At 35.3% G+C, this 288,358-nt stretch overlaps 1 protein-coding gene across 1 annotated transcript; it reads right to left on the minus strand.

The window, feature by feature from the left end:
* Nucleotides 1-29,698: 29,698 nt before the first annotated feature.
* Nucleotides 29,699-222,356, minus strand: SEMA3C (semaphorin 3C). The gene is made up of 18 exons (XM_082399365.1): nucleotides 221,855-222,356; nucleotides 219,684-219,824; nucleotides 121,117-121,277; nucleotides 119,813-119,875; nucleotides 112,302-112,421; nucleotides 105,508-105,598; nucleotides 101,540-101,659; nucleotides 99,995-100,137; nucleotides 98,573-98,687; nucleotides 96,491-96,560; nucleotides 94,588-94,732; nucleotides 86,474-86,696; nucleotides 58,380-58,468; nucleotides 55,337-55,378; nucleotides 51,877-52,034; nucleotides 38,330-38,397; nucleotides 36,075-36,205; nucleotides 29,699-32,544 (listed from the first exon to the last, which is right to left on the minus strand). Exons 2-18 carry the CDS (start codon nucleotides 219,784-219,786, stop codon nucleotides 32,131-32,133), a joined length of 2,256 nt encoding a protein of 751 aa, XP_082255491.1. The 5' UTR covers nucleotides 219,787-219,824; nucleotides 221,855-222,356; the 3' UTR covers nucleotides 29,699-32,130.
* Between the last annotated feature and the right edge of the window lie 66,002 nt (nucleotides 222,357-288,358).

Raw genomic sequence — 288,358 nt, forward strand, 5'->3', positions numbered from 1 at the left:
AGAGAGGCCATGATAGTGAGAGGCCCGCACACCACAATGAAGAGTGGCCCCTGCTTGCCGCAACTAGAGAAAGCCCTCGCACAGAAATGAAGACCCAACACAGCCAAAAATTAATTAATTAATTAATTAATTTTTTAAAAAAAGAAAAAATAGATAACTTAAATGGACTGATCACTAGAGGTAAAATAGAATCTGTAATTTTCAAAAAACTACCTACAAACAAAAGTCCAGAACCTGATGGGTTCACAGGCGAATTCTACCAAACATACAAAGAAGAACATATACCAATCCTTTGCACACTCTTCCAAAAGACTGAGGAGGAAGGAACACTCCTAAAGACATTCTATAAAGCCACCATCACCCTGATACCAAAACCAGACAGAGACACTACCAAAAAAGAAAATTACAGGCCAGTATCTTTGATGAATATAGATGCAAAAATTCTCAACAAAATATTAGCAAACTGAATTCAACAACACATAAACAGATCATACACCACAGACCAAGTGGGATTCATCCCAAGTATAAAAGGATGGTTCAACATACGCAGATCAATCAATGTGATACACAACATCAACAAAAGAAAAGACAAAAACCACACGATCATCTCAATAGAGGCAAAAAAATCGTTTGATAAAATTCAACATCTATTCATGATAACAACCCTTATGGAAGTGGGTACAGAGGGAACATACCTCAAAATAGTAAAAGCTATTTATGACAGACAGTCAATATAATACTCAATGGTGAAAAGCTGAAAGCCTTCCCACTAAAATCTGGAACAGTACAAGGATGCCCACTTTTACCACTTCTAGTCAACATAGTATTGGAAGTTCTAGCCACAGTAATAAGACAGGTAAAAGAAATAAAAAGTATCCAAACTGGAAGGGAAGACGTAAAATTGTCATTATATGCAGCTGACATGATTCTACATATAGAAAACCCTAAAGACTCCACACAAAAATTACTATAACTGATAAATGAGTTCAGCAAGGTAGCAGGATACAAGATTAACATACAGAAATCAGTTGTATTTCTTTACACAAACAATGAAATATCAGAAAGGGAATGTAAAAAAGCAATACCTTTTAAAATCACAACTCAAAAAATAAAATACTTAGGAATACAGCTCACGAAGGATGTGGAGGACATATGCTGAGAACTATAAAATATTAATAAAGGAAACTGAAGATGATTCAAAGAAATGGAAAGATATCCCATGCTCTTGGATTGGAAGAATTAATATTGTTAAAATATCCATACTACCCAAAGCAATCCTCAGAATTAATGTGATCCCTATCAAATTACCCATGACGTTTTTCACAGAACTAGAACAAAGAATCCTAAAATTTATATGGAAACATAAAAGATCCAGAATTGCCAAAGCAATCCTGAGGAAAAAGAACAAAACAGGAGGCATAACCCTCCCAAATTCAAATAATATTACAAAGCTACAGTAATCAAAACAGTGTGGTACTGGCATAAAAACAGACATATGGATCAATGGAACAGAACAGAGAGCCCAGAAATAAGCCCACACACCTACAGTCAATTAATCTTTGACAAAGGAAGGGAGAATATGCAATGGGAAAAGACAGTCTCTTCAGCAAGTGGTGTTGGGAAAGGTGGACAACCACATGCAAATCAATGAAGTTAGAACACTTCCTCACACCATACACAAAAATAAACTCAAAATGGCTTAAAGACTTAAAGATATGACACCATAAAACTCCTAGAAGAGAACATAGGCAAAACATTCTATGACATAAATCATACCAATGTTTTCTTAGGTCAGTCTCCCAAGGCAATAGAAATAAAAGGAAAAATAAACAAATGGGACCTAATCAAACTTACATGCTTTTACACAAAATGAAAAGACAACCTACAGACTGGGAGAAAATATCTGCAAATGATGTGACTGACAAGGGCTTAATTTCCAAAATATACAACCATCTCATACAATTCAATAAAAAAAAAAAAAATCCAATCAAAAAATGGGCAGAAGACCTAAATAGACATTTCTCCAAAGAAGACATATAGATGGCCAACAGGCACATGAAAAGATGCTCATCATTGCTAATTATTAGAGAAATGCAAATTGAAACTACAATGAGGTAGCACCTCACACCAGTCAGAATGGCCATCATTAAAAATTCTACAAATAATAAATGCTGGAAAGGGTGTGGAGAAAAGGGAACACTTTTACACTGTTGGTGGGAATGTAAATTGGTGCAGCCGCTATGGAAAACAGTATGGAGGTTCCTCAAAAAACTAAAAATAGAGTTGCCATATGATCTAGCAATCCCACTCCTGAGCATATACTCAGATAAAACTATAATTCAAAAAGATACATGCACCCCTATGTTCGTAGCAGCACTATTTACAATAGCCAAGACACGGAAACAACCTAAATGTCTGTTGACAGATGAAGGGATAAAGAAAATGTGTTTTATATATACAATGGCGTATTACTCAATCATAAAAAATAACAAAATAATGTCATTTACAGCAACATGTATGGACCTAGAGATTATACTGAAAGAAGTCAGTCAGAAAGAGAAAGACAAATACCATATGATATCCCTTATATGTGGAATCTAAAATACAACACAAATGAACATATCTATGTAACTGAAACAGACTCACAGACATAGAGAACAGACTTGTGGTTGCCCTTGGTGGGGGGAGGGGCAGAGGAGGGAAGTACTGGGAAATTGGGATTAGTAGATGCAAACTATTATATAGAGAACAGATAAACAACAAGGCCCTACAGTATAGCACAGGGAACTATAATCAATATCCTGTGATAAACCATAATGGAAAAGAATATGAAAAAGAATGTAAATATGTGTATAACTGAATCACTTTGCTGTACAGCAGAAATTAACACAGTATTGTAAATCAAGTATACTTCAATAAAATTTTTTTTAAAAGATAACACTGACTACAATGTGGAGAATAGATTGGAAAGGGATAAGTTGAAGAGCAAGAAAATCAGTAGTAAAGTCTGTTTAATAATCCAAGGGGTAGTGGGCTGATTTTTAAATTGAATGTAAAACTTTCCAGAATGGGAGCATGTCATATCTAAGCTATTCTGGCAGCTGGTCCACACCCTGTTTGGCTCTGTGTACTTCAGCCAATGGGATAATGAGGAAAAGCAGGGAAGCGGGATCAACAGAAAAGGACAACAGGAACAACCACAGTTTAGTCTGTGCTGAACACGCAGCAAGTGGTTGACCTACAACAGTGTCTCTCCATCCTGCTGCTCATCAGAACCACCAGAGAACTTTTAAAATGCTGATGCTAAGGCAGAGATTCTGATTTCATTGACCTGAGTTGGCGTCTTAAAAACATCCCCAAGAGGGATCAGTAGGCAGGACTGAGATCCAACGAGAACCAATGAATCTACCCAGAAATTCAGGCCTGTCTATTCCAGCTTTATTAATTTATGTTCCAGAATCTAAGGCGGTTGTTCTCAAACTTTAGTAGGCATCAGAATTCATATGGGGAGCTTGTCGAAACTCTGATGGGCCCCCCTGTCAGAGTTTCTGATTTCGTAGGTTTGTGTGGGACCTGAGAACTTACATTCATAACAAGTACTAAGGCTCTGCTTCTGCTGCTGGTGCAGAAACCAGGCTTCAAGAACCACTAGGCTAAGGCCATCATTTTGGAAATGAGAATTTTACCAAGTGGGGGTGGGAGGGTGGGATGAATTGGGAGATTGGGATTGACACATATACACTAATATGTATAAAATAGATAACTAATAAGAACCTGTTGTATAGCACAGGGAACTCTACTTCACTTCTCTGTACCGTAGAAACTAACACAACATTGTAAAACAACTATACCCTCCCCCCCCAAAATTTTTTTAATTAAAACAATAAATTATTAGAGAATTTAGTCTTACAAAATAAAGTCATATTAGTTTTCATTGTAAAAAATAAAAATAAAAAAATTATTTATTTTTTGCTGGAGGAACTAACTTTTCTTATTCTTTTATTCATTTAAATATGTAGAGTCTTTTTAGTTTCACACCTTGTGTGCTAGAAAAACACCAAAATGGAAACAAAGATGGAGAAACTATGGTAGGATTTTACTACAGACGTGACAAGTAAATAGAGCCTTAAAGTTTCCTCAAAATACAATCTGTGCTGATTCTTCTGCTTTTTAAAAATTTTAGAATGAGGCATATACAATGAGAAAATATATAATAATCTGATGGTTCACTATTCTTCATGATTTAGAAAAAGCTTGTCCACCATAATCATGACTGACTTTTGTTTCTATCTAAAATAAGTCTGCAACTTATGACAACCCAGTACCTGGGGCTGGTTGGCTATCTCGTAACTCTGATCATGCTGATTCATTATTATTGATGTGACATCATTGTTCTTTCAATTCTTTAGGAACCTTGGTTAGTTTACAAAAGACGCTTTTTCTTCCAGAAAAATATTACCAAAGAAATTTTGATTTTATAGTCAAGCCTGATGTGTTTCTCAAGTGTACACAAATCATTTCAAAGTTCTTATTAAAAGTAAAATCTACTTTTACTTTAACTGTATGGTTTAATAACAACAAATGTAACTTAGGTCAGGAATTTAATGGCTTTTTATATACAATACCTTCCCTTATTTAAAAAAATGACTTCCACAATGTCAAAATTCTTAATAATATTTTTCTGCTTAGCACATTAACATTTCTTATGCCAACTGGTGAGTAAAATCTTATGGATAGCAAGGAATTTTCTTAATGAATAATTTACAATAATTACATGTTTTAAAATGTTTCGCATGTTTTGTACAAACTATACACCAGTATTTTTTTTTATTTTATTTTACACAGCAGGTTCTTATTAGTTATCTATTTTATACATATTAGTGCATATATGTCAATCCCAATCTCCCAATTCATCCCACCACCACCACCCCTGCCACTTTCCCCCCTTGGTGTCCATACATTTGTTCTCTAAATCTGTGTCGCTATTTCTGCCTTGCAAACTGGTTCATCTGTACCATTTTTCTAGATTCCACATATATGCATTAATATACGATATTTGTTTTTCTCTTTCTTACTTCACTCTGTATGGCAGTCTCTAGGCCTATCCATATCTCTACAAATGACCCAATTTCATTCCTCTTTATGGCTGAGTAATATTCCATTGTATATATGTACCACATCTTCCTTATCCATTCATCTGTCAATGGGCATTTAGGTTGCTTCCGTGACCTGGCTATTGTAAATAGTGCTTCAGTGAACAGTGGGGTGAATGTGTTTTTTTAATTATGGTTTTCTCTGGGTATATACTCAGTAGTGGGATTGCTGGGTCATATGGTAATTCTATTTTTAGTTTTTTAAGGAACCTCCACACTGTTTTCCATAGTGGCTGTATCACTTTACATTCCCACCAACAGTGCAAGAGGGTTCCCTTTTCTCCACACCCTCTCTAGCATTTGTTGTTTGTAGATTTTCTAATGATGCCCATTCTGATTGGTGTGAGGTGATACCTCATTGTAGTTTTGATTTGCATTTCTCTAATAATTAGTGATACTGAGCAGCTTTCCATGTGCCTCTTGGCCATCTGTAAGTCTTCTTTGGAGAAATGTCTATTAAGGTCTTCTGCCCAATTTTGGATTGGGTTGTTTTTTTTTTTAATATTGAGCTGCATGAGCTGTTTATATATTTTGGAGATTAATCCTTTGTCCGTTGATTCATTTGCAAATATTTTCTCCCATTCTGAGGGTTGTCTTTTCGAAAGTCTTGTTTGTAGTTTCCTTTGCTTTGAAAAAGCTTTTAAGTTTCATTAGGTCCCATTCATTTATTTTTGTTTTTATTTCCATTACTCTAGGAGGTGGATCAAAAACTATCTTGCTGTGATTTATGTCAAAGAGTGTTCTTCCTATGTTTTCCTCTAAGAGTTTTATAGTGTCCGGTCTTACATTTAGGTCTTTAATCCATTTTGAGTTTATTTTTGTGTATGGTGTTAGGGAGTGTTCTAATTTCATTCTTTTACATGTAGCTATCCAGTTTTCCCAGCACCACTTATTGAAGAGACTGTCTTTTCTCCAGTGTATATCCTTGCCTCCTTTGTCATAGATTACTTGACCATAGCTGCATGGGTTTATCTCTGGTCTTTGTATCCTGTTCCATTGATCTGTATTTCTGTTTTTGTGCCAGTACCATATTGTCTTGATTATTGTAGCTTTATAGTATAGTCTGAAGTCAGGGAGTATGATTTCTCCAGCTGCGTTCTTTTCCCTCAAGACTGCTTTGGCTATTTGGGGTCTTTTGTGTCTCTGTACAAATTTTAAGATTCTTTGTTCTAGTTCTGTAAAAAAAATGCCACTGGTAATTTGATAGGGATTGCACTGAATCTGTAGATTGCTTTGGGTAGTATAGTCATTTTCACAAAGTTATTCTTCCAATCCAAGAACATGGTATATCTGTCCATCTGTTTGTGTCATCTTTGATTTCTTTCATCAGTGTCTTATAGTTTTCTGAGCACAGGTCTTTTACCTCCTGAGGTAGGTTTATACCTAGGTATTTTATTCTTTTTGTTGCAATGAGGAATGGGATTGTTTCCTTAATTTCTCTTTCTGATCTTTCGTTGTTAGCGTATAGGAATGCAAGAGATTTCTGCGCATTAATTTTATATCCTACAACTTTACCAAATTCACTGACTAGCTCTAGTAGTTTTCTGGTGGCATCTTTAGGATTCTCTATGTATAGTATCATGTCATCTGCAAACAGTGACGGTTTTTCTTCTTTTCCTATTTGTATTCCTTTTATTTCTTTTTCTTCTCTGATTGCCATGGCTAGGACTTCCAAAACTACGTTGAATAATAGTGGCAAGACTGGACATCCTTGTCTTGTTCCTGAACTTAGAGGAAATGCTTTCAATTTTTCACCATTGAGAATGATGTTTGCTGTGGGTTTGTCATATATGGCCTTTATTATGTTGAGGTAGGTTCCCTCTATGCCCACTTTTTGGAGAGTTTTTATCACAAATGTTGTTGAATTTTGCCAAAAGCTTTTTCTGCATTTATTGAGATGATCATATGGTTTTTATTTTTCAGTTTGTTAATATGTACACCAGTATTATTTTTAACAGTAACAAAATGAAACCTACTCAAAGGCCAAAAACATACTAATCACCGTAGACTTTTATTTCTAAAAATGTACCAGTATCAAATATCACCAAAACTATGGATATAAAAATAAACCCATCAAAATAAAATGAATTGATGCAATTTTGCAATTAAGGAACTGGCTGACTTTTTCTCAATTAGGAAAAAAAAATCTGGCTAAACGGATGGATTCTGAACTGAGCCCTGAAGGAGAATAGACTTGGCTTTACTCTACTTGGCTTTACTGAGCCGCAAGCCATGGGTCTGGACTGTCCTTGTCCTTAACTCAGAACACTTTACCAGAGTGGAATATTCCAGAAATAAGTGACTATTAAATTGGCTTTGGGGAGCATTTTAAAAACTGACAGGAAAAGCCAACAAACACTTTCTATTTACTTATCATTTTAGATTAAGTCACCAAACAACAGGAGAACTTTTAATCAATTTTGGATGGTTGCTGGATTTTATCCAAATATTTCCTGATACATCTGTATTCAATAAGATGGTCCCTGCACACACCAAAATTCCATTACAAAAGAAACAACGTGGTTTCTGCTGCAATCTCACTTTTGTCACTTCTATGCCCGTGGGAACTCTTAATTAATCCAGAGCAATTTCAGCATTTCAGGGCAATGGGAAATTATTTTAAGATACATTACAATTGTAGACAAAAAGACCTGAAGCATCTGTAAGCCCATAGATGGATTTACTCTTTATTGTTCAAATCATGCAAAGGCATTTTTAAAAATCATTGTTTGTGTCAGAAATAATTTGTGGAGTAATTCATCACCATTCAAGAAACATTTACTAAATGCCAATGCAAGACATGGTGCTAATGCTTCTCAACACAGGTTTAGTTTCTCTTCAAGCGTATAGATTGCTTATCATCACTTATTCATAGCCTAAAAAGACACATTTAGCTAAAAACAATCATAAAAAGCCTGAATGGTTAAACATGTAGTCCCATAAGCCATTAAAAGAATATTAATATAGACTGTATTTTTACAATAAAGAATACTTGACTAAAATTAGATACTGAGATAAAATGGAATGTTTTGGATATTATTGACTTTTTGGTGTTTTAAGTATTTAATATTTTCATTTGGAAGTAAAATCTAATTCAGTTATCTTGTAAGATTGTCCAAGAGTATGATCATTTTGAGTTTTTGGGTAAAAAAATTTGGAAGAAATGGATCAAGATGTGAAGAAAATATTTACAGCATTTGTCTCTTTCCCCTTTGTTATGCACCAACAGGCGTGATAAAGTTGAAATATTTGCCTCTAGCCAATGCAGTAATTAATGTGGTCAAGCAGGAAGCCCAAGGAAAACCATATAACATTATTTATGGTTCTTGGAAGTGGTTATGGGTACTGGTTGATAAATACACAATTTAGCACTTTAGATCAAGGAAGAGGAATTAGAGGTAATCTATTCTGACACTCTCATCTACCCATGAAGAAACTGAAGCCCAGAGCTAATAGCAGGACTCTTTGTAGGTATCCTTTTCTCATATTTGCTTGTAGTATACATAGCACATCTGGTGATACTTCCTCCTGTGGTCTAGTATAAACTAGGGAAAACTTGCTTAGTGGCTCTCAAATTTTCATGTGCTGGTGTGTTTGTTGGGCAGGCCCCATGCCCTGAGATCAAGTTCAATATGTCTAAATGGAGCCCAGGTATCTGCAATTTTGTGATTGTGATGAGATCACTATGACTGTGATGAAGTCATCCTGAATTAGTACTGAGAAAAACAAAACTGCAGAATGCAAAAGTTTTAAAAAGGGATATTATGCTGAGTGAGCACAGTTTTCCAAACAAGTCACAGCTTTTTCATTAAACTGTAATTGCTTTTCCTTACCTTTGCAACTATAAGGAAAAGGGACTGCTGTTTAAACAAGAAACTGGGGAGACCACAGAGCAATACTTGATCAAATTCTTACACTTGACAATCAGAATCACCTGGGATACTTGTGAGACTACAGATTCATGGGACCTTTTCCTGTAGAGTGTTATTTATAGGGAGATACTGATGGGACCCAGGAATCTGTAGTTTTCAGAATCATTCCTGGTAATTCTGAAAACCGACCCACTTTGAAAACTACACCATGATCTGTTGTATTAAAACAGGCTTCAGCGGTTCTCAACTCTGGTTTATAGAATCAACCAGGGGACTCAGGAAAACACTTACCTCCAGAGCTTCTGAGTGGGTAGGTCTGGAGTAAGTCCAAGAATTTGCACTGTTTCAAGCTCCCGGGTGACGTTGACACATTGCAAACCGCTGGGCTAGACTGTGCTGTGCGAACTGAGGCAGAAGAGTCACGGGAAAACGGCCAGAGGCTGCGGCAATTTCTCTGCTGAAACCCGTACCTCCGCCTCCCGCTGCCCGAAGAACAAGACAATGGCGTCCGCGGCTTTTTCAAACCTCAAGCAGGTGCTTCTGATTAGTGGAACCTAAACTGGAACCACCTGGGAGAGAATCTGGCCCAGGTAGCTCCCAGGCGTCTAGCTGTTGCACTGGGCGGGGACAGCCCGGGGCGGCCGTGGAGAGGGGTTAGGGGTGGGAAGTAGACCAGGGGAAATCGTGCTAACTCCCAACACGTAAGGTAGCGCAAATGTCACGTAAGTTTTAGTAGTAGTTTGTCCCAAACTACATAACTCAGTTAATCCTTGATCATATTCAAACCATATCGCAAAAATGTCCTCGTCCTTCATGGAAGTTGTGTAGTGAATTCTGTAACGTGCCACCCAGATGCCCCTTCAGGACAGGTACACTTACTTCCTCGCTGCTGGTGAGGGTGCCGGGAGCGCTGCCTGGGCGACAGCCCTCAGCGCTCAGCTCTCTTCGGGAACTGCATCATTTGATGTGAGTCACCTGGCCTAAGCCCCTGCCCCCTTCAGGAACAGCCAGCATCCAGTGACTGGACATCCGGGGTCCCTGCCAAAACTCTGAAGGATCTTGTAGGCTTTAGAGCTCCATGTGGGTTGCAAAGGAATTATTGTGATTGCATAACAGCCCACCTTCTCTATCTGCCCAATCTCGGTTCCTTCTCTTCCCTCACCCTTCAAGGGCACGACCCCCAAATCTTCCTGCAGTCAAATGTCCATCTCAGAGAACCATATAGCAGGTTCTAGCTAACAAGAAGAACAAAATAGAAATTAGATATAAATTGTTAAAAAGGTAAAAACCCTAAAGAAAATGAAAAATTTCAAAAACTCATAAAAATTCCATAAGGGGATCAATAAAAGAGCAATACACAAAAATCTATTAAAATCTCAAAGAGCAATACAATAAAATCTAAGGCCCTTCACATCTCAACTAACAAAAAATTGAAAATGTAATGGAAAAATTCTACAACAGTACGGGTGGAAAACACAAATTCCCTGCAAGTGGATCGCTGGGAGTGGATGTAATAAGAGCCACTCCTACTTCAACAATTTGGTTCCCAAGCCTCTGAATTCTCCCTACTATGCACACAGCTCCATGCAATACTAGTTGATTTAGGCTGTACGTGACACCCTGGAAGGTGGCACCATCCTCTCAGGGTGTCCTCCGCAAGCTGGCACCTCAGCTATGCTTTTAAGAGGCCAGTCCATCTCCATCAGCCTGCTTGGTTCTGAGGGGTGCAGTAACGTGCAAGGCCAGGTTAATGTGAGGCAATGAGGCACGAAGGCTCAGCATTCAGGAGGCACTAATCTCTGGCCAAATCTCGTTCCGTATAAGTTGACGGACAAGGCCCACCAACAAGAGTTCTGCCCATCAGGAGGATTCTTCCTCACTGATGTCTTTCGAGGCCAGCCCTGAAAACTCCTCAGAATACACAAGGGTTTATAGTGAAAAGTAATCAGCTCCCCTCAGTCTCCATTTTACTTCCCCTGAAAGGTAAACATAATTATAGGTAACATATATGTCTCTAGATAATCTATGCACATACAAGCATGTACACATATACTATACACTCATGTCCATTTTATCTACAGATTTTTAAATACTTTTTTCTTAACCTTATGTTTTAAAATTTATCATATCTTGCAAATGGTGTCATAGATTATATAGAGCCATCATTGTATAGCTATAATTTATTGATGGACATTTAGGTTGTTTTCAATTTTTTGTTATTAAAAATAGCATTGTAATGGATCAGATACAATTTAAATTTTGATAGATAAATTAAAATCTATATATTATGGTATTTCAATTTTTGAGTGAGGGTGAGCATCTTTTCATATTTAAATGACATTTATATTTCCTTCTTTGGTAAATGATTGGTTAATATCATTTGCTTATTTTATGATTAGTTCATAGATTTTTTTCCCTGTTAATTTTAGAGGCTCTTTTAATTATTTTTATAATCATTTGTGTTATAATTTTTTTTTTAATACTCCATTAGAGTTTATTACAAGGTAATGGCTATAATTCCCTGTGCTATACAGTATATTCTTTTTTTTTTTGAATTTTATTTTATTTTTTTAATACAGCAGGTTCGTATTAGTTATCTATTTTATACATATTAGTGTATATATGTCAATCCCAGTCTCCTAGTTCATCCCACACACCCCCTTTCCCCCTTGGTATCCATACATTTGTTCTCTATGTCTTTTCCTCTATTTCTGCTTTGCAAATAAGATCATCTTTACCATTTTTCTAGATTCCACATATATGTGTTAATATACAATATTTGTTTTTCTTTTTCTGACTTATTTCATTCTGTATGACAGTCTCTAGGTCCATCCATGTCTCTGCAAATGACACGATTTCATTTCTTTTTATGGCTGAGTAATATTCCACTGTATATATATATATACCACATCTTCTTTATCCATTCCTCCATTGATGGACATTTAGGTTGCTTCCATGTCCTGGCTATTGTAAATCCATTCACTATAACTTTATGTATGAATGATCGCATTGGATGACCACTCCATACTACATTTGTTTTTCAAATTTTTTTCTAGGATACACACAATGACTTAATATGCAAAAGTTACTGAAACAATTTACTGTCTCTGCTGTTGCAACTAGTTAAAAAGGTACAGGTGATATTTGTTTTCCTGTTCCTCTGTCATCAGTTTTACACTTTCCTCACCATTAGCTAAAATTTCACTCTAGATGGCTTACTGCTTAAGGGTTTGGAGCTTTCATTTGCTTCAATATTGCCGAAGGGTTTACTGCAGTTGACTGTTAGACTCCTCAGTTGGCATGAAAACACCAAGAGATGCTCCAGGGAACCGCAGGGATCTATAAGTACTCCCATCTTCCCACACTTTGTTGCAGCAGCCCCTGCTTATGGTATTCAGGACCACGTCTAGTGATAATGGTAACTCCTTTCTTTGCCTACTTGCCATCCAAAAAGAAAGAAAAAAGAAAAAAACAAACTCACAGAGAAAAAGATCACATCTGTCTGTGGTTATGAGAGGCAGATGTGTGGAGAGGGGGAATTGGATGCGGGTGGTGAAAGGTAACAATTTCTAGTTATAAGTAAGTACTGGAGATGTAATGTACAACATGACTACTATACATACACTGCTGTGTTTTACACATATATGTAAGTTTGGAGTAAATCTTGAGTTCTCATCACAAGGGAAAAAAAACACTATTTCTCCTTTTTCTGTCTTTCTTTTTTTTGTATCTATACGAGATGATGATGTTAACCAAATTTACTTTGGTAATCATTTCACATTATACGTAGGTCAAACCATTATGCTGTATATACACCTTAAATTTATACAGAGCTACAGATCAATTAAGTCTCAATAAAACTGGGAAATAGTAAATTAATAAAAATATAAACGTTAAACATACTTTTAAATGCAATTATTTAGGAAACAAAGTTAATTTACATAGTTAATTAACATAATATGAAGAGCGTGTAATGAATCGTAAAGAACCAATTTTCCTAAGGCAATTTTGATTTTCAATCAAGCTACACAAATCTCCGCGGGAGCGAGGGAGTACTGTGCCCGGTCACTTGCTTTGGAGTATAAGGGCAGATAAGACGAGAACAAACACCCTGAGAGCAAAATAAAGTGAGAGCAAAATAAAGTATCTCCATAATCTATCCTGCCATAGTTGAACACACACACAGACAGACACACACGCACTCCTTTAACAGTTCACTTCTGGCACCTGTGTAGTTATATAGCACAAACTACTATGGTTTGCCACTCATTGACCTTCTCATCCCTGTGACCCACATTAGTCATCAGTGATGACTGACACAGGCCCACTCGCTCCCTGGCGTGGTCTTTCAGGCGTTCCCCCTTCATGAGCCATCGCACCTCGTGCCAGTGCGCTCTGCGCCCCTTTCCCCAGGGGCTCGGCTTCATTCTCGCATCTTCGGTCTGCTCCGGGCCACCGTTCCTTCTGTGAGTCAACCTTGCACTTCTCGTGCCACACTTCCCCGCCTCTGTCTTATTGTAAAAGTTTTCTATTGTTCTTTCACAAGGACTTTTCTCTGTCCTGGGTTACTCTCATTTCCTTAATTCATAGACTCCGTTATGTTTAATGATCAGGATTATGACATATTTCTGTAATTCTAGCACAGTATTTCCAACACTCATTTTGTTGTGGTTATTGCACAAATTCTGGACATATAGCACTAAAGATTAGGTTAATGAAATTTTATGATTAAAATGAACTTATTTCTTTTGTACATTTGCACTCCAGCTGTAGTGGTATAGGGGTGCGTGTGTAGTAGAAACAAAGATTTAATGAAAGTTTTGAAACAACTTCTCATTAGTGTAGGGAAGTTAAATCTCTAAAACCTTATAATGCCTCAGTTAAATACCAGGATTATCTGAGGCCGCTATGAAATGGAGCATTCAAATTCCAGTCCCATTCAAGATACATAGGTAAATCTGCATTTTAGAAGTGTTTCCTCCCCGCTAAACTAGTTGTAAGCAACCATCTGATTGATTAGACACATTTTGTAAATCAAAGCCATTGATCTAAAAGATCCAGATAGAAAATCACCCTCTTTGAATAATCAGATAGTCTAGCTCTGTATTAGGTCCTGGGAAGAATTCAAAATACTTTGAGGTCTTTGCTTTTGCATATATACTTAAAAAATAAAATTAAATATATAACAAGCAAGCCCCAAATGTCATAAGCAGTACATTTTTCAGACAAATGCTATAGACAATAAACACTCTCAGGTGAAACTTGAGAGAAGTTGGAAATCATGTGAGCAATTATTCAGTAGGCATTTTTTGTTTTGTTTTGTTTGTTTTGCTTCAGAAGGCTATTCTTATTGATACTATAATTAAAACTTAGAGCTAGAATTGGGAGATGCTTTTAAAAAGAGAGATGGCAAAAAAAGGAGTGGGAGAGTAGGAGTAATGTGGGGGAAAGCAAGAAAAAGCAGCAGAAGTGAAAAGGAGAGAGGTGAATATAAAAGCAAGAGAGGGACTTCCATGGTGGCACAGTGGTTAAGAATCCACCTGCCAATGCAGGGGACACGGGTTCGAGCCCTGGTCCAGGAAGATCCCACATGCTGTGGAGCAACTAAGCCCATGCGCCACAACTACTGAGCCTGCACTCTAGAGCCTGCGAGCCACAACTACTGAAGCCTGAGAGCCACAACTTCTGAAGCCCACATGCCTAGAGCCTGTGCTCTGCAACAAGAGATGCCACCGCAGTGAGAAGCCCGCGCACCACAACGAAGAGTAGCCCCCACTCACTGCAACCAGAGAAAGCCCACGTGCAGCAACAAAGACCCAACGCAGCCAAAATAAATAAATAAAACATAAATTTATAAATTTATAAAAAATATAAATAAAAGCAAGAGAGAGAGAATGTCACCAATAAGTGCCATTCTGCTAAGGTGCACCCATGCCATAGAACCTATGTGCTCTGGGATGGGACAGAATGTGGAGGCTTGGATGGAAAACAAGTTCATGAGAGTGAATTACTTAATTTACCTTAGTCCCATTTTTCTTGTCTGTAAAGCAACAGTTTGACCCCGATGATCACCAAGATTCCTTTTTTGCTTTAAAATACAAAAATGATATGAAAGGTCATGCTCTAAGCCAGGTGGCAGCTGGGCAATTCAAGTACGTGTTTACATTCCAAACATATTCCAAAAGCACCCTGTAGAGTTTGAAAAGGCCCCTGAATTTGTCCATCAAAAATTCTTAAATATGAGCTGCTCTTTGGACTTTGTCAAAGTGTTCCTTTCTTCTTTTGTAAGAGACCTCTGTCTGAAAAAGCCACCTGGGAAATAATCTCCTCAAGTTTTCTCATAGGGTGGAAACACTGTCGCTTGCTGACCGCCTAGAATGAATACAAATCCACCCAGTGGTCACTAACTGTCATCAAAACCCTAAATCACTTTCAGCTTGGAGAAGATATGTGTGTTGGGATGGGTCCCATCCAATTAGTCTGTTTCAGCTGAACTCTAGAGTGAATCAGGGCTTAAGCCAATTCTTAACAAACACACCAGATTTTACCATCTGGAAGGAACCTGATCCAAAACAAATTATATGATCCATATAGTGTGTAGCTCTGGTGTGGTCATCTGATTCCTAAGCAGTGACCATATTCTGGATGAGTATGACGAACTTTTAACCAAACAAATGACAGTTTAGCAAACAATAGCTGCTCAACCCTTTCACTAGTAGACCTATAAAAATTTGCATAAAATAAATTTTGTTTACAGTAGTATTAGCACTTCAAAAATGGCTTTTTCTTTTTTTTTTTTTGTCTGCAGAAAATAAGAGAGCTTGCAGCAATCCCAGGGTTCAGCTCTTCTTTAGGAGATAAACCATGCCTTAGAAAAGCAGATAAGATTAATGTCTTTTCTTCTTCTACTCAACTGGCTATTTGATTTTATCTTGAGCTCTGTTTTGAGTCTTTGCTAAGGCAAAGCAGAATCTGTCTTGGATGATTTTGTTAACAATGTGGGTTATACTATGTTTTATGACTAATTAAAATGGACTGAAAACTGCATAATGGTGTCTCAAATTAATACACCCTCATTTGGACCCCCCAGGGCTTGTCTCAGCAGGTTTCGCCCTAATCCTGTAGCTCTAGGCACTTTCAGGTGGTTATTGATTGAATCCACAGATTCACTTACAGCAAATGACACTATGTGGTCTGTCTCTTAATTACTTAATGCAGTCTCTGTGGGTCATGACAATATGCACATTAAAACAGGTGGTGTAAATTTAGCTGGAATGAGCCTGGTTGAGGCAATTTTTATAAAAGCTGCTCTACCCAAATGGGAGGATCTCAAATTCAGTTAGGCAAAGTGTTTCAGTGAAAATGATGCATTATCCTAAAAGCCATTTGGATGATGTTATCTGTTATGTATAAAGTGACCAAGTGAAAAAATTAAATTGATAAGGAAAGCGTGAATGTCTGTATATTGGGGGTCTGGATGGGCAGGGTAGTATTTTGCCTCGCAGGGAGCTCCTTTTTAAACTAGGATAAATAGGGGAAATGATGATGTCTAATTATTAAGTAGAGTTCCGTGGGTTCTTACTAAGGACTCTCATCTTGTCCTAAACATCTCTGAGGCACATCTACATGCTAGATATGAACCTTGAGTAATCCACAAGGCAGGGAATCACTTTAACTGCATCATCGGTCAGTTTTCTTGTAGTTTTAATACTTTATTATTCTATGAAATTATTCACTTTTTAATTCATTTTTGGTTGGCTGTTTGGTCCAAAAACATTGCAAGGAAGAAGCCAATGATGAAGATTTAGTAAAAACTCCTGAGCTCAGGCAGTCAGTGTGTAGGAAAGATCTTTAAGAGATTTTCTTCAAGATTGTTAAACATCCCATGAGTAATTGAAGGTTAGGTGTATTTTCTTATTTATTCATCATGTTGGGTTACTTGGATGTTGATGTGTTTCCATTAGGTCCTTAGCCTATCAGTCTTGGGTCTTGTATTTTTTGAATGATAGAGATTCAGAGCCCAGAATCAAAATGCTGTGCTATACATCACTCAATATCCTATCCAGTCCTGGTTTTTCATATTAAAAAAAAAAAAAGTGCCACTGAAACTACAGAAACAGATCCAGATTGTTTTATCAAAGGTTAATTATTTCCAGAATATAATTGCTTTCATAGCCTTATTATTCTAGCACTTAGAAAGTGTAATACACTCTATTATCAAAGTTATATTTCATATTGATTCTGTGGTATGCAAGGGAGGGAAAAGAAACAGATGTGTCTACTAGAAGAGTAAGGTTATTACTCTCACTAACCAGGTTTGTGAATAAGAAAGAAGAAAAATATCACAGGAACTAGTTTTTGGTCCAGAAGTTATCCACAATAAAGATACAGCCAGCAAGACTTATCAGACCTTGGCTGTTAAGTCAAAGACAAGTTTTGAAATGTCTAGTCTATTGCTAAACTCCAACAGCTAGGCTTTCTTGTCCACTTATTTATCAACCTCATGCACTCTGAGATCATGAGACTATAGCATTTCTTTAAAAATAAAGGAACTTGGACAATTCTCTTGTGGCATATGCAAACCACAGCTCTTGTGTCAGTTGAACTACACTGTTGAGTGGCTTCATCTTCAATAGCAATGACAGACAAGTTCCTCTTCACTGACCCCACTGCCATCTGTCATCCTGGATTCCACCTACAGTGCATTATCTGAGCTACACTGAACAGGTTTCACCCTGGTCAAGGTCACTGCCCAGCCAATCAGAACTGACGGGGTCACTGCAAATATCCAAATTACTTCCAAATGGAGGTGCTGACAGACACTGTTAATGAGGACTGTTTTGTCAGACTTGTTGATGACCTTTGACAACATCGCTCTTGCAGACTTCCAAGAGTCGTCTAGTTTTTCTCCCTCTGACATTTATGTGGTATCCGATACTTAAATGCACATTTGAGGGTAATCCGAATACAGTGTCCAAAGATAAATTTGCACAAGTGATAAAATTGAGAGCATCGTTATCCATTCATTAGCTAAGAAAATATTTTAGCCACTTATCTCAAGAAAGATCTAAGCCTGCACCTCTGGGTAACTGTTATTGGAGAAGCAGATGTTAGATACGCAAATCTATATAATTGTAAGTATAGCGCAATGATGATAGCAGTGCAAATAATTCTGCTTCTAAAAAATGTCATGTACCTATTTTTCCACTTGTATCCTGTGCTGACCAGTGAGGTGCAGAATATGAGAGAGAATAGATCGTTCAAAACTACAGTTTACATTCTAAAATAATGACGTCTGCATATGCTTAGATGTTGTGATAAAACAAGCAGGGATATTATCCAATAGACTCTTTAATCATAACCTTGACCTCAACATTAGATAACATTAGATAACATTTCCAGTTATCCTCTGTGATAAATCAGCCAAATCTCAACATTCTCAAGAAGCCACTTAAAATGAAGAGGATTAGAGTGTGTGTGTGTGTATGTGTATGTGTCTGTGCAGGTAGGAAACTCATATATAGGTAGATCATTGACAAGTCTACAGTTCAATAAAACATCCAGCTTAGAAAAATTTAATATATAATTTTGTTGTTTAATTTAAAATTGTTCTACCCAGCAGCTTTCTATTTATACTCCATATTTTCAGGTATGCATGTCTCTGAGTTATACTTAAATGCCACTTTGTTTAATACTTCTTCACAGTCACTTGATTCTTTGTTTTAATTGTCTGTGAACTTAAATTATGTGAAGAGAAATCCTTGTATAACTCTATTCCTTAGCTCCAAATGCAGGCTCCATTGTCTCTCTGTTCTCTGCTTCCTCAACTAGATTTAATCTCTGTTCATAAGCAGACAATTACTACCTGTTGCCTCTCTCAGGATTCTATGGTTCACCTTTCTTCCAACTTAAATCTGGAAGGCTGCTTCACACCTGTGTCACAACTTTAGATGAAATTAGTCTCAGAAATATAGAAATTTCCTTAGAATAGCCATAATTTAGGAAATATTGTCTGTTCTTAAAAATCACAGATGATCACCATAGAGATTTACTCTATCAATCCTCTTATTTTTTCAGTAAAAATTGTACCTGTAAACTCAGTCTTTTTTTGCTTCAAAAATAATCTAATGGAGTCAACTTTATGTTCCCCTTCTTTTGCAATTCAACATATATTTTTAAAAACCATTTACTATAAATATAAAGGACCAAAGACATTTAGAACACTGACTTATGATCCAATGTCTGGGGAACGAATCCAAAATTAACTATGAGACAAAGATAAATGTAATAGAAGACAGTATAAATACAAAGTTCTACAGAAAATGATTGTCAACATTCTTTTTCCTTTGTAATTTTCCTTGAGTGATGCCATCCTTCCTTGTAGCTTCAACTCTGTTTGTGGAGAGCCCCTCAGTGATTCCTGCACCAGCTCTGAAGGCTCTTATACGAATCTCTTCCCGGTTTTGTATCCTGTGATCTCATATTGGTAACCATGGTGGTGGCATTTATGTCATGGAAATGGGTATAATTTCTTTGGTTTTTCTTCTGGAGACCTAGTTAAAATGTTGACCAGAGCATCACTGATCTTAATCCTATCCTAATTCAGGTTAAGACTTGGTGAAAATAATTGTACTTTTCCCCCTTCATTTTAAAAATAAACATAGAAAAATCACATTAATTTAATGAGCTATGGCTATGAAAAATAAGCAAAGTTAAGTTTTTTGGAGAAATGTTCTCCATATATTACTACAAAAGAGACAGGTAACTGCATGCAAAGATAAATTGTATATTTTCAAGTCTGTGTCAGCTGTCCCAAGGAAGATTGTTTCTAATTGTTTGCAGAGAAATGAAACAATTGTTTCACTGTGAAGGATGGGAGAAAAGGAGAAAGAAATTGTCTTTTCTCTTCCTCCAAAATCTACCTTCATCCTCTCGACCATCAATTACAGAAGTAGACATAGAACCTTACCACTCATAGTGTGATCTGCAGACCAGCAGCATGGACACCTCCTAGGAGCTTATTAGAAATGCCGACCCTCCAGAGCAATCTTATTGAATGAAAAATCTACCTCTTAGCAAGGTACAGGTAATTCATACACATATTAATGCTTGAGAAGCATTGGAATCGAAGAGACAGAAGCATGGGAGAAGTAGGGAAAGGAAGGGGCTTGGATGGAGGGTAAGGGGATGCGGGGTTAGGCCAGAGGGACATCTATTCGGTTGTCAGGCCATAGTACGCTGGCTTCTCTACAAAGGACAGGCACAACAGAGGACAAACATGGGCTTTTTTAACGACATTTTTTTCAGATGACTTTTCTATCCCCTACACCTGTGGTTGCTTGTCCCCCCTCCCGGCACCTGTTAAAAAAGACAGTGATGCTGACAAGATAATTCTCAACTACTGCTGAGAAAATTGGAGAAAGTTGTTGTTGTGACCCTGAGGGCGAAGCTCTTCATTTTTTCACCAGGCAGAAAATGTGGATTAAGGAAAAGCATATTCTTTCACTTTGGCCCTGTTTTATACAGAGGCCACGTGTAGCTGAGCAAAGCCAAATGAGACTGACCCAAAAAATCTGGTCTAGTGAGACAGCACAATTGAACAGCATCCAGGCAATAATATGGAATCCCAGAAACTCAAGCTTTTACTTATTTGATGCCGACAGCCAAAAAGAATCATGTTTTTGTTCTTGTGTGAAGTTTTCTGCACTAGATAGCCATATCTCTAGGTCACTTATATATATGGAAAAAGCACTACATTGAGAAATAAATGTAGTTCTTAGTAACAAAATATGTGACCTCTTTATGGCTCTCAGTTTCATCATCTGTAAAATGGTTGTGTATGACAACTCTTGGGACCACCCTTGTCTTCCCACCTGCCTTATACTCTTCACCCCCGAGTATTCTCATCTGGAAGAGCCATTTACTAAGAACATTTGTCCTCTGGCTCTAGCTGTTTCAGTGTGTCCTGACAGCGTGTTCCCCTTGCCTTAGATTTTTTGGATTCTTGAGCCTTACATTTGTTAAATTTGTCAGAAAGATCTTCTCAACTAAATTGTGCACAAGTATTGTGTATAATTCTACATGTGGGTGTTATTTTAACCTAATCTTAATCACTGATTTTTCTTGGGATAAAGTGATGTCCTGAGACACTACAATTGTTGTTGGTACAGTTGGTGGTTACTAGAAATTCTGATATGCTGAAACCATGTTATCTACGGAGACAAATATCTATAAATAGGAAGACAAAGCTGGAAGTCCTCATTTATAGATATTACTCTAATATTTCCTACCAAAATTTGTCACCAACGTTACAGATCACTTGAGTCTCATAGAGCACCTATGAATGACTCATTATAATATAACAGGGCACCAGAGATTAGAATACTCTACTTACTAACTCTCTTATTAATGTTAAATTTCTTAATAGTTGTGTGCCTTGGTTTCATCATCTGTAAGAAGGTAAATAATAGTAGTGCATATTTCCTGGGTTTGCAGATGAGAATTAAACAAGAAAATGCATATAAGCAACACTACCTGGCAATTAGTAAGCGTCCCATTGATGTTAACTATATTGTCATTATAAGTAGCAGTAGTAGTAGTATTTCTCTTATATAAAAACATAAATAAACCACAAGGTGGGTAATATTCTAATCCATTCAACAATTATTCAATATTTAACTCACATCTAAATATCAAGGGCCTTCTTAGTTTTGACACATACATGCATTACAAACCTAGCCTCAGTGTGCCCACTGAGTTGAGAAATGATAAGTGTTCATTACTCTTCTACCACGTTAACCTTATTGACCCCTAATAGTATCTTCTTACTTCAGATTCCTTTGAGAAGCAGCCAGGGCACCCATCAATCAATTAAAGTAAATGTTTGCCCCTCATTTCTCCCTTCTTAAATATATCCTCAAAAACAAAGAGCAAACCATGTTTATTTCATTATTTACTGCATTCACTTGCACTCACATCTAACTTTAACTTTGCTCTTCCATAACTTCAACTCTCAAAATCAATCAGCAGGTTCCTTTTTGCATACCCATTATGTCTCCCACCTCTGAAGCTCCAGAAATGTCCTTCTTCCTCCACACTAACCAATGTGAATTCTATTCTCCACAGTCCATTTCAAGATCTTTCTGCAGCAAGGAACCTTCCCCGATTACTATAGTAAAGTCTCTGTTCTCTCAACTCTTACTCCTTGGGCGGTATGGGCCGAAAAGTAAACGTGCTTTTCAGTCTCAGCCCAGTAACGTGCTAGCCATGGTGGGAACGTCTGGGCTTGTTTTTCCATCTGTAAAATTCATATAACAATGCCTACCAAATCATTTTTGCTGTGGGAATTAGATGAACTACTGAATACATCGGACTTACAGTTAATAGAACACTCATAGAACGAAGTAGATATTTTAATCATGTTCTCTTGTTGCCCTTGTAATATGAATTATCTGATTGTTGTTTATCATCTTTTACTAACAGATATTTTAAATTTGTCTTAGCTTTCTCTTGTACAATTGAGATGGGGTTATTCATTTCTCACACGGAGGTAGATGGTATATTAATATTTTAAATTGTTGGTTGATGATAAGTTTGAGTATTCTAGTTACCATAATGGATTTTCAAACCAATAACTGTTCACGTTCTGAAATCTGTATTACAGTATACAGTATCAATTCCCTATTCATTAGATATTAGAGTTTAAAAGGATTTACTATATACTATCTAAAAGGGAAGATGCCGTGTGTTTATTAAGCACCTACTATATAGTCAGCAATGTCCTAGATACTAAGAGTAAAAAATGATTAAAATGAAAAACACACTGTAGCTGGCAAGAGACAAAAATAAGAGATTAAATGTTAATAAACAGGGCTAATGCTATGACACATGTGGACAAGCCATATGGAACAGCAAGGAGGAATAAACCAACCTGGGAAAGTGGAAGAAAGCCTCACAGAGCTGCAATTTTTTTCCTGAAAAAAAGTGTTACAAGGAAGTGTGCAAAAAGGTTTTTATGATTTCTCTTGATGAATTAAAAAAAAAAAAAAAGAAAAAAAAATTGTGGTAATCTCAGAAAATGTTAAGCACTTCCCCTGCTGTTCTCTGGCTGTAAATATTTTTTTCTTGACCCAGCTAGTGGTTTTGGTGGTGGTAGTGGTAGGGGTGGTACAGGCTAATGCTCTTTATTCAGAAATGAATCGGTCTCTTATTCCTTCTTTCCCTTCCTCAAATTCATCTTCCATAGATATTTTTATCCACAAATGTCCATAATTACTCTGTTCCTGAGAAGACACTTGGATTTCCCTCTGTTTTCAAAGCCTCAATGACAGCTTCTGATGAAGCCTTCTCAAGGGAGTCAGTCCAGAAACCATCTTTCCTAGCAACGCTTAGTTTCCCTTTTTAACATGGCAGAGGAAACAGTCATCTGGGGTGGAGAAGGGTCCATTATGAAGAGCTATAAGAGCTCCAGAATCACTGCTTCAATGCTGACCCCAGTGCCTTAATTAAAGATTTGAGTTCCTATATAAACTGCATTGTAATTTCACCCTTCTGAAAAAGGATATTTTACCACACACTCCATTCTCTAAGTAGTTCTCACTCACTTGACAGCTTGTTTCTAAATGCAGGATGAAACTGCATCACTTGCCCAGTAAATAAAATCAGGATTAATTAACTGGATTATTAAGGCAGCTGGTCTTTACAAATTGTTGGTCTCTTAATCATGTCGCACTACACATTCAGTGAGGTTATTTACTGTGGACTCTCAACCATAAAGGCTGTTTGCATCGTCAGTTATTTACAGCCCCTGGCCATGTGACCCCAGCCTGTCTTAAAAGCATTCACACAACACTGTCATTAATGGCTCTTGGATTTTTATCCATGACTGATTTAGTTCTCAGTATTGAAACCTAAACCACTTCCTCCTCTGGCTATTACTGCATAATAAATCCCTCTTTCTGACAGTTTCTGCATATTCTAGCTCCAGGACCACCCCTAGGGCTCTCTACAAGCCACCTTTGACCTCTTTTGGTGTCCCTTTTTCCCTTCTGGAGCAGGCTACTCCAACAATTTTCCTCAACTTCAGGGGATGAGTACTCTCATATCACCCCTGCCTTTTATTTCAAAAGTACACTCCAGGAGGAACTAATACCAGTTGTTTATACCTCTTTGTGAGTGAAAGTCAATACTTAAATCTACCAGTTACGTGTTCTTTTAAAAATATGTCTTTGGCTCCTAGTTGGTCTTTCTGTTTTCTTTGTTTGCGTTCCTTGCTCTCAAAAGTCCTCTGAAATACAGCCAGAGATATTTTGTATGGAATGTAAATCACTAATATGATGTCGTTGCCTCCATGGCTTTTGTATTCCTTAGAATCAAATCTAAACATCTCCCCGTGGTCATCAGGACCCACGTGACTTTGTTTCTCTGCCTTTGGGATACAGTCTCGTCCTTGCCTTCTCTTCTTTCACTGAGATCAAGCCACTCAGGTTTTCTTTTCTTTTCCTCAAATCTGCCAGAATTATTTTTGCCCCAGAGCGTTTACTAGCTTGTCGCTCTGCCTGAAATGCTCTTTTCCCCTGATCTTTGCAAGATTTTTTCACCTTTCTTTAATTTCCTTCAGAGAACTTATCTCAGCCTAACTTTTTTTTTTTTTTCTTTTATCGGGGTATATAGTTGCTTTACAATGTTGTGTTAGTTTCTGTCGTTAGTTACAACGAAGCGAATCAGCTATATTTATACCTATATCCACTCCCTCTTGGACCTCCCCCCTCCCATCCCCCCTTCCCACCCATCTAGGTCACCACAGAGCACGGAGCTGAGCTCCCTGCATTATACAGCAGGTACCCACTAGCTATCTGTTTTACACATAGTAGTGTATATAAGCCAATCCCAATCTCCCAGTTCATCCCACCCCCGCTTCCCCACTCCCTGTGTCCACATGTCCATTCTCTATGTCTGCATCTCTATTCCTGCCCTGCAAATAGGTTCATCTGTACCATTCTTCTAGATTCCACATATATGCATTAATATACAATATTTGTTTTTCTCTTTCTGACTTACTTCACTCTGTATGACAGACTCTAGGTCCATCCAAGCCTCTACAAATGACCCAATATCGTTGCTTTTTATGGCTGAGTAATATTCCATTGTATATATGTACCACATCTTCTTTATCCATTCATCTATCAATGGACATTTAGGTTGCATCCATGTCCTGGCTATTGAAAATAGTACTGCAGTGAACATTGGGGTGCATGTGTATTTTTGAATTATGGTTTTCTCAGGGTATATAACCAGTAGTGGGATTGCTGGGTCATATGGTAGTTCTATTTTTAGTTTTTTAAGGAATCTGCATACTGTTCTCCATAGTGGCTGTATCAATTTACATTCCCACCAACAGTGCAAGAGGGTTCCCTTTTCTCCACCATCAGCCTGACCTTTACATAGCTATTTGTGTGTTTGTTTTAACTTTTCCATCCAGGAAGTAAATTTCACAACAGCAAGGATGTTGCTTTGTTACCTGCTATACCCTCAATGCCTAAAATACTGCCAGGCACATAGTAAGTGCTCAATAAATATTTGATGAAAGAATTAATAAATGGTATTTCCAGTAGCAAAGACATAGTGATAAAATAGTTAATACTACCTGATATTCATTTTACATCAGGTAAGTTTTGAGCACTTTACATGAATTATCATGATCTTCATTTTCTCATGAGATTGATATTATCATAGTGATGTGAGACCTGTAAAGTTAGGTAGTAGTAACCTAGAAAATTGAGTCTAGGCATTCTGACTCCATGGCCTGGGCTAGATGTTACCCAGAGTCCTATAAATTATATTATGAAGGCTGCTGTGTATGAAAGTTTTTGTAGTGAAAAGCCTTCTTGGTGAGACTCTAAGTAATGAAGTATAGAAGATGCTTATAAAGTTTGGAGCTAGACTCTTTGTATTTCATACTTTGGGGCCTTTAGAAAGTTATTTAACTCAGGGCAAGTATCTAAATGCATTAGACTCTCAGTTTTTCCATTTACAAAACAGACTAATACCTTCAGAAGATCTTACGAAGAAAGCAGATAACTATGTATAGTGTGCACCTTTACATAGGAATGCTCACAGAAAATGCTCAGTAAATGGTTATTTGTAAGAGGGTGATAATTGTGGTAGTTTTCTGGTGCTATAGCTGTTGACTGTTATGAGTTGCCTAGCACATAGTTTACCTTCTTTACCAATATGAATTCAGCCATGATTTACCATGCCTGGAGGGTTGCCAGAAGAGATCTGACGGGAGGCTATAGAATGGGAATACCGAGGACCCTTATGATAAAGGTCAAGTTTGTAACACTGTAGATGACAGCTAACATCCAGGGTGAGTAAATCTAAGCTCCAGGAGAGCCAGCTTCTCCCAGCAACTCAAGGTTACAAGGTGAATGGAGAAGAAATTCAACTTGGGGAAAGAATGAGTCAAGACCCTACTCTTGAATTGGGAAAATAAAAGTTCAGGGTCAAAAATGAAGACCCACAGGTGCATAACATGATAATGATCATCAGAATGTCTGCTGGCCAGTGGCAGGGGGCTAAGAAAATAGGAGCAACAATAAAGATAACGAATCCTCACTGGAGCTTCTGAATGAAGTGGAGGGGTCTTATAACAGCACGTAACAAGAGCATTAATTCAACTAATAATAATATATCATCATGTGGCAGGAATGTTATAAACACTTTATGTATAAATATGATTCTAACCTTCACAACAACCCTGTGAGTTGCTATCATTTTTATCCTCATTTTTCAGATGAGGCACCCAAGGTACAAAGAGGTTAAGTAACTTTCCCAAGGCCACTCAGTAAGCAACTGGCTGCTGGGAGTCTGCATTACAGATGATTATCCTGGAAAATCCATGGATATGGGTCCACTGAGCCACACAACCCATCAAGGCATGATTGGAACTATAGGTACAAGTATTGAGAAGAAGGATGGTTTCCAAACATTTTAAAAAATAAAATTGCAAGAGAACCTAATGTAATTGTCAGTTTTTAACTAAAATAAACTTTAATAATAATTATGTGACATATTCTTCAGAAGATACTTACATATTTGAATAGCAGCACTATAATGAAACTTCTTCTATCTCCAATTATGTAAGTACATTTCCTCACACTTTCATATCTAAAAACAAAAATTAGAAATAGCATTTTGGTTCAATCTTGTTTCATCCAAGGTAATTTAATTAATGAAAGAAAGAGATGCTACATCCATCTCATATACATCTTCATTTAAGATTTTTTTTTGTTTAGTGATTTTTATGTTATTGAGCTTTTACTATGCGTCAGGTACTATAAGAATTTCACATGTATTAACTCATTTAATTCTCACAACTACTACATGTGAAAGATATTATTGTAATTCCAATTTTAGAGAAAGCAACATCTCATCAAGAGGGACATAACATTCCCAGGCTGTATCATTTTTAAGTGGAGAAGTTGGAATGGGAACTTGAAGCAGAAACTGAGATTCATTTTGAAATAATAAAAAAATTGAATATAGCTGGTTTGTGGATCTTGATGTGCATGATCTGTGGATACAACACACATACATCTGCATCCATGAAAATATCACTGGGAATCCAGTGAATGTGCCAGGCAGATGTGGCTTGGGTAGTACCTCCTCAGTTTTTTTTGTTTCCCATGGTTGCTTTTCCTATTCACAGCTTACAACTGTGGGTCCTCATCAACTCAAAAGATACTTTGAAGGTCCAAGCTCTCTGTTTGATGAGCCATGATGCAGCAGAGAAGGGAAGTTGATTACTAATCATACCCTCTCCACCCCCGACCCACACAAATCAGTGAAAGGGAAAAAATTAAACAAGATATTGAAAAAAATCCAGAGAAACAATAGGAATGGCTTTGATTTTTATAATAATTCCATCATATATCCATTTGGCCATGCAGAAATCATTATGTTTTTTATCTCATAAAGTGTTTGGATGGCATGTTTATAATTCAGAGGAATAACTCAGAGGAAAAAACACTTAAGGAACATAATTCACCCCACTTTTGTACTTGGGGGTTGAGAGATAACCTTACAAAGGATAAATAGTTTTAATGTGTTTGTTATAATGGCATTCTTTAATAGCACTTTATGTAAGTAACACTCAAGCATGGCAACATAATAGCCCTGAGAAATATACAATTCAACCTGTATGGAAAGTATTATTTTATGAGGTACATAGACAAATACATTAGTCACTAGAGTGAAGATGGCATTTTCTTATCTTGGAGGTAGTTCTTCCAATTCTCAATACCTGTGAACTATGAAAGTAAAGTTGTTATGAAATCATAAAAATTGAAATATATACCAGAGGCCCCTTAGGAAAAACAATGCATTGACAGTGAAGTTCACTGAACAGCACATACACAGAATTCGTTGCAATTGGTTTTGATTTTGCAGAGGGGCTTGTATTCTTGTGCAAAAGGTGATTGGATAAAGTGATGGTGGGATAACTCTTACGAAAAAAAAAAAATTTTTCACAATAGTCTTCCACAACTTTGTCACCATGCATAAAATTCAAAGAAATTCTCAATGCCACTGGTTAAGTAACCATTTTACTTAGTCTGCTTATTTCTTTGTCTAGACTGAAGTTTTCAATGGACTTGACTGTGCTGCAAAACAAAGCTGCGGTGTCTCTCTTGACTTTACCCAGAGAGTAAATATAGGAAACTGTGATCCTTTCCTTAAAAAAATTTTTCACTTAGGTAGGAGGCACAAAGCATCAGAAATGCATTAAAATGGTAAGAAATGCATTTAAAAAATTTTAAACTAAGGTTAAGTTCAAATAGAAGCAAGGGAGATACTGAGAAATGAAACAATTAGGGAGTAGTGCAGAATCATCAGGTTGGAAGATTTGTTGAGATTACTTTTATTTTTTGTTGTTTCTTTTCCTGTGGCTTCCTTTCCCTCACTTTTATAAAGGCTCATTTATCTTGGTAAGGTGTTATCTGATCCACTGACCGCAGGCTCCCCAGCCTAGACCATTGGCATTTAACTTGTCAAAGGACACAACTTAAATATTCCTTCCTGTTCTAGCAATATGTCACTTTCTAAATAAACAAATATTAAGATATTTATTGATTACTTATTATATGATATGTTCTGCCCTAACACTTTACTGGGATGAACTTGGGCAGAGAACTGAGGCAGAGAGAGATTCGATAACTTTCCCATGATAAGACAGTAGGCTTAGATTCAAATCCTAGCAGTCTGGTTCCAAAGCCCAAGCATTTATAAACTATACTTTTTTTTTTTTCCCACTGTGGACAAAAGTCTGAATAACTGTCCACAGACGTGAGTGGATGTACCATGCCTCTTAAAGAGAAAACAAATATGAATTTGCTTGCTGTTTATAAAATATCATAGAAATACACACAGAAACTGAGAACATTGGATGTTTCTGGGGTAGGACTTGCCTAAAGGAGAGATAGTAGTGCAAGGAGAGATTTCCAAGTATATCTTTCTGGAAGTTTTGAATTTTGAAATCCAGATGCATTACTTTCACAAAAAAAAGGATAAATAAATAAAGCAGGGAAAAAAAGAACAATTACAAGAGTCAGTAGATTCTACCATGCCAACAAGAAATTGTAAGCCCAACATTAAAAAGGAAAATTAAAGACATCCTTGGGGAATTCAACATGTTTTATTTTTCCAGGCACATGATTTCTTCAATATCCAATTAAATAATACTGTGCTAACTACATTTTCTAACACAGAGTGAACATTCACTGTAATGACAGTTTCATCATGCTAGAATCTATTCACAAACCTACACTGTGAAAAAAAGTGCATTTCTAGGAAATTTTATGTACAAATGGAAAACATATCAAGTCATCGAACTGTCAAACTACACAAAATAAAACCAACCAATCAACCACCAACATTCAGTATATGTTAACAATAGTTTTAAGCAAGAAAATTTTCTTTACATTTGGCAGTTTTGTTCAAAAGGGGCTCTATAATTTTAAAAGTAAAGTAATAAAAGTATATACAATTTAATAATGTTCAAAGTAGAAGATATTAAATAGCACAAATAATGTTACAACACTAAACACCCTATTGTCTATCAGTTTGGGTTTACATGAAGCAAGGGGACCTGTATAGTTTACCCTATCCTCTGAGTCTAAAACAATTTTACTTTCAACTCTGTACATAGAATAGATTGGCCATAAATACAGAAGATGGTTTTGGCTTTATGCACATTTCTATTTGTGCATGTAGGGTAGAAATAATGACCTACTTGCAAAACAAACTGCTTTAGAGACTACTTTAGAATCATATACATTTGGAACAATAGCTTTTATTTAATAGCTTTTTTTTGAATAAACATTATTTATGTTGCGTTTGTTAACTGCTATTTTTGCCCCATTGAGGCTTCCTCTTATAATATCATAATTTACCACCATTTAAATAATAAATCTTATTCCTAGATTCTGATCAGTGATTACGTTCATTTTGACGATGATTTTAGTTCTTGACGCTTTATATTGTAGTGCTTAGGAAGGTAATATATCTACCTTGATTACCTTCTTCATGGCTTGTTAACTACAAATAAAACTTTTGTATTAGATTTTGATTAGGTATATGATATAAGTTCTGTTTGCACCTAGAAACATGAAAATGTCTTTAAAAGTAAGTAAAATGAAAGAGCAAAAGTTGTGTTTTTAAAAGAAATATGAGGATATGAAGAAAATTTTCATACTTCTCCCATCTAGTTGTTATTTGGAGTAAAAAAAAAAATCACTATTAAATTACTCTAATAAAAGGATCCAAACATACAATTAGAAGATAGTTATTTTATTCATCACAAACTTACCACATTTGTATTTATATACCAGTGAACATAATGTACCAACATTCTTTTAAAATAAAGTATGTCTATTTTTGTTCAAATTAGAATTTTTCTCACTTCTCCACAAAATGAGCGTCTCTCCAGCACACATGAAAGAGTATTAAAAAAAAAAAAAAGAATCGGTGACTTAAAAGTCAGTATGATATCTGAGGTTGGTAAACAAAAAAAAGTGAGTTAATCATTGAAATTAATTATTGAAGTTAAAAATTAGTAACATTTTTAATAAACTTCTGTCAATAAAATTGCATTTTCTACCTTGTTTTTTCTTTTTTTTCCATTTTGATTGTTTCGGCCCTCATATACAAGTTTGATATTTCAAAAGAAATTTCTTCTTATATTTTTTAAAATGCCATACAAACTAGAAAATTAGAATAAACACATTTATCAATTAAACTGTGTAAGATTATATTCTCTGAGTCTAGAATAACTTAAATAACTTCCAAAAAAGAAAGTGCTTTTGTTTGGAAGATGATTACATAACAATATAAACTTAAATGCTTCACTGATATAATTCCAATATTAAAGATATTAATGGTTAGTGGTCCTTTTATCTTCCTGAAACAAGGGAACAGAGATCAATGACAGATATCAACAACTGATAATTTTTGCAATCTTAAAAGTAACTAATACTATATTTCACTGGAAGCACATAAACTCCATGTTATCTTTTTATGAAAATCGCTTGTGTTTTATACAACTTTTAGATTCCCTCTTCCTTGTCTCTTTTCTATTCTACGTTTCTTTTGACAACTACTCTGTCACATGCATTTATATAACTTTTACTATGTAAAAATTGTGAACTTGGCATTTGGTTTTGTATACAAATGATTGACAGAACTCTAAACCCTTAAAGCAAGGATCGAAGATCACAGGTTACGGCCCTAGTTCAATTAAGGGATGTAAGAATTCTAGTTTTATAGTCGCCATATTGGTTTTGAAGAAAAGGTAAATAAAGATATAAATAAAATCTAGGTTAAGTTAAATATTTCTATGCACCATGAGGACCATGACATGTCTAGTGCTAGTCAATATCATACAAGAAAATGCATACTCATTTCAGTTCACGTAACGTTCACCTTTAGGAGTGAGTAACCACCTTTCTCAGGAATTTCCCATGGGTAAAGCACAAGATTCTTTGCTCAGAAGTTGATCACTGAAGACAGATCATTTACTGATGGAAGCATAAGCCTCATTTAAGAAAACATTATGACTCTGGCAGCTGATTCCTCCTATTTCTACTTTTCCGGCTATTGATGAGAGCCTTTAACTTGCCATAGTCCCCTCTCATCTTCTGGGATTCTTCTCCCTGTTGATGTTGCTGCCGAGTATCTTTGCAGTACTGATTAATCATCTGCATTTCTGAGTGGCTGAACGCCCCCATGATGTCCTTCGGGTGGAAGGGTAAAGCCCTCACAGAGCTGGCCCAGGTCCATGGAGACCATTTGTCTGTAACAATAGCCACCATTTCGGAATCTAAAACTTTAAAGTTGATCTTGGCTATGGTCTGCTTGAAGCTGTTTTCTGTTGCGATGCAGTGATACAGTCCTTGGTCAGAATCCTGAACAGAGCGGATCAGGAGTCCTTGTGAAGTGGCTATGATTCGCTCATTCAGCTTGACCTAAAAGAGAGATATCAAAGATCTGAATACCTAACTCTGTATCTTCTAAAAAGATATGACCAACAATACAGAGTGTTAACTTCCTTCTTAGTGGACACAGATTTTTGGTAAGTTCCATTGTCTTTTTTTTCTTTTTTTTTGCTCAGGAAATCTAGTCTCAGCAGTACTGAATCTATTAAAGAGAGGGTGAAGTTATCACTCATATTGCCCAAAATAGCTTAAAGTGCGTTCCCTTTGGATAGAAGTAGTTTCTCCACATATAAGCCAGAGTTTTGGATGTTTCTGGAATGTAAATCACAGTCAACATATAAAAATGAAATTCACAGATAGTTTAAAATGTCTATTTTATCCTGTAGTTCTTGCCTTTTATTGTAACAAAAATACTCACTTATTGAGTAATAACATGAAGCCACAATTAAAGGGTTGAATTTTACCTTTTTTTCAATGAATGAATGAATATTCCCTTAACTAAAAATTTTATAAGCAGAGGCAGCGTTTTGAACATTATCAAGGGCTTTTTCCTATTATCTAACACAAAGAATGACTGAAAATAAGCTGGAACTCATTATCTTATAAGTACTCCAAGTGGTTTTACTTTCCAAGGAAAAGTAATAAGAAGCTATGAGGTGAATATTTAATTACTTGACAGGCTTATACTGGAAAAAATATCATTTTCTAGATATAAACTAAATGCTGAAATCCATTTCCTTACAGTTCCCGCTATAGTATTGTCAATGAACACATAAAAACCTAAGTGGTAAGTAGTTCCTTCACATGTATACTCAGGAATGCTCTTTCATTGAGGGAAGAAAGAAATTTGACCCAAAGAAAAATAAGGGAAGGCACAATATAGTATTGAAATACAAAAAATAGAACAGAACTAGAAAAGAGAGATTAGGAAAAAGTAAGGACAGAAATACATAAAGCAAATTTTTTTATGTTCATTTAATTTTTAAAGTTTAAATGTGCCTTGAAAACAGTTTTAAATAATGTAGGAATGCATTCAGAAATAAAAGAAAAGAAAGCCTTTTCCATTTGTGTGAAATTGGGAAAAATTTTGGAGGCCAATTTGATAATATCTATTAGCATGTATATAATATTCAGTGCAGACATTTTATTTCTAGGAACTTATATAGAAGATATACTCTTACAAGTATGCAGATATTCATTTACATGATGTTTTTGATACGAGGAAAAACAAGAAATAATGTAACCAGTAGATAGCTTTAGAAAACTTCAGGTATGTTCCTACAGTGGAATACTATGCAGCCAAGAAAAATAAGGTAGCTCCACATGTACTGATATGATGTGTGTGTGTGTGTGTGTGTGTGTGTGTGTGTGTGTGTGTCTGTGTGTGTGTGTCTGTGTGTATGTATCAGAGAGAGAGAGACAGACAAAGAGAGAGCGGAAAATAGGAAGATTATGGAGACTATTTGGAGGAATATATAATTCTTAGCAGCCTTATACTCTGAGAAGTGGGAATAAGTATTGAAGTGGAGAAGAGGAGGGCTTTTAGTTTTCACTTATGCTATTCAATATGAACTATTTGCATTTTTCTCTGCAAGCTTTTTTTTACCATTTGTCTTACTTTTCAAAAATAAAAGTTCAAGATTTACACACTATTAATATGAGAAATATGTGTATGTTTGCCTAAGCTACTAAGGAAGAATTAAAATAAATTTAATTAAATATTAATAGTTTATTCAGCTAAAGTGAGACTGAGTGGAATTGTGATCTGCTTGAATTCTGGACAGAACAGATTTTCGTAATTACATTAGAGTTAATTTTTTCATAGTCTTAAACTATGGCATTCTTCTGTTTTTTGAGATTGGAAGAAAAATCAAGATAGTCATATCTGAGTCTCCACATTCTTGAACCTTCTGAAATAGAACATTAGAAATATCATAAAAGTGATAAAATTCATGATCCATTCCTTTTTAAATTTCATTTGGTAATTCCTGTGACATGTATTCAAGACTGTATATATTCATTTATTTCAATTTTACATAATAGAAATTACATTCACTCATTACATATTATTCCACTGAACTTTCTACTGAATAAAAGAAAAGCATTTTATCTACGTTAGGTAAGCCCCCGTTTGAGTTTTGGATTTCCAGTTCACATACACACACTCAGAATTTCTCTGGAAGGATGGTTCATGTCCACATGTCATGTTCTAGCCTAAGAATTCCATTTCTGTATGATAATCATCATAGTATATTATGAATTTTACCCCCGATTATTTTGCAAGGCAATTATTCTTATGCTCCATATCCATTCAAAATAATTTAAAATTAATTAGACTGCAGACAATTCAAGACTAATTTGATGATAGATTTGATAGCAAAGAAAATAGGTCTCAAACAATAATTTTTTTTTAATGAAAAAACTAAAAAAGAAAAATTTAATATCATGGAAATCTGGGGCAAGAAGGGGCCCTGAAGTCCATTGAGCTCATCTTTGACAGTTATATCTCATCTTATGCAAGTGGTCATCAGCCTATGGTTTAATATTCCAGTGACAGGGGACACAAAATTTCCTAAACAACTCATAACATCTTTGGATAGGCAGGTCTGAGAATTGGGAAGTATTTTCTCATAAAGAGCCAACATCTGTTTCAGTAATTTTGATGCAACGCCTGTGTTCTACAGCTTGGGATTGTATCCATTCTACATAGCCCTCATTAACCTAATATGTAGTACGGAAACTGCCTACAATAGAACACACACAAATGCAGAAGGCTCTATTTTCTCTTTGCTGCATCAGACTTTATGATGTACTGTTAGTACCATTGCAGTCTAGGCTACTTTGATGGTTTATATATCCATATATATTTTTCTTCTTATCCTCTCATTTGTCAGGACAACGTGACATCAATATCATAGAATTCATTATTGATAATATTTCACTCTATGCTGTTTTACAATGTTTTCCTTTTAAAGCAGCTCTTTACAATCAGTGAAAGGTTAATATAAGTGTCCTTTTATTTGAAAATCGAGGTTTTTTTTACATATCAGTAAATAAAGGCAATGGTCCCATACACAATGATTCCACATATTACCTAACAAACCCCCAGGAGTTATGAATAATAAAGCAATGGAAACAGATTACCACACAGCAGAAAAATGCTCTTTGCCATTTCTTGCTGAGGAAAATTGAACTTTTTTAAAAGCCCCTTTTATCTTGTGAATCACACAAAGGTGCTGTTGTGTGAGAACTTAGCTTCTGGATTTGCACACATCTTGTTTCTTCTACAAATGCTTCCTCACATCAATATCCCCATCTGAGTGCGCAAGCTCTTGTTTTAATCACTGTGTTATCAAGGTGAGCAGGAAGAGAGGATTTCTAATTAATCCGTCAACTCTATGGACAAAGGATTTTAAAGAAGGTGGCACTTGTCATCCCAGAGACATTAAAGGATGTTCATATGTCTTTCCTTTTTCATTTGATCTGAACCTCCCTGAGGGATGGTGATTTAATGCTCTTTCCAAAGCCCTGACTGATTGCTGCTCTGCTGAGTTACTCACCTCTTTCCTCCTGTCCTCGTCTTTCTGTAACAACCACTTGATAGATGCCTGTGGAGACTTGGGGGCACACTCAAGGAAAGTGGTGTTATTTTTTACTCCATACTGAACAATTTCAGCTGCATTTCTATATGCTGAAGAGCAAAAATAAAAGGAGAGAGGATGACAATGGAATTTGGAACATATTCTATTATATGAATGTTTGTTTCTCTATAAAATTGTGAGCAACTATGGCAAACCCCAAAGGCAGTCTTAATCATTTAACAAGCAGACTATTATATATTGTTTGCCTGGTTTGTTTAACCTAAAGGGAAGGAGAGAAAGATATAAGGGAACGAATGTTTATTCAAGAATTACTTTACACGAAGGAATGCACTTAATATCATCTTGAACATTTAATTATTATAACATCTTTGTGAATTAAATTTTCTCAGCTTTTCATAGCTGAACAAATTGAGGCTGTGAGTTATGAGGAAACATATCTTAGTTAAAGAATTAGTAAGTGCCAGGCAATACTGAAGCCAAGTTCATCCCACCCCTAAACTCCATACTCAGTGTGGTATAGATTAAATTCGGAAACATTGGGAAAAGGCAGAAAGCAAGGTGTGGCCACAGTGGGATGTAATGGTTGAGAAAATGATCTTTGAAATCAGATTTTGCCTGAGGTAAAATCTTGACTTCATCACTACTGGCTGTGTAACCTTAGAGAAGTTATTTAATATCTCTGTGCTTCAGTTTTACTTGGTTCTAAAACAGACATTTTCAGACATTCTTTACTGAAAGTCTTAAATTAGGAAGAGTATTTAGTATAATCATGTGGTAGCTTAGACATGGGCAGAATCCTCATTCATAAAGTGGGAATAGGAATAGACCTTACTTAAGAATAATTTCTTGAGCACTGAAATAATCCATAAAAAAGCACTTAGCTCAGGTTTTGACACAAAATCAACACTGGTGTTTGTTCATCATTACCTCTGCTGCAAATACTCTTACCACTATGACTGACACTCAGATTTATAAAATACTCAGCAAACAGAGAAATAGTAACCTGGCTTTATTCCCTCAATTAGATGTATGGAACAATTAAGCAAAATGTGTCTCAATTTTCTTCTTGTAGTTAGTGTAGTTAGTGACAAGAATTTCATTATTTAAATAAAACAAAAATGCCCAGACTCAAAAAGATTAGCAACAGGAATCTCAGTGTTAACAGTTAACAACAGTACCTCTGTAGCACCTTGGTGAGCCTGGAGGAAGGTCCCTCTGTTGGTGGGGTGGAGGTGGAGGGAGGGGGTCAGTGGGAAAAGTATAATAACATAATATCTCCATGTCAGGATGGGAAGAAAGGAATTAGATTAATTGTAAGATACAAGGCAGGACTGCCAGAAGTAAATGGAATGGTTGTAAACTGTAAAACCAAGGCACTAAAGTACACCCATGTTCAGAGCAGGATAATTCATAATAGCCAACATTTGGAAGCAGTGCAAGTGTTCATTGACGGATGAGTGGGTAAACAAAATGCGATATATATTATACATACAATGGATTATGTTTTCACCTTAAACAGGAAAAAAAATATTCTGACACATGTTACAACATGAATGAACCCTGAAGAAGACATTAGGCTAAGTGAAATAAGCCATTTACAAAAGGACAAATATTGTATGATTTCACCTATATGAGATATCTAGAGTATTCAGATTCATAGAGACAGAAATTAGAACAGTGGTTTCCAGAAGCTGGGGAAGGGGGAATAGGGAGTTAGTGTTTAATGGGCATGGAGTTTAACTTAGGGATGATGAAAAAATTGTGGTGCCGGTTGCACAACACTGTGAATGTACTTAATGCCACAGAACTGTACACTGTAAAATGGTTAAAATAGTAAATTTTGTATGTAATTTAACACAGTAAAAAACAAACAAACAAGATGTTATTTTTTCTTCAGTGGTAAACAAAAAAATAAGTAAATTTTTTTCTTCAGAAAGAAAATAATGTCTAGGAAAATCTATAATTACTATCTTTGTGAAAGACTTACCTACTAACATACCCAAGGTATCTGTGTTCCCAGACTTTTGTTTTACAAAATTCTTAGTATACATACAAATAACATTTAATTTTTAATTACCATATATGAATACCACTAATTTTTATAGTGAATCTTTCTTTAAAATGACATACTTTAATCTATTATGAGGTTTCCCTTACTGAAATATGATATTGAGCACTGCTACTCTTTACCAAGTTTGACCACTTTTAATTACCTTTTAGATTAAATCCTCTGCATTGAGTCAATGGATTTCCATGTCTCACATCTTGTCTTCGGCTCCTCCTATAAAGCACAGAAGTATATACAAGTGACTTAGAATTAACATTGCCAATTATACCACATTTAAAAGACTTCAGTTTAAATTTTGCAATCTTCTGATTGCCTAAGCTTTCATAAAGAAAAAGTGGTCTGATTATCTGCATTTTTTTGTTCAATGCTTCAAATATAGTGTGGGTACTTAACCATGTTTTCAATATGAATTAATTCAAACTCTCCCCATCTACCACTTGTGATAGATGAACCTCCTATTATGCGTACGTCCTGGCTAAATGCTAGATGCCAAGTTAATAGTGTAAATTTTTATTTTAGAGACATTCATAGAAAATTTTCTAAGATGATAACTCCAAAGTATAAACTCACTAGCATCTTCCTCCTTATAATTTTTTCTTAAATAAGTATAATTCTCTTACAAAAGTCAATGTTTTCAAACCATTCCCAGATATACTAAAAAGTTTTCAGAACAAGAGATACAGAGAGCATGGATTTTTAGTATAAAGTTAAGCAAAATTTTTCATTTACTAGAATAAGAATTTTCCTTCATGCTTTTATTTTGAAAAATGTCAAGACTACAGAAAAGTGGATATATGAATACAATGAATGATGGTATACCTAGACTCATAAATCGTGTTTTGCCATATTTATTTTTTCTCTCATATGCACGTATATGTCATGTATATACTGTGTATGCACATATATGAAAATCTTTAGAAAATAAGTTGCAGACATGGTAATTTTACACCCTTAAATGTATGTGTCTTCTAAGAATAAGTAATTTCCCTACATAAGAACAATATCATTATTATACTAAAGATATCAATATTTATTTAATAATACCATATAATACACATTTTATATTAAAATTTCACTACTTGTCCCCAAAATATCCCTTATGAATTTTTTAAAGTTTATTTAGGATCCAATCAAGGTTCACTCAGGGCATTTACTTGTTACATATCACCAACTTAAGCATTTCAAAAATTTAGTTACATCCTTTGTAAGTTGGTCATTATTTAAATAAAAGTTTAAAGTTACTTGCAAACTATTTAATTTCTTGTCTTAGATTCACTTACATATTAGCTTCAATTGTATTACATAGTGCAACAAATCAAAATAGACCAACTGAAATTCTCTTAGCAATGAATCGTGGGCATGAACATTGTTATAAGAGAGAAGAAAGGGAACGCTCTTCAAATATTGGGAGTACAGGGGTAGATCGGTTGTTTATTATCAATGCTGAAAAGTATATATGGATAAGCGTATAACTTAATTGGGTTAGTTAAGTCTCTCTTAATATTTTTAACCTTAATGATAAATTAAAATATTCAGTAAGAAGAAGGGAAATATTAAAATCACACTGGGATTATAAAATTTGCAAAGCAAAACGAACCTCAAAGTCAATGATAATGAAAACAATTATTTTAAGGTTACAGCAAATAGTTAGTAGTTTAAATAATCAAGGGATTATATACATCTATTTACGAAAATATGAGTACAATTTTTGTGTCATTTAAGTATTGTTTCTCCCAAAAAGCCACATGATGCTTATTCAATTGTATATTTCTTTACAACACACACACACAAACTAGTGGAAGTCACTCTTGTCTCAGAAATTATGATTAATACTGTACTTTAGAATAGCTCCTATGTCAGGTTTTTACTGCATTGTATTTGCTATATTTTGAAGTCACAGCATTATTTACTACCAGCTAACTTGTGAGCGTATATTATATGAGAACCATATGACAGTTCTTATGGCTGAACTGGTCATTTTCAGCCATCTAGACAAGCAATATTACTCACAATGGTTAAATTTATTGTCCTGTGGTCAGCACTATGTTACAGTTTACTCAAGTACATGGACCTCCAAGCTGGGTGATCTGAATTTGCAGTATCACATAGCTTCCAGACATTCAAATACCATTCAAATACCATTGTTATGGCTTGGCTTAAATGATGAAAACAACAAGGCAGCCATCTGAGCTTTCTGTATGTGTAGATTCCCTTTCAGGCATTTGTATAGCATTGTGAAAGCATGAGGGTAGACAGTCATATTATATTGCATGTAGGATTGGGGATTTGGCTCAAGTTGCCAATGTTTCTGCCATTATAGTCTATTCTTTTGGATAAACAATGAAATCATCTACTTCTTGTGTAAAAAGCAGATATTTACTTTAAGGGTGAACCGATTATCTTGTCTTAAAGTTTCCAACTTCATGTCTGAATCCAGAATAAATAACATTTGAGATTAAATTGTAATATTTGATACAGATGCACAAATAAAGGTAGTTGAGGGTGAAGAGGAAAAATGTTTATGTTGTTTACTATGATAAAACTTTTTTAAAAAAAGAGAAACTACTGAGCCAATGATACTTAACAACTCTATTATGTCAAAATATAACCTCCATTGATTTCCAAGTGTAACTGTACTTCTTTGTTTCCATACAAAGGACATGTTTTTGTTTTTCATTCCTATGAATTCCTCTACATGATCCTTGTGTTCCAGTTAGATAGTGCAATCGAAATAAAACCAGGTAAGTTAACACTATTAAAGAAAATGAAAATTACTCCAAATGATCATTTTCATTATTACTATTTAATCTCTAAAGAAAACAAATACTACATATGGGAATTTAGGAAATAATTCATGCAGCAAACATGTTTTGCATTCACTATAACTGTATGCTTAAAAAAGTTTGGGAATAATTTGTTGAATTTAAATAGTATAGATAGTTTTAATGAAACTCCCAGTATGCTAGCCAAAGACAGGTAAGCGTAGGCCAAGGAATACCTTATATATGTGTGTATATGTACACACACACACACACACAAATACACACAAGTCAAAACCACAATGAGATATCACCTCACACCTACTAGAATGGATATATATATATATATATATACAGTATTTTTTTTGGATCTCTGTGATAGAATTAAGACACTGCTAGAGGTATCAAGATAGCTCTTTAAATCGTTAGTTTATTTTTCAGCCCATGATACATGTTTTATTTCCTATCTGTACTTAAAAAACTGTGGTATAATTGACATATAACATTATATTAGTTTCAGGTGTACAGTTTCATATTTATATATATTGCAAAATGATCACCACAGTAAGTCTAGTTAACATCTGTCACCTTACGTAGTCAATTAAAAAAGTTTTTTTTTTTTCCTGTGATGAGGACTTTTAAGATCTACTCTCCTAGCAACTTTCAAATATGCGCTACAGTATTATTAAGCAGTCACCATGCTTTACCTTACATACCCACGACTTAATTATTTTGTAACTGGAAGTCTGTACCTCCTGACCCCCTTTTGTCCATTTTTCCCACCACCACCGCCCCTACCTCTGGCAACCACAAATCTGTTCTCTGTATCTATGAGCTTGCTTTTGTTGTTGTTGTTTTTAAAATTCCACATAAAAGTGAGATCATACAGTATTTGTCTTTCTCTGTCTGACTTATTTTCCTTAGCATAATGCCCTCAAGGTCCAACCATGTTGTCACAAATGGCAAGATTCCATCATTTTTTATGGCTGAAGAGTATTCCATTGTGTGTGTGTGTATGTATGTATGTATGTACCTATCTATCTATCTATCTATCTATCTATCTATCTATCTATCTATCTATCATCTATCTATCTATCTACCATATCTTCTTTATTCATTCATCCACTGATGGACACTTGGGTTGTTTTCATGTGTTTGCTATTGAAAATAATGTTGCAATAAGCATGTGGGAGCATATATCTTTTTGAATTAGTGTTTTTGTTTTCTTTGGGTAAGTACCCACAAGTGGAATTGCTGGATTGCATGGTAGTTCTATTTTTAATTTTTTCGGGAACCTATACACTTTGCCATAGTGGGTGCACCAATTTACATTCACATCAACAGTTCACAAGGGTTCCCTTTCTTCCACATCCACGGTAACACTCGTTATTTTTTGACTTTTTGATAATAGCCATTCTAACAGGTATGAGGTGATACCTCATTGTGGTTTTTGATTTGCATTTCTCTAATGATTAGTGATGCTTAGCATCTTTTCATGTGCCCCTTGTTTATCTGTATGTCTCCTTGGAAAATGTCTATTCAGATCTTCTGACCATTTTTTATCAAATTATTTGTATTTTTGCTATTGAGTGGTATGAATTCTTTATACTTTTTTTAAAATAGATCTTTATTGGAGTATAATTGCTTCACAATACTGTGTTAGTTTCTGTTGCACAACAAAGCGAATCACCCATATGCATATACATGTCCCCATATCCCCTTCCTCTTGAGCCTCCCTCCCCTCTTCCCTATCCCACCCCTCTAGGTCATTGCAAAGCACTGAGCCGATCTCCCTGTGCTATGCTGCTGCTTCCCATCAGCCAACTATTTTACATTTGGTAGTGTATGTAGGTCCATGCTACTCTCCCTTCGCCCCAGCTTCGCTCTCCGACCCCATGTCCTTAAGTCCATTTTCTATGTCTACCTCTTTATTCCTGCCCTGCAACTAGGTTGATCAGTACTATTTTTTTTTTTTTTTTTAGATTCCATATATATACGTTAACATACGGTATTTGTTTTTCTCTTTCTGACTTGCTTCACTCTACATGACAGACTCTAGGTCCATCCACCTCACTACAAATAATTCAATTCCCTTTCTTTTTATGGCTGAGTAATATTCCATTGTATATATGTGCCACATCTTCTTTATCCATTCATCTATCAATGGACATTTAGGTTGCATCCATGTCCTGGCTATTGTAAATAGTGCTGCAATGAACATTGTGGTACATGTCTCTTTTTGAATTATGGTTTTCTCGGGGTGTATGTCCAGTAGTGGGATTGCTGGGTCATATGGTGGTTCTATTTTTAGTATTTTAAGGAACCCCCATACTGTTCTCCATAGTGGCTGTATCAAGTTACATTCCTACCAGCAGTGCAGGAGGATTCCCTTTTCTCCACACCTTCTCCAGCATTTGTTGTTTGTAGATTTTCTGATGATGCCCATTCTAACTGGTGTGAGGTGATACCTCATTGTAGTTTTGATTTGCACTTCTCTAATAATTAGTGATGTTGAGCATCTTTCCATGTGCCTCTTGGCCATCTGTATGTCTTCCTTGGAGAAATGTCTATTTAGGTCTTCTGCCCATTTTTTAACTGGATTGTTTGTTTTTTGATATTGAGCTCCATGAGCTGTTTGTATATTTTGGAGATTAATCCTTTGTCTGTTGTTTCATTTGCAAATATTTTCTCCCATTCTGCGGGTTCTCTTTTTGTCTTGTTTATGGTTTCCTTTGCTGTGCAAAAGCTTTTAAGTTTAATTAAGTCCCATTTGTTTATTTTTGTTTTTATTTCCGTTACTCTAGGAGGTGGGTCAAAAAAGATCTTGCTGTGGTTTATGTCAAAGAGTGTTTTTCCTATGTTTTCCTCTAAGAGTTTCATAGTATCTGGTCTTACATTTAAGTCTTTAATCCATTTTGAGTTTATTTTTGTGTATGGTGTTTGGGAGTGTTCTAATTTCATTCTTTTACGTGTAGCTGTCCAGTTTTCTCAACACCACTTATTGAAGAGGCTGTCTTTTCTCCATTGTATGTTCTTGGGCATTCTATCCTGTACCATTGATCTATATTTCTGTTTTTGTGAGAGTACCATACTGTCTTGATTACTGTAGCTTCGTGGTATAGTCTGAAGTCAGGGAGCCTGATTCCTCCAACTCCTTTTTTCTTTCTCAAGATTGCTTTGGCTATTCAGGGTCTTTTCTGTTTCCATACAAATTGTGAAATTTTTTGCTCTAATTCTGTGAAGAATGCCATTGGTAATTTGACAGGGATTGCATTGAATCTGTAGATTGCTTTGGATACTATGGTCATTTTCATAATATTGATTCTTCCAATCCAAGAACATGGTATATTTCTCCATCTGTTTATGTCATCTTTGATTTCTTTCATCAGTGTTTTACAGTTTTCTGAGTACAAGTCTTTTGCCTCCTTAGGCAGGTTTATTCCTAGGTATTTTATTCTTTTTGTTGCAATGGTACATGGAAGTGTTTCCTTAATTTCTCTTTCTGATTTTTCATTGTTGGTGTATAACAATGCCAGAGATTTCTGTGCATTAATTTTGTATCCTGCAACCTTAGCAGATTCATTGATGAGTTCTAGTAGTTTTCTGGTGGCATCTTTAGGATTTTCTATGTATAGTATCATGTCATCAGCAAACAGTGATAGTTTTACTTCTTCTTTTCCAATTTGTATTCCTTTTATTTCTTTTTCTTCTCTTATTGCTGTGGCTGGGACTTCCAAAACTATGTTGAATAAGAGTGGTGAGAGTGGACATCCTTGTCTAGTTCCTGATCTTAGTGGAAATGCTTTCAGTTTTTCACCATTGAGTATGATGCTTGCTGTGGGTTTGTCATATATGGCCTTTATTATGTTGAGGTGGGTTCCCTCTATGCCCATTTTCTGGAGAGCTTTTATCATAAATGATGTTGAATTTTGTCAAAAGCTTTTTCTGCATCTAGTGAGATGATCATATGGTTTTTATTCCTTAATTTGTTAATGTGGTGTATCACATTGATTGATTTGCATATATTGAAGAATCCTTGCATCCCTGGGATAAATCCCAGTTGATCATGGTGTATGATCCATTTAATGTGCTGTTGGATTCTGTGTGCTAGTATTTTGTCCAGGATTTTTGCATCTATGTTCATCAGTGATATTGGTCTATAATTTTCTTTTTTTGTGATATCTTTTTTCTGGTTTCGTATCAGGGTGATGGTGGCTTTGTAGAATGAATTTGGGAGTGTTTCTCCCTCTGCAATTTTTGGAAGAGTTTGAGAAGGATAGGTGTTAGCTCTTCTCTAAATGTTTGATAGAATTCTCCTGTGAAGCCATCTGGTCCTGGACTTTTGTTTGTTGGAAGATTTTTTTTTTTTTTTAATTTTTTTTTTTTATTTATTTATGGCTGTGTTGGGTCTTCGTTTCTGTGCGAGGGCTTTCTCTAGTTGTGGCAAGCGGGGGCCACTCTTCATCGCGGTGCGCGGGCCTCTCACTATCGCGGCCTCTCTTGTTGCGGAGCACAGGCTCCAGATGCGCAGGCTCAGTAATTGTGGCTCACGGGCCCAGTTGCTCTGCGGCATGTGGGATCTTCTCAGACCAGGGCTCGAACCCGTGTCCCCTGCATTGGCAGGCAGATTCTCAACCACTGCGCCACCAGGGAAGCCCCTGTTGGAAGATTTTTAATTACAGTTTCAATTTCATTACTTGTAATAGTTCTGTTTATATTTTCTTATTCTTCCTGGTTCAGTCTTGGAAAATTGTACCTTTCCAAGAATTCGTCCATTTCTTTGTGGTTGTCCATTTTATTGGCATATAATTGTTTGTAGTAGTCTCTATAATCCTTTGTATTTCTGCAGTGTCAGTTGTGATTTCTCCCTTTTCATTTCTATTTTTATTGATTTGCATCCTCTCCATTTTTTTCTTGATGAGTCTGGCTAAGGGTTTATCAATTTTGCTTATCTTCTCAAAGAACCAGCTTTTAGTTGTATTGATCTTTGCTATTGTTTTCTTCATTTCTATTTCATTTATTTCTGATCTGATCTTTATGATTTCTTTCCTTTTACTGACTTTAGGTTTTCTTTGTTCTTCTTTCTCTAGTTGTTTTAAGTGTAAGGTTAGATGGTTTATTTGAGATTTTTCTTGTTTCTTGAGGTGAGATTGTATTGCTATAAACTTCCCTCTTAGAACTGCTTTTGCTGTGGCCCATAGGTTTTGGGTTGTCATGTTTTCATTATCATTTGTTTCTATGTATTTTTTTATTTCTTCTTTGATTTCTTCAGTGATCTCTTGGTTATTTAGTAGCACACTGTTTAGCCTCCATGTATTTGTGTTTTTTACATTTTTTTTCCTGTAATTGACTTCCAATCTCATAGCATTGTGGTCAGAAAAGATGCTTGATATGATTTCAATTTTCTTAAATTTTCCGAGTCTTGATTTGAGACCCAAGATGTGATCTATCCTGGACAATGTTCTATGTGCACTTGAGAAGAAAGTGTATTCTGTCACTTTTGGGAGCAATGTTCTATAAATATCAGCTAGATCTGTCTGGTCTATTGTGTCATTTAAAGCTTGTATTTCCTTATTTATTTTCTGTTTGGATGATCTGTCCATTGGTGTAAGTGGGGTGTTAAAGTCCCCTACTATTATTGTGTTACTATTGATTTCTCCTTTCATGGTTGTTAAGCATTTGTCTTATGTATTGAGGTGCTCCTATGTTGGGTGCATAAACATTTATAATTGTTATATCTTCTGCTTGGATTGATCCTTTGATCATTATGTAGTGTCCCTCCTTATCTCTTGTAACAGTCTTTATTTTAAAGTCTATTTTATTTGATACGAGTATTGCTACTCCAGCTTTCTTTTGATTTCCATTTTCATGGAATATCTTTTTCCATCTCTTCGCTTTCAGTGTGTATATGTCCCTAGGTCTGAAGTGGGTCTCTTGTAGACAGCATATATATAGGTCATGTTTTTGTATCCTTTCAGCCAGTCTGTGTCTTTTGGTTGGAGCATTTAATCCATTTACATTCAAGGTTATTATCAATACGTATGTTCCTATGACCATTTTCTTAATTTTGGGGGGTTTGTTTTTCTGCGTCTTTTTCTTCTCTTGTGTTTCCTGCTTAGAGAAGTTTCTTTAGCATTTGTTGTAAAGCTGGTTTGGTGGTGCTGAATTCTCTTAGCTTTTGCTTTTCTGAAAAGCTTTTCACTTCTCCATTGAATCTGAAGGAGATCCTTGCTGGGTAGAGTAATCTTGGTTGTAGGTTTTTCTCTTTCATCACTTTAAGTATACCCTGCCACTCCCTTCTGACCTGCAGTGTTTCCGCTGAAAAATCAGCTGATAACCTTATGGGGATTCCTTTGTATGTTGTTTTTTGTTTTTTCCTTGCTGCTTTTAATATTTTTTCTTTGAATTTAATTTTTGTTAGTTTGATTAATATGTGTCTTAGTGTGTTTTTCCTAGGGTTTATCCTGTATGGGAGTCTCTGTGCTTCCTGGACTTGGGTGACTACTACCTTTCCCATGTTAGGGAAGTTTTCAACTATAATCTCTTCAAATATTTTCTCAAACCCTTTCTTTTTATTTTCTTCTTCTGGGACCCCTATAATTCGAATGTTGGTGTGTTCAGTGTTGTCCCGGAGGTCTCTGAGATTGTCTTCAATTCTTTTCATTCTTTTTTCTTTATTCTGCTCCTTGGAAGTTATTTCCACCATTTTGTCTTTCAGCTCACTTATTCGTTCTTCTGCCTCAGTTATTCCATTATTGATTCCTTCTAGTGCATTTTTCAATTGAGTTATTGTGTTGTTCATCTCTGTTTGTTTGTTCTTTAGTTCTTCTAGATCTTTGTTAAACATCACTTGTATTTTCTCAATCCATGCCTCCATTCTATTTCCAAGATTCTGGATCATCTTTACTATAATTACTCTGAAATCTTTTTCAGGTAGATTGCCTATTTCCTCTTCATTTATTTGGTCTTGTAGGTTTTTACCTTGCTCCTTCATTTGTGACATATTTTTTGCCATGTCCTTTTTTTTTTTTTTTATGAGTGGGATTGTGTTCCTGTCTTACTGGTTGTTTGGCCTGAGGCTTTCAACACTGGAGTTTGTAGGCTATTGGGTAGAGCTGGGTCTTGGTGCTGAGACAAGGAACTCTGTGAGACCTCACTCTGATGAATATTCCCTGGGGTCTGAGGTTCTCTGTTAGTCCAGTTGTTCGGACTCAGAGCTCCCACTGCAGGAGCTTTGGCCCAACCCTGGGTTTGTGAACCAAGATCCCGCAAGCCACCTGGGGTGGCAAAAAAAAAAAAAGAATAATAGCAAAGTAAAAAAATAAAATTAGACTAGGAAACTAACAGATATGTGAGGAAGAATATAAAAGTAAAAACATAGATGAATCAACAACTGGAAGGTACATTAGTACCACAATAGTAAAAAAGAGGAGGAGGGAAAAGAAAAGAAAAGAAAAGGGGGGGGGGGAGAACGGCATTGGCTGTGGAAGGCAGGGCTTAAGCAAGGGCGAGGTTTGGGCTGGGGATGGGGCCAATGTTCAGAACCCACAGGGCTGGAAAAGGCCCTATGGGCTGTGGGGGGTGGGGCTTAGGCTCAATGGAACAGAAGGGGCCCAGGTGTGCCCCCCACACCTGGTCTCAGAGGGCGGGGGACCTCACCTGGGATCCCAACAGGCTTCCTGGGCATGAGTGGACGGGGAAATGCCCTCCTCTCCTCTCCTGCTCCTCTGGTCTGGGAGGGCCCCTCCCGCCTGCCTCTCCTGATCTCCCTGGCCTCCCTCTTATGCCCCCAGGGACCTACATGCCCTGGAGGGGGCTTTGGAGGGCAGGGGATTAGCCTGAGAACTCAGCAGGCTTCCTGGGCCCAAGTGGGCAGGGCACTCATCCTCCGCTCCTTTCCTGCTCCTCCCGGAGGGCCCTTTCTGCCTGCCTCTCCTGATCTCCCTGGCCTCAGGGGCGCAGATCCTGTCCGGCTTCCACTTCTCCTCTCCCCTCAGTCCACTTACGTCCTGCTCGTTCACTTTGGGGCTCCTCCCGTCTCCTTGGGCATCAGAGTCCCCCACCAGTGGCCAGCAGGTGCCCTAGTTGTGGGGAGACACTAACTCTGCATCTTCCCACACGGCCATCTTGACTCCGCCTCCTCTTTATACATTTTAGATAATAACCCCTTATAGGATATATGTTTTACAAATATTTTCTCCCATTCAGAAGGTTGCCTTTTCATTTTGTTGATGGATCTCTTCACTGTGCAGAAGCTTTTTAGTTTGATATAGTCCTACTTGTTTATTCTTGCTTTCGTTATTTTTGCTTTTGGAGCCAGATCCAAAAACTAATCACCAAGACATATCAAGGAGCTTACTACCTACATTTTCTTTCAGGAGTTTTGTGGTTTCACGTCTTATGTTCAAGTCTTCAGTTCATTTTGAGTAAATATTTGGGTGTGGTGTACGACGGTACTCTTGCTTCATTCTTTTGCATGTGGCTGTCCAGTTTTCTCAATACTATTTATTGAAGAGCCTGTCCATTCCACGTTGTATATTTTTGGATCCTTGGTTGTAAATTAATTGAGCATACATGCCTGGGTTTGTTTCTGGGCTCTCTCATCTCTTCCATTGATCTATGTGCCAGTTTTTATGCCAATGCCATACTGTTTGGATTACTATAGCTTTGTAGTATAGTCTGAAGTCAGGGAGCATGATTCAACCAGCTCTTTCTGCTTTCTCAAGATCCCTGTGGATATTCAGGGTCTTTTGTGGTTCCATACAAATTTTAGGATTGTGTGTTCTATTTCTGTGAAACATGTCACTGTAATTTTGATAGGGGTTACCTTGAATCTGTAGACTTTGAAATTATCCAGGCCACTTTTCCCTGCTCCAGATTCATATTTCTAACTGCCTACACAACATCTCCACTTGAATATCTCATAGGCAGCATTAACTTAACATTATCTTTCTCCCCACAAACCTGCTCCTTCCACAGTCTTCTCTTTCTCAGGAAATGACATGTACATACTTCCAATGCTCAGTTCTGAAAACTTGCTCATTTTTGAGTCCTCTATTTCTCTAACATCCCTACATGTAATATGTCAGCAGATTCTGTGAAGCGTATCCAGAATCAGACCACTTTTGGCCACCTCCACTTCTATCATCCCTTTGCAAGCCAACATTGTATCTCACTTGGATCATTAGTTAGTAGCCTAACTGTCTTGCAGCTTCTATTTCCTCTTTCCCACGTCCTCTTCCCATCCCAAGACCTCAATCACAGCCAAACCCAACCAGATGATCTTTTTAAACCAAAAGTCAAATAATATCACTCCTGAGCTCAAAAACTCTCAGCAGTTTTCCATTTAACTCTAAATAAAAGTCCTTCAATGATTTACTAAGTCCTATGTCATCTGGCATTCTGATCCCTTGTCTTCCTACCCTTTTTTTCTCATTCCAGTATTGCCCCATTAGTCTTGGTGTTGTTTTTTGGACAATCCTGGCACACTTAAGCTTTAAGGATTTCTGGTCCCTCTTTCTGAAATGCTATTCTCCCAAATAATGGTGGTATCACCTCATGGTATCATTCCTCATCACATTCAAGCCTTTGTTCAAATATACCTTCAGTAAGGCCTCCCCTGACCACCCATTTAACAATGCAGTCCCCTGCTTCCACATGCCCTATCTCCTTTCCCTGCTCTTTTAAAAGTCATAGGCCTTATCATTATTTGATATACTGGAGGGTTTCTTTCTTTATTTGTTAATTGTCTGTTTTCCCCCTCTAGAACTTATTACCCCTCAAGGCAGGGATTTTTGTCCTTTTGTTGCTATTTTTTTTCATGTTATATGCCTAGTTCTAGAATACTGCCTGGCAAATAATTGTCTCATGATATAAATTTATTGAAGTAATAGATAAAAGGATCAGAATAATCTTGATAGGCAGAAGTGCTAGGGTTGTTATAATCTGTCAAGTCCTTAAAGGCCTATATCTTTAACAGAGAATAAAGGAGCTATAAAAAAAACACCATCACCCCAGTGATTTTACTTGAAATATCACTGGTGCTCAAGTCTGGTCCTATTTGCTCTCTCCTGATGACCTGTGTTTTATAGGTTTTCCTCCTGTCACCCATCATGACCCATATCAAACTTTGACTGAAAATAGCTGTGACCTTGGTTAAACCTGAATTCTGCTTTTTCTTTGTTTTATAATTTCACTACTGGTGTTTCCTTCCAACTTGGTGCAAGTTGGTTCAGAGTTTCCTGACTAAGTCTTCTCTTGGATAAAAGGCACTATGCCTCAGACTGCCTTAACCTCTTAATCTAACCAGCAATCATGCACTCACCATTCTAAGGGGTAAAGAATGGTCATCAAGGTTTTGAAAGTGTTCATGGTACCCATTCTGGAGCGATGCTCCTGTTGCCTGAAGTAGGACAAGCATTTGATTACAGGGGAATTAAGCGGCCAGGGAAATCCTAGGAAAGTTAGATTTAAGGATATCTGAAGCATATAAAACAAAAAAGATAAAAATTAGGTAATGTGAAAGTTAAATGCTGCTTGAAATATTTGAGGTGGAGATTGTGTTGCAGAGGAACGTTAAAAGGAGAAAGGAATTTTTCCAAAGTACTGCATTCTAATATGTCCGTGAGAATCTCAAGTTATAAAGCAGGGCCATTTTCTGTTTTGTTGTTGCTGTTTTTTTTAATATGTTAATCCCAAACTCCTAATTTATCTCCTCCCAAACCCCACCCCTCTGTCTCCCTTAGTAACCATAAGTTTGTTTTCTATGAATGGCCATTTTCTTTATTCAAAGACTACATATGGTGCTAAACTTAGCTACTACTTTTAGTATCATTTTACAGAGTACTGCAATAGAACTGATTCTAATAATGTGAGCATTGCTTAATTGTCTGATGATGTCAATTTTGATTTTCAGCTGAATAGTAATACTCACCGTTTCCCGGTTGGGTAGAACCTAGAGCAAGCATGGCCATCCCAGGCGCAGTAAGGGTCTCTTGCCAGGCAGCAGTCAGCACAGGCTGTACCGTAGATGTGGCAGCGATGCAGAGACACTTGGGAAAGTCCTTCATTGGAGCTCACATACAACTGTTGCTATTAGAAGAACGATGGTGATTTATTTCAGATGTGGAAGTTAAAAGTGGACTTTCAGCAGGAACACAATATAATATATGCCCACAAACCCTTGGATTCATTTTGAAATAGACTAAAAACAAGAAGCAAAGTACAGAAGGGTATAAAGCCAAAATAAATAGAATTTTCCTACGTTAATATGCCTATAACATTACCACTTTCCTGTTTAAAAAAAAAAGTTCAGAGCACCATGTAGAATGGTAATGTATTTTAGACATTGGGAGTCATTGTTCTCTCAGATTTGAGCTAATGTATTACAGATTTAAATTATGATGTTTGTCTTTTTTCTTTGAATGCTGTCTCTTGGCAAAGCACAAGGCAGCTTTCTTATTCTTCAAGTCTGGCAAACCATCACCTTGTAAATTTGAAAAAGTCGAGTCTAAAATAAAGGACACTTTTATGTTTAGAAAAAATAGATGGTAAGTATTAGATAAAATTTTTTTTTAAATTTCACATGCCTTTGAAAGTGACTTATTACTCAGAGCAATTTTAAAATTATTTAGAAGACTGTAAGTATTTATATTTAGACATGTTTTAAACTTTCTGTATGATCCTGAGATCTTCAGCAGCCTAAGTCATAAATAAAGATTTCATCCTCCTTCATATGTGCAGTGTCAAGAGCTTATTATGACATTTCTCCAACTCTTTTAGCTGTGCATAAAGCAGTTCTCAGGAGTTGAAGGGATGTTTCTAATTCACAGTGCTTATTTTACAAAGGACTGATAATATGTAATTCAAGTTAACATAGAATTTCTAAGCTGGAACTCGAATACATTCACATGTGCACACATATGTGTGTGTATGTGTGTGTGTCTGTATGTATATATGTATATAAATTTAGAAATTATATATAAATTTAAAAATTATATGTAGATTTAAAATTAAATCAGTGAGGGCACCATTGGTCTATCAGGTTCTGGAGGCATATCTCTGAGATTCAGATCCCAGCTACAACAAATTTGCTGGTTAACTTTTCTGAATCTCAGCTTCCTCTTTGGTAAGACTGGGACAATATAGCACTTACTCCATAGATTTTATGTAAGAACTAAATATAAGGGCTAACTCCACATAAAATGCTTAGAATAGTTTCTGGCACCTAAGTGCTTAATGAATATTAAGCAATAGTATTAGTAAACTACCAATGAACAAGTTAGCAATTTATACATTTTCAATTCTAATTAATCATTTGAATCACATCTCAGCCTAGCACGTCTAATATAAATTAATTATTTTATTCAGATCAGTGAATTTTTCAGAAAATAGGCTGAAAATTACTGATCCCCATTTGAGACGTTCAAGCTATAAGAAAACAACTGCATGTTTTGACAATAATCATTTCTCTAGAAATATTTGAAATAAATGTTCATTGAGTACATTAATAAATAATATAGTGAATGCATCAGCTTCATTAAAATATTTCAAGGAAACTTGTTTATTTGAGGAAAGGATATAGGTAATTCCATTCTAGAAATTATCTTTTTTATTCATCTATTTTCTGCTATATGGAATGCAAGGATAAATTAGAGAATAAAGGAGCATAAAATGAAAAGTAAAATTTTTAGTTTGAGCATTAGAGAAGGTACTAAATTCGTGGAATTTAAAAATATATAAAATACCATTGGCAATTTGTAGTTCTTTCACACTGAAAAAATAATGCAATACGTAGTTGTGTAAATGAATTCTCCCCCAAATCAAACAATTACCTTGCCCTGAATCTAATTGCTTTAATTAAACATTTTAAATTATCTACAATATAAGATGTTGAAACAAATTTAATACTCAGTTTTTCCAGTGTATGTTTGTGCTGTACACTGCAATTTAATGGAATACATTGTGTATTACAAGTTCACCAGTTGAATTATGAGCTGAAACCTATAATTGTATACTGTACTACTATGCCACACCAATGGCTTTGTGTCCATTTTGAATCTTGCTCTGATACTTTCTCCTTCCATTAAACTACTGTAAACAAAGGGATTCCATGCTGACTTCAAAGACAATTCTGACTTGGGATCAGCTCCCTAGGACATTGGGGAAAATGACAAATGGCTTCTTGTTACTTGGGAAAATGTTTGTTATGCACCATACAAACATTTTTACAGATGAGATCTTTAGCTCCCTTGTACCCTATTTATTTTTCTTCATAAAATTTAGTCAAGTGAAAAGAGTACAGGACTGACTATGGAATACTTCTTTATCTGTAACAGACCAAATATGGTGAAGAACACTAAAGCTATATCATCAGTTATGCCAACACATAAAACCTTTATTCCATATTCCAAGAAAAATAAGTCTTAGGCTCTTACAAATAGCAGTTACCGAAGACCCACTTTATCTTAGGCAATTTATATAAGTTAACTCATTTGTGAGAAAGCATTATCTTGCAGAGGCAGAAACTTAGGTCAGTGAAGTAAAATAATTTGTTTATAATTTAAGGTCACGTTGGGTTCAAATGCATGTCAGTCCCATTCTGAAGCCTACCCCATTTTTGATTATACTGCTCTGCCCCTTAGAACTTTTGTTTTAGAGATAGCAACTTTGACGTCTGGAGAGGTGCATGTTTTGCACATGTAGAGATTAGAATTGGGCTTTTCCTCTCCATGATCATTGTGTATTTGCGCGTGAAGGCACAAATTAGAAGATCAAACATTTCTGATAATCATAGTAAAACATTTATTCCCCAGATCCTGAACCCTGATATGGCTTAGATTTGAGACATTCAGATTTTTTAAATGACATGTAAACCCTATAAAATAGCACTTCCTTAGAAATAAGCATAAAAGAATGCACTGCATATTTCAAACATGTGACAGCAACAGGAACTCAAAAGAGGATTGATTACTCATTCCAAGTCCCTGAGACGGTTCGTGATGCTACAGTAGCCCAAACATTATGCTAAATTCTTCCTTCAGAAAGATTATTTTTATTTTGGTTGGCTTCATACACTGTAATATTTGAGAATAGAGGATATACAAATGTTGGAATATCTTACTGCATATATATATATATATATATATATATATATATATATATATATATATATATATATATATTCTACTCTGATGAACTTCTGTACAAAACTAAGCCTATTTTGTCTTCCACTAAAGCTAAATTCCATATCAAAATTAAGTATGTGGTATACTATTAACAGTATTAATTATTTTGCTAATAGTGAAATTAAATTTTCGGAAATTATAAAATACATTCTTCCACAATAGCAAAATTTTTACATACGAAGAAAATAAAAATGGGGTTGTTTTTACCTTTTTGGATGAAATTTTCATTGTTGTTATAGGAGCGTGATTCTAAAAAAATTAGAAAAACATTGTTAGTTGCTCAAATAATCCTTAAAACAGATTTTACATTCAAAAACTTTTCTTGTTTCTGTTAAAATTCAAGAAATCATCATTTCTCTTTATATGCACATAGAGTTTCAAAGTTTAGCAATAATTGTCTATAAAGTACATTTCCTCTGTTTGGAATAAGGACAGATTTGTTACACAAATATATGCCTAAACTAAAAAAAGTGGCAATTATAACACATCTATCAATATAGTCATTAGAAAAAAATGAAAATTTGAGAAATTGCAGAGAATTGAAAAAACTGTATCTTGGAATATTGAACACAGCGCATAACTCAGGATTGGATCTGGGTACTTGGGCTGGGGGGCTGTGGAATGGTACCCCTCCTCAACACAGCACTTTGCATAAGACACTATTGTTCACCTGCCAAATGTTGCTATGCCAAGAAGTATTTGCCTGAGCCATACTTATTCTCTTTGTTGAATACAAAGAAATATTGTTAGGTAAGGTCCTCTTTTGATAAATGTGAATTAGTGAAAGAACCTAAGAATTATCTGAAATAGTCATCCTTTCTGAAAGTTCCTCTATTCTTAACTTTACTTCTTGAGCATTATTAGTTCCTTTTAAAGATTAAAAATTAGACTCGTGATAACCTGATAATGATGTGTGAAGTTTTATTTGAATAAGTCTAGTGGCAACATGCTCTCAAAGTCAACTGTGCCCTTAATTTTTTCACTTTCTGGAGTTGTGTGTTCCTACAAACATTTTAAAGAGAAAATGGTGACATCTTTAAATACTCAGTTGCAACAGATCATGACATTCATTCAAAATACACGCACATACAAAACAAGTTTTGCAATTTATATCCCCCTAGGCAACTACTAATAGTTGTACCTCCAATTCAAATTAAGTTTAGGGAAGTTGTACATATTTTCAGAAAATATTCTGAACAGAGGATTAAAAGATATGTTATGGTTCTGCGCTCTTTAAAAACAAAGTGCCTGGTTTTTACATTGAGTTTCCTGCAGTGTATCAGTGTAACACTTAGCTAAGGAATTTATTTCAATTTAAATGTATTATTTCCTCAAGTCCCCATCACAGTATATCATACACACCCAATTATTTTCACCTCACCTCAGAAAATGTGGCACAAACACCATGCTGAAGAGAGTAACTGTATTTGGTAACTGTGTCTCTCAATTTAGCCATATCAATCACTGGCACACGCATCCGAAAGGAAGCTCAAACTTCTTTAGTCTCTCTTGGGTTGATGTCCCCCAATATGCATTTTGACTGACTCTGTTTTTCCACTGAGAGTTTATTCTTTATGATTTAACACCAGCATAACTCATATAACAGACCATAAGTAGTTAGCACATGATCAGAATAACCACATTTCTAAGACCTTTCCACAGAACATATGTAAAACTCACTTAATTAATGTTTCCTTATTATCAAACTCACTTAATTAATGTTTGTGTCAAACTCAATTAATGTTTCCTTATTATCAAAAAAGATATTTCAGAATTTAAAATGAAGTCCTGCAATACGGCCTTTTTGCTATTTTCAAGAAAACTACTGAATAATGTACTTTATATTATTTTGGCCATCCAAGTTGTCCCTATTGAATTGAATGAGAAGAAATATATTATATATATATATTATATGTAAAATGCAGTTTTGGTTAATCCAATGAAACAATTTCTTTACAAAGCAAGGCATAGAAAAGGCACTTGAATGCACATAGTTAATATTTTATGAGCACAATTTTAATGCACTAACCACAAGGAACCTTATGCCAAAGTTAGTCTAGCATTAAAAATTGTAACTTTAATAACATATTGGGAAATTGCTAGAATTCCTCAGTTTCTCTATTTGATTTGATTTTTAAAATAGTTCTTCATATTTAAAATGTATTAGTAAAATCTAATATCATTGTATCTTGATCACTTATGTGCTTATAAATCCAATATTTTTAGTGACTGGGGGAATATATATTAAGTTAATACATTCTGAGTCCACTCAACAAAGCAAGGCAACTTACTGGACTAGCAATAGTCTGCTCCCAGGGGCTTTGAAGTGCTATTTTTACTCCAGTATAGGCTGACTCTGGTTTTTTGGTGTCCTTGGCCATTGTTTCTTAATTGGTTTAGTTGGAAATAGAAGTTTGCAGTAGGATTGATTCCATACCAAAGTTTCTTTGAAATTCTCTGGCTGTGCTTTACCCATCTTTCCAAATCAGGTAAGAGGGACCACTTAAACTGCAATAACCTATATTTTAAGGAGAGAAGGGTTTGCAGGACATAATGTACCTGCTCTCCAGGCTCACAGACACATAAAGAATTGGCACTCTGCCCTCAGTAGGCTACATCTTACAGGACTGAATTTTCCTCTATGTGCCTGTTTTTTGTTGTGTTTTCTTTTTCTTTTTTCTTTTTATCCCAAATTCAAGGACAAAGAGAGTAATACAATGCAATCTCAGTTTCAGACAGAACATGGAGTTTTAAGAGACAACATTTGTTTTATTTAACTAGAGTGACATTTGAGTTGAAATCAATAAAATAAGAGAAAACAGAGCAGTTTTTCTTGAAGTTCCTGGCTAAAAAAATATGAGAAAGTTTATCTAACAATCAATAATGTGGAAGAATTTGGGTCTCGGTGGCTTGTGAAGCAAACGATAAAAGCCCTTTCATGGCAAATCTTCTAGACCTTGACCACAAGAACTCATTTTTTAAAAATAATGATGACCAAAATTCTTCAAGTAGTGATGATAGCTAAAAAACTAATTATTTTATGCTAAGATAACTTAAAATATAAAAAATTACTTCAGAAAAATACTTTTTCTTTATTTCTCATTTTATCTGGTGTTTCCTACCCTCAAAAATTTATAACATTCATTTATTTGATCTTTTATCAAATTTTTTTCCCTCCCCAAGTGGTTGTAAGATTAAAGAATTGCATTTATCATGCGTGTGCTGAGGCTTATAGAATAGATGTTCAAACCTTAAAGACTTTCAACTCCTCCAGAATGAGCTCACCGCTGGCAGAGCTGTTAGAAGGAAGAACAACCACCTTCTGCACAGTACCTCGATCTAAATCAGAGAAAGAAACAATGAGATGTAGGAAACAAAGATATTTAGACATAAGGCTACTACTGGCTTAGAATTTAGAATATTGTTTATGTAATTACTTAGTCATCAAAAAAGAGATTATATACATTGAGCTATTATCATTTGCAGTATTCTGATTTCATTATAAATCTCATATGTTTAAATTGAGATTATGTAAAATTCAAAAGGAATTAATAGGAACATCTTATATTTTGCACATATTTGGTACAGTCATAATTATGAGAGAAGAAAGGAATGTCCAAATGTCTTATGAAGTCAAAAGTTCTGTTTCTGAACCAAGTGTGTATTCTTGAAATAGTAATACATAACTTTAAGTTTGGCCCTTAAGAATATTACTCCTCCTAACCAACATTATAAAGTGACACTCTCATATTTTTGTTAAAATTGACACATAATGATTTGATTATTGGAGAAAAAAATTACTATGAATGAGTTTTTATAATAATTTTATAATAAATCACTAGTACTAGAAATTGACATTTGATCTGTAGCGGTGAGAGATTTTAGACTTGGTAAAATGTTTTACTCACAATTCAAAATAATTTTCAAAGCAGAAACATAGCTATGGCTTTATTTCAGATGTGGACACCTATTCATAGAATAATTCTATGATTTTCACAATTATCTTTATCAGTTGGGAATGTTTCTTTGGGTATTTTTAAAATATAGGGAAAATTTCAAAATTAGATGGGTCGAATAAACTTAAGCAAATAAAAAACATACTTGTATTTCTCAATTACAGATTGCCAAAAACAGAGATGCCCAAATAAATGTACTATATACAGAAAACGTTACTTATGTCAAGATTTTTAATTAAGATTGTTTCATATGTAACATAAGCATTTTCTAAACATATAATTATGCCACTCGACCAATCACTTAAATTTGAGGTTTAAAAGAAACTAGTTGAAATTTAGCAATGTGGGGTTAAAGTAAATTTGTGAGTGATCTGAGAAAGTAAAAATATATTTCCTCACCAAAATATTTTTCTATTAAAATAATTAATGAGCTGCTTCATGAATATCAAGTCATCACTCTGTTAAAGTATAAGAATGTAACTGTGAATTTATAATTTGGACAGGTATATTATCATCAACAGATACTAAAACATCTTCTAATTCTGTTGAGAAATGTCACTAAGAAGAGGTAACTTGAACTGAGCTGTACAGGACTTCACAACTAGGAATCATTTAGTGATGAATACCAATACCACAAATCTCAAATCTCACATCTCAAGCTGGGCGACCACACAGGCAAGCATTACTCTAACATATAAGATCCTATTTATTGTTTATAGTTTCTATTTTATGAACCTAACTGGAAGATAAAATAATTCTTAATAAAAAATAAACTCTACTTTAAAATTGTACCAACTAACAAACTAAAAAATTAAGACGTACTAAATAATAATAAAAATCTTTATACAGAAAAATGACAGAGATTTTGCCAGAACAACCCTTGAATCTTGTGAGATTGCAAAGTTCAAGTACCTGATCTTTGAAGTTTCAAACTACGCTCTGTAATTTAAAATTCTCTCCTTAAGCCATACTCAAAAATAAACAAAAATCCTAAAGATTTCCAGGCTCTAGGTGTACTTAAGAAACTTGGAAGTTTCTCTGTTTCACCGTTCAGCTTCCTAAGAATTAGCTCTGTACCAATCTGTACTATTTTCTTGGAAGATAATTAATGCAGGTATAAATTGGAAGTGAAAAAAATTGGGGGATATGGTGCAGAGACACATCACAAGTGAAAATGGATAAATGTGATTGGAGGTGTTCCCCATTTTCTATGAACAATTCATCACAAAGAACAGTGTAAACTTCTACAGGAATAGAATATACCAAAAACCCTAAAATTAAAGCCTTGACATTATAACAGCTAGGGCAGGATTTGTGTGGTATTGTGTGTGTGTGTGTGTGTGTGTGGTGTGTCTGTGTGAGTGGGTGGGCGAAAGATGAGGATGTAAAACTATCTTTGTTTTAGGTCATGTTATCATAACGATCACACTCTTTTTTTAAGTCACAACAGCGTTTTACGGTTCCCTGCTGAAGCTTGCAAGGATCACTGCCATTCTACATGACAGCAATGACCACTGCTTGAGTAGAGACTGAGCAGAAGCAGTGTATAACCGTAGTCTCAAATAAAGCTGCACGAGAGGAAATCTTGATTTCAGGAGTTCCCAAAGATAAAACTATCAGCTTTGAAAATAATTTTAAGTATTCTCAAATGAGAGAACTGGCTACTTTTTTACCTAATGTTTTAACTAACTATGAGAACATTATTCTACATAAATCATCATTTCTTCTGAAAAAGCCCACAACAAACATATTTTATTCATGCCATTTATAAAATATTACACAAAGAGCAGCTATAAAAATGGGCTAATAAAGAGACAATGCAAAACTTGGTTTTGACTCATTTGCAATGAAAGATAAAACACCACTTTTATTTATTGTTTGCCTTCCTATTTTAGTCATTTTTTGTTTTGTTGGTAATGATGAGTAATTTCCCTTTAAAAAGTAAAAAAAAAAAATTAAAAGGTTAAAAAAATATATTTTTCTACCTAGTAAAACGTCAACTTATCTGAAATTCTTACAGAAATATAAGTAAATTTAAATATTGGTAATGTTTCTACCTCAAAATCAAGTTTAAAAAAAATCATAGGAATGCAAGATCCCCACAGTGAAACAAATATTTATTGGATGCCTACTATGTGCCTGGATCTATGATAAAAACATATTATTTCAAGAACGTAAATATGCATTTTAATTCCTTTACTTTTCCACATTTAGACTTGGTACTTTATAAGGTAGCATATCTGCAGAGTTCTTCATTACACTGGTTCAATTTTCATCAGTGTGTCACAAATGAACATATTTGTTCTCATTCTACATATTAAAGCTTTTTATACATAAATTAGAAGTCTTTCAAATTTGTGGATTCAGTATGAATGGAATAGCTTTAGATCCTTGTGAGAATCATCACTATTAAAAGTTGTTAATTCGGATTTTATGAGACCTTGAACTTTTATAATTTGGGGGGGGTCTTCTTTAAGTAAAATAATACATAAACACAAAAACAGAGTTGTTTGGACCTTTCCCAAACAATTACAAATGAGGAACTCTAAAGTTTCTGGTAAGTCCACCTCCGACAATTAGCCGAGTTTTCTAAAAAAAAGAAAGTTTCTATAAAACTGGACAATGATACTTTCTTTAAATTGAAGAATCTCTAATTATCCAATGAAATCTCATCTACAATATCTTATCACTACAATTTTATTATCCAAGATCAGTTATTCACAAGTTAGCAAAAGGCTGGAAAATTCTTCTTTAGTTGAATGCAAATAGCTCTACCTCCCTGTTTATTTTATTCATTGGCCTTTCTTCTACAGCTGCCAAGAATATATAGTACTCAATCTCTTTTTCACATCTCTCCAAGTATATCTTTATACCCTCCATACTCTGTTTCTCTGGTCTAAGCATGATCACTCTGTTCAAGTATATCTTATTCAAATTCAAAATCAGATACTTTTACCTGCCTTTCTCTGAACACCTTGCAGTTTGGGATTATCCTACTTAAAATGTGGTGCTCAGAATTATACATGACTATGCAGTTGTTTTACCACAATGTAGACCTCACTGAGATGGGACTATTTAAAAGCAGGAGTTCTAGTTGATCAACAACTTAGGTGATTGGTCAGGATCTCTAGCACTTGGAACCTCATAAACAGAGATCCCAACTGTAGTGTACACATTTACAAGGCTCCACTCTAGATGTCTTTATATTTCTGCTCCTCTTACAAACTGCCAGACTCCCACAATCTCCAGTTCAGATTCTCAAGAGGCAGATTTAATTTGGTGCAATTTAGTCTTGATGAAGGCACACTGTAAACTGTTGCTTGGTGGATAGATCAGTTGTCAAGTGCCAATGTGTCATTTCAATCAGTTATGGCACCAGGAAGGAGCCAATATATATGATATCACCCATGGCTGCTCCTTAAGTTGGCCCATGTTAATGGGAAAATTTCTCTCAAAATGCAGTCACGGTAGACACCTTCGGTTTCTTTTCAAAACATACTCACAAAACCTCAGTTCCATGTATAGAAAACACTTTTGAGGTATCCTTGGGCTGAATCATTCACTATTAAGTAAATAAAAGGACTTGGGTTGTCTTCCACCCATTTTTACTCATTGGTTCAACAAGAAATTACTGAGTATCTTCAGTATGTCAGGCACTATCACCAGTATGAATGCAAAGATAAATGGGCATGGCACTCAAGAGCTCACAGTCTAGAATTTACAGTTTTATGTTTTTTTTTATGGTTTTTTGAATAGTGTGTCCCCACTAAATGTTAGTCATTGAAAAATATGCATTCCGGAATGTCCATAAAATTCCCAATTACTTATGTCTACATAAAGCCATCTCTGAACCCTTTAGCTTGAAGATGATAATATAGTTATCGAATGTCTTCCTTCTGGCGGTAGTGAGAATGGCATTTCTTGAATATATGCAGCATAAATTCTTTTTGCTTTTGTTCTGCAGAATTGGGATATAGCTTATGTTTCCTTGGGAAAAGCACCTTGCCTACAATATAGTTACAGTTTGCTTGTGTGTAAATGTAAATAATCATCTTAACTTTTGTAATGGATATCTGTTACTAAGGTCTACCTAGAATCACTTCCCCTTTCTTGGTAATAACACCCTGAGACATCTTTTGGAAACAACACCTCTCTCATTCTCAGTCTACATGGTTAAGGAGTGGAGTATCTCTCTTTCAGCCCCAGGGAGATGCCATGACTTAGGCCTGTGCAATTAGAACATCTCTTTGCCCCTATGATTCATGCGGGAGTGGGCATAGAAACAAGTCAGGGCCTAGCCCTCCTTGGGAATTAGATAGGTGGGAGCCTCTTTCTTTCTGAGATCAGGACTGTTAAAGACTTGTAAATTTGGAGGTGCTGAGGCCATACCTGCTATCACATGCACGGACTCCATTTGAGAATAAACAAAGTGGAAGGCAGAGCTGAAAGTTGGTAAGATAAATTCTGAAAACATCCCATTAGCACAAATTCAGCTATATCTGAGGCTGCCTCCTGCATTTCCCAGTTGAACACACACAAAAAATTATTATTCTTTAACTAGTTTAAGTAAAGCTTATGGTCACTTTCAGTTGAAAGAGTTCTGACTAATAAATCTAAATGAATAATACTTGGAAATTGCTTAGTATGATGTCTAGTACATAGTATACCCTCAATAAGTGCAAATTATTTTTTATTTGTAGCTCGACCACTTACTAAACTTTTGACATTATTGGAGTCATTATTTTTTCTGAACCCTAATTTTCTTATCTATGAGATATACATAATAGGCATGCCTTGAATACACTAAAGCATTGTGACATGAATCAAGCAAGACACATCTTACAAGTGATTTGCATAATGTAAATTTATATACAATGATAGCATAGTAGACTCACCAACCCATATTAGTGCTCTTAATTTTCTTCTACTTCATTGAATCTTTAAAGAAAATTACCCAGACAAACTTCTTTCCTGTATTATATATTTTATAACATCTAGGTGTTCTTTTTCTTTCTAGTACAACAGATCATAGCAATACTATCCTTAAACCTTACCACTGTCTCCAGATGAGAGAACAGCTTGCATTTATAGCACAGTATAAACAAGTGATCAAACATAACTCATTACGTTCAGGTTATTTGAACAGTGTATGTGTATCTGTGTACTGAGTCTCCCCTAAACTAGTCCTTGGAGGTTTCCCTAGAGACTGCTCTGCCAAGCTGTCTGCTTGCCCCTGGGCTTCTGGCTGCCCGGGGATTTGGGAGAACATTGCCTCCTTAATCAGATTTAGTCAGTCCCTTACCCCTGGTTGTTATTCTGTAAAAATATTCCAGTCAGGGTTGGCTTCATGGATGTTAGACTTGTTCAGTCACACATATTTCTGTGGTCAGAAGGGTTCATATTTAGTTTAATGCTCTGTTGTCACCTCCTTGAAATTCTTAATAATTTTAAACAAGAAGCCATGAATTTTCATTTTGTAGAAGGCCCTGCAAATTACGTAGCCAATCTTATTCTAGGTGTTGGTAATTAAAGCTAGCAATTTGTACCAGCTAAGGAGGGACTTCATTCAATTTAGTAAAGACAAACATACAAATTCCAAAGTCATATACTTAACTGTTTCCTCCTTTTTCTCAATCTTCACTATAGTGTCTCTAAATGTCAACCTAAGCAGTCCTATGCATGACTTCAGAGGTTAATTATTGCAGGAAAATCAGTTCTAGTGTTTATTAATTAAAATTAGTATTATCTAAGATAAAATCACTATATTTGTTAAATAACAATACTTTTTTAATTATAGTTTTCTGCACCAATTTGTTTATTAAAATTAAGAAATATATTATAAAGCCAAAAAAGAACTGCAAAAGCTCTGTTTGGCAAATGAAAGCTTTATAGATAATATAGGGAAGAATGAAATGACTAGATACCTTACATTGTTAGTTTCTATAATTAGACCTTACCAATTGGCTGCTTTAGTTCATGTTAGTTAAAATATATATTCATAATAGATTTCTTTATCCTGTTAGTTTATCAAACTGCTGCTACATTCTTTTAATAATATTTTTTAAAATTTGAGAATAAAACTGAATCATAAGTTTATAAAATCTTTATTAGTAGTTTACTGAATACACCTTTAAGAGGTGGCAATTCTATTCATGTATGATCCCCTTTACTATATATATATATATATATATATATATATATATATATATGTGTGTGTGTGTGTGTATATATATATATATGTATATATATTTCTAAACTAGGTCATTTAGCACAATTTCTCACACTTAGCGGAGCTTTTCACACTCAGTAGGTTATCTAAATGCTGTGATGTTGACACCTGCAGCTTCAGCCCCTGGGCAGTTAGAGCCCTAGTTGGTCATCAAAGGCATCTCAAGTATCTCTATTTGAAGGGAGGTCCTTGGAAAGACAGTATCAACAAATGCTATCTATTCAGCCTCTCCCTGAGTGTGATAATGTTAAAAAGTTTGTAGGGTTATATCAATTTGGATAGTACTAGATTAACCTAAGTTAAATAGGTTTCTTTGCTCTTTACTGCAGAACCTTTCAGAACTGTTAAAATACTTTTCCACATTGTGAGGAAAATACAGTATTCAGTGACTTTCAAGTTTATTTGCTGATACCATTAATTTCATTTGACTCCCAAGCACCTACCACCCATGCTCTTTTAGATACCATGTTCTATTATACAAATAGTTTCTCAAAGTGTGGTGTTCAATCCACCTCACTCAAAAAATTAGGGGGTTTCCAAAAAATTTTGATGTTGATTCCCATGTCAGATCACAGATTTATAATTTTTAAAAGTGCTAATTTTAAATAAGCTTTACAAAATAACTATATATCTGCTCAAACATTTGAAAATCACAAAAGATGAACATGTACTTCTTTCTAAGCTATTTCATTTCTTGGTAGTTGTCTGTATTTGTCAAAGAAGAAGCTACTAAATTCATTTTAAAATATCTATTGATTTTTTATTTTTTTCTGCCTAAGTTCAGCTAAAATAACATATTTTCTATGAATATATAAAATTAATGACTTATTTGGAATGTACTAAAATACTCTGGGAGAGTCCCCAAGCAAAATGATAATAAAAAGTTTCAGGTATTTTGAAAATCATAGTGTATATGATTTGTATGTAAAAGTGTACATGTATGAAAAAAGTATATATATCTAAAAAGTGTATATATATGAAATTACAAAAATACCCACTTAATCTCCAAACATTAAAATACTGTTAAACCTAGAGCTGGTATGGATATAAAGAAATAGGTATTTTCATATACTTTTGGTAGAAATGCATTCTGAAAAATCTTTCTGGAGGGCAATATGGCAGTTGGTCATGATGCAGTAACTGATACTAGAATATCCTTTTTGCAAGAAACAACTGTAAAACTGGATGAGTTATATGAGACAATTCTTTCTAGGTAATGGATAACAGACAGTACAAGACTAAAAGAAGAAAAACTTCACAAGGTGGTCTTCATGATTACCCCACTTTCTGCCTGGGAACAATTTCTCAACAGAGGTGCAGAGAGCAGGTGTCCAAGTAGTGCAGAGTAGTCCCACTGAGATGAGAAGGCAGGTATGAGAATTTAGGGCAGCAGAAGCAAATTAATTCTGTGGCACATGGTATCAGAGAAAGGGAGGTGTCCAGAAAAGGGGTTCTAGAAGGCCATGTGAAAATCCCCTGTGGGTCTATGGCTGATTCCTGGGCTATACATTTGCAGGATGACACTCCCAAGGCTTAACAGATTGCAACTCCTATTGGGAGTAGGGAACAGACAAATTATGAGTGCAGCAGCTCTGGAGAAGAGCAATCCTGGTTTAAATTGGAGTTCTGGCTCTATTAGAGTAGACAGATTGCATTAATACCTTGTTAAAAATCCTGGCATCCAGCTGACACAAGAAGGCTGACCCTATAAGAGTAAGTGCCACATTCTAGAGTTAAGAACTACTTTAGGTCTGCCCTAACACAACTTGTAACCAAGATCTGACAAGAGATACAAGGGAGAGAGTTTGGAGTTTGAGTCCTGCTAAATTAGAGTGCTTGAGCACAAGAATTTTAACAGAGAATAAAGCAAGTCTAAACAAATTCAAGGTGATCAACTATTAATTGACTGCTTGAACCTAAAGGCAAGGTATTATCTACAATGTCCAGTATCAACAGCAACAAAAATTATTGTATGTGGAGAGAGAGAGAGAGAGAGGGAGAGAAGAGGAATGAATCCATGAGTGGTTAGTCTTCGGGAAGAAAAAGAAGTTAAAATTATCCAAGATGTTGAACTTAGCAAGCAGCAACTTTAAAGCAGCTATTATAGCTATTATAACTATGTTCAAAAAATTAAAAGGGAATCAGAAATGAAAAGAAGTTATGGTCTTAATGAATGAACAGACAAGAAAAATTCAGCAAAGAAATAAAAACTATAAAAAGTCAAATGGATATTTTAGAACTAAACTATAATAACTCAGATAAAATATCACTTTTACAGACAATAGCAGATTGGGGTTGAAAGAAGAAAGTCAGTGAACTTGAAGCCAGATCAATAGAAATTATCCAGTTGTGAGAACATAGAGAAAAAAATTGAAGAAGATAAACAGAGTCTTTTGGGCATGCCTGACATTACTGAATGGTCTAATATATGTGTAATTAGAGTTCTGAAAGGAGAATAAGGAGAGACTGGGGAAGAAAAAACTATATGAAGAAATAATGGCCGAAAATTTCCCAAATTTAGTGAAAAGTAATATGTTGTAGATCTAGGAATTCTGTGAGAGCCTAGCTAAATAGATATAAAAAGAGCCATGCCTAGGCACATTATATTTAAATCGCTGAAAACAAAACTTATAGAAAGAAAACTTTGAAAGCAGCCAGAGGAAAAAGACACATTATGTCATGAGAGCAAGGAATATAATTATTGCTGACTTTTTATTACAAACAATGGAGGCAGAAGATAACGGAGTGACCTTTTTTTAAATACTGAAAGAAAAAAAGAGTTAACCCAAAATTTAATACCCATTGAAAATATTCTTTAAATAGTAAGATGAAATCAATCATTTTTTAGATAAATAAAAGCTGGGAAATTTTGTTGCCTGCAGACCCCCTTCATTTGAAGAAATGCTAAAGGATGTCTTTTAGTCAATGGAAATAATACAAAATAGAAACAGGTTTATAGGAAGAATAAAGAGAATCAGATATGACCTCTTTCCATTAGGGCTGATTGGTCTGTAGGTATGTTTTGGAACTTCTGCAGCCATTTGCAAACATGAGAAAAGTTAACCTAAGAACAAAGCTGATCTCTGCTCCCTGCTAAGGAGGACAGAGCCAAAAACTCCAAAGAAAGAAGCAGGGGTCCTGGTCAAACAACATGTAAAACCATTCTACAATTGTGTTTCTCAGTTTTGTGAACCAATAAATCTGTAACAAAATGTAAGTAATAATATTTATGAGAATCTTACGTGACAGTAAAATAAAATATCCCTCTCTTCTCTCCCAAATATGCCAAGCAGAGCTATTTGTGATATCTTACAGAGTAAAAAAATAATTAGTATATATAGTATAATCCCTCTGTATAAGTAGCGGGTTACACTAAATTTTTAATATGGGTTTATAATCTTTTTTCTGCAACTCTAAATTTCAAAAGTTTTTGTTTTTTTTTTTCTTTAAGTGCTTTGGTGGTTAAAATCTGCCCTGACTTGAACTCTTTTGGTCACAAAATTTGACCTGCACTTACTTAAGGCTATTTATGGTCTTTATTTATTACACTTGGTTTGAAGATTTCTATGTTTCACTGTAGAAATAGTACTGTGCATTTCACTGTGATGCAAGGTTCTATAAGCCATTTTATCTAATATATATGTACACATTACCTTGTCCTATTCACATACTCCTTAATGCTGAAATACATTTGGTTTCAAATTAGGGAATACAAACTAGGATTGCTTTTTTTTTCTTTTTCTTTTTTTGTTCATCCATTTTCTTGATTAAAAAATATTTAGCTCAAGCAATAAAAAAATAATAATTTAAGAGATATAATTAAGTAAAGCTATAGATCGAAATAATGTTCTGGTTATTACTAAAAAGATAAAGTAGAATGTAAGTATTCAGAAGTAAACTAAAGCTATTGTATAATTCAGGACACTGCTATTGAGTCTGCCTAACATCAGTTACATTAGAAGGAATACAACCAATTAGTACTGTTTCACCATATGCTGAACGCTGAGTACACATGTAACTGCGCTCTATGATGGTTCTCTCTTTGCAGTTAGCTCTCAGGAGTAGATAAGCGTTGCTTATTAACAGCCCAGTGAATGGCAGTTCCCACACCACTACTGAAAAAAAATACACCTATTTCCCCAAACCTACAATAGTGTCCTCTATTCTTATCCATTCTGGTTTTATACTTGAAAATGGTGTAAACTTGAGCAAATCTGCCTCCTGTAAGCCTTTTTATTTCTCTATAAAATGTGGATATAGTATTTGCTTTACGTACCCGACAAGGCTGTTCAAGATCAAAGGCAAAAGTCTACGTGAACCTTCTTTGTAAACACTACAGAGAGTATAATTTTTCTCTTAGTGTTCTGAATTGTCATTCCTTATTGTCACTCTTTACCTGTTACATAAATTACTTACTGTTCTTATATACCAGCGCTTTACTTTTATCTATAATTTCCAAACAAAACAAATGCCTCTCATTTATTACAGGCAAATTCATCTATGGTCTGTCATTAAAGGTTTTGTTTCCTTTCTGCTTTTCCTGATACAGTGTACTCAAATTTAAGTAATGCTGTAAAATAATTATGCACATATTATTAATTGCCTGTTTCCTCCCACAAGAATATGAACTTTATAAAAAGAGAGACACTTGTGTATTTTTTTCACTGCTTATTTTTGGTGATTAGAATAGTATCAGGATTTGCAATAGAAATTCAAAAGTATTTATGTATGCACAAATATACTTATATATATGCATATTTATATTCATACATATGTATGATTGATGTCAATGAATATATATCTACTGTATAGATATATGTGTATATGTACCTGTTGAATGCTTACTAATTTCTAGGCAGTACATTCAAGGTTTTATACACATCATCTCATTTAATCTTTAAAATACATCCATAAAGTAGGTATAATTAAGAAAACCAGGCTTAGAGATGTTATATAATTTGCTCCAGGTCATATAACTGGTAGATGATACAGAGCAGAATTTAAACATATGTCTTTTGAAGTTAAAGCATGTTCCCTAACCCTTAGCCTAGAATTTATCCAAGAATAACTTATTATAACTATTCTAACAAGTTATTCTGTTTTTAACAAGGTTTTGGAGAAATCCCAAACAAAATTAGAATTGATCATTATGAGAATATCTCTGGAAATTTTAATTTCCCATTTCACACTGCCATATGTAGGACCTAGGATTTTACAGGTAAGCACACACACGCTTGTATCCATTACTGCTGTAGAAAGTTTTGGAGTTACATATCTAGATAAGCTAATCAAGAAGTAGACTTCTGGGGCAAACTTTTAAGGCCAACAATCTTAGTAAACTGGCAATTTTATAAGGAGTGACTAAATTATAAGCTTTGACTTAGTTGGGGCTTACCAAAAAATCAGAATACAGCAAAATGTGCCATTTTAAAAAGTTGACTTATTTATTCAACTAAGGTTTCTGTCCTCATGAAAAATATCTAATGTATCAAAATGTGTCTAATTAAGTTACAATATAATATGTTCTGGTTCTAGAAGCTAATTTTCCCTGTAATGATTTTGAAAAATATCTAACAGTATTAGACCAAGGGATAATCCATCAACATATGGATTACTGTAGCTATTTCCTGGTGATACAGCTAAAAATAATACTCAAATAGGGTCTCAGGAATCACTAAAATTAATGTTTTAGGATTTTGTAAATTACCAAAAGGTACATATCATGTTTCATTATCCTCCATTGCATTATATCATGAATGTTTTATTTACATCTCAATTTAAAACAAACAGACTTACATGCAGGTGCATGTCCTATATGAAGTTTTACTGATTCTACACAGGATGAAATAACTAAATTTCCAAAGATGCAAAATTGGAGCTAACTCTTTCTACTTAATCCTTTATCATTTGGGGAAAGAATTGCTCATCTGAGATTAATGAATTTTATGGTCATTAATTAATTTATTTTCTGCACCATTTTTACCATAAGATAGGCTGTTCTGCATTAATTTGCAAAAATTAAAGCACATACAGAAGCTGACTTGGAACATTTACCTATGTTTCTGGGTGCTTGGGTAAAGAGGAGCTTTCCCCTCTTCATTTAGTCATCTCTCAATCCACCATGGACTTGCTCATGCTAACGCCTTCTTACTGTTCACAACTCATTCTTTCCACTGGAATGGTTGTTCTCCTCTCAAACTTCACTGGTCTTCAAGAAGACAGGCTAATGAGGAAAGGAATGTATTGCAAGGGCAGTCAGACATAACTGCTACATCTGATGATCTCGACCACGGCTTCTTTCCTGCCTGCTGTTCTCTTCTCTCCAGGTCACCATGATATTATTTCCTCTTATTCTCCTGTTACTTTCATGGTCACTTTTTCTCCATTTTCTTAGTAAATACTCTGTATTTTCCTACCGTTTAAATGAGCTCCCCAGAGTTAAATCCTTATCTGTATAGTTCCTAGACTGACCTCAAGAATTGTCATGGATTCAGCTAACACCTACATTGCTAATGACTCCTGTATCTACATCTCTAGCACAGCCCTCTCTGCTGAAGTGTATCTACAACAACACCCTCTTTGACTTATCCATCTGAACGGTCCACAAAATCTTTAACTCAGTGTGAGACAGATCTGGGTTGGAACTTAATTACTGTTTCTAATAGCTTCACGAACATAAGCTCAGTTTACACAGTTGTAAAATGGGGATAATGATTCTACCTCATTGGGATGCTATGAAGTTTTAACGAGATAGTGTATTTTAGGTGGTAAATTCAGCTTCTAATCATAACAGGTCATAGGAAAAGACAGGTGTGCTCTTCAGAAGGAATTCATTACTTCCCAAATCTGCTTGCTGATTCTATATTCCCTTGATCAGTGAATGGTACTTCTTTTCACCCCTTTGCCAGACCATAAATCTACAAAACAATTTAGACACTTTTCTTCATCTGCCTACCCTTCCCTCATCAATTTGTTATCATCAGGTCCTTTCCTCTTCCTAAATACCTCTTGATAATCTCTCTCAATCTCTGACTTCTAATACCTGTTTTAATTTAGGCTCTCATCAGTTCTTGTCTATAAAAAACAAAAGTCTCCTAACTGGCCTTCTTTCCTCAGTCTGTAATGTATCCTCCCCACCAATGCCAAAGAGATCTATTTAACTGTATCTGGGCAGTGACTGACCTATTCTAAGGTGAACCCTACTAAGTCATGCCCTTGTATAACTTCTCCCCTTGAGTGCAAGTGGATGTGTGATTTGCTTCTAGGCCAAAGAATAAAGCTAAATTGATGGTATGTCAATCCCATGATTATGCTCCATTGTATGAGACCCCGTGTTAGCAGAATGAAGGAGCAAACAATCATGTTTTGAATGGCCAATGGCAGGGAACTGCAGGGCCTCATTCTTGCATCAGGAAGGAGCTTAACTTTTCCCAAAACCATGTGAGTTTGGAAGAGAATTTAAACTCCAGAAAGGAATGCAGTCTGGTTTACACTTTGACTGCAGCTTTGTGGGACCCTGAGCAGAGAGACCATGATCCAGGGATTAGGACTTTGGGGGGCTCTTATTCTGCTGACCACATTAGTGAAAGAGAAAAATAAGCATAAAACTAAGTAAAACATTTATGACTCTAAACTAAGTAAAACATTTATGACTTACCTCAGAAAATCCAGTTTCAAATCTTTTTGGTTCAATTCACACTACACTTCATATTCTACAATGAAACCTTTCTTTCCATTTTTGACAATTTGAACTTTTCTCAGTTCCATAAAACTGTTTTAAAAAACTGGCTTCCCACAAAGACCACCCTCACAACTGACACCTGGCTATGCACCTCCTTTGGGCAGTCACATAGAGAGGGCCTGGTCTGGCTGGGTAGTGGGCTGTGAGATTTTCTCCTGGGGACAAAGGCTGCCAAGTCCGCTTCAGGGAAGCTTGGCAGCACATCAAGAACAAGAACAGAGTGTGGTTATTTCTTCTTAAGATGCAGACAGAAGACTTCATAAATTAATGTCTTTAGGCTAGAAAATTTTCTTACATTCATATAAGAGTAAGGGGTTAAATGAAGGCAACATACGGATTAGGTTTGACTGTAGTTGTTTTATATTAGTGATTAAATAGTAAAAGAACTAGTGATAAAGAGCATATCGTTGCCATCTCTCCTGCTGAGAGGCACTATCTCCTTGTGTGATATTCTGAAATCCTCCATATCTATCTACTGAATATGCAAAATCTATTTTAAGTAAATAGAAACCTGCAAATTAGATATATGTGTTTTGGTGAGTGCATAAGACATTTTGGACACAGATATAAGCCCCAGTTCAAAACAAGTTTTATAACGCACAAAGATTTAGTGATATATCAAAAAATAAGATGAAGTACTATTCCATTTCTGTACTCTACTCTCCCCCCAAAGTATTACATCCTTCACTCCTAAATATATGGTAACTGACATAAAAAGATATCAGAATCACAGGTTAATTGGTTAATTCACATACAAATCCAGTCTGTTCCAAGTCTTTTGTGTCACCTTGTAAGATGTATCTCGTTCACATGTAAGACGTGGTGACAGCATGTGGATGGGCAAAAGTGAGTGATGTCATTCAAACAAAGCAATGCTGATGCTAATGTTGAATGTCAACGCATCAGCAATATCTTCTTGACATATGTGGATGAAACATTTAATGCATAGTAAAATGAGACAATATAAATTAAATTACCTTAACTTCATAAAAGGAAAATACGTAAAGTGGTGATGGTAGAGGAGGTAATTAACTTGAAGAGGGTAAATGCTCAGGATGTGAAATCAGACAGCAAGAGGTGATATTCTGGTTGTATCATACACTCAATATCTATGTGATCTTCACTTATCTGAGCTTCTGTCAAACACGATGGAGGATAAGTGCAACTCATTCACTCATTCATTCAAATAATATCTACTGAGTGACAACTTTGAGTGATGCACTATTCTAGGTACTGAGGATATACCAATGAATAAATCAGACAAATATCCTTGCTCTCTATGGAGTCTACAGTCTCACAATTCTTCATCGGGTAGCTATAAGGGCTGGAGGTGATTCAATAACATATCTGGCAAAAGATAAGCACTGTAAATAACTTTAATTAGCATCACTATAATAGTAATAAAATATTTCAGAAACTTGAAAAAGTATACTTATTTGTATAATAAGTAACATACTAAATAAGTAAATGGGTAATTCAGGCAAACTAGCAACACTAAAATTTGTATAATAATTATGTGAGATTTTATGCTAGCTTTAAAAGAATGTATCTCTGAAGAGTAGTTAAAGGAAAAGAATTATGCTTAAAAAACTTTTTTTCAGCAATTATCCATATATTTATTTTTAACAAATTGTCTTTTTAAAGTAAAATTTAAATGAGAACATTTGTCTCTGGATTAACAATCACTATATGGGCTCTCTTACATTTTTTTCTCTTCACATATCCCTTTTGCTACTCTTCTACATGATCAAGCAGTCATCACACCATGATTTATCATCTTTCTCCTGTCAATTCAGCCATCACTCCACTCTGTTCTATTAGTATTTCCTGCTGTGAAAAATCCCTGTAGAATCCTTGGTAAACTCTCAGAAGTTTCCAGATTCTGCTTTGGAAAGCAGTGAACCACAATGTTATTAAAAACCAGTGACTTATAAGGGGATTTGTTCCTTACTCCTAAGCAAAGGAGTGACACTCATGCACAGCTTCCAACTAACAGTATAGTCTTTTCTGAAGTCAAATGTACTGTTCCAGCTATCAAATTTTACATCTTGAGTAATTTAGGGAGTTCTTTAAAAATCAAAATGCCTGGCTCTGCAGTTTATTAAGTGTGCCATTCCAAGAGCTGTGACTGCCAGAACTTGTTAGTTACTATGAAGGCAGTTATCCTGTAATGCTGCAAGGCAAACATATTAAGGTTTGAGTCACATATGTGGGCACATACTTCAAAACTCCACACTTTCAAAGGACTTACTGGAGTCCACAGTTCAACTTAGTACTCGTCCAGTTAAACAGACGTTAAGAAGAGCATGAAACACTACACACTATATAAGAATTTTCGCAGAGTAGCACATGTATTGAGCTTACATTAAAAAATCATAATGGCATTAAATCATCCTAAACCTCTAACAAACATTCACAAGAATACTCTCACTCTTTCATCAGAAAGCACATGGCATTCTGATTCATATTTCGTGCTAAAAATGTAAATTTGACAAAACGTGTCTGAAATTGACCTAGACACAAATATTTTCATAACTCCAGAGGCAAAAGGAAAACAGGCAAAAATCTCTTCACTGTGCATTATAGTTGGCTTTGAACAAATAGCCTGGACATAAGCAGTAGGTGGCAAAGTTAAAATAGAAATGTTAATCCTATGAGAACACTTGCCTGCTGTTTTATAGCCCTTCCTAAAATTAAAAAAAAAAAAAAAAAGAAGAATAAGGAACATAAAAATACCCATCGCCCTAAATACTAAAAACTAAAAAACAAAAAAATGAAAAACCCAAAATGCTACAGAATATCAACAAATAATACCAAATTTTAGAAAGCACTGATTTTAAATTACATTTTTTTCAACCTGTGTTCCTTTTTAGGGGGTGTAGAAGCAGGAATGAATGGGAAAATAATTAAGTAAACTTGGTTTCTAGTTTAAGTTTTAATAGACTAGCAAGACATTTTTTACTCAAGATTAAAAAAGATGTATTTATATGAAGCAACATTACAAATTCTTGTATTATAGCTACATATTAGAAAACAGCTTCTTTCAGAAGTCTTAATTTTTCTAAAATTATATAATTATTAAATAAAAAGGAGTCAACAAATTTTTTCTGTAAAAGGCCAGATAATAAATAATTTAGGCTCTTTGGGCTAAGCAGTCTCGGTGGCAACTACTCAACTCTGCTGTAGTAGCACAAAAGCAGGCACAGACAAAATGTAAATGAATGAACGTGGCTGTGGTCTAATAAAACTTTATTTGTGGGCACTAAAATATAAAAATCTTATGATTTTCACTGCTCATGTAACATTCTTCTTGTTATTTTTTATTCAGTAGTTAAAAACTGCAAAACATTCTTAGCTTACAGACCATACTTGCAGTGGGCAGTGGGCTAGATCTGGCCCATGTTGTAGTTTTCTGATCCCTAGACTAGACATTGATAACACAAACTAAGAAAGAAGAGATGACAGGACAAAGCTTACTTTTCTTTCTCCCCTCCCTCCCTCCCTTCCTTCCTTCCATTTATTTACTTATAAATGTACATATGTACATAGTATGTATGTATGTATTTATTTGTTTGTTTATTTTGTCAGCTGACAGCACACAAAAACTAATGAGGCAGTCCTAGAAGGGTGGAAAGCCAGATTACCAGCCTCTCAAGCTCAGCCAGAGTAGTACACTGTAATGGACTAACTGTAACAGTTATTGGGCATTGAGCCCACACAACTACCATGGAGATTCTGTGAACTACAAATCATTCATAATAGTCAAAGTGGATACAGTTACAAGATACGTATTTGCATTCCAATGACCTGTCACATAAGTTTTTCCTATGGCAACTTTTTTGACAACCAATGTCTTCATCAAATTTCCTTGAATTCTCCATGAAGGTACAGAGAAAAGGGAAGCCATGAGAGAAGCTTGCTTCATTGTGGGAATAACTGAAGCATCGTTATTTATTTATAACAACTAAAGAGCTATTTGGTACTTGGGGATTTGACAACACCCAAGACATATTATATCCTTCCTAAGACATTTAGATACACAAAGCTAAGAAATCTTGGGAACAGTGACCTGTGTTTCTCCTAAGTTCTATTTCAGAAAAGGCTATTTTATTCACTTTTAGCAGCAAACAAGCACAGAGAACTCTCTTCTGAAGAAATTTCACCAGAAATCCAAGATCTACTTAGGCAGAAAATATTTCATCACGATATACTGTTTTCTAGAGTTTCACGAAAGTTGAAATCACTTTTAAAAATTACAATGTGGTCTGATATAACCATGAGGATAAGGTTCAATGGTTAAGTGAGTTACCATCTATTCAGAAAGGTGCTGTTGGCAGAGGCATTATCATAACATGCACTTTCCCATCAGGATACAGCCTTCAAGAGACTTATGTGGCTTTGTAAGCAATCATTAGTGAAGCTTCCCACTACAATTAAAAACAGATGCCTAAATACTGTTTTTGAAAATAATACAAGCTTTTTCTTTTCTTTTTTTTTTTTTTTTAACATCTTTATTGGAGTATAAATGCTTTACAATGGTGTGTTAGTTTCTGCTGTATAACAAAGTGAACCAGCTATACATATACATATGTTCCCATATCTCTTCCCTCTTGCGTCTCCCTCCCTCCCACCCTCCCTATCCCACCCCTCTAGGTGGTCACAAAGCACCGAGCTGATCTCCCTGTGCTATGCAGCTGCTTCCCACTAGCTATCTATTTTACACTTTGTAGTATATATAAGTGCATGCCACCCTCTCACTTCGTCCCAGCTTACCCTTCCCCCTCCTCATGTCCTCAATTCCATTCTCTACGTCTGTGTCTTTATTCCTGTACTGCCCCTAGGTTCTTCATAACCGTTTTTCATTTTTTTTTTTTTTTTTAGATTCCATATATATGTGTTAGCATATGGTATTTGTTTTTCTCTTTCTGACTTACTTCACACTCTATGACAGACTTTAGGTCCATCCACCTCACTACAAATAACTCAATCTCGTTTCTTGTTACGGCTGAGTAATATTCCATTGTATATATGTGTCACGTCTTCTTTATCCATTCATCTGTCAATGGACACTTACATTGCTTACATTACATTGTTTATTCTTGTTTTTATTTCCGTTACTCTAGGAGGTGGGTCAAAAAAGATCTTGCTGTGGTTTATGTCAAAGAGTGTTTTTCCTATGTTTTCCTCTAAGAGTTTTATAGTATCTGGTCTTACATTTAAGTCTTTAATCCATTTTGAGTTTATTTTTGTGTATGGTGTTAGGCAGTGTTCTAATTTCATTCTTTTACATGTAGCTGTCCAGTTTTCCCAGCACCACTTATTGAAGAAGCTGTCTTTTCTCCATGGTATTTTCTTGCCTCCTTTATCAAAAATAAGGTGACCATATGTGCGTGGGTTTATCTCTGGGCTTTCTATCCTGTTCCATTGATCTATATTTCTGTTTTTGTGCCAGTACCATACTGTCTTGATTACTGTAGCTTTGCAGTATAGTCTGAAGTCAGGGAGTCTGATTCCTCCAGCTCCGTTTTTCTTTCTCAAGATCGCTTTGGTATTCGGGGTCTTTTGTGTTTCCATACAAATTGTGAAATTTTTTGTTCTAGTGCTGTGAAAAATGCCATTGGTACTTTGATAGGGATTGCATTGAATCTGTAGATTGCTTTGGGTAGTAGAGTCATTTTCACAATGTTGATTCTTCCAATCCAAGAACATGGTATATCTCTCCATCTGTTTGCATCATCTTTAATTTCTTTCATCAGCGTCTTATAGTTTTCTGCATACAGGTCTTTTGTCTCCTTAGGTAGGTTTATTCCTAGGTATTTTATTCTTTTTGTTGCAATGGTAAATGGGAGTGTTTCCTTAATTTCTTTCAGATTGTTCATCATTAGTGTATAGGAATGCAAGAGATTTCTGTGCATTAATTTTGTATCCTGCTACTTTACCAAATTCATTGATTAGCTCTAGTAGTTTTCTGGTAGAGTCTTTAGGATTCTCTATGTATAGTATCATGTCATCTGCAAACAGCAACAGTTTTACTTCTTTTCTGATTTGGATTCTTTTTATTTCTTTTTCTTCTGATTGCTGTGGCTAAAACTTCCAAAACTATGTTGAATAATAGTGGTGAGAGTGGGCAACCTTGTCTTGTTCCTGATCTTAGTGGAAATGGTTTCAGTTTTTCACCATTGAGGACGATGTTGGCTGTGGGTTTGTCATATATGGCCTTTATTATGTTGAGGTAAGTTCCTTCTATGCCTACTTTCTGGAGGGTTTTTATCATAAATGGGTGTTCAATTTTGTTGAAAGCTTTCTCTGCATCTATTGAGATGACCATATGGTTTGTATCCTTCAATTTGTTAATATGGTATATCACATTGATTGATTTGCATATATTGAAGAATCCTTGCTTTCCTGGGATAAACCCCACTTGATCATGGTGTATGATCCTTTTAATGTACTGCTGAATTCTGTTTGCCATTATTTTGCTGAGGATTTTTGCATCTATGTTCATCAGTGATATTGGCCTGTAGTTTTCTTTCTTTGTGACATCTTTGTCTGGTTTTGGTATCAGGGTGATGGTGGTCTTGTAGAATGAGTTTGCGAGTGTTCCTCCCTCTGCTATATTTTGGTAGAGTTTGGGAAGGATAGGTGTTAGCTCTTCTCTAAATGTTTGATAGATTTCACCTGTGAAGCCATCTGGTCCTGGGTTTTTGTTTGTTGGAAAATTTTTAATCACAGTCTCAATTTCAGTGCTTGTGATTGGTCTGTTTATATTTTCTCTTTCTTCCTGGTTCAGTCTCGGAAGGTAGTACTTTTCTAAGAATTTGTCCATTTCTTCCAGGTTATCCATTTTACTGGCATATAGTTGCTTGTAGTAATCTCTCATGATTCCTTGTATTTCTGCAGTGTCAGTAGTTACTTCACCTTTTTCATTTCTAATTCTATTGATTTGAGTCTTCTCCCTCTTTTTCTTGATGAGTCTAGCTAATGGTTTATCAATTTTGTTTATCTTCTCAAACCAGCTTTTAGTTTTATTGATCTTTGCTATTGTTTCCTTCATTTCTTTTTCACTTATTTCTGATCTGATCTTTATGATTTCTTTCCTTCTGCTAACTTTGGGTTTCTTTTTTCTTCTTCTTTCTCTAATTGCTTTGGGTGTAATATGAGGTTGTTTATTTGAGATTTTTCTTGTTTCTTGAGGTAGGATTGTATTGCTATAAACTTCCCTCTTAGAACTGCTTTTGCTGCATCCCATGGGTTTTGGGTCATCGTGTTTTTATTGTCATTTTTTTCTAGGTAATTTTTGATTTCCTCTTTGATTTCTTCAGTGATCTCTTGGTTATTCAGTAGTGTATTGTTTAGCCTCCATGTGTTTGTATTTTTTACAGATTTATTCCTGTAATTGATATCTAGTCTCATAGCGTTGTGGTCGGAAAAGATACTTGATATGATTTCAATTTTCTTAAATTTACCAAGGCTTGATTTGTGATTCAGGATATGATCTATCCTGGAGAATGTTCCATGAGCACTTGAGAAGAAAGTGTATTCTGTTGTTTTTGGATGGAATGTCCGATAAATATCAATTAAGTCCACCTTGTTTAATGTATCATGTAACGCTTGTGTTTCCTCATTTATTTTTATTTTGGATGATCTGTCCGTTCGTGAAAGTGGGGTGTTAAAGTCCCCTACTATGATTGTGTTACTGTTGATTTCCCCTTTTATGGCTGTTAGCATTTCCCTTAAGTATTGAGGTGCTCTTATGTTGGGTGCATAAATATTTACAATTGTTATATCTTCTTCTTGGATTGATCCCTTCCAAAGAAGAGTCCTTCTTTGTCTCTTGTAATAGTGTTTATTTTAAAGTCTATTTTGTCTGATATGAGAATTGCTACTCAAGTTTTCTTTTGATTTCCATTTGCATGGAATATCTTTTTCCATCCCCTCACTTTCAGCCTGTACATATCCCTAGGTCTGAAGTGGGTCTCTTGTAGACAGCATATATATGGGTCTTGTTTTTGTATCCATTCAGCCAGTCTATGTCTTTTGGTTGGAGCATTTAATCCATTTACACTTAAGGTAATTATTGATATGTATGTTCCTATTACCATATTCTTAGTTGTTTTGGGTTTGTTATTGTAGGTCTTTTCCTTCTCTTGTGTTTCCTGCCTAGAGAAGTTCCTTTAGCATTTGTTGTAAAGCTGGTTTGGTGGTGCTGAATTCTCTTAGCTTTTGCTTGTCTGTAAAGGTTTTAATTCCTCCATCGAATCTGAATGAGATCTTTGTTGGGTAGAGGAATCTTGGTTGTAGGTTTTTCCCTTTCATTACTTTAAATATGTCCTGCCACTCACTTCTGGTTTGCAGAGTTTCTGCTGAATGATCAGCTGATAACCTTATGGGGATTCCCTTGTATGTTATTTGTTGTTTTTCCCTTGCTGCCTTTAATATTTTTTTCTGTATTTAATTTTTGATAGTTTGATTAATATTTGTCTTGGCGTGTTTCTCCTTGGATTTATCCTGTATGGGACTCTGTGCTTCCTGGACTTGATTAACTATTTCCTTTCCCATATTAGGCAAGTTTTCAACTATAATCTCTTCAAATATTTTCTCAGTCCCTTTCTTTTTCTCTTCCTCTTCTGGGACCCCTATAATTCGAATGTTGGTGCATTTAGTGTTGTCCCAGAGGTCTCTGTGACTGTCCTCAATTCTTTTCATTCTTTTTTCTTTATTCTGCTCTGCGGTAGTTATTTCCACTATTTTATCTTCCAGGTCACTTTCTGTTCTTCTGCCTGCATTATTCTACTATTGATTCCTTCTAGAGAATTTTTAATTTCATTTATTGTGTTGTTCATCATTGTTTGTTTGCCCTTTAGTTCTTCTAGGTCCTTGTTAAACGTTTCTTGTACTTTCTCCATTCTATTTCCAAGATCTTGGATCATCTTTACTATCATTACTCTGAATTCTTTTTCAGGTAGACTGCCCATTTCCTCTTCATTTGTTTGGCCTAGTGGGTTTTTATGTTGCTCCTTCATCTGTGTGTTTCTCTGTCTTCTCATTTTGCTTAACTTACTGTGTTTGGGGTCTCCTTTTCACAGGCTGCAGGTTCATAGTTCCCATTGTTTTTGGTGTCTTCCCCCAGTGGCTAAGGTTGGTTCAGTGGGTTGTGTAGTCTTCCTGGTGCCGGGGACTGGTGCCTGTGTTCTGGTGGATGAGGCTGGATCTTGTCTTTCTGGTGGGCAGGACCACGTCCAGTGGTGTGTTTTAGGGTGTCTGTGACCTTATTATGATTTTAGGCAGCCTCTCTGCTAATGTGTGGGGTTGTGTTCCTTTCTTGCTAGTTGTCTGGCATAGGGTGTCCAGCACAGTAGCTTGCTGGTCGTTGAGTGGAGCTGGGTCTTAGCGTTGAGATGGAGATCTCTGGAAGAGCTTCTGCCATTTGATATCACGTGGAGCCGGGAGGTCTCTGGTGGACCAATGTCCTGAACTTGGTTCTCCCATCTCAGAGGCACAGGCCTGACACCCAGCCAGACCACGAAGACACTGTCAGCCACACGGCTCAGAAGAAAAGGGAGAAAAAAAGAAAGAAAGAAAGAAAAAAATAATATAAAATAAAATAAAGTTATTAAAATAAAAAATTAAAAATTATTAAAAAGAAAAGAATTAAAAAGAAAAAAAAAGAAAGAAGAGAGCAATGAAACCAAAAAACAAATCCATCAATGATAACAAGCGCTAAAAACTATACTTAAAAAAAAAAAAGAAAAAAAATTGGACAGAGAGAACCCTAGGACAAATGGTAAAAGCAATGCTATACAGACAAAATCACACTAGGAAGCATACATACACACACTCACAAAAAGAGAAATAGCAAAAAAATACATATATTGTTGCTCCCAAAGTCCACCGCCTCAATTTTGGGGTGACTCGTTGTTTATTCAGGTATTCCACAGTTGCAAGGCTCATCAAGTTGATTATGGAGATTTAATCCTCTGCTCCTGAGGCTGCTGGGAGAGATTTCCCTTTCTCTTCTTTGTTCACGCAGCTCCTGGGGTTCAGCTTTGGATTTGGCCCTGCCTCTGCATGTAGGTCACCTGAGGGCATCTGTTCCCCGCTCAGACAGCACAGGGTTAAAGTAGCAGCTGCTTAGGGGGATCTGGTTCACTCAGGCCGGGGCGAGGGAGGGGTACGGATGCGGGGCGAGCCTGCAGCAGCAGAGGCCGGCGTGACGTTGCGGCAGCCTGAAGCGCGCCATGCGTTCTCCCGGGGAAGTTGTCCCTGGATCACGGGACCCTGGCAGTGGCATGCTGCACAGGCTCCCAGGAGGGGAGGTGTGGATAGTGACCTGTGCTTGCACACAGGCTTCTTGGTGGCTACAGCGGTAGCCTTAGCATTTCATGCCCGTCTCTGGGGTCCGCGCTGATAGCTGCGGCTCACATCCATCTCTGGAGCTCATTTAGGCGGTGCTCTGAACCCCCTCTCCTCACGCACCCCGAAACAATGGTCTCTTGCCTCTTAGGCAGTTCCAGACTTTTTCCCAGACTTCCTCCCGGCTAGCTGTGGTGCACTAGCCCCCTTCAGGCTGTGTTTGCGCAGCCAACCCCAGTCCTCTCCCTGGGTTCTGACCTCCAAAGCCCGAGCCTCAGCTCCCAGCCCCCGCCTGCCCCGGTGGGTGAGCAGACAAGCCTCTCGGGCTGGTGAGTGCTGGTCGGCACCGATCCTCCTTGCGGGCATCTCTCCGCTTTGCCCTCCACACCCCTGTTGCTGCCCTCTCCTCCGTGGCTCCGAAGCTCCCCCCACCCACACCCCTGTCTCCGCCAGTGAAGGGGCTTCCTAGTGTGTGGAAAATTTTCTTCCTTCACAGCTCCCTCCCAGAGGTGCAGGTCCCATCACTATTCTTTTGTCTCTGTTTTTCCTTTTTTCTTTTGCCCTGCCCAGGTACGTGGGGAGTTTCTTTCCTTTTGGGAAGTCTGAGGTCTTCTACCAGCGTTCAGTAGGTGTTCTGTAGGAGTTGTTCCACATGTAGATGTATTTCTGATGTATTTGTGGGGAGGAAGGTGATCTCCATGTCTTACTCTTCCGCCATCTTGAAGGTCTCCAAAATGATACAAGTTTTTAAATACCAACATAAAAAGTCTATGTAAAGGTGCCAGATACTTATGCGGTAAGAAAAGCCAAAGAATTTGTGCAAAAGTATGTTTCTTACTGCCTTCTATCTAAATAAACACTGCTGAACAGTTTATAAAGACTAGAAAATTCCATCCATGAAACCTACATATTTTATGTAGACGTTCATGAAAAACAACCTGCATGTGATATCAGAGTCCACCTCTGAGGAACAAAATCACTAACTGGAGAAGATATCTGCACCTCTATGTTCACTGCAGCGTTATTCACAATAGCCAAGATGTGGAAACAACCTAAGTGTCTGTTGACAGATGAATAGAAAAAGAAGTGTGGTTTAAAATATTACTCTGCCATAAAAAGAATGAAATCTTGCCATTTGTGACAACATGGATCGAAATTGATGGCATTATGCTAGGCGAAAAAAAGTCATACAGAGTAAGACAAGTATTGTATGCTCTCACTTATATGTGGAATATAAAGAAACAAAAACAAAAACAAACTGAAAAATCACATTCATTACCAGATGTGGAGAGAGGGAGAATTAAATGAAGGCAATCAAATGGTACAAACTTCCAGTTATAAGATACATAAGTACTAGGGATGTAACGTACACCCCCATAGTTATGGGATGTACTACAGTTACATTGCTGTATGATATCTATGAAAGCTGTTAAGAGAATAAATTCTAAGAGTTCTCATTAGAAGGAAAAAATATTTTTTTCTTTCTTTTTTTGTATCTATATGAGATGATAGATGTTAACTAAACTTATTGCAATAATCATTTCACAATATATATGTCAAACCATTAGGTTGTGTACCTTAAATTTATACAGTAATGTATGCCAATTATATCTCAATAAAACTGGGAAAGAAAAGAGTCTACATTTAACACAGCCTTCAAAAGGAAAATAAGAAAACAGTCATTTTTTTCTGAGTAATATGAGACATTAGAGAGAGGTGCGACTCTAAATGACCCCTTCACTTCAGGAAAAAAAATTTTTTTTCAAATGTAAACTCCACATTGGATGATCAGAATCAAGACTAAAAGAAACTCTTTGTAGTTATTTATATGGAGGCAACATCTTTGGAGAACACAGTTTTATGCAAGTGAAGATTAGCTTTTGCAATCATTTATGAATTCATTTCATTGTACGTGTAGCAATGGATATAGTTATGATTTTCAGTTCATCTTGACAAATATTTACTGAGGTTACCTGGTACTGTGATATGCCTAGAGAGAAATGACACATCAAGGAGAAATAGAATCTTGAAAGGAATGTGTGGTAATGAATACAAATGTGGGAGACTGGATTAAGCATTGGTTAAAGAGTCTTAGAAGTGAATAAACTGAGTTTGAAGCATGATGTTTGAAATGTTAACGTGTCATACAACTTGTGTTACCTAATAATAAGTTGCAAATGCAAATACTGAGCTCACAAAATGGCAAGGACTAGAGATACACATTTGGGATTGTTTGCACACACTAATTAAAACCAAATGAATGAATGAGATGGCCAAAGAATACATAAAAATAAGGGGACCATGGAAAGAACCTCAGGAAACACCTACACTCATGGGGAGGAGAAAGCCAGGCTACTGAAGGAAACTGAGAGAACTGCTAGAGACAGAGGAAAATTATGTGCCTTGTGGCTGAAGCAACAGGTAGGGTGATTCTAAAACGCCAAATGAGGCAAAGAGGATATGGAGGCATTTCAGTGATTAAAGGATTTTGGATTTTCTTATGGGAACACTGAAGACCTTGGCGAAATCAGCAGTATAGCAGAGGTGGCAGCAGGTGAAAGTACAGGCCTAGTTTCTGGCGTATGGTTTCTAAACCAAGGATTTGCTGGTGTAAGGTTTCTAAACCAAGGATTCAGTGGAGGATGAAATGGAAGAATAAAGTATATAATAATATAATTGATAAAGAAATGTCCTGGAGATGGCAGGAAAGCATAGATGGCTCCGTGTGTTTATGAAGAGGTCACAGAATTTGTTTTAGTTGAGAGAACACTCATGCTTAAAATTTCCCATCCCTTCATTCATCTCATTACCTTATTTCACCACAATATATGCCAGGAACAGTTCTAGGTGCTTTACATATATTAACCCATTTGTTCCTCACAACAATCCTGTAAAGTAATTTATCTTAACTCCATTTTACAGATGTAGAAACGGAAGCATGGAGACATTAAACACCTCAGAGTCAGACACACGTAAACACTGGAGTTTTTCTGATTTCAATATCATGCCCTTAGCAACTACGCTCTTTTACTACACATTAAGCTAGTTTGAGCTCAAATACTTACCTGTTCCGAGAAACAGAACATGGTATCTACCATCGGCAGCATTCACTCGATCCACAGCTATTTTTGTGTACTTGTAGTCAGTGCCTGTACGAACAATCAAAGGCCTTCTGTGGATTGGGTAGATGGAATTGTACATGAGAGGGTGGTTCCGAATAAAAGTGACAACATCATCCGGGAACTCCTTGGTGGTTCGCATATTGGGTGTAAATGCTCCTCCTGGGCACTAAAAAAAATTTTTTAAGGGACTAAGTTAATATAATAGTGGCTTTATTTTAATAATAATCAAAAAACCTCTATTTTTCAAATTACTTAGAAGCTCAAGCTGTTGTAAGTGTATTTGCTACCGATTAAGGAGGAAACTGCATGACTATGCATAGTACTATCTGTAGAAAATGAACATACAAGGTGTATAATTTGGTCATTTAAATAGGCTAAGTCCACTTATCCTGCACTGTTTGTTTTCAGAGGGGAGCTGACACCATTTGGTATATGATATAAATTTTCACCCTTCTCATCCATCACTTTTCTATTTCTTATTCTGTGCCAGGTCCAGTGTTGTTAGAAAAAAAAAATCTTGTGTATATAATCTAATGCTGCTACTGGCTAAAATAAATTAGATTATCATTATCAAATTCAATCAGAACTCTAACCTGAGAGAATTTTATTCTATCTGATCCCCTCTCCCAAAAGAGGGCTCTCCGAAGTTGGAGCTTGGATTGGATATGGTAAACTAGACCTTATAATTTCCCTTTGGAAAACACTCCAGTGATTTCCATTACTCTCAGAATAAAATCCCAACAGCTTAGCATGGCTATAAGCCCCTGAATGTCTGGCCTGCATCTGCATCTACCCCTCCCATAGTTCTTGCTCTTCCTGAGCCTCAAGCCAGCTCCCACTCCAGGACCTTGGCACTTGTTCCATGGTTTTCTCTGTTGGCTCATTCAGTTCTCAGTTCAACAGTTACTTCCTTAAAGGTGATGACACATACAAAAATAGCTGCCCATCGCCATCTCCACTCTCTATCTCCTTAGCTTGCTTTATTTTTCTTCACAGCTCTATTTACCTGTATGTAATATATTTGTTGCTTATATCTTTATTGTCTGTTTCTTCCTCTACAATGTAAGCTGTGAATTAGTCTTAACTGGGTATATTTTGTTCATGATTTCACCCTCAGACCTAAAATAAAGCTGAAGAATATTAAATATTCCACAAAGAGTAGCTGAATGAGTGAATTACTCTATTATATCTGGCATCCAATTTCGGTGCAGGGGCTGCATGAACCAGGCGCCTCAGTTCTGGGGAGGAGAGGAGAGATTCAGAGCATCAAGTTTAAAGGGGCAGAGAGAAAGCAGTAATGAGATCTAAAAATGACTGCTGGACAGTTTCAGCATTTCTGGAAAGGAAGCATGACAAGGGCTTCTGAGAAGAGGATTCCATTTACAGAGCATCTGAGGCCAAACTCATGGGTAGGCTGGGAGGTGCTGCAGCTTGGAACTTAAACACACTCACTAATAGGAGCTGAGTGTTAAGTTATATGAGCAACATGTAAGCTTTTAACACATACAAACATTATTTGTCTAACCCTGTTAAGCACTGTCAATACCTCTACTTTCAGAAACAAAAATACTTGGTCATTTTTTTTTAAAACAAAAGCACTACTGTTCTAGCTTTCATTTATCCTCTTTAGAGAGGTACAAAGTGAAAGGAAAGCAACAAAGCAAACTTCCTGTTCAATAGCAATGGGTACAGCATCTGTGGTGAATAGCAAGATGTGATGGGGACAGTAATAAAAGGAAGATTATAGCTCATTCGACAGTGGCAATGAACACTTATTTCTAGTTGACTGCTCCTATGCAGGAATATAAGCCTAGCGTGGCCATATTCCAACAGAAGATAGAAATGTGGAATTTTATGTGAAATCTGCCAAAATTTTAATGTTGACTCAATGAAAAAAAAAGAAAAACAGCTTTAGGGACCAAACAAAACATGGCAATTTCTGGGTTAAATCCATGCAACAGCTGACCTACAATGTCACTGCCTCTGGGCCAGTGTTGCCAGGCAGTCCTACGTTTGCAAATAAGTCTCAGCAGATTATGAATGTGCTCTCACTCATTTGAACTGTATCATCCTGAATGCAATTTTTAGACTAACTTTGACCAGTTAACATTACTAGAATTTTTTTCTAGGACAAGTAAATATAGTTCTCTTTTTGTAGAAAGGCATAAGGAGCAATTAAATGACTTCACTGAAGAGAGATAATGAGACAAGTAATAAAACTAAGCTTCTCATTCATTATCCCATTAAGTAGACTTTCATCTGGGGTTCATATGCTTTTCTTTTAGGAAGAAGTATTATATTTATGCATGTTTATAAATTGCCTACACTAAAAGACCAAATGAGGACAAAAAATTCCATGTGAGGGTATTCTAAACCGATGGGTGTGTCCCATACTTCTGAAAATGTAGTATTATGGGTTTTTTCTACCCTCATTCCTCACACAAAGTGGAAAACGGGAAATACATTGCTCATTGAATGAAAACATGGAAAGAACAAATGCATGGGCAATTTAAATAGTTCCAGTCCTTCATAAAACACCACTAATGATGGTCTGCTAAGCTGAGATATCTCCTTAAATATTTGCAAGTATTCTCATTTGTAAGTTCCAGAAAGATCCAAAGTTAGCATATATTACTAGGCAATTTATACAATTTCCAGTTAGCAATGATTTTCATGAGTGATAAGCTTATTAAATTGTAAGTGTCTAGTTTCTGGGTTTTACTTAATAGTAGTTGAAATTTAGATAAAAATTACGTTCAGTTGCTCAAAACCATAGTTATTAAATAGGTAACCCAAATAAATCAACTCAAATCAATTATTTTATATTCATTCAAATGTTCTCCATTTGGGACTTTTGTTTTATATTCACAGTAAACTTGTTACTTAGAAACAAGTGTCTCCTAGTAAAAGTTTATTTTCAAAACTACAGAAGAATTCTTTTTGACAATAATTAATTTTTCCATTGATTCATGGCATAAAGCTTGCAGATAAGACACAGAATGAGTGACAGTGATGGAGACAAGAACAAAAATTGATTACCCTTTGCAGACTTTCCATCTGGAACTGTGAGTTTGCTCAGTATAAAACTGCCAAGTATAAATAAGATGTGATTAACATATCCCTCACCTTGTGATATATGAAAGCCTGTGTACTGAAACCTCAAGATAATATAACACCCACGTGCTACCATAAAATAAAGCCTTTGTCCATTAATTGGGCTGTTGTCTCATTCTTAAGAAGGATAATTTTGCTCTACAAATAGTCATTAAGTAATTTTGGTTAAACTTCTCCTTTAAGTGTTTGCTTTTCTCCAGTTCTAGCTTCTGTTTATCAAGTGGTGATAAGCACTCCTTTTTTGAGTAAAGACATTTTAAGTGTTTTGATTACTAAAGTTCTAAGTGAAATGCAGGAACAATAAGAATGCCATGTTAAGGAAGTATGACAAATTTCCTTCCTATTCTCAGGTATTCTTGAGCATCTGCTCCTAATCCACTCACCCATTTATACTAGTTTTCAGCATTAATATATTCACATATTAATTCATATGTCAATTCTTTGGACAGCTTTTATTCAAAATGCTTTTTGATGTGCCCAGTTGGGGACTTAAGAATAGGGAGCTACCATTGTCTTCTAGACACAAGTGTTCTAGTAAGGAAGATGGACATATTCAAAGTAAAATAACAATTGAGACATATAATTTAAGATAAATATAAAATAAATAACAGAATTTGGTTCATGATCAATAAGAGCCAATACTTTTTAAATGAATTTAGAATAGTAGAGAACTTAAGGCTGCCAAAATTAGTGAAGAGGTTTAGAGATTAAAAAAAATAAAAAGAGTTTGGAATATTTAGGGAACTATAAATCCTGGGGCAATCCTGAATCACAGAGCACAAAGTGAAAGAAAGAGGTAGGAGTTGAGGCTAAAGACAGGTAACAGAAAATAAATGCAAAACTATTCACAGAAGGAGTGACTGGCATGTTCAAAAGGAGCTTGACCTAACACTTGAAGGACAAGTGGTATATGGATAAATAAATGGACATAAATAAATGATATTCTAGAATCCAGGCTAGTTTCTAGCATTGGTCTTTGAAACTTGTGTTCGGAGAGAAATTGATCTTATGTTTAAACCCTTGGTAATCTAGGCCTTTTATTTAAAGCCCAAAGAATTACAAAGTTGAAGACTTGTATTTATGCACCAGCTGGCCCTCATCTTCCCTGTACTTATCCTCCGCGACTTAAAACAGCTCTTTGTTCCAGTCCTACTAGCCCATGCAGAGCTTCTAGGATTCACTTATTAATTTCTGTCTTTGCTTTGTAATGTATGCAGTAACCTTTGCCTGAAACATCCCTCCTTACTTATCCAAATTATCCACATCAACTACCCTTCAGGCCCAGCTCAATCTCATATATTTTTATATGCCTTTTCAAACAGCGCTGTCCCATGACGACCTCTTTTTTCTCTAGACTTCAATAATATTTATTGTCTGCTTTATTCATATGTCTTGAATAATTATGTGAAACAATATGTAATTAACTTTTCATGCCTATATGCCTCATATGTTCAATTTTATTGTAAACTTTGCTAACTATGTTTTAAAATGTCTATGAGGAATAAAAATGCTTCTAATGTAAGAACAACCAAAAGATGCTTTGAACATGATCCATATAGTTAGTGGTCCCAAGAAAAAGGGAAACTATTTTGCTGGCAATTTTGTCAGGATCATGAATTTTCTGTGTTCTTTTGCTGCACCAGGTTGTAGACCTGTTCAAAGCACGGTGATTGAAGCAGATGGTTCTGGTCCAGGTATAAACAGATGTTAAAACTGAAGACTTTTGTGAGGTTCTGCTTTAACAGTATAGTATAAGCAAACACAATCTTCTACAGAAGCTTAAACATGTTGTATCAGAATAATGTAATATGTTAGCTCAGCCACAGAGAGAATCTGCAGTCCTTGGCTGCCCTTTGCAACATACCAAAGGTGTCTTGTTTCTTCCACAAACTTGTATTACTTATGGAAAAACATTATGACACAATTGGCAGGCTTCTTCCTACTGACTTGGGCTTGCTAGTTGGGAGTCTGTTAACACAGCTATCAATGCTGCTTTAAAAGAAGCACCTACCAGGAACATTAGAATGAGGGTATAGGATTTCTGCCAGTGTCATTTCTTTAAGAATCCAGTCATATATTTATGAGGTTGACCTGGCAACTGGACTACTGTATAGGGAAATAAAGTATGGCGATCATAGTTGATCCTACATTGGGAGGCTTCAGAGGCAACATTCTTAACCCTAGAGAAAAAGAATGCTTTGGGTCCATTGGCTGTAGGCCTTCTGGCTACATGAAGGTGATATTAAACCTTAGAAGCCCAAGAAAGAGACAGTTACTGGCCACTCTGAGTCAGAGAGCTGACTTCATGGTGTTTTGCTCAGTGAAGGGTGGAGGAACTGCATCTTCAGGGAGGTATGTTTTTCCAGGAGCAGTTCCAGAGGTCATTCCTCCACCCAGCCTCTTTTATTCCCTAAGGATTACTCATCTGACAATTTTTTTTTTTTTTTTAATTTAAAGGAGTTGCTCTGGTCTCAGCACCAGATGTAAGAAACCACATTATAGAAATATGTCTCAAGTACTGACTACTCACTCCCTTTTTTCATGGAGTCTCCTCCAGATGTGTGTCACTAAGCCCTGGCTTATGTCACACTGCTTTGGAACAGGAAAATATGTTTATTCTTAGGAGTTAAGAAATAGTGAAAAGTGGGACTGTTTGCAGAATTTTCTAATTTAGCGTTGGTTTATATTGTTTTCCTAAAAATGATTTATCTAGTCTCACATTTTATGTAGGATAATTGCCATTCAACATGAGTGTCCTTCTCAGAGTCCTTTTGAGCTGCCATTGGGTGAAGAGTCTTATGAGGCAGTGCGGGACCAGGGAGTGCTTTTCTTTAGGGGAAAAACCCTGATTTGTAACATCTGCCAATTTCCATGGTGTAGTACTCCCACCATGGCTGATTTCCAGTTGCTACTGTGATGTCCTTAATTGAGATGGGGTGAACACAATCTCTTCTTGCCAGCCAGGTACAAGCTAACTCCAGCACACACTCATTGAGGCTCTGAGGCCTTGAACCCTGATTCAATGAGTGTGGCTCTCTTTTATCTGTATCTGAGAGGTTTCTCTTAAGGTTTTATTTGGGGGAAATGGAATTTTATTCAGTTTACAAATCAATTGCTCCTGTACTAATCCCATATATATTTTGTTCAAAAGAATAACTGATGAAAGCATATATAATCACAACCGCCTCTTAATTTGCTGATTTAAGATGAAGCAATGACTTGGTCAAATTCAAATAGCAAGCAATTCTCAAAAATATGACAAATCTTTGGATATTTTATCAGTGAATCATTTGAAAATACATGAACTACATTCAATGAAATAATGAGAGCCTTCAGTTATGATGGAATTTGAAAGTTACTCAGCTTCCCCTTTGCTTTCCCTTCTCCTATGTAAACCCTGCTTCTTATCCAACACACTCCAACTTGAGGTACCCTAAGATGGATATATCTGTTGACTTCTTTTCCTTGTGTGGTACCAAATAATTAAATGTTTCTTCCATCTTCTGTTGAGCTATAAGCATCAAAGTGAAATCATTTAAAAGGAGAAGGTAATTCTATGGTTAAGACTTTGTTGCCAGCCGTGATTAACTGCAACTTTTTAAAACAATTCTTTCCTGGATAAGTAGCAATTCTGATAATCTTTCCAAAATTAATTAAAAGTTAATTGTTCTAATAAAATACATATCAATGACTAATCTTTGAGCTTCCTAGCCAGGGAACCAAACCTGAGCCCTTTTAATTTTGAATAAACATGTTCTTTACAGGCTTAGCACACTTTTTTCTATTTTTAAAAAATTTGACAGCAGTATACTTTAAAATGATGAGAAAACAAAGGAGCAAATAATGCATCGCAAAGAAACTCTAATAATAACACAAAACTAAAGTGAATCAACAGTCAGTAAAAATTACGAGGAATGAATGTCTGAAAGCATGTTGACAAAGGGGATTTCATATTCAAATAAAAAGAAAAACATTTTAAGTAAATATTATTTTAATAAATATCCTTCAATTTAAAAAAAAATCATTCTTTACTTCCCTCCAACCCAATTTATAAATATAACCTTACTTTATGAAATGCAAGGATATAAGAGAATTATATTCCTCTTGGTCAGTTGTGTAACATCTCCTCTCAATCAGTGTGTTGTATGATATTTTACAGAGACAGAAACTAATCAATATTTTAGAATGCAATGCAGCACTATTATGGTCCAAATTAAAAACAAATAGTAAGACTGTGATCATTGTCCTAGAAAAACTCAGTTCCAATCTGCCAGTGCACTGTCTGTAACTTCAGCTGGAAAAGGTAGTTTACAATGTATCCCTTAATACTACAATGTTGCAAGACATGGTTATATTTGTATGCCTCAAAACTTTATAAATATTTTATGTGAATTACATCACTTTCATTGTCATTACTTGCTCACACATACCATTTTATTTCTTTGAGAAATACACACAACGTATAATTTTTAACTAAATATATCCCTAAAATTGAAATATCTCCACATGATTTATCTCTAAACTAATTCTCACATGATTATTCTTTCATTAAAGTAGATGAGATTCCTTAATATAAGGAAGGATTGTGAAAAGCAACTAGCATTCAAATTCTTAGGCTGCCTCCAGAATGTTAACACTTTCCAAGCTATGGTTTTTATGCCAGTAAAATTAGGAAAATACCTCTTCCCTATCTAACATATCCAGCTGTCTTGAAATACAAATGAGATTTTATTATCAATAGCACTTAGAAAAAATTGTACAGAAAGCTGTAACATATATATTTTTAAAATCCCAAATCTAAGAACTTGTGAGCTGAAAAATTATAATGAGTATACCAGTAGGTCTATAGTTGTATTTAATAAACATCAGCATGATATTCATATCTTAGTAACTTATACTTTTTAAAAAAGTAAAATAACAAAGAAAGTTTCCTGGATACTTACAGTTCCAGGGCGAGGATAAGGAATTCTACCCTGGTAGGAAATCAGCTGATGATTGGGCCCTTCTTTGTGGGCAAAAGGCCCATTAAACACAGTCTGTATATCAGATAAATGATACACACACACTGCTGATCCTTTAAAAACTGAGCTAAAAAAGAAAATAGAAAAATATTAATTGTCTTATTTTTAAAATTTAAATACAATTTAAAAAATAAATGGTAAAATTTGTGATAAGTTGATGTAATTCATCATGGAAAAGTTGAATGTTATGGTACACATTGTAAAAAACTAAAAAACTTCTACTGTTTTGAAATAAGCCATTGATATGAAAAGCATCAAAACATTTAGTTCACCCATGCCGGTAGTAGACAATAAGTTATAGAAAAGTACTCAATGTACTTGTCCTAAATATAGGACAAGACAAAGAAATTTCCAACTGGTTTATCTTGCAGAAGATATTAAACAAAAAGTGAATTGATGATTTATTAAAAAATATGATTTGAATTCTAAATCAGTATCAACATAACCTATCATAGTTTACCTCACAGAAATAAATCTCATTAAAAAGAGAACACTGTATCTCTTTGTCTTAAGATTATTTCAATGTGAGAGTATTCTTACAATGCTGTCCTAAATAGTAGTTGGAGAACTTGTTGTAAACTTTCCCTGCTACTCTGCTGTAAACAACAGAGTCCAAAAAAGATTCCTTAAATTATGTTTAGTCAATAAATTCTCATCAAGTTTATTTGGATGCATACTGAAAACTATTTCCATTGTCACTAGGCAGACTGACTGAAACCAACATTTTTCTGAATCACATATTTCTCTTAAATTAGATGCCTAATGGGAAACTTAGATGCCCACTTGAGAAAACTTGAGAAAACCAAGATATATTATTAATCATTAGCATTAATAGTCAGAAATGACAAAATTTTTTCTATGTTAAAGTTATTGGTGTTGGGAAACACAGAACTAGGGAAACACAGAAACTAGGGAAATATTTTTTTGAGACAAACATTTTCTTCTTAAGAATATGGTTCTTTTTGCTTCTTTCAATTCTTTGTGAGTTAAATCAAGACTATTTCCTTTGTTAAAACAGGAGTTAAACTCATCCTGAAAGACATCTTTTTAGATATCTTATAGGGCAAAGTAAATATGATTTATAATCAATATCCCTGTGATATTCTTTTACTGTGAATGGCCCATTACAGTTTACAATTTTACCATGTTTCCCCCACTAGAGAAGAATGGTAAAATCTTTAGATTTTCATTTTGTAGTTGACTGTCTGATGAAAAGGACATTCTGAATTGGCCATATCACAACTGGAGTATTGTGCTGAATTCTGAATAACATTCCTGATGTAAAATGAGTACACAGGAATACACACAGGAAAGGATGAGAATATGCTGAAGTGTCTTGAAATACATGATAATTGGGATTGGGCATTCCAGATAAATTAGAAAACAAAGCTATTTTCAAATATCTAAAATACTGTCACATGGAACATGAAAACTGGTTTAGTGCATTGATAGTTATCACTTTAGATTGCTATTGAAATAAAAATTATAATAGAAATGCCAAGAGTTTTATTTGCATCATGAGTCTTCAAATTATTTCCTTAAAACAATATAGCTTATGTACATTATCCCTGCATTGTAGTTTATATTTTCCTTTCTTTGAGAAAAATAGCATATAATCATTATAAATACCTCATACAAAACTATTTTGAAACTCTGAGTTCAGCTTAAATATATTTTAGTAATCAGGCAAAAGTAATAAAATGAGAGAGTTACATCCTAAGTGTTAAGTAAAATTAAAGAGTTGAAAAGAACGTTTTTATAATAATTACTATTACTTAATAAAGTTTATTGTTTAACTCATACAATGTAATTGTTTAATAATTACCTTGATGTTGTAAAAATGCCATACACTAGTGTTGTCCTTGGGTTATCAGTTTCCAGCAGAAACACATCCTCTATAAAAGGGAAATATCAATTTTTTAAGATTCCCAAATATTTAAAAAATTTATCCTAAGAAATCATTTCAACTACGAAAAGTATTATTCAGAAAGATATTCCTGCAGCATCATGATAATTTGACAGCAACTAAATGATAAGCACATGGTAAAGTAAATTAAATAAAATGTTATACAAACACTTATGGAAACTATGCTAATGAAATAATATTAAATAGAAAAGACACAATGGTATTTAATATGGACCAGAACCATGTAAACCTTAAAACTATACATCAGAATACAATAAGAAGATTACCAGTGAGTGTTTCTGGTTAACAAAGCTACAGAAATTTTCCTGTTTCTTCTTTTTTCCTGAATTTTCTAAATATCCTTAATGACAATATATTACATTTTTAATTTAAAAAGTATTACAAATCTCAATTTCTTTTTAATCTAGGGTTAGAATTTGGAACATGGAAGAAAACTTTTTCACAATGACTTATAAGACTTTTTGTCCTTTAGTCAAAATTGCTAGTGATATTTTTATTTAATCAATAGTTCCCCTAACAACAAGAATTTTAAAGTATATTGAGGCAAAGGCAAAAGTATAGATCGTAAGGTGCAGTAATACATAACAGAACCTGGAAGTAAATTTCTGATAGGAAATTCCAATTAACAACCAATTGTTATGAATGCAAGAAAGATCTGGATTTAGTGGCCTTTTTGCAAGTAAGATTCTTGCTGACCAATACAAAGAAAGATGTATTTTGTTATTCACAATAAATTTAGAACCTCTTAAGCAATAAATTAATAACCACTAGTCTTTCCATAAAAGGCTGGCACTGTCTATTCTCCCTAAAAACGGGAAAGACTGAAACATTCTAAGTCACTGAAACATAAATATACTTGCAAAGAATTTGGGGGGAAATAATGAGTAACTAGGTTATAACATGAAATCATACTTAGAACTTTTTTCTAGAAAAGCTGAAATAAAAACTTGTGTTTCTATGATCAACATAATGGCTTTCTGAGGAGACCAACTGTCTATTTCAGTTATTGTAGTTGCTAGAACCAGTATTTTTTCCATATTATAATACATTTTTATTGCTTACCTCATCACCTGCCTCAGTATTTGAGACTAACCAGCATTTTATATTTTAATGGATTAAAGCAAAATAAAAGTCATTTCTAAATGGCACTTAGTAAACATGATACTATGATGTGTACCAAGTTATCCTACTGTTCGAAACATATGGACACCAAGGGGGAAAAGCGTGGATGGGGGGGTGGTGGTGCTGTGATGAACTGGGAGATTGGGATTGACATGTATACACTAATATGTATAAAATAGGTAACTAATAAGAACCTGCTGTATAAAAAATAAAATTAAATTAAATTAAAAAAAAAAAAAAAAGAGAACTGTTCCTTGGTAGAAAGGAATCAGATTGTCAGTCCTTATTTGACCTGGAAAGTATAACCCTCCTCATGTCACACATGCTGAGAATATTTAGTCCCAGGGTCACCAAGAAGAACTAAAACTGGAGCACAAGTCTACTTTCTACTCTGACACTTTTCCATCTAACCTCTATTCTGTCCATTAACTATAGTAAAAATATATAGCTGTATTCTCATACAAACTGATTTTAAACCAGAATATCAGAATTCAAATATATATGAAATACACATTTATTTTAGAAAAGCACAAACATATCATTACTTATATATAAATTATATAAATACCTCTCTCTTCTCTCTCTAAAACAGACACAAACACACACACAAAACACACGGATTCATATATCATGGTGGATTCAATGAACTAAATGTTTCAGCCGTGCACTTAGGGGCAAGACAGATTTAAAAAATACTTCAGGAAATTCATGAACAGTATCCAGATCATTAATTCAAATCAGCACTTATTTATGCTGAAAACATTCATGAAAAATACATCCTCTTGTGAGAGTTTATTAAAATACGTAAACTTTACAAACTCTCTTTCAAGAACATTTTTCAATCTCACATTTACGTACCTAGTTCATCAAAGTGTGTTTCCGGACCATCTTCATCAGTTACCGAGCACACCAGCCTCGCTTTTAAGAAGGTAGTCCACTTGTTGACAAGGCTACGCAGTCCACCAGTGTCATTCTGAAACCATTTCGTAAACACATTTCAGATTGCTTCAATAAATGTTGAAGTGTGTTTAAAATTTACCTTGGGGTAAATTTTACTATTTGGGGATTTGTTATAATCTGAAAGATGGAAATGTTAACCAAATCTGCATATCAATAGTTAAAGAGGAATATTTAAGATCTATAGTATTTTTAAAAAATAGCCTTAGTTATACTGTTATTCTCCTATTATATGATATCAACTGAAAATGTATCAAAATGAATTTAATAAATATATGCCATTAACGCTTTCTAAATTTCTGATGAAAATATGAGTAAACTGTTATGGAGACTACATAATTTAATTTGCCTTTTCTTGATAACTCATTTTCTTCAGTACAAACATAAATGATTGTATACAGGGAAGCGTGCAGATTCTACCGTGGTCAGGAGAGTGGGTTTATACTTACACCAAATAGTCCCCAATAATTCTATTTTCTCTCCTTCATTTCTCTGCATTATCATTTAATCCTTACTATTTCTAATCAGATGCTTTATATACATATTTCTCTGGTCAGGGCAGGGAAAATGGTATTTGGATCATTCACAAATAGTCTCTATTGAATGACATTTTTTCTGTACTCCCTGAAGCCTTTCACATCATCAGCTGGCTTTACTGCCTTGTTCCAAATGACTGAGAAGCACATAAGCTCCAAAATCAGTGGAATATTGTAATGTTTAAAAATAGACTATTTTAAACAGTAAATATTTTAAGAAATACTTTTGCACAGAAGATGCTAATCATAAATGAGTCAGGACAAGCCTGTAATACTCTTATGTGAGAAGACGAGTTTTTTTGAGTTTCTTCGTATACTTACTCTTGATACACAAGAACATTTTGATCAGTTTGTAATTAGAACTGTATTTTACTAAAGCATTTCTTAATTCTCACTATTATAGACAGTTCCTCAATAATTGTCTTTTACTGATGTTTTGCTGTATTTTATTCACAAGAATTGTTCTATTTCTTTCTATAATATACAATTTAGCAATTTCTTTTTAATACTAATGCATTAAATGGAAAAAAGCAAAAAGTAATCAAAACTGTTTGTGTAAAACCATAACCAAAATATTCCTTGGATTAAATTATTTTCCAAAATAGTGTGTTTATCTTGTATGACTGATGTGAATAAACATTAAATCTAAATGTCTCCTTTTAATATTTTATTAATTTGTAACCGTAGATTTAAAAAGTAGGAAGATAAACTATTGGAAAAAGAAGACATGTTTACATAATTTGAATTTCTTAGTCTTTCTTCAAATTAGAACAACTTTAATACTTACAGGACATATTCTAGCAATCATGGAATGAATCTGTTTTGTGCTTCTGCTATTGTCGGTCAGTTTCTCTTTGAAGAAGAAGTACACCTTAGCATCATTTGGATCAGTGCCATCTGGTATTACATGTGCATCCACAAACATAGGTTCTAGAAAAAAATACAAAGACGATATATATACTCATGATGAAAATCCATCTACTCTCCATCCAAGTAGACCACAGGCACATGCCTTCTCCATCTTTGGTATAAAGGAACAATTCAATATTCATAGCCAGAAAGTCTAAAAGCAAGCAATTGTATTCACTGAACATACCGCATTTGGAAAGTCAAGTGCCACAAAGTATAGCTATGATATAAAGCTTAAACTATTTTTCTCTGTCTGAAATACATTCTGGAAGTACACTAATTGCAAAACTTCTTTGTGCCTGATGAGTTTTAAAATATTGAAAAACTTTTCTACCAGTTATTTCCCATGGGATCTGATAGTCGTTTCATAGAAAAAGAAGTTTGTTTTTAAACGTGTGGTTTTCAATCTAGTGCATATAAACTCAAATTCACTGAAGCAGAATGAGGAGTTGGGAGTCCATGATCTGAAAAACACATTTTACTTAAAATACAGCATATGAAATGAAGGGGAAACTTTTCAAGGAAAAAATGCAGTCATTTGACGACATAGAGGGATTCCTTATTTCAAGAACAAAACAATTTTTGGAATACTCTATTTCCAGATGTACTGGAGGAAAAATTTGAAGAAGTAAATGGACAATCACTGCTTTCTTGTGCTGGTCTGTCAGTGAAATAAGATGCTTAACTGTAGTGATTCATGCTTAACTGTGCAATGTTAAGTGAATTGCCAAATCTAAGGTCAGCTTAAATTTTCCCCAGGGTGAAATGACAAAGATCTTAGTGGTTTCTTCTGCCTCTAAACAACAGTAACTGATTGGAATTGTACATTAAAGTCAAATGAGTACTTTTCATGATGTGAATTCCATGTGACCCCCAAAATTGAAAACATTTGAACACTGATAATCATAAAATTATCATACTTATGATTTCCATTAAGTATTAGTCAAACTGTGAAAAAATAATATATACCAGCTTTATAAGTTTAGAATCTAAGCATAAAACAAATAGGAGTTCCTAAATATGCCCTATTCGTTATATCTGTCATAAATTTAGGAAAATGTTTAGATTTGGCATTATTAAAATATACAAGTAGACCAAATAAATAAATGACGTTTAATTGTAATATGCAACAATTAAACAACTGGAGAAGATTCTTGTCTATAGGTACATATGATGAATATCACTGTCATTCTTATTTATTCATATATCCTATGATAATTCTATGATTGTTAATAAAGAGTTAGAATATGAAATACGGCTCATTTCATTTACTTATTTAGCCTAAATATTTAAAATCACAGAGTACAGAATTGTTGTTACTCATATTTTAACTTTTTAACCATTTTAATGTAATTTTCATTATGAAATTAAACAAATTAGTTTAAAGTATGATTCTCAGAAAATGGATAAACTGTTATTTTACCACTTAGCCATTTGGAATTGTGTTGATCAGTTCTGACTGCATTCCTCTTGGTTAAACTTCGAAAAATAGCTGCATCTGTCCCCATGAAATCTATATACATTCCAGAGAAAAGCTCCTCATCTATGAAAAAGCAAATGTGAACAAAATTAAAAGCAAATCGTAACTGTTTTTAAGGCTATTTTTAAAATCAAGGAGAATTTGCTTACTAGATCATGACACATATTACAGAATATTTGTAGTTGTTAATTGGTTTCCATTGCCCACTAAATTAAAAAATTGGATAAAGTTTAATTTGGTCTCATTATTGCCTGTATAATGACCAAAACAATCTTTTTGATATAGAGATAAAAATTCCTCTGCCTGTACTTAATTATACTAAATACTTAACTAAACTTAATTATATAGTGTAGTGTGTATCTGAAATGGCAGAAATAATATAGGTATAAAAATAAAGAAATGGCTTAATTATTACTTCTTTAATAAATAAAAAATACTGTAAGAGTCAGAAAACTTGATTTCTAATTTTGGCTGTAGTTAAACTGGGAATTAGGGATAAGTCATTTAGTACCCTGAATCTCAAACTTCTATTGGAATTGGATTATGATCAAAAGTTTACACTACATATTAAAAACTCTATGATTTTACTAAATGGATTGAAAATAATAGTTTTTATTATTATTATTTCATGAGATGGAAGCCACATCAAATTGTCAAAGTACTATTAATGATAAAACAATTTCATCATTAAATGTATATGTTTTGATCTTTATGCTAGAAGGTTTCTCTAAGGTAAACAAATTGCTACTTTTTCAATTGTAACGCATAACATGTTAACATTATGTTAACAATATAATATGATGTTAATAAGCCATATATGTCTTAACATATTAGTACATATAAAATAAAACTTAAAGATAAGAAAAAAGATATTTTAAAATTAAATTAAATTATCATCATTAATGACAAAATAAGATATGTTAATCTGTATGTTCACAACACTGGACATTTTGCTTATTTGTTAAGATCCACATTAATTTTTATTCTAGTAAGGAGAGTAAGCAGTAAATTGGTATATATGACCTTTGAGTACAAAGTTAAGTATCTATTTAAAAAATAATAAAATTGATCAGGTTTGGCCCACTGAACTACCATGCAGCTGTGTTCTTTGACTGATGTTCTAGAATTACTCCCCTGGCTACCTTCAGATTGTGGTCATTTTGGCAGGACTGAAACATTTTAAAGCACTCTAAGCTCACTGTTTAGTAATAAGCAATACCGGTTGGCCTAGGATAGAATGGAGAATGGAATGTTTTTAATATGTGCTCACCAGGTCACAAACTGGACCCCTACCAGTTAGCAAGTGGGTATGTCAGGCATTGTGTCGCCAAGTTCTGCTTCCTGGTAGAGATCTGAAGTCCATGGGAACAGATTATAGGGAGATAACAAAAAGTGCCTGAAAGAATTTTGAGCTATTTAGCTTCTTTACAATTTTGTGAACATTTGTGAAGCATCTACACAAGTATTCTGTAGATACAATGATTGTTAAATTGAGATAACTTTGTAGTTAATTATTTCACAGCTTTGTTATACCCAATTATACCCAAAAGAGGAGGTTATAAATTCCTGATATTCAATAGATTTATTAGCACAGCTCTGAATTATCGTATCTGTTTACAGGAAGGAAAATAAAAGGACACTCAGAGGATGGTTTATAGTAGACAGGACTGATTCTAACCCTACTGCATACCACCTTATTAGTTATGTCTTAAACATTACAAAAGAGTTAGATGGCTAATTGGCTTCATTTCCTGTCTTAAATTCTCAGCAATTTTAATAGCAAGTTAAGAATAATAAAGTTTCTGCTTTATTTTGTGTAAGAAATATTTAATTAATGTCATTTTGGAAAGAATTTTATTTGAGAGTAGAAATTCTTTTTTTTCAGAATTTCATTGTAGGGTTTATGCAAAGATAAACTTGCTCCTTTTAAACTTTAATCCAAAAATATTTTGCTTTCCAGTTGTACTTCCACTGACTAAAAAATATCTCATGAGGTTTTGAAGAGGTTCTTTAAGAGATGTCATCTGACTTTGTTCTGCTACAATAATTACGAAAAATAGCAAAAGAACACTAGCACGTTGGGCCAGATTCCACGCTATATTATGTAATTTGAAATTCTTCTAATGCTCAACGTTTCTTGGCACTTTAATAGATAGAAATATTTTAACCAAGTTGTGTTATTTAGTGCACTGCAATTGAACAGAAATGATAAAACATCAAATGGCAAAGTGAGATGACTACACAAATGAAATGCACAATATTAGAGATAATATTACAGGGATAATCAGTACAATAAATAAGATGATAAATATAAGGTTATAAAGCTTCCTGCTCTTTTTAGTTTCAGGTTTCAAGTTAAGCAAACTGTTTAATGATTTTCTTTGAGAGTAAAAATTATAATGTTAATCAAAATATTAAAAAGTAGCATAGGAATATAAGCCTAGAAATTGAAGTCTCAGGTCCTTGAAAAATGAAGAGCAATAACAACTTTAATTTCATAAATGAATCCAATTCTCTAAAGCGCAAAACTATTACATGACTTACTACAGTTTAACAGGAAAATTTATACTGCCTTGTTTTAACCCTTTTTTGTTCTAAATAATATTTGATGAGATAAAACTCCAATATATGTTAACAATAATTTAGAATTTAGAAGTTTATTTTCATAGCATTTAACTTGAAATAAGTGAAAACTTTATATTTTTTCTAGTACTATACAAATCTTACAGTTTCTAAAGGTGAATAAAATTTTCTTCCTCATGAAGAAAATACTTTCTGAGACACTGCTTCTATTAAATAATATTTAGAAACTTATTTGAAAATACTCTGCCTCAGACTTAATTGGATATCTTGAAGTTTCAAAGCTTTCTAATTTTTCTGTCCTAATGATATACTTTCATTTCCTCCCTGCCCAATTTGAATGACTATAGGGAAATAATTTACTGGATAATTTCCAAGCTCACATTTCAGCCAGTGCTGGATGTATTTGTCTTAATTTAGTTTCCAGATCTGAGAAAGAAAGATGAGTTGCCTTTTTAAATGAATCAAAGCAAAGGGTTTTGAACAAATTAATTATTTTTCCACCTGTTCTACTGTCAAATGATGCAATTTTACCACTGGCAATATATAGAGAAACAAAAAGGGAAAAGCATTTACTATATAATCGGCACACTGAAATCCAAGATTTGTCCCATAGTCAACTAACGTTAAGTCAGACATATTCTAGAAGTGTCTTAATTAGCCAGAAAAGAATGTCTTTTAAGTGAGGTATAGACAGGCACTGGATGATTGAGACTCAAGGACATTGATTTGTTAATGTGTGTAGCAGCAAGCAACTGGGCCTGCTTCTTAACTGATATATTTTATAAAAAATGAGAAAATAAAAAAATGATTTTACGAGCACATCTTTTTTAGTACAGCAACTTCTAGACAATCCACAGAGAATGTACTTGGCTAACACATGCACTTTGTTATTCTTTCTCATGAAAGAAATACCAGTTTTAATCATTTGTAAAAGATTACTAAAACATGAGGAAAAGTGAATATAATTAATACTAGAAAAACAACTACAGAAAACACTGAAATTTACTTTATAATATATATTAATATATGTATGCACATACACAATACCTATTAATATATGTATATACATACGTACGCTTTTTAAATGGTTGACTTGCTCTACAAATGACAGCAGTCATATTAGATGAAAAAATACATGGTTATCATTTAATCATGAATATTCTTGGAAATGAGAAATTAAAATTTCTCACAACATTCTTTCTATTATTTTACTCAGGTGTTATCATCCATGCAGCTATCCAAAATGGACATATGATATCATGAATTTATTTTCTTTAATTTCCTTTTTTAAAAAATATTTCCCCCTCCCTCTTTTATTTTCCACTTACTGATCATAACAGACACTGTGTTCACATTGGGGTTGAAAGAGCAGCGTCCTTTTCCAGATTCACACTTGGAGTCAATCATGAAAACTTGGTCCTTTATTACAGATAAAATTGGAAATGTAGTAACAATAAATTACTTTATCTTAGTTAACCAGTTGTTCTTTAGTAAAACAAAGCACCATCATAAATAATATGCTTTCTACTTGGTTGCTTATGCCTTCTCAATTTTACTATAGTAAGACTTTCTTGGCCTATAAGAGGAATCCATTTGTAAGTTATAAAGCTGACCTCAGCAGGTCAAGTTCACATCCTACTACACTCCCCATAAAGCTGATCCAACAAGTTCTCAAATCAACATCAATAAAGAACACTTGGAAATCAAGGATCATTGTAAACCTGAACTAGGTATGTTGAACATTGGCCAAAAGAAGAAAACTGATTACAGAGAAACAATGTGTATAAGAATTATGATACTTTCAAAATAATCAAGATTTTTTTTAAACATAAAATTTTATGTTACCACTTATTTTGTTATATAAAGCATTATACTAGATTCAACAAAATAATTCATAATTAAGATAAAAATGCTTCTTTTACTCATTCATTTATTTATTTAACAAAAATTTATTGAGCACCTACTACTTGCCAGACACTGACAAAACATTGGGGGTAGAGTAAACAAAATAGACAAAAATCCTTACCTGTAGGTAATTTATAATCTAATGACAGACAATATAAATAAAGAATATAAAGAGAATAAATACGTAAAATATAAAGTATGTTAGATGGTACTCAGTGCTTAGGAAAAAAATTAAGCAGGGAATGGGACTAGGGAAATCCACGGATGGGGGGCAGTGGGTTCAATTTGAAATATAATGGTCAGTGTAGCCTCACTGAGAGGGAGCATTTTGTTGGTATATTTATCTTTTTTCTTATATAAAGTTAGTAAAAGCTACTACTAAAATTCAAAGAAAAATGATCACATTTGTAGATTGCATTAAATGATGGAGGACCTTAATTATCAAGCTGCTTTTCAAAATTATCCTGAATGAAATGCGGGCTCAACATTTTTGAGCATGGAATAAAAGGATCAAAACATTGCTTTAAGAAGATTGGCCTTACTTGTGCTTTAAGAAGATTGAGAATGGTGGTTGTAAAGACAGACACTGGATTCAAGAAAACAAACTGGTTTTGAACTGCAGTAGTCCAGGAATTAGGTCTCAGTGGTCAGGGTAAGAGTGGTAAAGATGTAAGAGGATTTGTAAAGTGAAAATCAATAGAGCTTGGCAATCAATAACAAATTGGAGGTAACTCAAGAAGATGAAGAAAACAAAGTTAATTCTGAAGTTTTGACTCTTTAAAGAAAATAAAACTAGTTCATTTCTGTTATACTGAGTTTGACGTATTGGCAGGAAATCCCTGAGGTAATGGGAAATTAGACAGCTTAAAAAGAATCACAGTGCTCTAGCCTAGAAAGGTCCTATAACACGACGCTGTTCATGGATTAACTCTAAAGATGAGGAAAATATGACTTGTCCAAGATCACCCATAGCTAAATAGTGACAAAAGCAAAATTAAAATTCAGTCTCCTGACTCCTATGTCTGCTTTCCAAGAGGTCATCATTTATATAATAACTAAACTAAACAATGATAAACTTGCAGGACAACAATACAGTTTAGTAAACTTGGTTGTGTAGCCAGAGTCATACATAGATTTGACTAAAAAAGTGACAGTTGGCACTGCAGGAATTGAGGAGATTGCTTAGGCACCACCAGATTGCTCGCCACTGACTTCCTTCTCCATTGCATGGCTTCCTTGCACTCACACGGTGATAGTCTAGATCTTGTCATCACCAGGAAGGGATGTGATCCACGTGAATAATGACTAATTCAAGCACCCTGCAACAATTCTTCAAACTCATCGCCTAAGAACCCTTTCTATTTTTTACAATTTATCAGCCTTCTATCTTCTTGACTTTCTTTATTAACCAGTTTAGATTCCATGCTTTTTAATTTTAAGTTTTTTTGCAAAAATATCCATATTAATTTCCTTGAATCTGTGATTTTTTTCATTGCACCCATAGCCTGTAAAGACACATCTATCTACATTCTCCACACCTGCCTCCAAACTTCTAAGCATTTTGCCAAAGGTTATCCAACAAAGTGTATTCAACATAGTATAGATTTGTGATCACCAACTTAAAATGAACCCTCTACACTGCTCAGCAACCTTTCAAAGACACTCTGTCAACTGGTTCTTCCATTGATAACTTCAAACCATTGCCACTATTGTCAAATCTACCAACTTATTCTCAGCTCATATGATTGACAACCATGTTGCTGAGAAAGTGAAGCCCTTAAATGAGGCATCAGTTTCTCACTACCAAATACATAACTATACGCTAATACATCCACTAATACATGAGAGGAAATATTTCTCTTACTCTGAGACCAATCCTTCCACCAGTGTTTCAGATCCTATCTTATCCAGTCTTCTTAGGCAACTTATACTTTCCATTATCCCTACTTGTTCTTTTTTTTTTTTTTTAATTAATTATTTTATTTATTGATTTTTGCCTGCATTGGGTCTTCGTTGCTGCGCACGGGCTTTCTCTAGTTGTGGCGAGCGGGGGCTACTCTTCATTGCAGTGCACGGGTTTCTCATTGCGGTGGCTTCTCTTGTTGCAGAGCACGAGCTCTAGGCACGCAGGCTTCAGTAGTTGTGGCGCATGGGCTCAGTAGTTGTGGCACACAGGCTTAGTTGTTCCTCTGCATGTGGAATTTTCCCGGACCAGGGCTCAAACTTGTATCCCCTGCATTGGCAGGTGGATTCTTAACCACTGTGCCAACAGGGAAGTCCCCTACTTGTTCTTTAATCTCATTAACTGGATCCTTTACAACATTATTTCAACAACCCCTTCAGCTCTTATACATTACTCTCCTTGAGAATCACATTTCTTAAAGAATTACATATACTCATCACCATTTCCTGAGTTCTCACTTTCTTCTCAATCCACTTCAGTTGGGCATCCAACCTCAACTGCTCTATTGAAACCCTTTTTTGGCAAGACCCCTAATGACTATCATGTACACAATTGAGTGCTTATTTTTTTAGACCTCTTCTTTCTTGGATTCTCAATGGTATTTGAGATTGTTGTCCACTTCTATCTTTTTTAAATGACTTGTTTTTATTCCCAGAACCAACATACTCTTTTTTTTTTTTTTTTTTTTTCCTCTCCTCTTGTTGTTTCTTTTTAGTCTTTTTTTGGAGATCCCTTTTCCTCCATCTGGCCATTTAAAGTTAGGAGATCCTGAAGTCTCAGTCATAATCACTCTTTTCATACTATACTCTTTCTGCATGATTAAACCTACACTTTGTTTGGGCTTCAGTTACTCTTATGAAACAATTACTCAAACATTTATATAGACAAATTTATATTCAGCTGCCTACTTGATATTTCTACTTGTATCTTTCAGCAGCATCTCAGAATCAACAGAATCAAACCCAGGCTCATAATTTTAACCTCAGACATGGTTCTCTTCATTGTTTCTCATCTCAGTTCATGGCAACTTTATAATTAAAGAAGCTAACAAACAAACAAACAAAAAATGAACAACAAAAGCATCAATGTAATGTAAAATACAAGGGACAACACAATTCTGTTCATGGCACTTTCTGCTTACGGTTGTTTCAGTTGCTTCTTCTTGGACACAGGACAAAGACCAGTATCTTAAAGGTAGCTTACAAGTTCTGAAATGATTTTGTTTCTGCCATTACTCTTATTAAATAAATACATATTTGTAGATTGAATCAATAAGAGAAAAAATAGGACCAGAAAGAGAGTACGTGGTGAAAAATCAGGAAAGAAGGCATGGGAAAATGTCCCATGGTTATAGATGTCAGTAACAGCACTGAAAAATAGAGGGCATGACCAACATGTCATAGATTGGTCTAGGAGAAAGGATGCTGATTAGGGGGAGTCCATTTGATCACTGAGAATCTTGGTCATTAGGGAAGAGCTTCAGTTAATGGGTGAAAATGAAATTTAGATTAGAAAGGTTTAATGAAAGACATGGAAAATAGGACTATAAAAGCTGAAAATATAGCCTACTAATCCGAGAAGTTTTGTGATAAAGTAAAAGAAGGAGAAAGGAGAAGAGTTGAAAAAACGTCACAGGAAAGAAAACTTATTGTTGAACAAGAAAAAAAGAGTAAATACAGGGGAAAGGGAATGAAGACGTAAAACAGTGAAGGCTAAAGATCAGAGAACTTTCTTGATAAGGAAAATGCACAGCTATTCTTCTGACAAGAGAAAAGCTACAAAAAGATGCATAAACAGAAAAGTTTGGTGATTAATTTTGTTCAAAAAGCACATGGCATAATTTGAATGCCTGTGATATTCTTGGTCAGTCAAAGGCAAGGTTATCTGCTTGATGAGCGGCAGCATCCAGGGCTTAAACAGTATTCAACTATGGGAACTGGTGTTATGGAGGCATCTGATAAAATCAACCAGAGATGAGAGGTAACATTCCAAGAAGGTGCAGCACAATTAACCAATAATTGTTTCTTATTAATGCTTTATTCATTATTTAAAGTCATCATTTACTTGTGTTGCTTCATTTTTTTCCAGAAACAGAAGACAGTGGATAAAAGAGAAGAACTATGATTAGGAATCTATGTAGCAAAGATTGTAGGCTCTTTGGATGGACACCATTGAATTGCTCTAGGAAAGCTCTGAATCAGTCTCACAAAATAACGGAAGGGCCATAGAGTCTCATGAAAGTGCGTGGTGTTCCAAATGTGAAGTAGGGTTATAAAATGTTCTCTGAGAACCAATGAATTGCTATTAGACAGGCAGATAAAAGATGGTAGATAGTGTCTCAGAAATAAACAGGAATACTTAATGAGTGTGCCACCCTAACCTGGTTCACTTTCAAAGTGGTTTCAGATACATGAAAACTGCCATATCTTAGTACTAACATAGGGTGTTAGCAGTAAGTACTACCTCTGATCACTACAAAATACAATGTTAGTGATGAGTAAGGAGAATTCTCTCAAAATATAACTTTCTGCATCATGTGATCTTTCATTCTAAACTAAAGAAAATAAATACATAAGATGTCTGATAAAACTGTGCATTCTATATTTATATTATTATTTATATACTACAGATATATAAAAATGATGTTGTGGTGAAACACTTTGACTTGAGTTGACTATTAAGGAAAACAAAAAGCTTAAAATTTCATAATCTTTTTCACACTTAAATAGGCTCTTAAGATATTATTTAAAGAGATTAATTAATGGAAATGATTCCCCTTTGAAACACATCTTTTGAAGTGAGACTAAAGTAGTTCATATTTAGTAAAGTGATTAAAATTTATTCCATGCTGGTTTTCCAAAGGGAATTATTTTTTGGACTAACTTCCCAATTAAACCCTGAAGTGTATAGTGGGCAATTTGTACATGGGAAAATGATTTTATTTAAAATATGAAAACCGCTATGCAGTTGGCCTGTACAGTGACTGCACAGCGCTCAGTGGAGTGTCTGACAGACTGCAGACGTCTGGGCCACTAGTTTATTTAATCAGCTGATCACAGGCATGTGGTTCTAATGACAAGCTCAATGCAGCCAACTGTACTCTTCCAAGAAGCATAGCTTTAGTTTTCTTTAAGAATTTTAATATTTCATATCACCTTAAACTACTTGTAAATGGCTCAATTTGGGGTCAAATTATAATTACTCATTTATTTTTAAATGGCTTTTTATTCACTGAAAGATAGATGCATATAAATTACATGTCTTAAAAAAATTTAATAATAAAAGACTAGAGGAAATCATTGTTCAATTATGTTAGTACTAAAGTGGATGAATCCTTGTTAAAGAAAAATAAACTTAATTAAGTATATCAGTAGCAATATTTAATCCTTTTTTACAATTCTAATCTCTAAAATTGAATTAAGGTATTATTTAAGAACTGGACTTTCTAGATTTAAGTTGCATAATGAAACAAAAGCAAGTTAATTTGAAAGAATTCAGTTTTAAAATACTTGTATTAAGTAAAGCAACATGTTTCATTAAAAGAATAAGGAAAACTCTTTTGATCTAATGCGTAGTTTCCTTAGTCAATAATTGTGAACTGAGATAAACACAGTCTTAAATATCACAGGTGAAGTTCAACCAGCCTTATATTTGACTATACAATTAGCTATGTATTTAGTCTTTAGTAAATGCTTTTGTTCACAGAACCCCAAATCATTTTAACCAATGTAAAAATAAAGCTATAATAGCCTAGTGTAGACCAATGTTGGTCTAAAATGGAAGTATGATTTATTAATTATATAAAGTTCTTTTCAGCTAAGGGACTTGTCATCCTGCTTTATACATCTCTTACAGGTGTCTACCTCATAAAAATTTACCAAATTTAAAATATAATAAATAAGAAATTACTTAAAATAGATTTGAGAAAGTGAGTTTATACTACAATATTTCTATAATTTGGAGCAAATATTATCAATGCCTTATGCTCTGCGTAATTATGAAATTATACCGTTCTCCTTCCTTTATCTTCTGCAGCTTTTTCATTCAGAAACATATATATTTAATTGAAGGCAAAAGGCTACACTTTAAGTAACCTGGCAGACAGGAACCAAATGTAATATATTTTGTGTTTAAAGGGCTTGAAACTTTTTTTATGGCCATTAATGATATTTCCAAGTTTTTACTGTTAAATACAGTTGTAAGAAGTCTTTTGACACTAACATCAAACTAAGAATGACAAATTGTTACACTTACCTCTGATCTCCTCCCTCTGTTCACATAAGTACAGACCGGGCTGAAAGCACCACTCCCACAAACGTACAAATGCGTGCGGTTGAAAGCCTGAATTACACGGACGAAATTCCCGCAGCCATGCTAAAACAATAGGTAAATAAGCAGTTAGTAACCGAATGACTTTTATAGCTATTTCTAAGTATCACTGTGATACTTTGTTATACATTTTTCTTTCTGTCCTTTTTAATTATTGTTAGGAGATAACAAGAGAACATGGTGTATTTTAGGAGGAAGGTAGTTTACCAGATAATGAGTAAAATGATATGTTTCTCGTATTTCAGTATTTATATACTGAAATAAATACATTAAAAAAAATTTTATGTTCTGAAACTTTATGTTTTTTTTTTATGTTCTGAAACTTTATGAGCTTACTCTTTATCTGAGAAAGTTTAGAAATTGAAAGGTACACCAAATTGTTTGCTCAGATTTTCCTCAAAACATTACACATACACACACGCACCCTCACATATTATATAAACATGTTTTGAATGAACTTGTGTTTATAGAAGGTCCATATTATCATTAGTTACAGTGGCAAACACTATTGGCCTTCATAATTGGTGAATAAAGCAAACCTTAAACAAAATGCCAGCATTGTTGCTTTCTATGAAAAATAATGGAATCCTGGATCTCTCTGCTCTTGATACCCTAAAATACTTTCCTCTCCCCCAAAACTCCTTTCTCACCTGTTCCCAATCCAACCATTGGAAAGGCTGTCATTTATTCACTCAATGGAATGCAAAATAATTATGGTAATTATAAGTTGATTATGACTTTGCAGAAATACATAAACATGGTCAGCACCAAATGCAGATCTCTGAAACTGAATTAACCCTTGCATGTTATACACTTGCAGGGTCACTATCCTTTGCTGACTACACATTAATCAAGCCTGAGGTTGAATGTGGTTCCCTTCACAAAGTCATTGATCTAGCAAAGAACATTATTAAAAATAATGTTAGAAATCAGAGACAAAAATTTTTATAAAGAAATATGTCAAAATCTAACAGGGGTTTTCCCATGCGTGGTCATACAGTGTATTTTTTTTTTCTCTTCTAGGTACCATGTATTTTACTAAATTTTTATAATACACATTTATTGTTTATATTATTAGAAAAGTAAAAAAAAAAAAAAACTTTGCTAAAATAGAAACTTAAAGTCAATATTATTTTATATTTTCTCATCATTTTCTCCTTTTATACTCATTGTTACTTGCCACCAAATATATGTTTATTTTCATATGTAGTAACTGTATACACATGTTTCTATTATGGATTTATATTATCAAATCATCAATCACCAACTCTGCTGTTAAATAAATTTATCCTTACAGACCAGACTATACACTTTATTTTTATTTTAAGACATTAAGGATTTTTGTTAAATATATAGTGTCACTGTATCTTGACACCTGTTTATAGAGGTACCTGGAAATTGACTACATAACTGCAGATGAAATGTGTTTCTCTGGAGAAAAAGCATAGATGAAGTACGGTGTATATATAGTATGCCTATGTTAAGGGTATCTGTGAGCAATGACGCTTGTGTTTATTTTTTTCACATCCAAGTCCAGTCATTCTGGGATTCTGTATATAACATTTTCCCGTAAAACACGAATTCGATCTAATTCTATTAATAATAGGTTCTGTCTTTACATTTCGAATACAGGTTATACTTGTTTCATGTATATGTTTATATCAACATATTTGTTATATATATGCTTATTATGGCTAATATTTTTGAAAATTTATTATGTGCTAGACATTAGAATAATCATTTTATATACTTAACCCCTTTTACTTCCCAGGAAGTTTGATTTTTTACATTTATAGATCACATGTATTGAGCAAACTATATGTACTTAGGCACTTTATATTCATTCAGATTTTTCAACTCAACCCCTTTTAGAAAACAGAAGCTTAGATCTTGTTTAGTTAACTCGCCTGAGGTCATGTAGCTAGAAACAGGTAACACAGATTTTCAAACACAGACGTGTTTTACATTGAATCTTGTACTTTTAACCACTTTATAATTTGTCATTGGGTGAGAATTCCATAGTTGTTACAGGGAAGTTTTTATAACAATTATTAATATTTACAGAGCTCTTAATCCTTTGATGTTAGCTGTTTTTAATCCTCACAGCAATGTTCCAGTTAAAGTATTCAGTCCCATTTTAGTGATGAGGAAATTGAGTCCTCAAAAATGTTAAATGAAGTGCTCTAGGTTTAATAAATAACTCTGGGTCTTGAATCATGGCTACCCTCCACCATGAAGACTAATTCCCACACTATCTGGTGATGCTTTACTGTGCTCCTCCAAAGCCTCCCCGAAGAGAAAAACATGAAAGGAAAAATAAATCAATTGCTTTAATTATTGTAAATCATTTTCTAGGTCCCTTCCATCTCCATTGTGCTTAGTTTCTGTCCACATTATTTCTGCCCTAGACCACTGCAGTTGTGTCAAGTCCATCCAGAAAATATTTATTTACTGAACTCATTCTGTGAAAGCACTGTATATGGTGCTAGCAATACTGAAATGAATAGATTCAGTTCCTGTTTTCAGAGAAAGGGGAGCAGAATACATCAGGCTGTAGTAGATGCTATAATAGGGTTATATTTTTCAAAGTATGCTATAGAAAGAAAGAGGAAATGAGTGATACTGAAGTGGGTGTAATGGTTTGAGAGTGGATGTCACTTGAGCTGGAACTTGCAGAATAAGCTAGAGATTCTGACAGGCAAAAGTGTAAGAAAGGAACATTCCAACAGAAAACAGCATGAACAGAAAAACTGGAGGCATGATAGCGCAGGATTTAGTTGGGGAATAATGCCTAGAGAGGACAGAGGATTATTGTGTGATGAAACCAGAGAGGCAATTAGAACTGGACTATCATCATGCCATAGCATGATGGGCAGCAGAGAGTGAATTTAAGCATACAGATCTCAGAGCCAGATGACCTGGGTTCAAACTCTGGCTTTATCTTTTACTAGCTGTTTGAACTTGAGATATTTACTTAGCCTCTCTGTGCTTCCATCTTTTTATCTGTAAATGGTGATGATAATATTTGTTGTAAGCAGTATACTACTGAAGCACTTGGAACAGTGTCTGGCACATAATAAATATACCCAGTGTTAGGTATTAGATTCTTTCATATATATTTTCAGTTCCAATTGTCAGTACAAACCCTGTGTAATGGACAGGGAATTTGTCCTGCATAGAGATTAGTACAGGTCCTGACCACAGTAGACATCCACAAAAGGTTTGCGGAATGAAACATCAGTGAAATTCAATACCATGGATGCTTTCTTTTTATTGCTCAATTCTCTTTCAAAACTATTTCAAGGTACAATGCTAAATGAAAACTCAAGTTGCTAACATTACGCAGAATGTAATACCATTTTATGTATATACATATACATGTCATATACTAAAATGCTGGAAGAATATATCCCCAATTTTTAAGTTATTATGTTTGGGTAGTGTAATTTATTTTATTTACTTAACAGTGTGTGCTTACTATGTGCTATGTACTGTTCTAAGCTCTCTGCAAATATTAATTCACTAATCCTCTTAATAACCCAATAAGGTAGGTTTTATGAGTAGCCCATTACACAGTTAAGAAAAATGAGACACAGAGAGGTTAAGTCTCCAGGGTCAGAGAGCTAATAAGAGATTGTTGTCTGTTGCTCTCTGCATGCTTTTCTAGGCCTTCAAAAATTTCTGTGTTAACACGTATTAGTTATATAATTTTAAAATAGATGTTTTAAAATAATATATCCTGGAGCTCAGATTAATAGGGCTTTAAAAATATTGACTCTTCATGGTCCATACTATGCAATGGAAAAAAAAATACCTCTTAATTTTTTTCTTCTTGGTCTGGGGAATATATCAAGGTATTTTGATAAATGTATTCCTAAAGAAAATATATTTTCAAATAGTTTAGGATCCTCTGGTCACAGAAACAGGGAAACTGATATTCTACAATTAATAAATCAAGTTTGACGTTGTGTGTATGTAATGCATATAGGTCTAAATATATGTAACCATGCTTAATTTTTCAATGATCTCATACAGTATTTACTTAGCACATTCATTATCCTCTATCTCATTGGATATGTTTGACAGCATGTGTTATTGTTTAAGCTCAATTTATTTAGCATATGAATAAAATATTAATGTTCAGAAATAAATAGAGCATGTAGGAATGTGAATAAATAGGGGCAAAAAGGGAAATTGGGAGGTAAGTTATACTCTCTTAGCTGAGGCAGACAATAAGCTATATTCCCACCATGATAATTTATTTTCCTGATAAACATTAGTTTATTATATAGTATTATGATACACATTACCTGGGATCAAATTTTAAATTATATTGCATTATTTTCTAATAATTGAGTATTATTTTTATAGCTTTAATTAAAGTTTGATATAAGTAAAAAATCTAAAGGAATAAGAGATGTTTGATTCTATGGGCTTTTTTCAATTGTTATAGAAATATGAAATTTGTCACTAGTTTATGCTTTTCTTAGTAGAAGGTTAATATAATATTTAAAAGTAAAAAAGTTAATTTAACCAAAATATACCTTTAAAAATTGTGCATAATGAATTTATTATAAACTTATTAATCTAAAGGTATTAATAACTCAGTATCCACTGTGTCCTACCCCCAACCTGAGAAAAGTACTTGGAATAGATCCCCATGCTTACTGCTTCCATCTCCATTTTTCCAGATCTTGTTGAAATTTCATGAAGTGCCTAGATACAGATCTGGGCACTGGATCCAATCACTAAAAATGCAGTGAAATAAGTTCTAGAGTGTTTCAGGTGCACGCACAGGGAGGGGCAGCTAGCCCAGTCCTGGGTGGCAAGAAAGGACTCTCCAGAGAGGTGACATCTGCACTGTTATTTGAAAGGATGAGTAGATGATTTCCAGGCTAAAAAGATGGGAAGGTAATTCAACAAGAAGAGAATCACATGTAGCCTGCACCAAAGGCTGAAAGAGAGAAAGGGTACAACTTATTTGAATTTCAGTATTAATGAACTAGAATAAGGGGAAAAGTTAACATAAGACCTAGCATAATTGCCACCAAATCTATCAAACCTTTCCTAAATATCCCAGGTGCAATGAATTTTTTCTTTGTCTTTTGTGTGTATCCTCAGCATTTATCATATTCTCCCCGGAGAAGTGGCATGTTTTATCAACTAAGAGCAAAAAGATCTAGAGCCATATGTGCCTGAGTCGGACAGAGGCCTCCCACTTGCAGGCAGTGCAGCTTTGGGTAAGTTCCTTAGTCTCTCAGTGATTCAGTTTATCTATCTTAAAAATGTGGATGACGACAATAATGTCCATCTTGCAGCATTGTCATGAGGATTAAAATAAAACACTTAGAATAGCACCTGGCCCATTCCATTAAGTGTTGGCTAGTATTACTTGGTAATCATTGTATATATGTCTCATCATCTCCAGTATATTGTAAAGACTCTTAGAGTTAGGAACTCCACCTTATTTACCTCTGGTTCCTTCACTTCAATTAACTGATTTGTACAAATTAAAATATTCAGTTCCTGTATTTTAAAAAATGAAATATTAAGTAATTAGATGATATTTATTCCAAAAGAGCTAAGAGATTCTTAAATATTTGGTTTCATTGAGAAGTGTAATTAAAATGTTGTTCTATAGAACTTCTATTTAGCATCATTTTTCTGCCACTGGTATCCTGATTAAAGGACACTTGTTTGTAAGTACCTCACATGCCTTAAGCGAGATGAATTTGTCAACGTTCTCTTCTCTTGCATAGACAGAACATATATTTGAAAGTTAGTTTGGTTATTATTTCCCAGGACCCAACAGCGTTGGCTGTACTACAACAGAGTCCACTACCAGTTACCTCTGATTGGCCGTGTGGCAGAATATAAAGATATCCATGAATGATATTACAGCATGACAAAACTACGTGAAAACGTAAGCATGTATTGAAGATTTCATCTAATGACGTCTAATTATAAGAAAGCAAATAACAGAGCATTTCTACTTTGCCAAAGGGAGAAAGAAATCAAATGACTTGGCTAAGACTCTTCAGAAAATCAACAATAATTTTTGGAAAGAGAATGTGCAAAGGTATCTAAATCCTATATATTCTGCCTGTGGCAGTTTGTATGAATGGGACACAGAAATTTTTTTGAACAAAGAACAATTAAATCCAGTAATTACAACCACAGGATATTATTGTGGCAAAAGGTGAGACATGATCGCATAAACATCAATGGGAAAAATCTCTACATTAAAGGATGAAAGAAAATAGTTTAATTCATGCAAAATTATTGAAATCATAGCTTCAGGGGACCAAAAAAAAAAGTGCCTTTTCCACAACATTATACTTCATTCTGCTATTGGTTCCCTAGAAAACAATTGTAATGTACTCTTTTGAATGTTTCTTTCACATTTTTCTGGATTTTTTTCCTTTTCGATTGTGGTCCAACAGATCCTGTGGGTAGCAAATATGCTCCTGTGAGCTCCTTTTGCCCATTTAAAATTTTCTCTTATAAGGTGAATTATGAAACTAAAACAATGAAACCCTGAGCTGAGTCACTCCTGGTGAGCACTCTTGCCAAAACACCCGCTGGTGAGACCCAGAGATCTGCACTCCAGAGTCTGCTGTGGTCCTGCCTTAAGCCAGGCTTTTTCAGAACTTTGTTCTGAACTGCTAAGAATCAATAAAATATAAAAGTTTCATTTCCACACTTCTTCTCCCACAAGGAAGAAGTTTGAGACAAGAAGGTGAAATGACATCTAAGCTTCATTATAAACATTAAATGACTTGTGCACATTAAAGAGCTGTTCCATGTATTTTTTATAATATTCAAGAATAATTTAATGTGTCAGTTTCAGCAAGTCATTTGTAGAAATCAATATAGATTTATTCCTTGATTCTTTATATGGAATCTTTATATGGAATACATTTTGTAAAAGTATTGCACACTGAACATTTACTGATATTTGTATCTGCCTTGATTTTTGTTTCTGTGGTTATTTTTAATTAACAAAGATAACAGCCATTACTGGTGATTTATGCTTCTGGAATGTGCTGGCTAACCACTACCCTTTTGACGAGAATCTTTCTTTGGAAAAGCCCACATGGTATCTGGGAGCTACTCCAGACACTTGAATTATCATTATTTCAGCAGCCTGCTGAGAATTCTGCAGGTTGGATCCACTTTGAACAGGGGTTATTACTGAAATCCATCATGAAAAGTGTCAGGGTTCAATAATGAAAGCAACGCAGGAAATTTTTACCCAGTCAGGAATTCCTACGTTACAGTGTTTAAGATTTCCAATCACTTTGCATTTACATTTCTTACCATGTGTCCAGCAGAGGATTCAAAACACCAATACCCTTTGTCTCATTCTTGGATGCACTCAAAGTACATGAATTCAAAGACTAAATATTTAAGTTTTGGATTTTTTAAGCACTCACTGTGGGATCTTTGCCAGCCATTTTGCACTCTTCAACTTTGATTGTAGATGCTGGCCAGAAAACCTGCTCAAAAAGGAAAATAAAGGTTGCATAATCTCACTTGTATATATGACAGCTCAGTGCTCTTCATTTACTTTATGCTAACAGATTTCTTTAATTCTATATTTATATTTCAAATTTCTTCTTTCATTTTATGAACTCGTTAATAAAGATTTTATTACTTTATTCCAACAATTATGTTTTTGTTTGTTCCATGAATTTTTCCTTCAACAATTCTTTCTATAATATGTGCTCATTTACTAATGGTACAATTTTAAAATAAGGAAATTATTGATGTGCACAATATAATGTATATTTCCCTCCCTCTGATTTATAGTACACTTTTCACAACTGCTTATATCACAATGAATTTATGTTTATACTGCTATCTTGGGTTTTTTTTGGTAAACTACACAGCTAGGCTGGTGAATTTACTGCAAACTAGGTACTTCAACAGCTAAAATAACCTGGATAAAGATTCTCTCTCTGACATACTGTGCTAGCATGCTAAGTCATTGCAGCCTTGGGTCAAGTCTGATGGGGATGATTTTTTTTTTTCATTGTCAGCCTGTAGCTCATTGTTAAAATAATAAAGTCAGATGTGTTCTTGCTGTAATAAATTTATAATTAATTTACTTTTATTTCTTTACTTTAATGAAGCTCAATTTATTTCCTTGCTGTGAAATAGAATGATAAATATAGTTAACCCTTGAACAACTCAGAGGCTAGGGACACTGACCCTATATTTCAGTTCCACATCCAAAGATTCAACCAACCATGTATCATGCAGTACTGTAGTATTTACAACCAAAAAGAATCTGCATATAAGTGGACCCGTGCAGTTCAAATCCCTGTTGCATAGGCCACATTTCTTCAAAGAACACTGCATTTAATAATTGTGTTCTTTTCAAGGCCTTCTTGGTTTATGTACAGATGACAAGGTACTCTGTCCTTTAATCTGACCATTTTTCATGCTATACTCCATGCTTCTCCTTTTCCCTTTCGATGTATGTATACACAGGAAGTATTTTCTCACTTAGCTTCAAGTTGTAGATGGCTAAAAACTATGAAACTAGACATGGAGAATTGAATTGATTATATTTTCAGTCCTTGAAATAAGTAGTAATTTCCAAGTATTTATTGATACACGACCTGTATTTTCTATTGTTCTAATGATGCACATAATTTTTTCATTGTATTTGAAACTTTTAAAGAAAAAGACACTTAGGAATTTAGCATTGCCCTCATGAAAATGATAAACTTACACTCAAAGGTTCTTGACTTATGTTGTTAATATTCAAGGAAAGAATGTGATCTTTGCTGCCCACATATATCCGGTCCTGATCTTCATCCATTAATAATATCCTGTAGTCTAAAGGGTGGTGAGATAGGCTGAAGTATTCAGAGGTCTTGGTTTCTCGAAGCTCTGAAATAGTGAATAGCACAAGTGAAAATTGAGTATCTTGATTCCATTATTTTAATGAAAATTATCTTATGGAAATATTTACCAGAAAAGTCAAAATACATTTTCCTCCTACAATAAATTAATTTTAAAACAGTTATGTTAGTGGATATTTTTATTTATTGCCTCTACGCTGAATTAAAACATAAATAAATCCACAAATGCAATGTTAAAGTTTATAGTAGTACTACTTGATTACAGAATTATTCACATTTTGCTAGGACCTCAGCTCAGTTGTTTACTGTTTGTCATCAGCTCAAAGCTTGTTAAAATAAATCACCCAAAAAAATACAGCAAGTGAGTAGATTGAACAAAAAACAAAAGCAATGATGGTGTGAATGTCTTCCTAGACTCTCTTAATATTTTATGGTTGGACTCAATACGTTCATCATTTTAGGATTGTTGTTTCCTACCCTGAATATTTACCTTACTTCCTCAACGTAATTCTAACTAGTTTAATATATTTTTCTATAAATTACTTGGAAACAGACCTACTTTTTTTTCCATTACATGTCGTTCAGAAGGCAATGTCATTTAAATGACAATATGCCTATGTATATATAAAAAGAAAAATGTGAGATCCGGAGAGAAGATGGCAGAAGAGTAAGACGCGGAGATCACCTTCCTTCCCACAGATACAGTAGAAATACATCTACACGTGGAACAGCTCCTACAGAACACCCACTGAACGCTGGCAGAAAACGTCAGACCTCCCAAAAGGCAAGAAACTCCCCCCGTACTTGGGTAGGGCAAAAGAAAAAAGAAATAACAGAGACAAAAGAATAGGGACGGCACCTGCACCAGTGGGAGGGAGCTGTGAAGGAGGAAAGATTTCCACGCACTAGGAGCCCCTTCGCGGGCAGAGACTGCGGGTGGCAGAGGGGGGAAGCTTCAGAGCCACGGAGGAGAGCGCAGCCACAGGGGTGCGGAGGGCAAAGCGGAGAGATTCCCGCACGGAGGCTCGGCGCTGACCAGCACTCACCAGCCCGAGAGGCTTGTCTGCTCAGCCGCCGGGGCGGGCGGGGCTGGGAGCTGAGGCTCGGGCTTCGGTCGGATCGCAGGGAGAGGACTGGGGTTGGCGGCGTGAACACAGCCTGAAGGGGTTAGTGCACCACAGCTAGCCGGGAGGGAGTCCGGGAAAAAGTCTGCAGCTGCCGAAGAGGCAAGAGACTTTTTCTTCCCTGTTTCCTGGTGCGCGAGGAGAGGGGATTCAGAGCGCCGCCTAAACGAACTTCAGAGACGGGCGCGAGCCGCGGCTAACAGCGCGGATCCCACAGCAACAGGGGCGCAGAGGGAAAAACGGAGAGACTCCCGCACAGAGGCTCGGCGCCGAGCAGCGCTCACCAGCCCGAGAGGCTTGTTTGCTCCCCCGCCGGGGCAGGCGGGGCTGGGAGCTGAGGCTCGGGCTTCGGTCGGATCGCAGGGAGAGGACTGGGGTTGGCGGCGTGAACACAGCCTGAAGGGGTTAGCGCGCCACAGCTGGCTGGGAGGGAGACCGGGAAAAAGTCTGCAGCTGCCGAAGAGGCAAGAGACTTTTTCTTGCCTCTTTGTTTCGCGGCGCGCAAGGAGAGGGGATTCAGAGCGCCGCCTAAACGAACTCCAGAAACTGGCGCGAGACGCGGCTATCAGCGCGGACCCCAGAGACGGGCGTGAGACGCTGGGGCTGCTGCTGCCGCCTCCAAGAAGCCTGTGTGCGAGCACAGGTCACTCTCCACACGGCCCCTCCCGGGAGCCCGTGCAGCCCGCCACTGCCAGGGTCCCGTGATCCAGGGACAACATCCCCCGGGAGAACGCACTGCGCGCCTCAGGCTGCTGCAACGTCACGCCGGCCTCTGACGCCGCAGGCTCGCCCCGCCTCCTCTGTACCCCTCCCTCCCCGCGGCCTGGGTGAGCCAGAGTCCCCGAAGCAGCTGCTCCTTTAACCCCGTCCTGTCTGGGCGGGGAACAGACGCCCTCAGGCGACCTACACACAGAGGCGGGTCCAAATCCAAAGCTGATCCCCAGGAGCTGTGCGAACAGAGAAGAGGAGGGGAAATCTGTCCCAGCAGCCTCAGAAGAAGCGGATTAAAACTCCACAAACAACTTGATGTGCCTGCATCTGTTGAGTACCTGAATAGACAACGAATCATCCCAAATTCAGGAGGTGGACTTTGGGAGCAGGATATATTAATTTTTCCCCTTTCCCTTTTTTTTTTTGTGAGTGTATATGTATATGCTTCTGGGGGAGATTTTGTCTGTATAGCTTTGCTTTACAATAGCTTTATTTTACTTCACTATATTATAGCTTCTTTCTTTCTTTCTTTCTTTCTTTCCTTCCTTCCTTCCTTCCTTCCTTCCTCCTTCCTTCCTTCCTTCCTTCCTTTCTTTCTATTTTTTCCCCTTTTACTCTGAGCCGTGTGGACGAAAGGCTCTTGGTGCTTCAGCCAGGCATCAGGGCCGTACCTCGGAGGTGGGAGAGCCAACTTCAGGACACTGGTCCACAAGAGACCTCCCAGCTCCACGTAATACCAAACGGCAAAAATCTCTCAGAGATCTCCATCTCAACATCAAGACCCAGCATCACTCAATGACCAGCAAGCTACAGTGCTGAACACCCTATGCCAAACAACTAGCAAGACAGGAACACAGCCTCATCCATTAGCAGAGAGGCTCCCTAAAATCATAATAAGGCCACAGACACCCCAAAATACACCACCAGACGTGGACGTGCCCACCAGAAAGACAAGATCCAGCCTCATCCACCAGAGCTCAGGCACTAGTTCCCTCCACCAGGAAGCCTACACAACCCACTGAACCAACCTTAGCCACTGGGGACAGATACCAAAAACAACGGGAACTACAAACCTGCAACCTGTGATAAGGAAACCCCAAACACAGTAAGATAAGCAAAATGAGACGACAGAAAAACACACAGCAGATGAAGGAGCAGGGTCAAAACACACTAGACTTAACAAATGAAGAGGAAATAGGTAGTCTACCTGAAAAAGAATTCAGAATAATGATAGTAAGGAGACAAAATGCAAGAAGCATTTAACAAGGACGTAGAAGAACTAAAGAGGAATCAAGCAATGATGAAAAACACAATAAATGAAATTAAAAATACTCTAGATGGAATCAATAGCAGAATAACTGAGGCAGAAGAAAGGATAAGTGACCTGGAAGATAAAATGGTGGAAATAACTACTGCAGAGCAGGATAAAGAAAAAAGAATGAAAAGAACTGAGGACAGTCTCAGAGACCTCTGGGACAGCATTAAACGCACCAACATTCGAATTATAGGGGTCCCAGAAGAAGAAGACAAAAAGAAAGGGACTGAGAAAATATTTGAAGAGATTATAGTTGAAAACTTCCCTAATATGGGAAAGGAAATAGTTAATCAAGTCCTGGAAGCACAGAGAGTCCCATACAGGATAAACCCAAGGAGAAACATGCCAAGACACATATTAATCAAACTGTCAAAAATTAAATATAAGGAAAACATATTAAAGGCAGCAAGGGAAAAAAAACAAATAACACACAAGGGAATCCCCATAAGGTTAACATCTGATCTTTCAGCAGAAACTCTGCAAGCCAGAAGGGAGTGGCAGGATATACTTAAAGTGATGAAGGAGAAGAACCTACAACCAAGATTACTCTACCCAGCAAGGATCTCATTCAAATGTGATGAAGAAATTAAAACCTTTACAGACAAGCAAAAGCTGAGAGAGTTCAGCACTACCAAACCAGCTTTACAACAAATGCTAAAGGAACTTCTCTAGGCAAGAAACACAAGAGAAGGAAAACACCTACAATAACAAACCCAAAACATTTAAGAAAATGGGAATAGGAACATACATATCGATAATTACCTTGAATGTAAATGGATTAAATGCTCCCACCAAAAGACACAGGCTGGCTGAATGGATACAAAAACAAGACCCATATATATGCTGTCTACAAGAGACCCACTTCAGACCTAGAGACACATACAGACTGAAAGTGAGGGGATGGAAAAAGATATTCCATGCAAATGGAAATCAAAAGAAAGCTGGAGTAGCAATTCTCATATCAGACAAAATAGACTTTAAAATAAAGACTATTACAAGAGACAAAGAAGGACACTATATAATGCTCAAGGGATCGATCCAAGAGGAAGGTATAACAATTGTAAATATTTATGCACCCAACATAGGAGCACCTCAATACATAAGGCAAGTACTAACAGCCATAAAAGGGGAAATCGACAGCAACACAATCATAGTAGGGGACTTTAACACCCCACTTTCAACAATGGACAGATCATCCAAAATGAAAATAAATAAGGAAACACAAGCTTTAAATGATACATTAAACAAGACGGACTTAATTGATATTTATAGGACATTCCACCCAAAAACAACAGAATACACATTTTTCTCAAGTGCTCATGGAACATTCTCCAGGATAGATCATATCTTGGGTCACAAATCAAACCTTGGTAAATTTAAGAAAATTGAAATCGTATCAAGTATCTTTTCCGACCACAACGCTATGAGACTAGATATCAATTACAGGAAAAGATCTGTAAAAAATACAAACACATGGAGGCTACACAATACATTACTTAATAATGAAGTGATTACTGAAGAAATCAAAGGGGAAATCAAAAAATACCTAGAAATAAATGACAATGGAGATACGACGACCCAAAACCTATGGGACGCAGCAAAAGCAGTGCTAAGAGGGAAGTTTATAGCAATACAAGCCTACCTCAAGAAACAGGAAACATCTCGAATAAACAACCTAACCTTGAACCTAAAGCAATTAGAGAAAGAAGAACAAAAAAACCCCAAAGCCAGCAGAAGGAAAGAAATTATAAAGATCAGGTCAGAAATAAATGAAAAAGAAATGAAGGAAACAATAGCAAAAATCAATGAAATTAAAAGCTGGTTCTTTGAGAAGATAAACAAAATTGATAAACCATTAGCCAGACTCATCAAGAGAAAAAGAGAGAAGACTCAGATCAATAGAATTAGAAATGAAAAAGGAGAAATAACCACTGACACTGCAGAAATACAAAAGATCATGAGAGATTACTACAAGCAACTCTATGCCAATAAAATGGACAACCTGGAAGAAATGGACAGATTCTTAGAAATGCACAAACTGCCGAGACTGAACCAGGAAGACATAGAAAATATGAACAGACCAATCACAAGCACTGAAATTGAAACTGTGATTAAAAACCTTCCAACAAACAAAAGCCCAGGACCAGATGGCTTCACAGGTGAATTCTATCAAACATTTAGAGAAGAGCTAACACCTATCCTTCTCAAACTCTTCCAAAATATACCAGAGGGAGGAACACTCCCAAACTCATTCTACGAGACCACCATCACCCTGATACCAAAACCAGACAAAGATGTCACAAAGAAAGAAAACTACAGGCCAATATCACTGATGAACATAGATGCAAAAATCCTCAACAAAATACTCGCAAACAGAATCCAACAGCACATTAAAAGGATCATACACCATGATCAAGTGGGGTTTATCCCAGGAATGCAAGGATTCTTCAATATACGCAAATCAATCAATGTGATACACCATATTAACAAATTGAAGGAGAAAAACCATATGATCATCTCAATAGATGCAGAGAAAGCTTTCGACAAAATTCAACACCCATTTATGATAAAAGCCCTGCAGAAAGTAGGCATAGAGGGAACTTTCCTCAACATAATAAAGGCCATATATGACAAACCCACAGCCAACATTGTCCTCAATGGTGAAAAACTGAAACCATTTCCACTAAGATCAGGAACAAGACAAGGTTGCCCACTCTCACCACTATTATTCAACATAGTTTTGGAAGTGTTAGCCACAGCAATCAGAGAAGACAAAGAAATAAAAGGAATCCAAATCGGAAAAGAAGAAGTAAAGCTGTCACTATTTGCAGATGACATGATACTATACATAGAGAATCCTAAAGAGGCTACCAGAAAACTCCTAGAGCTAATCAATGAATTTGGTAAAGTAGCAGGATACAAAATTAATGCACAGAAATCGCTTGCATTTCTATACACTAATGACGAAAAATCTGAAAGTGAAATTAAGAAAACACTCCCGTTTACCATTGCAACAAAAAGAATAAGATATCTAGGAATAAACCTACCTAAGGAGACAAAAGACCTGTATGCAGAAAATTATAAGACACTGATGAAAGAAATTAAAGATGATACAAATAGATGGAGAGATATACCATGTTCCTGGATTGGAAGAATCAACATTGTGAAAATGACTCTACTACCCAAAGCAATCTACAGATACAATGCAATCCCTATCAAACTACCACTGGCATTTTTCACAGAACTAGAACAAAAAATTTCACAATTTGTATGGAAACACAAAAGACCCCGAATAGCCAAAGCAATCTTGAGAACGAAAAATGGAGCTGGGGGAATCAGGCTCCCTGACTTCAGACTATACTACAAAGCTTCAGTAATCAAGACAGTTTGGTACTGGCACAAAAACAGAAATATAGATCAATGGAACAGGATAGAAAGCCCAGAGATAAACCCACACACATATGGTCACCTTATCTTTGATAAAGGAGGCAAGCATATACAGTGGAGAAAAGACAGCCTCTTCAATAAGTGGTGCTGGGAAAATTGGACAGGTACATGTAAAAGTATGAAATTAGAACACTCCCTGACACCATGCACAAAAATAAACTCCAAATGGATTAAAGACCTAAGTGTAAGGCCAGACGCTATCAAACTCTTAGAGGAAAACATAGGCAGAACACTCTATGACATACATCACAGCAAGATTCTTTTTGACCCAGCTCCCAGAGAAATGGAAATAAGAACACAAATAAACAAATGGGACCTAATGAAACTTAAAAGCTTTTGCACAGCAAAGGAAACCATAAACAAGACCAAAAGACAACCCTTAGAATGGGAGAAAATATTTGCAAATGAAGCAACTGACAAAGGATTAATCTCCAAGATTTACAAGCAGCTCATGCAGCTCAATAACAAAAAAACGAACAACCCAATCCAAAAATGGGCAGAAGACCTAAATAGACATTTCTCCAAAGAAGATATACAGATGGCCTACAGACACATGAAAGAATGCTCAACATCATTAGTCATTAGAGAAATGCAAATCAAAACTACAATGAGATATCATCTCACACTGGTCAGAATGGCCATCATCAAAAAATCTAGAAACAATAAATGCTGGAGAGGGTGTGGAGGAAAGGGAACACTCTTGCACTGTTGGTGGGAATGTAAATTGATACAGCCACTATGGAGAACAGTATGGAGGTTCCTTAAAAAACTACAAATAGAACTACCATACGACCCAGCAATCCCACTACTGGGCATATACCCTGAGAAAACCATAGGTCAAAAAGTGTCATGTACCACAATGTTCATTGCAGCTCTATTTACAATAGCCAGGACCTGGAAGCAACCTAAATGTCCATCGACAGATGAATGGATAAAGAAGATGTGGCACATATATACAATGGAATATTACTCAGCCATAAAAAGAAATGAAATGGAGGTATTTGTAATGAGGTGGATGGAGTTAGAGTCTGTCATACAGAGTGAAGTAAGTCAGAAAGAGAAAAACAAATACAGTATGCTAACACATATATACGGAATCTAAGGAAAAAAAAAAAAAAAAAAAAAAGGCGATGAAGAACCTAGTGGCAAGACGGGAATAAAGACACAGACCTACTAGAGAATGGACTTGAGGATATGGGGAGGGGGTGGGGTGAGATGTGACAGGGTAAGAGAGTGTCATGGACATATATACACTACCAAATGTAAAATAGATAGCTAGTGGGAAGCAGCCGCATAGCACAGGGAGATCAGCTCGGTGCTTTGTGACCACCTAGAGGGGTGGGATGGGGAGGGTGGGAGGGAGGGAGATGCAAGAGGGAAGAGAAATGGGAACATATTGTATATGTATAACTGATTCACTTTGTTATAAAGCAGAAGCTAACACACTATTGTAAGGCAATTATACTTCAATAAAGATGTTTAAAAAAAAAAAAAAAAGAAAAATGTGAATTTTCAGATATTCTGAATTTTTAGATTTTTTTATCATCTCAATGGGCAGTGACGCATGTTCACTTAAAATCTTTTACATTAAATATGTGTCTGTATAGCTGAACTCTCAAGACAATGAATGCACCAGGACAATAAAAAAAAAAATCAGTAATCATTATAGCAGATTCAATTTTCTTTCCAGTCAAAATGCTCCTTTGCACAATTGAAGACTTTTCCATTCAAGTAGTTCAGGAGTTCTTTTGATCATGATCTTAAGAGAGTGACAAACTCTACAGAAGAGTCTGCTTTCAGGGATACTCTTTCAATGATGAACTATTTCTAAATTTTTAGTCATTGAATCACAAACACATTTCTAGAAATTCTGATAGGGCTGTGGATTGATTTAAACCAAAATTAAAAAGTATAAGAGCCCTTATAGGCAGCCACAAACTATATTCTGTGAGTACCTGGGCCATATCCCATGTGTGAAGATAGAGAAGCAACAAATTTAACCTGTTCTCTGGGCACCGCAGTTCAGAATGTCTGTCATAATATCCTTCAAATGGTTTTATATCTAGTCAATAATTTACAAATACTATGGGAGCGGCATAGTGATTATGAAACCACCTGTGGCACCGAACTCTCTGTGACATTGAACAAATTATTTAACCTCTCTGTGCCTTAATTTCTTCATTTGTAAAAAGCAACAATAATGGTATCTTCTACTGAGAGTCCATATGGAAATCAATAGAATACATGTAAATATTTGAAATGAGCGACAGAGGAAGTATTCAATCAATTATAATAATTATTACTGTTAGTATTATCAATTCTGAATCATTAATTACAGGAAAACATTAAATTAGAAAAAAATAGATGCCTATTTTCCTACTTTTTTCTTTTCTTTCTTTTCTTTTTCTTTTTTTTTTTTTAAACTTAAGGAGCTAGATTCCTAAAATTACTAACACAGGATCTTAAATCAAAGTCTCTGACATTCTTTCCACTCAGTAACAGCAAAGTGTAAGATTTTTTATGTGGAAGAAACCATTAACAAGTCACTGAAGTATTTAAGAAGAGTCTTAAGAAGTAACTCATGGCGGGGGTGGGGGGGGGGTTGGGGGGGAGGTTTCCCTGGTGGCACAGTGGTTGAGAATCTGCCTGCCAATGCAGGGGACACGGGTTCGAGCCCTGGTCTGGGAAGATCCCACATGCCGCGGAGCAACTAGGCCCGTGAGCCACAACTACTGAGCCTGCGCGTCTGGAGCCTGTGCTCCACAACAAGAGAGGCCGCGATAGTGAGAGGCCCGCACACCGCGATGAAGAGTGGCCCCCGCTTGCCGCAACTAGAGAAAGCCCTCGCACAGAAACGAACACCCAACACAGCCAAAAATAAATAAATTAATTAATTAAAAAAACTTTAAAAAAAAGAAGTAACTCACGAAAGAAGACAAGACATTTAAAGAGCATTTAAACAAGAAACTGGAAGACAGATCTTTGCAAATAAAAGATTTGAGATGCTGAGCACTGTGCAGCATGCTAACCTAGTTACTGAGCCTCACTAGATATCACAGACAGACAGGTGATGCAGTTGGCAGCCCTGGTGCGACTGGCCTAAAAACTGGAACACCTTCTTTCGCGAGGACAGCAAAAAAGAGTGGAGGGATGTTGTGCAGGAAAAAAGTTAGCCTCTGCTAGACCAGAGGTTATTGCTGAAGTAGGAAAAAAATCCAAGAGCTCAGAACATGAGAGAGAATATAAAATGCAACAAATGCCACTCAAAGGTTGGAGAAGACACATTCTCCTTTGATTTTGCCTAAAATCCAGGGTGTTTAATAAAGCTTGCTTTTCATCCTATGGAGGAGATTCACTTCACGGTTGCCTAATTTTCCTGTAAAACATCATTTGTAGGGTGCTGGTTGGGTGCAGAATAGATATTCAACAAATACCTCATGAATAAATAACTCTCCAGTGAAATACACGGATTAAAGAAGTAAAATATGACTGAGTTCGTGGCATCTAGGGCCCAGCCACTGGAGTCTGAATGCTGGCTCTGCCATTTCATTTATATATGTACTTGGCCAGTGCCTTTATCTCTCTAGACTCCAGTGTCTTTATCTTTAAAGTCAGGATAATAATAGTCCTTACATCACAGGGGTATTGTGAGGTTTAAATTGTTAATATACATCAAGAGCTTAAAAGAGTACCTGTCTCACAGTGACATGGGTTACATGGGTTACCTATTATTATGACTTGGGACAAGACTTCAAGCTTCAGCCAGACAAGTAAGAAGAACAATTCTTTACACAGGGAGAAAATATGGAAGACTAAATTGTCTGATTTATATGTATTAATATATTTAATATTTGTTTTTGTCACATGTAGAATCTACTCAAATTATTTGAGCAGGACAGTAAAATAATAAATCATTTTTAAGAATAATAATTTGGTGTGTAGGATAATTTTGGGGCATGTGAGACTGGAAAACTAAGAGATGCTCTTCCAGATATGATGATGATAAAGACCTGATTTGCCAGAAATAGAAAGGAAGAGAGGAGTTGATGTGAGGATCACTTAAAGGATTTGGAATGATTTTTATATGAAGTTGGTCTTTGGGTAAAAGGAAGAGGTAATTATCTTCCAAAGATGTAAACTAAGAACAGGATAAATGAACATGGGCTTTACTAATTTTGAGAGATTCAAAAGGGAAATTTCTTTGGTAAAGAGATTACTTGAGTGTTGATAGATTAAATTCAAGTAAAAGTGGAAATGTCCCACAAGCATATAAAATTAGATAACTAATTTGTCATTAGAAATATCAAATCTGCAGGGAGAGATTTCCAATTCTTCTCATGGATGATATGAAGCTCAGAGAGTAGACAGCTCTGAGGAAGCTCTGAGAAAGAGTAAGTCTAAAGTGAAAAGCAAAACACAGAGATGCACTGATCATTAGATCCAAAAAGAGTATCTTTGTAATTGAAACTCAAAGTGAGTCATGATGTACAGGCAGCAGTGTGATACTGTGGAGAGAGTACAGAATTGGAGTCAGACAGTTCTGAGTTGAAATCCCAGTTTCATCACTTACTAACCTGTTACTTTAAGAAAACTACCTGATTTCTCCCAGGTTTCGATTTTCTCATCTATAAATTGGTTATGTTAATACATAGCTCAAAGGATATTCCACCAGCACACAGTAGAAGATCAGTGTGCTCCTTTTGGCAGGAGAGATTACTGACCCTCTGTCTAACAGATATTTTCTTTTTCTTCCCTGTTGGCAGGGAACCATATGCCAACCATAGTGGATCCCCCAGCAAGTGAGTGACTAAAAATATGACCATGTGACTAGTTCTGGCCAATGAGATTTAGAGGGAAGCTTTCGGCAAGGTTACTAGAAGAGGTTTCTTGGGTCTTAAAAATGGCACAAAAAACAGGTGATTTCTTTTTCTGTTTCTGGACATTGGTAAGTGAGCATATAAAACTTTCATCAGTTGCTGCTACCAAAAAGATTGCTATCTGAGAATGTCAAGCAGAAATTTAGGAAAAATGCTGAGTTCTATAAGAAATCATTCAATGTCTGCACTAACCCTACAACTGCTCTACTACAGGATTACTTCTGTTATACATGATTTTTTTAAAAAAATCCTTGCTTTTTTTTAGGCACCTTGAATTGAGGTTTGTTGTTTAAACCCTTACTAACTGATAATATCTCTCCAGTGTTCACAGCCCCTAACACCTCCTCACTCTTTCCACCATGGTTTGTTTAGTATGACTATTTAAAAAAAAAAAAAAATTTTTTTTTTTTTTTTTTTGCCTTCTCTTCCCAATGTATGTTGAAATAAAACCAAGAGTGTGAGCTGAGCTGGGAAAACAGTATCAACTAAATTTTACTTGCAAGTAGCAAACAATGGCAGTTCTCCTCTTTACCTGTTTCGTTAGAAAATAATCAATTTCTTACATTAATTCAAATACCAGAGGGAGCAATAACTGCATTAACTTAAGCCTTTCTGGTCCAAGGATTTTATCTCTTTTTCTGGGCCATAAAGCTATCTTCAAATTTAATTACCTATAGCTCATTGATAGCTGACAGCTGTTAACCAAGGAAGATTTACTTTACAAGTGCCTCTGTTAGAAGCCTAGAAGCTAAGGCTATTTTTTTTAATGCTATTTAAATTGCTGGTAGTTAGCCATAGTTGAACTCTGGGGCTTGGGAAAAACAAAAAAATCAAAATGAACCTTTTTTTTTTCTTAGAGAATAAAGAGATGAGTTCAAAGCATACAGGATTTTTATCTATAAAGAGAATGACTGAATAATCCATCATTTTTGGTTTAATGCAGATCCAACTTAAGTCAATGAATGATTCAATAATTTGGCTACAGTTAGAGAAAATGATTTAATGATTTGGCTACAGCGAGAGAAGGAACTCACAATTATTGGTCTCTCATCTAAACAAGTCACAGAATGGCACTGTCCTACATTTCTTTACATCTTAATAATTATGTCATTCTTTTTACAGCACTGGAGGTACAGCTAGTTGAGCTGTTTCTCAGGACATGCTCAACTGACTGAGAAGGAACTTTGAGAGTATGCAGTATTAGAAAATGCAGCGGCCCCACAAAGGGCAGTGTAGGTCTCTAAATCCTTGGGAAAATCTCCTGGGAAACAGTATTAAAAAAAAATACGACATGCTTCTATCCTGAAATCCACATTATTGTAGCGTTCTAGGGTGGAAAATTACTGTAATGCCTTCCATGGCAGTGTTCCCTGAGGGAAAATTTGTAGCATGATATGCTTACCTGAAATTCATGTATTGACATGGGCTTATCTTTGTATGGAAACTATTGTAAGTCTTGGGAAGTTAACCAGGGCTGGGAGAAAAATAAGTTCCCCCCAAATATAAACCCTTGCAATATAAGCTTCTGGGACCACTTGAATATAGTCAACACACTGCTATAGCAATTACAACATAGTTTAATATACAGAACATATTGTCTGTAATTAACACTCTATCCCTAACCATATTAAGAATTAACCTTTGTTCTCTGTTAGTGATCTTAACATTTCTGAGGTGGCTAAGTCAGTCAGAACTTATTCATGTGCTCGAAAATGTGATCTTGGTGGAGGAAGGTGGAGAGTCTAGAGTTCTCTTTTATGAATAATATATATCTGTTAAACTACTGATTAGGGAACACATTCCCTCAGAATACCATATTATCTTTGGCCTTTTATAAGTTTCAAAAACAAACAAAAGATTACTTGATTGAAAATCAGTCCCCAGGGGTCTCTTTATGAGAAGCATATGCAATGGTGGCTTATTAATTATATTTAAAGTTCATGATGTGCTATTAATTAATTAATTAATTAATTTTTTTTTGGCATTACTTCAATATTTTATTTTTAGGGACCACAAGATGAGTTAAGAAGTTCTGGTAAATATCAGAGAGGCAGGATCCCTATCACAAAGGCTTTGAGTACCAACATAAGAGGCTTCTACTTTGTTCTAAGGACATTTGTGAGCCTTGGGAAGCTACAAAGCAGGAAAGCAACAAGGTCATCTTCTGCCATCAGACACTATTTATTAAATAGAAAAATTAATGAAGACCAAGTGTCTACCACACCTGAAGACTGTCCCATCCCCAGGGCCCCTGCTGTGAAGTTTATCACAGAGAGAGAAAGCATGGTTTGGAAATCAAGGGATGTTAATGTCATGGGCACTGTCACAGAGCAGCTACTCAGAATAGATGTGTGGAAGGAGTGCAGGAATAACCAAGTGAGTGAGTGTGCCCCAGAGGGTGTGGAGAAAAGGGAACCCTTTTGCACTGTTGGTGCCAATGTAAATTGATACAGCCACTATGGAGAACAGTATGGAGGTTCTTTAAAAACTAAAAATAGAACTACCATATGACCCAGGAATCCCACTACTGGGCCTATACCCTGAGAAAACCATAATTCAAAAGGACACATGTACCCCGATATGCTATTAATTTATATATTCAGTGCATATTTATTAAGCCCTTATCAAGGCAGGCTAGACATCTGCTCACAAAACAGGACACTAATATGAACATCCCAGGCCCCTATGACAATTCCAAATCTTGCCTTACATTCTGTTATTTTATTTGGCTAAGCCCATCATGACAGTTTCCTCACCATAAACCTCAGCTCTCCCTCTGGCAGAATGCACACCTACAGATTTTAAAGTAAATCCTTAGCATGTCTTTTACTTTGGAGACATTGCTACTGACAGGATAATTTCCTCTCCTGAATGTCTTATCTCAGAAGAATTTTAACTAGAGTGGGCTTAAATGACCCATCCTCTCCCTGAGGTTCACTATCTTGAAAGTGGGTTAGAAACTGAACTTCACCTATCCCTTTAGGACAAACAGGCAGATAAAAATAAGACCAGTGAAACTTCAGCAGGCTGACACTGCAGTTCCTAATTCCTAAGGCAAAGAGACACCAGAAGGAATGTTGTAAAAGTACACTTGCTCAAAAATAATAGACCCAAATAGCTACCACTTGTGGGTTTAACAGCAGGAGTAACTGTTCTAGGTGCTTAAAAAACCTGTTTAATTTGCATTTAAAACCTCTTTGTTAGGCTTTAATATTATTCCTGTTCCACATTTAAGGAAACTAAAATTCAGTTCATTTGAGCAATCTAACCAAGATCGCATAGGAAAGAATAGAAGAGGCTAGAGCCAGGATTCAAAGCAAGGTGGGTTCCTTAATCTGTGAACTCTATCAGACACCCGTTTGTTTTTCAAGTAAGACTGACAATTTAAACACTTATTTATTGGGTTTTTACTATGTTCTTGACCTGCCCATGAGTCTGTGCAGTGCCAAATATAGTATAAGAAATGCCTCAGTTTCTCAAATTTTTTCTTTGCCAATTTGAGGAGCAGGGGGTGAGATGGGGTGGGGAGAGGAGAACATACTCCAAACAACTTGAGAATAATCAAATTCTCAGTGATGCTGTTCTCATTAAATCATCAGACCAACTCCAAGAAAAGCTACATGAGAGTGAGATCAGAGTCAGATATAGCTTCATGTAAGAGGTAAACGGTTCCACTTTTCTGTTTTTGATGGATGGGTATGATTGGCTAAGTGGAAGCAAACTGCCAAATGGATATAAGAAAGAAAAAGGAAAACAGTTCTATTCAGTGAGTCTGGCCAGGGAAGGACAACAGTGAATACAGAATGTATCTCCCAGGCACTGCATCAGAAGGCAAATTAACCAATATATAAGAGCTTTTAAAGATGATTCTTATCCTGGTTTGCCACAAACAGCCCAGCTTTGGGCTGTTTTACCAGTGTAATTATCAATAGTGCCTGCTTTACACTCTCAAAAGATTCACGGTTTAAATGATTATTCTAATTTTAAGCTTTCTCTTCCTGTCTTGAATGGCTTTCCATTACTTTTAGAACAAAATCCAAAATTCTTAACATGGCCTTTTAGGCCTGCTATAATCTGGCTCAAGATTACCTCACTAGAAAATCTCAATCATCACTATTTGGATATTTTGTTTGTGTTCTCGCCCTTCTGACCTTTTCACATCTTCAAACTTGCCTTCCTCCTTTCTGCCTTAGGGTCTTTGTACATGTTATTCCTCTTGCTGAGAGGACTTTTCCTACCTTTTTCTAACTCCTACTCATAACTCAAGCAGTGATTTCGATGTAATTTAAATTGGACTGCTTCATAAAGGCTTTCTTGATCAGGTCTCTTGATGTCAGGTCTCAGATCTGCTGAGATTTGCTCAATTTCCCTTTGAATTTTCTCTTCTCTTAAAGGCTGCCTGGAAGATCATTTGAAATGGTTTAAAATGCCATGGACTGGGGGGTGGGGGACTATACTGTATGACTTGCTAAGGCCCGCACTGTCTTCTGTATAGTTTTGCATCTGAAACTGCCTTTAAATATGAGACAAAGTTCTCTGTTCATTCACACTCTATCCCATTTTTCTGTTATATTGAGTTTTATGATCTTTTAATTTTAGTGAATTAAAAATTATGAGCATGGATCCACCAGAGGGCAGACAGCAGAAGCAAGAACTACAATTCTGCAACGCGTGGAAGGAAAACCACATTCACAGAAAGACAGACAAAATGAAAAGGCAGAGGAATTTGTACTAGATGAAGGAACAGATAAAACCCCAGAAAAACGACTAAATGAAGTGGAGATAGGCAACCTTCCAGAAAAAGAATTCAGAATAATGATAGTGAAGATGATCCAGGACCTTGGAAAAAGATGGAGGCAAAGATCGAGAAGATGCAAGAAATGTTTAACAAAGACCGAGAAGAATTAAAGAACAAACAGAGATAAACAATACAATAACTGAAATGAAAAATACACTAGAAGGAATCAATAGCTGGGTAACTGAGGCAGAAGAACGGATAACTGACCAGGAAGACAGAATGCTGGAATTCACTGCCACAGGACAGAATAAAGAAAAAAGAATGAAAAGAAATGAAGACAGCCTAAGAGACCTCTGGGACAACATTAAACGGAACGACATTCACATTATAGGGTCCCAGAGGAGAAGAGAGAGAGAAATAACTTGAGAAAATATTTGAAGAGATTATAGTCGAAAACTTCCCTAACATGGGAAAGGAAATAGCCACCCAAGTCCAGGAAGTGCAGAGAGTCCCAGGCAGGATAAACCCAAGGAGAAACACATCGAGACACATAGTAATCAAATTGACAAAAATTAATGACAAAGAAAAATTATTGAACGCAGCAAGGGAAAAATGACAAATAACAAACAAGGGAACTCTAATAAGGTTAACAGCTGATTTCTCAGCAGACACTCTACAAGCCAGAAGGGAGTGGCACGATACATTTAAAGTGATGAAAGGGAAGAACCTACAACTAAGATTACTCTACCCAGCAAGGATCCCATTCAGATTCGATGGAGAAATCAAAAGTTTACAGACAAGCAAAAGCTAAGAGAATTCAGCACCACCAAACCAGCTCTACAACAAATGCTAAAGGAACTTCTCTAAGTGGGAAACACAAGAGGAGAAAAGGACCTACAAAAACAAACCCATATCAATTAAGAAAATGGTAATAGGAACATACATATCGATAATTACCTTAAACGTGAATGGATTAAATGCTCCAACCAAAAGACACAGGCTTGCTGAATGGATACAAAAACAAGACCCATATATATGCTGTCTACAAGAGACCCACTTCAGACCTAGGGACACATACAGACTGCAAGTGAGGGGATGGAAAAAGATATTCCATGCAAATGGAAATCAAAAGAAAGCTGGAGTAGCAATACTCATATCAGATAAAATAGACTTTAAAATAAAGAATCTTACAAGAGACAAGGAAGGACACTACATAATGATCAAGGGATCAATCCAAGAAGAAGATATAACAATTAAAAATATATATGTACCCAACGTAGGAGCACCTCAATACATAAGGCAACTGCTAACAGCTATAAAAGAGGAAATCGACAGTAACACAGTAATAGTGGGGGACTTTAACATCTCACTTACACCAATGGACAGATCATCCAGCCAGAAAATTAATAAGGAAACACAAGCTTTAAATGACACTTTAGACCAGATAGATTTAATTGATGTTTATAGGACATTCCATCCAAAAACAGCAGATTACACTTTCTTCTCAAGTGCACATGGAACATTCTCCAGGATAGATCACATCGTGGGTCACAAATCAAGCCTCAGTAAATTTAAGAAAACTGAAATTATATCAAGCAACTCTTCTGATCACAACGCTATGAGATTAGAAATCAATTACAGGGAAAAAAACATAAAAAACACAAACACATGGAGGTTAAACAATACGTTACTAAATAACAAAGAGATCACTGAAGAAATCAAAGAGGAAATCAAAAAATACCTAGAGGGCTTCCCTGGTGGCGCAGTGGTTGAGAGTCTGCCTGCCAATGCAGGGGACGCGGGTTCAGGCCCTGGTCTGGGAGGATCCCACATCCCGCGGAGCGACTGGGCCCGTGAGCCACAACTACTGAGCCTGCGCGTCTGGAGCCTGTGCTCTGCAGCAGGAGAGGCCGCGATAGTGAGAGGCCCGCGCGCACCGCGATGAAGAGTGGCCCCCACTTGCCGCAACTGGGGAAGGCCCTTGCACAGAAACGAAGACCCAACACAGCCAAAAAAAAAAAAAAAAAATACCTAGAGACAAATGACAACGAAAACATGACGATCCAAAACCTATGGGATGCAACAAAAGCAGTTTTAAGAGGGAAGTTTATAGCTATACAAGCCTATCTCAAGAAACAAGAGAAATCTCAAATAAACAATCTAACCTTACACCTAAAGGAACTAGAGAAAGAACAAACAAAACCCAAAGTTAAGAAGGAAAGAAATCATAAAGATCAGAGCAGAAATAAATGAAGTAGAACCAAAGAAAACAGTAGCAAAGATCAATAAAACTAAAAGCTGGTTCCCTGAGAAGATAAACAAAATTGATAAACCTTTAGCCAGACTCATCAAGAAAAACAGGGAGAGGACTCAAATCAATAAAATTAGAAATGAAAAAGGAGAAGTTACAACAGACACTGCAGAAATACAAAGCATCCTAAGAGACTACTACAAGCAACTCTATGCCAATAAAATGGACAACCTGGAAGAAATGGACAAATTCTTAGAAAGGTATAATCTTCCAAGACTGATCCAGGAAGAAATAGAAAATAGGAACAGACCAATCACAAGTAATGATTGAAACTGTGATTAAAAATCTTCCAACACACAAATGTCCAGGACCAGATGGCTTCACAGGTGAATTTTATCAAACATTTAGAAAAGAGCTAACACCCATCCTTCTCAAACTCTTCCAAAAAACTGCAGAGGAAGGAACACTCTCAAACTCATTCTATGAGGCCACCGTCACCCTGATACCAAAATCTGACAAAGATACTACAAAAAAAGAAAATTACAGACCAATATCACTGATGAATATAGATGCAAAAATCCTCAACAAAATACTAGCAAACAGAATCCAACAACACATTAAAAAGATCATACACCATGATCAAATGGGATTTATCCCAGGGATGCAAGGATTCTTCAATATACGCAAATCAACCAATGTGATAAACCATATAAACAAACTGAAGAATAAAAACCATATGATCATCTCCATAAATTCAGAAAAAGCTTTTGACAAAATTCAACACCCACTTATGATAAAAACTCTCCAGAGAGTGGGCATAGAGGGAACATACCTCAGCATAATAAAGGCCATATCACAGCAAACATCATTCTCAATGGTGAAAAACTGAAAGCATTTCCTCTAAGATCAGGAACAAGACAAAGATGTCCACTCCCACCACTATTATTAAACATAGTTTTGGAAGTCGTAGCCACGGCAATCAGAGAAGAAAAAGAGATAAAAGGAATACAAATTGGAAAAGAAGAAGTAAAACTGTCGCTGTTTGCAGATGACATGATACTATACATAGAGAATCCTAAAAATGCCACCAGAAAACTACTAGAGCTAATCAATGAATTTGGTAAAGTTTCAGGATACAAAATTAATGCACAGAAATCTCTTGCATTCCTATACACTAACAACAGAAGATCAGAAAGAGAAATTAAGGAAACAATCCTATTCACCATTGCAACAAAAAGAATAAAATACCTAGGAATAAACCTAAAAAGGAGGTAAAAGACCTGTACTAAGAAAAGTATAAGACACTGATGAGAGAAATCAAAGATGACACAAACAGATGGACAGATATACCATGTTCTTGGATTGGAAGAATCAATATTGTGAAAATGACTATTCTACCCAAAGCAATCTACAGATTCAGTGCAATCCCTATCAAATTACCAGTGGCATTTTTTACAGAACTATAACAAAAAGTCTTAAAATTTGTATGGAGACACAAAAGACTCCAAATAGCCAAAGAAGTCTTGAGGAAAAAAAAACTGAGCTGGAGGAATCAGACTCCCTGACTTCAGACTATACTACAAAGCTTCAGTAATCAAGGCAATATGGTACTGGTACAAAACAGAAATATAGATCAATGGAACAGGATAGTAAGCCCAGAGATAAACCCACGCACCTATGGTCAACTAATCTATGACAAAGGAGGCAAGGATATACACTGGAGAAAAGACAGTCTCTTCAATAAGTGGTGCTGGGAAAATTGGACAGCTACATGTAAAAGAATGAAATTAGAACACTCCCTAACACCATACACAAAAATAAACTCAAAATGGATTAGAGACCTAAATGTAAGACCGGACACTATAAAACTCTTAGAGGAAAACATAGGAAGAACACTCTTTGACATAAATCACAGCAAGATCTTTTTTGACCCACTTCCTAGAGTAATGGAAATAAAAACAAAAATAAACAAACGGGACCTAATGAAACTTAAAAGCTTTTGCAAAGCAAAGGAAGCTACAATCAAGACGAAAAGACAGCCCTCAGAATGGGAAAAAATATTTGCAAACGAGTCATCGGACAAAGGATTAATCTCCAAAATACATAAACAGCTCATGCAGCTCAATATTTAAAAAAAAAACAACTCAATCAAAAAATGGGCAGAAGACCTAGACATTTCTCCAAAGAAGACATACAGATGGCCAGGAAGCACATGAAAAGCTGCTGAACATCACTAATTATTAGAGAAATACAAATCAAAACTACAGTGAGGTATCACCTCACAGCAGTTAGAATGGGCACCATCAGAAAATCTACAAACAAGAAATGCTGGAGATGGTGCGGAGAAAAGGGAACTCTCTTGCACTGTTGGTGGGAATGTAAATCGATACAGCCACTATGGAGAACAGTATGGAGGTTCCTTAAAAAATAAAAAATAGAATTACCATATGACCCAGCAATCCCACTACTGGGAAACCATAATTCAAAAAGACACATGCACCCCAATGTTCATTGTAGCACTACTTACAATAGCCTAGTCATGGAAGCAACCTAAAAGCCTACTGACAGACGAATGGATAAAGAAGATGTGGTACATATATACAATGGAATATTACTCAGCCATAAAAAGCAACGAAATTGGGTCATTTGTAGAGACGTGGATGGATCTAGAGACTGTCATACAGAGTGAAGTAAGTCAGAAAGAGAAAAACAAATATCGTGTATTAACGCATATATGTGGAATCTAGAAGAATGGTACAGATGAACTGCTTTGCAGGGCAGAAATAGAGACACAGATGTAGAGAACAAACGTATGGACACCAATGGGGGAAGGTGGTGGCGTGGTTGGTGGTGGTGGGATGAATTGGGAGATTGGGATTGACATATATATGCTAATATGTATAAAATAGATAACTAGTGAGAACCTGCTGTATAACAAATAAATAAAATAAAATTCAAAAAATAAATTATGAGCATGAACCAATAAAGTGTGAAATAAATGCTATCCAATTTTTTAAATTAAGGTTTTCATGATAATAATTTATTACTATTAAAAGGTAAGGTGTATGGGGGGAAAGGCTCAGTTTTGGAATGAGCCAACTGGGGCTGAAGTTCTTGTTTCATCATTTGTTGATACAGGGCTTGGTTTGCCCCCATTCACCCAATCACCCCCCTCTTCTATTTCTTCCCACCTTAAGTCTTACATCTACAAAATAAAAGGAGGAATGAGATTATTTATTAACCAGAATGATCTCCAATGTTCCCTGCAGCAATAAAAATGTCCATGAAAATAATTCCTTTTTAACTGTTTACAAGTATTATCTACTATTGTAAAATATCTGTAAAGCTAATGTAATCCTTCATATTACTATAAAAATGATAAGAAGAAAGGGCCTCTCTAAAAATCTATCTTAGCAATATATAATACACAGTAATATAACTGTGTCTTTTCTGGAAAAGAAGCTAAACCAAAAACCAAGGCTTTTTTTCTCCCTACCTAAAGCATATTCCATTTGTGTTGTGTGATTCAATCAACCAGAGAATTATAAACTCTGACTTTCCTTCCTCTAAGCTTACTTGGGAGACATGAAAGCTGGCTTCAAAGATGTTAGATGCCAGGAATTCCCTGGTGGTCCAGTGGTAGGACTCCGTGCTTCCACTGCAGGGGGCATGGGTTCCATCCCTGGTGAGGGAACTAAGATCCTGCATGCCATGAGGCACAGCCAAAAACCAAACAAAACGAAATCAAAACCAAAAGTAAATCACTCTGCTGTACACCTGAAATTAACACAACATTGTAAACCAATTATACTTCAATAAAATTCAATTACAAAGAATAAAAATTTTTTAAAAATTCTAAAAAAAAAAAAAAGATGTTAGATGTCAATCTTTGGCTCCATGTATGTGGCAAATGGTGGCTGGAGTCTCTCAGAATATGGAGAATATACAACTAGGGGATAGCTAAGATGTCTTGAGAGTCTTTAAATTAGAAGGAAGTAACTTCTGGAAAGTAGAACCAAATCTGAACCTATTGTTAAGCTGTAGAGTATAGCATGGATGAGCTGAGCTGTCATTACCATTGACATTCCTACTGTCAGGAAGACCGCAGCTTCAGAGTGTCCACTTAAGATGTAAACAAGGGAGATAAACTTGTGGAGGAGGAAACACTTCATCTGACACCTCCTTTCTAGAGCTCTTGACACTTCTGGAAAAGCTGCTTTGGGGCAAGTTATTCAAAAACAGTGGGTCCAAGGTGAGGACAGTAGGTAGGGAGACAATACCTCAGACTCAGCTGTTTGCAGTGGGGAGAGGTGAAAAGCTCACATGTTGTATCATGCCAGCAAAATCCCAGGGCAGAGAGAATACAATAGACCCCGCTCCCCCAACTCTAATCCCCAGTGTGAACCATTCCCCACACAAACCATCATATGGAAAGATTCTTATAGTAGCATTTAACACTTGTCTATCACAACATTTATACTATTTATTGATTTTCTATGCTTTCAATAAAACTTTCTTTGGATATCCTGTGGCCCTCCAGTGGGAACTTCTAGTTAGCAAACTTGATTAGAGCAAGAGTAGTAGGAGATACCTTGTGCTGAGTGAGGTCTCTTGTCCCATCTCACCCCCATAAAGTTCTCTGACCCTTCATGCCAGTTCCCTATGATATAAAGCTTACATTTAAAAAAAATACAGCAGGCTCTTCACAAAATGAAAATATTCTTTGAGGTATATATTTATTCAATCATTCCATAGATAGTAAATGAGCCAGAGGCCAGTTAAAAGATGAAAATTCTTGGTGTTTCCCTTCAAAATGGATAGTCATCGATGGAGGTACACAAACAATTGCAGTACAAGAACATGACTCAGGAAATTAAGGGGACATTGAGGAAGGAAGATTAAGTCTTTCTGGAAATAACAAGAAAATCTTAAAAAGAAGGAAGCACTTGACCTTATTTCTTCATGCAGCAAATATTAGTTGAGCCACTCTATTAAATTAATACACAGTAATAAATGCACAAAGTATGGTAAAAGACAGGATAAGTGTTTAAAGCAAGGGCAGCTGCTTTACATCAGGGGTCAGAAAAAGCTTCTGTGAGTGTCATATAAGCTGTGACCTGAAGGATAAACATGACTTAATAAAGAGATAAGCATTTTCCAGGGAGAAGAAAGAGCTTGTGTTGAAACACTAAGATGAAAGATTCAAATATGTTTAGAAGTTTTTAGAGTTGATAAGAAAGAGGATTTGGGTGGGCAGAATCAAGGAATCAACCAACATGCAAAAATGCAAACTTCTCGGTTGTCACACAAGTAACCTGTAAAGATGCAAATTCCTTGTATATCAAACCAAAGTGCTTGAATTTTTTCAAAGTTGCTTGGGGCACCACTGAAAAAACCTGAGAAAGCACATTACATGATAACTTGCAAGTTTTACAAAGACCATTCTACTATTAAAGAGTTATCAAGAGTGAGATTATTTTATGACAGAATATTGAGTGAATAAAGTCGAATAAAACATTTTGTATAACTAAACTATAAGATGCCTGCATAGATGCATGGACAGAAGTCTTGGAAAAAATTCAGCTTATTAACATTCTTCTTCATGATGTGTTCAATTAGAAATAAGAAACAGATAATACTGATGGCTCACTTCAACATTCTGTCAGTTTAAAGAATTGTAATTACTCTTTAATCAAGAATCAGGCAGTGCAAACTTTCTCTATACACCTCTATGATTTAAATATATTCTCATACCAGAATCTGGTTGCACTACATATAACAAAGTGTTGAACTAGACAAGGAAAGAAATACCAATTATCACTAACTAGAAAACAGCTATATATTGCCAAAATTTTTCTATCTCTAGATTCTTTCAGAATGATGGAAGACCACCCACAACTTTCAGTAAAACGGAGTATTTGGAAATTAACAATCCAGCTCCTCCCACTAACCAAAATTCTTGAACTCTGCTTTCACTTGATGCATCTTTAAACCCATTTTCATTTGCACACAGGAAAAAAATACAATAAACTGTATACCACAAAATCTCAAATCTAAAGAACCAGACTTTATGAAAAAAGAAATACAGAGATGTTTTCCTAAAGAGACAGCTATTTTATCTAAACATTATTTAATTCAACATGACTCACTGTTTAGCCAAGTTACTGCTTTTGGCTTCAAAACAAAGAAACACATTTGGGAAAATGTAGAGGACAGTGGAGACATGTTCATTTCACTTTAAACACATTCATCAGTCATTCAATGCACAAGTTCCCTTTTCTCTATTTTTCTTGTTTCTCTCTCCCCTAACACTGTCTAAAATACAAGGTCAGTGACTGCAGCGCTCAGCTGCTGGAGAGGAGATTTAAACAGTCCTTGGGAGTGTGCCTCTACACAGTAATAGAGCTACCCTTTGATTCTTTTCAAGAGAAGCACAAAGGATCCAACCATGTTTCCTGCAGCTTTGAAAAGCCCAAGACTCATCGCATATACAATGGCTTTTCAATGTATATGTAAGAGGTTTCTCTTTACTTCATCCTAGATTGGGAAACCATTTGTTTCCAAATTTAACGTGATCCTATTTTGAAAAGGAGTAGATGCAGCCTCACTCAATTTTTCAAACTAGATCAGTGTTGCACTTTTCTGCTTTTGCTCTGGGACATAATGTTTATCATTCCTGCAGGCACTTCAAGGAGAATAGCAGAATATGGACTCAAAGCTTATTTATTTTACAAAATGCTGTTGCTTCCATGAGGTAAGCATTAGCCAAGGCTGTCTCTTCAATTTTCAGGGTACAAGTAAAATCTTTTGGTGGAAATAAGGCACACTTAAACAAGGAAGTGACAAGCTATTAAAAACCAAAAGTTTGACCTAAGTATTAACAGCTCACGGTCGCCTATGTAATGTGGAGGGAAGTTTCATTCTACTGATTTATAGCCATTTTTATCCCTGAATCTCAAAAAGCAAAACACATTTTATTAGGCAAAACGACAGGTGTAGATAGTTGGAATGGTGTTATTTGAGGGACTTCACATTACACAATTCAAGTGACTTAGCAAGACTAAGTCAAACAAACCACTTTACGCCCTAAAACTAGAAGAGTGGATAAACAGGTTTTAGTTAGGCATTTGCCTTTGGTTTATCTTCATCAAAGAAATACAAGTTGTACTTCCTTAATTTTAAAACTTTGCAAGCTTGATTACTCATAAATAATGAATGTAAAAACAACCAAGATTGTCTAACATCCAAGTGGAAAATTAATTCAAGTTAGTACAATTCAAGTCTCAAAATAGTTATAACCTAAGATATACAGATAATTAAAATAAAACTCTGTTTTTTTCTTTTTTTTTTTAACACTGCATTTTTCTGGAATAAAGACTGGTGTTTGGAGACAGAGACATCTATACTCAAATTTTGGCACTGCATCTAACTACGTGGCTTTAGGTAAGTAACATAAATTATTAGTGCCTGAGTGTCACCACCTGAATGATGGAATAAGAATACCTATCTCAGGGGACAATTGTGCTAACTGAAAGAGAAAATAGGTGTAAAGCACCTGGAGCGTAGTAGCTATCACTCATAGCTCTTAGTTTCTGTGCTAAGATGAGAGTTTCAATTTTAAACAGGGTATTTGTGCACTGTCATAGCTTTGGGGCATTACTCTGCAGTTATTTTCTGAGTTAATCCTACTAAATAAAGTTTGTTGACTTAACATCTAATTTGTATTGAAGTGCAATCTGTGCCCCAAGAAAATGTTATAATGTTTCAAAATTCTAGCAAAAATAATTCTCCAATTCCAACACAAAAGTAAATGATTTTTGTAGAATACAATTTTTCTTGATCTTTTTCCAGTCTGCCTTTCTTAAATTACCCCTCGTGCTACCTACTATCTATTGAGAACATACAAAGTACCCAATTTACTAAGAAAAATTTACACTGTTTCACTTAATCCTCACAACAATCCTATAAACTGGTCCTACTGTTTTCTGCATTAAACATATGGAAAAAATTTTGGATGAATCTTGGGTAACTTTCTCAAGTTTTGAATGTAAGTCTGTATGATCCAAAGCCCATGTTCTCTGGCAATTCAAGGAGGCTAGGAATACTCGGCAGGAGAACTTGGTCTCCTTCACTTTTCCCTGAATATAGTAGTGGTTTTCAAATTTTAATACACATAAGAGATATGTGAATTGCTTATTAAAAATAAAAATTCACAGGAATAAAAATAGTTCCTTCCAAAAATACTTATTCAGAGGGTCTTCTCGGATCTTTCTGCTGAACACACTCCAGGGCTGCTGCCAAGGAGATTAACCAGATCTTCCAAAGACTGCTTCCTTCTTCTGATTCTGAACTCAACTGACACCTCACTGGAGGGATATCCCTTCCCACTTTATCTAAACAAGCCCCTCCCATATTACTAGGGACTACCTCTATTTTTATTATCTTCAAGGTCTTAAAATTGTTTCTGGCCTAAAGCCTCAACTTTGTTTTAAATATTATGCTGGTGGTTGTGGAATGAATATCAGTGTGTGACTAGAAGAATGGTTTTGGGAGTCTATGCGTTTTATGTGCTAATTTTTGACAATGACTTTAATTTGAAGCCATCTGACAAAGAATTCAAGATCCTCCAAAAGGTGAACTTACTTTTCTTCACAAGACTTTGTGAAGATCAGAGATACTTACACTTTTGCCCACTTCTCCTCTTTTCACAAAGAATTTGGAAAGAGTCTCAAAAATGTGTGAGAAGGAAATAGGCAAGAGGGACTGACGCCCTATGTACAGCTATAATACCTGTGCAGAAAGGCCTTCTCCCCAGTTTTTGGTACAGAAAATCCCTATCTTATATACAAATATGATCCAAAAATTAATGAGCAAGCTAATTATTTGATGTTCAAGACTAATTTTTCCTTTAAAAAACCCAATGTTATAAGTTGTACTAAGATCCACAGTTCTCCCTGAAAATCTGTCATGTTAGTATTACTACTGAAAATATTGAATCAAATGTTTGTCCAATATTTTCTAAGATTTTTCCATAAATTATTTCTCTTCATTACAGTCCTATAAGGTCTATAGTGGTACACAGTTTAGGCCCTGGGTCCAGAGTGCCAGGGTAAATGCTCTCCTTGACGCTTACTCCTTGTATTATCGAGCAAAGTTACTTAATTCCTTGAAGCCTCCATTTACATATCTGTAAAGTGGGGATAATGATATCATCTATCTCATGGATTTGCTGTTAGGGTGAATTAAGTTAATAAATGAAAGCAGTAAGAACAGTTATAGTCACATTACATTGCTCATAATATAGTAACTATTATTGTTACTCCTATTTTCAGGGACTAATGGTTAATATTTCTCAGAAAAATCAGACATCTTTTTCAAGGTCACACAATGAAAATGTCAATGGAAGGAAATGGAAATTAGGTCTTTCTGTCACTAGAAGCACTGTCCTTTCCACTTCACCATACCATCTTTCTATACTATCAGGGCACCAACCTTTGAACTCTACACAACCAGCAGTGGACCATGTCTTTTTGAGGAAATGCATGCAATGTGCTAATTTAGTACATCATTGAAATCATTTTCAAGATATATATAACACAGCCACCATGAAAATATCCCTCTAAATTCTCCGTTTCTGTTCTGTGAAAACATATCTCTTTGTCAGAGGGTTTCATTGCCTACCTGCTTCAGAAGCAGAACTTTCCAAATGAAATCAGAAGTCAAACTATAAAACAGCTCAGTGAGAAACGGCTCTTTTTGAGTCTCTAGTAGGAACCCCCAAACCCTACCTATCCGACCTCTCCTACTTCACTATTTACAAAGCACAGTCAGTCATACTGCTCAGCTTTTCTCTCCCATTCTATGAGAGATTCCTGTTTCCTCACATAAATTGAAAACTGTTGTGAGGCCAAAACTGGCAGAAAGTTTGAAAATGGGATACAAAAGGTAAATCATTCCTACAGGCTCTAGAAATTGAACTATACCCTCTATGGCATCTTTAATTTTTTTAAAGATATTTCCTGAGTACTTCTTAGCTGGACATGGCTAAACCAACTGCTATTGAGAATACCATAAAAATTAAAAAATAAAACTTTCTAGAAACCTACAGTCTTCAAGAGAAGATATGGTATGTTCAAGGTAATATAATATAAGGCAGTATAAGATAACTGCCTTTAAAGCAAGGCACAGAATGGCACCAGCATCCATCATCCAACCTATAAACCAGGAAATCATTCTTAATTCCTCCCTCACAGCCAATCCAATCAGTTCCTGAGTCTTGCCGATTTACCTCTAAAATGTCTCTCAAATCTGTCATCTTTTCTCCATCCCAATTATCACTCTTTAATTCTAAACACTTATCATGTCTCTGACTAGATAATTGCATGAACCTTCTAACTGTTCCTCCTGCTTTTAGTCTTCTCCTTTGTTCAAATATTTATTGAATGTTGGAGAAACATGGGCACTATGGGGCAGTCTGTGTGCTGGGAGCTAGGGATAAAAGACTTAGACTCCACCCTACAAGTCAAGTGGAATTCTCACATCAGCTTCATGTTTCTACCCGAATTAACTACCATCCAAAAGCTAACCATGACCATGTCTTTTACACTTAGCATTTCTGTCCCACTTTAAATCTATTCAGTGATTTCCTATTTTCTAAACCAATAGTTACAAGCTTCTTAGAAGCCATGGGGTACTTTTTTTCTCAAAAATTTCATATATGATCATAGTCATAAAATGTGTGAAACTTCAGGGTATCACTGAAACTCTGGAATTCATTCAAGTATCCCTCCATGTTCCATGGGGGTGATGCATAGGAGGTAGGGGTCCACACACTCACGTTATAAATGTCCCACCTAAAGAGAAAATTCCTTGCCTATGAGTGTACTAAGCAAGACACTTCGTGACCTGACCCTTGCTTACCTCCTCAGCCCAGCAGTTGGTATTTCCTCCTTGATCTTTATGGTCCTGCCAGTAGAGCTGCCGGTAATGTCTTAAAAATCATCTTACCTCATGCCTCTCAGCTATGTTCATACTAGTCTCTTTTGTCTTATTTGCCTTGCTAACTTTTCCATGTTTTTTAAGGTTTAGCCAATACTACACTCTCTTTGGAGTCTTAACCAATTCCCACTTTTCCTGTGAGAAATGAAAATAATGACTTATCTTTATTAATAACATACTATTTTACTGGCACTGAGATAGGTGTTTTAATTACATACATTTAATCTTTGCACTGCGAGGTGTATATTTTGTACTTCGTGTCTTATACATAAAGAAATTATGCTTAGAGGAGTTAAGTGTGTTGATGGATTATGGCTAGGGAGTGGTAGAGTCAGGATTAGAATCCAGGAAAGCTTGACTCTGAAGTTCTTTCCATTGTAACACAGTGAGTACACATCTATTCTTATACATATTGGACTCAACCAGATGCATCTGTCCCACAAATGTGGGCACTTTTTACAAATTTTATTATTTATTTTAGAAACCTCAGGAATGCTTTAGAGACATTGGGAGATTGTGCCTGTTCAATAAAAAATTGCTTAAACTTGCCTTCAATTTTCAAATCAATTTGGGGGAGAGGGAGGGAGAAGAGAAGAGAAAGGATTATTTGTCCCAGCAGGTAGTGTTGCCTGACTTCAACTATTTGTCATTCACCATGGAGGGAATTTGAGGCCAGAGTGGTATAGACTAATCCTTTTCAAATGATCAGTGGTGAAGGACAAGTGTTTTGCTTGTTTAATTTTTGTAACATATAATAAAAGTGAATTTCTAGGTACGTGAAAATTAACAACTCAGCCATACAAAATTCAATCCCAAATTTCTTAACGTTAGATTCAGTTGACATTACAGTAAGTCCCCTACATACGAATGAGTTCCATTCTGAGAGCATGTTCATTAAGTCTAATTTGTTTGTAAGTCCGACAAAGTTAGCCTAGGTACCCAACTAACACAGTCGGCTATATAGTACTGTACTGTACTAGGTTTATAATACTTTTCACACAAATAATACATAAAAAACAAACACAAAAAATAAAGAAAACATTTTTAATCTTACAGTATAGTACCTTGAAAAGTACAGTAGTACAGTGCAACAGCTGGCATACAGAGGCTGGCATCGAGTGAACAGGCAAGAAGTGTTACTGACTGGAGGAGGGAGAGGAGGTGGGAGATGGTAGAGCTGAAGGGTCGTCAGCTATAGGAGACGGAGGGCAAGCTGCAATTTCACTCATGCCTGACGTTGATGGCACAAGTTCTGGTTCCTTGCTGGATTCAATTCTATCTACCCTCTTGAAAAAACGATCCAGTGATGTCTGGATAGTAGCTCTTTTTTTCTCATCATAGATGACACGGTAGCACTAGATTGCATTCTGAACGGCTGCTGCAAACTTCGTGTACCATTCTGCATTCGGGTCCTGTGCCTCAAAAACTAACAGTGCCTCCTCAAATAAAGAAAACTCCCTTGCCATTTCCTGTATTGTGAATCTCTTCGGTTCTTCAGTTACTTCTTCTTCCTCTTGTCTCTCTTCGTCCTTTCTCTGGGCCTCCAATTCCATCAGGTCTTCATTAGTAAGCTCCTTGTGTTGCACAGCAAGGAGTTCAATGAAGTCATCCTCTTGCAGATCTAGCTTGAAATAAAGATACTGTACTCTATACAGGACTGTACAGTAGTACACAAAAGCACAACCACTTGTAGAGGATGTAAGCACGTGACAATATATGCCAGACACGTGAACTTACGTGACTGGACATGCAAAGGCACATTCGCATCTTTGAAAGTTCAAAACTTGAAGGTTCATATGTAGGGGACTTACTGTACAGTACTCTGTCAAATGGTTGTACTCTCATTTTCTGTATTGACCACGTTGTGGACTGATAACAGTCTGATTTTCTGTATTTACCACGTTGTGGGCACTCTCTGCCATTTATGAAAGACCAAATCTGAATAGTACTGGTACAGAGTAGCTTTTTCCTTTTCCAAAATTAATAAAAGCAAATTGACTTGGCATTCTCATTTTGCTTATGATGCATTTCAGACAATGAGTCAATAATGTAATTAGTCAACAAGTCTTCCAATACTGAGTAGTCTCTGCAGTTTACTATGGCAGCAGGCATGAGAGCCAGCGTGTCTACAAACAGCAAGTATATGCTATGCATAAATCAGGCAATTTAAACATTTATTAGATGATAACTTTACCACCTTCATGTCTCCATACCCTGGAAATAGAATATGGCCAAGGTCAGGTCATGGAGCACTGTCAAATATTTCTTCCCTTAATACACTTGGGGAAAAAAAAAAAGATAGCCTTCTTCAGAGAAGTCTAAAACAACTTCTTAGTCCCATCTTTTTTATAGTTTTCAATGTTTTTATTTTTCAAAGGATTTCTACTCTTTCTATTCCTCTGTTAACTATATTTAGAAAACATAGGCAAAATATTCCAAGTCCAAATATTTCTTCAAACTGAACATTCTTTTTCATCCTCCTTTCTTTATCTTGTTTTAATGAAGTATTTCTTTCTTACATATATTTACTCAGCCTTTGTATTTTATAGAACGTAGTCATTTTCATCCATATTTTCTTTCCATTTTTCAATCTATGATGGATCTATGCATGACAATTTCATTGTAAAATCTAGATGAAGGAATTCTGCCTTTTTCTAACTCTAGAATCCCTCTCTTGAAATTGACCACAGTCTCTTACTTGGGGAGATAAGATCACTCATAAACTCACTTTGGCACCCTTCCCCTTATCATGTTTCACAGCAACACATGTTTCTTAAGGCAAGAGATTTTACTGCCTCTTTCATCCAGCTTTTGAATGTCATACAAAACATCATTTTGCAGCGAAGTTTCTAAATTTAGCTTTAAGTATGTCTACCTAATTCTACCATGAGTGGATAATTGCTTAATCTTCTACAGTTACTGTTCTGCATGAAAAATAATACAAGAATATTTATTTAGCCTTCATTTTGTATCATTTATAAACAGCTTTTCCACCTAGAATTTCAAACCAGAGGGGAAGTAGCATGACTAAGCTTTAGTAAGAGTAAGAATTAAAGAACTTTGATACTTTTGTTGAGTAGATACATAAAAGGAAAAATTACCATTGCTGACATAAGACTTTTCCCTGATTTTAAAGCCTTAATATATCTTTTAAACTGATAGACTATATGTTATTTTTATTAAGGTCTCTACTTCACACATAATAAAAAGATTCTTATGCATAAAAATACATTTTCTTAAAGGAGGTGTGCTACTGAATGTAGTAGATAATAATGTAACATTTCATGATAATTTTTCAAAGAAAAAAGGAAATAAACACTATAGGTGAGGGTACTTTCAATCTCAGTTGGTGAACAAATCCCCTAGAGAATAAAACAGAATACTATCTTTATGGCCTTGGGATAGGTAAAAATTTCTTAAATATAGCAAAAGCAATATAAGTCATAAAGAAAAGAATGATGAATTGGAATACACTAAATTTGGTATTTCCATTTATACAAGAGTATCATTAAGTGTGTGAAAAAGCAAGCCAAATAATAGGGGAAGATTTGTAAACTCATACATATAATATATAACGGGCTGATATCCAAAATGTATAAAGAACTCCTAGAAATCAATAAGAAAAATATAAACTAAAATAAAATAGGCAATGTCTTGTACTCTGCAAGATATCTACATTACCAATAAACATTTGAAACAGTGTTTAAACTCATTAGTGATCCAGAGAATTCAAATTAAAACTACAGTGAGATATCACTATATTGCTACCAGGTTCACTAAAATTTCTGTTTTAATAAAAATAAAAATAAATAATAAAGATGGCCATTTCCATCTTTTCCATCCAAAAGCAATGGCAACAAAAGCAAAAATAAATAAGTGGGACTACATCAATCTAAAAAGCTTCTGCACAGCAAAGGAAACAATCAACAAAGTGAAAAGGCAATAAACTGAATGGGAGAAACTATCTGCAAATTATATATCTGATAAGGAGTTAATATCCAAAATATATAAAGAACTCATACAACTCAATAGCAAAAAATGAAAGAAGAAATAAAAGAAGAAAAAAAGGCAAACAACGATTAAAAAGTGGGCAGAGGAACCGAATACACATTTTCCAAAGAAGACGTACAAGCTACAAGCTAACAGGTACCTGAAAATATGCTCAACGTCACTAATTATCAGGGAAATAAACACAAATCAGAACCACAATGAGAGATGACTTCAGACCTGTTAGAAAGGCTATTATCAAAAAGACAAGAAATAACAAGTGTTGGCGAAGATGTGGAGAAAAGAGAACTCTTGAGTATTGTTGGTAAGAATGTACATTGGTCCACTCACTATGGGAAACAGTATGGAGGTTCCTCAAAAAATTAAAAATAGAACTACCATATGATCCACCAATTCCATTTCTGGTTATTTATATGAAGAAAACAAAAACATTAACTCGCAAAGATACGTGCACCCCCAAGTTCACTGCAGCATTGTTTAAAATAGTCAAGATATTGAAACAACCTAAGTGTCCACTGGCAAATAAATGGATAAAGAAAATGCGCCATATATTTTGATATATACAGTAGAATATTATTTAGTCATAAAAAAGGATGAAATCTTGCCATTGGCAATAACAAGGATGAAACTTGAGGGCATTATGCTAAGTGAAATAAGTCAGACAAGGAAAGACAAATACTGTATGATCTCATTTATATGTGGAATATAAAAACAAAGAAAGAGACAAACAAACAAACCCAAGCTCATAGATACAGACAACAGACTGGTGGTTGCCAGAGGTGGATGGTTGGGGTGGGTGGATGAAATGGGTAAAAGGGGTCAAAAGGTACAAACTTCCAGGTATAAAATGAATAAATCATGGGGACGTAATATACAACATGACAACTACCATTAATAATACTGTATTGCATATTTGAAAGGTGTTAAGAGACAAGATCTTAAAAGTTCTCATCACAAGAAAAAATTCTGTAACTATGTGTGGTGACAAATGCTAGCTAGACTTATTGTGGTGACCATTTATCAACATGCAAATATTAAATCATTATGTCATACACCTGAAACTAATATAATGTACATCAAATATACCTCAACACAAAAATAATAAAATAAAGTATGGTCAGGACTTCCCTGGTGGTCCAGTGGTTAAGAATCGGTCTTGCAATGCAGGGGACACCGGTTCGATCCCTGGTCAGGGAAGTAGAATCCCACGTGCCACGGGGCAACTAAGCCTGCGTGTTGCAACTACTGAGCCCACGTGCCACAACTAGAGAGCCCATGTGCCACAACTAGAGAGCCCACATGCCACAACTACTGAGCCCGCATGCTCTGGAGCCCACGTACCACAAGTAGAGAGAAGCCCACGCACCACAACGAAGAGCTCACGTGCTTCAATGAAAGATCCCGTGTGCCGCAACAAAAGATCCTGCGTGCTGCAACTAAGACCCGATGCAGCCAAAAAATAAATAAATAAATATTTTTTTTGCAAGTATGGTCATTTTCAAGTTTATCAAGGATATAGAACAACTTTGTATACTGCTAAAAGAGTATAAATTTATATAACCATTTAGAAAATAATTTGGCTTTAACTGTTCAGTTTGAAAATATGCATACAATACGACCCAGCAATTCAATTCTTAGGTATGTTACAAAAGAAGGATATGAAAATGTTCACAGCAGCTTTATTCATGATAACCTCAAACTGGAAATGACACAAATGTCTATGAACAGGAGAATGCATAAACACATTATGGTATTTTCCTACAATGGGTATTGCTCAGGAATACACTACTTCTACTCATAGCAATGTCACTGAATCTCTCAAACAAAATATTAAGCAAAATAAGTCAGACAAACGAAGAAATATACTATACAACTCCATTTACGTAAAGTTCAAAATCAGGCTAAATTCATCTATGGTGTTAGAAATCAGGACAGTAGATACATTCAAGGAGAAGCTGAAAACAAGAAGGACCCTGTGGGGCTTCCAGGCACGAAAGACTTCCTGTCTCCCCATTTTCATATAGGTAAGACTCCAGCCTCCATGACCATCCCTGAGTTCCAAAGGGCAGATTCGAACAGTTGCTAATCAAGGGAGGAGCAGTCAAGAAACCACCTGAGGCCAGATTAAAGGGACCAGAGAAGCTCATCAGATTAGGAGACTGTCCACCTGAGATGACATTAAGAGTGCAGCCCCTGCACACACCCTAATCTTGTCAGCAACCCCGCCCTTGAACTACTGCTATAAAACTCCTCAAATCCTCCCAAGTTGGGACACATAGTTTTTGAGGGCAGGAGCCCTCTGTGTCCTCCTTTGCCTGGCAAAGCAATAAAGCTATTCTTTTCTACTTCACCCAAAACTCTTGTCTCTGAGATTTGATTCGGCACCGGCGAAGAGAGGCCGAGCTTTCGGGATCAAAGGGAGAGGATAGTTATTGAGATGGACAAAAAGAAACCACACATATTTTTCAACCTGGGTGGTAGTTACACAAGTATGTGCCAACTCATGTGGTAATTTATTTATAATGATGATTTTTGGAATTTTTCTGTATCTATGATTTGTTGAAAATCGTAGTTTTGAAAAGAAAAGGTATTTAAATCTGTACATAGTCTCTGAATCATGGTGTGTTAGTTTCCTCATTATCATAACAAATTACGACAAGCTTTGTGGCTTAAGAAAACAAATTTATTCTCTCACAGCTTTGGAAGCCAGAAGTCCAAAATCAGTATTACTGGGCTGAAATCGAGGTGTTGGCAGAACCACGTTCCCTCTGGATACTGTAGGCGAGGATCTCTTCTTTGCCTCTTCTACTTTCTGGGGCTACTGACATTCCTTGGCTAGAAACCACCTCATTCCAATCTCTCCCTCTGTGGTCACATTGCCTTCTCCTCTTCTGTGTCAAATCTCTCTTATAAGCAAATTTGTGATTGTATTTAGGGCTCACCTGGATAATCCAGGATAATCTCCAGCTCTCAAGACCTTAAATTTATTCATGTGTGTGAAGTCAAATTTGCCATATAAGGTAAGGTTCACAGGTTTCAGGGATTAGGATGTGGACATCTTTCAGGGAACCATTATTCAGCCTACCATACCTAGTGCCATTGACAGTAATCACTATGAGTTCAGAGGGGAGAAAAATAACCAAGTACTAGAATCAGCTGAAATCCCTCATGGAACAGAAGGGGGAAAACTGTATTTTTATGGATAATGGTATTGGAACATGTAGACAAAAACAGGCCATCACAGTCCAAAATGGCCACAAAAGATGCCAAGTGATAAAGAAAAACAAAGTTTAATATAGTCCACTGTTGGTAAAAGAAATCAACATGTGCCTAAAATGTGGTACATTTTCATGAAAAGAGAGAATATTAATTTTAGCTGTATTTGTACATCAGAAATTATACCAGTGAAAATGGTAATTTTCATATGATAAAAATTTGATTGAAAGGTGAATATCATCAACAATTTTTGTTTTGGTTTGTTTTCCACACTTCTGAAACCCTTTGCCTTTAAATGCCTGTGCTTGTTACTGTTATGCAGAGTTACTCAGGTTGCTAATGCAAACACACTGACAGAGTGTTGCTAGAGATCAAGCATTTCATCATCGCCCTGGCACTACAACAAGACTCAGACACATTTTGCTAGAAGCAAAAGAATGCTTTCACTATAGTCCCCAGTTGGGTCTCTGAAAGCAATCCCTGTGGAAAATCAAGATACTCTCAAGTGTCTGTTCCTCACATTATTGTTACGTGTGCAGTTTAATCCCTGACCTTATTGATGTCACTGGTTTGAAATGCATGCCTGTCCCTTTGGAACAGTAGCTGGGGTCACTTGCTATTCACAAATTTCTTCAAAAGAAGAGGAGATTCTTTTCTGACATCCTTACAAAGAAAATAAAATAATTTCATTGGCATAATCTCCATAATGAAAACTAAGGTTATTACACAATTAAAAATTATTTTGCTCTATTGCAGGGCAGAAATAGAGACACAGATGTAGAGAACAAATGTATGGACACCAAGGGGGGAAAGTAGAAGGGGGGGGATGGTGGTGGTGTGATGAACTGGGAGATTTGGATTGACATGTATACACCGATATGTATAAAACAGATAACTAATAAGAATCTGCTGTATAAAAAATAAAATAAAATTCAAAAAAAAATTATTTTGCTCCAACTAATACAGTTCGATTATAAATAGGCATTAAAATGATCCTGAAAAATAGGTTATGTACTTTAAAGTGAGGTTACTGATAAAAATATTCTTTTAATTCTGGAAAATTATATGCTCCTCCCAAAATTCTGTCAAAGACAATGACAGAAAGTCTTTCCAAAGTTTCCCATCTGTCCTTTGCTTGAGGTGACCTTCACAGCAGACTCCACATGCACTTGCACAAGCTTACGAACTTACATGGAGAGGGGAGACTTACTTTCCTTTACCCGATTATGTTTTGGAACAATTTTATTATGCCCTCCACTCTGGGGGAGGGGGGACTATTAAAGGAACAGCAGAGGTACCTCCCATTAGAAAGGTCATAGGCTTAAGTTAGAGCCAAGTTCTGGGGATCCACAGCCGGGGCAAAAATGAACCTCTTAGCTGCTGGATCCTGGGTGAGACCAAGGTTCTTGGGTAAGGCTGAGGCAACAAAGCTGGGAAAGGTTACTTGGGGTTTTTCAACATTTTAATAACAGCACAGGTATATTGATGTTTATCAGGCAAATATCAGGCCATTGTATTAATGGGTGGCCATCTGTGCTCTGTTATATCTTTAGGGAGAGGATGTTTATCCAACAACTAAACCCAGTTATATTATGGCTAATGTATAACCTATTGTTTGCCTAAAATGATGTCTGCTTGAAAGACTAACATCCATACCTGTTTTTCTACCAATAGCATTATTTTTCATTTTTGCATTTTATTACTCCCTTGGTTTGAAAATTTTGGAATGTAGACCTACTGATATAACAACTTTGTTTCTATATTTATATATAAGACAAGACACAACCAGATTCTTTGAAAATAGACTTTTGGGAGTATTTAGGATGCCCATGCTATTCCACTGTCCATTATGTTATTGCACAGGGCATGTGGAACTACTAGATTTCCCTTGTCAATTCCGTTTCTTTATATTGGAATTATATTGGAATTATAATAGACAAGAAATATAATAATCTTACAAGAAATACAACAATCTTACATTTATAGGTAACATTTCTCTAAGCCCTTTACATAACTGTGAATCTTCACAATAGCCATTTAAGAAAAGAAACTATAATTTATCAACTAAAATGGGACATTTTTGAGTGTGAAAGGCGGAGCTAGTTATAATTACTTCAGGACAACTGTCATAAATGGGAACTGTCCCTGGCAAACTATGATGGATGGTTACCATACATATTATTTTTAGCCTTACACAGAGGAGGATATTGGGCACAGATATTTCAATGATGTGCCCACATTCACAGCATTTACTAAGTGGCAGAATCAGGCCTGGCTCCCTGGGCAGCCTGGTTCCAGAGACCTTGATCTTAATCACACCCTGGAGGACTGTAGTAGAATCAACATGATGCAAACTCTAAGGAACTGACAGGGATAAAAGGAGATTATAATGTTAACAGTTTACCTCCTTAGAAATATTCAGTTGTAACACCAGTTTGAGCTGAGGAGATAAACTTTTTTGTTTGTGTTTAGATTTCACTTCACCTTGAAGCTTTTTTTAAAAAGAGCTTTCTTTTTCTCAGTTTCTCATATTATGTTTTAACCAGACTTGGCATGTTATTTAGCAGTCTGATTATCATGTATTTCTATAAAAGATAAGCCTTTATGAATTTATTTCTTGCTTCTTTAAAAAGGGTTTGCGTGGGGGGATATTTGGATTAAATGTATTCAGATAACCAGTTTTAAAATAGTCTTTAATAAATCAGAAAAAGAATTTTTAATTAACTATTGTTACTAATTTTTTTAGAGTTTTAAAATTATAATTATTATTTCTTAAAAGGCTCTCCATGAAGGCAGGTAAAAATTTACCATTCTTCCGATTTCATAAAGGTGTCAGGATAACAATGGATTTAATAGATGATCGAAACTTAAAAAATGATCGCTTCGAGGCTGCATTTTAGAATAGTTGTTGTTTTTTGTCCATTCTCTCCTCTGTTTAGCAGATAAGGCATGTCAAACAAACAAACAAAAAACAAGAGTATAAATTCACCCTGAACTAACAAAATGATAACCTGGAAGGAACAAGGGTGAGCAAAAGCGGGGAGAGGCTGGCACTGCTGTGCTGCACCGCATTCCAAATAATGGTGCCACCCCGATCAGAGATTTTCGAAGGACACACAATCCTGCAATGGTTGGGAAAAGTAGGTCAGAAGAGGAATTTATGCTGATAAAAACTGTGTACTTTAATCTTAGAGTTTAAGGATTAACAAACAAAGGAGCATTGTAGATATAAATTCTTTTCTGAAAAACAATGTTATAAACATCTTATTATCTTACTGACAGTTCTGTGACTGAGTAAAACTCATCCACTTACATGTCTCTACTGCTGAAGGAGCTAGAATAGAAAAGAAACAGATCTGATCCTTTACCTGGGCCTATGGCCCTTAGTGAGAGACCAAGGAGACTTCCGCCCCACCCACACCATGTCACCTAGTATGGAAGAAATTCAAGGTATTAATCAACCTAAATGGTCACTCCATTTGCCTCCCCTATGTTTCGAGATGAAAATTAAAGCCTCTGGGGTTTAGCTTGAAGCAAAAATCAACATTAGCTCCATCCTCCCCTTCCTCTCCTCTTCCTCCCTCTTATTTCATTCTAACAGCCACATGCCACTGGATGGGATAAGGAGAAGCAGTCACTGAGGCCCTAACCTCACAAATTTCATCATCAATGTATGTTAAAAAAAGAAAGTCTCTCTTCACCTTCACCTAAGCCTTTCATTAAATTGATTCTTGAATTTAATCCATTTTAACTTCTTTTTGCCTGCTTATGTATATATATATGTTCCTTAAATTCAAGTCAAATTCCTGACTTCCAAGAAGAGGACATAAATACTTCAAATGATGCAGGCTTTGGCGTCAGTGACATAGGGTCTTTTACTGAAGGGAATTTGAATTTTCAAGGATGTGCCCATGTGCCATATATTCTTAAACCCAACAAATTACTCAACAAAACAATAATTTCATAAATGTTCAGCAGTTAAAAGAAAGGAAAGGAAAAGGCAAGAAAAGACCAAAAAAGAAAAACGAAACAAAACAATGTCATAATTGCATGACTGATTGCTAAATTAGCCACGACATCTCAGTATTACTTATCACTAGATGAAGTGTTTGCTTAAGGTATATTAAATTGTTTTAAATTAGTAGTCATAACGTGATATGAATGGATTTTTCTCCATCCAAGAATACATCATAAAAAATTAAAATCATATACTTATGAGCATTTAAATCTGTCAGAAACTTATTTTCTAGAGAGGATGGCCAGCTCTTCCCTTTCTCTAGACTCCTGACCACTTGACAATAATATTGAAGGAAATATTTTGATCAGACCAGTTAGCTTAGAGTCAGCATGAAGAATATTTTAAAGGAACTAAGGATTCTTTGCTAACTAAACAAACTAAAAATTTCTATCAGCTCAAACATTTTTACCAGCTAAACATTTACCAGTGTTTTAGTTGTATGACATGTTTGTTAATATCTTGTTATTAATTGTGATGTTTCTAAATATGACCAAGGATATTCTATGTTCACAAAGTTGGAAACTGAATCAAACAGCCTGATGATTTTTTCTTCTTCCCTTAAAACTTCCACAATGTTCAGATATTGGACACTGATATGGGGAGTTTTGTTGTGTTATCTAAGATATTGCTTTAATTTCACCTTATTTTTTTAAAGCATCTAAAGGACTCAACCACACTTACGGCACTGACAAATTGAAAATAGTCTTAGGCATTTTTGACCCTAGATTATGTAGGCTTCTAATCTATCTGTATATGAGGAAGGCTTTCAGGAGAGTCATATAAGAATATGTATCCTGGACCCTACTATAAACCACTGGCTGACAATTCCTTTGGATGGGGCTCAAAAATGTATACTTTAAATAAATCTTCCTGAGAATCCTGAAGTTCAAGCAGGTTTGAGACCTACTAATCTATATTATGAAAGAACAAAGATATTTGCCTTTAGGGCTTCCATCTGGTTTAACTGATGACTTGACACTAAACCCCAAAGGAAAATTTTTAGTTATGCAGAAGTCCAGATATATTCCAAACTGAAAAACCTCTGTGAATATTGTATAGCAAACTAAGGTACTGCACTTAAGAGACTTTGAGATTAGAGATTTATGTTGTAAACTCATAAAACTACAAAACTCTGGAGGAGGAATTTCAGTCCCTATTTTTACAGACAAGGAAATCATCAAACAAAGTAAATCCTACATCAAGTACTGGTGTTTACAAATCACACATGCTCAGATGAAGTACATAAAATGAATAAAAATTTTTTTAAATGCTTAAGATAAATTGAAATAAGAAGCTTGAGCTACATCAGGCTGAGCCATGAACCTGCCAGGTGTAGATCAGAGCCCAACCTTTTTACATCCTTTCACACAGCCCTGCAAAGTTTAATTAGACCAGATACATTTTAGTCGAGACTGGATCTAGCTTTACATAGAGCCACTGTGAATTAGAGGTAACTCTCCATTGGTCTTTTCCATTTATTTTAGGAGTCTTAGCTTAGGGAGGAAACAAACCTTTTCAATCCAATTTGAATTTGAATATAACTGAACCTTAGACATGTAGAACTGAATGGTATCTAAAGAGGACAAAGTTCAGGCTCCTTACTTAGAGTTGCATTATTTGTCTCCTTCACTGCAACACTCAGACTTTATAGGAGCTTATGATTTTTCAGGCTTTTTTTCCTCTCTTTCACCTTTCATCATTTGAAACTTTTGCCTAAAACTCCCTCCTGAGACAGGTACTCATCTCACTTTAGTTCTTAGACCAAAAATCCAAGAAAAAATAGAGGTGAAAACTCAAGATAATTTCCCAGTTTTTTTGTATGTAAAAAGAAGTACATTTATTTCATCTATATAGATGAGGTATTATAATGGTTTACCCTAATTATATGCTTAGACATACATATTTAGATAACTTTTTTTTCCTTAATGTTTATGGGTCTAGAAATCACTTCCTTTGCTTTTTATAACAGGTGTACTGCTAAGTTTTGGTATGCTTGTCTTAGAGTTATGGTTGTTTTGGGAAAGTACCCAACACACTCTCCACAAGGGATAACTGATCTTCTACTCTATCATTTCCAAGTTCATCCTAAATATTCACATCAAGCCTCAGGTTGGTCTAGTGAGCTCACAAATGCTTACAAGCGCCTCTCTAAGCCAGGGTAGCAACTAGTCCTCTCAATCATGGCTATACAACTGCATGAACTGAACTCCATGTTGAAAACAAAGATATGACTTTTGGCGGGTGTGTTTTCTATGTTAACAATTGTTCAGGGGCACACATTTTGAAAATCCTTCCATTGCCACAGTTTGCTGACAGCCTCCATTTGGGTGTCTTTCATTGGATGGTAAGCTCCTCTCTGGGACGAGGCATGAGGCCTTATTTGGTGATGATAGCTCAGCTCCCAGCTCAGGGGCTGGCACAGAAAATGTTTCTGAACTGAACTGAAATTTAGAAATCTCTAACACCTTTCACATATGTTTTGGTTTAGGAGTCCCTTTCTAAGTCTGCCAGACATAATTTATTTTTTAAATAATCAGTTTTCAAGAATGTCTCATCTATTGGGCTCTAAACTTATATTTAAACTTGGGAAAAATATTTTAATGAAGAGGGAAGAAAATATAAAAGACTATTTATATAAATCCCCCTTAGGTTTTACTCAAATAAGTCTTAATTCCACTGAAATAATCCTTGTGGTTAAATGTATGCCCAGCAAATGCATATAGACTGGCATTTTTATCCCACTCACTTTTCAGCAATACTACTATTTCCTAGGAGAAGTTAACTATTGCCTAGTTTTTACTGAATAAAGTAAACTATGACTAAGGTCCAGCAGCTTAAGTTTATAATCATAAAAATAAACTTTTAAAAAAGATTACGAATCTTCCACGATGGCCAATTATTTTCTGGCTTCTTTGTTAAGATTTTGGAAATATATGAATCCTGTTATTGCTTCCCTAAGATACTTCATCATCTCTATTATAGCCACTCTCAGAGTGGAGCACCATCACATTTCTGCTAACATGAGTCTCTGGACGTACAATGGTCCAACCACGTCCCTTGAAACACTGCTACAACATGACAGAGAAAACTGATTTAACATGGTAAAACCTATACATAGCTTGAGTTCTGTCCAACAACCTGAGGGCTACAGAGGCATTATTCTGTTTCTATTTGATAATATTAAAATAATCTCAATCAGGGAACAAGATCTAAGTTTAATTGGCAGAAACCCAGAGTGGAGGTTTGAGATCCCAGACTTGCAGAGGTCAAGGGCCCACAGCCATTATTCTTCCAGCAGTGGCAGAGGCAGAACTGGCAAGTCCATTCAATCAAAGGGGATAGTGAGTAGAAGGCCACCCACACAAACCTTTGTTTTCTTGCTTGCTTCTTTTCATAGAATACCGTGAAGACAGGTGCTGTGGGGCTTGAAAAATTCTGTCTGGGGAGACCTACTGCTTGGTGAGTGCTTTTTCTTCTGTAGATACCTCCAAAGCACAGTTTTGTTCTTTAATTGATGTTTGTTTATTTAATGTCAGCAATGTTGACATAGCTTTATGTGTGACTTTAAATCAAAGGCACACAGGATGAAATAATATGGATTTTCACTTAATTAACAAAGACCTTTATCCAGTTGACCAAACACAAGAAAATGAGAACATAGCAATATGAGCATTCCTTTGCCATTTTATGTCCTGACAACAGCACTACAGAACAGATTTTGAGTGTAGGGCACATGAAAAAAAGTTACTTTCTCCTATATTCAGTAAAACTTTGATTTTTAAATCTATTCATCCATCCATTATTCCTAAACCACAGGAGTGTCTATCCTTAAAAGGAAAAAATATATATCATAAAGTATGTTCAAAAGGCATTGCTTCCAGATCAGTTAGTTCTGAAAATTTATAAATACATTAGAAATAATTCAGTCATTTGTAATATTATAATATGCAGTTAAATTTGTTCTGAGTAGCATGATGTCACAGTCACGTATTTACTTGCAGTGGTTTTCAATATTATGGGCCTGCTTTGACTATCCAATAAAATACCCAAATTTTATAAGTTACTTCATTTTATGGCCACATCATATTTTATAAGAATTATTTGGGCAATATATCAAGTGAAATATATACCAAGCCAGAATTCAGCTTTGTTCATGCAAATTGAATAGCTATAAATTTAAATGGTTAAAGCCTTTAGAAAGATGATCTTAAAGTTTTAAAAATGTAAATATCATTGATATAGCAACATTAATTATTTCAAAGGATATTCCTGAGTGTGTATTATTTGTCAGCCACTAGGCTCTGAGAATACAACGTTGAATTAAACACCGTATTTCTCTCTGTATGGAGTTTTTATTCAATGTTCAATGCTGCAAGGATTAGTATGTAGTTACTAAAGTAAACTCCAATTATCCAGTGATTAGAGAAAATATCAAGAACGATTGAGTATAATGTAGGAGATTAAAAAATAATAAAGAAAAACAAACAAAAACCCCACAAACACCTTAAAGCCTCCAAAATACAGTTGACCCTTGAACAACATGGGTTTGAATTGTGTGGGTCCACTTACACTTGGATGTTTTTCAATAGTAAATTCTACAGTACTACACAATCCACCACTGGTTTAATCTGTGAACATGGAGGAACTGCATATACAGAAGGCTGACTGTAAGGTATATGTGGATTTTCAACTGCGTGGAGGGTCAGCGCCCTTAACCCCTGTGTAGGTCAAGGGTCAGCTGTATATATACTTAGACAATAATACTTAATTAACTTCTCTAGCCATATCATCCATGATACCTCTAAACTTATCTTCCACTCTGGCCTACTGATCTACTTAATATGCCACAAACATATTCCAATCATTCTATCTCCATGTCCTGGATTTTATTGTCTTTTCTACCTGTAATGTTCTTTCTCCAAATTCATCTTTCTGTCTTTAAGGATGCAAACCAAATATCCAGACTTTCCTGACCCCTCTATTTTCAATGTCCGTATCACTTAATTTATAGTGCTTTTACTTTGCTTGATCTGTAAGAAGATAATTCCTTACATTATAGCTCCTAACTATAAATGCATTAAGAGGAGGCACTATATTTCGCTTCTCTTTTTGTCCCCTGTAGTGCCTAATTCAGTGTTTTGCATATAGTAAGTATTGAATAAGTATCTCTTTAATAACATTTATCTAACAATTGGAAATATCAGGTTAATGATTCCAAAGTGCTTTCTAATATTTCCTCCGCTAATGCCCATAAAACTCACAGATTCAATTTACATATAAGGAAACTGATTCTTAGGTAAGTTAAGTAATTTGTCAAGATTATATAATCGGTGATTATATAAACTAGTGATGGTGATACTCAGGCCTGAGATTAAAAGAAAGACTGTCTTCTGAGAGGTTCAGTGTTTTTTCTATAATATTATGGTCAATATTCAAATTAAAAGAAATGTATTTGAACAATGAAAACCACACTGTAAAAAGTTTCCTTCTAACACAATTATTTTTACTTCCACTTATTTTTCACAGTTCTTTAAGAAGTGGTCATGTCACCTGGTTAAAACCTAGTTTATCAGTGAATTCCATGATGATGGCTGTGCATAATTATAATCAGCACTCCTGCAAGGTGCCAGGGCAGCTGGAGAAGGTGCTTGTTTTGACTGAAAACTGGGCATTCTGAAGAAACAAATAGTAACTTAGTGTTGAAGGAGCTCATCCTTATAGCTTCTTATAACTCTAGTAATTTAAAATAATCACTTGACACATGAAGCATTTAAAATATATGGAACATTATTTGAATTTAGAGACACTGCATTTTTAACATAAGATTTCTATGGTAGAATAAATAAATAAGAATATAAAATTTCCACAGAAGTAAGTTCTTAGGACTACATAGCTTAAAAGCTGACGTATTTGCTTAACTAGATATGCTTAGAAAGAATGCAGAGAGTAATGTGAGACTGAAGTTGTGGAAACAATGAAGCTTGTGAACCAACAAAAATGAGTAAGCAGAAAAAAGTGAGAGAATTCCAGGGAAGGGGTCCCCTTGGAATGCCTATTTGAGAAATCCCTATTTGGAAAGCATTTATTTGTTAATATATGAGATAAACAACAAATTACCAATTTAACATGTTACTATGGGAATTCATAATATTTTCTGATTAATGGTTGTAGGGAAATATTTTGAAATAATCAAAATATATCGTTTCAAGCAAAGAGAAAATGTATTTATGTTGGTGTATACATACGGCAATTATTTTTATATTGGGACAAATGTCCTAATAAAAATGCCAATATTTCAAAGTATTACAGTTTGGAAATCACTAACATATAATAATATTTTGAAGTTAATTCTGTTCTTACTTTTGTCTACAGTGTTGAGTTGATTGACCTCCCCTTGTTTCCCTGTCTTGTTGTCCCAAGTGCTTTGTGAATTGTTAGTACAGGCAGGAGGCATGTGATAGATCTGAAACCAGGGAAGAAAATAGGGTGCAGAGTGGCATTATAATGCTGAGAGCACATTTATCATTTCTTTATATATCCACATGTATAAATACACACACAGACACCACACTAGTTAACCTTCTCCCTGAAGAAGACATCATGAGAGGGAAGTACTCCATACATTTAGAGACTACGTATATAATGCAAATGAGTCAAACAGGCCAGGAGATACTATAAACTGATGGTCAATAGGAACTGAGTCTTGGTCTCAGTTTTAGGATAACAGTAAAGCATGATGAGGACAGTAGAAATAAGAAAGTGCATGCCCTTATAAAGGGGGTAGCCATTTCTTAGCTACCGTAGTCTCTGTACTGACAGATTTTCCAATTTTTCAAGAGAAACAGACAATTTAGTTTTTATTATGAAATTTCGCAGTTTACAAAATTAGATAACTAATCCACAGGTTTTTTTTTTAATTTTTATTTTATATTGGAGCATAGATGATTAACAATGTTGTGTTAATTTCAGGTATATAGCAAAGTGATTCAGTTATACATATACATCTGTCTATTCTTTTTCAAATTCTTTTCCAATTTAGGTTATTACAGAGTATTGAATCAGCATTCCCTGTGCTATACAGTAGGTCCTTGTTGGTTATCTATTTTATTTAATTGATTAATTAATTTATTTATTCATGGAAAGGCATTTTTTTTATTTTAATTTTTTTAAACTTTTTATTTTATATTGGGTATAGTTGATTAACAATGTTGTGTTAGTTTCAGGCGTACAGCAAAGTGATTCGGTTATACATATACACGTATCTATTCTTTTTCAAATTCTTTTCCCATTTAGGTTATTACAGAATACTGAGCCAGCGTTCCCTGTGCTATACAGTAGGTCCTTGTTGGTTATCTATTTTATTTTATTTATTTATTTTTCATGGAAAGGCATTTTACTTTAAATATAGTGGTGTGTACATGTCGATCCCAAACTCCCAGTCTATCTCTCCCCCCCCTTTCTTCCCCCGGCCGCCGTAACCATAAGTTCATTCGCTAAGTCTGTGAGTTTGTTTTGTAAATAAGTTTATTTGTATCATTTTTTTAAAAGAAATCTTTGTACACATACGCAGGTACATCTTTATTTATTTATTTAGTTAGTTAGTTAGTTAGTTAGTTATTGTTATGGCTGCATTGGGTCTTTGTTGCTGCATGCAGGCTTTCTCTAGTTGCGGTGAGCAGGGGCTACTTTTCATTGCAGTGCGCCGGCTTCTCATTGCGGTGGCTTCTCTTGTTGCAGAGCGTAGGCTCTAGGCGCGCAGGCTTCAGTAGTTGTGGCACACGGGCTCAGTAGTTGTGGCACACGGGCTCAGTGGTTGTGCTGCACGGGCTTAGTTGCTCCGTGGCATGTGGGATCTTCCCGGACCAGGGCTTGAACCCGTGTCCCCTGCATTGGCAGGTGGATTCTGAACCACTGCGCCACCAGGGAAGTCCCTGTATCCTTTTTTTTTTTTTTTAATTCCGCAGTTTTTTAACACTGTGTAGATCAAGGTCTACATGTCTGTGAGTCATCTGACCTGCAGGTAGCAATCTGTGACTTCTAGAATACAGGATGTTGCACTTCTGTCTTCCAGTTAAGGCAAACAAAACAAACAGCAGCACCAGGAACAGCAATTTCTTCTTTCCTCTCTAGATCCCTCCCTTATAATTTAAAATACGATACTGATTATTAATATAGATATTCATTAGTCATGTATTTGTAACCAGCTGATGACCATACACTTTCCTCTCTCAGGAAGCAAAGATTATTCATGAAATTTATATGATGATGTCAAAATTTGTTGTTTGGAGTAGGAGGAGGAGAGTTTATTACAGTTGGCTGGAGAAATTCCACAAATAGCCGATTGCAGGAATCCACAGCTGATGTCTGTGTGATTCTATAGCTGCTATTGTGGCTATACCAGGTGTCATAAAAGGAACTGGAACAAACAACCAACAACATTTTAGAAAACAATGTATCTGTAAATTGGGAATTACCCATATTAAATGCATAATAAGCTTGCGTCATCAAAGCAAAAGCTATAACACTAAAATACACATTTAAAATTAGGAAAGACTATTTACTACTCCTAAAACCTAAGTTAAATGTATATTTAAGAGTATAAAATGCCTTGTATATTTCAAATGGATAAATTATGAGTAACTAAAATTTTAACTACAATGAGGATAGTGGAGATTTTTCAGAAGGGTATTTTTATGTAAAATCCTGGTATTATTACAACTCAGTGCAATTTTTAGTAACTTGGATGAATGAACTAGAATGCTCCCCTCCCCCAGACCTGGCACTCCTGTAAGTAATCACATATGAATTTAATGTTATAATTAACTGTAATTAGCTAGAAAATGTTAATGAAAGTGTGTTTTTTAGCAGCAAAGAAAATCAGCATCTCATTACAAGATAAGCAGAGATTGTTCGATGTATAAACCTACTTGTTCATAGATCAGTTCTTAAATGTTAAAAGCACAAATTTTCTGTGTTACTTTTAACATTTATAGCCTCATAAAAACTCTCACAGAAGAAGTAAAAATATGCAGTATGGGATGTTTTTCTACATAGCCTCACTCCCATTTCTACATTCTTCTCCTTCGCCTTTCCAGACCCACACCAGAGCCCTTCCATCAGAGTTGGATTCATATTTATTGATGTTCTTCATGCCAGGCACTGTGGAAGGAGGGAAGTGAATTATAGGAGCTGTGAGCACCTCAAATATGTTTTGGATTAATATGTTTTCCTTCTGTTGGTATTTAGAATCAGAGAATTTATTGCTAGATGTATTATTTTCTTCCCCAAACCAGCTTCTCCTTTCCTGAAAGCACTATTTACTTAAAGGCATCTTTCAAGTTTCTGGGATTCAGACTCCAGTATCATCCTTGACCCTTATTCCTTCATTTCTCAAACCAAAAAAGAGCCTCATGTCTATGGTTTCATGTCTGGGATCTCCTCATCTTGAACTGCAACTTCAAGTCCCTCTTTTTTCCAGTTACTTTCTCAGACTTTACTGTCTCTTCTCACCAATTCTTCCTTTGCCTTGTTACCAAAGCTTATTTTCTTATAGAACAGATGATAACAGATGATCGAAACCTCTCATATTTATAAATTTTCAAAGACTCTCTCTTTCTTGCAGAGTAAAAGCCCAGCCTATAACTTGCAAAGTTCAATGTTCTCCACGGTGTTTCTGAACTCTTTTTTTCCCATATTAATTTTCCACTACATCACCTCTTACTGTATGCTAAGCACTGTGCATTCCTCCATATAGAAACAGGCTCAATCAGAGCCTTTCCCTACCTGGAATTACCTTATCCCACTTGAGTAGCATGACAACACCCTTCTAATATGTCCAAAGCCCATCTGAGAAGCTCCTTTCTCTTCCATGTCTTTTCTGATGACAGTAGTCAAAATTCTCATCTTCCTCTTCCATGATTTCACAGCACCTTGTAGATGCCTCCATTAAAGTGCTCGGCAGAGTGTGCATTACATTAGTTCTATCCCCATTAGACTGTAAACTACCCGAGACCACTATTTATTTTTTTTTAGGAAGTCATTCTTTATTCCTTTCACTCAGCACATCCATTTGTTGAATACATTTTCTCCCTTTTAATTGAACTAAAGTCAGACTTTTCTTATTTTTAGATTAGTAGATCAAAGCTTAGACATGCTAAATTACTTAATCAGGGTTTCTTGGCCATTTAGTTGTTAAGTTAGTTCTCCTTGACACCCAGCCTCCTATGCTACCCACAATGCCATAACAGTAAACACTAACACTGCCAGAGGGAATACCTTGTGTCAGGGACCATTCCAATTATCTTTACATGTGTTATTTAATTCTCACAACTACTCTATTGGAATCTCTATTTTACAAATGCATAAACTGAAGCATAGAAATGTTTAATTAGTTGCCCGAGGTCATGCAGCTAATATAACATGGAGGTGGAATTAAACACAGCAGCTTGGTACCAGAGCCCAAATTCTTAACGTTCTCTATGGGATTTGTATTTTAAAAGAGTACAGCAGAAAGAGTCACTTCAAAGAATGTCTCTCTAATGGTAGAGTTTAGACACTTGTGCTCCCTGCATGGGAGGGAGAAAGACCTCCCCTGGAGCCCTTCAAATCACACCACAGATACCACACCTCCTCGCTTTATGTTAACAGCTTGCCTTGGAGGAATATGTGCATTTTTGCCCGAGTGAGTTCAGACTTTAATACGGACCATGTTTAATTTATGTTCCTCTATAAAAGTCAACATGAGTTTCTGGCTGTAAATTTGTCATGCCTTACTAATGAACTAAATTGTGTTTTCTGTCAGTGTTCCATTTAAATCGATGTGACCTCATTCATTAGGACATAATGCATGTATAGCTGTAAGAAATGTACAAGGGTTTCAAAAATTTCTCCCCACTCAAAAAGCCACGGGGAGAGTGGGCTGAAGAGTTGATAAAGATGTGTGGGAAAAGGAAGAAAAATTTAAAGATGATTTTATTTCATTTAACTTTTACTATAAAATCATTTCTCAAATATGCCACTTATATCCTGTTACTTCCTCGTTTGCAGACCTTTAATTTTCTGCATTAACTGCACGATCAGTTTAACAGTCCTGCCTTGTATGCAAAACTTCTTAACAGAGCTAGCTCAAACCTATCCTTCTAAACAAAACTCCCATTTAGACATCTTAGGTTCATTTACTAATTCACTTGTTCTACATATGTTTGCTGGGTGTCCATTATGTTTCAGGCACTGTTCTATGTGCTGAAGAGTGCTAAAATGGTGAATATAACAAAGTCCCAGCCCACATGGTGCTTATAGTTTAGTAAAAGAAACAAGTAGATAAGAGAAGTAATTTTAGTGTTTGATATATATCTATAAAGGAACAATTCTCAAAAATTTTGGCCTCAAGACCACTTTGCATACTTAAAAGTTATTATATACCTCAAAGAACTTGTTTTGTGTCTATGTTCAGTGATATTTACCACAATAGAAATTAAAATTGAAAAAAGTTTAAATATGTATTAATATATTAAGAATAACCATAAAACCCATTACATATTAATGTAAGTAATATGATTTTATGAAAATAACTATATTTTCACAGCAAAAGATTAATGAGAAGAGTAGCATATTTTTCAGATCTAATGTCTGGTTTAATAGAAGTGACCAGAAATTTCATATCTGCTTCTGCATTCAGTCTGTTGCAATAACACCTGTCATATGGCTTCTAGAAAACTCCACTATACAGTCATGAAGGAACAAAAGTGAAAAAAGAAAGCTACATCTTACTACTACAATGAAACTAATTTTGACCTTGTGGGCCCTCCTGAAATGATCATGGGGGTCTTCAGGGATTCCCAGACCACACTTTGAGAACCACTAGTATAAGGGAAGGAAACAAAGGGCAAGGGGTGGGGTAGCACTTTTAGATGGGAGTCAGGAAATACCACTCTGAGGAAGTGAAAGCCTCGCTGAGGTTTGAAGAATGAGAAGGCCCCCAAACAACTGTAGACAGAGAAAACAAGAAACATGAAGGACCCAGAGTATGGAAGAGCTCAAAAAATTTGAGAACCTGAAAGGAAGCCACTGCGGTGATAATATGGTGAGCAGGGGAAAGGATAGTATGAACTGTGGTTGCCAAGCAAGGCAGAGCCAGACTGAGCAGGGCAGAGGTCAGAAGCTAGTGGCCTGTGGTTCTGATCTAGACATCTGTCTTGCAGATGTATTTTGTCTGCACAGTGTTTTTTTTTTTTTCTTCCACTATTCTTATTGAGCCAAATATTTTTAAAAGGGGATTTCACTTAAAAATCTGGATTTCTGGATGCTCTTAAGCAGACCAGAACACCAGGCAAAAGGAGAGTTACTGCTACATGGGGCAGCTAGAGCTGAGTAGCACCTAATACCGCATTTCAAGGAGCCATAGTCTCCACCACTCCTCATGGCTTCTTCAAAGCTGAAGCCCTCTCCAGTGCTATCCATTCTGGCCTGATTCACTCATTAAACTCATTTTCCTTGTCCCACACATACATTGTATGTGTGAGACCTCTAAGCAGGGACTCCTTTTGCAGCATTTGCTTCTTGATTCTAAGTGAAATGGAAAATCTTTGAACTGTGGTATGCAGGGAGAAACACGCTCTCATTTATGTTTTTAAAAGACAACCAGTTATTGTGTGGAAAGTAATTATAGGGGCAAGAGTAGAAGCTCCTCTGAAATGTTCACCAGGCTCCACCCCCCTCCACCCACCTCCAGCATCGTGAACTTGGTCTTCGCTCCTGCCTTTCCCAACAATAATGCCCTTCCTCCCACTTACACCTTACCTTACCTTTTCTTCCTCTACGATCTACCTCAAAGTGGAGATGTAGTGGGAGGTATCCTCAGACCACAATCGCCCCCTGAGGTTCTTATGCTATTCCTTGTTTACACAAAGAATTTATAATCCATGGTTTTAGAGCTTTTCACAGTAAGAGTAATTTCATCATAGACTGTAAATTCTTTGAGAGTCTGAACTTATCTCTCTACTGCTTCTACTACCTAGAACTGACTGCTCCTACAAACCCCAACAAGAAAAAATCACAACTAGCAATTACAGTTCCTTAGGTGCTTTCCTCATGTTGTCTAGGCTGTCACCATCTCTTGCTTAGTGGTTGATTGATCATGATAGGCAAACATTTGAGAAATGACCAGAATTTTATCTATACTACGTACAACTGCTTTTACCACAGAGGTATCACCTTGTTCTACGTATTATTTAAAATACTATGGGCAAGTTATTTATATTCTCTCTCAAGTTTCTTCACCTGTAAAGTGAAGTTATAATAAACAGCACTTCCCTCATGGGCTGCTGTGAAGATTAAATGAGGTAACAGTGCTCAGTTCTTCTTAACTACCATCAGCAGCATGGCCTTTAGATGCTTGTTCTCACGTACAAGAGAAATGTTTGTGCTATTCGTAAATCAGAAAAAAAATTTGTGACATTTTTACAAAGTTCTCCCCACTAAAACGCACTTGAAAGCATACCTGTTTTGTGATGTTAATTTTTTAGTAATAAAAAACGTTTTCAGCATCCTCAGTATATATATTACTTAAAGGCACCTTTCTGGAGAGAAATTTATGAGTAATCAATTCATATATTAATAAGTTCTCTAATGACCTATTTTTTAGTATCTTTGGAATTTTAGATTTTCTTACATTATGTATTCAGTACCAAGCCCCATAATCTTTGTAGGTACTACTACACTACACAGGTAGGTTGAGCATTTTAAAGAAACATACAAGGCAGAATACAGAGAAGTAAAATGATTAAGAACAGGGGCTTTGGAACTAGATGGCTTGGTTTGGGCCCTCGATCTATCACTGGTTTTGTGTCATAACTTCTCTGTGCCTCATTCACCACCTATAAATTGGAGCTAATGCTAAGATCTAACTTACAGGGTAGTTTTAAAGATTAAATAAGTTTTGGTGGTAATTTACAATGTATGTCCCCAAATATAACAAAGCATTATCAAGTTATTTAGCAAACAGAATTTAAATATAATTGATACTGCTTCTTAATCATTAAAAATATTTTTCAAAATTATTTTGATCGTTGAATAGCTCCTTCTGCAATATAAATAAAAGCCACACTGATAATATTTAAATTAGGTCACACTGAAAATTGAAAGAAATTTTCAATTTCCTTGTCAATTTGATTTGTCGCATGAAAAATACTTATTCTCAAGCAGCGTGAAAACACTTGTCAGTAAAATGAAAACGCTACTGGTCTCAAAAAGCTCCCATTTCTTTGCTCTTTCTATCACTGTATTGCTTCCAGCAGTTCCTGGGGAATTGCTTTCAGGGTCACGCCAAACTGGACCCAAGAGATTGCAATAATTACATCCCAGTGGTGTTGACATTCAGCTTTGTCCCACAAGCTGCTGAGGACAGGCAGGGCGCCATCTGTTATGTTAGATGACCACTAGCTAGCTGTGAGTTGTGGAGATTACTTTTCTGACATGCTACAGTTTACTTCTGAGCCAACCTTGTAAAGTCTGAAGCAATTATAGTTATCTTGGAAAAAGATAATGGCAAGATTATGAGCATATATTGATCATATATAGTTACAAAATTTAAGCATAATAGCACAGGAAACATACGTAAGTCACTCTTAATTATAAATTTTCTCTACAGTGGCTACCATATATTTTTAACAAGTGTGCTAGTTTATTATACATTCCCAGTTATAACATTTGTTAGTCACGCCCTACTGATTTTTTCTTCAAATTTGAAATGTTTTGCCTCATTCTCCTCCAACTCCTAAGCTCTTTGTAACCTGAGGTTCTTTAACTTTGGCAGAAACACTTTCCTTTATATTAAATGTTTATTTTTAAAATTCCTTTAAAGATTAATCTAAAATGTGATTTTAACTGCCATATACTCTACTACCTAATCTTATCTCAGTGTTTTCATGCCATGTGGTGACAATGGCCACTGATGTTTCAAACAGTATTTTTACTACATTTCTTTTTAAATATACTTATTAGTTGACATATGGAACTAAAATAAAAAATACATTCACACTGTTTTCCTCTTTTTTTGAAATTAAATTCCATCTTACACAGTTTTAGTGATTATATAATTTAAATATATTTTCCCATCTAGTCTTTTGTTCTGCATTGATAAGAAAACTGATTTAACAAAGTATTTTGTATTTAAAAAAAATTTCCCCAAATTAACTCTTTCACAGATTTTGAAATGTAAAGTATAGTTTATGATGTATGAGATTGGATGTAGTGCAGTTGGACGCAATATGAGTCAAAGGAGGTAACATTTCTCTCAGTAGATCTTACATAATGAATTCCCACTAAGGGTGGAATTATTTCTTTCAACCTAAATCAAACTTTTGATTAGTGTTTTTTGTAATGACAAGTTTAAAATTTATATTCTTCATTTAAATTTAATAACTTTTTATGATTAGAGCCTCTTCCATTAATGTGAATTTTATTTTCACAATGGCATTTATTGTAGCTGTTTCAAGTTTTATAGAATAAAAAATAAACATAATTTCACAAGAAGTTACATTGGGACACCGAGGTAATTTAGGAAGTTTTATGTTATAAACTATAAAAGTCAAAGTAATTGATCATATAGGAGCAGTGAAAAAGGAATCAAGAGTGGTGCTCACAGGGAAAATATTCTGTATGATACTATAGTGATGGATACATGTCATTGTATATTTATCCAAACCCATGGAATGTATAACACCAAGACTGAAGCCTAATGCAAACTATGGACTTTGGGTGATAATACTGTGTCAATGTAGGTTCATCAATTGTAATAAATGTATCACTCTGTTGGGGGATGTTGATATTGGGGAAGGCTGTGCATGTGGAAGAGTAGGAAGTATACAGGAAATCTCCATACCTGACTCTCAATTTTGCTGTGAATCTAAAACTTCTCCAAAAAAAATGGTGCTCAGGTTCTTAGCTTGGACAGTGGGGTATTTAGGGCTGCCAATCACTAAATACAGGACAAGGAAGAGAAAGAAGTTGGTAGGTGTTTAGAGTTTTAGAGTTAGACATCTTGAATTTGAGGGTGTCTATGGGATATGGATTTTCACACTGGTGTCTAGGTCATGGTTCTATATAAGAACATTGGATTCACAGGAGACCTCAACTGGAGATACATCTGGGAAAGATCATAGCATGAAGATGGTGATGGAAGTTTTGCCAGGGGTTGAGATTGTCCAGAGTGTGGAATGTCGTCCTAGGGACACTGGTATTTATGGGGTGTGTGCAAAAGGAGGAATTTGAAAAGATTAGAAATAAGTTGCCTCAGAGGTAGACTTGAAAAAAATGACAGAATATTGTCATTGAAGCTAAAGAAAAGAATATTTTCAGGGAGAAAATTGGTCCATTGCCTCAAATGTTATAAATAGATCAAATCAGATAAAGAATGAAAATAATACTAACGTAGCAGTGAAGAGGTAGGTGACTCTTCTGTGAGATAATGGAAAAATCCCAACTGTAGAGGCCTGAAGACTAAAGGGGAGGAGATGATGTGCAAACAGCAAACACAGAAATGCATGTAAAGAGCTTGGTATTGAAAAGGAGAAAACAGGCAGGTGCTGCTAGAAAACGGGGCCTAGAAAGCAATTGTTTAATGATGGGGGACATCTGAGCATGTATTAATGGAAATGGTCATTTAAACAAGATTTGTTGGAGATACAAGGGACAATAAGTAACAGAACAAAGTCCCTTCACAGACAAAGGATACAGAATTCCAGAGCACAGGGAATCAAATAGCATTAGAAAGAGTAACACTTGATTCTTTTCAGTCAAGAGGGCAAGAGGCAGAGATATAGAGACAGCAAGATTGCAGGCACCTGATTGTGTCCTCAAGATGCAGAAGGAAGGGGAGGCAAAGGAGCACAGATTCCAAACACATATAACACTTTGTGAAACCCCATTTCAGGCCATGCATTCAACTATTCATGGAATTTTAGGGATCCATAAATTTATGGAATTATTCATGAATATTTATTTATATATATAAATATAATTGGACCTAGAAAAGAATTTTCTTTCTATCTATCCATCCATCCATCCATCCATCCATCCATCCATCTAGTTTTGTGTGCGTGTGTGTGTGTGTGCGTGTGTGCACGTCTGTGCTAAAGCCACACCAGCATGGAGTAAGAATATAAGAATAACAGGAGACAAACCATGAAGAGGTTAGCTGATATTTAAAATGAATTTGGACACATTACCAAACCTAATTCAAGTGACCTTGAGCCCAGAGGCTTAAAAGGCTTCTCTATCCGGTTTTCATAAAATCCAGTTCTCGTCTTTGAAGGACACTCATCACGGTACTGCTGTAAAGAGATCTGCATCAACCCCCCTTCAACTCATTTTGACTTTATCCCTACTATTCTCTCACTCACTCTGCTTCAGTCACACTGGGTTTCTTCTTAGAATATTCCAGGAATGCTCCCTTACCCCTTTGGGTCTTTACTCTGGCGCTTTTCCTCTGTCTGGAATGCTCTTCCCACAGATATTCCCTTGGTTATCCCTCATCTTCTTCAAGTCTCTGCAAATCTCACAGTCTAAAAGAGACCTACCCTGACTACCATTTTAACACTTAAAGCTGCCCGCCCCCATCTCTGCAAAACACCATTAACCTATTCTACTTTTTCTTTTCCATAGTACCTACCACTGTCTAAGATACTAATTTATTTATTTGTCATGTTTTGTGTTTTTTATCTGTCCCCTTCCACAAGAACATAAGGTCCACTACAGAAGGGGTATCTGTTCTGTTCACTTATACGTTCTGAGTGTCTGTAAGAATATCCCACACATAATAGTGCTAAATAATACACACTTGTTAATTAAATGAATGGATTTGTCCTGGAGATTTACTATGTTTAAAAATCATGGTGGTTGCTTATCTCAGAAATATATGTTACATAATTTATAGAAATCTCTCAAAAGATCTGTGCCTTTTAGGATATTGAAATGTTCACTCTTACCTCCATTCAAAATAATCTTATCCAAATGTAGATCATACTACAGCAAGAAATAAATCAGCATGTCTTTTAGGGAAGTCCCTTGCATTGTAAATATTCAATAATAATCATTCTTATGGAAATATAACTTTGATGAAAAACAACGAAAGTTAATTTGATTGCTAGGATGTACAGTGGTGTTTCTGAAAGAATGATCTTCTACCAAGAATTTTTAAGCCTAATTGTTATTTTTATTGCCTGGGGAAGGACACACACACACAGTCTCAAGTTTATCAATCATTTTACCCAAGAACTCATCAAGACCAACATTATTATTCTTCCAAAGGAAACGCAAATGTTATTCTATCAATAGTTTCTTAGCTAATCTTGTATCATTTTTATATTCAAAAACAACCTATAAGATGTGGTTTCTGATGAAGTTTTTAACACTAACGTAGCAGCACTAGCTTCCAAGAAAACAGATTGATAACTTCCTCTGAGTGCACTCTGAGTTTTACACACTGCTTGCAAGAAATAATGGACAAGTTATGGCATCACTGGAGGAGTTTTTCTTGTGTAATTGATTAGGAAACAGAATGCTACAATTGCTACATTCTCCCAGGGATTATCTTTTGTAGTATGGAAAAATCAAACCTCTCCTACATGTGGTGCTTATCTTAGTAATCATGGAAACAATTATCTGCATCTACAATCGGCTTCGCAGCAGCAGCAGCAGCAACAGCAGAAGCAGCAGCAATGAGTTGAAATAAAGTTAAAGAACTGGATTCATAGTGTTCTTTGTGGAGATAACCAATGAGTAGGGCTAAAAACCTCTAATTAGCCGGTACATTACCATAAAGACAGTGTGAGGAGAAAATGTCAAGCCACATAAAATCTGTAGTGACAAAGAAAGCCTGCTGAAAATCATAAAAGCCTGAAAAAGCTCGTCCATAAATGAATACAAATATTGTTTATTGGGGGAAAATAATGAAATAAACTACTCATGTGATTCTGTTGATTTAATATAATAATAAGTATTTTGGAATGCATTATATTTAAGTAAAATATAAATATAGCTGTAAGGGGAAAAATGACAGCGTACAGAAACCTTTGGGCACACAGGAAGTGACTCTATTCTTTTAAATGTCCTGATCATTTTTTAAATTTACTGTGATCATATGAAAAAGAACCACAATAGAAGTTGACGTTAGTCATTATAACTGATCATATAGATTACTACACCTAGTTCCCCAAATACTATGATTCAATACTGCATTGCTTAGACCACTAAAATGTACCCCCCACCCATCGCAAATAATCTCAATATATGAAATGAGATGTGTTAGTCATGTCTATGAGCACAGTCCTCATTTCCTGGGAAGTGTTTTCATGGCCTGAAATGCAATACACCTTCTGGTATTTTTATTTTCTCAGAGGCTAGACTGTAGCAAGAACTTTGAATCACTGTATAGCATTGAGTAAAACCTCAAAATACATTCTGGAATTTTTAGGAAATGCATTTTTTCCTGGTACTTGACACTGTCAACTATGCCTCATATATTTACATATTTGCTGAAATGCAATCATATGAAGAAAAGCCATTTAACAGAGCTCCTGACTCATAGTAAGTATTCATCGAATATTTGGTGATTTGTTAAGCATTAATGTCAATGAAACATTTCATCTCCAACCAGCACACTAGAAGCCAGATTAGTACTGGCTTCCCCCTTGAGGAGTCACTATTACCTCATGTCTCACTTCAGACAATTTATTTTTCTTGTATGCATGGCTGGGTTCAAGAGTTCTTTCCTTGTTTTAATTGGATATATTCTTTGTACCATTTTTTTAGTATAAGTCCTATAATACAGTAAAGACATCCAATAGAACTCTTTGAGAGTTCTCTGGAAAACTTTTATACACAAATGTTTAATTTGGACAGTTTCCACATAAAAATGTATCTACACATACAAAAATTTAAAAAAGAAAAAGATCCTGAAGAGGAGGCTCCTATCAGTAAGTGAAATTCACCTAAACCCATTTGTGAAAAAGAAGGAATGATGGTAAACACCTGAAAGAGAAGAATGAGGATTCCATGCCCTGACATTCCATGACACCAGACACTCAGAAGATAAGAAGTTCTCTTCCATCAAGTGATGACTTCTTTCATGTTTTATTATTATAATACTTTTTTTCTTGAGTATTTGCTAATATGCCACAACCTACCCTTTGTACTTTTTATATTTAGCAATCAATAAAAAATATACAAATTAATGAATGGTAATTCGAACATTTAGCCTCTTTCTAAAATTAAAACGGGCCTGGAAAAGTAGATTCTACCTAAGTACATCACAGCCTACACAGAATTTAGATTCTGTTCCAAATCTCAGAGGGCAGGAGCACACACCTTAACAGCACCCCTTGTTTGGACTCTGCCTGATCTGGGATAGTTTCAAACTGAATCAGAGGTAACTCACTTGGAATATCAAATAAAAGTAATTCTAATCCAATGGTATAACCTTCTAAGGGAAAAAGTTGGTTTTACCCTCATTACGTGACCTTTGAGAACAAAACAGCTTACTTCCCCAATTCGGTTTCTGCATCCTCAGACATAAGGTCACCACTCTCTCTTTGGAATGACATTTTGTGTTTTTGTCCTATGACTCATGCATGCTTCTTGCTGCTCCTCCCACCCTGGACACAAATAAAGGCTCACAATTTTCCCTAAGACAAGCTTCACAGGCAGCTTTGCACTGGTTCACTGCTCTGTAGTCCTTCACAGTATCAAAGCACATCTTTAAATCATGAGGAAAAGATCCACGATGTCAACAAAATTACCTCATGCCATCATAACCCATAATTTGCAAGAATCATCACTCATCTTTCATTTTCACTTGTAGTCATTATTTCCTATAAAAGAAATGTTTCTAGAGTCCACACTAAGTGTGAGGCACTATATACACTAATCTCTAGGGTTAAAGTCAGTGTCACGGCTACTTTGTGAACAAAAATGTCATTTCAGTATAAAACATTTGCTATGTTAACTTAGCAGTCTTCATTTGAATTTTATTAGTTTTAAATTTAAGTTTTAATTCATGGGTAAGCTTATTTTCCTTTTATAGTCAAAAAAGCTGTAAGCAAAAGAAATGTATCCCTAATTTTATATACTGGCATATATAAGTAAAATTTCATATATTCAATAAACTTGTTCCTTTTAAAAGGTATGAAATATTTTAGATATAAGGATCCATTTGAATTTCTACATTTTATAGGTAAGAAAATTGAGAGTGGTCCAAGATCATAAGGCTGTTAGTGAAAGAATCAAGGTAAAGTTCTTTTGATTTCACTATAGATGACTTTTAACTACATAACTAGCCTCTATTTAATTGCTACAAAAATTCAAGGCCCCATGAACTAACTTTTCAAACATGAGAGACACTGAAGACTCTCTGATTTAAAAAAAATACAACTATGCTACAATATGGTAAAGAAATGAATAAAACCTGTGTTTTTACAGACTTTTATGGGCAATTCTATAGTGAAGATGAGCAGCAAATATTTTCCAGCAGTCTAAACAGAAAGGCCAGGCAGAGAAAAACTCCAGCCTTGGAGGGAAAGTGTTGATGGGAGAACATAAGCAGTACATTGTCATACAAATAGTGGCATTGTTTTTCATAGAAGCTGGTGCAAGGTAACCAAGATGTAAACTCTAGCCACATGTTCAGCAGAAATATTGAAATAACTGTGTTTCTTTGTAGAAGAATTTCTTTATGTGTTTATTACTGTTTTGATGTACACTATAAATTTCTACTTAAAGGTCACAAGATTGTGTTGAAACATCACAATTCAGGTTGTAATAATACGTTGACGGTACAGAAAAGCTGTGTAACGAACTAGAGAATAATAAATATTAAGGTCAGTGTATGGATTAAAAAACACAGCTTTAGTGCCTTTAAAAAAAGCCTTGTAAGGAAATCTTTGGTTCCCATGAGCTAGTATAAGTAAAATATTTTACTGTTGAGTTGAAGTCATTTTTTTAATGAAATCATTTCAGTTGCAAACTTTCATAAGATTACAGTATCGTGATAACATTTTTCTTTAGAATGAGACAAAGAAGATGATTCTTATGATTAACCTGTTTAACGTTTTACAGCTCGGGATTTTCCCCTATATGTTGCTTCTGAAGCAGACTATTACCTGATCTCTTAAGTATAAATAGAATTTCTTTTTATGTTTTCAGATATCTAGAACATAGCTTTTTTCCCTATTTGATCCCTAGATCAATTGTGTAAAGAATAATTTTTGCCTTCTTAAAAAACCTGTACATTGGTGAATTCATATAAAATTACAATAGTTTAAAGTAAAAAATTAACAGCTCTTTGATAATGAGTTTTAAATACATGAGTCAATTCAAAGCGATTGTTACATCCATGTAAATTTGTTATGTTTAAAATCTGTTTTCAATACTATATCCCAACACAGGTACCTATGAACTCTGGCCCACACTCCTGCCTGCCCCTCTCCCCGCCAAAAAAATACTTCATTTATATATTTGCATGCCTTGCTGCCCCAGTGATTCTGCCTATGCAGTCCTTTAATTTAACTGTCTCGTTATTGCCTAGTGAGCCATTAGTTTATACAAACCTGCTGTGCTAAGTATCTATTACAACAAACCTGCTGGTGACATATTGATTTTTTAGTTTCAGTTGTTCCCCTTTGAGACTTTAGAGCAGCTGTGTTTTTTGTAAGATTCCACTGAGTCCAGAGCATACTCACATTATCCATTCAAACTAATTCAAATTGAGGGACAGTTAATGAATGTCCTGTTGAAGATGCTATCTAACAGTAAATACCAATGAGCAAATTAATTAATTATAGCTTTGCACATATCTATTTTCTTTTTTTTTTTTTACTTTTGTGAGTTTATTTCTAACATCTGGTAAAGTGTTTCTAAGTTGGCATTTGTGCAATAAACATACTGTATATGCAGTATGTATTGATATGTCCATGTATCTAAGAAAAAAGGCTCAGCTGAGTGTGTACTTAGTTAGAAATTAAATTTCTTAAGGATTACTTGCATTCTCAGGATTTCCCTTAGCAAGTATTGCTTGGTGGGCAGAATTCTAGGAGTTAGTTAAATGTAAAATCTTAAAATTTATTAAACCAGCCTTGTGCTAAAAAATCACCAGAAATCAGTCTAGTCCTTAATGCTGAAAATATAGTTGAATTTATATAAGTATTTAAAAATCTCAGTAAGTCAATATTTCCTTATAACAAGACCAATAAGAAAAGAATTAGAGTATTTCTAAGTAACAAATACTGACGGATTTTCCTCTTTCCAACATTGACCACTAAGATCTTTAAATGTGTACGTGTATGTGTAAAATCAATAACAGGTTATGTTAATTAAACTATGGCATGCATTGTCCTTCTCTCAGTGCTTAGTTTATACTCAGAGTTACTAGATAGTTGAATTAAAATATTGCATGAAAAGATTTCTATTTTAATGTAGCTATGTAATTTTATAGAGCAGATCCAATTTAAAGCATGATACATCAAGTACATTTACATTTTCTCACCTGAAATATTTATTTAAATAGTTATTTAAATGTATTTAAATATGTAAAGTATTTAAAACAAAGTTTTAAATGGACAGAGATATCAAATATCTAAACAGCTGAGCTTACCACTTTTTAGTTAGTATCCAAAACATTTATTTCAATCTGGTATAACAGAAATAGACAGGTTGAAGAATAAATGTTAATAAATAGAAAAGAGTGACCCATTGAAATTTTATAACTGAGTCTTTGAATGCCTCTCACTAAGGTTCTATCTCCAGGAAATATACTGAATTTAGAAAAAGCAGAAAGATTAAATCAATGGTTCAACTCCATAAACCAAGATTAAATGGATGAATAGAATCACCAAATCAAAGCATTGGTAGTATGTCTAACAAATTACAGTATTGAAAGATACAGTAGCCTTGAAGCAAAGGTTAAAGACAATTACCTTCGGTCTGTCAAACCAGTTATCGAGATGCTGGTTACAGGTTTCACATTTCTTAGAGTTAATTATATAATAACACAGATTTGAAAGCACTGCCTACCCTGAGTATAAAGAGTAATTGAGATTGGATAACTACCTGCAATTGCATACCATGGAAAATAATCTGAAGACTCCAAATATATTCATCTCTCTAAAGAAATATTCAAATATTTAACATAGTCTACTATAGAAGTTTTATAAATATTGATATTTTATGTTATCTTAGACATCCAAAGACTATAATTTTAATTTTAGTTTATCAATTGTAAACCATCTATATAAAGAATGTAGTTTGGAAGACAGAAATATAGACTAATACTATTTCTCTAAAGAAGTTTTAAAGATTAATGAATTTATAATTAAAAAATAAACAAAACATTTTTAGAAAGATGTGTACTGGCATTTTTTCCCCTTAAACCACTTAAAGTCAGAGATGATTCCTGAGATGGCCTCTAGGAAACTTAAAGTGAAATAACTTTGTAATTATATGAGATACTGACATGAACACTAAGTTTACAACACTAATTTAGTGAAGAGACATCTGAAAGGACGGAGGTATACAGTGAATATCTATTTACATTGTTATTAACAAAGAATGAAGAAGGTCTGGTACCATTCTTAGGTGTCTGAATTTTTGTCTACACCACTACTTCTGTTCCATGTCTCAAATGTATAAGGATCCTTGAACTGATTTTGATTATGCTTAGACATAATAAACATTTTAAATATTTATAACCACAATTATTAAAGAAAGTTATTAAATCTAATTAAGGAGATAACGTATGCTGTATTTTGTCTCATAGTTTAGTGCAAAAGCATATTTTGATTTGATCTTAAACTTGAAATATGTTTTGAATTTTATATTACAAAAATAAATGTTTTTTTTCCATTTAATCTCTCAATAGCCCTGTTTGAGAAAGGGTAGCTATTACTATTTTAATTTTGATGTGAGAAAAGGAAAGATTGTGAAGTTTAAAGGAATAAGACATAGTAAAATTAAAACTAGAATCTAGGTCTCATCCTAATCCTGTATACTTTGTGTTATATATAATCATCTTTTTATGTTATAAATAAATCTGCAAATAATTATTATTCATGATTTCCTTGTAGTATAGAACGTGTCATTTTCCTCTTTCTTGTATTACCACACATCCCTGTAATAGACTTGACACCTGTTATATTGGTTCAAAATTATAATTTAGTTTAACCTGCAAAATATATTCTTCTTAAAGAAGTATGGCTACAAATTCATTATGCATTATTAGTTAAAATATATATTACTTTAGATAACATGAATACAAATCAAAGTAATTGTATACATTTCCAAATAGAGCACAGTGTTTTAAAGGCTGAGCTATAGTTATCTTAAGCATAAATATGACGATAGATATGAGGACACATCATATATTGTTAAAAAAAAAAAAAGGATTTATTTGTAGCACCCTTCCTAAATAATACCCAACAATATAAATATTTTTTCCATTTATGACAATTTTTAATAACACAATGACAAATAACTAATTCAGTGAAGTCAACTGTATGGAGTTGACAGTGGGTGAACAATCATTCAAATTATACCTCTGGCAACTTTAAGCAAAATTAGAAGCCATATTATTCATTTTTTAAATGTTTCCTTATATGTAGTCTATTGTCCTCATAATTGGAAAAAGTAATTAAAATGTGCAGAAGAGAATCAGATTAGATGTGTGTTAGAGGAAACCATTTGCTTTTAGAAGTTTGACATATTGAAGGCACTTACATTGTGGCTAAAAAGTCTGTTGTCTTTGACAATCTGGGCACTTGTCCAATTTAATCTATCACATTTTCAATACATAAATTTTTAACGCTTGTTGCTGTTACTTTCGGATAAAATTTTACCATGGCTCAAGCAAGGGCAAGCAAAAACAAAAGCTTATTTTTATTTCTGATCTCCTCAGTTGTTGATATGGGCAAATGCTTCCTGAAGGAAGCTGAGGACCCTCCAAGGTTCCAAAAGTATCCCTCCCTTTACTTGCAGCACCCTTTCAACATAGACCATAAAGCTCAATAAAAATTAACGACAAGTTTAAGAGTGTATAAAGAAAAATGAAAGTAAGTTCAGAAAGCTTAAAATCTTGAAATGGCACTTGGTAAAATAAACTTTGGAAACCACTTCTAAACAACCAAATCTAAAGTCTCAAAAATGACCAAAGTTGTTTTTCACTTGAGGTTTGGCTGAGTTATTTTATTATATATACTTTCTACTTTTTAAATCTGTTGCTTTCAGGCTGAAATATACATGTTCAGTAGTGACTGAACTTTCCCCAACTAGTTTGGCACACAATGAACTACACAGTTCATGGAGTTCCAAAAATACGAAAGAAGAACCAAGAGCTCAGTGTCAGAGAAATATCTCTATAGAGAAAGTTTAGATTCTGACAAGATTTTAGGAATACTATCATAGGCCATATGATATTACTAGCATATTATCACTTTCTCCAAAATCCAAAACAACAGTCAAGTGTCCTGTGCATCAAATGTATGCATTATCTAGGTATAATGCTATTATTTTATGATCATTGCAGTATTGGATTTCAGTGGGTTTCTTTGGGAGGCATATGCACAGGCAATCTGTATATTACCAAGGTGCCCTGCATGACTTACAAGACTTAGTGAATCTTGCTTCAGACCCCATATTTCTGGGCTTGATACAATTAAGAGTCTCCCAGGGAGCTCAGCTCGGTGCTCTGTGAAGACCTAGATGGGTGGGATGCGGGGGTAGGGAGGTCCAAGAGGGAGGGGATATATGTATACATATAGCTGATTCACTTCACTGTACAGCAGAAACTAACACAACATTGTAAAGCAATTATACTCCAATAAATAAAAAAAAAGTCTCCCAGGAATTCCACATCTCTTGTGCTTTTTCTCTGCTTCGCCTGTTGGTTCAGAAAAGTCAGCACACTTCTGCACCATGTGAGATAGGGCTTGGAAATTTCCACTTTTTGCTGGTTTCCACTGAAATTTTGGACACATTCAGCATTTTGTGATGCTTAGCAAATTTACAAATAGTCTATGAGTGAGATAGGAGGGGTCTCATCAGTCACTGAAACCCCTCTGCCATATTTCCTGTGCACCCCTTCTTGAGTCCAAACTCCTGATGGGTGTCCCTCTTCACCATGCACAACCTGTTGCAGAGTGAGTCTCCCCCCCCCCCCCCTTTTCCACCTCCCCTTGATACCTCTACTGTTTCTGTAGTAGTAGTAGCCTATAGGACCAGCTTATCTTCTCCAGCCTTGCTTATAAATGGACGTCATCCATTGCATTACACACATACAAAATCTTCAAATAATTTGGGATACACAGAGAGGAATGGGAATGAGGCAAAGAGAACAAAAAAACAAAGAAAAACAAGAAGGCATAAATATGTTCGCTTTTCACGCTTTTTCCCTTGTTTTAAATAAAATACATAAGCGAGATGAATTGATAAAACTATTTATATTCAAAGAAGAAAATATCAAATTTCCTTAAAGAACAAACAAAAATATGCAAACTATTTTCTTGAGTCCTGGGAAAAAATGTCCTATCTTTTTTGCTGAATATAATAGTCAAAATCAAACTAGAAATTACAAATCTACAAGGACTAGTAATTTCACCCTCTTATCTAAAAAACGTTCTCCAGATAATTGAACTATTATACTTTCCCTAAATGATTATTTTTCCCATGCTAACTAGAAAATGGTATTACTATAACATTTATTCTTGAATGTAAAAAGCATTAGAAATTGTGGAATTCAGGCAAGAATGATCAACTAGGAAAATTTATTTATTTTTTCCTCTCGTCCTTCTAAAAGTAACTACTATATGCTTAGGATAATAACCTTAACAAAAGTCTGAGGTAGTCAATGTTTTTAAAAACCATATATTCCTCTCATTTATTTTTCTATTGGTTATAGGCTGTTTCATTTAGAAATACAGCTTTGCAATCACTCTTAGCATAATGGTACTACCTTAGGATCACATATAAAATCATTGGCTTGTGTAGGTAATATCTTTACAGGAGACAATAAACTATTGCTATACAAATTGACTAAGGTCACTTTGACATTTAATTTATCTTGCAGTTCTCTGTAATCTTTCATAGTTAAAAGTTGAATACATAGCAATGTTTTTATAGGAGACAGTACAGGTTATTGAAGTGTATTTATAGAGATCATTCTTCACTTTAACAGTTAATGTGAGTCTTTTTTGATTATTATAATACCAAGGTAATTTATATTCTGCAGTTATATAGATTCTTTCCTTGGGGGTATATGCACAATATTTCAAAGACAGTCATGATATTTTCTTCTTTTCAGATGATTCTCTACTTCTTATTATAGACCTAACTGTGATTAAGTTCAGTGTGTACATTGTCTAAAAAGGAGACAGAAGTAGGTCCTAGACATTGTAGGAAAATGATACACTAAAAAACTTTGAAACCAAAGGGAAAAAAAGAGCAAGATAGTGTCCTACACCTAATAGACACTATAGAGACATCAATATTTTTTGAGTTGAGAAGTATAAACCACTAAATCATTTTCACAAATATAGGCTACTGAAAATTATGTTATCTAACATGCATTTTTTTTAAAAAAGGCGTTTCTAATGATTCAGGTGTAAGTACTTTGCTCTCTGTCTCCTCAGGTTCCTAACAAAACTCCCACTCTGAATAACTAACTCCACTGTTAAAGTTTGGAATATGTGGCTATATTATGATCTTTTTTTCTCCATTTATTATTGCTGTAACAAGAAAAGATTAAATTTCTTGTGATTTTATTCTGAAGGAATATTTCAACATTGACTATTGATTATTTTTCCATTGTTCAGAAAAGGATGGAAGCTAGGAATGGTGCTGCATTGGATAGCCTGAAGTTGTACTTCAACCTTATGAAACCTTTTGTCCCTAAACTCTTTCATCAGATAATTAATGAGGAAGAGGCAAAAAATGTCATACCTAGAGTTTTTACTTATTTTTAAATCATAATAATCCCCTTTCACTAGTCTATTTATATTGGTTTCCTTTTCTAGCCCTCCGTTTCTCCTACTGTTGTACCTTGAATGCCACCCAACTGCCTTGCCATGGCAACTTGCCTCACTATTTGGACCACATGTTAGACAGGTTAGTTTCTCCAGTTCCATTTCATCCTAATCCCTATAGTCAACATTGTTCAAATCCATCACATGGTAAAGACTTGATCTTAGACTCAAACAGATCAGGTTGAGAAATCGATTTCTACACCATTGCTCTATCAGATGCACTTTCTACCATCTTTCTTGCTTGTATATTTTTAAACTATATTCTTTCTTCAGGTAAAGCTCAGATTGTACCACTCCTCTTTCATTTTTTCCTTATCTCTTTAGCCTTCAACACTAATTAACAGTGTCATCTATTGCATAGTTATTATTCTCTTCATCTCCTTAATAGGACTGTAAATTCCTGGAAAGCAAGAAATCTATCATTTACTGATATTCCACTCAAAAGAGGAGATAATGCCTTAAATGTGGTAGGTTCTCAGTCAGAATATTTTAAATTAGAAAATATCTTGAAAGGCTGAGGGAGGTGTCAGATTTATGTGTACCATTGTGAACTGTGTTAGCTGTCATCCTGTATTGATGTAGACTCTAGCTCTGAGATTACATGAATAATTCAGGGAGTTATATTAAGGATATTTCCAAAGTATATCAAATAATTCCTGAAAACTAAAGAAAGACCACCCTATCAAACAATTAACTTAAGTTGCCCCTCAGCCATTATGAAACAGCCAAGCACTTTTAAAACGTAAACAAACCCTTAAAAGTTACAAGAATTTTAATGCTGTACCATCACTGAAAGGTAACTGAAGACATTTCTCTATTTTGAATACTATTGCTATGATTCACTTGAGTTTTAACCTTTGTCACACATGAATGCTGAGAAAACTAATCCTACCTCCCAAAGATAACCCACTTTTGCCATTGTTATGAAATAAATACCCAATTTATAGTACAACAACGAGATAATTCTTCCCTTGGTAGATAGTACAAATACTTCAGACTAGTTTCTGAATATTGTGAATTATCATTTTAATTATGGCAGTTGAATAAGAGAGTGTATTAGAATATACTATTTTTTTCTTATTTAATGTGGTGGCCTCTATTGGTAAAGAATATTAAAAAAACGCAGTGAATTTGATTTGGATACATGTACGTTAAACTCCTTGTGCCTCCCTGATAAAGTGGAATATAAGCTGTATTTCATGTGTTATTCAGTTATTTCACTTTATCATTGCAGTAGGATGTTTGTTAGAATTAAACTTACATGATTTGTTTTTTCAGATTCTTTTTCCCACAATGATTATGGGAATTTTTCAGAAATGTAGAGGTCATGGATGCATGTTTCTACCAACAGATGCTATTTTTTTAAACAAAATTCATATATTTCCCTAAAGAGCATGTTTCCAAAGTAGACAGATTTGGACCTTCTCTGATACTGGCTAATTAGCACTTAATGGGTTTTTGGAGGCAGATAACTATAAATGCTTTCATTTCTTCTTTTTTTCAGATCTAACTGCAAACAATAGGTGTTTTTCAAAAAATCAAATAATTTTCATTTGCTTGTAGTCCAAAAACTCTCCCAATTTATTGGTGTCAGTTTACCTTTCACAGTTATGTATTAAAGCCTGATTGGCTCCACTCTATCCTCTCCCTTATCATCCTTCACACTGCATTTCCAATTTCTCCATATACCCCTTTAGCAGATAGGTAGAGAAGAGAGTGATGATGATGTGGGAATGCTATGTACAAGTAACAACTATACCCAAGTTCTAGTTATTCTGCCTAGTGGCCGAGACATTTAATCTCTTTGGGCCTCAGCTGTAATATAAAAGGGCCAGATTAAGTGATATCTAATTTTTCTTTCAGCAATAGAATTCTGATTCTAAATACAGTAAAGTGATGCATATTCTTTTTGGTCACTACGATGCCACTTGGCATTTTTACTACGATTAAACTGTTAGAAATAAGTCTGTAACATAAGATATGTCTCAATGACTAATGGCACCCAACCCAAGCACTATGATCTGATTTCTTCCTTACTGATTTATCCAAACACACAAACACACACACACTCCATAAATCCTCATTCTCTTTGAAAGTGCCATTTATTTTAGTTAAAACCTTTCTTAAACTAGTCTTTACTAATGGTGCTTAATCTCCATGTGGCTTAAAGTAACAAACCAAGGAGTCTGTGTGTGGTGAGCATGTGGTCACGAACAAGAGGAAATCTGAATTTAAAGGGCACAAAGCAATGGAAAATGGAAGCCAGCAGACTAACTCTGTTTTTCCAGCTGTTTCACTAGTAAAAAAATTCTAATAAAACAGATAGTATTTCTTTATAGCCTCCTTAGTTTTCCCTATGTAAGCTGACAATGCAGGGCAGTGTTCCCTGCATCCAATGTTCAGATACAGCAATCTTTTAATTTTAAAAATGTATTTCTTGACCATGCTCAACAAAGTGGCAAACTTTCATAAAGGTGTTAAATACAAATATGCAGAAATTCTAATCACTGATAAATAAAACAAATCCAAATTCCTAATATGCACATCAAACTACACATTAGCACAGAATGATTAGAAAGTTGCAGAGATTAAGTTTAAACATGAAAGGGTCTCAGTAATACATGCAATCTATTAATTATCTAAGTCTAGAAAAATGAGGGACACTAAAAAACACAGAGGAAAATGCCTAAAAAAATCTCCTGTTAAACATCCAAACAGTTACCTCATTTTCTAAAATATCTCTGCGACCTGGAAAAATGAAGGGATGATTTAATTTAGGCTATCTAAGGCAAAGTTTATCCTACAAAAATCAATTATTTCAATTGCTCTCATTTTAAAAATTTCCTTACACAATTCACCCTTACATTGACTGATCTTTAGGCATATGATGTTGGTATATAAATAAAGTTTGTAGGCACTTCTTAATTAATGCTTTTCATAATATTTTCTAAAATGTTATGAAATAAAAAGAGAAAATACAGAGAATACAGTAATATGAATGTAAGATTTGTGTTTAGCTTTTCCATGTTGATTCTACTCAATATTCCCACACTATTTTTAGCATAATCACAATATTATAATTCACTTTACAATATGATTTTTATTACAGCTTTTTTTTTTTTGGCCGTGCCACATGGCTTATGGGATTTTAGTTCCCCACCCAGGGATTGAACACGGGCCCTCGGCAGTGCGAGCATGGAGTCCTAACCACTAGACCGCCAGGGAATTCCCACAATGTGATATTTAAATTGCTTTAATTTTTAATTCACTTAAATAGTAGATTTTTGTCTTTAAAATAGCCCTACAACTATAAACATTGGATTTATTTATTAATTTATAATAACAATGCATTTGCAGAGAACTTGAAAATGCTCCCAACTTCAATAAAATCAGGATCTTAATGTGATTATTCTGGGTACCTATAGGTATCATCATTTTCATTAAATCAAGGTAATAGTAAAAATTCTTGTCGTTGCCCTTTAGTTACTCCAACTATGGGAGTTCTTCATTTCACTATCTCCAGATGCTGTCATTTAACTAGGCTTCAATCATATACCTACTATCAAGAACAGGTATATCTGAGTTTACCTTTTGTAAAAGGATCTATGTAGAAAAAAAAAATAATAGAAAGGGAAAGCAACAAAGTTATCTTAGCAGCCACCTGGACCAGCCCAACAGTAAACTGGACCTCAACTGGAGTAAACTAGTAGCTCTAATAGTTGAATGGATCTCTTATGACCCTCAATCAACCCTAGCGGTTGTTCCTTCAGAAGTGGCCATCACTTCTGTGTTGTCTACTCTAGTCTTGCCATCCTGCAAAACAGCTAGCCTACATCTTGGCTCCTTTTCCTTTTGTGCCAGCTTTTATTTTGTATTCAGCTTCTTCCTGAATTAACCTCTCAATAAAGGAGATCTGATAAGACTGTGTGTGGCAGGGTGGCAAGGCTTGGTGAGTACCACCTTTGGAGGGAGATGGGGCTGAGAGAGGCACAGAGTCACACAGACCCCTTAGGGCAGCATGGGGCTATGCAACCATCCAGCAGCTTGCATGGCCCGACTAATCCACCAGCCTACATTTTCTGAAAGTTAGTAATTCTATTCTCTTCTTCTCCCTCTAACTTCCCTTTTAGTAGTTACTAGAAAAATGAAGATCTAAAATAAACTAGGGCTAGATAAAATTATTCATTTTTGTTTCCTGGGTTGTGCAGCAGTGTATGGGGTTGTAGGGCATTGAATGGAGACATTAAATTTAGGAATTTCCACCAAAACATAAAACATAAAACAACAAACAATCCATTAAAAATCAACATCCTTTTTTTTACTTCCTTGAGGAATAAGCAGATATCCAGAGGGAAGTAATGTCTCCTTTTGGGGGTTGGAGACTATAGAAGATGTTTAGTGGTAAAATGATTGCTTAGGTAAGCTTTAAACCACAGTCTTCAGACTTGCTTACATGCCTAGGTCAATTCTGGCCTCCCTTCATGAACACCAGAGAAGAAAACTGAAGGAAAAATGAGAGGAGGTGTGCATGGCAGAACACACAGGTAGAAAAGAGTGCTCAGCGGTGAAGAAGAGGGAGAAATGAAAATCAGAAAAATCAAAGAGCAGAAAGATAACTAGCTGAAGAAAAATACTGAAAAACTGTGTGAAGCTATTAATTGATTGCAAGATTTGCTACTGAGGAAAACAGAGTTGAATGAAAATTCAAGCTAAGAAGGTTGTTGCATTTACAATTTAAAGATTAAAGCTACTGTGCTACTTTAACTATAAACTTTTAAATTAAGACTATTTTTAGTTTGTTATTCAGTACCTTTATTCATTGACAGTATAGTCAGATAGTGCAGAAATTATGTTGGAATGAATACATAATGAAACTTTCTAAACTCTTCATGAACTTGGAAATTGTATTTTTTTTTGTTTGTAGTTACAGCTTAACATGACTTGCTAAAACTCCTGCCAACTGTCATAAAGAATAACAAGAGAATATTTAGATGCAGTTTATGTTGACCATTTCCAGAAGATTTACTTTTTCTATATAATTTCCCAGATTAAAAGATGAAAAATATATAAACCCAAATACTAAATGTGAAATACTTCTTATTAAAGATGAGTAACATTGAGCTCCATGTATAAGAATAGAAGCAAAGATAAAGATGTGTCGTAATAATTAATAATAAAACAAGAATTATTGTACTCATTAGGATACATATGCTCCAGGCAGTGTTTTTTGTCTATCAGTATTTAGCAAAATATGGGTAGAACCAAATCACACCAATCTTGCAGCTCACAGGACTTGGGAATCAGACTTCCGTAATAACTTGGTATTGAGTATCAGGAAACTTATGTAGGATATTTCTTTCCTTAAATAAATCTGCATGAAGCTAGGATAGCTGACACTAGATTTTCATTGAAATGACTAAGTAAAAAGTTTTGTCAATAACTTGACAAATAAGAGAATAATAGCCCATATTTTCACATCATTAACCACAGCCTACCCATAACTTCTCTGAGATCAAAAAACTAGAACTGCTGATCAGAGAGTGGCTCAATAAATTCTTTCCCAAAGTCTGTCAACATAGCCTAGACTATTTTATAGGTGATTTATGCCTTCATGCAAAGCACAACACATGTACATATACATATATATTTATGAAAAAGAAATGCTGTTGTTGATTCCCTTTGAAAGAAACCATTAGATTAGTGGGCTCCTATTATTTAAGCATTCTTACATGCCCTATATTCTCAACTTGTCTTTTTCATAACAAACTAATATTTTCATAAGCAGAGACAAAAGTTAATGTATTATATTATTTTCAGTGTGGGTATCATGAAAATGATATATGTATTTTTAGGAAGATATGATATGTCTTGTTTTATGATTTTATTTCCTTTTTTCCCTAACTATATGTTCCTTGAAAGAAAGAATTCTATTTTTCTTTTCTTTTATGCCCCAATACCACCAAGGAGACAGGATCCTTACAAGATCTATTGCTTTATCTAGAAATTATTTTTTATCCGTCATCGTGTCCCACTCTAGACCCAAGAGTAGAAAAGTCCATGTTGGTGAGGTTCAGACAGGCAACATGAGTGAATAAAGGAAACCAGACTAGAAGGGAAAGTCCTACTCAGCCCCTGTCAGTGCTTCCTAGCTCTTCTGACTTTTCAAGAAAAAAGAGAAATATACATTATAAACTAAAATCTCCTGATTCTTAAATGTTAGCATCTTACTCATTTTTAAATATTATGTGAGCCAAGAACATCCTTTTCTAGGCCAGTGTCCCACAAGTTTTCCACATCTAGAATAATGATTCTTAATATAACTAGACAATACATTTCTTAAGGTGATGGAATATATCCTAGTTATCTTTTAATTCTCTCACTTTATACAAAATAATTATAATAATATCTAGCATTTAGTATACTTTTACTGTTGTCATGTCTTGCTAAGTGTTTTATATACGTTACCTTGTTTAATATTCACAATGACATTATCAGGTGGGAACTAATTTATCCTTATTTTATAGCCTAGTAAACAAAGTTTAAAGAAGTTGATGGAACTGCCATGAGCTGCATGTCTCATAAGTGGTAGAGCAATGTTTCAAACTCAGGCAATTTGCTCCTGGGCCTGACCTAGACTTGAGCATTTGCGTTAGCTAGTAGAGATTCTGCAAAACAAAATAATTTCCATTTTGGTTTAAACATGGCAAAGATAACAGGAAGGCCCATTCACTACTGTCCTATAAATTGTTCATTAAATATAAGTAAAGTCCCTCTATATAACAAATGAATTTATAAAATATAGTTCTTTCATGACTAGCTTATCACCTTTCCCCTCTTTACTACTGAGATAACACAGAGACAAGAATGAAGTATGGAAAATGTGTAATATGTGTTTTAGTGTGTGTTCCCTAGAACAGAAGATGTTGCATACATTGCTTGAGTGGCTCAAAAATAAATTGGGAAATATTGTACTATCACAACTCATTTTGTAACATTGCAGTGAACAGTTCTGGAGTAACTGGGTGGGGGAAATGAGTCATAGTTTTGCCTGCTGAAGAAGGTGGTAGAAAGAATTACCACACTTTATTTTGGTGGATGAACTCCAGAAATGAATTAAGAACCTCAATGTTACAAGATAGTCAAGCAAATTTTCCGATTGTCAAGTTAGAATTAAATGATAATTTGGGTTTTAACAACAATATTCCAAAACAAATAAATGATAAGTGAAATACTCCAGGAAAAATAAAAACTACCTTTGACTACCTGACTCCACAATTTACTAATGTAGCTATTTTAGTATTTTACAGCAGTAATTTCCACTAAGCAAAGCGATTTTTTTTATACCCTTCAGAGAAGTACAGTTGTGTAACTTGCATTTTGACGCACACGGAGTTGTATTCTTACAGTCTGCTAAGCCAGATATTGGTATTTTACCCTGGAAATATTTTAAGCATTTACCTCTTACTTGTGAGTTCCTCATTTACTTTGCCAGACCAAGTCCTAAATAATAGGAGCACACTAAATCTAATTCTTTCAAAGGCAAGATACATATCTTTCCATTAAAGATCAATCAATAAAGTTATAGGTGGAAGCATGGAAAGAATGATAACTTAGCTTGATGTGACTAGAATCCTAAAAACCCACACTGTCCTAGAATATCATTTGCTGTTTCATTTAATAAGATAGCTGCCTGTTTGTTTTCTTTCCTAAACTGCATCCTATAAGCAAAACATATTTTTCTGAACTTGCCCATTTGAGGTATATTGTGCATTTTAAGGTGTTAAATTTACATCTTCCACAAAAAGAGAGTTTTTTCCCTATTTCTCCTTTAATGAAAGACATCATTTTGGTAAACAAACATATACTATAAAGCTCCTGACAATGGCCAAGAAAACGTTTTAATTCATGTTGTTTTAATAAAAACAGGTAAACATGACATGTCCTTCACAGCGAATACTGACATTTTCAAAGGCCCAAAGTTCTCAGTTTGTGTTCTGTTTACTATTGACCTGCCCATAATATTGCTTAGTTTTTTTCTACCTAGTAACCCCTACACATAGTTTTTTTTCTCCAGAAAGTCTTCAACTGTGAGTATTGCAGATATTTATCATAAACTAATGAAAGCTTTCCATGGCTTTCCTGCCTTCATGGCAATAGTAGGATCACAGTACAAAGGATAGAGATCTAAACCAAGATAATTTGCCAAGAGGAAGGTTAAAAGCATATTAAGAAAGGCCTCTCTGAATTATTGGCAACTTATGATCCTGGAACACAGAGCTGGACAGGGTTTGATTCTCCATTTTTGTGTTTTCTGACCTACTTCTGCTCTCTTCCAGTTCTCTAAAGCTGCTAATGCAGACATAATTCATTCATTTTTTTACTTTCAAGAATTTATTAAGCATCTACTATGTATCATACATCATTAAAGAGACTGGAAAAAGAATGGTATACAAAAAAGGATCAGAATCTGTTCCCATTGTCATAGGCGAAATATTTTTTCCTGAGTGAGAAGAAACCTTCCCTATCTTCCATTCCCACTCTCCCTCCCTACCACTACCACTATAGACGGCCTCTTTGTCTTAGAGAGTCTGCTATCCCACATTTAGACACAAACACATACAAATGAAATTGTCTGTGAGAGAGTACATACTGCACAGATCTTTACCGAATTTTCTTAGCACCAGGCTCTGTTAGACCTGACGACATAACCTAAATCAAGACTAGCTTAGGTTGTCAAGAATCTCACTGAGATGTCACTACATTTCAAAATATAAAGGAAATAGAAAATAGAACATAATTTTCTAGGTCATAACTTTTACATGACTTTCATATTTCACAAAGAAATAAGTGAAGGGTATTTGTTCACTCAATGGGTAGTGAACACTCAAGCTGCATTATGGCTACACTAATGATGATTTTTCTGGCATTGAAAATCTCCACTGTTGAGTAAAGTGGCTATATTTCAATGTTTAGCAAAGACTCTATCTTGGAAACCATTAGAGCAATAGACTGAATAGAATTATATTTCATTGTTAAAAGAACCTTGGAGATTTCATGTTCTCTAACAGAAACTGAACTTTAGGGATTTGGAGGCAGTGGTCTCTAAACATGACTGCAGATTGAAATCACCTGGAGTAGTTTAAAAACAATAGTGGCTATACCTCATCCCTAGAGATACTGACTTAATTGGTCTGGGCGTGGCCTTGGAAGCAGAATTTTAAAGCTCCCAGGTGACTCTAATGTGTAGCCAACATGGAGAATCAGTGTTATAAAGTCTTGGGTTTAACATGGTCAGTCGTTCCAAACATTTAAAGTTATAGATTTTTCCCTGGTCTAATTTCTTCTGTCTTGTAGTCTTATGATGAGATGCAAACTGCTGATGGGAATGAAAGCCCAGAGAAAGGAGCTTCTGACCTCTGGTATGGAATTCATTTTCGTGTATAAAAGAAGATATTTCTGAAGACCTAGTTATTTTGAACTTCTGATGTTTAAGACAGGCTGCTTCATGTCTTTGTTCTATGCCTCACACATGGCCAACATTGTGTATTTGTGTGTGTGTGTGTGTGTGTGTGTGAGAGAGAGTGAGAGAGAGAGAGAGAGAGAGAGAGAGAGAGAGAGAGAAATCAAATAAGAGAACAAGAGAGATTTGGAAACTGAGAAATGGAGAAGACTCTAAAAACAGTCCCCTGCTCCTACCACCACTATAGACAGTCTAGGATTTTAAATGCTCTGGGCATTTGGAGACAGTTTGGCAAACTGGTGCCAAACTGTTTGTCAGTATATCACTCATAATGATTCTACATTGTGCAGGACTGCTAGAGATTTAGAGGTGAATAACAAGACAAAACAAACCCTAGCAAAAGAGCTTTGCCCCAGAGGCTTGGAGAACCTTGGTTAAGTGCAATAACCTCTTTCTTGGCATTCCAGTTGAATGCCCCTCTCAGTCCAGTTTATAACCATGATAATACTGTAATCCCTGCTTGCAGAATGATTAATGCCCACAATGGGTTTAAAGCCAATTTTCAAAACCAACTTAAGATAATGTTTTTATTTCAAAACTGGCTTCTTCTATAAGTTGTTTGTGTCCCTTTTATGGCACACATTAGGCTGTGCCTGGTGTAGTATTTATGTAGTTGGCTTACCCTGCTGATTAGAACGGGTGGTTACTGAGGACAGGATTCATGCCATACTTCTCTTTGTACCTATAGATGTAGTAACCACATTGTACAAGGTAGGTTCTCTAAAATATTCGTGGAATTCAGTGCAGTTCTTTGGGTCTTTTTAAAAAATGGAACAATGTATTTAATGGAATCTCTCCAAAGTAGGGTGGATGAGAGGGGAGTAAAGGGATAAGAGACAGATGGATACAACATTTTTTATAAAAGCCTGAAAGCTTTTTCTTATATTGACCCATAATTTGCCAACAATCAATTCTAACCAGATTTTCCAGCTTCCACTTTAAGGTGAACATAATGTGTGCTGTTGGAACTTAATACAGATACTTACATACCTTGAAAAATATCTATGCCTTATTATTAATGGGCCTCAGCAAATTTATCTTTGGTTATTAAAATTCTATTTTTTTAACCCAGAAGCAATTTTAGAAAAGGTTTTAAAATTTTGCCTTAGTATCAAATATTTATTGTAAAATTTGGAAACCAAATATGGTTATTGCTTTAAAGGTAATTTCATCTAAGTGCTTATGGCACTACATTTCATTTCCAAAGCATATATAAACGATGCATCTTAACTCTAGGCCATCTTTAACTCAATTCCTGCTACATGTTCCATCAGCACCTAGGCTCTGAGGCTTTCACCATTTTGTGAATGAGTCCAGGCTAAGCTTAATAATCTTTTTCTTAATTCAATTGAAAAAGAAGAAAAACCAAAGAAAGAAAGTGAGGAAAACAAATGCAAGGTGGTAAGCTGCTAGATAAATACATTTTACACTTTAAATTCCTAATGTAATATCTGAAATGTCTATACATAAGTATAGAAAAGTGTCAAATACATATCAAAAAAGTAGAAATATGAGATGAAGTAAATCAATGCAGATCATTATAAAATATCTATAAAGACAAAGTGTTGAAAATAAGCACATTATAAAAGGGACATAGATATTATACACATAATAAAAAGATCATCATTTCCTTTCACCTGAAATCAGAATATTTTATTATTCTATAGCAAATAGGTATGTGCTCCTTTGTCCTTCAACAAAATAGAGCCCATTGAATATTCTTCTCCTCCTGTAATAGAAAATTTCTTACACCGCTGTAGTCAATACAATTAAATGAATAACCAAAGTATATGACTAGCATAAAAATCTATGCTAGATATCAGAATAAAAAACATAACTTTGTAGAACATATGCATTATCAGATCTCCCTGGAAAAAATATGCATAATTAGATTTTCACAGAAAGGTTTTAAAACTCCAGTCATATCAGCAGGTTTTGAGTACTAATGGAAAGTGGAATTGATGCAATTATGTTGAACAGTGGCAGGAAGCATGGCTTTTAAGAGAATCAGCTTAAACAAAAAAATCCCAGTTGCATGTGCATTAAAGCTGTCAAGACTCTAAGCTAAAGATCTGCCCTCTGTGCCAACTAAACCCCTACCCGACTCCGGAAAGTATTGTAACTTTCTGAAGTCTTGCCAAGCCCTTTGCTTGAAAATAACATCTTAATTGGTTTCTTCTAATAAAATTCAAAATGCTCTTCTGGTGATGATAATACGCTCATTGTTTTATTCCAGCTTAATGTTCTGGTCTCCTGAAATGTTCTGAGTATTACTGTTCAGGGAAAAGAAAAAAAAAAATCCATGAGTTTGAGTTTATGGAGCGACAATCTGGCTGGATAGACCAATAAAAGTTGGAAACTTTTGATGCCAGAAAGACTGCTTCTGAAAGGAATGGTTCTATTTAAACCTAGATTTGTAGATAATAGCAATGAGCTTCCAATCTCTTCCCATTGTCTGCATCATTATTACATAATAACATTTAGGTGTGAATACAGACCTAGGTTGATGATGTTTAGAGAACACTTAAGGTTCTTATTGGCAACTGACACAATTAATTATCCAAAGAATCTTTCAAATCAAGAGATAATTTAAGTCATGAGGTTTTGTTTTTGCTTGAATTATGACAACTAGCGTATATTTAAGAGGATGGAAAAGTTATAAAAAGAGCTTCAAAATATTCACCACATCATATTATCAAAACTTCTGCATGCCTGGTCATCATCTTAAGTTTCTTTATTAAAATATTTTCAATCCAGTCTATTGAATGATTTGCATACATATAGACGTAACTCTAATTCCATAATGAAATTCAATGAAAATGCTTTTTTATACAAGCCAATTTTATTATCACTTTACTACTACTCACTTCTTCATTAAAAAAGTAGTCCCTGTGTTAAGAATTACAGTTCTGTAGAACTGTAATAGTCTCTACCATTTAAAAGAAACTGTGGCCACATACACCACTTCTACCTGACCCAAATAAGCAAGGAAAGGAATACTAGGATGTTCTACTCCTCTTAGTCTCAGTTTCTAATTTTGTTAGTGCTGTCTTAAAAGCTTCAGACCCTTGTATTCAACATAAAATTTCAGCAATGAATGAAGTCCCAGCTTGGTGCACTTCACACAGTTTGTATAAAGTTATGTCTATTTACAAAAGAAAAAAGGGATTTTCTAATCTAAATTTTGCAAAGATTTTTAGAAAGGAGAAGCTCATAATGAAAGATTATGTTTCATACGCTATAATTGGGACTCTGCTAAGTCTTTGGTAATAGATGCTAACTATAATCACACTAGCCACTTGGGTTGGAGACTTTACGGTTATAAAAGAAGCAAATGTTGTAAACAAATTTAGGTATTTATTTTACAGTGCCTTTACATACTATTTTTTTCCATTCGCTCCCTTTAAGTTCCTGTTTTCTGTGCTAAGGATGGATTACCTCCTTCTGGCAGCAAGTCATTTTGTTCTCACTATTACTAGCCATAAATAATGGGAGGGAGGCAAAGCTCAAATACACAAGCCACCAGTTTCTTGTCCTGGTCCTCAGCTCACTTGCACTAGCTATTACTGTATAACTAAGTGTTACAGTAACATTTAGAGTACTAAAGTGTTTGCCAAGCTAATTATCCAATTATTAAATGATAAATTTGTGCTAATTATAACTTTAAAGTAAGAAAACATATGAGTAACACATTGAAAATGATAACAGGAATTCAACTTTTTTCTTCATGACTTCTCAGTTTTTGTTATATGCACTTACAAGAGAACATATACTTAGAAAACACCAAAACAGTAATGAAATGTAATTGATCTTTACCCATAGAGTATGTGTATACATGTATGTGTGTGTAAAGATTATGCATTTATCTTTACTCAGATATATACCCCCTCTCCATAATTCATTTATCTTTAGAAAGTGAAAATCTATACCAAGGAAAGAGGAAGTTTTTCATGAAAGAATTTAACAACTGTTTCTTTAGTGCTATTACTCCTAAAGAGACTCAAGGTTTTCTTTTCGCAGGATCAGCAGTCTGACCCTCTTCTTAGATAAATAGCAATTATCTTCTGTAAAATTATATTGCTTTGACTCCTTTGGCCTATCAATTCCATATAGGCTAGAGAATTGACATTAGCTATTACATTATATATAAGCTTAAATATAAGCAATCTTATATCCAAAGTCTGGTATCTGCTAATTTTTTATAAGAAAATAGTTTCAGTATAGTAGTAATTTAGGAATTAATTAGGTAGAATATTTTACACTTTTATTATCAAGAATCTTAAATGCTAGAAAATGTTAAAGTTGAGAAAGGCAAGAATATTAGGCACTTTCACTGGCATCACTTCAAACCAGATCTTAAGGTTATTTTAAGGATTGTTTCCTTCTAAGATAATACAGAGAAAACTCTGTTCTAAAGATTGACAAAGGGGAAAATGGAATCCTAATGTACACAGCACAGCAAGTGAAACTCTTGACTACAAAAGCAGTGACTTGGGGAAGGCAAGGCAAGGAAAGTATGTTCATTAACTTACATGAATTAGAAACAAAAATATGAACTTCTGGTATTTACGTATTGCCTCAATCTTTTCAAAGAAAATTTACAGGCATTTCTAATATGTTGTTCAATATATTTGAAGCCTGACATATAATAATCCATAAATTATTGCTAAAAATCAGTAGTTAATTAAAAATTTAAGGTATGTTAAAGCTACAGTGTTGTGCATATTTTGGGGAAGCAAATAGCATGTGACATATTTGCTAATATTGAAATTAATGGCCTGGCATTTCTGCAGATTTTGTAATAAACATTTGCAGAATGTCTCTTATTCTCTACATAATTAATTTTCTTTTTCCTATACCATTTCCCTCTTCCAGTCTTGTCTCTGTTACCATCAAGCTGTAGATCCTTAGCCAAGACATTTAGCTCCTTGGGGCCTCCATGCCCACCTATTGCCTAAGCATTCTGTAATAAATGAGATAACATGTGGAAATTCTCCAAAAAGTAAAAAGCACCCTGCAGAAGTAAAATATTACTACTGAGTGCTCAAAGGCAGTTAATTCTTACTGAATAAGGAGGGGGTGTAGAAATGACTGTTTCTGAGCATGCTTCTTGGAAATGTAGAATGTACTTGCCATCTTTTACAGCTCAGCACATTGTTTCATGGCTAGTGCTGCCCTAAAATAGCACATGGCTCAGCACTCAGCTCTGCCTTTTATATGCCCTTCTTGCCAACTCATACTCTGCCTTAGAAAACGTCTAACCTTTCTGTTCCTTGCTTTTAACTGTTTTCATTAACAGCAGAGGTTCTCAGTAACACATAAATGGAAATGCAGAAGGCAAAAGAGTCCTGGAGTTTGCCCAAAGCCTGCAGCTCTCTTTATGAATACTTTTATTTTTTGACAGTAATGGAACTAAAATAAAAATGACTGGATTTTTTTAAACCTCATTATATAAGAAATATTTGGAAATCGAAAAAACTGAGTGTGTCTCAGTGCTATAGTTAGTTGACGCTGCAATGGTATCCATAAAAAAGAACACCTGAATTTTTTTTTTTTCTTTAAAAGAAAGTATAGGCTATATTGAACTTATGGAGACACACCCTGATAAATCTGTATAGTGAGGTAAGGAGAGTGAATAATAAGTTTTTCTATAGTTATCCTTTGTCTGAGCTCAGATTTGCTCTCACAGCCACAAAAGGAGACCTCACCTGCAGCAACAAAATAAACTTGTTCCAGAGGGTGATTCCCTCATCCTTACCTTGATGAAACTGAAATTGAAGAGGGAATTAGGAATGGTGTACAGAATGAGTTTTATTTCCTTTATTTTCAGGAAGGCTTGCTGTTCCAAGAGAAGAGCAAAAATACACTGTGACACCCTTAACATGATAAAGTGAGTTATAGTGTGACTTCCTCAGAAAATGTTTTTTTATTTAAATTGTGATTTTTGTGGACCTTAAAACTAATTCTAGCAGCATCTACAGAAATGGTTCTGGCTCTGGACTCTGACTGCTTGTGTTTTATCGTGTCCCTTTCCATTCCTGTGACCTCAGGTAAGTTACTTTCTCTGTACCTCCATTTTATGAGGATGAAAATAGTGCCTAATTCACAGTGTTGTTAGAGAATAAAATGAGATAATGTGAAGTATTTAGAATAGTGCCTGGCACAAAGGCAACATTAATGTTAGTGATTATTATTATAATGAATACAAATAAATTATCAAAATATTTTAGAAACACAGAAGACAAAATGGTAGCACACATCTATGAAGGATGGAAAAATGCATATATTTAGTTCTAGGTATATTTTTCTAAATCAAAACTGCAAAGAAAGTCTATGTAACGTATCCTATTATCCACACTTGTGAAAAACATATCCACATATTTGATCAACATGTAAAATGGATTTAAAATAATCTGTCAAGCATCACGTGAGCCACCTTCATTTGACAGTTCAATCATAAATATTCACATGTATCTATGGATAATCATGGAATATGACACATTTTTTCATGGAATTGCTATAGTTGGTTGACTAAATTAACAGAGCACATAAGCTCACTCTTCTGATTTCAGATTACTGAAGCATCCCTCTTTGTTCCCAACTGCAGGAACCCTGTACCTCTAGGAATGGCTTAACATCACAACATCATCTTTTGGCAACAGAATTAAGCTTATTAGATTCTGAGAAAACTCACCTAGAACAAGAATTACTTTTTTATGACAGGAAAATATGTTTCCAACTTTTTTTCTAAAAATCATTTAAAAAGAGATCCACGGCATACATTGTAATACATTTCTATCCTAATATTTCCCAAGAGACATTCTTTGCTATACTTAAAACTTCTCTCCTCCAATTCAAGGCTATGAAACAGATTTTGTCTTATTTTGACTACCAGAGTCCCATGTCAATATATACCTTAGGGCAAAATAGACGTATGAATTTTTTGGCAATTTCTTCTCATTTTCTATTCCCACAGTATTTTACAACTGTTTTAACTTGCTCTTTACATCACAAATTTAGTGCTACTCTAAAGACTCTTTATGCTTTAGGTAACATCCAACTCACACTTGCATTCATCTATCCCTTCCTGAGTTCAGTGACTCTCTCACAGGGGAAGAATGCAAAGAGCTTCTTATTCACACAGCACCCCTTGTTGAGTTAGGTTTATTAAAACATGCAGGTGTTATTTAAGATGTTTAATTGACATTTAACTGAGACCACTGGAAGGGAAATTAAAGGAAATTGTAGTAACACAAGTTTTCCCAAGAACTAAGTATTTCAGAAGATTCAATACAACCAGAGTGAGCATTCTCCAAGATTAATGAAATAATCAAGGCTTTATTTTTATCTCTTGGGCAACCAGTAGACAAACTGTTCTCAACAAATGTGCCTTGCGATGTTAATGCTACCAGAGTTCATAAAGAGGCAATTTATTGTTTTGAGTTTATTGTCCAATAACAATTTATCAGCTTTTGGATTCAGCCTACTAGTTCACAGGGGTCCTTTCATTTATTGTTTAATTAACTAAGCTTTTTGTCAAATGAGGCAGATATTAAAAGATAAAAGATGTTTTGTAAAATTCCATCATCTTTCATTTGTATACTATCAATGACCTGGAGACTTTGACAACTTTATTAATTAAAATTCAGCACTGAAAGAAGGCAAAAAGAATCACAAAGTAAATAACTGAAAGAGCTTATAATCTTATGCAACCCTAGTCTCTACACTAAATACACTTGTTTCCCAATACAACTCACACTGACATTTTTATGTTTTTAAACCACTGTCATGCATATGTAAATGTAAATGTAAAACTCAACTTTGGGCTGGAAAATTGGCCAATATTAGCTAGGTATCCAAACAGTAAAAATCTTTATGGAGTTTTAATCTTTTAATTGTTTTTTCTTTTGAGTTTTAGGTAGTCACAGGCTTACATGGGGTGAGGAACAGTTTAGTAGTACAAAGTCTTTACTGAACATAGCAAGGAATTACTAGCAGTCACAAATAATTGACTTTTCTGCCATGCATTTAACTATCAATGAATTTATTTTTGAGCATTCATAGCTTTATAAAGCAATTTAAAATATTTCCATGGTTATCTTGATAACTCATAAGAGTTTTTTAGAAACTCTAAAAAGAAAACTTGAAGTGGAGCCAGACAGCTGCCTATTCAGTAAAATGATATTCAGGCTTTTCGAAGCTTGTGTTTTATTGAGTGTACCTTAGTCTTATCCTACTTCTTTATTTCAGAATATTATCTTTCTAGATCTAAAAACATAAACAAAAATGATAATCCAGTATTTATCAGGATTACTTAAAAAAATAAGGTCTGATAACTTAGAGGTTTGTACTAACAAAACCAAAACATCCACATGACTGAATTAGTGCTTCTTTGCCAAAAAATCCACCTCTGGCACAGCAACCCATAATTAGGAGGGATCTCACAAATATGGAGCTTCTCCTTGAGGAGTGAATGGTTTGTGCCCCATATCAAGCACCCCAACCCTTGGGACTTGCAAAGGAGACATGAGGCCCCATAATATCTGGTTTTGAAAACAAAGGGGCTTATGTCCAGGAGACCCAAAAGGCTGCTGGGAAGTGAGATTCTGCTATTAAAGGGCTTTTACATACAGACAACTCGCGTTGGGACTCAGCACAAAAGTAGCAGTTTGAAAACCTCCTAGTCTATATGTGAAGGCAATTCATTTGCTAATCTTAAAAGCATCTGCTGGAGGGGTAGTGGCCTTTTAGGACTCTCTCTGGGGATGGAGGTGTTGGTGGGTGACATTTTTTGTGTTCTCCCCTCTACCTGGCTAGTGCCACCAGGCACATACAGTCACAGCACTTTCTTGCGGCTCCGCTAAATCTCTGGCATTCATGACCTGCCCTGTGTTCTCCTGCTGCCTTCTAAAGCTGGAAGTTGCATTACTGTACTCTCCTGCTCCATCTCTAAAGTTAACATCTGCAGATGCATCATGACCCTGAGTTCTCCTGCTGCCTCGCTAAAGCCAGCAGGTGTGCACAGTCCACACAGGAGATGCACCCTGATCACCTGCCTCTAGTGGCCAGGGGAGCTTTCGTTTCTGGGCCCTACAGGACTGAATCAGAGAGTCAGTTCTTGGAAGGCTACCACACCCAGGGCATTGAACAGACAGCAAAATGAAACACAACCCCAGTCTTTCTGTGAAAAAAGGCCTATTTTCTTGAGCTTCAGCCTGAGGGGGAGACTTAAGGTTTGCCACACATCTAGAAGCTATGGAAGTGCTCTCAGGGAATGTAGGCCAGGGAATGCCATCATTGTATTCTCCTCCCTTGGCCTCACTACAGCTCACTGGTGCCTCCCAGAAAGGAGTTTATACACTCGTCTGGAGCCCTGAGTTTTGCAACTGTCATCCAGGGCACACCTCCACATCACCTGATCTGGAAGACAGCAGGGCTTACATTTGTGGTCCCACAGAGCTGTATATATTTGCATACTTTAAAAGCTGCTACCTGAGGGTATTCTTTCCAATCAGCCTGAAACTAGGTGCTCTCTGAGATCCCTCCCTATGGAACACTGATGGGGCTTGGTACACCCTCAACATCTGTGACATACCAAAAATAAATCAGGCTGCTTAGACAATCACAAAGGTTTGAGAGACAAGCAAGAGTCACTGCAAGGTTGAACAACAAGGTTCATCTCCTACATAAGACCACTCCTTTGAGACTGAGAGAGGTAGCTATTTCATCTAATACACAGAAACAAATACAGAGAGTTAAGCAAAATGAGGAAACAAGAATATGTTCCAAATAAAGAACAAAATAAAACCTCAGAAAAAATCTGAATTAAATGAAGACAAGTAATTTATCTGATAAACAGTTCAAAGTACTAGTCATGAAGATTTTCATTGAATTTGGAAGAAGACTGGATGAACACAGTGAGAACTTGAACAAATATAGAAAAGATAAGAAAGTACCAAACAGAAGTCTCAGAATTGAAGAATACACAAACGAAACTGAAAAATACACTAGAGGGGTTCAACAGCAGACTAGATGAAACAGAAGAAAGAATTGGTAATCTGGAAGACAGGGCAGTGGAAATTCACACAAACAGGGCAGCAGAAGAAAAAAAGAATTTTAAAAAGTTAAGATAGTTTACAGGACCTATAGGACAACATAAAGAGAAACAGCATTTACCTTATAGGGGTCCCAGAAGGAGAAGAGAGAGAAAAAAGACAGAAGATTTATTTGAAGAAATAATGACTGGAAACTTCCCTAACCTGGGAAAGGAAACAGAATCCAGATCCAGGAGTTCCAGAGAGTTCCAAATAAGAAGAACCCAAAGAGATCCACACCAAGACACATCATAATTACATTGTCACAATTTAAAGATTGAGAAAGAATATTAAAAACAGCAAGAGAAAAAAAACAACTTGTTACATATAAGGGAACCCCCATTAGACTATCAGCAGAATTTTCAGCAGAAACTTGGCAGGACAGAGGGAATAGCATGATATATCCAAGGTGCTGAAAGGAAAAACTTCCAACCAAAAATACTCTACCCCACAAGGTTATCATCCTGAATTGATGGAGAGATAAAGTTTTCCAGGCAAGAAAAAGCTAAAGGAGTTCATAACCAGTAAACTGGCCTTATGAAAAGTTAAAGGGACTTTTTTAAGCTGAAAGAAACGGTACCAATTAGTAACAAGAAAACATATGAAAATAAAAATCTCACTGGTAAAGGTAACTATATAGTAAAGGTAGTGGATTAATCACTTATGAAGCTAGTGTGAAGGTTAAAAGGCAAAAGTAGTAAAAATAACTATAACTATAATTAGTTAAGGGATACATAAACTAAAAAGATGTAAAATGTGAAATCAAAAACATAAAAGGTGGTGGGGGGAGTAAAAGTATACAGTTCTAGAATGCATTCAAATTTAAAACTTGTTTTCAACTTAGAGTAGACTGTTATGTATATAAGCTGTTATATGTGAACCTCATGGTAACCACAAAGCAAAAACCTATAGTAGATACACAAAAGATGAGAAAAAAATCTAAGCATAACACTAAAGAAAGTCATCAAAACACAAGGGAAGAGAGTAAGAGAAGATGAAAGGAGCAGAGAAGAACTACAAAACAGCCAAAAAAACAATTAGCAAATTTGTACATATCTATTAAACATTACTTTAAATGTAAAGGGAATAAATTCTACAATCAAAAGACAGAGTGGTTGAATGCATTAAAAAACAAGTCCCATCTACATGCTTCTTACAAGAGACTCACTTCAGACGTAAGGACATACATAGACTAAATGTTAAGGGATGAAAAAAGATGTTTTATGCAAACAAAACAAAAAGAAAGATGGGGTAGCTATACTTATATCAGACAAAATAGACTTTAAAATGAATAATGTAAAAAAAAAAACAAAGATGGTCATTACATAATGATAAAGGGGTTAAACCAACAAGAAGATAGAACATTTGTAAATATTTGTGCACCCAAAATAAGAGTACCTCAATATATAAAGCAAATATTAACAGACCTAAAGGGAGAAAATGACAGCAGTATAATAATAGCAGGGGACTTTAGTACCCCACTAAGATCAATGGATAGATCATCCAGACAGAAAATTAACAGAACATCAGTCTTAAATAACACATTAGACCAGAAAAACTTAACAGGTATACAGAACATTCCATCCAAAAGCAGCAGAATACACATTCTTCTCAAGTTCACATGGAATATTTTCCAGGATAGATCATCTGTTAGGCCATGAAACAAGTCTCAATGAATTTAAGAAGACTGAAGTCAATTCAAGCATCTTTTCTGATTATAATAGTATAAAACTAGAAATCAATTACAAGAAAAAAATGAAAAAAACCCACAAATATGTGGAAATTAAACAACACGCTACTGAACAACCAATGGGTCAATGAAGAAATCAAAAAATATCTTGGGACACATGAAAATGGAAATACAAGAAATGAAATACATCAAAATCTATGGGATAGAGCAAAAGCAGTTGTAAGAGGGAATCACAGTGATACAGGCCTACCTCAAGAAACAAGAAAATATCAAATAAACCATCGAACTTTACATTTAAATGGACTAGAAAAAGAAGAACAAATGAAGCCCAAATTAGTAGAAGGGAGGAAATAATAAAGATCAGAGTGGAAATAAATTAAACAGAGACTAAAAGACAACAGAAAAGATTAATGAAACTAAGATCTGGTTCTTTGAAAAGATAAACAAAATTGGCAAATCTTTAGATGCACCAAGAGAAAAAGAGAGGGGGTTCAAATAAATAAAATCAGAAATGAAAAAGGAGACTTTATAGAAATACAAGGAATCATAAAAGACTACTATGAACAATTAAACACCAACAAATTTGACAACCCAGAAGAAGTGGATAAGTTTCTAGAAGCATATGATCTTCCAAGATTCAATGATGAGGAAATAGAAAATCTGAATAGACCAATTACTAATAAAGAGATTGAATCAGTAATCAATAATGTCCCAACAAACAAAAGTCTAGGACCAGATGGCTTCTCTGGTGAATTCTACCAAACATTAAAAGAAGATTTAATATCTATCCTTCTTAAAACTCTTCCAAAAAATTGAAGAGGAGGGAATGCTTCCAAACTCATTTTATGAGGCCAGCATTACCCTGATACCAAAGCCAGTAAAGGAAACCAAACACACACACACAAATTACAGGCCAATATCCCAGATGAACATAAGTGCAAAGATCCTCAACAAAATATTAGCAAACAGAATTCAACAATACACTAAAAAGAGCATACACCATGATCAAGTGGGATGTATTCTAGAGATGTAAGGATGGTTCAACATCTGCAAATCAATCAACATAATATACCATATTAACAAAATGAAGGAGAAAAATCACATTATTGTCTCAAATAAATGCAGAAAAAGCATTTGACACAATTCAACTTTCATTCACAATAAAAACTCAACAAAGGGGGTATAGAGGGAACATGCTTCAACATAATAAGGACCCTATATGACAAACCCACAGGTAACCTCATATTCAATGGTGAAAAGCTGAAAGCTTTTCCTCTAAGATTAGGAACAAGACAAGGATGCCCACTCTTGCCACTTCTATTCAACATAATATTGGAAGTCCTAGCCGGTGCAATTAGGAAAGAAAAAGAAATACAAGACATCCAAATTGGAAAGGAAGAAGTAATACTGTCACTATTTGTGGACAGCATGATTATATATATAGGAATTTGTAAGACTTCACCAAAAAACTGTTAAAACTAATAAACTCAGTAAATTTGCAGGGTACAAAATCAATATTCAAAATTTGGATGCATTTCTATACACTAACAATGAACTATTAGAAAGAGAAATTAAGAAAACAATCCCCCCATTATAATTGCATCAGAAAGAATAAAATACCTTATTTCTATTAATCAAAACCATTTTTGATATTCCAGATAGGAATCATGGATTAGGGCAAAGGATAAAGGGCCAAATGAATGCCAGTGAGTTTGTGCATTATATAAACCTTACCTAGTATCTTTCTCTTATATCACATTGGCTAAACTTGAGTCGCATAGCCACTCATACTTGTAAAGAAATTTGGAGGACCAAGACAGCCAGGGAGCATCCCCACTTCTATCATCAATGAAAACACAGACTGTGGCTTTGGAAGACTCCATACACACTACCTCACTGGATCACTACATAAACTCAGTGAAGTATGTATTCAGCACCTACATTGGTGCTATGAATTTTTGAGTGTTAGAATATTACTGTTCCCCATTATTTTCTGTTCTTACAAAAACCAGCATCAGGAAGAATGCCTTAAATATTAAACTTTTAGTTGTGCATGGCCCAAGACCAAAGACAGAAGCAGGAGAGACTAATTTACCACAGGAACTATGGAGGAGCTTCTCTTTGCTTTGCTTTGAAAAGCAGATATGAGAGGAGCTGAGTAAGACATGATGACTAAATGCAATGTGCTATACTGGATTGGATCCTGGAACAGAAAAAGGACATTAGGTGAAAACTAAGGAAATCTAAAAAAATGGACTTTATTTAATACTAATATATCAATATTGGTCTATTAATTGTAACCAATGTACCATATTAATATAAGATGTTAGCAAGAGAGGAAACTGGGTGTAGGGTATATGGAAGCTCCCTGTACTACCTTCTTAATTTTTCTCTAAATCTAAAACTCTTCTAACAGTAAAGTTTATCTAAAAGGAAAAAAAGAGTAAATACCTAGGAATAAATTTAACCAAAGAGGTGAAAGACCTGTACACTGAAAACTATATACTGAAAGAAACTGAAGAAGAAACATGGAAATGAAAAGACATTCTGTGCTTATGCATTGGAAGAATTAATACAGTTAAAATGTCCATATTACCCAAAGCAGTATACAGATTCAATGCAGTCCCTATCAAAATTCCAATGACGTCTTTCACAGAAATTGAACAAACAATTCCAAAATTTGTATGGAACCACAAAAGACCCTGAATAGCCAAGCAATCTTGAGAAAGATGAATAAGGCTGGGATATCATGTGCCCTGATTTCAAACTATATTACAAAGCTGTAGTAATCAAAAGTGTATGGTATTGGCATAAAAACAGACACCTAGGTAAATGTAACAGAACACAGAGCCCAGAAATAAACTCAAGCATACACGGTCAATCATTTACAACAAAGAAGCTAAGAATATACAATGGGGAAAGGACAGCCTCCTCAATAAATGGTGTTGGAAAAACTGGACAGCCCAATGCAAAAAAAAAAAAAAAAAAAGAATCCAGACTATTATTTTATAGCATACACAAAAATTTACTCCAAATGGATTAAAGATTTAAAAGTAAGGCCAGAAACAAAAAACTCTTAGAAGAAAACACAGGAAATAAGTTCCTTGACATCAGTCTTGGCGATGATTTTTTGGGTCTAACTCCAAAAGCAAAGGCAACAAAAGCAAAAATCAACAAATGGAACTATATCGAAGTAAAAAGCTGATGCACAGCAAAGGAATCCACCAACAAAATAAAAAGGCAACCTTCTGAATGGGAGAATATATTTGCAAAACATATTATATATCCAATAAGGGGTATTACCCACAATATATAAAGGCCTCATACAACTCAATAGCAAAATTACAAATAATTTGACTAAAAATTGGGCAGAAGATATGAATAAACATTTTCCAAAGAGTCATATAAATGGCCAAGGGGCACATGAAAAGATACTCCACATCACTCATCTTCAGGGAAATGCAAATCAAAACCACAATGAGATAGCTCACCTTAGATCACACCTGTCAGAATGGCTACCAACAGAAAGACAAGAAATAAGTGTTGGCGAGAATGTGAAGAAAAGGGAACCCTTGTGCACTGTTGGTGGGAATGTAAATTGATGCAGCAACTATAGAAAACATTGGGGAGGTTCCTCAAAAAACTGAAAATAGAATTACCATATGATTCAGTAATTCCACTTCTAGGTATTTATCCAAAGAGAATGAAAACCCTAACTCAAAAGATATATGAACACCCAAGTTCATTGCAGCATTATTTAAAGTAGCCAAGATATGGAAACAACCTAAGTTGCCGTCAATGGATGAATGGATAAAGAAGATATGGTATGCATATACAATGGAATATTATTCACCCACAAAAAAGAATGAAATCTTGCTATTTGCAGCAACATGGATGGTCCTTGAGGGCATTATGCTAAGTGAAATAAGTCAGACAAAGACAAAAACTGTATGATCTAATTTATATATGGCATCTTAAAAAAAAAATATCCAAGTCTTAGATGCAGAGCACAGATTGGTTGTTCCAGAGGCAGGGGGTGGGGGGTGGACAAAATTAGTGAAGGGGTCAAAAGATATAAACTTCTGGGTATAAAATAAATACGTTATGGGGATATAATATATAGCATGGTGACTACAATTAATAATATTGTATTTGAAAGTTGCTAAGAAAGCAAATCTTAAAGTTCTCATCACAAGAAAAATAATTTTTGGAACTTTCTACAATGACATATGGTAACAACCTGTTGCAGTAACCATTTTGCAGTGCATACAAATATCGCATCATTATGTTGTACACCTAAAACTAATACAATGTTATATGTCAATTATATCTCAGTAAAAATGTAAACAAAAGAGAAAAGAATCTATCTCATTTTTAAATAGAAACAATATTTAACACATTTAAAGCAGTCATCAGATTTCATATCTATTCAAATATAGACAATATTTCCATTTTTCTGAAGCTCAGCACCTTTTCTTAAAATTACATGCAACTGATATCTTCTGTCAAATTATGGAGTATTTATTCCTGATTTTGTAAAAGATTACGTGCTAAAATTTCTTCTTGATAAAGCAGAATCTTTTCAACAATGATTTCCCTTGTATATTAGCAAGCAAAACAAGTTTTGTCTATTTATATACATAGCCTTGCCTTTCCTTATGACCCTTATTGATCTTAAAGATTTTCTGGAAAAAAAATAGGACAGTAATGTTATGAAATGTGAATTTGTCAAACAATTGGAATTTTTTTCAAGAAAAATTCAACTCAAACAAAAATAATTTGCATGAACTTTTTATTCATTTGAAAAGGTATATGGCATAAAATAAGAATTATAAAAATTATGAAATGCAATATCTAAGAGGAGTCACAGTTCTTTTAACATGCAAGATTTATCTAGCACAAATGTAACTAATTAATAGCACCTGAAGTACATTCTCCCGTAGTAGTGATGACCATCTGGTTGACCTTGCACTAGATGAATAGGGAAGGCAAATGTGTAAATCATTGTTTCCCAAATGTTATCACCACCACAAGAAGGGATGGAATTTGGATGGGAGAAGAGATCTCTTATTTCACACACCTTTAAATTGACTGTGATTCTTAATTGGACAGTAAGACAAGACTGAGAGGATTCTTCTAATGTGTCACTCAGAAATTTTTAAATATGAAATAAATGAAAGTATGTATCTGTATATATGTAAATTAACATATATTCATATATATGTCAACCCTGTACAAAGTTCTATATGTTGATGTTAAGACTAAACCATTTTGGAAGAAATTTAGTAACCTATTCAGTGTGATACTCAGAGAAGTCATAATAAGATCAAAGAGACACTTTAAGTGATAAGAAATTTGGAACAAGATCTCAAGCAGGTATACTGTCAAATCTCTTAAGAAAATTACTACGAATTAATGATTAAAATATATACATTTTAACAATTGGTTTTGCTCAAGGTACTTTTCCAATGATACTTTGTCTATTATACAGTTCATTTTTGGAGTTTTTTTGGTATTAATTTAGCAATCGTGGCATTTCATTATGCTTGTTGATATATCTCTTTAAAACAGTATTCTAATTAAGTGAATTCTATCTCTCTAATTATTTCCTAGTAAGACTCTTGGGAAGAATAAAATAGGAATTATAAGACTTTCAGATCATTAGCTTATCTAATCATGCTGTATTCTGCATATGTTATAAATTAAAGTATTATTCTGTAAGAATCTGTTTTGAGTTTAAGAGCATTTAAAATTTTAGATATGCAGAATTTTAAAAAGCCCATCATAATTTCTAGTCACTTTGTAAATAGCAGTCATTGTCCTACATGGTATTGAAGTTTGGTTTTAAAAGATTGTATTACTTAATTTCCTCTGCAAAAGGTAAATTGTAATCATCTTTTCAAACACAGACTTGATGAATTATCTCTAGTGACACACTTGTTTTTAATATTTACATATTTTGGCTTAAGTTTCAGTTAAAAGAAGTTCGATTAGTTTCAATGTAATAGAGAGAGCAGGTTTAGATACCTCATCTATGAGACCACTCCATCTTCCTGTATGCTGAGAGAAATACAGAAAACTGGGGAGAAATTGTACTGTTCCTTAATGCCTTTCTTTTTATTTGATTAGGTAATACATAGTTCTCAACTTGGGAGAAGAGGTGTTAGCAGACTGCAAGATTTGTTAGTAATTAAAAAAAAAAAAAAAGATACTTCAAAGGTCTGTTTTTCCTTTCTTCCCAACTTAACTGGATAGCCATGGGTTTTTGAGGGGAATGCCTAACTCAGAAGCTAAGGAAACAATTAGAAGCTCACACACTCTAAGTTCTAAATAAGGTCCCATCAGTGCTTACGATGACCTTGGGGAAAGCACTTGGTGATTTAAGAAAGAAAGAAAAAAAGATAGCCATTTGAGTGATAAGTGTCAGTCATACTGCTGTTTGACATTCAAGATAGAGTTTCAAAGACATCCTGCTATATAAGGCTTGAGAGTATACTATTTCTCAAATGAATGAAAATATGCCCAGTGACACTGAGGTTTACGCAGAGACAGAGCTGAAAGAAGTAATAAAAATATAAATGACCCTGACTGGCAGGATGATCTTCCTGATCCATTTCTTATTCCATCTGTCCAATTAGTATGGGTTACATGACTGACCAAAATCATCCATCTACAAGTCATTTGAACTATATACATTAAAGCTCATGCACACATTTGGCAAACCATACCCTCAGAGGACCTTAAGCCTTTCATGTTTGTGAAAATTTGAAATCACACTCGTTTCCCTAAGGTTCTGAAGAGAACATTTGCATACAACAGCAATCAAAAGCCTATTTCCAACTATTCTTTTAGGTCCTTTTCAATTAATTAGGAGACTTTGCCAACCTCAGGAACTCCTCATGGAAATAGAAGAAACACCAGTAGAACAATGTATGGAGAGACCAGTTTTGAGGCTAAGGCCCAAAATGTATTAGAAAAAATTTCAATAATTAAACCTGCATAGCTCTTTCTGCTGATGAGGATTAGCACTTAAGGGGTGTTCCTCAACAAAGCCAAATGACTACTAAGATCAAAGACCTTAGGCTTTGAGTTCTTCACCATCTCCTCATACATGTGCATGCCAACACAGAAGAAACTTCAGAAAGGGCAGAATATACTTCAAGCATTTTCATAAACAAATGCAATAGAGGCTTTTGTCTATTAACCAATAATTTAAAATAGCTATCATCCAAAAAGCTGCCCACTAGATATTTTTAAAGCTAATCAATACTCAATAATATTTTACTGTCTTTAGTAATTTTTGAATCTGGATAAGAAAAAAAGACTTCAAATAACATTTTCCTCAGAGTGTTTATCAACTTTCTTACCATCAAATGTTAAGTAAACTCTTGCTTGGGGCTGAGATGATCCTTTTACACAGGTAGAACAAACAAATACTCCAACCAAGAACCAAATTGCCTGGAATGCCATTTCTTCAGATTTGCAAGTTAATATCCAAGGGAAAATACCTTTAAAATAAAGATAACAAGTTTGTTATATTTCACTTCACATTTTAGGAGCACACCCCCCCTCCCCCCCCCACACACTAAACCAGTAATCTAGACAGAGCACTCTATTCACAAAAGACACAGCTGAACTTTTACAGTCATGCAAACAGTAGGAGGTGCTGTGACTGTTTCTTAGATGTGAAAATTTGGATTTGATTTCATTTGTGTCTGGCAGTCTTTGTTAAAAGTGAAATTATTTCATCTTCCAGCAAAATAATGCTAATATAAAACAAGGCAGCCAGGAAAAAGTTACTGATTCCCAAAGGAAAAGCCGATATTTAAACTTGTTCTTCTCTTTAAAAAACACATTACATTGAAAAGACTTGAGAATGGTGCAAATAAGTATTAGTGGATGAAAACTTCTCTTTCTACCATAAATATAGTAGCAGTAGGAAAATCCCACATGAACATTCACTTCCACACACTCATTAGCTCTTTTGGAGTAACCATCTCTGAAATGATATTTCTACACAGAGATCTACTAGTGCTCAATCCTTGATCACTGGAATTAGTTATCTGCCGGTTTATACAGATGACCATACAGCTGTTAAATGATGTAGATGAGGTAACCATGGATTTGTGCCAAATTCAAACCAATGACTTAGTGGTGAGCAATCGAGTGAACCATATATACCTCAATGCATATTTAAAATAAATCGACTAGAAAGTGGGCTGTCAAAATGTCAAAAGATAAATCAGAGAGACAGGTATTACTGTTTGAAACTATAGCTATAAAATTAATACATGCTATTAACTAATGTCTGAATAACAAAGATCAGGTAATGTGTAACTTCATATCTGTAGGAGCTCTAGTGGCCACAATATGCAAAATAAACTCAGGACCATAAAAGAAACCCCATCATTTTGAATCTACCACAATTATACAATAAGATGACATGACAGAGTTTAATCTAGAAATTTATTTTTACAGGTTACAACAATACTGATCTTCAATATTATGTGGCTTTTAAAATTAAAATTTTACCACTAATTTTATTCAATAAAGAAATGCCACTAAAATTTGAAAAGTAACAGAAGCAATAGAAAAGCTTTAGTAATACAGAAGCAAAGTAACAATTAAACCGAACATGCCATTGTAAACAAAAATTATAAGTTGATTTCCTAGGTGGTACATATGTTATAAGAGGCAGAAACAAAATTGTATGCTTCTTTTACCACACAGATGGAGGAAACCCTAGAGATGTTTGTGTTGGTAATTTTCAAAAGAAACACTTTCTTCCTGCTTCCACAACCTCTTCACCTTGTCATCCCTAAATTAACTTAGAAGAAAATTGATTTTATAGGGTGACTTTCCCTTAGTAATTTGCTCCCTGGTTTTGTTGACTTTATGTATAAAGTCCCCCCCCCCCGCCCACAAAGCTATAAATATGCCTAAACTTTGTCTCTTTATTAAGCAGGCTGATAATAATCACGCATTTCTACATATTGCTATTAACAATATCTTATCTGATATGCCTCCACTAGAGCTACATATGCCACAAATTGCAAAGAATAATATTGGAGATGAAATGACAGGTCAAGTGGAGTGAGTATACAGAGCAATGTGATTTCAAGCCAACCTAGAGTTGAGAAGGGACTGAAAGCCAAGTGTCTCATACACGCCTCCGCCCCTCATATTTTATGACTTCTTCCCTTTAACTCAAACACTTAAGACATGCTGCTTGTTGTTTTCACTTGTACTGATTGAACACTAATAACACGTAAGAAAAGGACTCTTCTATAAAATCCTCTCGAGTAATTTTGCCTTAGAAGGCAGGGAAATACTCAGCTTTAAACTCTCCGCAGGTGTCACAACCTAAAGAAACAATTCCAGCCGGGTTCTCAGCAAGGGAAACACTTCCATGACAAACTGCAAGCGCTCTTAAGAAAATATCCAGACCTGAGCACATCGATATGTGAAAGGTCTATACACAGACCCAAAAGTTATATTTTTCTAAATTTGTAATGCTGAAACAACGAATCCAGCTTACCGAGGTGGGACGAGATCAGCACGGAAAAGTCGTCAATTTGCTACAGGTTTGGATCCGCGTGTTTGTAGTCCTTTTCCCCAAAGACCGTAATTTCTAGGGCGTCCCAGCGGTGAAATTCTTTCTTCCCGGTCCTCTGAGTTTCTTTGTAAAGGAATCCTCAGCGTTGCAGTGGCGCGGCACCCGGAGCCCTGCTCTGCGTCGCTCAATCAAGCACTACGGAGTGAATGGAAAGTGGCCGGCGCATGGGGCGAGCGCTCGGGTGTCCGATTACAGCGACGCGGCGCGCGGCTCTGGCTGCCCCGGCGCGCCGCCCAGCCGGCTCGCTTCACCCGCCCAGCACGCTCGGCCGCATCTCCACCCGCCGCGAGGCCCCACCCAGAGCGCGCCCGCGAGAGGGTGGCAGGCAGCCGCCAGGGCGGGGCCGACCCCAGGACGAGCCGCCCTAGAGATACAGGAATGCGCCGCAGCAGTCTGGGGGACGAACTGAACACCTCTGCTGCTTTCGCGCTCTGCAGTGGAGTGAACAACTTACAGGGTGTGCCCCAAGGTTTTTGTTTGTTACCGGCTGCTCTTGGAAGGCATTCAAGATTAAGCTTGGCCTTAAATATCAAAGTGCAAAGCAGCTTTTGCAAGAGAAGGATCACTAAATCCTTTTAAGGCAAAGAGATGCGTTGTTAAAAGGGCATGAGTCTCGTCCTTTTCCCGTAGAAAATTTTCTAAAACCGGGCGAGATGAACCAACAGCCTCATCGCAGAAGTTTATCCTTTTAATGGGTATTGTTTCCTATTGTGTTTCCTTAATGTCCGAAAGGCAGTAACTCTGTTGACCTCACCACGTTGACTCATAATACAATACCCTACCTCTACCCTCCCAGATATTCCCAAAACATAATTACAAGAAATTATTTCACAGTTTTGTAGAAGAAGGCTGTTCTCAACTATGCCAACAGATAGAGGTTTACAAATCTAGACCTCAGGGGGTATATTTCCAGCACTACTTTCAGGTAAACTTGTTAAACTCTGGAATGACTTTGATGTTTAAGTGAAAATTATTTCTCTGGATCACAATGAACTAGATATTTGAACTTAGGGAGAAATGAGCTTCGACCTCCATAAAATGAGCAGGTACTTGCTTAAAAATCACTGTGGGCTATAGCCCAGCAGATGTCACTATACAGAGGGAACATGGAGTGTAATTTCTCCACCTTGTTCCTCATAATTTTCTTTATGAAGTAAAGCAGATCACTAAATTCTTATAAACTATCATAGAAAACACTTCTGAGAGTGCAAAATCTTTGATGGAGTGGGACAGCTGAACTAAATCTCAGGTAGGAGGAAGTGAAGAAGTGATTAAGACGTATCTTTCATGTATCTAAGCACCACATGTTATGTCGCCATAAGCCATGTCCCTAACTCTTTCTGTATAGCTGAGATATGAAGGGATCATGTCAAATAAGAATGCAAATTTAAGTGTTCAAAAATTATATTCCAGGGCCAATATTATCTTCAACACAACTATGTTTATGAAAGAAATTTCCAATTCAGTGGATGTGTTCTTTTAAAAAAATCTAATACAGTTAAATTATTTTTTGTGATAATTAGTGCAATAAAAATGTGAGCAGCTCCTTGACATAAGTTTGTAATAATGAATTTAACCCACAAAACATCTGACAGTATCAAAAAACCAGATGCAAACATGAGTAAGCACTATGCATGGTTTTCTCTGAAATACTTCTGAAACTGATTAAGACCCAAGTTATACTGACCACTATTATCTTCCTACTGATGCCTGAGTCAGCACTTGTAAATTAGGAAGACAGGGAATAAGTCATTAAGAAAGAAGAAGGCTGTGAGCTTTAACAAATTATGTAATTCTTAATTTCAAAATGTGGAGTCATTAGACACTGATTAATCTGTAAATCCATGTAAAGTAGAATATATTTACATATTTATTTTTCAGTTTCAGGGAATTGAGATGAAGAAATGCAAGGTAAAATGCATGTCAAATGGTGTTTTTACAGGGGAGTTTACTACCAAACTCAATTTACAAAAACCCAAAGCATTAGCTCAATTTCCCATATATACTCAAAAGGCTTTAAGAGAGTGTGACAAAGAGCTTAGATTTAACCACAGTCTACAAAACTTGTGCTGTGATTCCCTCTATCTTTCTTGAATAAACTTCTTTTCTATGCATTTAATTGAATTGTATTTGCCTAGTACTGAGACACTGAATGCTATTTGCTTAGTACTCAGACATTTACCATTGGCCACACCTCAAAATGAGTCATGAAAATATTGATAGGCATTAGCCAAGGCAGATTCAAGCACAAGGGTGCAATTACTTCTCATGTTTGATTGAAATTTGGGCCATATAGTGAAATTTTAAGAGTGGCACTAAGTGCCCATAGCAAGATTTATCTCTGCTCCCCTTTCTCCAAACTGCTTAGGAGCCTAAAACACCTTGACAGGACTTATATAAGAAACATTGCTGGCCAGTGCTACTTTTCTCCCATGCAGTCTTTGACTCTGTCCTTACAGGTGGGAAACAACGTGAGCTAATTGTGTAAGCTAACTTGGGAAAGGTGGATACTACATGGATGTACAAGAGTAATGACACAATTAAATTTCAAGGCTACTAATTACAAATTTTGCCCTCATCAAAATGTCTTGGGAAAAGAAATCCAAGTTAAAATACTAGAATCACTCTCATTGAGATGTTATAGAAATGTTATAGAACCTTGTACACTGAAGTTTCTCTATTGAAGTATAGTGACCTTATTTTTTAATATTTTATATTTTTGGTGGTCCTAAAGATACTATTTAACTTAAACTCTTGGACTGATTTTGAGTAATGTACTCATCTTTATTTATTTTTTTTTAATGAGTTGTGCAGCTATGAATTCTCTTATTTCAAATTTAAAGAAAATAGATTATTTTCAGATTTTCTCCATCATACAGATGAACTATATAAATAAACTTTACCTCAAGAATCTCAGTCCTTCAGAGATTGAAAGTTGTCCTCTTATTAGTTATAACTAGTATTTGTCACAGGAGAAGATAGTTCATGTATATTCTAGTCATTTTGCGTATTATATGAACAGCATTCTTAAGTGAAGTTACTATTTTACATATGAGAACATTGAAGGTTTGCCCATAGTCACATGGATAGTAAATATTGGACTAGAAAGAGACACTGGGCATGACTGACTCATCATTTCATTTTTTTCAATATGAACCTGAGCAATGGTTACACTTGTTTCTTCTCTTTAATTCTCCTCTCCTCTTTACCTCTCCTCTCTCCTATCTTCCTCCTTTTCTCAAATTCCAGATGACAGCCTTTTAAACCTCCTGAACTATATCTTTAGAAAGTTTGTACTTTAAATGGTTATTTACATTGTTCACATCAGCCTTACTTCTCCTTGGGTTACCTTAGTTGGTCTGAGAGCAAGCCGGTCAAACAGGTCTGGTCTAGAAATCTGTGTGTGGAATTGCCATCTGCATGGATGATAGGCTTTAGTATTTCCTCTATTTAAATCATTCCTTATTTTTCAATAAGATGAGTGTATCTCTACTTTCATTCTTAACCCATTGCTAATCTATATCCCTGACCCTTGATCTCTTTCTCTTTTGATATGTACTAGACCCTAGGCTTCTCAAATTGTACAGTCCCTGGCACTGAACAAAATAAACTGGTGACAGTGGTTTGCACTGGAGAGGGAAACTGGCCAGAAAGAGAATTTTCGTTGTTTTCCCCTTTTTGCCTTTGTAATTTTAAACCAGATGAATGTATAAGCTTTTACAAAATTTGAAATTTAATTCTTCAACATTACTTTAAATACCTTTAAACTTCTCAAACACAATAAAGTGCTGTATTTCCCAACTCAACCAAAATAAGAGCATGTGGCCTCTAGTGTCTATGTATTATCGTATTTCAAATGTAAAATTAGAATAGTAAGGAATTTCAGTAGTAGGAGCCTGTTAGTGATTTTATTTTATTTTTTTATGTGCACATGACAAAGTTGTAAAAGAGTGTTGTGATCACTCACACTTTCATCACAGGGGTAAAATGTGAACTCTGTTTTGTCCTTATTGGAATATTTCATGGGAAACCTCATGAGGGGAGTAGTATCTGTCTTTGAGATTAACTATCAATATAAACAATTGCAGTTGCAAAGTAAGTGATAGTTACTTAATAAATAATGTTTGTTAGTTGAATATATGCACACTCACCCACAGTCAGACTTCTTTTAAGAAAGGCAAACCGCTTTGATGGATCTATTGTATCTAAATCTCTCTTTCTCTTTACCTGACAGTATAAAACCCTTTTCCATATCTATTCTCACAGGAGAGCTAAGAGAGGCCCATGGAAGTGCCTCTGATTGTCATATGTATGTAAGGAGGCTCAAAAGTAATAACCAGCTGGAGCAATGAATTCAGGACTGTTAGTTACGGCTAATTGACTCCCATCTACAGTCCTTCAGCCTGGTCAAAGGCCTTTTCCATGTCATCTTCAGATTTTACTATTTTTCTATTATTCATGGATTTTAAGTGGTTGATTAGAAAGTAGAATATTAAATTGTATAAACAACTTTCACATCCTAGCAGAGGCATTCTCGTAATGAAAATCATATGACCAAGTCATCTATACCAGTGATTTCTAGGAGATGGAGAAGACTGTGAAGTAAATTTAAGAAGCATCAGCTACTAATTATACTTATTTAATTTTAGTCATGATACTTAATGCTTTGAAATTTCAAGTGACATCCAATAACTTTAAAGAAGGACATACAATTTTCATTTTTTAACAAATGCAACACAAGATATGCAGCTCTTGGGGTACATTTCAGTGAAATATTTTTCCTTTGATGGATTGTGTCTGTTGCAATGGGCTCACTGAATTTTAGACGAGAAGTGTACCAGAAGGGGAGTATGATTTAAAAGAGAATATGTTATTTAATAGATATTTTACAAAGAGTATTTCTTTTAATATCCATAACAGTCCTAAAAGGAAGGTATAAGTATTGACATTATGCAAACAGGAAAGCCAGTGCAAAAATCTGAGTCACCTTCCCCTACCTGGGCCCTATCCCTAGGCAATGAATTCAGATCTGCCTGTGCCCGAGTCCACACACTTCCCACTTTCCACTGCCGTTGGTACATTAGTCCAGTCCAGTAAGTAGGAAAAGGCAGTGGAGACCTTTACCTTTCCTCCTAGGCTATTTAGGTCCTGAAGAAGGTTTTCTGTTTTTGTTGGATACTAAACACTTTATCTCACAGATCTGAGTTATAAATGCAGATGTCTTATTATCACCATGAAATTATAGACAGTTTCAGAGCAAAATCAATATTTCTCCTTCGTATCTTTAGAATAGCTAGAACTGAGATGATTAATGAACAGCCTTGAAATATAGATGGAGAAGGATTTCAGGGAATATGGGTGGAAGAGAAGAGGGAATCAATAATAAATTGGCTAGGTAAAAGACCACACAATTATAAAACAAAAATTCATGCATATTCTTTTTATCATCCATCCAAGCACATTTATAGTTGTATAAATTGATTCTCTTCCCTTATGTCTATTTTGTTACTTATGCAAATCAGTAAATGCCAGTCCAGAAACAAATTTGCACAGTGGATTCAGCCTAAGTAACATGAGGTTCATTGATATCAGGGAAGGTCAAATCTGATTATTACAAGTCACAGGTTACCTGTTATGCCAAATGTCACCAGGGTTACTGAACAGTCTTTTGTTCATTCACTGAGGATAGTGTTCCAGCCTATCGTCACGGCTCAGACATTCCCTTTGACTGACTGAAAGGTCCAGGGTCCAGGTTAAACCCTCATCCCCTCTCATCCATTCCTTCCCCTGGCACCTTAAACTTCTATGTATCAAATGCCTTGCCTTACAATTCTTCGACCACACCATACCTCCTTACACTTCTGTGGTTTTGCACACCATTTCCTCTGTTTTCCCCCATCTCACCCACCTTTTAAATTCTTTCTCATTCATTGAGACTCACCTCAAATAAATCCTCTCTGTTGAATGTTCCTCTTCTACAACCCTAGGCAAAATTAGTCAAGTCCTGGATGTTATGTATAAAGTGGTAACAATATTAATTTTGATGTCAAATAGATTTTGATTTACATTTTTGATACCTAACTTACTATTTTGAGTATTGTTTGATTTCCAGTTCTCTTTTTGTTATTTGTAAAATGAGAATTATAACAACTACTGTTAGGTTGATGGTTAATTAGATACTAAAATGTATGATGATACCTCTCTCTATTGTATTCCCATAAATTTGTTTATCCCTCTGCTGTATACTTAGTGTTACAATCATGCGAAAATGTTCTCCATTAACTCCCATTGCCACAGGAAAGGACATAGGACTCTAGACATTTTGTAGCCAAAAGCAAAGCCAAGTCTTGGCACACAGTGACTGCTGGATAAATGGTTACTCAAATAACTAAACCGAACTTTTGAAATGATAGTGTTGCATTTCAATACATGCAGTTTCTTACCAGCTTGTTAAGTAACCACTTTCCAAGGTTCATAACTTTACTCCCAAAGTAATTATGTTTGTATTTTCCCCTTCAGGCCACATTTGAATTTTAATTTGCATTTGTAAAAGCTGTGAACTGTAAAAACATTTGAACTGGCTTGATTCTTGATAATCAACTGTTATAGGAACAGGTGGTGTGAATTAATTCAAATTTTTAAATTTAAGCTTTAAAATTAAAATTCAGAAAACATGTTCTGAGCTCTCTGTTTAAAAATTTAAAACAAGGTTCTGTGAAACTCTTATCACATTAAACAAAAAATAAGAGCATGATTAAAAAGAAACCAGTAGCAGCAATTCTTGGCATAGAAAGGGAAAAATTATCTATTTCCACTAATTGAATATAATTTTGTTTCTTCTCATGTTTCACTCTAGAGGTGTTTCATTCTAGCTTTCTTCTACCAAGGTCTTAATTTGAAGCAACAAGAACATAATCTTTTAAGAATTAAATTTAAAATATTCTATAGATTTCCACCCAATTTTTTTTTTTTTACTTTTAAGATATATATCATTTAACATAATATCGTATATTAAAAATCTGGGGTTATCTAATGCATTAATAATAGCATGATTTTTAAAAACTTGCTTTACCAAAGGGTTCTTCAATTTATCCAAAAGATTTCTTTAGTTAGAGAATTCCCTGAATGCATTCATGTTAAAAAATGTATATATCAATTTTCAGGAAATATCTATGGTTTAAATGAAGAGTTACAAAAAATATCACCAATAATACCAATTCAGTTTTAAAATGCTATGATGGGTAGACTAATGCAAAAGTTTTTAAATTATAAGCGTATTACTTCAGGAACATATGGTATATTATTTGTATTTATCTACAGCAAATCCATATCAACTAGGAAAAAAAGCATTTATACTTCATGATAATAGAAGATATGAAAATTTTACAAAAGTAAACCTTATTAAGAGACATTGAGCTCCAGCCATAGAATTAAGTGCTAGTGTTGGGTATTTTTCTACTGATCCCTTTAGAAAGTATAAATGTGCACCTGTAACCCCAGAAAATTCATTACATGGGTAAGATTTTATCTAGAGAACTTTTCTTTTCAAAATGAACCATTTCTCTTCTTGGATTTAAAAAGCCCACCTCCCCTATCCCCATACATATCCATATAATTTGAAGAAGTGTCATATTAAAAGTTTCTAGGAATATTCTGACCCTGGGTCTACAAAGTTTAAGAACAAACACTAAAAGATACTATAATTCTATTACAACATAGATATACTGAAGGCATGACCTCAATTTTGAAAGTACGGATTAGAATTAAGCAACCAGTTATTGATGTTGTCATTTGTCTAGGTATGTATATATAGACCCATTGGAAAGGTTTCTAAAAGGCAACAATTTTTGATTGGAAATTTTTGATAGAAAATATTTCATTATTTGACTTCCATTGAATTTAAGTCTCTTGAGGGCACATAAGCTCCTTGGTCACAATATATTGTTTCTCTATGGGATTTATGTTCTTTATATACTTTACCTTTATATATACATACATACCCTGGGGTATGATTTGGTTATATGACACATAATACAAAATGTGCATGTTTGATTCTTTTAGGCTTTCACTTTGATTTAAGGCACTTTAACCCCCAAATCTTCTGTTGTTTTTATTCTTTTTTACATTTCCTCCCTTATCAGACTTTTTTTTTTTTTTTACTTTAGGATTATTATTTGAATGTAGCCAAAATACGATGAGAGTATCTGCAAATCGAAACACAAGAATTTACTTTTAGTGGAGAATGTAGCCTTTGGCAATATTTTAAACACTGACTGCTTAAACAATGCATGGGCTAATAGTGAAGTTTTGCATGTGTTATGATTTAATCTTCTCAGATTTTGAAGGGCAAACAAATGTCCTTTACTTTTAAAGTTTAACATTTTCCTCATATTTAGACTTGGAAAAAATAATCTGTTCACTGCTCAGTTTCACCATTTTTAAGTTAAGATCCAAAAATCACAGATTGGCATAAATTTAAGTATAAATCTACTTTTCTCAGACATCGCAGCCTGGTAACTAATCAAGTCACATAGATGATCCATATTTTACTGAACTTGTCAAATTATACAATAGTTTAACCCAAATAAGGTCCTTTACTAGAATAATAGCTTTTTTCAAAATGTTTCTTAAATCCTCTTACAAATAGACAGCTACCCTGCTACTTACTGTCTCTTTTCTCTTCTAATGGTTGCCTCACCCTCACTTTTTAGTCAAAACCCCCATGCCTGCTGCTGAAATATGGATTATCTTTAAGGAAACAAAGTTTTGCTGTGTACAATACCAAAAAGGGTTGGAGGTGGAGGGAAATGCTTTATTTCCCATTTTTGATACTTTCTAACAGAGAGCTATATTAGTTCAGTTTGCATCCTACTGTCCTAAGGAATTTTGCAAGGAATAGCTCTGTTAGCATTTATAGCTTGTATATTCAGCATATCTTACCTTCCACCTCTCACCTAAGATTTAAAAACAAGGAAAGCTAAGCAAGGAAATAAATCTGAATGAAACACAGGCAAGACAGAAGGTAGTACTCAGAATCTACATCCCCCTCCACCTCTTTTAAGTCGTCACTATCTAGCCCTGCTACAACCTACGGGATGTCCTTTTTCTATGCAGGTGATGGCCACATTGTCTTGACTACAGTTTCAATGGCTTTCTGAATTATGCCAGTATCACTCGGGAGGAATCGTGGTTTGAACCGTGTCCCTCAAAAAGGTATGTTGAAGTCTTAACCCCCGTACTTGTGAATGAGACCTTATTTGGAAATAGGGTCCTTGCAGAGAGAATCAAGCTAGAAGGGGATCATTGGAGTGGGCCCTTAATCCAATATGACTGGTGTCTTTAAAAGAAGAAGGTCATATGAATACGGTGACAGAGATTGGAGTTGTGCTACCACAAACCTGGAACTACCTGGGGCTACCAGAGGTTGGAAGGGACAAGGAAGGATTCTCCTATAGAGAATTCAGAGGAAGCATGGCACTACCAGCACCTTAATTTTGAACTCCTAACCTCAGAACTGTGAGAGAATAAATTTCTGTCGTTTTAAGTCACCCAGTTTGTGGCACTTTGTTACAGAAGCCCTAGGAACCTAATGTTAATTAGTTTTCTGCTCCTGCTCCCTGCACTGTGCTTCTTTCCCCTGAATCATACTACTTGTTATAAATTAACATTCAGCAAGGACTTGGACAAGTTCTCTTCTCCCTGAGCTTCAGATTCCTGACTTGTACAATATTATCAATGATGTTTCCCTCCCATAACTGTGTAGCTTAAGCAAAATAAAAAAACATGAAATATCTAACATGTATAAGAGTCATTATTTCCCTGCTTCACTATTTTCAAACATTTTCTAATTATATGTAATGTAAAATCCTCAATTTCATATTTATTAATGAAAGTCTAAGATGTTTCATGTCTTAAAATATTTAACAAAAAATGAAGAAATATTTACCAAATATTTGCCAAAAATAGCATTGAGATTGCATTAGAGTCAGAGACATTATCATGAACTCATGTTGAGTTTAATATATAAATATGTATGGAAGCAGAAACAGTTACAGATATGTATGTGTGATGGCTAATTTTATGGGTCAATTTGGCTGGGCCACTGTGCTCAGATATTTCATCAAACATTATTCTGGATGTTTCTGTGAGAATGATTTTGGATGAGATTAATGTTTAAATCAGTGGACTTTGAGTCAAGTGGATTGCTCTCCATGATGTGGGTGGGTCTCATCCAATCAGTTGAAAGCCTAAATAGAATAAAAAGACTGTCATCCCTCAAGCAAGAAGGAATTCTGCAGCAAATGACTATTGGATGTGAACTGCAATATTAGCTCTTCTCTGAGCCTCCTACCTGCTGGGCCATCCTGTAGATTTTGTATTTGTCAGCTCACATAACCACATGAACCAGTTCTTTAAAATAAATCTCTTTCTATGGTGCACACATCCTACTGATTCTATTTTTCTGGAGAACCATGATACAGTATGTACACAGGGGTTAGTATGTATATGTATACTACTTAGCTATATATATTGAGAAACAATGACATACAGTAACAACAAGCACATCTAATACCTTGATTTTGGTTTAAAACACTATTCTCCAATAAAAAGGTACCAGGGCTCCTTGGAGAAATAGCTGATTCTAGAACCAGGGCAGAAAAAAATGAAAGACAAACCCTGATCATCTTGTAGCTCCAAAAAGTAAGGAAATGTTAAAAAATGAAAGGATGGGGATACTTCAAAGAGACATGACTAACTTAAAAGGGTTCCCAATGGCCAAAGCTGGAACAATTTGAGCAACAAAATAAAAAACATTGTACTGGGTTATAACCTAAAGTATAAAATAAGTATACACGAGTTCATACTGATACAAATAAATGACTGAATAAATAAATAATTGAGGAAGAAGAAACAAGTGTTTCTTCCCAGAGGAATTCAAAATAATATGTGTAGATACTCCACGCTACAAGAGGTAAACAGTAATTCTTGTCCCTATCCTCAGTTAAGGGTGGACTAGACTTAATGATTTATTTCCAAAGAATAGAGCATCAAAAGGGGAAATAGTGACTGTAGAGTGGAGAATCATGGAAAACACTACTTTAACCAAGTAATTAAGATTAACACCATGAATGATGTAATCTAGATAGCATGTACTTCTGATATGATATGAAGAGAAGGGCACTTCACTTCTTTTGTATTCTTTCCAAAATCTATAACCACAGTCTAATCATCATTAAACAACAGACAAACCAAGATTAGAAGACATTATGCAGAATACCTGGCCAGTATTCCTCAAGATTGTCAAGGTCATAAAAACAAAGAGAGGACTTCCCTGGTGGCTCAGTGGTTAAGAATCTGCCTGCCAATGCAGGGGACACAGGTTCGAGCCCTGTAAGATCCCACATGCTGCAGAGCAACTAAGCCCATGCACCACCATTACTGAGCCCTTGGGCCTAGAGCCCCTGCTCCGGAACAAGAGAAGCCACCTCAATGAGAAGCCCGCGTACCGCAACGAAGAGTAGCCCCTGCTCGCCACAACTAGAGAAAGCCCGCGCGCAGCAACAAAGACCCAATGCAGCCATAAATAAATAAATAAATAAATAAATAAATTTATTTAAAAAACAAAAACAAACAAACAAAAAAAAGAGAGACAGAGAAACTGCCAAAAACCAGAGAAGCCTGGGGAGGCCTGACAACTAAATGCAATGTGCTACCTTGGATTGGATCTGGAATATAAAGAGGACATTAATGAAAAACTTGGTGGAATCCAAATAAAGTCTACAGTTCAGTTAATAGTAATATATCAATGTCAGTTTCTTAGTTCTGATAAATGTACCATGGTAATCTAAAATGTTAATGGGGGAAACCAAGCAAGGGTATGTGAACTCTGTACTCTCTTTGCCAGTTTTCTGTAAATCTGAAATTATTACAAAATAGAAAGTTTATTTTTTAAAAAGTAGCACCAATTTTAAAAGTAAATAGTAGAGATGGACTTATAATTCTCTGGCCAATTCCTCTCTTCCTCTATTCCTGTTCTCCACTTTTAAACATATATAAAGGTCTATGCTAATATTTCTTACATAATTTTAGAGACGATCTTTTGTGTTCATGTAATGATAGGTGGAAGCAGAAACTTGTATAATATCTAATTTACTTTCAATCTTCTATCCCTGTAAAAGTGAGATGGCTATCACTTTTTGTTACTTTTAAAATTTTAGTTCTGTTATAAATTATATTCTTACACTTTTATTCCTTTTCCCATCAACAATAGCCAATATCTCCTGAATCCTCATTTTGTAAGATTTGCATGTTATTATCACCCACAGCCTCTCCTCCAGCTCTTCTCTAACTTCCTCTCTCTAGTCACTTGAGCATTTTCTTATATATTGTCAAGGTTGGTTATACCATATTCTGTTCCACAACAATAAGTAACCCTTCTGGTCTCTATCTACAGCTTAGTTTTAAAACTGAAAGGCAATATGAGGTATTTTTTATTCATGTTCATCTAAATAGTATTTATCATGGAACTGTGTCATACTGTGATAACATTTTCTTTTCTATATAGTTTTATTCATACTTTCATTCCATCATTTATATCTTTCCTGTAGTTTAAGGTGACTTTCTTTTTTTGTAGCTTTTATCACATTTTTTCTTCTTTAAAATTCTCAAAATAACAAACCTATGAAATCTCTTTTTTCCTCATGAAATAATTCCCTTCTCTAATCTTCTAGTCTCCTTCTCCAATGTGGGCTGATTACTGTATAAAACATTCTGGTCCATATCTATATGACTCTTGAGGATTGAATTATTTATTTTCTAAATTCCATATGTCCATTTCCATTTTTTGGTGTTAGTTTGCTCATTTACTCCTTTTTACTAGAACTCACACTTAAGGAACTGCCTAAAAAAGGGTAAGTGGAAAGTAATCTTTTGATAGCTTAATTGTGTTGCAGTGACTTTATTCTGTCCACCATTCTCTCCATATGGTCCAGGATGAAGATTGATCGACTTTGAAGGCATGTACCACTTTCTTCCAGGATTCAATTTTGTTGTTAAGAAGTCTGATGCTAGTTTGAGTATTATTTCTCTATCGTTTAAGCAGTTTGGCCTTATAGGAACTCCTTTTTGTCCTTGCCATACTGAGCTTTTACAATACTTTTCTAAATGTGTATCTTTTTCATATACTCTGCTAAGCACTCAATTAGCCCATTTAATCTGTAGATTTATACTGACATCTTTCAGAAGTGTCTATTAATTTATTTTTAATCCTTTTCCTTGTATTTTCTCTCTTCATGCTTTCTAGAGATTTTTACTAGTTTGACGTTCAGTCCCCAGGATTGATCTTCTATGTTTTTTATCTTTTTTATCTTCTTGAGAAATTTCTTTGACTTTATCTTTTAAACTTCTTAATTAATTATTTTAGGGGCAATAAATTGTTAATTGCTAAGAGATCTTTTTTGTTCTCTGATTACTTCTTTGTCATAGAATCTTATTCTTATATCATGGAAGCAATATATTCTTTACAAAAATCTAAGGCCCCTATTAAATTTTTTTTTTTTTTAAACATCTTTATTGAAGTATAATTGCCTTACAATGGTGTGTTAGCTTCTGCTTTATAACAAAGTGAATCAATTATACACATACAATATGTTCCCATATCTCTTCCCTCTTGCATCTCCCTCCCTCCCACCCTCCCCATCCCACCCCTCTAGGTGGTCACAAAGCACAGAGCTGATCTCCCTGTGCTATGTGGCTGCTTCCCACTAGCTATCTATTTTACATTTGGTAGTGTATATATGTCCATGCCACTCTCTTACCCTGTCACATCTCACCCCTCCCCCTCCCCATATCCTCAAGTCCATTCTCTAGTAGGTCTGTGTCTTTATTCCCATCTTGCCACTAGGTTCTTCCTGGCCTTTTTTTTTTTTTTTTTTCCTTAGATTCCGTATATATGTGTTAGCATACTGTATTTGTTTTTCTCTTTCTGACTTACTTCACTCTGTATGACAGACTCTAACTCCATCCACCTCATTACAAATACCTCCATTTCATTTCTTTTTATGGCTGAGTAATATTCCATTGTATATATGTGCCACATCTTCTTTATCCATTCATCTGTTGATGTACATTTAGGTTGCTTCCATGTCCTGGCTATTGTAAATAGAGCTGCAATGAACATTTTGGTACATGACTCTTTTTGAACTATGGTTTTCTCAGGGTATATGCCCAGTAGTGGGATTGCTGGGTCGTATGGTAGTTCTATTTGTAGTTTTTTAAGGAAACTCCAGACTGTTCTCCATAGTGGCTGTATCAATTTACATTCCCACCAACAGTGCAAGAGTGTTCCCTTTCCTCCACACCCTCTCCAGCATTTATTGTTTCTAGATTTTTTGATGATGGCCATTCTGATCGGTGTGATATGATATCTCATTGTAGTTTTGATTTGCATTTCTCTAATGATTAATGATGTTGAGCATTCTTTCATGTGTCTGTTGGCAATCTGTATATCTTCTTTGGAGAAATGTCTATTTAGGTCTTCTGCCCATTTTTGGATTGGGCCCTATTAAATTTTTGAATGTTTTATTCTCTTTTGTAAATTATCCATTTCCTTAGGGTCATTTATTCATCTGTTCACTTTGGCTTTTTTACATTTCATACTTTTCTAAACTTTCCTGTCAACTCTAGTTATCCATTTATGTGGATTCATGACTATGAGTTTTTCTGATGTGTGAGGTATTTGCTGATTTCCAGACTGTTTAGAATAAGGTCAGAATGTTGAATTGCTACATATTTGGATCCTTAAACCAGAATATAGATGGTCTTATTAAAGGGCGGCAACTTCCGCACATGTTAACAACCTTTAAAAGGTTAATTTTTGATCTCAGAGTTAAAAAGCTGGCTGTCAAGTGTTCTATATTTAGTTGTGAGAAACGGAGTACATTAACTATTCCATCTACCTACTGTAAATTAATCTTCACCTTTTATGGTAACTGAGACTTCTGGTTCTGAACTGTCCTGTAAGTTTGTAGCATATATTGACTCTCTCCTCACCCCTGTTGCTTTTTCCTCATATTCTCTAGGCCACAGATTTTTCTATCCTTTTGCAGTAGTACCACTTTACCATCTGCTTTCTGTCGTCTAGAAATGTGTCAAAAGCTCATGGATAACCCCATTCTGCTCGCTTTGTTGTTGCAAATCACTTTAATGTAAAGTTAAGTGGGGAATGATATAAATACAAATGTTTCATCTACCATTTTGAACAAAGCTTCCCCTCTCCCAATCTTCTTTCTATTTGGAATTACTGTTCCTCCATCTCATCTCAACATTGGTAAAAATTCTGTTTTGCACTGGGAAGATTTACTGACTACGGAAAACAGAATGCCAATAAAATTGCTTTCAGTAGGCCTTGCTTATTAGATGTTGGCTGTTCTAAGAGTTTACTACATAAAAGAAACTAGACAATTATAAAAATGAGGTACATTATATGTGATATAGAGAAGACTATCTTCTCTCTTAACTCTTGGCCCCAGCTCCTCACCTACTGAATTAAAAAAAATGTATCTCTGAGCTCTCTGCTAAATTTGATATATTTCAATTTTTATACATAAACCCTCTGTTAGAAATATTTTTCATAATTTTAAATAACATCTCAATACTACAACCAAACAATATTTTTCAACACTTTCAAGGCATTCACAGAAATGGTTTTGATACGTGAAAGGAAATCATATCTTGGAATTTGTCCACATAAGTCTTCCTATCTAAGTCCACATGTGAACTTAAATGGGGCTTCATTATACACTATGCCTTCTAATTTAATAACTTAATATATAATTAACAAATAAATAAGAATATATGTACTAAACACATTCACGTAAGATTTTTCATGCATTCTCTAGTCTTGAAGACTATGTAGGTCTCTACATCTCCTTATAAGGATATTTTTCTTTATCACTAGACAGTATAAGTATCTTCTCATGTGGAGTGGGGCCATGACTTCAATGACATTTTAATGGATTTTAAGTGGATCTTGACCCTGACCTTATCTTATTTGTATGTGACTTTCTGTAAACCATTAGACCTATGTCCTTTATTCAGTTAAATTATGTGAAGCAAAGCTGGTACATGTAATTCACTTCTTTTGTTCTGTGAAAAACAATATTTGTAAATGACTTTTACTCATATGGTGAATTAGTGATAAAATTAGATAGTTATTTTCAATTATGGCATAAAAGACTATTGGGGAGCGAATTTTGGATCAGTGCATTTGAGCTGAACATTCCATTTGATGTCATTTCCAATGTCAGGAATGGCCTCTGTCTAATGTATGGCCATTTCAGTGAGGGCTATGCCACCTTGTCTTTCTCAGCTTGGGGTATTTAAAGAGTTTCTTTATGTGACTGCCTGGTATCTTTGAACTATTTATTGTAAAAACCTGGCCATCTTTATATTTTTATGTAAAGTTAAAACAGAGTGTTTATAACTATTGTATTTTGGTTGTGATAATTAATATAAGTTTATACAAAATTATCAATAGACACTTTTCTTAATCCAGATTTCTTTAATTTTTCCTCTGGGGAGAAATCATGTATTATCATCTTAAAACCAGTTTTACACTTGATTGAACTAAAATTTGGTCTAAGCACCTTTTATTCCTAAATTGTCTGTAATATTTAGAATCCTAGAATTAGAAGGAATCTTTGAGATCATGTTGTCTAATCCATTCTTTATACTTATGGAAACTGAAGCTTGAGGTGACTGGTGAATTGTTAATATACTAAAACTAGTATTCAGCAAAGCCTCAGGTCAGATAGAACCATTATGTGTTGGTTACCAGTCCACAGCTCTTTCCATTGCCACTTTGTGTCCACCACACTCCCATACCTCAGTAAATCAGATATTCATTCCTCATTGGCCCAAAGAACTGACATAAATGAGTAAGTATGTCAAAAGCTCTTTGTCATTTATCATTGTACAGGAATTCACAGAGTCCTGGTATCATAGAATAAGAAAGATCTTAGAGGTCATCCAACATTATATTACATTACATTATACTACTTTATATTACATTCTATTCTATTATAGTGTGTGTTATATGTAATATTACATAGGCTTAATATATTATTTTTGTATTAATTTTATATCCTATGTATACATTTAAATCTTGATTTTTTTATTCAATTAAAACTACTTATTCAGTACGTACTATGTAAAAGATATAATGCTTAGCACTTTGCATATATTATCTAATTTAATTTTCACAATCACCTTGAGAAGTTTCATTATCGCCAATTACAGACAGACAAGCAATGTTGAAGAGACAGTCTTTGAGAGAGTGAACATCTCACTTCATATCTCACAGAGCAGGAAATCAAAGTCAAGTCTACCTTTCTCCATGGTCTGTATTGTTAACCACACTTTTCTTTGGCACTTCACACTATGTTCTGCAAAACTGTCAATCTTGTTCTCACTTTAGGGTATTCAATGTAATGGGTCCCTCTGCCTGGGAATGCTTTCTCCTGCATCCTTGCATCGTTCCCAACTTCCAGTCATTGAGATATCAGTTCAAATGTCAGCTCTTCAGAAAATTGTTTCTTGTTCATTTGTTTATGTTTATTTATCATATTTTAGTTATTCATTTTTAGGGTTAGGGTTAAGGTTGTGGTTAGGGTTATTTACTTTATATTCTTATTTATTTTGATTAAATTTTCCATAACTTCTTTTTATCTATATTTCTTTCTTCCTTCCTTTGTTCCTTTAGTTCTTTCTCTCTCTCTCTTTCTTTCTTTCTTTCTTCTTTCTATTGTCCTTTTTAGACATTCACTAAAATGTAAATTCATGAAAGCAATACATTTGTCTCCTTTACAACTATAACTTAGTCCAATGCCTGGCATGGAGTAGCTCTCAAAGATTATGACTTGAATGAATAAATGAACTTATATGATTTACAGACTCTTAGCATTTTTTGTTATTATAATCTCATCATAAGAGTTAATGATATTTTTAACAAAATAATTTATTTTCAGATACAGTATATAACCTAGGAGATGCATTATAATTTACTTATTCTCTACTTTTAATTTTTTAGATTTTTAGTTTGGTATATATATATATATATATATATATATATATATATATTTTTTTTTTTTTTTTTGCTCTAGATTAAAGTTTTTCAACCTTGGCACTATTGACACTTTGGCCTAAATATTTCTTTGTTGGATATAAAGGTGGGATGCTGCCTCTTGCACTTTAGAATGTATAGCTGCATCCTTGGTCTTTACTCATTAGTAACTAGTAGCTTCTCCATCCACAAGTTGTGAATACAACAATGTATCCAGATATGGCCAAATCACCCCCAGTTGGAAACCATATCTCTAAATTATGCTGCAATAAATACCTTTAGTTATAAAGCTTCTTTCCATATGTAAAAGTATTTCTAAGGGTCAATATCTCAGATATGTTTTGTAGATGGAAAAGTAGAGGCTTAGAGAGTAAAACATCTTGCCAAAGGTTACAGTTATGAAGTGGCAAAGTTGGAACTTCATCCCCAGTCAGCATGAGTTCAGGACTTTGTGTTTAACCACCATGTTTCAGGACTCCTAAATGAAGGCCCCATGAAGTCTGATCCCAGACTACAGTATCTTGCATTTCAATACTTTTCTTCACCGTACTTCTACTCCTTTTTCCCAGATTATCTTGCTCTTCCATCCTGGTTTCTGGTAATCTATTTTCCTATTTTGTTCTTGGAGATTCCTATTCTCCCTGTCTCTTCCCTTTCACTCACCTCTCCCTTTGTTTTGGTCAGGTTCCAAAGAAGCAGACCCTGAGCCAAGGACGTATGCATAAGTGATTTATGAAGGAAATGACCACAAGCGTTACTGGTTAATGACCACAAGGGATAAGGAGTTGGAGGAATCAGGAGAGAGAAGGGAAGGAAGCCAAGTAACAGTGCAGATGCAATCTCAGGCATAAGTCCTGCAGAAGGTAACTTAGGCCTGGTTCTGCAGGGAGCTCTGGAGTTATATATTATGCCTTAGAGGTGCCCCATCTGGAGGCAAGAGAGCTGGTTTTCATAATATCTGTCAGTCTTTTGTCATTGTTAAGGGGTAGAAGATAGGTTGTTGAATACATACCAAAGCATTTATACCCCACCACTTCCACATAGAAAAAGTGAAAAGGATCCAAATGGGTCTGTGAAGAGCCCCCATACTGTCCACTACATACTTCTCAGGTATTGAGTCAGCTCTATCCTAAAATTCTCCATCTGCTTACTGTTTTCTGTTGCTGTGACCATTCTACTAGGTCCTGGCTAATAAACCAGGAACACTTAATGCTAGCTATGAGCAATGGTTCTGAGACCATGAGTTCTAGTATAGCCTCCTTGGGAATCTTTGGTCTTTATCACAAAAGAAAAAAAAAATTAAGTTTGTTCATGTGTGTGGAAATTCATTGACACTTTGATAAGAGATCTCTGGACCAAATGTGGCCTCTTGGGGACTCCCATTTCAAGGCTTTGTCTTAGGTAGAACTGGAATTTTTGGCCTGAGGAAAATGGCAATTACCTTACTTAGGGACAGCTGGTACCTTCATGGGGAGCTAAATTTAACTTTACAGATAGAAATTAGTCATCTTGTGATTCATAAATATGAACTAATTGTTATAAGGAGTATACCAGGGGCAGGCAGGAAGGCCATAGCAAAGACAATTACAGTCTTATTTCAGTGCCATAAAGAAATTGTCACATGAGCCTTGACACAAATTCTTACTAACTGAGGATCATGCAACTATTGCCCAATAGAGTTAAACAGAATGATTGTACTTGGTCTTAACTGCCCAGTTTCTGTCATAAAAATTAGGCACTGAATAACACCATGATACATAATGGAGTGAGAAAATGTTGAATTTCTTCATATCAGAGACTGTGAAAACAATCCTAAAATAAATATCAAGCTATCAAAACCCCAATGCAAAATACATATCAATTTGCATATCATATCACTTGCAAGAAAAATTTATACAATTGATATCCTATAAGTGTCATTTATGACATACTTCTTTCATACTCTCTGCTCTGTTGTTTGGTCACCTTCCTTGTCTCCCTTCTCTTTCCTCTCCTTTACTTCCCTCACCAATTTAGTATTTATTTCCTAAGAAACAAGTTTACATAAACCTTAGTTAACTCTTTGCCAACAGAGATTTCTCACTTTTCAACTGCAAAGATCAAGGTATTTTTCTAATGAATCCATTCCAAAGAGGAATTCTAATGTCCACTGATTAAATGATAATTGTTTTCAATGTGTTTCAAATATATTGATGATATTTGAGAAAGTTATTGTAAGCAGAAGACTTCTTAATATTGTAGTGCTGACAAAAAAGTAAGTTTGTAAAATCAGATTGTGATTTAAGAGCCCTGATTCTGAATAAAAGGCTCAATTTTCTCTTCTGTATCCAGGAAACACTGGTTGATCCATGGCTCTTGCCAGCTCTCTCATAGCTGCTTCAGACAGCCTATTGCAGAAATTCTGGCTGAGTCATGTCTCTGTCTCTCATGTCTCAGCTACTCAGTAATGAGCCATCTCTAGGGACATTCCTGAGACGTGCCAGAGATGTATTTCTAGTCTCCACCTATTTCTCTGTTATGCCCCAGGCCATGCCCACATTGGTGGAATTTCCAGTGCAATGCCCACTCCGGAGGATAAAGGGAAAGTTTGCAGAATTGCTACTGAATATTACTCAATAAATCAAGAAGCAATGAATGGAATGGAATGCAAAATTCTTGGCTGTTAGCCCTAGATGGAACCACTTCCTTCTTATAAGCAAATAGTGGTTAACAGGTTGGCTTGGAGGGCTGTGGGAGTAGGATAGTTTCTAAGTAGTTAATTTTACTCTGAAGATATGGAAAATACCTTTTTCAAAGGGAGGAACTAAGCTATTTCTTTTTTTTTTTCCCCCCTCAGAGTAATAAGTATTTACCCAGGTAATATAGTCAGTGAACAAATGTTTGCTGATTTTAATTGTTAAACAAAATGATTCAAAAGAGTTACTAAATGAACATTTGCTGATTTAATAAATAACATTATGATTCACATATGAAATGTGTTAGGTTCTGCAAATACTACATTCTCTCCTTTCAACCAGTATTCTACTTTTGTCCCAGGAGAGCCTCCAAAAGAAAATTGCTACTGCCCATCTAGAAAGATAGCCATCTGAGAATAAAAAGTATAAAACATAATTAAAAAGATGTTGGAGACAGTGAATTGTAGAGAAAATGCAGAAATCGCTCTTCTTTTCATCCCTATTTTGTTAATAGTCATATCTGCACCAAAACCAAAGTATAGGAATGGACAAATTTTCTTTCAGACTCAAGAAATCTGCTTCATATCACTGTTTCCTGATTATCTTTTTCAAGATGCCCTACTGCTGTTAACTTTTAAAATATTTCTTCAATGTAAGCACTCCCTTTGGTCTCCCGACTCCATCTCCCCGCAAATGTTCCAGTGTTATTAGAACTCCTCCCTCCTGAACCTCTCCCTCTAGCCAGTGTGTTCATGTTCATGTACTCATGCACCACACCCGTTTCCCACATATGGCAGATATCACTGTTGGATCAACAATATTTCCTGCAGAGATCTCATTCTGAGACCTCTATCTGGGTAACTGTGATTTACAGATAAAATCTACTTGATGCAGTAACTGTAGTCATTCATCCTTTTAAGTCCATGCTTCAAAATACGACCAAGTTTTTGTGTTTTTTTTTAAATAAATGTGAGTATTCCTCTTCCCTGTTTAAATCCTGCACGGCACACAATTTCCCAGAATATAAAATATAAACTCTTTGGCATGGTAAAAGGGCTTTCCAAGGTGACCTTAACCAGCCTTTTCCTCTGCCTGTCACATACAGGTTCCAAGCTCAGAGTGCTCTAAATCACTCTTTGTTATCAACATGTGGTCCCTTTCAAGTCTCTAATGCCTTCGCATTTGCTCTTCCCTTTAGCTGGCATAACTTCCTCTCTCGTATTACCACTTCTTCTCAGTTTTAGGATTTGGTTTAAATGCTATCGTATCTGTGAAGTCGTCCCTCAATCTCCCAGACAGAGATAATTATTCACTCACTCTGCTCTTCAGAAGCTAACAAAAACACTGAGTGTCTAAAGTGTGTTAGGTTGCTGTACTAAGGATAAGACATTGTTGCTGTCCTTTGAAAGATCATGGGCTACTGGAGCTATGAAGGTATTTCAATTATAACTTTTGTTTTTGCTCTATGTTTTTATTATTTTTGGATAGTCCTCCCTGAACTCTGAGCTCTTTGAAGAACTGTTTGTCAACACTGATTGTGAAGTTTAGGCAGAAGTCGCTGGAAGCCATAAGCACATTGGTGTCAAGAGAGAGGCAGAATGTACGTGTAAGGAAGAGGATTACAGGACCTTTCCATAACTCAATGAGTATTGGTCAGTGCACTAATTAAAGATAAACATTTCCTGTTACACCAGCTTTCCAAATAGGCATCAGTTTTTAAAATTATTGAAATGTAGTAACAACTGAAGATCTGCCTGGGAATAAGCTGGCTATTGATTATCTTTAGAACAGAGTTAGACTAGGACTGAGAAGCATTAGGTGATTAGGAAAGTGGATTATGGATGTAATTTTAGAAGAAAGCCAAGCCATTAGAGTTACTCCCTTAATAAAGCAAATTTCCTTAGAAGGGGTAACACATTAAGCAGCATCTTAGTATGCATTTGTTTATTATCTTTTCAAAAAATGTATATTGATGATCTTCCTCTGTGTAAAAGATTGTGCTGGATAGAGTTGGCACAACAGATATAATCTTTTATTCTGAGGGCAAAAAAAAGACAATAAAGAACTAATGTGCAATAACATAAATTACAAATAATCAGTTAACTATTTCACTGTAAGTTTTTGTTTGCTTTTTAATTTAATTTTTATTTTATATTGGAGTATAGTTGATTTACCATGTTGTGTTAGTTTCAGGTGTACAGCAAAGTGATTCAGTTATACATATACATATACCCATACACACTACTACATATAAAATAGATAATCAACAAGGATCTACTTTATAGCACAGAGAACTCTACTCAATATTCTGTAATAAACTATATGAGAAAAGAATATCGTAATTTTGAGACACGGGTGAAGAAAGCATAGAACGGAATAATAAAATTTAACCTTTTGGTCAGGCAACTTTTCTATGAGGAACTGATATCTAAGCCATGATATGAAGAATGGCAGGACTTAGGTGAAGAAGGGATGACAGAGTGTTCCAGGCTTAGCAAATAGCCTGTGCAATTGCCCCATGGTTTAATAGTATAGAATGCATTCAAGGATATGAAGAAGGCAGATACAGTTTGGAAGCAGAAACCTAGGGTCAACATGTATTAAGATGAGTGTAGAGATGTAGAGAGTAATCAAATTTTGGTAGGTCATATTCAGAATTTTGAATTTTATTATAAAAGCAATGGGTAGACATTTTCTCTTCTCTTTAAGAGGAAGGGATTTGTTTAGAACGTTGATCTTAACAGATTTTCTGGCTAAGGAATCATAGCTTGGAGATAGATATTGCTGATGTGAGGAAGTCTAGTAAAAACGCTTGAAATATATTTGATACAGAATTGACAGGACTTGATGTTACATTGGACATAAAGTTTAAAGGAGATGGAAGTATCAAAGATGATTATCTGCTTTCTGGCTTAAGCAATTAGGTGGAAGTCCACGTTACTTTTTGCCAGTGGAACATAGGAGGGGGTCTGCTGGCCATGAGGTGATCTTGTGTTTACTTCTGGATATACTGGATGTGAGGTAGCTATAGTACATCTGGGTGGAGCTGGCAGTAGGCAAATGGTTATATTAGTGTGGAGTCAGATGACAGTTATAGGATTCAGATTTCTATTTTAGACTCTTCCACATATATTGGATAAATGAAGCCATTAGAGAAGATAATAAAGCCCAGGTAAAAATTATGGAGTGGTAAAGAAAGAAGGCCTAAGAAAGAGCCCTGAGGAACTTCAGCTTTTAAAAGTTTAATAAAGAAGGAGGTGTTAGCTATTAGACTGAAAGTATATGTGAAGTATTTTACCAACTATTAGCAAGCCAGCAATTTAAGAAGACAGAGCACTTTTACAAAGAAAATGCAAAAGACTTAATGGTTTTTTATTATGATTTTTTTTCTGAAGGAAGAGAAATTATTTTTCTAGCAAATTAGTCATGTGACTACTAGCATTATGCTATTAGAAAAGTCATATGACTATGACTATTAAAATTAAAAAGTTAAAAAAGTTAGCCTTGGAAAGAAATGAAGTATTTCATCCCACAGATAAAATCTGTAGGCTAAAAGTCAAACTTCTATGCTATATGTCACCATTCTCCATTGTCTAGAAAATTTAACTAATTTTGTTTTTACCAAATATTGACTTCATAAATCATCTCATTTGCCTAAACATAAGAGTTGGCTTCTAATTTTACCTCCGTATAATGAAATGGCATCTTTTTCTGAGAACATAGTAATGTGGTGGTCTTAGAAGTCCCTGCTAGAACAGTAAACTGATGTTGATAAGTATGTTTAAGACTAATTTCATTTTGTACAAAAATAACATATGATGAAGCATATGCCAGAATACTGTTTTTATCTTTTGAGGATTAAATTTCCCTTTGTAAAAAACAAGTCAAATGGCCTGGAGGCAACGTCACTATTGCCTATTAGTGCCATAGAGAAAGAGATTTGACCTAGAAAGTAAACTTTGCATTTACAAATCTCTCTAAAGCAAAACCAAATATTCTGGATTTTTGGAAGGCACTTGAAATAACTCTTGAAACAGGAGACAATTCAAGAAGAGGGCAGACAAGTACAAATGAATCTTTCCAAGAGTTAAGAGGGTTTCTGAAACATTCAAGCAACGAGAAAGAATAACATTTGCTCTCAGAATCATGGCAACATTATTGTTAAACCTTTCATATAGTAGTAAGTGGTTTGAATATTTGAGAACTAGACAGTTCCAGAAAACCAATTCTCTTCTAGAAGAATTAACATTTGAGGTATACTTAGAAGAAAGAGGATTTCTATAGGCAGAGAATGACAGGAAGGCTGTACTGTCTGAGAGAAGATATGAAGGGTATGTGAAAGTGAAAATGTGTTGGAGGAAACAGCTAGTTTATGTTGTGTGCAGAGCATTGGGTGCCTAAAAGGAAGTAGTAAGAGGTTAGGGTGAAATGGAAGGACACTAGACAGCCACTGTTTGGTCTGCCTTGTATCCTTCCCTCATTCTGAGAAAAGCCACCTCCTCTCTCAATCATCTGACTCTCATCTAACTCAAAAATACATGATTCTATTTGGGGCTCCCAATTATGATATATTTATTGCCTGGCTCCCAATTCCATTGTTATCACTAAAATGGATAGGTGGCCCTTGCCAGGTTGATTGGAATTTTATTTTTAAGATGAAACGAAGGGCAGTTATGTCTTCATCTTTTCCGCAGTTTGGTCATTGTGGTTAGGCAGAATAATGACCCTACAAAGATGTCCATGGTCTAATTCACGGACCCTGGAAATATCTTCAGTTACATGGCAAAGGGGAATTAAGGTTGCAGATGGAGTAAAGGTTGCTAATATGCTGAATTTAAAATAGGGAGATTATCCTGGAGTATCCAATTGAGCTCAGTGTAATCACCAAGTCCTTAAATGTGGAAAAGGAAGGCAGAAGAGGAGGTTAGAGTAATAAATACCAGTTTATCTGGGAACCTTGAGAAACTACATGGCTTTCAAGTAATTTAGAATTTCAGTTTCTCATTCCCCCTTACATCTTGTGCTTCCTTGGGCAGATTTTCTTCCTTTGGTGTTCTTGTTAATACAGGGTTAAGGTACCATATTTCCTTGGTCCTCTGACATAAGCTTTATATCTTAAAATACTTATTAATTTGGGATGCATAGTACAGTGGACCCCTGAACAACATGGTTTTGAACTGTACCGGTCCACTTCTACACGGATTTTTTTTTTTTTCACTAAATGCATACTACAGTACTACAGGTTCTAAAGTTGGTTAAATCTGAGGATGTGGAACTTCAGATAGGAAGGGCCGATTGTAAAGTTAATACTCATTTTCCACTTCAGGAGGGTGGGGGGCCCCTACCCCCCACATTGTTCAAGGGTCAAATGTGTAATCAATATCACATTTAAAATAATACATGTCATGCTCCTATTTTTCTTTGAATGCTGTTATCAAATCAATAGTGTCTACAATTGATAATATCTTAGAATTGAGGAAATGTGCTAATTAATGTCTGTTTTTCATGAGGATTAAATGAGTTAGTAATGTAAAGCACTCAGAATAGTACTTAGAACATAAGTTTCACTTAACAAATGTCAGTCATTTTTGTCAATAAACATCATCATGATTATGCTAGGTAGAATAGTGAAATCGTTAGGAGCACAGTTTTTGAAGCCTGAGCTCAAATCTCACTTTGCCATTTGTTGCCTGTGGGGGCTGACAAGTTATATAATTTCTCTGAGCTTTGGTTTCTTCTTATTAAAAATTGATAACTAGTGGGAAGCAGCCGCATAGCACAGGGAGATCAGCTCTGTGCTTTGTCACCACCTAGAGGGGTGGGATGGGGAGGGTGGGAGGGAGGGAGATGCAAGAGGGAGGAGAAATGGGAACATATTGTATATGTATAACTGATTCACTTTGTTATAAAGCAGAAGCTAACACACCATTGTAAGGCAATTATACTTCAATAAAGATGTTTAAAAAAAATGGAAATATAAGATTTACATTAAAACAGCAATGAGATTAAATAAGAGCATCTACTTTATGAGCCTATCATAGTGCCTGGAGCAAAGCAAAATCTTAGCTGAGGAAACAGCAATCTGTTCCCAATTAGCCGCCAATCATTAGAGCATTCAGCATTCTGAACATTGGGCTGTATTCACAGGACTAGCATTTATCAGCAGGTTTTTTCAGGAAATGGAGAGATAAGAAAGAGCAGAATGTATCTGATGTTTCTGGTCTTGGCTTGCATCCTTATTCCTCTGTCCAGTATCATTGCTTTTGGATTTAAACTTGATGTCATCTCTGGGCCTAAAATGACAGATGATCACAGCCTTGCTGCTGCTGTTGTTTATGGAAAGGGATAGAAAACTGTCATGGGATATCCTAATAGTGACCTTGAATACAAGTTTTGGCAGATTCATGCAGTGACTCTTTGGCTTCTCTCTGTGTAGAGGTCTCTTAGTTTGGTGTGTGATTCCATATGTTTCCACTGTTGGCATATAATTGGCAGGAGGATGGGTGGGTGGTAAACGTGGCATGCTGAGTAGACTGGTACTGGCCTTGTAGAACTGACTGTTAAATTTTCAGTTTTGTAAATCCAGTTGTCCAAAACAGTTATTATTAAAAATTAAATTACATAAACTTACAATTAAATAATACTGAAAGCAAGGTAATAAGCATCCAAGCCCATCATTTCCTGATTATTTTACTACCTAATAGTACTATTTATGCTTTTGTGGCTATTTAAATCTATTGTCTTTGTATGGTGAAATGCCATTTAACGGTGTGCTACTGCACGTCACTCTTCAACACTGCTCATTGACAGCACTTTGGTAGTCTTAAATCAGCCATAATGTAAGTATACACTACAGAAGAGGGTCTTCTTTCCCAAGCTGTTTCTTAAACATTTACCAGGATACCACTTGAGTTAGCATAGAGTTGGGCACATTAGAGTGAAATGTTGTTAAGCAATCATCATGTGCAAGGGTTCTTTCTAGATTTCCTTGAATGCATTTGACATCAAAGTAATGGTAATTTAAAAATTCTGTGCTTGTGTTTCTTTCTTTCTCTATTTTTTTTTAAGACAAACTTGTGAGTTCAGGGTAGAGACAGGTTATGCTCCATAGGACATGAATGTTAAATATATATAGGAATTTCGATAGCCAGTGGTAAACTGGCTTGAAATTGTCTATGATGTGAGACTATTTGCACTAGAAGTCAGAGTGGTTTTGTTGTTGATTTTAAGAGGTGGTTTACCAATACCATAACTAAAATCCTTATTTTTTGCCTAGAGTTCCAACAAAATGTTACCCGGTTTATCAACATGTTTAGCAATTAGGGTCATTCTTATTCAATCTTTGCACAATTTTAGTCACAGTCTATGAATGACATGAGGATAAACTCCATAAAACATTCAGAAAATACATTAAAATTGAACCTAAAAAAACCACACTACTATATATAAAATAGCTAACCAACAAGGACCTACTGTATAGCACAGGGAACTACACTCAATATTTTGTAATAACCTATAAGGGAAAAGAATCTGAAAAAATATGTATAATTGAATCAGTTTGCTGTACACCTGGAACTAACACAACATTGTAAATCAACTATACTTCAATAAAAAATTAATTAATTAAAAAAATGAACCTGATAAAAAACAGTGAAATCATTTAGTGACATCATACATGTATACAGTACAATTTTATATATGTTTTCTGTTTTTAAAATCTTATTCTCTGAATTCCTCTAGCATTTATTCCATTTGAATTCTGTCCCCTATTATGCACCTGAAAACATACTGGAATTCCTTTTGTCTTGTTAATGGTTTCAGTCAATAGATAACTTTCTTTAGTAGGAGTAAAAAGATACAGTAAAAAGCTTTTTGCTCAGTTTTCTAGATACTATTACTAAATCTACATTTTATGGAGTTTGAAATAGAATTATTTACAGTCCAATACATATGATGAAGATCAAATAAGAAAATAATTATAAAAGCAAGTGATCATAAGTTGGTTGCGAGACATTTTTTCTTGGTTGTGTTTGGCTTGGGTGATTAATGATTTATTAATTTGGGGGAATCTAAATATTCACTCATGGTTAGCCTGGAGGTGAAAACTAACTTATCCTCCTTTAATTACTACTTCATTTATAACACTGAAAATGCTAAAATAAGTTATCATAGAAATATTAAGTCCAATTAGTTTTAACTTATCTGATAATAAACTATTTAATAAAAAAATGTCATTTACCAAAAAGCATGTTTGCAGGGATTTTTTTAGAGGCCTCTGTGGAGAATCTCTCTTAGAACAGCTTTAAGAGAAGAGAGAAACAGTTTGATAATACAGAAGATCATCAGAACTCTAGTATTGTATCTTTTAAAATCTCTAGTATAACCGGTGCTGTCTTTCCTATTTTGAGTATGGTGCATCATTGCCAAGAATTGCCAGAGCATGCCTGAATCTTCTGAAACTTTATCCTCAAATTCCAGAGGGTCTATCGCATCATGGAACCCTCTTTGATTTTGCCTACTTAAGGCTCCAAATATAGTTATATTCATTCTTATTCAATTGTTGCTTTTCATATATTTCCAAGAAATGCTGTATCTCACCTAAAACACTTCAACTCATCAATAACTATTATGCATATTTAAATTAAAGTGAGTTGATTGTGTGTGTGTGTTTACGAATTGCCATGCCCAACATTGGCACAACCCAGGAATGTAGCTCAAATTTCACTCCCTCCATGAAGCCTCTCTTCACCTCTTAAACATAAATAATTCTTCCCTCGTAAACATCTAAAATATTTTGTTACCAACACTCATGTGGCACTTATCATATACAGTTAAATAGAATATACTTTTAAGAATAGTTTTACTTTCATACCTTCTTAGTATAGTGATATCAATCACAGGGTCAGAAATTAGACTAACTGGTTTCAGTTCTCAGCTCTGCTTCTTAACTTGATGTATGACCTTCAGCAGGTTTCTAGGGCAAATTATCTGACCTCTCTGTACCACAGTTCCATCATATGTAAAACAATACTAAGTAATATTTATAATTTACTTAAAACTTTATTTTAGAGTGTTCTGAAAATTAATGAAATATATTAAAGCTCTTAGACTAGTTCTTGGGACATGAAACATGCTCAATTATTTATGAGTAGATAACAACAATAGTAGCTATTTAAAATTGGTCACCTTTGTGTTGTACGTTCTTGTTAATGTTTATATATATTACATTTCATTTAGTCATCCCAATAAACTTATGAGAAAGCTGAAGCTTGTAGAGATTAAATTACTTGCCCAAAGGCACATCCTTAGTTAGTCAGGGAGTTGCAATTCTGACTCAGTTGGTCTCATGGTGAAACATCTGCTCTTTAGCAGCATACAGTTCCCCTTTCCAACCAGCACCAAATGACATGGGTCTCTTCTGTATAAATCTATAGATTCATATATGGCATGGGAGAAGGCTTATATAGACAACTCAAATATCACAACTACTAACACACATACCAGTGGTGCTCAAACTTTGCTGAACTTTAGAATCACTAAGGATTGGAAGTTTTTTTCTTTTTCCTTTTTTTTTTTTTTAAATCCCAGTGCCCAGGGTACTCCTAAACCGCTTAAATATGAGTCTCTGAGGGTGGGGTAAAGGCATCAATACATTTAAAACACCCTAGATGATTCCAATATGTAACCAAGGTAAAGAACCAGTGGTTTAGAACAGTGATTATAATTGGAATCAATCCGAATTTAGAGAAATGAATACTCAAGTCTTCCAGAAGGGTCAGGGAGGGCTTCACAGAAGAGGTCATTCTTGACTTGATACTTGAAGGAGGAAAAGTTTTGCCAAGGAATCATGGGGAAAAGAAGGAGTAGGGAAGGGGAATAAATATGAATGAACAGAATGTGCAAATATACAGCAGAGGAGAAAAAGTTCATGGTAAACTGGGGCAATTGCCAGAATTCTGCACTCCTGGCTGTATTGTACTATCCCTCGAACGACCTTTTTTGTGTGATAATGTTTGCAATTCTTCATCCATCATCTTCATCTTTTATTCTAAAAACATGACTTTCTTTGTTTCTTCCCCACCCTCTCTCTGACAATGTGTATTTTGACTGTCCAAACCAATTCCACTTGATCACTTTCTTACATTTTGTTTATCTTTTATCTGTAACCAGTTCTAATTAAAATGTTTACTGTAACATATTGAATTTTTGTAGCCTACTTACTTTAAAATATTGGATAATAGATTTGTTCTATTAGATTATGCACACTTCAATGTAGGGTCATTTATTTTCTTCAGTGATATATCTGTATATAGTATGTACACAGTAAATCATTTATACTTAAAACAGTGTTTGTTTACTGTGTAATTTGTTGCAAATAACCTGATTTTTTTAAGTTTTGAAAAATTTAATTATTGTTGCCTATATATCTTTTCTATATTTCATATTTCTATAAGTATTAAGTATCATTTTATTGAAAAGTACAAAAGAAATTTTAATGCCTTAAATATGTGTGAGTAAATATATATATATATATATATATATATATATATATATATGTATGTATATGAAACATGTCTATGAGGTAAAGTGCTAAGTTAAAAAATATCTGGCATTTTGAAAATGCATTAAAATTTAAGTCTATGACAAGAAGATATTCTGTTCCAATAATTCATGTATGTACCTCAAGCTGCCTTATTAATGAAAAATCAGAGATTTAAAAAAAAATGGTTACAGATGGGATAACAAGTTGGGTGTAAGAGAAATGTTTGTAAAGCCTATTGTTTTGCCTCAAACTTATGTGCAAATGACTTCCAGGAATAATTGGTCAGAATGTGATTTGAGTCAGAACTTAAAACTCCAAAGAAGACAATAATAAAAAACAAACTAAAATGCTATGAAAGTCTAAGGGCAAAAGAGTTGTTTACTACAAATTCAAAGTAGAAAATATAAATATAAAGCATTAATATATTTTCTTTTCAATGGGAATTAGTAGCAAAATGCAACATATGGCTTGTAATCACATTGTTGACAGTTTTTGGAAACTACTCACTGTTTTCCAATATGAAACCAAAAAACAGATATCATACTGTCTTCAAAATGTAGTAAGCCAACATGTGCCTGAACTACTAATGAAATCCTTCAGTGTTAACTGCCCCTGTGAGAGAAACATAATGTAAAAGTGGAATTGATAGATTAAAAAGTTAATTGACCAATGTGAACCTGGATCTTCATAATCATATGGTTGCCAGTCTCACATATTCAGAAGAAAGAGCTGTTGACCTGACATTTCAGAAAACAGGAGAAATTTTATAGGCCCTTAGGAAATGCATGTGAAGTTTTGGAATCATCCTTTGGATGAAACCATTGGAGCATTTGTGAAGTAACTGCTCTGAAACAGTATTCCCTGGGACCATAGCTAATAGTTGCCAAATCCATCGTCACCCGGATATCCTGTTCTACAGAAAAAGACAAGTAAAGCAATCCATCGTGATTTTACCTCCATAACATGGTTCCATTTACAGGTCAAAGACTAAAAAATCAGGATATGACAAATACAGTTTTTTTAAAAAAAGTTCCCATCATTGGAAAACATAATTTGTTAGGACTTCCAAAATCAAGTCACTTTCATGAACAGTCCTCTAGAACTCTACAACTTTGTAATCACATTAAAAGATGAGTTGATTATTTTAAAAGGTGACATCATATACCTGCAAAAGCAAAGATCTGGGGATCAGGGGTGTGTGTGTGTGTGTCTGTTTATGTTTTCCCTCACAATTTTTGTGAGGGAAACCATTATATTTTTCTGAGTCTCTTTTAGCTTTTCTGCAAACTGGCCACTAGACTAGATCAGTGGTTTTCCACTTTTTTTGGGTTGTTGTTTATATGCAGTGAAAGGTTCATTTCATATAAATTCAAACATGAAGCATGAGACATTAGAATATGTCAGTTTGGAGATGTAGGAGTATAAAATCGTTTTAGCTCCTTGAAAATCATGTAATGTTATTTCTGAAATTGCTCAAAAATAAGTTTGAGAAAAATAGGGTTCAACTAATGATGGTAAAAAAGGACACGTGGTATGTACTGAGGCATTTTAGTAGTCCTACAAACATGAAATTAGAATTTTATTACTTATGACATAGTTTTAACCTTTTAAAAAACTTATAAAAGATGACTTTTATTTACCAATTACTAAGTGCCCAGTGCTCTTATAAGCATTCTACAGATAATGATTAATTTTGACCTCATATCAACCTGAATTACAGATGAGGAAACCAAGGCACAGAGAGGTTAGGTTCCTTGCCTATGACCACACAAAGATTAGGTGTGGAACTGGAATTTGAACCCAGGCAGTTTGGCTCCATAATCCGTGTTTCTTACACTTTAGTGGATTATAAAATAAATCGATATCCACTGTAAACAATCAAGTTACTAAGTTATTCTGACCAGTTAACTCATTATATAGACCATGGAATAATGCAGCTTCTGCTCTCACTGTGCATCTTCCTCAACTTTCTGTAAATGTAGAATTTTATATCCTTTATTAAAAGCACCCAGTCTTGAGTATACCCATCTTCTAATGTAATACTCTGAAAGCAAGTAGATTACTCAAACACTTGCACATATGTTAATAGTTTCCAGGTTATCTTTTTTTATCTTTCAACAAAAACCCTCTTTTCAAGGTAACTCATAGGTGGACCTCAATTCACATGTAAAATTTTTACTTATTCAATGAATGTCAATGAGAAAACTTTAGTTGTCTTAGAGATATTAAAAACTGAAATCAAGGGCTAGAAAACACAGCTGCAGATAATATTCATTATTGCTCTATTTTGCTTTGATTGTACCATATATGGACCATCTCGACTGACATAGATGAGTAGTTGCAAAGATGACTTTTTTCCAGGGTTTACCTTTGCAATTTCAGGATAATCTTCTATTAAGGCTTGGTGGATGAGTGGTAGGAAATGTTGAAGTTGAAGCACTGTTATCATAAATATAAAATCAGAAAAGAAGACCTCAAAATTGACTAGTGTAATACTCTGTAATATAATGTTATTCACTTGTTATTTAGCCATTTGCACTTTTATCCAGACATGTGAAACTACTGGGTCTTGCTAACAGGGCTTGATTCAGATACATGTCCCTGAGTAACAGACCCACTTGTACTGATGTGCATTACTGGATAGGCTCAGGACTGAATTTTGTATTAAAAAAATCAAGAAACATAGTGCTGAACTGCACTTTCTTAATTGATAACAACATTTACAAGAAGTTCAAGTATACGCACGAAGATGGCTGGAGACAGTGTAAGATCTGCATAAAATGGGTTAACCCTGAAGAATAAGTTAATGTGCTAGCCGTTCTACAGGGTTGCCATTTAACATAAAATACATTTGCTGTGGATGTTGTCTCTCATTACAGCTTTAAGAGTTACAATACATTTTTCAAAATTTAAATTCTAGTTAATTAGTTGTAGAGGTCCCCCAAATACCACAAGAGAACTTAAGTTTAAGTTTTGAAAACCGTTCAACTAAACAACATTGTACAGCACTTACATGATGTACAATTATGTAATTCTAAAAAATTCAAAAATATTATTGGCTACTAAATTTGTTTCTGGATTTGTTTATTATTGGCAGATATTTTGCCAGATGTACTTTGCTTATTTTCTGTAAGACTTTTCTTTGTAAAGGGAACATGTAGAAAAATAAGTACCATATTTAAGTTTTGTTGCTTTCATGCTATATTATTGAATTTTTATCTAGTAAAATTTGAAACAATATGGACTTACATAACCAATTTCTATGAGGATCAAAACTCATTCTGAGTCCAAAGTGCTTACACCAATGCAAAAATGTCCTTTTTTTCATTCTTAAAAAAATGTTTGTGTTCTTGTGTATATGTGAGCACCAAGAATATCAGTGGAGCTTTGCACAGTCAAAAACTAAGAGCCTTGAGAAGGTATGAAAATCAGTAGACTGGCCAAGACTAATAGCATCTTATTTTTGGATGTGTTTATAAAGAAAGTTTTTCAATAGGTCTTTGAACATGTGTCATTTTGATCCTTTTCTTTTCCATTAAATATGTATAAATTATCAACTTGACAATTACTCCTTCAGAATGTCTTATATATCTGCTCCCTATGTTCATTCCCATTGTAATCCACATAGTCCTGGCTATCTGTCTGCATTATTGCAAAAATATGGTCTCTGTGCTTGCAAAATTTCTGCCTGTTTTCTCTAAATTAATCACTATGAAAATGATTTTATGTTGTCAACTCCTTTAACAAAAATAATATAGAAATTCCACATTCCTCCTATGATAAATTCCAAATGGCTCAGCATGAAATTCATAACACACACACACACACACACACACACACACACATACACAGAGCTTTCCAATCTAATCTATTAACATTCTTAGTGTAAACTTCCTGCTGCATATATTCCAGTCTCAATGTTTCACCTATCTTCTTCTCTTATTTAAAAATTCTTGTTTTGCTTAAGATTTAGAAAGATGTATTCTTCCCCATTTCATTAGAATTTTAGTATTCTTAATAGTAATGAGGGATTCTCATTTCATTGTGTTAATATAATTTTATTTTCTATTTATTTACTCTGATTTTATTTCTTCTTTTGAGGATGTGTTAATTTCACCTGAGATGTAGCTCTTGCTTCATTGATTTTGCTTCCCTGTGAGATTATTATTTTTGCAAACTTTCTGTACTTTTATTTCACGATATAGGAAATACAGTTGCCATACACAACAGTAACAGGACACTAGCCAAATGATGTGATAGAAACTGAAGCTGGTCATGTTGGTTTAAACTTATCTGAAATGACTAGCCTTGTAAATATCAGACCCAAGTGCAATTTACTCACACATGCCATATGATTTCTTAGTGATGGTCAATTACTCACTTCCCTGTAATTCATTTGTTCAACAAACATGTACTGTGTACTGTTCTAGGTGCTAATGATATAACGGTGAACAAAGAAGAGACAGCTTCCTACCTCTCCCAGAGTTTATAGTCTGGCAGAAACGCAATAATCCAGGATAGACTAGTGAATATGTCTGGGGATAAAAAGGCATTGTAAGAGCTTACAATAGGGCATTGACCTAAGGAGGGATCTCAGGGAAATTTCCCTGACGGAATGCTCTTGCACTGAACTCAGAGTGTGAGCAGACATTAATTTGTTCAAGAAGGGAGGGAGAAGTATTCTAGCAGAGGGTACAGCATTGTGAAAGAACTTGCAGTAGAAGGAAACAGGACTGGTTCTGGGCCTGGAAGAAGAGCAGAATGGTTTAAGAAGAGAAAGTAAAGGGGAAACTGCTGGAATTTGAGGCTGGAGAAAGAGATGGAGGCCAGAGCCAGCCTGGTGCTAATCTCTTGTAATGAGATTTCTTATCACCTTAAGAGCATAGGGAAGCCAAAGAGGGACTTTAAACCGGGGGAATGATATATGCAGGAAAATACTCAATACTAACTGGTGACCAAGAATATAGGATTTGTAGATTTTAAGCATTCACAATAAGAGTAAACACTTGGGAATTGTTAAAAAGCACATTAAATGCTATGTTATTTTGTTTATATTAAACACTTAAGTTACAATGCAAAAGCACATTGTTTGTGCTGACATTTGGAGACTGTATGTATACCTAATAAAATGGCAACCCAGAGTCCTTTTATAAATAATACATTAATTAAAATCTAGGAATGGCTCAATGTTTTTAAATTAAAACACTTGAACTGAGGAAGTGACCAAAATGTTTATGTGTTTATTTGATGTATCCATGGATTCTTAAGCAATTTTATTCCTATATTTTTCTTCTGGCTTAGGCTAGAAATGACTTGAAATTGTTACCTCCTGACAGCTGCTAACATATTTGAAATTAATGAATTCTAGGCTTAGCTCCTAGAGCAGATGTCCATGTAGTAAAGCTAACGTCCTAATTGCCACCAATTGGTTTCTTCTTTGGCTAAGTCAGTAAAAAGGCCAGGATCAAGTTGTCTAATCCCATCAGTAAGAAATGCAAAAGAACACTTAGGTCAGTTTTCCTCTTTCCTTGAGACTACAACAAACCTGCTTCCTACCCTTTATCCTTAAGTGTTTTGCCTAGTACAATTTAAATGTATTAAATGATACGAATTCTTTGCTTCCCACATAAAACCTCTAAATATTCTGCTCTCCCCACCCACAGCTTTTCTGCTTTTTGCTTCCTTAGTAAACATATTAAAGAATTCCTGCTTTTTCTCTGTATTCCCAGGATTCAGATTGTAAACGGAGATGTTCACTTAAATCATGAAGAAGAAATGAGCTGGAAAAATGAATAGCCTCCTTACCTCAGTGGGTGGTCCTTGTGTATGGAAATAAAATTTACCAGAAGGGAGGGGTTATAGTAACTGTGAGCCATCCACAATACAATAACATAGACCTAATGTCTATTTGATATTACAATCAAATATTGGCCAAGAAAGAAAATCACTATAAATTCTAAACAAATGAAATACATTAAAGGTTGGAGAGGAAAATGGGAATCTGTGATCTGGAATATTCTATTTGTTTTATTTTTGAGGCTGAGTAGAATGCACATGAGTGTAACAAATGTTTACTTTCAATAACCACACCTTAAAATGTGTTAGAGGGTAGGTAGTGTTGAAAGAAGTTATCAAATGTGCTACAGACTGAATATTTGTGTCTCCTCCCCACCCCAATTCATATGTTAAGTTCTAACCCCCAGTGTGATGGTGGTATTTGGAGGTCGGGGCTTTGGTTGGTTATTAGGTCATGAGATCAGAGCATTCATGAATGGGATTAGTACCCTTATAAAACAGACCCCAGAGAGCTCCCTTCTCCCTTCCCATTCCACCATGTGAACACACAGGGGGAAGATAGTTGTCTATGAATCAGGAAGTGTACTCTTACAGACATCAAATGTTCTGGTGCCTTGACGTTGGACTTCCCAGACTCTAGAACTGTTAGAAATAAATTTGTGTTGTTTGTAAGCCACCCAGTCTATGATATTTTGTTATAGCAGCCCAAATGGATTAAGACAACATGTATTTGAAATTATCAGAAAAAAAGCATTTCTATTAGTAAGAATGGATTCTTTTTACATTATGAGAAAATACCTTTTAAAGGTGTTCTTTTCATGTTCTTATAATATGACATTATAAGATTTCTTGTTTCACAATGTAGGGAATTGAAATTCAGTAGTGTAGTAAATAAGAAGCAAATCTAGAATTAGATTCAGGGATCTTATCTTTCAAAGACTATTTATTTCCCCCTGATCTATGGTTAAGTTTTTCCTTTTATGGTAGGTTTTTATCATATATGAAAGCCAAAATGAAACGCTTTTGAGCTATGACAAAGAAATTTTGAAGTAATGGGGATAGAAGTAAGGAGGGGGAAACCTTGTGTTGATGAGCAAAACATTTAACAGTTTGCTGTTTCACACATGGAGGAACAATCTTGAGGTCATCTCACACCTGTTTTACCAGATTCTGATATATCTGGCTTACATAAACTCCTTTATTTTCCTTTTTGTGTAAAGGGTTTTACTGCTAATTAGCTATGGGGAAACAGAATCTCAAAAGCAGAAATAATGTGGAAAATTTACAAAACTCATGAGTTTGATCCCTGATCTTTATCTTCTAACTTCTTTATAGAGTTTAATACTAATTCTAAACAGACATTGTGAATCTTCCATAAAAAGGAGAGAGGAGATATTTAAGAACCGATACTTTCCCTATAGAAATTGCTCACAGATCTTGAGGCTTCCCCAGTGTTCACTTGTTGGAAGAACATTAATAGAAAAAGTCAGATGACTTTATAACCATGCCATAATATAGAAAGTATATAGAATAATATATAAATATTAGTATATAGAATAATAATTATTCTATACGCGATAGAATAATACTATGTCATAAGAACATGAAAAGAACACATTTAAAAATAAAGTATATAGAATAATAATTATTTCCATAATATAGAAAGTCTATATAATTCCTATTTTGATTTAGGTGTTATCAGTATGACTACCAAAATTTGTCCTCCACAGAGTGCCTGGCAAATGACCTGGGGAGGCCAACCTTTCAGTTAATCAATGGAAATCTAAGGGTAACCAGAAAATATATCAAAGATAGTGTAAAAGATTAGATCATTCTTTGTGATAAAAATCTTTAGTAAAATGTATTGCTTGACTTGCATTACTGGGAGCGTCATGACTTTCATTCAGTTATCCAACCCTCACACAGCTCATGAAGATTTCATATTATTTTTTCCCCTGTGTTTTCTATATGCACACATAGACTTTGAAAAATTCCTTGGTCCAGAATAATTTTTAGTAAAATTAAAAACAATAGTTATATCTACGTGAAAAATGAATGAAGATTTGGTTCTTTATTCACAAAGGGTTGCCATTAGTCTTGTGACAATTGGTTAAATAACTACTATAAGGCAAATCAATATGCTAAGTATTAGGGAAGGGACTGTGTTTTCTAAGGATTTGCTGAACACTTAATTCCAAAACCAATGCTCATAAAGTATCTAACTCCTACTGGGCATGCTAACAGGGAAAACTCATATCTTTTTATAATCACATATATTTTAATATTGTATAAATCTGAATCCAATCAGGAGATTAAACCACATAGTAATCTGAGCAAGAAAAGTTTACTATAAAGACTTATTAACTATAACAGGGGATTGAAGAAACAAAGTTTTGGTTAGTAAGAATTAAAGAGAACTCTAATGGATTTGGAAATGAAACATATTAGGAATAGCCAGTACCCTAAGGCTGAGATAAGGTGTCCAAAGAAGAGTCTCCCTTCCCCCACCCCAGGCCTGAGTTCCAGACTTTGTTGGAGAGAAAATAATCTTGTCTCACTCGAAGACTAAGGAGTTGTTATGGTGGATCTTGCAGGAATTTGTCCTTTAGAAGTTGCCAGAAATAACTATCTTGGTATCTGGGGAAAGCTACTCATGGGAAGATGTCTCACCAAAGGCACTCTATTATGAAACCACCCATGGGGCATGCCAGGGGAAGCTGCTGGTCCCTGAGTGCTGCTTATAACTGTTCTATAGAAGCCTAGTGCTGGAGAAGCTACCTGTTTCAAAATGTAGGTGTTACTACCCAGGTATGATGAGCCCAACAGATCAGGAGATTATTGCCATGGAAAAGAGAGTTTGTTATACTCACACATCCCAAGAGGAGGGAACATGCCATGGGGGAACACATGGGGAAGCACCAGTGTCAGTTAAGAGGCAAAAAGAGTGAGGGAAAAGCATAGGCAAGAGACTTTAATTGGGATCTCCATGTGAAGGAAAAGGCAAGGCAGGGTAAGCAGGCTCATGATTGGCTAGTTTGAATAATTTGAGTAGGCTCTGGGACAAAGGAGCTATCCCTAGTCGTCAGGTACCTGATCCTGGGAAGGTCAGGGCAGGGGGATAGTGGCCCAGAGTGTGAGAGCCTGATAAAGAAGATGGTTGGGGATATGGGCTCTGGATTGGTTAGTATGTATATGAAAGAAGCTCTTGAAGGTAAATTGTTTGCTAGCTACAGAAATTAGCTAACCTTGGGAGAGGCAACCTCTTAAGGGTCAGTAAGGCCCCAGTACATCAAAGCATCAGTATAGAAGATAAAAGGCGTGGTTAATACATAACCCCCACTGCAGAAGCTGGGCACTAGGAATGCTACATGCACTGTTAGAATTGGATGCTGGAGAAGCTGCCTTCACTGTAGTAACCAGGCACTGGTGAAGCTGTCACTGTCTAAATCTTCTAGGAGAGCACACTAGAAAATTCCCACCTGCAATATTTTTCCAGCTCCCTCCACAAAACTTAACATCAAGCCAGAAGATAAAAGTAAAATCTTTAAAGGGCCCATCTACGTTTTTGCAGAGCAGGTAATGAAATTTGGATTTGGAGCTAATAGGCAATATACATCTATGTTCAACTGTTGATTTTGAGATTTTAATGTCTCTATTCAAGCTAATTCAACACACTGTTTTAGAACCTCATTCAGTGAATCAAAATGAAGTTAGAGTGGCCCTTTGGATCTATCCCAAGTTTGGTTGAGATAGTTGGTCCTTTATATCCCTACATTGATCTGTCTTGGATATAGTTGCCCAAGTAGGGTCAAAACTGAGGCAGTGTCTGGCATACAATAGGTGTTTGAGAAATCTGTTTTGAATTTATGCTGCTATTGTTATTATTAACACTATCATTTATTATATAATTCAATGAAACTCTTGCTGTGCCCTCAGGTGAAAATTTCTCCCACTTTGAGAACCAGGATTTCTGAAACTGTAATGCGCAAAATTGCAAGAACAGGTAGCACAGACTCCCAAGTGGGTCACTGGAAGTGATGGTAAGTGGAGCTATTTCTGCTACTATAATTTTGTTCCTGGACTATTATTTCTATTAGGAGTAGAGTGTCACATAAAGATCTTTAATTTAAATTGTATACTCTTCTACTGCATCCTAGAGGATAGTGCCCCATTATCATACATTATCACAATGTGTCATCTTCAAACTACCACTTCACCAACGACTTTAACAGGCTGTTCCACTGCTCTGTTAGCATAGATTTTAGATGGCGTGGTATGTGAAATGATATTTGCCCATGGTCCAACTCTGGAATTTTCTTTGCTCTAAAATGTGACCCTTGTTCTGATGTCATATTCCTGTGGGGTCTCATGCAAGTGACTCCTACAGGAAAGAAAGACAAAAATGTACCAGAATACCTGTCTATTCCTATCAGAGTGAATTTCTTGTTGTCCCTTCCAGTGTAGAAGAGGTCCAATGTAGTCAATTTGACACTGTCCAGGACAATCCTTAAGAGATTGTGCTATATAAGCAATTCAACATTTGTCTCTGTTTCTAGAAGACTGATTTCTGGGGCCCATGCATAAACTCTATCTCTACCTCCATGGCTGCTTTACTCAGGTGCCCGTAGTGCCAGCACTAGAGTGGTTAATGACAAAGACTTGACTAATTACAACTAGGCAAATAATTTTGTCTGCTGAGTTGTTTAGTGCCTCTTCTCTGGTAGATGTTCTCTGATGGATATGAATGTGTGATACACATATCTTCATACTTCATTGCCACTTTTACAGGTACACTCACATGTCTCTATTCCAGAACTGCTTTGTCCTTCTAGGACCCAGATCAGCCAGGCAAGCCAATGTCCCTGCCCATGATTTCAAGTATATTCTAATCCAGAGTCATTCCTTGTTTCACACAAAGTGGAAGACCATGTGAACTGCCCAAAGTTCTGTCCATTGGGAGGATCCTAAACTGCCTTAGATGCTTTAAATCCATTTGAATATACTAGTTCATAAGCAATCGGAAATAAAGCTACTTAAACTTCAGACTGGATCACTTGGAGAGCTTTCTCTTGCTCTGAGCCTCATGATTTTAGCATTTCAGCTTTATTTAGAGTGGGCCCCCAGTGGGGTCTGCTTTCAATCAACTAAGTAAGTGAATAATTTAAATCACTCCCAATTCTGTATGTTAGCACACTGAATTGTATTTCTGCTAAGGACACCCATATCAATAAATCTGGTCCAAATTAAAATTAGAATCTTCTGTATTTATTCTGGCTCCCTCAGAATTAATTTCTACCCACATTCTTCCAGCATTTGTTAGCATAGTGCAAACTTGAGACCAGGATATTTGTAGAAGTAAACATAAAGTTATGGCCCATGCTAAGGCAGCTTGCAATTCTAGAATTCCCATAGCACAGTAGTTTCCAAACAGGGACAATTTTACCCCCACTCTTTTCCCCTGGATTGTCAACGTCCAGAGACATTTTTGGTTGTCACAGCTAGAGAGGTGTTACTGGTATCTACTGGGAAGAGGTCAGAGATGGTGTTAAACATCCTACAAAGAACACAACAGCCTCCACACACACACACACACACACACACACACACACACACACACACACACACACACACACACACAGACACACAGACACACACACACACACACACACACACACACACACACACACACAATTATCTGGCCAAAATATCAATAGTGCTAAGGTTGAGAAACCTACTGAACTCAGAGAAGTGGTCATTTTGAGAGAAAACCCACTGTGGGAGGGGCTGGGGGATATAACTTTACCAAAAGATGGTTTCAGTGATGGCTCTGTAAGCCAGGGATAACAGAAAGAGAAGTTATTATAGAACTAGGCTCACTGGTGGCAATGAAAATAGTAGAACCCACCTAATGGTTATTAGCCAGTCCCTGAATATATAATTAGAATAATAATAATTTGTAGTTGGCAAAAATCCAGTTTGGGTCCTTGGTCTGGGGGTTAAGAGCTATTATTGTTCTGTATTTCTATAGTCATCTACTTCCCTTTACAAATCACTTTGCTCTCATGCAAAATCTAGATGATTACTAAAGGACAAAGATGTTCCTAGTTAGATGACCAATATTCAGCAACCATTATAGGAACATAAATAACCAAAATTTCCTACTAAGAATTTCAAAAATATTCCCTCCAGTTAGCAGAAATCATCAGCAGTTATGCAGCTACACCATTTCCCCCTGCTCATAATAACATGGGTTTCTCATTCAGATGGATCCAGAAAAATGGGTTTATTTTGTTTTAGGTACAAATCTGTCAAAATAACACAACAAAACAACAAGAATAGAAGCAACAATAACAAAAATAAACTCAGCTCTGCTTATTCATCTACATACCAAACATGCAGTGTTATTCTTTTGCTTTTTCTCCTTAGGTCCAGACTGAAAACACAAGCATATAACCCCAATTTAAATCACTTACCACCTAGAGAGTTACAGGTTCAGAATTTTATACCTAAAAGTGGTCTTAAAGTTTCATCTTAAAGATAGAGAAATTGTGTCCCAGGAAGCTGAAATTACTTCCCCAAGGTCGAACAGTGTTTTAGTAGGCAGTAACCTAGATTTCTGTATTCCTATTTAATGCTAAATAACAGAATGATAGTACTAGGGATGGTCAGAATAACCTAATTAAAAATCATGCTATGTAATTCTATTTTTTGTTGTTGTTATTGTTTCTTGAATTTTTGAATTTTATTTTTTTATACAGCAGGTTCTTATTAGTTATCTATTTTATACACATCAGTGTATACATGTCAATCCCAATCTCCCAATTCATCACACCACAACCCCCACCCCCTGCCGCTTTCCCCCTTTGGTGTCCATATGTTTGTTCTCTACATCTGTGTCTCAACATCTGCCCTGCAAACTGGTTCATCTGTACCATTTTTCTAGGTTCCACATATTTGCGTTAATATACGATATTTGTTTTTCACTTTCTGACTTACTTCACTCTGTGTGACAGTCTCTAGATCCATCCACGTCTCTACAAATGACCCAATTTCGTTCCTCTTTATGGCTGAGTAATATTCCATTGTATATATGTACCACATCTTCTTTATCCATTCGTCTGTCGATGGGCATTTAGGTTGCTTCCATGACCTGGCTATTGTAAATAGTGCTGCAATGAACATTGGGGTGCATGTGTCTTTCTGAATTATGGTTTTCTCTGGGTATATGCCCAGTAGTGGGATTGCTGGGTCATATGGTAATTCTATTTTTAGTTTTTTAAGGAACCTCCATATTGTTCTCCATAGTGGCTGTATCAATTTACATTCCCACCAACAGTGCAAGAGGGTTCCCTTTTCTCCACATCCTCTCCAGCATTTGTTGTTTGTAGATTTTCTGATGATGCCCATTCTAACTGGTGTGAGGTGATACCTCACTGTAGTTTTGATTTGCATTTCTCTAATAATTAGTGATGCTGAGCAGATTTTCATGTGCTGTAATTCTATTTTAAATGAACTTTATTCACTTGGGCCTAAACATATTACTAGACAAAAATTAAGACATTAGTATTAAATATATGCTATATTTATTAGATTAAGCAATTTATTTAATATTCCCAAAAGACTTCTTTTGTTTCTCATGTAATTTTTAATTTTCAGCAGAAGACCATAAGAATCCAGGAATTGAGAAAGTGCATATCTGGGCTTTATTTGCATCATTGTTGATAACATACATGCTCTTGACAATTGCTTTGTTCTTTGTGTTTCTGTTTCCACACTAATAACTCTGCCTTTGTTCTCCACCACATCACAGGGGGGTGCAGATGAATAAAAGCTCAGGAGACTGGTTGTTGGGAAGGCAAAATGGTAAGAGATAAAGATTTTAAATAGAATTTTCCTGGTGTATAATTTAAGAGTAACAGCATTAGGCTAAATAGCGACTATGTTTGAGTGAGATACTTGGTGGAGAAGAGAGGTAAAGGGAGAGTAGGGATTAATAAAATATGTAGGATAATTTCTCTCTCCTAAAGGCTTATGGTATAAACCTCTTTTTCCTATTTATAAAGTAAAAAGAATTACTTTTTTATGTAGCCATTGGTCCTAAGTTCATCAATTCTCATCTAATTCAGGAAAAATAAAGGATTATTCTCTGAGGCTAATGGTACAAAGGAAAACAATATGTGAATACTAAAAATGTAATTTCATGGATGCTGTCCAAAACCAGACTTCATACTATAAGTTTGAATCCTAAAATATAAATAAAATAAATATTCCTATTTTTACCATAAACATTTTTCTAATACCATCTAAAATACTGCAGACTGGGACTTCAAATGGGATGAAGAACTTGAGCAAAGCCTATTATTTCACTTAATGAGAGGTTGTATGTCGAAAGCTTCCTCTATTCTGGCTACTGTAGTTCTCCCTTATCTAAATTTCTTCTAAATTTGGTTCTAAATTTCTTCCTGTGTTTATTGTTCCATTTTCTGAACTAATGATAACAGTATTCATTCAACAAATATTTACTGAAATACCTTCAAGCCACAAAACTAACTGTTAAATATCAGAGGGGAATTGTCCCTGCTCTAAAGGATCTTACGATATTAAGTAGTAAAATTAACCTAGATGCATAATTTTGTTCAGCAACCCAATCCATGCAATCAGGTGGCTGAATAAAAACTCAAAACTATTTATTATATTTTGAATTTTCATATAACCAATTACTTTATCTAAAAAAGATATTCTGCTCAAAATATTAAAAAGCAGAGTGACAAAGGATCATTGATAAAATTACATATTTTTATTTCCTCATATAATATATATCCTGAATGTTTATCTGTTTTTTAAAAGTGTTAATCCCATTCCTCAAATAAATTAAAAACTCTTCTTTCATATTTGTATTGAAAGATTTATTAGGTTAGAAAGTTCTGTGTGAATTTGTATTTATCCTATTGTGAGTTATTTAATTTTATTTTGGTACAAGAAGATACTTTGTGAGATTTAAATCTTCTTATATTTATTGAAACATTTTATGTTGAATATATTGTCTATTTTAAGAAACATTTCATGTGCACTTAAAAGAATATTCTACAATTCAGGGGTATGATCAAAATGGTTGATAGTACTGTTAACTTTATTTATTTATTTATTTCAGCAATCATTTACACAGAGATGAATGCTAAAATCTCCAAATACAATTTTGAATTTGTTAATCTCTACATTTAGTTCTGTCAAATTTTGCTTTATCTTTGTAAAGAATGAACTTTTACCATTTTACATTCAATCTCTCTATCTTTATTTTTAAAGTACATCTTTTATAGATAGAATGTAGTTGAGTCCTTTTTTTTAAATCATGGGTCTTACATTTTTATCCTTCTAAAAATCTCTGCCTATTAATAGAAACATTTAGTCCATTTTAATTTAGTGATTGATATGTTTTGGTTTAGATCTACCCTAATTTACTATTTAATTTCTATTTGTCCCACCTGTTATTTTGGGTTAATCAAGTTTTTTGGGGGTATTTTTTTTTTTTTTTTGTATTACATGTTAATATCTTAAATGGCTTTGAAACTGTCGGTAATCATTATTCAAATCCATTTCATCTGCCTTCACTAATCAAGGTCATCTACAAAAGACTTGCATGTCCTCCAAACAGTATGTAGCCTAAACAATATGATATTTTCCCAAGTTATTTTCTAGAAACTTGGAATCAGCTGCATCTAGTACAAGCTGAGCTGTTTAAGATTGGGCAGGACCACTGACCCTCCAACTAGGCATGTGGGAGTGTCTGCTCAGTGACCTTTTAACACCAGAGGGCTGAAAATTCCATCCTCAGTTTGTGTTAAGCACCTCCATTTTTGAATGTGCAGAGGCCTATAGCTTAGTTACACCAGTGAAGAACGACAATTACCACACCTTTTTGTAATCACTGCTCCCCATGTCTCAGACCGCCCTGCTTCTTTATTCTTTATCTTATAAATACCCCAAGCCCCTTGCCTTTGTGGAGGCAGATCTGAGACTTGTTTTCGCATCTCCTTGCTTGGATGCCTTGTGAATAAACCTTCTCTTTGTGGCAAACCTCAGCATCTCAGCATTTTGGCTTGCTTGTGTGTTGGGCTAAAGGAACCTGGTTGGGTAACAAATTTGGTAAGCCAGCCAGGAGGTAAGTCCAGATGGAACTTTTGCCCATGGATTGTCGGCCCCTTGCCAGTATTTAGAGCCTGTGGATGAGTCCAAGCAACTGCCTGGTCTGTTGGTTCCAGGGACTGTCCCCCAGATTTCCCTGGTGAGGTGCAGGCCAAACTTCAGTGCTTAGTTTTGTTTTGCAGCAAAGAAATGATTTGGGGGTTTTGGGTTTTGAAGACATCATTTGGGTGATTAACCTTGTTAAAGATATGCAGCTGTGCCTAAATTGTTTGGCAATCCTCTCCAGATAATGAGTTAGAAGCCCACCTGGCAGGATTTTTGGCAGACAGTATAAAAGGTTACAGCTGCTAAGTACCCCATACCTGGGTTAGAGGCCTGGGGTTCTGCTTTTTGGTCTTGTTTTTTGGATCTTGTTTGTCTATGTCCATCTATGTCTGATTGTCTTAATTGTTAAGAACTGGCTATTGGGGATTGAGCTTCTTGGTGACTATAGCAAGGACACTTAGAAAGATTTTATTGCTGTGACCACCTGGAAACAAAACTCCTTCAAAATGGAAAGTGTTAATTCAATCTCTCCTTGCAGCCCTCTAGACTGAATTCTCTAAAATTGAGTGACTTTCAGTTATGAATCCATGGAAAAGAAAAATATGGTATTTTTTGAAACACTGTATGGCCACAATATCCTTTAGACTTCATAGCAAAATGGCCTGAAAATGGATCCTTAAATCACCATACAATTTTGCAACCAAAATTATTTTGTAAATGAGAAGAAAAATGGGATGAAATACCTTATGTACAGTCTTTTATGTTATCATATCAGAATAAATCTGTTCAAAGAAAATGTAAGATTATTGTCCAATAGGAAGGGAAGGCAAAGAAACCTGTTTTGCCTGAATTTAATGAAAAGGAGGACGACTTGCTGTTAATTCAGGTGGACATTCTGAGTGCTCTTCCTCCACCATTGCATGATGGCACTGCTGTTCCTTTGTTGCCACTGCCTGAGCCACAGCCTCAGGCTCACCTGCAAACATCCCCCACCCCCAGTCTCTGAGGGTCGAGAAATACTAATGGTCTCCCTCTCCCCCTCTCAAACTTTAAATAGCTTATTTAAGTGGTTAATCCATAGTCCTTACTGTATATTTGCCCTTACTGGCGGGATTGTTCCTTTCCTAAAAATTCTTACTTCTTGTTGTAGTCTGTACTTTTCCACTTAGTGAAGAACCTTTAACACTTCTTTTAGGGTCCATTAAGTCTTGGTGAACTCTTTTAGTTTTTGCTTGTCTGAGAAATTCTTTATCTTTCCTTCAATTCTGAATGATAACCTTGGTAGGTAGATTATCCTAGGTGTAATTTTTTCCCTTTTAGCACTTTAAATATATCATGCCACTCCCTTCTGGTCTGCAAAGATTCTGCAGAAATATCAGCTTATAACCTTATGGGGGTTCCCTTGCATGTGACTCTTTGTTTTTCTCTTGCTGTCTTTAGAATTCTCTCTTTATATTTAACTTTTGCCATTTTAATTGTGATATTTCTTGGTGTGTGTCTCTTTGGGTTCATCTTGTTTGGGACTCTGCTTCCTGTACCTGGATATCTGTTTCCTTCTTCAGGCTTAGGAAGTTTTCAGCCACAATTTCAATAATACATTTCCACCCCTTTGTATTTTCTCCTTGGGACCCCTATAATGCAAATGTTAGCATGACTGATGTTGTCTTAGAGGTCCTTTAAACTTCCCTCATGTTTTTCTTATTTGCTTTTCTTTTTGCTGTTTTGACTGGGTGATTTCTTTTATTCTATCTTCCAGATCACTTATGACTTCTGTATCACCTAGTCTGCTGTTTATTCCCTCTAGTGTGTTTTTCCTTTCAGTTATTTTATTCTTCATCTGACTGTTCTTTTTTATATTTTCTAGTTCCTTGCTAAATTCTCACTGTGTTCATCTATTCTTTTCCCAAGTTCAGTTAGCATTCTTTTTTTTTTTTTAAACAATTTCTTTTTTTTTTTTTTTTTAAGAAATTCACGTTCTTTTATTTATTTATTTATTTATTTATGACTGTGTTGGGTCTTAGTTTCTGTGTGAGGGCTTTCTCTAGTTGTGGCAAGTGGGGACCACTCTTCAACGCGGTGCGCGGGCCTCTCACCATCGCGGCCTCTCTTGTTGCGGAGCACAGGCTCCAGACGCGCAGGCTCAGTAATTGTGGCTCACGGGCCTAGTTGCTCCGCGGCATGTGGGATCTTCCCAGACCAGGGCTCGAACCCGTGTCCCCTGCATTGGCAGGCAGATTCTCAACCACTGTGCCACCAGGGAAGCCCCAGTTAGCATTCTTATTACTAATGCCTTGAACTCTTTATCTGGTAAATTATTATCTCTGTTTCTTTAGTTTCTTTTTCAGGGTTTTTGTTCTTGTTATTTCTTGTGAAACAAATTCCTCTGTCTTCTCATTTTGTTGAACTTTTTCTGTCTCTATGAAATTAGATGAAACAGTTACGTATCCCAGTCTCGAAGTGGTGTCCTTGTGTGGGAGTGTCCCATTGCAGTCTGAGTGTGCCCAGTGGCTTTGGTGGGAGAACTGGATCTGAAGTGAGCATGGATCATGTCTTCCCCCAGGGCGTCCTGGCATCTATTACTGTGGTGGGAGGTGGGGAGGTAGAGATGGAAGAGCTAGAGCCAGAGCCAGTTGTGAGCTGGAGCTTCTATTATGCTCAGTACTCTTGCCTTCATTTTTGAAGGACATTTTCATTGGCTATAGAACTCAGAGTTGGCTTTTTTTCCTCAACATTTTAATAATGTTCTTCTATTGTCTTCTGGCCTCTGCCATTTCTAATGATAACTTAACCACCATTCTTATAATTGCTTCCTTATATATACTAAGCCTTCCTCCACCTCTGGTTGATTGCAACATCTTTTTTTTTTTTTTTTTTAAGCAATTTGATTGTGATGTCCTATGTGTAATTTTCTTTGTATCTATTTGTATTGGGTTTATTTTTTTAACATCTTTAGTGAGTGCAATTGCTTTACAATGCTGTTGTATTGGGTTATGATGAGCTTCTTGGATCTGTAAGTCGGTGTTTCTCACCAACTTTGAAGAATTTTCAATTATTTTCTCAAATATTTTTCTTTCCCAATCTCTATACTCTTTTTCTGGACTAGACGAATTGATATTGTCTCTCAGATCACAGTTACTCTGTTCATTTAATTTTCAAATCTTTTTTCCCCATTCTGTTCTTCATATTAAATAGTTGCTACTGATTTTTACTCAAGTTTACTGACCTTCCCTTCTGCTGTCTCCAGTATACTATTAAGAACATGTGATGGATTTTTAAATTTCAGATACTATAATTTTTACTTCTAGAATTTTCATTTGATTCTTTTAAAAATAATTTCCAGTTTTTTCTCTGATATTCCTCTCTGGTTTACTTATTATTGTAATCATTTCCTTTAAGCCAGTCATTGAATGTATCTACTGGCTGTTTTAAAGTCCAAGTCTGCTAATTCTGTTATCTAGGTTGTCCCATGGTCTGGATATACTGAATGCCTTTTACCTTAATTATGATCAATTTTTCCTGTTTCTTTGCACATTTAATATCTTTTTTATTGTATACTGAACACTGTGGATGATACATTGTACAGACATTGAATTCTGTTATATTCATCTGAAAAGTAGTCATTTATCTTCTTGCATTTAGTTAAATTACTGACTGATGCCATGAACTTGCAGAAGCTTGGTTTTACACTTTGTTAGAGTGGCTGTTTGGATTTTGCCCTTAGTCTTAAGAAAAGTTCTTTAGTTCTAAGATAGAGAGCTATGTGAGAGTGTGGGCCCTCTTAGGCTTCATTGTAAACCCATCCAATCTAGCACATTTCAAATTTCAAATTCTATCTCCCCTACAGTGAACAGCAATTGAAGTCCCATTCAACATATTCTGCTTTCTCCCTTTTGCTTCCTGATGGATTTCCTGTAGTCTTTCTTGCTAGTGCAGAGTCAAAAGTCAGCCAAGGATATGAGGAGACTTAAATGCAAATTTACTGGTCTATGTTTGTGGCTTCCTACTTTTCTGAATTCATCTTCTCAATTTGCAGCCATCTGGTAACCCCAAACTCTGTCCTCTGGCATTATGCCTCAATCCAATTACACTGCAACTTTCTGCTTGATCTTTAATATTCTCCCTGAACACTCTGGACTGAGTAATGCTCATGAAAAAAAACATGTAAACACAGACCTCACCCAGTGAGGTTCATTTTCTGAAGCACCAAATTCCATCAAATTTCTGCCTGCTTTGCGTCAGTTTCTAGTGCTTTCAATTGCTTTTTTTTAAAAAAAATATAATTTGTCCACATTTAATTGTTATTTGCAGGAGTCTTAGTTTTATATAAGCCACTATGACATTACTAAAACTGACAAGTGATTTTTGGAACTCTATTCCTTGGAGACCTACTGGGTCCCAGATATGGTTCACATACAGCTACAAACAGTGAAGGATAAGTTAGGTTGGTAGAGAGTCTCATCTTCCTATTGCTACTTGAGAAACAGCTGATCACTTTTTTATATTTTATTTTATTCATCATTGTTGTTTCTTGTAAGATTTTGTTTAGAAAATAAAATATGCTGAGAGTAATTGGAAAGTCACTAGGCACACCATTTATTCAATAAATTTTACGTAAAACCATGACGTGTTGCAACAGACTTTGAAATTTAATTTCAGTTAATAACTGATGATAAGGTTTATGGTAAAATTTTTAGTAACTTAATCTATTCCATTTTTCGTATGCCCAGGCTTTATTTTTTATATGTCTATAGGTACTGAAATGAATATCACTCCCAGATAGAAAAAAATTTTTTATCCCAACATTTTACTAAGGTGTATATGTTATATGTAAGTTTTTGGCCATCAAAATTTTTGACTGAAATTGTTAGTCTTCTCATTCCAGATTTCTAACGATAGGGATAATTGAAGTATTTTGAATCTCCTGAAGTTAATAATACAACAAAAGAAATAATTATGATAAAGTCACTATGGAATAAGGCCAATAAATATTTTATTATATAATCAACATAAGCATAGTTAAACAAGATAGCAGTAAATACTATACAGAACATTTTGCTATTTAAATTTAAAGAGTGGCATATATAAGTATATCTAATTACTTAACTATTGCTTCTTTCTAAACATTTGACCATGCAGCATACCATTTTTGTTTGCTTTTGAGACAGACTATTCCAATACCTTTTATCAGGAAAGAGTTTCTGTCAATGAAAAATATAAAGTTCATTTCCAAATAAATGGGCCTTAAAAATTTCAGTTATTATAAAAATATCATGCTATAGTTTCAATTTCAATGTTAATTTAATAACACTTATTTGGGTGGGAGGAATTGTGTTTTCTTGTTGAGTTTTGCATTTCACCTGGGGAAGAAAAATATGAAGAAGGACATGATTTGCCATCATTAGACAAAAATTTGTCTGATCTTTTAAGGAATGCTGTGAAGCATCTTTTAAAACTTTGTTTCATCAAGTTGTTTTGCAAAGTAAGTAACTTGATTTTGTTTAAATACACTACTTTACAAAAATTAAATTTATACCAATGTTGACTGCAAATTTGTTGTCACGGAGAACATACAGCAAATGTCCGAATGAGGCTGAACAAAAATTTTCTGTATAGTTGCCTGGGGGTGAATTTAATTATCAGGAATATTAAATAGTCAAAACCTAACACACTAACAGGAAGTTACAAAATTGATAGATAAAATGTTGAGGAACATTTACCAATTTCCCTTGGAATTATCTTATCCTCAAAGAAACAGTATCTTATCCTTCTTCATTTTGTACCTATAGTGCTTATTCAGCATTAAAATAACAGCTATGTTTGTATAGTGATATATCATCAAAAGCAATGAATATACGTTCATTTAACCTTATATAAATACATACCTACACATATACATTTTTCCAAATTTAAATTCTATAACTGCTTCCTCTAAGGGACTCATAATGGTGCAGAATTACTCAGAATACACACCTAGATTAAAAGACAAACCATACATTCTGTAGACTGTAAATCCAAGAGTGTCTCATAGTAATATCACTCCTGAATGTGTTTTAGAAACTTCTGCCAGATCCCAGGTCTGGAACTTGTTAAACATATAGGCATGATAAACAGGAAAAAATAAACCAGTGAGCTGAATTTTAAGGCAAGGGAGAAAAACTGCCAGCACAATTTCAACCCCAAAAGCACTGAAAGGCTCTTCTATGTCTAATCACCATCTAGGGAAGGGAGACAGAGGTAGAGGATAGAGTAAATGCATCTTTGGATCAGTTGTAAACATTAGCTTTTTTGTATAACTTATGCTTTTGTGCTGATGTGACCTGAGAAAACAAATTGACTCTAAATTCTGTAAACAAATATTTTTTTCTTTTGGATCACAGTGCTTATTATACAAGGGAATTCTTGCTTCATCTTTTATTTGAACCAATTTTTATCTCATAAACATCAATGGCAAAAAAGGATGCTTGTAGTGCTAGCTGTGAAAAACAAATTGTCAGTTTAAAGGCTAGTGACAGAATTACTCAGGGATCTGTCTTTTCCTGAGCACTACTTCTATGAGCCATGTTTAGATAGGCAAAGATAGACCTCAGGCCTATTAAAAGGCTGAGACGTGTTCAGATTGATATAAGAAAGCTAAATTTCTCCCCATAATAAATTTAGGATAATTCACAGTTTCCCAAAGCTGCTCATAAATAGCATTACGTTGCCTGGGGATCTGAAGCAGCTGGAGTTGATGAGGAGGGCAGGTAAGGAAAAGGTCAGCAAGATTGTAGAAATGTGGGGCCCAAGAATGAATCAACTGTGAGACAGTCTCAGCTATGGGTATGGTCCAAATATTCTGGACATGTCCAATTTTGAATGTAAGTATGGTAGGTAGTTATGCTGTGCTATGCTCTGTGCACTTGAAAGTAACCCTCCATTCCACCACATGCGTCAACCTCTACTCCTGATTTTTAAGTAAAATTCTTTTATACAAAATATTCTTGTGCAAAAGAGATTTGAGATTTATAAGAAAAGAGAATATCCCATGATTGGGTCCATGCAGAATAAAGAAAAGGAAAGGCTGCTAAGACTATTTCAGGCAAAGCAAGAAATTAGAATAAGACCATGACTAGAAGAAATATAAGAACCATTTAGGAGGATTGAGTGTAGTATGTCTTGCTATTGGTAGAAGAAAGTTTTGATATCCCTTTCTTAAAATCAATCAAGAGTGATTAAAAAATAAAATGAGATATGAAAAGTGCTGGAGGGGGGGAGCGTTTTTCTTTAGGCAGAGTGGGCAGAAAAAACCTCTTTGAGGCGCTCGTATTTGAGCTGAGGCATAAATGAGGAGCAGTAGGCAACCAGTTGAAGAAATAGGGGAAGAGTGGTAGAGGAGGAGGAAAAAATTTCAGAACAGAAATAAGCCAGTGTAGCTAGAGTATAATGGATCAGGGAGACTGGTGAGGAAAGAAAGAGGATAGGTAGGCTGTCATCAGTTATGTTGGCCTTGCATATTGTCACAGGCTGGTTTCCTTAGAAAACAGAACCTGAGGCAAGCTTACATGCTAACACTGTATTGGGAAGAGGACAATCTCAGGGTAACAAATGTGAGTGAGAAAGGAAAATGAGGCAGGAAAGGAGTAAAAGCAAGTACAAGTAGGGCTTTACTAAGCTAACCACAAATTGTTGCTCAGTTACGAAGGGCATCTCTGTAGGGCCAGTGTGGAACCTCACAACAGTCTTTTAGGGTAGATGGAAGAAGACAAAAATCTACCTCCTTCCACATTTTGTCTCTCGTTTGTCAGATTTTGCCATATGGGAATTACTGCCTTACCTTCCCTGGCTGATGTAGGCACCTACTGGAGGTACCAGAGACCTTGTGTGAAAGGTTGGGTAAACATTAGGCAGTGTAGTTACAGTGGCCTCTGCTATAAGGTGGCATGATGAAGATCACGAAGAAGCCAGACTAATTTGGAGGGGAGGCTGAGTTGGCTGGGGGAATTAGGAGATGATGCTGTAGACCAGTAGTTGGGATTCTTCAAAGATTTAGGGTTTTTTTACTAATTTCAAAGTCAAGCCATTGGGATTTTTTAAGCAAATGTGCAATATTCTCTCACTCATGCATTTAAACGATCACTGTCTGCTGTGTGGAAAAAAAGACATGGAGAACAGCTTGATAGTAGGAGACAGAGATTTTAGAATTATCAGCATAGAGTCTGTGTGTGTGTGTGTTTAACTTGTCAACTCCACTGAGAGTTTGAAAAGATGAGAAAGAGAACTTTCAACTTCTCTATGTAAATCTTTAATGGGCTTTATATGAAGTATTATTGTGAAGTATTGGAACAAAAGCATGATCAGAGTGACTTGAGATGAGAAAAGAGAAGGTTATAAAGTAAAGGCACTAAAGTGAGAATAGGTAACCCTTTGGAGAAGTTGTAGGGTAGTTTTGTCCAAGACAACACTTTATTTTTAAAAGGATAATTTAAAGGTATATCTATGTACTGGGAATGATCCAATCTTGATATAGAAATTTATGAAGTAGGACAAAATGGGGTAACTGCAGGACAACTTCCTAGAGTGTGATGAGAGCTGGGTTGGGACAGAAGTGGAGGGTTGGCCTTGGAGGAGCAGAGGTGTTTCTTTAATTGCAACATTAAAATTCTAATCAAGAGCTATTTCACATCTATGTGTATGACTATAAAAATGCCCCCTACTAATCAACTTAGAATCATTCTTTCAGGAATCTCAGAGCTAAAGTTTTAGAATTCAGATCCAAGTTCCAAATATATGTCAAGACTGATATTTGTCAGCAGAGAAAAACTGGGGAATCTTACATTTAAAAATTGTCAACTGTTGCTATCACTTACAAAAATTAAACACTTGGAAAACCATGTAGTCTTTCAAAAGGATGTCATGTGAATATTACATTCTGAATTGTGTTTTCAGTGAATGTTTTCAGTAAATTCAAGCCAATTTCTTTCCTGTCCACAACATTTTCCCGAAGAGGATGCACTGAAACGGGCATTTTCATGTACTACTGGTGGGAGATAAAACTGGTATAGCCTTGTGAAAACAAATTTGGTTATTATGATGTCAATAGCATTAAACATGTACATGCCATTTGATACCAATATGCTTCTTTTCAGAAATGTATCTATGACAAAAACCTTTAAAATACGGGGGTGGGGCGAAGTGTATGGTATAAAATGTTTATTGCAGTAGTGTTTGCAATAGCAAAATATAAGTGATGATGCAAGTATCTAATAATAATAATAAACTGGTAATAATAATAATAATGTAAAGTAAACATTTACAAAATGAAAAATTATGCACCTACTAAGTAGTTTCCTTATGGCTATGTAGGGATATCAAAATACTTTGTTAGATTTCTAAGTGAGAAATGATGACAAGTAGGCACACAATTATCATTAAACATGCTTAAAAGTATACAAAAAGATGCCTGAAAGAAAATGTATACAGATGCACAAAGACGTATGAAACACACTGTTACAACTCCATTATCATTTATTACCAAATATTCTATGAGTTTTTTTGAAAGGACTTTAAAAGCATGTTTGTATATGTCTGTAACAATTGCCTTAAAGCCATTAGACACATTCAGCTGAAGTACAGTGAAGGTCTTGGTGTTAACCAAAAAACTGAAAGTCATACTACTACATGTGGATTTGATCTGCATATTAGTAAATTCCAATTTAAGACAGAGAAGCAACAATGTCTTTCTCACTTACTACCAAGGGTATCTTTGTTTCTGAGTAGGCCTTATTTGCTATCCAATCATATAACAGATCTCATATTCTTGCCATCTCCCCACTGAAATCCTTAACTATGGGATTGGAAAGCTTTTCTTAGATTCATGTTGACTATTTTTTTAATCCAGAATTTCTCTTCCAAATGATTATTTTGGATTCTGCCATAAAAATCCATGAAGGCAATTAGAATGCAGTTTCTCAGTAATTGAGTACACATTCTCCGTAGGCTCCCTCTCTCTTTATAAGAAACATTGAATTTTAGAGTTCAACTTAAGCAACCAGGCTAGTTGGGGGAAAAAGAAAACTAAAAGAAACAAACAATGCATGACTCCCTTCTCACCAGTTAACTTTGGAAATGGTTATTATCCATTACAAGCTTTTCTCTTATCCCAGGCAAGTAGTAGAGAACAATGAATCCATTTGTCTTACTGCTCACATAATTTGGAGATGGAATCTTTGCAATATTTCCTGAGGTATCTTTCTCTCACCCCTTTACGGGCCCAATTTTTCTAATTGCCTATGAATAAGGAGGCCAAGGCAATTAGGGGTTTTATCACATACATACAGCTATATAAATGGTATTTTCTTTCCGCTATATTTCAATTACCATCATAGCAGCTCATTCCAAGCTACCACATTGGATGGTCTAAGAATTCCTAAGGTTTGCCCTATCATGTTTTTGAAGATGAGGGGAAAAAAAATAATTGAGACAATAGTCACATTTTCTAGAGGATGCTGAGAATCAACGTTTATCCATAATTCTGGATTATTTCTTATAGCTCTTCAAAAGAATAACATATCAAATTTTATATATCAGCAATATGAAGTGATGACAAAGTCAGCAAAAAGCATTAAAGCCATGATATTAAAAATTCCTTCACTGGGTTGGGTATAGGTTGTGGATATGCCTTGCTTTGTAGACAGATTTTTCAGGGGTTTCTGAGTTGATACAAATATAAAACCCAAGAAATACAATTGTGCAGTGAGAGGGAAAGTAAATGTTGCCAAATAATCAGTAAAATATAGAAAAACATCTGTTTTGAGCTACTATTAATAGTTGTAGAACTACCAGTAAGTAAAAATAGAAAAAGAAACATCCTATATTTATTTTATCACATAAGAACCTAATTTTTAAGGTTCTTAATTGGCTTAGGAAATGAGTGAGAACTATTTCACTAGATAAACTTATTCGAATATTCTCTGCCAATATTCAATGTTGCTATTGCTGATGATCCTTTGAAAATGCAATATTTTGAAATGTATGAAATTTCATAAATTACAAGATTGTATATCCTCCACAGGGATAAGTTAACTGCTAAAAATTATGCTGGCCTTGTCAATTACTATCTGTTTTTATCAATTATTATCTTGTCTCATGAATAAATATCACTTCTGGTTTTTTTCTAAAATATTAACCTAAAATCCTAATCTATGTTGTAATTACATTTGACCCTTGAACAACATGGTTTGAACTGCGAGGGTCTACTTATTTGCATGTTTTGCATCTGAGACACAGATCAAAATTTCTGTGGATGGTTGAGTCTGTGGATGCAAAACCCCCAATATGAAATCCCCATTGGGATGGCCAACTATGGTACTTGAATCCACTTGGACACTGAGGGACAACTGTATATACAGTTCGCACATGCAGATAAATTGCATTCAGAATAAGATTTATAGAGCTAAAACTGATGTTATTCAATAAATAGTCCATTTTTGTTATGTTTCAATAATTAATATATCATAATTTTTATAACTTTAAGTAGCTACAAATTCTTAATGCAAAGGGTAAAAGGTCATTATTCTATAAGTCTCAGATACCTAAAATATCTGAAATATTTATGTTAAACATATATTTTAGCATATTTAAGGCAAGCTAAGTGTTTTACACTTTCAGACTTTGGAGCCTTGGCTCTCAATCCACTTAAGTATGTCTACTGAGCACACCACAGGGGAGGGGTTCATCTGAGAATGAGAATTTAAGGTCAACTCAATATTTGGGATTATTCATAAAAGTAGTAAAAAGAAAGATATATTTTGGATTTATGGGTTGAACTTAATGCCAAACTGAAAGTGGAAGAGCATTGGGCAGTATTTCTCCATTTCTTGCCCCCAGTTTCTTTTGTACACCTAACTCACATTGCACACATTTTTATTTTGTTTTTGTTTGTTTAGATTTTTAAGAAGCATAATTAAATTTGGACTAAGCAAAACAAACCATTCTGCTAATAAATATTTTTAATTTTACAATTTAACTTCTGAAATCTATATTAAGTCCAGTTCAAAAGAAAAAGGAAAAACTCAGAAAAACCTAAATGGTTGTGTGTGTGTGTGTGTGTGTGTGTGTGTGTGTGTGTGTTGGTCAGATATGCTTGTGTAATATGTCTGTGTATTTGTGTCTATGTTTCTGAATATATATCCTCCAAATTTTTCAGAAATGCTGGAAAAATAATTATTGAATAGACATATTTCCAAAGAAGACATATAGATGGCCAACAGGCAAATGAAAAAATGCTCAACATCTCTAATCATCAGGGAAATGCAAATCAAAATCACTATGAGATATTACCTCACACCTATCAGAATGGCTATTATCAAAAAGAAAACAACAACTAACAAGGGCTGGTGAGGATGTGGAGAAAGGGGAACAATTGTGGACTGTTGGTGAGAATGCGAGTTGATGCAGCCACTATGGAAGACAGTATGGAGATTCCTCAAAAAATTAAGAATAGAACTACCAGCAATTCCACTTCTGGGTGTTTTTCCAAAGGAACAAAAACACGAATTCAAAAAGATATATGCACCCCTATGTTCACTGCAGCATTATTCACAATAGCCAAGATATCGAAGCAACCTAAGTGCCCATCCACAGATGAATGGAATATATTCATATATTATACATATGGAATGGAACATTACTCAGCCATAAAAAAGAATAAAATCTTGCCATTTAGGACAAAGTGGATGGGAACAGAGGGTTTTATGCTAAGTGAAATAAGTCAGACAGAGAAAGACCCATACCATATGATTTCACACATATGTGGAATTAAAAAACAAAACAAATGTACAAACATAACAAAACAGAAACAGAGTCATAGATGCAGAGAACAGATGGTTGCCACAGGTGAGAAGGGTAGGGTGATGAGTGAAATAGTTGAGGGAAATTAAGAGGTATAAACTTCCAATTATAAAATAAATGCAGTCATGGGGGTGAAATGTAAAGTGTTGAGAATATAGTCAATAATAATGTAATATCTTTGTATGGTGACAAAGGTGGTCAAAAGATACAAACTTCCAGTTATAAGATAAATAAGTTCTAGGGATGTACTGTATGACATGAATATTAAAATTAACACTTCTGTATATTATTATGAAAGTTGTTAAGAGCGTTAATCCTAAGAGTTCTCATGAGAAGGAAAAAATTTCTTTTTCTTTGTATCTATTTGAGATCATGGATGTTCACTATACTTACTGTGGTAATCATTTCATGATATATATATATATATATATATATATGTCAAATAATTATGCTGTATACCTTAAATTTATGCAGCGCTGTATGTCAATTATATCTCAATAAAACTGGGATAAAATAAATTTAAAAAATACAAAAAAGTAACATTTTTTATTTTTCATATTTCTAATGTACATTGTTTTTGTCTCTTCAGGACTAAATATTTTCAAATTCTTTCATTATTATTTCACTATTTACCTTTTTTTTCCTTAACAAGAAAATGAAATGGTCCAAAGAAATAAAGTATGAAAAATCTCAAAATACCTAGATAATATGATTTCTTTTGGCACCAAGAGAAAATTCTATTATAACCTATTCTTAACACTGTTTCCTCAAGACAACCATTAATATTAACATTTTGGGAAATTTTAAAGTATCAGTGGCAAATTCCTCTTAAAAATTGTTGTTATCAGCCATTTCATGCAAGTAAAGAGTGAGTATTCTCTCATTTAAAAAACACATCTTTAAGTTCCTTCACAAAATAAGTTTACTTACTAATACTATTTTTTTTAACTTTTTATTTTGGAGTATAGTTGGTTAACAATGTTGTGTTAGTTTCAGGTGTACAGCAAAGTGATTCAGTTATACATACACAAGTATAGGTCAGTATTTTGCTCTAATGGAGGCCACACATCCCAAAGTTGATTTATTTTTTCCTTTCTCTATCTTAGTTTATATTCCTTTCATTGATCTCTCTTTGTGTGTCTTTCTTTCAATGTGGTCAGTATAATTTGAAAGTTTGGGAGAAGGATATATATTAAGAAAAGAGAGTTGCTGATTTTTTCAGTGTTTGCATTTATGAAGGAAAATATGCAGTGCTATGTAGGATTTGCATTTATAAGGGGGGGGCAAAACCATGTTTAGTAAATTGACTGAGAGTTCATAATATTCTTAAGTTGAAGGTGCATAAAAGTTCTGCTAAGTCTAAGTAACCCTGGGACATTAGTACAATAATAAATGGAAACTCCTTTTTAAAACCACCTCATATCTAAACTCTAAACAAATCTTTTACATCATCTGTATATAATTGTTTTCCTCATTTAGATGCAGTATGATGTTGCAAAATTTGTCTGCAGGAAAATACCAGTATATTTCAGTTTTTTAAAAGCAAATGCTATTGATGTATTTTTATCAGTGACATCCAAATAGTCACCTGATATGTCCTTCACTTTGTGCATATCAGCTCAGTTTTAGGGAACATAAATATGAGTATTTAGTTTAAGACCATGAGTTTTACTATTGATTCAAATGAACTGGTACAACACAGATAATACATATTTAGCAACTGATTAAACTACTTTTTGTGATACTGAAACTGGTCATTTATGTACAGATTTGTTTATATCACAGTCTTACACGTGATTTTTTTTTTAAAAACATCTTTATTGGCGTATAATTGCTTTACAATGGTGTGTTAGTTTCTGCTTTATAACAAAGTGAATCAGTTATACATATATATATATCCCCATATCTCTTCCCTCTTACGCCTCCCTACACGTGATCTTAAAGCTTATCTATTACAGAGTTTTTCTACCTTGGTCCTGTGCATTTTAGTATGTTTAACAGTGTTCCCGACCTCCAGACACTAGAAGCCAAAAGCTCCTCTCCAGTGTGAACAACGAAATATGTCTCCAAAAGTTCCCAAATGTCCCATGGTGGGCAAAATTGCCCTGGTTGAGAAACACTCATCTATTCCAATAAGCCATATGACACTTAAAACTACTCTTTATTCATATTGATGATTCAGAATCATTTTTCTTTTGTGTGTAAAAATATTATTTTATGAGACAAATCAGATTGAAAAAATGAAGAGCAAAATCTTATTTAATTTACCATTTTCAGTATAAATTTTAATAGTTTGCATGTTTACACTAGTTTTGAGAAAATTTTTAGAGATACAGTTATTTTATTCCAATTTAAATACTTTAAGTGAATTTTGGACTTTTGAGTTGAATAAGACCTATATAAGCATCTTGTAATCTTTCAGACATTTAAATTAGTCATCAAAGTGACTGTATTATAATCATCATAACAATTCTCTTAAATAGTTGTTTCTCTCAAAATATTTATAAAAGTTTAATGACAACTTTCATTTTACCTTTAAATATTTTTTTTACTGTAAGTGCTGATGAATAAGCAATCAACCTCTCCTCTCCCACATTGATGCACTTGGAGGAATTATTCATAGGGACTAATACTGCACTGGCCACAGCAGTGAAATAAATGTTACCATTCAATAATGAATGTAAACATGAAAATCAAGATTTTGTGAAAACTTCTTTTTCAAGTGCCTAGAAAGTATGACTCCTGAAAAAGAGGCCAGGGAAGGAAGTGAGTTCTATCAAACCATTTACGTAGGTTCTTGGAAGCCTGAACAAGACTGATTTTGGTGAGAGGACTTTCTCTCCACAGAAAATTGAGTGATTCAAAGGGTCAGGATAAGCTAAAATAGAATTTGCCAATACTGGCAAAATAAATATGGATAGAATTTTTTGTACATCCCTTTCCCATGAAAAAAATTCAGGCACTGTTCCTCAACCCTTCAAGTGCCATGATTAAGTCAACTACACTCCTGAGAGAAGTTGGGGGTAAAACTGTAAGAGCGGGAAAGGGAAACTGCATTACACTCGATCTTTCATTCACCTGACCTTAGAAATCCCTCCCTCTTTGGAACAGAGAAAGTCCCATGGTGATTGTGTTAATTCAACTAATTCAGACCCTCTTCTCTGAGAACAGTGGGAAAAAGTGAAAGCAATTTTCCCATTAAGCATGATTCATCAGAAAAAGTAAGTACAAACCTTGAAAAAGTCATGGCAACAAGGGGCAGTATGGTCAAAGTGAGACAGTCTTGAAAATCACCCTTTTAAAGTAAGGGAACAAAATATGTCTGGCAATGAGGAGGGGTGTAACAATGGCAAAGGCAGAATCTCAGTCCTTCAGCAGGAGACAGTACCCAGGGGTGCTGCAGAACTGTGGGCAAACGTCATGAGGAATGATGGGAAAAGCCATCACTGTAGCAGAGACAGGATCTGACTCAGGCCTTCAGAGTTGGAACACACTAGGGTTCAAAGCACTATTCAGCAGATAAAGAATGACAAGTGAGAGAAAACAAGGAGTTGGAGGGCCATTATATGGGCAATGACAATGCCTGGCTATATTCAACCCTATGATGCTCATTTGAGGGATGGACTATTCAATGCTTGGGATACTACAGGCTGTACATACTTTGTTTCTGTACTGGGGAAATCTATGGAGTAGCAAGAGAAGGATGGGAGGGGAACCAAACATGAGCACTGATTTAGAACAGAACTCTGTGACTGCTCATACAACTTGAAAAGTCATGAAGGTTTTGATTTTGATGTCTCAGTGAAATGTGAGGTGAAGAACTTTACTCTTCTACCCTTAAGCTTTGTATAATACAGTTCTTGACTACCATGATTCTGTGAGAAAACCATTTCATTGTTGTTTTCATAAATCATTAGAGACATGCGAACCCATTATAGTAAATCTAGGATTCACTAGGCTCTAAAGGAAAAAAGAAAACCCTAACACTAAACTATTCTGTAGACAAACATATTTGGAACTTTGAATCTTGTACCTTTGAGTATAATTTATATGTATGCTCAAGCCAGGTGAGAAATTAGAGACAGCCAAGGAATTGGAAGCAGAAGAGAAACAAGAGAGGAACACAACATTTTCTCATCCTGAGGTGGCCGGTTGCCTGCCATTCCTATGTGCAGCAGATGGCAAAAAGGCAGTGAGGGTGGGAGTGGCTGGCACTTCACAGACTGCCAGGTTCTGTCTGGGCTCTTGATAAATATTAATTAAATGAATTGACTCCACTGAAGACTGCTGCCCATGCTGCCAATTATGACAACCATTCTTTGTTTTATATATTATCCTCATGTTAGCATGGCATTGAATATGTCTTTATAAAGACTGAATGGGCTATGCAAATAAACTACCAAGAGGTGACACTCAAAGGCACACATGTTTTTTAGACCCTACTTTATAAACATCTTATTAAAACCATATCCTAGTGATATCTTGCTTGGCAATTCATCTGGAAATAAAGTTATACTACTTTAGCAAAATCAATCTGTGTGTAATGGACACTGGGAGGGCTTCAGGTTTTTTCTTTGCTTGGCCTGGGCATGTGGCAGACAAGGAGGAAAAAGAAGCAGTACAGAATTCATTCACGAAGGGGACTTAAATTCCTGGAGTTCATAATCCATGTAACTTAGGAGTTGTGAAAGTGTTACCTGGGCTCCTGAATTGAAAATGATTCAGAGGGATCTGTGTGCCTCTCTTCAGGAAAGAGAAGATTATAGAGCTGCAGCCTCTAGGTGATCTGGGGATTAGCAATCCCCCGAAAGACTAGAGGTGAGCAGTCATAAAGAAATCTATATGTTAAAAGCACCCCCAAATTAAAATGTGTTAATTTTACTTTATATGAAAGGATTTCCCAAGTTAAAGTGCCTTAGGAATATATCCTCTTTGTTATAGCAATCTACCCAGAAATGTGTGCCAGCCTCACCAGCCTGTGGGTTCAGATAAGGATTCATTAATATTAATACCCAAATCCCATGGGCTCTCTCTCAATGGCAAGATATCACTTTCCCTCCTAGTATGAAATATCGGAAAATGTTGGCCATTTACTTCTTGGAGCCCTTTGTCTCAGAAGTTCTGTTTCCTTTACTCCAGCCTCTTGTTAATGAATACTGTCCGGCAATGTCTTAAGGGGAGGCACCTAGTCACTGACAATTTCCCAGGATTTTTTAAAAGGAAAGTTTTAAGCTCCAGAGTTACCTATGGGAATAATGTCTTTTTCCCTCTGTTGTGCACAGCACAATTAGTGCCTGGAGCCCCTCCTGAATGCAGCTCCCTCTAGTTTTGGTGTGTCAGTAAGGAACATTCAGGATACCCCTACTTTTCCTTCAGGAATGAGGATAAACATCATTTTCCCAGGGAAGCACTTCCTGACTTGTGGTATGTGTAACTCTCATCTTTATGTCTTCATAGTTCTCTCTACTTCTATCATGGTAGTGATTTCGTTTCCCTTCTTCCACCTCTAAACTCTTTATTCGTAAGGGCAGAAACTTTGTATGCTTATATAGCATAGTGTTCCTTACCAGGGCTACCACTGTACAAGTCCAATAGACACCACTGACATTGGATTTTCTGAAGTTGGGCAACAAAGGTCCCAATCCCCAGCATTTATAAAACATGGTAGATGCTTAATAAGTAATTTTAAATGAGTAAATCTTCTTATGCATTTCTATGTCTCACCTACAACTTTACTTAAAATCATGTATAAAACAAACTTCCAGAAATACCAAATAGTGCAGATACTCCTGGGTGATGTAGCCCACCAGTCGGGCAAACACCTAAATTCTGAATTCTAAATTACACTTAAGTAAAACACCTGAATTTGTTACATAGGGAAGTCAAGATAAAGTTCCGCATATATAAAAATACATAAAACATAACTAATATAAGATCATATAATGTAATATAATATGATACAATAGAATCTTTTTCATGCTGGGAAAACTGATGATAAGGTAAGTATTGTACAATACAGAAGAGGCTGAAATTTCCATCCACCCAATTCAAATGTCCATATAGGATGAAAATGTGGTAAAGATGTAAATAGCAGTGAATGTGTAGGAACTGGGGCTAAGGAAGCAACAAGGGGACATGAGCATGTATTCATTCAGTTATTCAAATATTCATTGATACCAACGCTATAGCAAGTGCTATTCTAGACGTGGGGAACACAGTGGTGAATAAAATGAGGGAAACAGACAATAAATGAGTTAAAAAATAAATGACAAATA

This window comes from Balaenoptera borealis, assembly GCF_965194805.1.
Source record: "Balaenoptera borealis genome assembly, chromosome: 7".
In the NCBI taxonomy this organism is placed as follows: Eukaryota; Metazoa; Chordata; class Mammalia; order Artiodactyla; family Balaenopteridae; genus Balaenoptera; species Balaenoptera borealis.

Coding starts and splice junctions, on each gene's coding strand:
- SEMA3C (XM_082399365.1), bottom strand. CDS start 219,786: ATGGCATTCCAGGCAATTTGGTTCTTGGTTGGAGTATTTGTTTGTTCT. Junction 112,422..119,812: donor TGGCTGGCAAAGATCCCACA/GTGAGTGCTTAA, acceptor CTATTGTTTTAG/CATGGCTGCGGGAATTTCGT. Junction 94,733..96,490: donor GGCATTTTTACAACATCAAG/GTAATTATTAAA, acceptor TTTCTTTTTTAG/CTCAGTTTTTAAAGGATCAG.